Source organism: Musa acuminata, chromosome BXJ1-8, assembly GCF_036884655.1.
Source record: "Musa acuminata AAA Group cultivar baxijiao chromosome BXJ1-8, Cavendish_Baxijiao_AAA, whole genome shotgun sequence".
Taxonomy (NCBI): domain Eukaryota; kingdom Viridiplantae; phylum Streptophyta; class Magnoliopsida; order Zingiberales; family Musaceae; genus Musa; species Musa acuminata.
This window is the reverse complement of record NC_088334.1, coordinates 11554546-11841390: the sequence shown is the minus strand read 5'-3', so window position 1 is coordinate 11841390 and position 286845 is coordinate 11554546. Positions and strand designations below refer to the sequence as shown.

Below are 286845 nucleotides of genomic sequence, written 5' to 3'. Positions count from 1 at the left end.
TTGCTCCCTCAAAATAAGAGACCCATGGAATGACATGACCTCGCTCTTGCCTTTGTAAGAGTTCATGCCCTTGACCTCTATCCAAGGAAAGCTTCGTGCCTTCACTTCATGTCTTGTCTTCTATATCGACTCCATTCATGTAACTTGGGTACTTCACCAAGTTCCACTCAAGTTATTCCATATCTCAATTTACATTAAATTGATGGTGGCCCTCGCGCTTACCATTACACAGGTCAGCCCTCCATTAAGTCTGATCTCTATATTGACCTTAAGTGTATCTTTGTTTAGTGTTGCTTTGGGTCGCTCCCCCACTTGATCTCGCAATGCACTCACGAACGCATGAACTCGTGCAAGATTATTTGATGACTCCTCATTACTCATTCAATCTATTGAGCTTTATGGGGTTGTTGTATTGAAATACCCCTTCTCAACATGTGGTCTGTTGTACATATTCTCCCTTTCGAGAATTAGAATGTACTCATCTAGGATTTCTATCTTATTAGAGCAGCTTTTTTTTTTTGCATCTTTTCTTTTGGAAGTTTTAGAGACTATCATCCTCTTGGACTGCTCTGTTTTACTAAACAAACTATGCATTATTCTACTTTCATAAATGTACTTGCTAGATTACTACCCTTCGCTAATACAGCTTTTGTTGCACCTTTCAAGGCCTAATAAAATGTTGAACTTGTTGTATATTTCAGTCTCTTATGGACATATCCTTCATATGCCGAAGAGAAAGTTTCAATGCTCCATGGTATCGAGTTTCAATTGTATTGGGATGGCTACCAAATTCTTCGAGTTAGTAATTCTCATCATCTTTGTGAGCTTTGCATAACTCTTTATATCGCTAAGCAACCCATCCCCCCTGCACGATTTCATCTTTTGCTAAGCACCCCACTTGCTTTGATATCATTAGGTTTGGTTACCAATATCAAGTCATAGCTTGAACTTAGCCATCTCAATCTTTGTGTACTATATATTCTTCCCACCTTGCTTATCCTCATAGTGTCTCTCACACGAAGGGTTAGTCATTCCTCTGAATGTTAATCTCATATGCTCGTACCTCTAAGTGACTTCTTTTACTATGTCTCATAGCCCATTTCCATTAAACGATTGCACATGCTGATTACTCTCTATGGGGCTCCACTAGGTCCCTTGTGTTTATATGTCAAGTATTTCATAGTATACTTATTCCATTTTAATACCATTTGTCACGGACTTAGCTGATTTTGCCTAAGTCGTATAACACCCTTGCATGTCCATCCACAAAGGATCAACCTCTCTAAAATCTCTTATGGTCCCTTAAGGACTTGTAAAAGAGAAGACATATTAAAGGAAGCATTTAACTTAGAATCCAATAAATTATCATTTCAATAAATACTTGGTAGACAATGTAAATTATAATCATAAACCTTGCAAGCTCTGAATGATCATGCGATAAAGGATCTATGGTAGTCCGTCGCGATCAAAAGTCTCCACAAGTGCCTATATGATATTGCTGTAAAATAAGACAGCAAACTAGCCCTAAACACTGCCCTAAAAGCATATTCAATTATGTGCCACCTAGGTAGCTCCTAGGTGTTATATTAGTTGAAACTTCGTACTATTCTACGAAGCTAGAAAACTCCCAAAATAGTTTCCTATATAACTTGTTTCTTAGTAGTTTTACCTCTACATGATTTTTACACATAATTTATGTTTACAAGCCTAAAACAATAATAAAAGTCAACCAAAATGAGATCACCAAATCTACTACAAACCCTTTATATATTATGCAAAGCAACAAAACCAAAGATACGAATATACATGAGTATTATATTAAATATTATGTTTATAATTTTATCTGTGTCGAATGCCACACAATATGATTTTATTCTTATTACTTTATTGATAATACGACAAGTGACTATAATAATTTTTTTCTTTTAAGAATTATCATCCAAATCCATGGAGGAAAGTTGATATAAAATTATTGGATTCAGCCACAATTTTATTGCCCCAAGTCATCTCTCCACTTTGGAGGTGAAGCTTGGACCGGAAAAGAGTATTCAACGATGTTGATGGTGGCTGTATATTCCAAATGAAGAAAGCAAGCACACAAATGCCATCATTTGTGTATTTATTTATTCTTCACATAGTACATAATTTTTTTATCAAATTCATCGCTACAGATATAATTTTTATTTAATTTATTTATTCTTCACATAGTACATAATTTTTTTATCAAATTCATCGCTACAGATATAATTTTTATTTAATTTATTAAAATTTATAAGTACATATTATATTCTTTCTTGATAATTTTGTGATTTAAGATAATTCACTAAAAAAATATTTATGCTGGTATCGAATTATATATTTTCATTTTTATTTATTTACCAGTATAAAATGCATTTATGATTAGTTGGCTTATATCATGCACTTTAATGCCATTCACATGGCCAAATTATATCATATTATAGGCGAGAGAGGATACTAAGGCAAATAAATATATTGAATTATTTCCCAATACCTTAAGCCTTTGAGACTTGCTGTAATCCAATGAAAAATATTTGTTAATATTTGTGATACTTATTCTTAATTCTTCTGAAATCATTTTTGTGCTATTAAATCATAACTTTAGACATAATTGTTTTTTAAAAAATCTACATATCAATCTTTTTTTTAATGGAGGATATATGATGAAGGTGAGATTTGAGCTAATTAATATAAGATTTCGAATCCTCAAACTTTTATAAGTTGATTTTGAACCTTGGATAAATTAATGTTATAATATATATATATATATATATATATATATATATATATATATATATATATATATATATATATATATATATATGTATGCATGACATAAAAAATGAGTGACGGTGAAACAGAAACAAAGGACACCTACATATTTATATTAATGTTATCAGTATTGTGTATGATTAGCATACGTTAATAATGATAGATGTAGACTGTCAACCAAAACACTATGTTACTTTTATTTTTCCTGTTTTTGGAAAGAAAACCAGACAATTTTGTTGCTTAATGATCTTCCTTTTATTTTTTCGGATTCACAAAAACTTTCAACTCTTCAGCACACAATCGTGCGTGATGTCCGATTTGTGAATACATATTATATAGTATCTTCGATCCATTGTGTTCTTGTCTGGGGCTCAGCGCCAGTTATGGCTGATAACATAGTCACAGTGACACTTCATTTTCTGTGATCGATCAGTCACATTTTGTTCCTTCGGTCATGAGCACTGTATCATCTCCGTCAGCAACTTCAGCACCCCTCGCCGCATGGACTTGCACGACCTTTTGTACTCCCTTCTCCAGCCACTGTGACAGGGACATGACCACCGCCTACTTTGTATCTTCTTCCGTGAACACTGTGACAGGATCTGAATCCCAACATTTGCATATATAGCAAGAAAGCACTCCTCGGGAGTAGGATAAAAGATCAACTAGTAATACGACAAAGTTACAGGCCCTCGGCCAATCATAAAGATTAGCCATGAATTTGAGTCCATGTCCTTGAAGCAGAGGAACTCAGGCTCTGGTTAGGAAAAATGGAGCGGCGCACGGCTTCTTCCAGCGCCCGTCCCTGAGCGAGGCCACGACGTGCTCCATGAAGGCCGCGTCACACGGCAGCGTGATGGGGCGGTCGCCGACCGGCACCCCGTATTCCTCCTCCGACATCCGGAACAACTCCTGGAAGATGTTGCTCTTCAGGTACGCTATCGGCACCACAAACCGCCGCCCCTCCCGTGTGTACACCGCGAAGTGGCCCTTGCGAGCCACCCGCGAGGTGCCGGAAGAGCCAGAACCACCATTGTCTCTGCCTTTGGAGAGACAGAGCCTCGACCTCCTCCCTGCCATCTCGAGGGTTCTCTTACGGCCTGTAGATCCAAAGGCAAGGCAGTGGATTAAGGAGGAGGTACAGAATCATAGATTGCGGTGGTGGAAATGGGGGTGCCTCGGTCTGGTTATAAATAGATGCGTCGAGGCCTATGACTTTGCCGGGATAAGAGGGAGGGTGCTGCAACATGTGAAATCCATGGCGTTTCCGAAAGTTGACAAGGAGAGGCAGATCCAATGTCTGCTCCTCCCAACAGTAAACTCTCCTTTCATGGATTCAAAAGGCTCAGCGACAAGACGAGTGAAATGGCACCGTACTCTCCTTCCTTGTACTTTGCTTTCACTGCGTGTTAAGGTTGGCGTCGATTTTGATACTGTGGGGTATGGTGGCTCTGCTAGCAGAGAAGGATTGCCGGAATCATCAGAGCCACACTTGTTCCTCTTGTCGTCTTGTGAGGGGTCGTCCTGATGAATGTCGTCGCCCTCTGACATCGTGACTCAGCCTCGCTGTGACAACTGCATATTATGCACTGCAACAGATGTCGATTGTGTCGCTCGCTCGCTCGCTCGCTCGTCATGAATCTTATCAGCTTTTGGAGATCTATTACTCTGAGAAGCTAACGAGCTTAATTTCCTAGACGATTCTTCCACTGTAACCCACCCTGGTTTAAGCAGCTGAGTGTGCGAACATATCCGAGTTAGTGGTAGGAGGTGGGGGACTTGTCACGTACAATATTCATCGTCTCGGGGGCGGGCCACTCTCACTGCATCACTGGCTCTCCGGGCTCCAACCATCTTTCTCAGGACTTCCGGCAGCTCATGTGCGTTTACTCCTGTCCGCTCACGCCCTTAAAGTCGTGCCAAGGACGCCATGAGGGCTTCTTGGGGGCAGCTCCCCACATATTTATGAGCGAGGATAAAAACTCTTCACGTCAGGCATGCATCTTTGGCTTGCACACATTCATCATCACCGGTAAATTCTCGGTTTGTTGGGTGAAGCGTAGCTGCTGACGCTGGTGTCTATGTTTCTCCTGGTCTTGTTTGTTTTGGTGTTTGTGGCGGAGCATGTGTGGCTCAGAATCGGCTGATTTGGGCATGCTATTAATGCAGATAAATCTGGCACAGTTGGAAACGCCAGCTTCGATCTTTTACCTTGCAGGACTGGATGAGGAATCCTGAAGCCCCTTCGTTGTTGTCTGTGAACCTATGTTTGCGTAAACAGCGGGGGATTTGCTTGGGCTATACTTATCTGTTCTTCCCGGTGCTGCAGGGAACGAGCTGCGGTTGGAAGGGTTTGAGCTCATGAGTTGTCTCGATAGGATCATTATTCTACGTAGTGTGTCATGGTAGCAGAACACTAGTGATGGAGTGAATCGCTGGTGAATGGTGTAGCTTTCGGAGTTTGCTTCTCTGCTTCCTTCGTCTTCATTGCTGGGACTGCTGCTTGTGGCTGAGATTGTGTTGAATTAATTGTAGTTGGTTGTTCATGCTTGTCCTCACTGCAAACACACAAATAAAAAACTCTTGAGCTTTTGCAGCCAACTGATACTTGGCCTCAACTTTGCATTACAAAGAACATGAAGATTAAATACTTGTGTAGAAAATATATAGCAAAGACAAATAATTGGTTGATCTGAAGATGGAAGAGTAGGTTGCAAACGGATCACATGTTATGCTTCTATAAATTCTTGTTCTCTCAACTATGAACATTACCATCGATAAATGGACATAGCAAATATTAAGATTACATTGATTGGATGAAAGCAAGCTCGATAAACAATGTTATCGAATACATCAAACTGACTCAAAAACATTGATTGACTGGCTGTGAAAACATTTCAGGAGGAATCATCCAAAGATGTTTCCAACCCATCATCTAAGGATTTGTTTGCTTGCATAGGAGGGAGCAGACATTATCTAACATTGTGTTGGACAGATTTTGCTGTCCCAAGCAATCGAGTGGCCCTATTTAGCTCTATAAAATCTATCCAAGGCCATGGTTTTCTCGAGTCCTGAGACTCGATCGCTGATCTCAAGTTTCTCACCGCTGCAAAGTTTGATTTATATCTTCCTGTTGATGCACTCCACATGTCATGCTTATGTCTCCACCGTATCTGCTTTCCTTTCTTATTTATATATGCTACCTTTTATCTCACCAGAGGAAATAAGTAAAAACCATGCATCGGGAAGGTTGTCTAAATGTTATATGCATACAAAAGTTGTAAATGCATCACCGCAGGACTTGTTATCGAATCCAAGGAGGAATGTTCCTTCCTTGGGTCAAGTACACCATGAAAGTCTACCAATTCACTTATGACTTCAATTTTCATCGTAGAATTAATCGAGCACCTCACTTGATCTTGATCTTTATGTGAATTAATCATCGAAGGCACTCGAGGTACCTCCTCAGTGATAGAAAATAAGATTTTTTTTAATTACACGAAGAAATCTTACTATTTTGTTGAGAAAAATCTTTCCTCCTAACTTGTATAAATAATGAGAACATATCAATAAACTTTAACAAAACATATCTTCTATTCATGGTATCAGACTAGTGAGCAAACTCCTGCTCCTCCTCTCAATGATCTTTCACGCTTCTTCTTTTCCCTTAGACAACCAACCATCTAATCTCCTATCTTCCTTCATAGCATCGGTGACACCACTGTACTTCGCCAAGACTACTTTTTCCTCACCGACTACCACATCTGTATGGATTTTCTCCCCGACTCTGAAGTCGACCACCATATGCGTCTTGTCCCATCTTGCCATCACCTGTCCGGCCACTAAACTTAGTCGAACACTGTGATCTGCACCGATTGCAGCCGACCCTCCTCCCCACTAACAACGAGCGAGTAGTCGTAGCCCTCTACTGTTGCTCTCTGAACTCTGCCACTGACCACTGTGCTACCTAGTACTGCAGTAGAGCTACGACAGTTCCCTACCCAGCACTGCGACGGCATGACTCATCCCATCCCATCACACCCCAACGCTCCCTCCTTGTCATCGTTTGATCTGCAGAAGTGGCTGCCCCTCCTCTTCATTGGCGAGAAGCCCTTCCCAATAGATCTGCACCTTTTTCCTTCGACGGTTGTGGTCTATTAATCGTGGGCCACTCACTTCTTCCTACTCATCGCCGCTGATTTCCAATCATTGCTGCGCTACCACGGGGCAACCATCCTTGCCAAGCATTCGCTGGGCCGAGTCTGCACTGCAACAGCGCCCTAGGTGTGGCCTTTGGCGAAGTTGCATCGAGGCGAGTATAGCTCCGTCGCGTCCTGCTCCACCTTGCATAGCACACTTTGGAAGAGCTCGACGCTGCAGGGGAGCTCGAGCGGCCCGGCGGTGGCGTACTCGAACTCCTTCTCCGCCTCATCGAGCAGCATCTGGAACAACTGGTGGTTGACGCACTCGGTGTGGACCACGAACCGCTCCCTCTCTGGCCTAACGTACACCGAGAAGCAACCCTCTGGTGGCATCTATCGTTGCTAACCCTCCTCACTACAACTCCTTGAAGCCGCAGTCGCAATACTATACCATCACAGACCTGTAGATCACTCACAGATCTACGGCAAGAACTATAGATCTCTCACAGATTATAGTGATCACTATAGCAAACTGCAGCCAAAGACTTCCATTGCCAAAGGCTCCTTCCCCATAAGATTTTCCCCCTATTTCTCCTCTCCCAAGTGGGTGTTCGACGAACGACAACCTATGTTCATGCACAAGGTGACCCCTTCCCCTCAATGCAGCATCCCTCTTTCTTCTCTCTTCCCCATGGAGGACGCTCCTAAGGGAAGCGCAGGTGCTGCAAGCACTGCATCATCTTCCTTGCCATTGTAGAATTTAAAGGAACTTATGGTCCGGCCCAAATCTACCGCCTCTGGTGACGTTGATCAGATCAACACTTTCCTCCTTGGTGAATGACGACTATCTTCTTCGGCTACCACTCTGCGCTGTTGTGGTGTCTCTAGTGCTGCATTCACGAGTGCTACTCTTCACCGACAGAACTTCGTTGTAATATACTATTGCTTCTCCTTCGGCGGTTGTGATTCTCTGATCGTGGGTCACACCTTCAACCTACTGAGAAATGCTCGCCCGAACCCCTTCTTCGATAAAGGTCTCAGCCAAAGCTGACTTCCCAATCTATGGTCAAGATCTTCACCGCTTATATTCTTCATTGCAAAATTTGCAAAAAGGAGAGTTATAACTTTGCTCCATATCCCTTCTACGGCAAACTCTCATTTTAAGCTCTCGAATTAGTACACATCCTCATAATATCTTCATCATCTACTTTTTAACGTTCCAATTATTGTTTCTACGGGGAATCATAGTACTTCTCCACATACAATATCTATCTTCATTAATGCTGCCACACTAATCCCTTTTAAGTTATCAAAAGGTAACAATTACGTATCCTAGCAAGTCCAGTTTTCTAATCTCCTATTTGGATACGACTTGTTAGGTTATGTCGATGACTCTCTTAGTTATCTACTAGCAATGATCAATATCTCCAAAGAACCCAATCCAGTACTAAATCCAGCTCATAAACTATGGTTATGTCAAGATCATCTCATCCTCCAAGCTATTCAAGCCTCAATCGCTAGATCCATCACCCTACTGATATCTTCATATGTGATTATCACAAAAGCATGGTATAAGCTGCAAACAACCTTGGCAAATCATTTGCGTACTCGCATGCTCAGTCTTCTATCCAGTCTAATGAAAAAAAAATAAGAGAAAAGTATCATTACTAATTATCTACAAAATATCAAAGTTATCATCGATGACTTGGCTTTGATAGGTCATTTCCTCTATGACGAAGAAGTCATACTTGATACTCTTAATGGCCTAGAAGACGAGTATAAGAAATTGGTAGTCGTAATTCGGGCACGCAACTCTCCAATATCATTTGAAGAACTCTATAACAAGTTGGCTGACTATGAGATGTATTTGAAGTACGAGAACAAGTTGCCCGGACTAACCATTACAGCTCAAGTCAATCATAAGTCTAAGAGGAAGAGCAATCAATACAATAAGAACATCAACAAAGGTTTGGCCAAGATGTCTCCTAACCTTATGGGTCACAAACAAACCCCTCTTTATCTACATTATCAACATTTATATCAATGTGACAACTCCAATAACCATCAGCCCTAGCATCCTGACCTTACAAGCCAACAAAGAGTTATTTGCCAACTATGTGATAAAGGTAGACACTCCATGAAAGTTTGTTGGTCTCGACCCAGACTGCTCTATTACAATGGCCTCAAGTGAATCTCATGACTACTTCAACTACTAGTCAACCTAATTGGATTGTGGACTCTGATGTCTCTTATCACATTACCTCTGATCTTCATAACATGTCCATCCATAATAACTATGACGAAAATGAAGATATCATTATCGGTGACAGTAAAGTAATTCATATTACTCATACTAGTTCTATTGGGAAATCTTTGGGGGCGACATCACATGCTCAGCGGAAGAACAGAAAACAAAATCCCCTATTCCCAAAGAGATGTTCGTCGTCGTGCGAAGATTGGTACGCAAAAATTTGCAAAACTTAAAACTGCATATAGAACATATTATGTTACCTAGGGAGATTGTATATCCCTGAATCCCTGTAGATCTCTAGGAGAGGGTGAAAGAGGTCAAGCGTCATCCTCTCTAGCGGTGATCCACACAACAAGGCTACGACGATGCTCCTCAAAACTTCATGCCTGCTCTGAGGTAGAGGAGGGGAGGAGAATAGGAGAGGCAAGCAAAAGCTCTAGCCTATGAACCACTGAATCCCTCATATTTATAGAGGTCTCCTATCAACTTAACCCTAATGGATCTTCTCCTATTGGGTATTGGATCTTCATCCAACTACCCAAGCCTCTTAAATTAGTGGATCTCTATCCAATAATCTCTCATGGGCTTTTATTAGGTCTCATCTATGGGATCCAATAATTCAAGAGCTTATTGGATATCCAATAGATAGGGGTTCCGACGGATATCTCATATCCGAACCTCTACTCATCGTAATGCCTACCATATGTGTGTGACCCTCTAGGCCCATTATCGAGCTAGTCATAAGTTATACCTGTCAGAATTCCTTCTAGCTCAGTGAATTATTATCTTCATAGCAATTCACTTAACTCATCAACTATGGACGTACTAGGCCACTACGTCGCAGTCCCCAGACGATACAGGGGAATCCAATCCATTAGACCTGTCTATCCTCAGTTACCATGTACCTATAGTCCCTCATCCATCTAATATCTCAGAGATCGTATACTGGGCATGGTGTTGTCAAACCCATACGGTTTCTTCTCAAGTCTTGCTCTAATCGGATTCTCCCGGAGAACTCTTTCTCTCTCAATCCGAATAACCCTGGCCAGAGATTTGTCTGAGTAAGAACACATGGGTTATTCCTCTCATGACACCGAGAATGGATGATCCTCTATCAACACTCAATAACCCTCGTAAGGTTGACCCTGACTCCCAATGACCGATTATACTAGATCTGGGACATCCAAACCTATAAGTCTAGTATCAAAGAATGAATCACTCATACAGGACATCCTTGGTGTCTCAAATCTAAAGACCATATACACCACTCGAACTATAGAATCGTTGTCTGACAATAAGGTATCATCAACCATCCAGCATTCTGCAAGCGGATCAATCAGTGAACTCATTCTCCAATGAGCACCTGTACTATATCCCTAGTGTCCCCACACGAGCAGCTATGAGACCAGTTGTATCCATCATATGGATGGGTATACAACACACCAGTCTATCTAGTTATCTCGATGTCCCTCTCAAGTAACTTATGACCGGGATTATTTAGGATCTATGTTTAAAGATGAATCAGTCTCATTATCATGATCTCATCACGATACGATTTTCATTACACAGATCTAAGGACATTACAATATACAAATGCATATATGCAATAGTTAATATAAAGTGATAAATACCAAAATATAATAAGTAAAAAAATTATGTGTCAAGTCATACATGTCATCACTCACGTGATTGGTTTACTGGGCACCTATGACTAGCAGATTCCACAACGCTTAATTCACATATCGTAACTTTTACACTCAATGATGTTTTGTGTACATCTCATATTAAATGAAACCTCATTTTTTTTTCTGAATTCTGCAAACACAATAATACTTCAATTGAATTCTTTCTTGACTCTTTTCTTGTCAATGATTTGAGCATGAGGGCATCCTTGGTCTAAGGCTAGAATAAAGACAACATTTACAAATGGTCATTAGCTCCACAAATAGCCCAGCCAATTGTTTACTCTTCGATTACAGCTTAAATTAATGTGTAGCATCGTCATTTTGGTCGTCCCTTATCCCTTATCCAATAGAAATTATTTTCTCATTATTCTCTTTCCATTTCTAAATCAAGTAGCTTTATAACTCATTGTGATACTTGTCTTAGCAATAAAAGTCATGGTCAACCCTTTGGCATATCCTTCATAAATTACTCTAAATAATTTAAAATTATTTATACCGATAAGGCCATGCCCTAACCAATTTTTTTTTATAAATTCAGATTTTATATTAATTTTATATATTATTTCACTAATTACATATGGTTATATCCTCTTCAACATAAATCTGAAGTTATCACAATCTTTACTAACTTGAGAAAGTTGGTCGAGAACTACTTTCAGTCTATAATCAAAATAATTTACTATAATGGTGGAGGTGAATATCAAGCCCTGACATCATATCTCTTAGTTTATGGTAAGTCACCCCCACATACTCCTTAACGTTTGCTCTACCGAACGTAAATATCGGCATATAGTTAAAACTAGTCTCACACTTACATCAGGCCTCCATGCCTCCAATATTTTGGTCCGCAGTCTTTCAAACTGTAGCCTACCTCATTAATCGTATACTTACTCTAGTCCTATAATATTAGTCATCATTTGAAATACTATTTTACAAACCTCCAAGCATTCAAAAACTTAAAGTATTTGGTTGTCTATGTTATCCATGGTTACGTCCATATGCCTCTCATAAGATAACATCAAGATTTAAGTCTTGCGTCTTTATAGGATACTTACTCTCTTGAACATAATGATTTATGATGCTATAACCTCCAAACCCAAAAAATCTTTATATCACGTCATATTATTTTTGTGGAGTCTACTTTTCTTTTTTAAAATCATGAGTCTCTTATCGTGAAGCCACTCCAACAAATATTCATCATTGGAGTATACCTCTAATCCTATCGGACGAGCCTCCCATGACACCATCTAATTCTTCCCCTTAAGATCTACACTCTACTACTACTCCAGTTTAGCAGTTGCCCATTCCCTCCATTACTTCACCACTTCCTTTTTCTCAAGTTTCCTCAATTGATGAGGTAATATATTCTGAAACACAATTGTATTTACCTCTTTCTAGACCTAATGATACTAAAGCACCTTAGCATGACCCAACCCGTGTTAGTGACTCTCCACCACCTATACCAACAATATAATCTTACAATCCCATAGCCTCCGAACATCCAATGACAACACACTCCAAGAGTTATATTTTTAAACCATGTCAAGTCTTTGACCTATATGCTATCACAAAATCCTCACCTAAGACTATTGAACCCATTACATTCACTAAAACTCAGAAATCTCTACACTAGTATAAAGCCATCTGTGAATAATATGATGCCCTCCTCCATAACTCAATATGGAATCTTATACCCTTTCATCACACACAAAATATCATCGGATATAAGTCGGCCTTTCAAAATAAGTGAAACTTAGATGGATATGTTACTAGATATAAAGCATGTCTAGTCACCAAAGGGTTTTATCAACAACCTAGTGTTGACTTCACTTAAATATTCAGTCTTATTGTTAAACCCATAACAATCTGACTTATCCTGAGTTTGGTCACCACTAAAGGATAGCAATTACGATAATTAGATGTTAACAATGCCTTTTTACAGGGGAGTCAAATTGAAGACGTCTTTATACAACAACCTCTTGGTTTCATCCATCCTCAGTATCCAAAATATATTTACAAACTATAAAAAGCTATTTATGGACTTTGTTAAACTCCAAGAGCTTGGTACATCGAACTTGGCTGGTTTTTTACTTAAATTGACTTTATCAATTCCAAGTCTGATACCTTGTTATTTCTACGATGACAAAATAGAGGCATAATAAATCTTTTGGTATATGTGGATGACATTATTGTTATGGGTAATAATCATATTGAGATCCAAGCATTCATCACATATCAATTCTCCCTCAAAGATTTAGGAACCTTGAGTTACTTTTTGGGAGTGGAAGCAATATATATATCTTAAGATCTCTTCCTATCACAAAAAAGTACATTCAAGATTTATTATTAAAGATAAACATGCATGATACAAAAGATATTACAACTCCCCTTTTTACTAGTGAATCACCGAAATTATGTGATGGAAGTCGAACCCACTCAATATCGACAAGTAGTTAGATTCTTATAATACTTGGCTCTTACCCATTTAGACATCTTATTTGTAGTTAATAAATTATCATAATTTATGCATCGATCATCTACTTTGCATTAGTCTATAGTCATACAATCTAATGAATATAGCACGCAACGGTCTATGCTAAACGGCCTCATCATTTAAGACTCCGGAGAAGGTGCAGCGCATCAATTTTGTTCTTGTTTCTATTTCATTTCGGGATTCGGTGAGAGCTTATGGATAAAAATGGAGCCCTGGGCCGTCATTAACAAAGCATATGTAGGAGGAGAGATTTAATATCCTCAATAACAAAGCCTAAAAGATCAAGGGGGCATATTAATCCAATGGACTTTCGAAAGAGTCAATTGGAACTTTCAAAAGATCAGGGGAACAAAACCCTTGGGTATCATGGCACTCAGAAATACAACTTTCTACTGCCAATGGAAACAAAATCTATGTTCATCCATAGCCTTCTTCTCCTACATGGCACAACGTAACTTTGAAAAGAGCCAAAGATTCTGCCATGGAGGAGAAGTCTGGCATGATTGTCAATAAAAAATGGAAGTACAAAATGCCAAGAGAAATCTATGTACCAGTATAGATCGAAAAGAATATCTATAATAAAGAGGCTTAACGAAGGGTAATTTATATAAAAAAAAAGTTTCTCATTTTTAAATTTTTTGGGATGACCTCTTCCATAATTAGTTTTTTTTTTTTTTATATCTTAAAAGCCCCTACATATATATAATCCCGACTAGATAAAAGCGATAGGATTATAATGATATGGTTCACGATAAGACAAAGGTAATCATGATGGGCCAAAAATAATAAAGCAAAAGTAGACGATGTCGACGGAATATAAATAATAGGGTCAAAGCGACAAGAGGGGTATTTAAGATATTTAAAAAGATATTAAATAAAAAATTACAGATATTATCCCTAAAAAAGGGCTTTTTCATATAAATCGCCATTAACAAACAGTCCCACCATGTTAAGTACTTTTTTTAAAAAAAAGGTAAGCGACATATTGGGCCCTTTTGATTTTGGAGGATGCATATTAATAGATAGAGCAAGATCTTAAGATACTATGCTTTTACAAGGAACACTGTGTACAAGCAAAAGAATATTTCTTCAATCAATCACATCCAATCCAATCGTTTATTACTCTAGGTCCATTGACGTGTGGGACTTATATGAATGGACGGATTGGATGAGAGGATCAAAGGAATTGGACGATGAAGATAGCAGAGTGAAAACAAAAAGTCACTCAGTCAACCTCTTCATGTCACGATGAGGTGCGTCTGCGTCAACCTTTTCCTCCACACAGTCCGATCGACAGCCGTCACCAAAAGGTGGACCGAATGCGTCAGATTCTCCCACACTGCACGTCCCGACCCGAGTGACTCTAATCTCCGAACGAAATGGGACCCGCCCCTCTCGTTCACTCGATGACCGCCGTGTCAGCTGGTAGTGGCCCAACCCGCGAGGTAGTCGGGTTACGAACCAAAAACTCCCGTCAAGTCTCCAACCTAATCGTGTCACGAGCCTAAAGGCCACATGTTGTGTGTGTTTGACTAAGATAAAATGAAAAAGAAATATTTAATTTGACGGAGTCCATTGTGGCGACTACACTCGTGGCAAATCTGATGGAGTCTACGGTGTCGACAACGCCGTCCCATTCCCACGTAAACATGTCCGCATTCCAACGAGCCACTCGCTGCCTCCTTCGGTCCCATTATTGATAGCAAGAATATATATATCTATATATATATACAAGAAAAAACGTGAAACAGAAAGCGAGAGGGACGAGTGCGGAGCGGAAGGCCGATGGGAAAAATGGTGTACTCGAGGAGTGGCGTCGACCCTCGGAGCGGCTACTGCGACGCGAACTCGACCTTCTACAGCAAGCGGCCGCCCATCGCCCTTCCCGCCGATCCCAACCTCTCCGTCACCGCCTTTCTCGCCTCTCGCCGCCACTCCGGCACCACCGCCTTCATCGACGCCGCCACCGGCCACCGCGTCTCATTCACCGCCCTCTGGCGGTCCGTTGCCGCGGTCGCCACCGCCCTCGCCTCCCCTCCCCTCTCCGTCCGCAAGCCCCATGTCGTCCTCCTCCTCTCCCCCAACTCGGTCCACTTTCCCGTCGTCTCCCTCGCCGTCATGTCCCTCGGCGCCGTCCTCACAACCACCAACCCCCTCAACACCCCAGTCGAGATCGGCCGCCAGCTCGCCGACTCTTGCCCTGTCCTCGCCTTCACCACCCGCTCCCTAATTCCTAAGCTCGCCTCCGCCCCTGATCTCCGAATCGTCCTCCTCGACGACCGCCGGCGGCCATCGGACGACCGCCGGATCGTTGCCACCATCGGCGAGATGATCGCGACGGAGCCGGACCCGGCCCGGACCGCCGGCGCCGTGAGCCAGGACGACACCGCCACGCTGCTCTACTCCTCCGGCACCACGGGCATCAGCAAGGGCGTCGTCGCCACCCACCGCAACCTCATCGCCATGGTCCAGATCGTCCTCGACAGGTTCAAGCTGGAGGACGGCGCTGAGCCGGAGACCTTCATCTGCACCGTCCCCATGTTCCACGTGTTCGGCCTGGTGGCCTTCGCCACGGGGCCGCTGGGCTCGGGGTCGACGGTGGTGGTGCTGTCCAAGTTCGAGCTGGGGGAGATGGTGCGGGCGATCAACGAGTATGGGGCGACGTACCTGCCGCTGGTGCCGCCAATCCTGGTGGCGATGGCGAACCAGAGCCGGCCGCTGCCGCTGGGCCGGCTCCGGCGGGCGCTCTCAGGCGGGGCGCCGCTACGGCGGGAGGTGATCGAGGGGTTCCGGGAGAAGTACCCCGCGGTGGAGATCCTGCAGGGGTACGGCCTCACCGAGACAACGGGGATCGGCGCCTCCACCGACTCGGCGGAGGAGAGCCGCCGCTACGGCACCGCCGGGATGGTCTCCCCCAACACGGAGGCCCGCATCGTGGACCCCGACTCTGGCGCGGCCCTCCCCGTGAACCGCACCGGCGAGCTGTGGCTTCGCGGTCCCTACGTCATGAAAGGTACGGCGCAAACGACTCGCCCCACCTGCTCTCACAATCCGTCATAACGCCCAACGCCGAAGCCGTTACGAACTATTATGACGGGATGTTATCAGCCGTTACAGCACGTTCTTTAGGACATAAGTGATGTAGCTGACTCCGATATTGTCGATTAATAGTGAAACAACGTGTTAATTTTTCCGTTATAACGGCCGTTATAATGGAAAGCAGTAGTTGTTTGGTAATGTGATTCGCTGGTGGTGGATTTTGTTATGGTAAATAACTGTTTTAGCCGTGGCCTCGGGGGCCGACGTGGCTTTGGTTCGGGTCCGGAAGGCGGGGATCTACCTAGGGGCGCTCCTCGGGGTCTCCCGGCGGTCGTGCGCGGCGGTTCGGGTCGGCAGGTCGGCTCGACTGGTCGGGTCGGGAGGAAGCTCCGCCGCAGCGTCGGGAAGAGCCGACACCATCTCGCACCTACACACAGGTCGGGCCGGGGGCTCGGCCCGACCCCTCCGACGATCAAGTTAGCGATGATGTGGAGAGGGTTTTGGAGGAAAAGAAGTAGAAGTTCCTCCAAGTGTGTTGTGCTTGTCTCCAAAGTGTCCCCCCCTTTTCGTTTAGAACTCTAGGGTATTTATATATGAGTTTTGATGTTACCTGATGTGCCCGCTTGCAGGGGCAGGACAATACCTCACGTGGCGTCTGACATTGCCACTGGGGTTGCGTGGAGAACCGGGCTGCCGCAGGGTATAGGCGAGCCTCGGTCGATGTGCTCCTATGCCTCGATCGAGCGCACGGAGTCAAAGCTCCTCGGGCAGTGTGCTGTTTAGGCATGGCTGACGTCATGGCGTGTCACATCACCATTTTTGCCCTTATCATATTCCCCCCCCCGAAAGGAGCTATGCGTCGGTTGTCACGCAAGGGGAGTCCGATGCATGGCTTCTGTCTCCAGGTAGGCTGGCCGTGCGGACGCATTTCGGGGAGAACGGAGCCGCGGGGGCGAGGAGCACGACGCAGGCGGGCTAGCCGCGCAGGCGTGTCCTGGGTGGCGTAGAGCCGAAGAGCCGAGGAGCACGACGCAGGCGGGCTGGCCGCGCAGGTGTGTCCTAGGTGGCGTAGAGCCGAAGAGCCGAGGAGCACGACGCAGGCGGGCTGGCCGCGCAGGTGTGGTCTCGAGGGCCATGCGGTCGAGTGGCACGACGCAGGCGGGTTGGCCACGCAGGGGGCCTCAGGCATTATGCGACCGAGGAGGTGGCCTCGGGCATTACGCGGCCGAGGAGGTGGCCTCGAGCATTACGCGACCGAGGAGCACGACGCAGGCGGGTGAACCGCCCAAGCGTGTCTCGGGAGCATGGGGCCAAGGAGCACGACGCAGGCGTGCAAGCCACGCAAGTCTGTCTCGGGAACATTGGGCCAAGGAACACGGCGTAGGCGGGCTGGCCGCGCAGGGTGGTCTCGGGCATTATGCGGCCGAGGATCACGACGCAGGCGGGCAGACCGCGCAAGTGTGGTCGTGAGGGCCATGCGGTCGAGTAGCACGACGCAGGCGGGCTGACCGCGCAGGGTGGTCTCGGGCATTATGCGGCCGAGGATCACGACGCAGGCGGGCAGACCGCGCAAGTGTGGTTGTGAGGGCCATGCGGTCGAGTAGCACGACGCAGGCGGGCTGACCGCGCAGGTGTGGTCGCGAGGGCCATGCGACCGAGTGGCACGACACAGGCGAGGTGGCCGCGCAGGGGGCCTCGGGTATTATGCGACCGAGGAGGTGGCCTCGGGCATTAAGCGACCGAGGAGGTGGCCTCGGGCATTACGCGGCCGAGGAGGTAGGATCGGGCCGAGAGATAACTCAGGCAGGGAGGCCGCGCTGAGGTGAACTCGACAGTGTATGGCCGAGAAGCTCGGTGCAGGCAGGCTGCGACCGAGTGACACCGCTCAGGCGGGCAGGACGCTCTGAGGGGAGCTCGGCAGCGTGTGGCCGAGGGGTTCGGCGCAGGAGGGCCAACCGCGCCGGTGTGTCTTAGGAACATGGGGCCAAGGAACACGACGCAGGCGGGCAGGCCGCGCAGGTCTGTCTCGGGAACATGGGGCCAAGGAACACGGCGCAGGCGGGCTGGGGCAGCGCAGGTGTGGTCTCGGGTGGCGTAAAGCCGAAGAGCCGAGGAGCACGACGCAGGCGGGCAGGCCGCGCAGGCGTGTTCGCGAGGGCCATGCGGTCGAGTAGCACGACGTAGGCGGGCAGACGGCGCATGGGGCCGAGGCAGCAGGCTGCGTCGTCAGCCGAGGAGTTGACGCGGGCTGGCCGCGCATGGGGCCGAGGCAGCATGTTGGCTGTGCATGGGCCCGAGGGGCCGAGGCAGCGTGTTGGCTGCGCACGGGGCCGAGGAGTCGAGGCAGCGGGCTGCACCGTCAGTCGGGTTGCTAGCGCGGGCTGGCCGCGCATGGGACCGAGGCAGCAGGTTGTGCCGTCAGCCGAGGAGCTGACGCGGGCTGGCCGTGCATGGGGCCGAGGCAACAAGCTGCGCTGTCAGCCGAGCAACTGAGGCGGGCGACCGACATCGGGCCAAGGCAACAGGTTGGCTGTGCATGGGCCTAAGGGACCGAGGCAGCGTGTTGGCTGCGCACGGGGCCGAGGAGTCGAGGCAGCGGGTTGCACCGTCAGTCGGGCTGCTAGCGCGGGCTGGCCGCGCATGGGACCGAGGCATCAGGTTGTGCCATCAGCCGAGGAGCTGACGCGGGCTGGCTGCGCATGGGGCCAAGGCAACAAGCTGCGCTGTCAGCCGAGCAACTGAGGCGGGCGGCCGGCATGGGGCCGAGGCAGCAGGCTGCGCCGTCAGCCGAGGAGCTGACGCGGGCTGGCCGCGCATTGGGCCGAGGCAGCGCGTTGGCTGCGCACGGGGCTAAGGAGTCGAGGCAGCGGGCTGCACCGTCGACCGGGCTACTAGCGCGGGCTGGCCGCGCAACGGGACCGAGGCAGCAGGTTGTGTCGTAAGCCGAGGAGCTGACGCGGGCTGGACGCGCATGGGGTCGAGGCAGCAAGCTGCGCTATCAGCCGAGCAACTGAGGCGGGTGGCCGGCATGGGGCCGAGGCAGCAGGCTGCGCCGTCAGCCGAGGAGCTGACGCGGGCTGGCCGCGCATGGGGCCGAGGCAGCAAGCTGCACATGGGCCCGAGGGGCCGAGGCAGCGTGTTGGCTGCGCATGGTGCTGAGGGGCCAAGGCAGCGTGTTGGCTGCGCACGGGGCCGAGGAGTCGAGGCAACGGGCTGCACCGTCAGCCGGGCTGCTAGCGCGGGCTGGCCGCACATGGGACCGAGGCAGCAGGTTGCGCCGTCAGTCGAGGAGCTGACGCGGGCTGGCCGCGCATGGGGCCGAGGCAGCAAGCTGCGCTGTCAGCCGAGCAATTGAGGCGGGTGGCCGGCATGTGGCCGAGGCAGCAGGCTGCGCCGTCAGCCGAGGAGCCGACGCGGGCTGGCCGCGCATGGGGCCGAAGCAGCAAGCTGTGCTGGCTGGTCGCACGCGGGGTGCCGATGCGGGCGGGCTGGCCGCGCGCGTGGGGCCGACGCGGGCGGTTCGACTGTGCGCGTGGGGCCGACGCGGGCGGTTCGACCGCGCGCGTGGGACCGAGGAGTCGAGAAGCCGAGGCGCGCGGGCTGGTCGCGCGCGTGGGGCCGAGAAGCCGAGGCGCGCGGGCTGGTCACGCGCGTGGGGCCGATGCGAGCAGGTTTGGCCGCGCGCGTGGGACCGAGGGTTCGAGGCAGCAGGCTGCACCGTCAACCGGGCTGCTAGCGCGGGCTGGCCGCGCATGGGGCCTAATGCGGTCTGCATCTATTTAAGCCGTGGCCTCGGGGCCGACACGGCTCGGTTCGGGTCCGGAAGGCGGGATCACCCTGGGGGCGCTCCTCGGGGTCTCCCGGCGACCGTGCACGGCGGTTCGGTTTGGCAGCTCGGTTCGGTAGGTCGGGTCGGGAGGAAGCTCCGCTGTAGCGCCTGGAAGAGGCGACACCGTCTCGCACCTGCACACAAGTCGGGCCGAGGCGCTCGGCCCGACCCCTCCGACGGCCAAGTTAGCGATGTGGAGGGGTTTTTGGAGGAGGAGGAGTTGCCTCCATAGAAGTGTGGAGTGTGAGTGTGCCTCCCTCCGGTCCTCTTCTTCCAACGAATGAGAGGGTATTTATAGGGGAGTATTCTGCTTGATGTGCCTCAGTCAGCGTGTTGGACTTGACCTTTGCAGGATATTAATGTGCCTCGGTCAGCACGTTGGACTTGACCTTTGCAGGATGTTTAATGTGCCTCGGTCAGCGTGTTGGCCAGTTGGACCAAGTGTTGAGGCGTGATGGGACAGGTGACGTCAGCCCTAGTCTTGTCGCCATTATTTCCCTCATCAGGGCCAAGGCAGCAAGCTGCGCTGGCTGGTCGCGTGTGTGGGACCGAGTGGTCGAGGCAACGGGCTACACCGTCAGCCGGGCTGCTAGCGCGGGCTAGCCGCGCATGGGGCCGAGGCAGCTAGCTGCGCTGGCTGGTCGCGCGCGGGGTACCAACGTGGGCGGGTTGGCCGCGCGCGTGGGGCCGACGTGGGCGGGTTGGCCGCGCGCGTGGGGCCGACGTGGGCGGGTTGGCCACGCGCGTGGGGCCGACGTGGGCGGTTCGACCGCGCGCGTGGGGCCGAGAAGCCGAGGCGCGCGGGCTGGTCGCGCGCGTGGGGCCGACGAGCCGAGACCAGCCCCAAAAGTCGTTGCTGCTGGTGCGGGTCGGCTGTAGTGGAGCAACCCAAGAGAAGGCTAACGTACCGTCATTCCGGGCCCTCCTTCTAGCGCCAATCTGTTATGGTAAATAACTTTTTTAGCCGTGGCCTCGGGGGCCGACGTGGCTTTGGTTCGGGTCCGGAAGGCGGGGATCTCCCTGGGGGTGCTCCTCGAGGTCTCCCGGCAGCCGTGCGCGGCGGTTCGGGTCAGCAGGTCGGCTCGGCTGGTCGGGTCAGGAGGAAGCTCCGCCGCAGCGCCGGGAAGAGGCGACACCGTCTCGCACCTGCACACAGGTCAGGCCGGGGGCTCGGCCCGACCCCTCCGACGATCAAGTTAGCGATGATGTGGAGAGGGTTTTGGAGGAAGAGAAGTAGAAGTTCCTCCAAGTGTGTTGTGCTTGTCTCCAAAGTGTCCCCCCCTTTTCGTTTAGAACTCTGGGGTATTTATAGATGAGTTTTGATGTTACCTAATGTGCTCGCTTGCAGGGGCAGGACAATACCTCACGTGGCGTCTGACATTGTCACTGGGGTTGCGTGGAGAACCGGGCTGCCGCAGGGTATGGGCGAGCCTCGGTCGATGTGCTCCTGTGCCTCGGTCGAGCGCACGGAGTCAAAGCTCCTCGGGCAATGTGCTGTTTAGGCATGGCTGACGTCATGGCGTGTCACATCGCCATTTTGCCCCTTATCAGATTTATTTACAGAGTATTTCAAGAAGCCGGAGGCGACGAGGACGACGCTGGTGGAGGACGGATGGCTGAGGACGGGAGATCTGTGCTACATCGACGAGGACGGATACCTCTTCGTGGTTGACCGGCTAAAGGAGCTGATCAAGTACAAGGGATACCGAAGCCGTTACAAACTATTATGACGGGATGTTATCAGCCGTTACAGCACGTTCTTTAGGGCATAAGTGATATAACAGACTCCGATATTGTCGATCAATAGTGAAACGTGTTAATTTTTCCGTTATAACGGCCGTTATAATGGAAAGCAGTAGTTGTTTGGTAATGTGATTCGCTGGTGGTGGATTTATTTACAGAGTATTTCAAGAAGCCGGAGGCGACGAGGACGACGCTGGTGGAGGACGGATGGCTGAGGACGGGAGATCTGTGCTACATCGACGAGGACGGATACCTCTTCGTGGTCGACCGGCTAAAGGAGCTGATCAAGTACAAGGGATACCAGGTAATAAGACTCGGCTACGGAGTCGACTAACGCACGTTGGATCTGATGAAATGGTGGATGTTTGTTCTTATCTCTGATCGATTAGGTAGCACCGGCGGAGCTGGAGGCCCTGTTGCTGACACACCCTGACATCGCCGACGCTGCAGTGATACCGTAATAATCTCTATCAAGCAATTATTGTCAAGCTGTCGAGCATTCCACCGCAATCGATCGGTAAAACTGTGTACTGTAATGAATGCAGGTATCCGGATAAGGAAGCTGGTCAGATCCCAATGGCGTATGTGGTGAGGAAGGATGGGAGCAATTTGTCTGAGGAGGAAGTGATCAAATTCGTAGGGAGACAGGTATATATCCATTCGAACATTTCCTATCCGTGGCATATAAGCGTAAATCTGACGTAGTTTCCTGCAACTATCGATTTCTCTTGAAATTTAGGGAAAGAAAGGTCGTGCATCTTCGCACTGTAATAATGCTATCCGTCCCGTCAACTATTTGATGCGATGACATTGATATTGCTCCTATGGTGAAGTAGTATCAGAAAGGAAAAATCATCTATTCAAAACTTATTCAGGCCACACATTAGAAATATATACAATTTCCGATGAATTCAAGTTTTGCAAGTTGGGTTATGTCGATCTCTCTCTCCATACATGAGGTCTTATTTACGGGGGGCTACAATCGATTGTTTGTTTGAACTCTTTGATGTCAATTATTATGATAGTGTAGTGAAGCTACAGATTATAAGAGTTGCTTTGTCTGATACGTCCTGCATTTGTGATACCAATAATAGGTGTCTCCGTACAAGAGAATCCGCAAGGTAGCATTTGTATCGGCCATTCCAAAGAATCCGTCAGGGAAAATATTAAGGAAAGACCTGGTCAAGCTCGCCACCTCCAAGCTGTAGCGACTCAAACTTGGATTTCCTTGGGATGCATAAATATACAAAATATTGAACTTGTAATGTCAAGCGTATCAAGTTAATCCTTAAATGTTTCCTACAAACCTGTTATGTATGTTAATAATCAAGTGCCTTTGGAGACAATAATGAATTATCTTCTATCGGTTCGTAGAAAATATGTTGGTTTGATTGCCTTGTGTTCAAGTATTTTATTGATTGATTTATTTATGTTGTGTCAAGTATTTTGTTCCTCGTCTCTCGCATATGGATTCATAGACAAGCAGGAAAGTCCACAATATTGGAACTTGTGTGATCCACATGTAATGTTGCCAAACATGAAATTTTTTTGTTGTTTGAGATAGATGGTGAAACCCAAAGAGGATGATGTGGCAAGTTCAATGACCTGATAATATATTATGTTGGATGTCCTGCACGTCCAACAGCCAACTATGAAGTAAAGCACCTACATGCTATTGGTGTCAACTTTAAGCCGTGGCCTCGGGATCAACACGGTTGGATTCAGATCCGATTGATTGGGGATTTTCCTGAGCGACCCTTGAGACTGCTGAGGTGGCCGACTACGGTGGTCCAATCGTGACGGGACAGTTGTTTCCTCTGGAAGGGAACTCCTCGCCTGGGCACGCGGCGGGAGGCGCTCCGTTGTCGTCCCTGCACACAGGTCGGGTTGGGAGGTTTTTGTTTTTGTTTTTTCTCCTCCTCTCTCGAGTCGAACGTGAGAGTTTTTATAGGGAAGCTTACTATTTCCTGATGTGCCCGTTTGCAGGGGGCAGGCCCGTACTTTCGATAGCGTCCTACACCAATGTGGGTGTTGTGTGAAGAACCGCGCTTGCGCAGGATGTGGCGTGTCCCGATCGTCGTCCTGGTCTGTCTCGATCAGGCGCGTCAAGTCAAACCGAGGTGTGGATCATTAGCTTATGTCAACACACGTCACATTATTACCACTATCACATGCAACCGTTGGTTGGCACGTTGGCAAGGCTGTGCGATCACGTGGGTGTCCCGAGTTCCGCACAGCGGTAGTGACACCACACTATGTCGAATAATTTCATATATCCATGGATCATTTAAAGGACTAAGATGGAACAGATTATTAACTCCAAAAGCCACATGAGACGTAATCATACAAGTGCTTTTTCGATGATGTGATATTCCCCCGGCTCAGTTTTTTATTATTTTATTTCATTTTTTCTTGCAATTGATGAGGAAAATAATGACGACAAGACTGGGGTTGACGTCACCTGTCCCAGATGTCGCATCACGCCTCAGTCTTGGTCAAAAGAATCGGAACGCCGATCGAGGCACATTAATACCCTGCAAAAGCCAAGTCCAACACGCTGACCGAGGCACATTAATACCAGCCTGCTCCCTACAAGCGGGCAGCTCAGGAAGCAGAATGCTTCCCTATAAATACCCTCTTGTTCATTAGAAGGGGGGAGGACAAGCACAACACAGTTGGAGTCGTCTCTTCCTCCAAAACCCTCTCTATATCGCTAACTTGGCCGTCGGAGGGGTCGGGCCGAGCACCTCGGCCCGACCTTTGTGCAAGTGCCAGACGGGGTCGACTCTTCCAGGCGCTGCGGCGGAGCTTCTTGCCAACCCGACATCCGAACCCCTGAACTGAGCCGCATTGGCCCCGAGGCCACGGCTTAAACAGATGCCCCCCGCATCATTTTGGCGCTAGAAGGAGGGTCGGAATGACGGTACATATGCTTTCTCTTTAGTTGCTCCACTGCAGCCGACCAGCACCACCAGCAGCGACTTCTAGGGCTGGTCTCGGCTCGCGTCGGCCCCTCGGCCCCACACGCGCGGCCAGCCCGCGTCAGCTCCTTGGCTGACAGCGCAGCTTGCTGCCTCGGCCCCACGCGCGACCAGCCCGCGCACCTCGGCTCCTCGGCCACAAGCGCAGCCAGCCCGCGCGCCTCAACTCCTCGGCCCCACGCGCGTGGCTAGCCCGCACGCCTCGGCCCCACGCGCGACTAGCCCGCGTCAGCTCCTTGGCTGACAGTGCAGCTTGCTGCCATGGCCCCACGCGCGCGACCAGCCCGCACGCCTCGGCTCCTCGGCCCCACGCGCGCGGCCAGCCCGCACGCCTCGACCCCATGTGCGGCCAGCCCACGTCAGCTCCTTGGCTGACAGCGCAGCTTGCTGCCTCAGCCCCACGCGCGCGACCAGCCCGCGCGCCTCGGCTCCTCGGCCCCACGCGCGCGGCTAGCCCGCACGCCTCGGCCCCATGCGCGGCCAAGCCCGCGTCAGCTCCTCGGCTAACGGCGCAGCTTGCTGCCTCGGCCCCATGCGCGGCCAACCCGCGTCAGCTCCTCGGTTGACGGCGCAGCCTGTTGCCTCAGCCCCATGCACGGTCTGCCCGCCTGTGCCGAGCACCTCGGCCACACACTGCCGAGATCCACCTCGGTGCAGCCTGTCCGCCTATGTCGCGCTGCTCGGCCGCATGGTGCCCGAGACCACGTGTGCGCGGCCAGCCCGCCTGCGTCGTGCTACTCGGCCGCATGGCCCTCGCGAACACGCCTGCGCGGTCTGCCCGCCTGCGTCGTGCTCCTCGGTTCTTCGGTTTTACGCCACCCGAGACCACACCTGCGCGGCCTGCCCGCCTGCGTCGTGCTCCTTGGCCCCAGGTTCCCGAGACAGACCAGCGCAGCCTGCCCGCCTACGTCGTGCTCCTTGGCCCCACGTTCCCAAGACACACCGGCGCGGTCGGCCCTTCTGCGCCGAGCTCCTCGGCCACACGCTGCCGAGCTCCCCTCGAAGCCTCCTGCCCGCCTGAGCGGCATCACTCGGCCGCAGCCCGCCTGCGCCGAACTTCTCGGCCATACACTGTCGAGTTCACAGCACGACCTGCCCGCCTGAGTTGTCTCTTGGCCCAGGCCATCTCCTAGGTCGCATAATGCCCGACCCCACCTCCTCGGTCGCGTAATGCCCGAGGCCATCTCCACGGCCGCGTAATGCCCGAGACCACCTCTGATCGGCTTGCCCAACGAAGTTGTGCTCCTCGGCTGCGTGTCGATCGAGACTCGCCCACGCGGCCTACTTGCCTATGTCGTGCTCCTCGGCTTATAGCCCGAGTCGCTCTAGTTCGACCACCAACTTGCGACTCGTCGGCTTGGCTCATAGCCCGAGTCGCTCCAGTTCGACCTCCGACTTGCGACTCGCCGGCTCAGCCCATCACCTGAGACACGCCTACGAGGCCTGCCCGCTTGGTCGTGCTCCTCGCCCGCACGTTGTCCGAGACCACGACCTCTGCTCGGCTTCCCGATTGAGATGTGCTCATCAGTCGCACGTTGCCCATGGCCCAAGACACACCTGTGCGGCCTCCCCGCCTGCGTCGTGCTCCTTGGCGCATAGCCCGAGTCGCTCCAGTTCAATCTTCGACTTGCGACTTGCCGGCCCAGACCATAACTCGAGTCGCTCCAGTTCAATCTTCGACTTGCGACTCACCGGCTCAGACCATAGCCCGAGTCGCTCCAGTTCTATCCCCGACTTGCAACTCGCCGGCTCATACCTTAGCCCGAGTCGCTCCAGTTTGATCCCCGACTTGCGACTCGCCGGCTCAGACCTTAGCCCGAGTCGCTCTAGTTCGATCCCCGACTTGCAACTCGGTGGCTCAGACCTTAGCCCGAGTCGCTCCAGTTCGATCCCCGACTTGCGACTCGCCGGCTCAGACCTTAGCCCAAGTCGCTCCAGTTTGATCTCCGACTCGCCGGCTCGGACCATAGCCCGAGTCGCTCCAGTTCGATCTTCGACTTGCGACTTGCCGGCTCGGACCATAGCCCGAGTCGCTCCAGTTCGATCTCTGACTTGCGACTCGCCGGCTCAAACCATAGCCCGAGTCGCTCCAATTCGATCTTCGACTTACGACTCGTCGGCTCAGACCTTAGCCCGAGTCGCTCCAGTTCGATCTCCAACTTGCGACTCGCCGGCTCAGACCTTAGCCCGAGTCGCTCCAGTTCGATCCTCGACTTGCGACCGCCGGCTCAGACCTTAGCCCGAGTCGCTCTAGTTCGATCTCCGACTTGCGACTCGCCGGCTCGGACCATAGCCTGAGTCGCTCCAGTTCGATCTTCGACTTGCGACTCGCCGACTCAGACCATAGCCCGAGTCGCTCCAGTTCGATCTCCGACTAGCCACTCGCCGGCCCAGACCATAGCCCGAGTCGCTCCAGTTCGACCTCTGACTTGCGACTCGCTAGTCCAACCTGTCCACCAGCCTTATGCTCCTCGGCTCCATTATCCCCGAAATTGCGTCTGCACGACCAGCCCACCTGAAGACAGAAGCCATGTGTCAACCGACGCATAGCTCCTTTCGGGGGGGGGGGGGGGGAATATGATGAGGGAAATAATTGCGACAAGACTGGGACTGACGTCACCTGTCCTAGATGTCGCATCACGCCTCAGTCTTGGTCAAACGAACCGGAACGCCGATCGAGGGACATTAATAACCTGCAAAGGCCAAGTCCAACATGCTGACCGAGGCACATTAATACCAGCCTGCCCCCTGCAAGCGGGCAGCTCAGGAAGCAGAATGCTTCCCTATAAATACCCTCTTGTTCATTAGAAGGGGGGAGGACAAGCACAACACAGTTGGAGTCGTCTCTTCCTCCAAAACTCTCTCCACATCGCTAACTTGGCCGTCGGAGGGGTTGGGCCGAGCGCCTCGACCCGATCTTTGTGCAGGTGCCAGACGGGGTCGACTCTTCCAGGCGCTGCGACGGAGCTTCTTGCCGACCCGACATCCGGACCCCCGAACTGAGCCGCATTGGCCCCGAGGCCACGGCTTAAACAGATGCCCCCCGCATCAGCAATGTTGTTTTAATATTAACCAAAGAAATACGTAAAAGAGTACCCCGATCTGATCGGCGGAAACCATGGAGATTGATCGAGAAGGAGTGACGAAACTCGTGGATCAACGTGGGGCCCGCGGCTGACTGGGCTCTGATGCCCGGGCCTCGATGCGTGCACCTGCTTCTGCTTCTGCGTCGCGTTAAGTTGGTCGGGTGTTGGTGTCTGATGAAGGGGGTGTGAGTGTGTTTATGTATGTGTTTGCAGGATAGGACGAAATATCCGGGTAGTGCGACTGCCGCGTTCTCGTTGTGTTGTTGACCCCACAACGCGTCGACCTTGGCCGGCCAAAAGATGGGATGGAGACACCGAAGAAATGAGCTCCCATAGCCTGTGTGCATCGGCAGCTCCCACACCGACACACTCAATCTTATATACGCTTGCAGTTGCTAAACAAGTAGAAGAAGAAGAAGAAGAAGAAGATGGTCGTAGGAAAGTTCAGGCGCTCAGAATCCTTTCCGGCCCCGAAGCCTGCAGGGGGCCGCGCCGCCGCCGCCAAGAGCTCCTTCCGCACCCGATGCATCAGTCTCCCCTCCCGCTCCCACCCCATCGCCACCCACCTCGCCGACGACCTCCATGCCGTCCTGTCGTGGCCCCCTGCCCCATCTTCCTCCTCCGCTGCTGTCCACTGGCTCTCCGACGGCCTCGCCCGACTTCACCTCCTCCTTGCGGGGCTCTACGACGTCCTCCAGCTTCCCCAGGCCCACGACCCCCTCCGATGCCGCCACCGCCGCCGCTCCCCCGCCCTAGCCGACCGCTTTCTCGACGACTTCCTCCGCCTCGCCGACGCGCACGGCTCCTTCCGTGCCGCTGCCATCGCCCTCAAGCAGCACCTCGCGGCCGCCCAGGTCGCGATCCGCCGCCGCGACGTGCAGCGCCTCCAGCCCTGCCTTCGCGCCCTGCGCCGCGCGGGAAAGGGGCTGGCCGATCTCGCGGCGTCCGTCCGCGAGATCAGGAGGAGGCCGCCGACCGCTTCTGCCGCAGGGGCAGTGACGGACGCCGAGGAGGTGGAGGTCGCCAGGGTGATGTGGGAGGTCGCCGTCGCGGCTGCGGATGCCTCGAGGGTGGTGTTCCTCGGTGTGGCGCAGATGTCCATGGCCGCGGCGGAGGCGGCGGAGGCAGTGACGTGTCGGTCCGCGTGGGCCGCCGCGGTGCTGAGGTGGAGGGACAGAGGAAGGTCGAAGTCGTCGAACAAGAAGGTTTTGCGGGAGGAGGTGATGACAGAAAAGGAGGAGCGGGAATGGCGGAGGACGGCGTTGGAGAGGCTGGGGGCAGCGGAGGACGGCATGGAGTCTTTGGAGAGCGGATGCGAGCTGGTCTTCAAGTCGCTGGTCAACATCAGAGTCACGCTCCTCAACGTTATCACTCCCGCCACCTAAAGATGTCTTTCGAATAACAAGAAATTAAAAGAAAAATCGAAATATTGGCAAACGGGAACGCGTATCAAAATATTACTGTCATTATTGTTAGGGTAAATAACTTTTATAGCCGTGGCCTTGGGCCGACGCGGCTCGTCCAAGGGTCTGAACGGCGAGGATCTTGCGTGGCGTGTCTGAGGTCCTTCTGGTGGCTGATCGCGGTGATTTGGATGTCCCGTCAGGGGGAGTGCTCTGCCGCAGCGTCGGGGAAGAGGCAACATCGTCTCGCACCTGCACACTGGTCGGGTCGGAGGTTCGACCCGACCCATTCGACGATCAAGTTAGCGATGTGGAGAGGGTGGTGGAAGAGGGAGTGCTTCTGTGTCAGTTGTGTTTCTTCCTCTCCTTTTCGTTTAGAACTGTGGGATATTTATAGATGAGTTTGATGTTACCTGATGTGGCTGCTTGCAGGGGCAGGACAGTACATTGCGTGGCATCTGACATGGCCACTGGGGCTGTGTGGAGGACCGGGCTACCGTAGGGTATGGGCACGCCTCGGTCGACGTGCTCCTCTGCCTCGGTCACGCGCGCGGGGTCAGACAACGTTGAAGCCGTTGTCTGAGTGCGGATGACGTCAGCGCATGTCGAGTCAGCATTATTGCTTGCTTCCTCGAGCAGTGCGTTCACCTGTCGTGGCGCGCTACGTTGCCATTTTCGCCCCTATCATATTCCCCCCTTGAAAGGAGCTATGCATCGGTTGTCATGCAAGGGGAGTCCGATGCATGGCTTCTGTCTCCAGGTGGGCTGGCCGTGCGAACGTAGTTTCGGGGAGAACGGAGCCAAGGCGCCGAGGGAAGTGGCTCAGGTCGAGAGTCGCACTTCGGGTGGGTAGGCCGCGCTAAGATGGATTCGGCAACGTACGGCCGAGAAGCCTGGTGCAGGAAGGTTGCGGCCGAGTGACATCGCTCAGGCGAGCAGGCCGCTCCGAGGGGGGCTCGGCGGCGTGCGGCCGAGGGACTCGGCGTAGAGGGGTCGACCGCGCCGGTGTGTCTCGGGGACATGGGGCCACGGAACGCGGCACAGACGGGTTGGCCGCGCGAGAGAGGTCTTGGGCACTATGCAGCGGAGGAGGTGGCCTCGGTCATTACGCGGCCGAGGAGGTGGCCTCGGGCATTACGCGGCCGAGGAGGTGACCTCGGGCATTACGCGGCCGAGGAGGTGGCCTCGAGCGTTACGCGGCCGCGACCGAGGAGGTGGCGCGGCTTGACGACCCGAGAGGCTACTTGTCCGTGTTTCTTTTCCTCTTTGGCTATTTATCGATGGCGGGGGTCGGAAAGCTGTCGCATTTGACCTCCTTTCAGAAGGGGTTGGTTGCTTTCGTCGCACGCTTTTGGGCATGGAGATCGAGGCGCCAGCCTGCCGCCGCTTCAGTGGGGTTGTCACGTCAGGCTTTCATTAAGGCGGGGTGCCTTTTAGTCATTTCCGATGCGATGTGACAGTTACGCACATGCGTAGGTGGGCTGCCGCCCACTCATGGGAGGTGAAGGGGCGCTGCTCTTGGTGGTGCATCTTCTTCAAATAGCGGACGCCCGACTTTGCTTCCATCTTTTGCTGCTGAGTCCCCTTCTCTTGGCCTTACCGTCCCCTTTCTATCCTTCTGCTTCCTGCATCGTCTCCCCCTTCTCCATACACCTCCCCGATAAGGTCAGTTGAGATGTCGTCCTATCATCCTTCCCCTTCTTCACCTTCCCGTGTGGCTGGGGGGGGGGGACGTCCTTCGACGCCCCCTGTAGAATCCTCTGATGGGGAAGCGGCGCGTGACCTGGAGGCCTTGATGTGGCCGCATGATATCAACTCCTCTGTGAGTGAGTCTCTGCTGGGGGGACTCTGGGAGCGCTATTGCATCCCGGAGGACCACGTCCTTAGTGCGCCCGAGCCGAGGCAGCGGGCGTATGACCCTATCCCGAAGGGTTTTGCGCTGACTTTGGACGCCCTGGAGGCGGGTCTGCGCTTTCCCCTTCACCCCCTCATTGTGTCTTGTCTGTCTTTCTGGCGGATTTCGCCATCCCAAGTGGCGCCGAACTCTTGGCGCTACCTAGTGGTTTTCTTGGGGGAATGTCATTACGCCAATATCACCCCCACCCTCAGCCTCTTTCTTTCCTGCTACCGTCTTTCCAAGGGTTCGGGGGGTTACTTTCTGTCCGCCCGGACGAGCTTTCGAGTCGGAGGGGCCCCTTCCAGTAATAAAGGGTGGAAGGGGAGGTTTTTTTATGTTAGTCGGACAAAGGATTCGGGTTTTGGAGTTCGGTGGTCCGCGAGGGTGATCGACAATACCACCTCGTGTTTGGGTGGAGCAGAGCGTCGGGATCTGGGGAGGCTGAAAGAGATCCTCCCCAGGTCGTAGGCTATCCAGAATATGACTGAGCGATGGCTGGCCGAGGCGGGTCTCAGCCCGATGCCTCCGGGTACGTCAGAGACGCTTGGTTCGGGTGTCGGCGTTGTTGGTTTCGGGTATTAACATTTTCCGTCTCTTGCAGAAATGGTGAATCTTTGGTCGCTTCTGGGAGATCAGGCGCCGCAAGCCTCTCCTCCAGTTCCGCCGGCCGACCCGCAACCCGGCTTGGAGGGCGCCCCGTTGGAGGTCGAGGCTGGGCACCCTCCGAAGAAGGCGAAGACAGCCCCGTCGAAGGGGCCTAAGGCGGGCTTTCGTCGGGGCGCGGCTGGGCCAAGTCGGCGGGCGGCTGGGAAGGGTCCATGCCCAATCTCCGTACGCGACCTATGCCGACTGCCAGCCGGGGTCGGGGAGTCGTTCCTGACACGGCTAGCGAGTGAAATCCCGCTCGGGGAAGCTAGCGAGCCCTTGGTCGCGCGCTGGGAGGGCTTGTCCCGAGGGGATAAAGTATGGGCCGGAGGAAGTCCCTCCGCAGCGTTCCTCCGAGGTGCACTTCATCCCGATATGGCTCGGGATTTGTATGTCCTGCCCTCGGAGGTGCTGCTCGATAAGTCCGCCCAATCACTGACCTGGGTAAGCACGCCTCGTCTTTTCTCATTTGGTTTTGTTTGTCCAGCGTCGGTCTTCTTGACCCGTTTCTCCTTTTTGCAGGGCCTTCATTATGCGACGGCCTTGATGGACAGGGTGCGTGACGCCGACCGTGTCATCGGGGGCCTTGTCGGTCGCAATGCCGATCTTCACCGCCAGGTCGAGGAGGTCTGAGCCGGGGTCGACTCAGAAGCTATGGCGGCTGCTGAGAAGCGCACGGAGGATTCTGAGGCGGAGGTGGCTCGCCTTCGGTCCGAGCTTGAAGCCTCCAATAAGGCAAACGAGGAGCTCCAAAAGATAATAAGGGTGGAGCGGATCGAACTCCACCTGTTGAAGACGGAGGCGGGTGCCCTCAGCAAAGAGCTAGAGGAGGCCAAGGCCGAGACGAGGGTCGCCTCGGAGGCACTGGCGGAGGAGGCTCGGCTTCGTCCTGCCCGAGATAAGGAGCTCCTCGAGGCGTACAAGAAGTCCAAGGGGTTTGAACTCGGGCTAACGCGGACGGGGCGGGTATCCTTCGAGTATAGATACCGAATCGCCACGTCCCGTTTCCGCTGTCGTCATCCTGGTCTTGAGGTGGAGGAGGACCCCTTCACTCCCCACCCCGAGGATCTGGAGGTAGACATGCCCGAGGAGGTCCCCTTCGATGATCGCCTGGATGCTCCACTGTAATAATGAAGGGTCTTGCTGTTTTCTGCTAGTAGATTTTGTAAGTCGGAGTCTTGTAATTTTTTCTTGAATAAAAGAAAACTTTTACTTTTCTTGTGCGTTGTTCAGCTTCAAAAAGCCCCTTATTCGGACGAGAAACTTCCTCTTCTTTAGGCGAAAAACTTCTTAAGGTTCTAGGCGTTCCATGTTCTCGGCAAGGAAGAACCGTCCATCGTCGCGAGCCCATATGTACCCGGTCGGATTACCTTGGTGACCCGATAAGGTCCCTCCCATTTGGGGGCAAGCTTCCCCCTTGCTCAGGTCGGGTCGCTTACCTCGATCTTGCGCAAGACCAGGTCGCCTAACTTAATTGGTCGGGGTCGTACCTTTCTGTTGTAGACCCTTGTGACGGCTCTCTTGTAAGAGAGGGCCTTCAGATGTGCGTCAGCGCGTCGCTCTTCGAGCATGTCGAGGTTGGCGCGAAGTCCCTCGTTCGAAGCCTCCTCGTCATAGCTCCTCGTCCAAAGGGTGGAAATAGCTACCTCGGGCGGCAGGACAACTTCGGTTCCGAACGTCAAGCTATACGGGGACTCTCCAGTCACGGTCTTGGGAGTGGTGCGCAGTTGGGCTCGCAGGGCGCTCGCCGAGTCCGTGGGTGGTATCTCAGGCCCTGGGCGACTTGACGTGCCTTCCGCCTCTTGGTCCCCGAGCTGGGCCATTCGATTTCGAGGCGAAATCGGGCGCTCGGGGAGTGGCGCATGCGTCCGGGCGAGGGGCTCGCGCTATTGCAAAGGCTGGGTTGCATGTGGGGGCGTCGGCTGGGAGATGAGCGGGATGATAGTCTGCATTGCGCTTGCCAGCGCTCAGACTTGGTGAGCAAGATCGTGGAAGGCTTCGGGCGAAACGGGTGGCAGACCCGCGGGGACGTCAGGTGGCGACAAACCCGGGTCGTTGAACAGCTGCCAGTAGCGCTCCAATGTCGTGGCAGGACGCTCGTCACGGGGTTCATCCCGCAGGGGATGTTCTTCTGGGGTGCTGATCGGACGCGACCCCAAGGCTGCAGGTTCGCTAGAGTGGATCTGTTGATCGCTCGACATTCGAGCCCTCCTTCTAGCGCCAATCTGTTATGGTAAATAACTTTTATAGCCGTGGCCTTGGGGCCAACGGGGCTCGTCCAGGGGTCCGAACGATGGGGATCTTGCGTGGCGTGCCTGAGGTCCTTCTGGTGGCTGATCGCGGTGATCTGGATGTCCCGTCAAGGGGAGTGCTCTGTCGCAACGTCGGGGAAGAGGCAACGTCGTCTCGCACCTGCACATTGGTCGGGTCGGAGGTTCGACCCGACCCCTTCGACGATCAAGTTAGCGATGTGGAGAGGGTGGTGGAAGAGAGAGTGCTTCTGTGTCAGTTGTGTTTCTTCCTCTCCTTTTCATTTAGAACTGTGGGGTATTTATAGATGAGTTTGATGTTACCTGATGTGGCTACTCGCAGGGGCAAGACAGTACCTTACGTGGCATCTGACATGGCCACTGGGGCTGCATGGAGGACCGGGCTACCGCAGGGTATGGGCACGCCTCGGTCGACGTGCTCCTCTGCCTCGGTCACGAGCGCGGGGTCAGACAACGATGAAGCCGTTGTCTGAGTGCGGATGACATCAGCGCATATCGAGTCAGCATTATTGCTTGCTTCCTCGGGCAGTGCGTTCACCTGGCGCGGCTGACGTCGTGGCGCGCTACGTTACCATTTTCGCCCCTATCAATTATTATTTTGTAAATAAAGAAAAATCATATCAGCAGTGGGCTAACGCATTTTTAATGCCCTCTCAAGCATCCAACAATTGCATGACCGACCTCCAAAGCAAAATATTCACCTATTACATTCAGGTGGTGGTCGAGGATTCGGTCAATGGTTGAACCTTGTAAGTTTTGATCAATATAAAATTTTGAAAGAATATTCTATTTATATCTTATAATATTTTTTTATTTAAATTGATTATAAAATCTCATCAAACCATGGTGCTCAATGTCGGTCATTATATTTTTTATGTTTTATCTCATAATTATCGTCAAGAATTTTATTTAATCGACGTTGATGCAAATAGAAACTTAAAAAAATATTGGTGTTGGACTAAAATGATGGAAGATGCAAATTGTTATTAATACATTGTTATCCATGTATTAATAATTTATTAGTGTAGATCATTTTCGCACATTAAAATTTACATATTCTCATTTGTGTCTCGACTAACAATACTGGATTTTATGTGCATTATAGTTAACTCGATAAGAGCCTTGACAATATACATGATTCATTCATTGTATTTGCTAAGGCATGTATTGGGTCATTTTCTGAAGTCACAGTTTTTGAGATTTATCATCACCCAATCAATCTTTTTTTGAGTTTGCACAATATATATATATATATTTCCCGACAGTCTTTAAGGTTTTGGGATTTGTATCGTCACCATCCAGATGTTCTTTTTATGTCTTGGAAGAGAAAAAAAAATGTTGGCTGAGATACAATGTGAGGCAAGGTTGATCACAGGAGTAGCTGCAGTGTGGTGGTGGTAGCAGCAGCATCAGTTTCTGCAAAGATTTATCTGTGGATTGCCACATTCTCTGACCCTTTTCTGCTGAACACCTCTACTGAAACTCTTTGTTTTGTTGATCTTGGAATGTGCAAGATTCTGAGGCTTGATAATATTCTAACGTGGAACCATTGTTGTTGAGGTCGATCCTCGGTTCCAATCTCATAAGATCAGCTCGATCACACAAAATGGCAGTCCCACCATGATCCATCATATGACTTGTTTTCTTGTTTCCAGTAAACATAGTGCATCCCAATGAAAAGCTGGCCAACAGGCATATAATTTCTTTGGCAGAAATGCTGCTGCTTTTAGTTGGAAGATGTTTTTTTCTTGTACTGGTAAATAGAAACAAGAAGTAGATTTCCCTGGGTGGAGAAGGAGAACAACCAGCTTGTTTTCTTCGGCCATTGATGAGGATAATAATGGCGATACGACTCGGGTGACGTCAGCTATCCCAGATGACATCTCACGTCTCATTAACTTATATGCACCTGGTCAACACAGATCGGAACGTCGATCGAGACACATTAACACCCTACTCAGGCTCGATCCTTCATGCCACGTCAACTGGTGTCAGACGCTACCAGGAGTACGATCCTGCCCCCTGCAAGCGGACACATTAGGCAACGGTAACCTCCCCTATAAATACCCTCGCGTTTGTCAGAGGAAAAAAAGAAGAAAAAGAAAGACAAAAACCCCCTGTGACTATCAACTGACTTGATCGTTGGAGGGGTCGGGTCGAACTCCCCGGCCCGACCTGTGTGTAGGAGCGAAGACGGAGGCCTCCCACCAGACACCCAAGCGAGGAGTTCACTCCCGGAGGAGACAGCGACCTCGTTCCGATCGGACCACAAAATCGGCCACTTCAGCAGTCTCAAGGGCCGTCCCGGGAAGATCCCCATCATCCGGACCCGAACCAAGTCGCGTCAGCCCTGAGGCCATGGCTAAAAGTTGTTTACACCAATATTTTGACGCTAGAAGGAGGGCGTGAATGTCGAGGGATCGCCCGATCAACTCAGACGAGCCCGCTGCTGAGGGGCCACACCCGATCGGAGCTCCGGGGGAACACCCCCCTACATGGAGAACCTCGAGACGAACACCCCGCAGCAACCTCAGAGCGATATTGGTGGATATTCAACGACCCGGGCTTGTTGTCACCTGACGGTGCCCTAGCCGACCCGTCGCCCGTGTCGTCCGAGGCCTTTCAGGACCTCGCTCATCAAGTCCGAGCTCTAACGGGTATGGTGTAATCCATTATCCTACTCGTTTCTCGTCCGACGCACCTACCTGCGATCCAACCACTGCGGCGACAGGAGTCGCCCGTTCGGTTTTGCACGCCACCTCAGGAGCTCCCCACTTCGACTCGGGTCCGATCGGCCCCACTCGGGGACTGGGTGATGGCAAACCCGAGCGGGTGCCCGGAACCCGAGGCATTATCTTCGGATTCAGTGGACTCCCTGCAAGCCCAATTACGCTTTGTTAGTCAGCGGCTCGACGAAGTGCAAAAGGAGGTTCGCAGGTCAAAGGGAGAGCTCGGGGTGGACGTGTACCAATGGTCCCCGTTCACGCCTGAGATACAAGATCAGGCAGTCCCCCCGAACTTTCGCCTCCCCTCCCTCGGTGCATACGACGGCGCCACCGACCCAGTGGACCATGTAGCCGCCTTCCGTGCCCAAATGGCGCTTTACGAAACCTCGGACGCCCTGATGTGCAAGGCGTTCCCCACGACTCTGAGGGGGCCACCTTATGCATGGTATAGCAGTCTGAAGCCCGGGGCTATCACTTCTTTCGATCAGCTCGTCACGGTGTCATGGACTTAGCTAGTTTTGCCTAAGTCGTGCGGCACCCTTGCGTATCCGTCCGTAAAGGTCAGCCTCCCCGAAGCCTCCCATGGTCCCTTAGGACCCACAAAAGAGAGAACGGGATAGAGAAAATGCCTCACTATAAACATCTCTGAAAATACTTCATAGACAACGCAAATTACAAACAGACTTTACAAGCTCTGAACAGTTGCACAACAAAGGGTAAAATGGTCCATTATAGATCAAAAATCACTCGCACGTGTCCACATGACACAACCTTTATTTACAAGCCTAAAGCGGCCACCAACCTAACTAAGATGAGACTATTAAGCCTTCGACCGTCCCTCTAAATGCTGTACAAAGCATGAACATACCAAAAGACACGGACATACATAAGCATTACATCAAACATCCTGTTTAGAAGTTTGTCCGTGACATTCTCCCCCACTTATTCCTTCGACGTCCTCGTCGAAGCCTTTGTCGACACTACAACTCCTCGCCTTTGCTGAGTCTTCAATCTTCTGCTCCAGTTGTAATGCGCCTCATGGCTCCCAACTGCACTCCACTACTATTTTTGAGTAGTCGAACTTTTGATCCACCATGCTGCTTCAACTCGCCAATGACTCTGACTCTAGTGTGGGGTTGGCTAAGTTGTGTTGATCCCTATTGGTTCTGTTGAATCTCAGATTTTGATGATAAAATCAATTGATGGGTTAAATGATCTAATCCATATTATTAAGTGTGTAGGATTAACTACGATAACCAAAAAACACAAAGCAAGGATACCGGAGTCAAGTTCGATGGACGTTTAAGAGTCCGAAGAATCGTCGGAGATGCTGCCGGAACCAACCGAGAAGAAATCGGAAACCTATCGGAATTTTTGGAAGTTCACCGAAGAGATCGTTAGAGGTTCACAAAGATCATCGAGAAGGCTCGGCTACTCATTAAAGTCATCACAAGTTCGGGAGCTTGCTGGGAGCCCGTCGGAAGAAGTTCGTCGGAAAGCTCGCCGGAACAATACTCGACGTTCTCGGTTGAAAACTTGCTTAGGATGTTTTTTTGTTATGTAGTTCACTTGTAATTAGGATTAGGATTAAAAGATAATCCTATATCATGGTTAGGGGCCAAATGGGCCCAAAATTAGACTTGGTTTGGGCTAAGTTTGAAGCCCAACTAGTGAACCGAAGGGTCTGGCGGTGGCACTGCCAGACTAGGCGGTTGCACTGCCCAGCACCCGAGAGCTAGGCGGTGGCACCGCCCAGCACTGTCAGTGTTTGACACTGACAGGCGGTGGCACCGCCAGCATCGGGAACCCAACAAGAATTCAAATTTGGAGCCCAAATTTGAATCCTCTTGAGGCCTATAAATACCCCTCAAATCTCAGTTGAGATTACAACTTTTTGTGCAGCAATTGTTTGAGAGAAAGGCCTTAGAAAAGTCTTAGCTAGTCTTGTTTTCAATTTGCTAGTGTTCACCTCCTTCTTTCTTGCTGAAAATCTGTAAGAGAGTGAACTACTTGTGAAAAGTTGTAAGAGGGGTATTCACCTTTTCCTTTCAAGAGATTTGCTAGTGGAAGGTGGGAGCCTCATCGAAGAGGGGCCTCGCAAGTGGATGTAGGTCACTTGACCGAACCACTTTAAAAACGGCGTAATCTCTGGTTTGCGTTTCATTCTGCTATTTACATTACTGCAAACCTTCTTACTTGCTTTATTTCATCATTACCTTTGCTGCACAACTTTACGAATACGCTTTCAAGTTAAGCACTTCCGATTTCGATATTTATTGTACGAAAGATTTGTCAAAACCAACGTTTTAATCCGCTGCACTAATTCACCACCCCCCCCCACCCCCTCTTAGTGCCGCTCCGATCCTAACAGGTTCATGCGGATCCTCCAGATGAAGGAAAAGACCATCCTTACTGTGCTAGTCTCTCAAATGCCTTATGCTGCTTAAACTGGGTAGATGCTTGTTGGAGCTTTAATGAGCATCGCATCGCAAACTTCTGAAGTTTTGGGTCCTTCCTCCATAAAATTTGCTCATTGACTCTTCTTTCACTTAGTTGTCACATCCAAGTAGGTTCACATCACTTCCGCTTTCGATTGGCATTTCGTTGGGAAATGAAGCGGATAATCTACTCTCAGTAACACTGATCACCGTTGGTGAGGATTTGACAACTATTGTCTTCCATTATCTTCGAAGGGTCTTTGAACATATGTAGAGCTCCTCTGCTGGATAGATAAGAGAATTGGGGTACTCGATTTCGCTCATTCTCTTAAGAGTTGAGAAGGCAAAGGTTACTTGACTTCGCCCGCCTCCTCAAGGTTGTACTCCATGCATCAAGCTGATTACTGGCCTTCGCCTGCTCTTTGCTCACACTTCTGAAGCACTTGAAGTGTTTGCACTCCTTGCATTGAGTTAGCTACTGTGATTCACCTTCTAAATGCCATCGAACTTCTAGAATGCAGGAAGTTTTCACCCCAACTTGGAGTAATTCTCTAATAAATTTAGTCGCCTCTGGGATTGTACAGTCTTCTCCATCAACCCTGTCGCCTACTCTCTTGAGTAGCGAAGGTACAGCACTGTATACTACCTGCTTCGTTCCTTGGTCGTACACTCTTGCATGATCCGAAGTCCTTCACTTTCAGCTATCTTGATGAGCAACTCGTTGACACCGGTCTTATGAAGTTCCTTGGTCTCTGCCCTTCAGCTTTGTCACGGTACTTGGAGTTTGCCTCTGTATGTTGCCCGAGACCACAACCTCTGTGCGGCCCGCCCGCTTGAGTCATGCTCCTTGGCTGCATGTTGCCCGAGACCACAACCTCTGCGCAGCCCGCTCGCCTGAGTCATGCTCCTCGGTTGCATGTTGCCCGAGACCACAACCTTTGCACGACCCGCCCGCCTGAGTCATGCTCCTCGGCTGCATGTTGCCCGAGACCACAACCTCTGCTCGGCCAGCCCGATTGAGTCATGCTCCTCGACTGCATGTTGCCCGAGACTGTGCCTGCGCGGCTTGCCTGCCTATGCCGTGCTCCTCGGCTGCGTGTTGCCCGAGATCATGCCTGCATAGCTCGCCCGCCTGTGCCGTGCTCCTCGGTTGCATGTTGCCCGAGACCACGCCTGCGCGGCCTACCCGCCTGTGCTGTGCTCCTCGGTTGCATGTTGCCTGAGACCACGCCTGCGCGGCCCGCCCGCCTGAGTCATGCTCCTCAGCTGCATGTTGCCCAAGACCATAACCTCTGCCCGGCCTTCCCGACTAAGTTGTGCTCCTCGGTTGCATGTTGCCCGAGACCACAACCTCTGCGCAGCCTGCTCGCCTGAGTCATGCTCCTCGGCTGCATGTTGCCCAAGACCACAACCTCTGTGTGGCCCGCCTGCCTGAGTCATGCTCCTCGGCTGCATGTTACCCGAGACCACAACCTTTGCTTGGCTAGCCCGACTGAGTCGTGCTCCTCGGCTGCATGTTGCCCGAGACCACCGCTGCACGCCCAGCCCTCTTTATTTGCTAAACTCCATAATTTCTTAAAGCTGAAGCCATGCCTCGGACTCTCCTTTACAACAACCGACGCATAGCTTCCTTCGGGGGGGAATATGATGAGGATAATAATGGCGATAAGACTCGGGTGACGTCAGCTGCCCCAGATGACGTCTCACGCCTCCGATTGATCTGTCTGCACCTGGTCAATACGGACCAGAATGCTGACCGAGGCACATTAACACCCTGCTCAGGCTCGATCCTTCACACCACGCCAATCGGTGTCAGACGCTACCATGAGTATGATCCTGCCCCATGCAAGCAGGCACATCAAGCAACAGTAACCTCCCCTATAAATACCCTCGCATTCGTTAGAGGATCAAGAGCACTAAGAGGGGGGGGGGGGTGAATTAGTGCAGCGGAAAACTTTCTATGTTTAAAACTGAGTTCGTACGATAAAGCTGATTTCAGTAGAAAATTCGATTCGTAAATCACTTTAACTTGTGATTAGGTAAGAGGCAGTTAAAACGAATCTGTTAAGGTAGTTTGCTATTATGATAGAAATCAGAATGTAAGCGCAAACTGAAATACGATGTTCGTACGAGAAAATCGATTTACATCTAAACACGATTCGGAAAGTATTGAGCTTGGAAACGCATACGTAAAAGCATAGAAGACAGTAAGCTATGAAGGATGTTTGCAGTAAAGATAATATGCTCAAAGTAAATGCAAACCAGAGAAGACGAGAGTTTATAGTGGTTCGGTCACTCGTGACCTACATCCACTCCTCCGATTCCTCTTCCGTCGAGGCCACCGGCATCCACTAATGATCTTCCTTTACTAGGCGAAGATCAACCTCCTTCTTACACCCCTCTTCTCCTTTTACTGGGTTTAGGAGACAACCCTTACAAGCACTCACTCTCCTCTCTTAAACAGAATTCTAACACTTAAGCTAGAGGAGGGAAATTCTAGAGATTGCCGTAGTGTTTTCTCTCTTTTAATCTCTCTGTGCTTGTGTGTTTTACCCAGGGATTGGAGGGGTATTTATAGGCTCCAAATCAGTTTGAATTTGGAGCTCAAAACTGTCATCTCCCGGAATTCCGGGGTCTGGCGGTTGCACCGCCTGACGGGGCTCGAAGACTGAGCCTCTGGGCGGTTGCACCACTTGGCAGAGCTCGGAGACCGAGCTCAGGCGGTGCCACCGCCTGACTGGGGCGGTTGCACCGCCCAGCCAGAGCTCAGAGACCGAGCCCTGGGCGGTTGCACCGCCCAACCAGAACTCGAAGACCGAGCCCTGGGCGGTGCCACCGCCTACCTGGGGTGGTTGCATCGCCTAGTCTCACTGGGAGATTCACTCCTGGGCGATGCCACCGCTGACCCTGGCGATGCCACCTCTGGGCGAGAGATCTGGGTCCGAATGGGTTGATCCATTCGGCCCAATCTTGTTCTTTCAAGGGCCCAATTGCCCCTAGATTAAGTTAATGGGATCACCTCCCATTTCTAACTTAATCATCGTGCTAACTACGACAATTCTTAAGACTTTTACTATAGCTTGCTCCGGTGCATCAATTGCTTCTTCCGGCGAGCTTCCGGCGAACTTCCGTCGATCATCCGATGAACCCTCGGTGATGCTTTTGCGGACTTCCGCAAAACTCCTGGACTTGCGATGATCCACTTGGCGAGTTCCAATGAGCTTCTTTTGGCAAGCTCCTAGATTTCTCGGATTTGTTCCCGCACAACCTCCGATGACCGTCCGGACTTCCGTCGAGCTCTCGAACTCCCAACGTGATCATAGTCTTGACTTCGGCGCAACTCCTGCTGCATGTCTTACTTCCATCATAGTTAATCCTACACACTTAAAACAAAACTTCGATCGAGACAATTAATCCTAAGCAATTAACCAAGTTGTCTGGCATGTCATTGGTCCCTCGACGCTTCGTCCGATTCTTCGATGCATCGTCCTCTCCTACGGCCTATTGCCCAATCGGCATGTTGACTCCACAACTCGGATATCCTTGGCACAATACCCGCTCTTCTTGGCCTGATGCCCGAGTCTACGGCCCGAAGCCTTCTGTCGATACGTCGACCGATCCACTGGCCCGACGTCCAATCTTCTAACATGTTTCTCCAGCACAACATGATTTTTCCTGCTTTAATTGTCTTATCCTGATCGAAGCATTCTGCGTCACTCAAAACGCAGATTAAAACATAAACACATATCAAGTGGTTTCATCATCAAAATACGAGATTCAACAGGTATTTGCACTCAAAATTCCTCCTTGATGGTATATAGACATAATATGTTAATGACTAAGGTTTTTATTTGAAACAAAATTCAATAGACGTATAGAAGACCCATCTCAATGGTACTATGACATTCACTCCTTGAATCCATAGCCCTTTTTGTCGTTATATTGTTCATTGAAATGAAGCTCCCAATAGCTCCCGCTCATACCTTCGTATGATTAAGTCTCTTATGGGACCTGACCCGTGTGTGTCGCATTGCCTTGAATTATTCCACCATGCTCCGATGGAGCATGTCACCTCCTAGTGATATCTCCATTATATTTTGATCTTTATGAGATGAACTCAAACTATGATTTCTCCATGTGTGGTCTATTAGGATCGAGTCGGCACTAAGAGGGGGGGGGGGGGGTGAATTAGTGTAGTGATAAAAATCATGTCGAGTCAAAAATCTCATTCGATAAAATCATTTCGGAAAGATATTAAACTTGAAAGTGTATGGAAGCATAGTGAAAGTAAAGCAGTTTGCAATGAAAGTAAAGAGCAAAATTGAAATACAAACCAGATTTTTATAGTGGTTCGGTCATCGTGACCTACATCCACTCTCGATTCCTCTTCACTCGAGGCCACCAGATTCCACTACCGATCTTCTTTCAATAGGCGAAGATTAACTATCCTTTTACACCCATCTTCTCCTTTTCATAGGTTTAGGAGACAACCTTTTATAAGCACTTACTCCTCCTTAAATAGAATTCTAAACTTTAGAACTAGATGAGGGGATTTCTCAAGTGATTGCTACAACGTTTTCTCACTTTTAAGTTCTCTGTGCTTATGTTTATTAACCAGAGATGAAAGGAGTATCTATAGGCTCCAAATGTATTCAAATTTAGAGCCAAAACTAGTCTCATCCTGGGTCTTCCGGGTACTAATGGTACCACCGCCAGTGCTGGGCGGTACCACCCCCTACAGAACTGACATTAGGCGGTACCATCGCCTGACACTCTGCTATTGGGCGATATCACCTCCTAACACAGTCTCGGAGATTGTGCCACTGATGGTTCCACATGTTAGGTTGTTGTTTGGGCCTTTCACTTGGTCTAACACAACCCTAACTTGGGCCAAATTGACCCCCAATTGAGTTGGCCCAATTCCAACCCAATTACACATAAAACCTACTTTGATCTAGACAATTATTATAAAGCTAAATCAAATGTTATCGGACATGTCATTGGTTCATTGACACCTCGTCCGATTCTTCGACCCATCGTCCTCTCTTGGGGCCTATTGCCTAATTGGCCAATTGACCTCCGCAACTCCAATTTCCTTGGCATAATTTTTTCTTTTCTTAGCCCAATGCCCGAACCCATGGCCCAAAGCCTTCTCCTGATATGTCGACCGATCCTCCGGCTCGACATCCAATCTTTTGACATATTCCACTTCGATCCAACATAATTCTTCCTGCTTTAATTGTCTCTCCCTGATCGAAGCTTCCTACATCATTCAAAATGCAGATCAGATCATAAACACTATCAATTGGTTTTATGATCAAAATTCAAGATTCAACAATTTTTCCCTTATTGATGATGACAACCAATTGATGACTAAGTTAATCTTAACTCCTCCTATCAATATGTCATTTTGATATAACTATTGAATCCAAAAATCTAAGCAACATGCCATCATAAAATCATGCATAAGATTTTAATATTGTCATTATACTTCTCCCCCTTTGTCATCAACAAAAATGAGAAGTGCATCTAGCTAGTTTTTGAGATAGGTAAGTTTTACAACATACAAGCTAGCAAATTTTTCATCACTTTACAACATGCATAATCACCAATTCATCATTAATTTTAAAGATGTGTAAGATTGTAAATTTTGTAAGTGAGCACTTTTGCTTCTTAAGATAGGCAAGCTAGCAATTTTTGGTGATGTTCAAGATAGCAAGTTCTTTCTTCTCTTTTGAGTAGTGCAAGCTAACAAGTTTTGCTTCCTAACAAGTTTTTCTCCTTAAAATGTGCAAGCTAGCAAGTTATTTACTTCCCTTTGAAATGTATAAGTTAGTAATTTTTCTCCCCCTTTGTCATTGTCAAAAAGAAGGAAAGAGTATAATTTTATAATTTTTTTTCCTTTACATCAATTTCTAAATCATGACAAAGATAAAGTGTCATTCTTAATGTATCATTTCAGAAAATGATAATTGTTTACTTTCACATCATTTCATCAAAAAAATTATAGTTGTATGTATTATTTCAAATCATAAATATTTCAAATCATGATAGTATCAAAATGTCAAATTACATTACATCCTACCATGCATGATCATAACTTCTCATTTGTATGTATCAATATAATATCATGAGTATTTCATGCATAATTTCATATCATCACATAAAAAATATCAAGAAAAATTAATTGGGTGATAAGATATACACTTCATGAATACAAGGGAGTCATGAACCAAATTTCAAGTTGTGAATATCGAAAAATCAAGAGAAAATTTATGATTCTTTTTGGATAACTCAATTAACGAAAAGAAGAATCATAGTAAATGATCTTGATTCATAAAATATCTCATATTATAATTCCAAAAACTCATAAGAAAATTTATGATTCATTTGACAAAAAGATTATCGATTCATGCATTTGAATAAATATTTTTAAACCATCATCACTTCAACTCATCATACATAATTTCAAAATATAAAATCATCAAACATGATACAAACATTTATTTTTAAAATATTCATCATTATTTTCAACTTATTTAATATGTCAAATGAACAAAGTCACTTTCAAGAGATTCAAAATGAAATAAAGAGATTTATCGATCTCTTGAAATGTAAGTGATTTACTTTCTCTCCTTGTCAATCAATGTAAATAAGAAAGAAGAAGAGAGGAATAATACTTAACAAGACTCAAGTCATAAATTATCAAGATGTCAAGTAGCATATCATGGTTTAATAGGATAAGTCCCCTTTTTAGTGAATAACAAAAAGAATCGTAGGAGAATAAAGTATGAAAATTCTTGATTTATCGAAAAATTTCAAGTTGTAATCAAAAGAATATTCATGATTCATTTAGATAATTTTTCTCTTTAGTAAATGACAAAAAAAACATAGGAGAAAAAGATCTCAATTCATGCATATGAAATCTTCAATCATCAAGATCATTATTTGGATAAAACTCATTCAAATCTAAATCATCAAAATCACTTTAATAGTTTAAGAGATTCATAAAATAATATAAATAGATTCATTAATCTATTTTTTAAAAATCGATAAGATAGAGAATTTTTTTTTTAAGAAAAATGCTTTTTTCTTTTTAGTTGTTTCAATTTAAGTGATTTGATTTCTTACGAGCATGTCCAAGTTTTTATGACAAATCAAAACAAATCAAAACAAACATCATCATTTAAAACCAAAAGACAAAGACAAGATTCATCACAAAAATCACCAAAACTTCAAATCATCATGCATAATTAAATCATTAAGCATGGTACCAAAACTTTTAACATTTTTATTATGTCTTACATCATTATACATTATTAAATCATCAAACATGATTTCATTAAACATAAAGTATTTTTAATCAAAATCAAAATCATTATGTTTGTAATGTAATTTTCTTTTTAAATGAATCTAACGTTTCATGCTCTAATACCAACTGTTATGATCGAGTCGACATTAAGAGGGGGGGTGAATTAGTACAGCAATAAAAATCATGTCGAGTTGAAAATCTCATTAGATAAAATCGTTTCGGAAAGATGTTAAACTTAAAAGTATACGAAAGCGTAGTGAAAGTAAAAAAGCAAAATTAAAATACAAACCAGATTTTTATAGTGGTTCGGGCAACCTACATCCACTCTCAATTCCTCTTCACTCGAGGCCACCAACTTCCACTACCGATCTTTTTTCAACGGACGAAGATCAACTATCCTATTACACCCATCTTCTCCTTTTTATAGGTTTAGGAGACAACCTTTTACAAGCACTCACTCCTCCCTAAATAGAATTCTAAACTTTAGAACTAGTGGAGAAGATTTCAAGTGATTGCTATAGTGTTTTCCCACTTTTAAGTTCACTATGCTTGTGTTTATTAACCAGGATGAGAGGGGTATTTAGAGGCTCTAAATGGATTCAAACTTGGAGCCAAAACTAATCTCATCTTGGGTCTTCTGAGTACTGGTGGTACTACCGCCAGTGCGATACCACTGCTTGCAGCACTGACATTGGACGGTACCATCGCCTAACACCATGCCACTGGGTAGTACCACTGTCTAGTCTAGTGGTACCACCACCTGACATGCTCTCAGAGACTGTGCCACCGACGGTTCCACCTGTTGGGTCAGTATTTGGGCCTTTCACTTGGCCCAATATAACCCAAACTTAGGCCTGATTGGCCTATAATTGAGTTAGCTCAATTCCAACCCAATTATACCTAAAACCTACTTCGATCTAGATAATTATTATAAAGTTAAATCAAATGTTGTTTGACATGTCATTGGTTCATCGACGCCTCATCCGATTCTTCGGCATATCGTCCTCTCTTGCGGCCTATTGCCCAATCGGCTAGTTGACCTCCGCAACTTCGATTTCCTTAGTATAATTTTCGCTCTTCTTGGTCTGATCCCCGAACCCATGGCCCGATGCCTTCTACCGATACGTTAACCGATCCTCCGGCTCGACGTCCAATCTTCTAATATGTTCCACTTCGGCCTAACATGATTCTTCCTGCGTAATTATCTCTCCCTGATTGAAGCTTCCTACATCACTCAAAACGTAGATCAGATCATAAACACTATCAATTAGTTTTATCATCAAAATCTAAGATTCAACATGGCCTTCCAACACATCGTAGGCTTCCGCTACCTCCGATTATGCTCTTTCCTTTGGTAATCGACCTTTATCCACCTGCCCTCAGGTTACACCCAAACAAAGTGTAGCTCTAAAACAACCAATTGCCTAGTAGCTCTCGAAGTCCATCGACTTCGCTGAAGTTAGTGTGCCAATTGGCTCAATCCTAAGCCCTTACCCCCAGCACAATCTCCACTATACACTACTTCCTTCGGGGTAACTCAAATAGCATTATGGTATATTCCTCAAGAGTACATGCCTTTATTTCCTCTTGCCCTATGCCAAGACCTCATTGCCCCAACTTCACCTCTGCACGTTGAGTTACCTTAGTTCCTCCATCAAATGCTTCATCGAGATAAGGTGCATATACCTCAAAGCTCCATTTGACTTTGACATCATACAAGATGAGTTTGCTCCCTCAGACTAAGAGACCTATGGAACGACATAACTTTGCTGTTGCCTCTGTAAGAGTTCATGCACTTGACCTCTATCCAAGAAAAGCTTGGTGCCTTCGCTTCATGTCTTGTCTTCTATATCGACTCCATTCATGTAACTTGGGCACTTCACTAAGTTCCACTCATGTTATTCCACATCTCAATTTACGTTATGTTGATGGTGGCCCTCGCGCTCACCATTCCACATGTCAGCTCTCTATTAAGTTTGATCTCTATATTGACCTTAAGTGTATCTTCGTTTGGTGTTGCTTTGGGTCGCTCCCCCACTTGATCTCGCAATGCATTCACGATCGCATGAACTCGTGCAAGATTATTTGATGACTCCTCATTACTCATTCAATCTATTGAGCTTTATGGGGCTGTTGTATTGAAATACCACTTCTCAACATATGGTCTATTGTACATATTCTCCCTTTGGAGAATTAGAATTTACTCATCTAGGGATTTTGTCTTATTGGAGTAGCTTTTTTTTTTTTATCTTTTCTTCTGGAAGTTTTAGAGACTACCATCCTCTTAGACTACTATGTTTTACTGAACAAACTATGCACTATTCTACTTTCATAAATGTACTTGCTAGATTACTACTCTTCGCTAATATAGCTTCTATTGCACCTTTCAAGGCCTAGTAAAATGTTAAACTTGTTGTATATTTCAGCCTCTTATGGATATATCCTTCCTATGCCAAAGAGAAAGTTTCAATGCTCTATGATATCGAGTTTCAGTCGATGACTACCAAATTCTTCGAGTTAGCAATTTCCATCATCTTTGTGAGCTTTGCATAACTCTTTATGTCGTCAAGCAACCCATCCCCCCTTGCACAATTTCATCCTTTGCCAAGTACCCCACTTGCCTTGACATCATCAGGTTTGGTTACCAATATCAAGTCATAACTTGAACTTAGTCATCTCAATCTTTGTGTACTATATGTTCTTCCCACCTTACTTATCCTCATAGTGCCTCTCACACGAAGGGTTAGTCATTTCTCTAAATGCTAATCTCATATGCTCGTACCTCTAAGTGACTTCTTTTACTATGTCTCATAGCCCATTTCCTTTAAATGATTGCACATACTGATTACTCTCTATGGAGCTTCACTAGGTCCCTTGCATTTACATGTCAAGTGTTTTATAGTATACTTATCCTATTTTAATATACCATTTGTCATGGACTTAGCTGGTTTTGCCGAAGTCGTATGACACCCTTGCATGTCCATCCACAAAGAATCAACCTCTCTAAAATCTCTTATGGTCCCTTAAGAACTTATAAAAGAGAAGACATGTTAAAGGAAGCATTTAACTTAGAATCCAATAAATTATCAATTCAACAAATACTTGGTAAACAATATAAATTATAATCATAAACTTTGCAAGCTCTGAATGATCATGTGATAAAGGATCTATGGTAGTCCGTCGTGATCAAAAGTCTCCATAAGTGCCCATATAATATTGTTACAAAACAAGACAGCAAACTAACCCTAGGCATTGCCCTAAAAACATATTCAATCATGTGCCACCTAGGCAGCTCCTAGGTGTTATATTGGCTGATACTTCGCACTATTCTATAGAGCTAGAAAACTCCCAAAATAGTTTCTTGAATAACTTATTTCTTGATAGTTTTACCTCTATACGATTTTTGAATGACTTGTTTCTTGATAGTTTTATCTCTACACGATTTTTACACATAATGTATGTTTACAAACCTAAAACGATCATAAAAGTTAACCAAAATGAGATCACCAAACCTACTACAAACCCTTTATATATTATGCAAAGCATGAACAAAACCAAATATATGAATATACATGAGCATTATGTTAAATATTATATTTATAATTTTGTTCATTATAATGTGTCGAATGCCACACAATATGATTTTATTCTTATTACTTTATTGATAATACAACGAGTGACTATAATATTTTTTTTCTTTTAAGAATTATCATCCAAATCCATGGAGGAACGTTGATATAAAATTATTGGATTCAGCCACAATTTTATTGCCCCAAGTCATCTCTCCACTTCGGAGGTGAAGCGTGGACCGGAAAAGAGTATTCAACGATGTTGATGGTGGCTGTATATTCCAAATGAAGAAAGCAAGCACACAAATGCCATCATTTGTGTATTTATTTATTCATCACGGAGTACATATTTTTTTTTATCAAATTCATCGCTACAGATATAATTTTTATTTAATTTATTAAAATTTATAAGTACATATTGTTAGGACCGGAGCGGCACTAAGAGGGGAGGGGGGGGGGGGGGGGGGGTGAATTAGTGCAACGGTAAAGTATGATGAACTTTCGACGATTTAAACACTTACGGAAACTTCGTACGATAAAAGCAACGTTTCGTTTGAAACCGTTTCGATTGCGTTTTTAACTTGAAGGCATATGTAAGAAGGAGACAATATGGTTTGCAGTAATATAAATGACAATAAGATAAATGCAAACCAGAGAAGACGGTAGTTTATAGTGGTTCGGTCAATCGTGACTTACATCCACTCCTCCGATTCCTCTTCCGTCGAGGCCACCGGCATCCACTAATAATCTTCCTTTACTAGGCGAAGATCAACCTCCTTCTTACACCCCTCTTACAACCTCTTACAAGTGGTTCACCCTTTTACAAAGATTTCAATGAAAAGAAAGGAGGTGAACACTCAAGCTATTGAAAACAAGACTTTTCCTAAAGCTTTTCTCAACTTCTAGCTTCTCAAAAGGTTGTTATCTCAGCTGAGATTTGAGGGGTATTTATAGGCCTCAAGAGGATTCAAATTTGGGCTCCAAAATTTGAATTCTCTTTGGGTTTCCGATGCTGGCGGTGCCACCGCCTGTCAGTTTCTGACACTAATAGTGGCTGGCGGTGCCACCGCCCAACTCTCGGGTGCTGGGCGGTGCCACCGCCTAGGCCAATTCAGCTCATTGGTTGGGCTCCAAACTTGGCCTAAACCAGTCCGAACTCGGGCCCAATTGGCCCCTACTTGGGTTATAGGATTAACACCTAATCCTAACCCTAATTAACGTGCTAACTACGAATTTAAAGATATTTTCTAAGCTATTACAAAGTCCGTAAGTCAAGACTTCTTTTGGCGAACTTTCGACGAACTTCCGACGGTCTTCCGATAAACTCTCGGAAACCATTCTGCGGACTCCCGGCAAGCTCCTAGACTTCACGATTTGATCTTGGCGAGTTCCAACGAGCTTCTTCGGCCAGCTCCGATCTTTCTCGGCGAGCTCCGCGAACTTCCAACGAACCTTCTAGCAAGCTTCCGAAAAACCCTTCGGTAAGCTTACTCATTCTCGGCTAGTTCCGGCAGCATTCCCGACGAACCTTCGGACTTCCGTCGAACTCTCGAACTCGCAACAAATCCATCGCGCTTGACTCTGACACTTTGTTTTGCTTTATGTTTTCATCGTTATCGTAGTTAATCCTGTACACACAAGCTAAAACTCTACTCCGATCTAGACAATTATTACAACGCGAATTGACATTCTGTTGCTCGGCACGTCATTGGTTGGCGCTTCGTCCGATTCTTTAGCGCATCGTCCTTTCTTGCGGCTTGTTACCCAATCGACAGTTGACCTCCGCAACCCCGATATCCTTGGCACAATTCCGCTCTCCTTGGCCCGATGCCCGACGTCCAAAGCCTTCTGCCGTCCAATATCCTGACGTGATCTCCTCCGGCGCAACGTCAATTCCTCCTGCGTTAACTGTCTAATTCTGATCGAGTAGACCTGCATCACTCAAAATGCAGTTTAAATTATAAACACATATCAAGTGGTTTCATTATCAAAATACGAGATTCAACAATCTCCCCCTTTTTGATGATGACAACCACTTGATGACGGAGTTAACCTTAACTCTCGGAGTTTAAATAAACTCCCCCTATCAATATGCCATATTGATAGAAACTTGAATTCAAACTGAATTCAAGTCATTGCAATATTCTTCATGAATACTTGCAACACATCATCATGAACATATGCATAAAACTTATGCATCATATGTCATGTCATCAACATACTTCTCCCCCTTTGTCATCAACAAAAAGGAGAAGTACCACAATCAAGTGTTTGTTATATGGGTTCAACTTATTGCATGAAAAACATAATATCAAGTTTTATCATCATGCAATCTAATGATTAAAGATGTGTAAGTTTAGCATGTTTGGTCTTCTTGAGATAGCTATTGATTGCTTCTCTTTAGACTACTAGCTAGCAGTTTTCATGATATGCAAGTTGCAAGCTAACAAATTTTTGCTTCCTTTGCAATGTTTGAGCTAGCAATTTTGCTTCTGTAGCAAGTTAGCATATTTTGCATTTTGAGATAGCAACTATTTGTCTCCCTTTGTCATTGTCAAAAAGAAAAGAAGAATATAGTTTTGTAGTTCTTTTTCCTTTTACAATGATTTCAAAATCATGAGAAAGGATGAATAATCAAGTTATGAATGTCAAGACAATTTTTCATCATGAATATTTTATCATTGCATGCATCATTATCATAAGTTGAAGTATTACATGCATAATTTCAAAACTATATCTTTTATTTTTCATGCATGATACAAATAACTCAACCATCAATATCGGCATATCATACATGATATTCAAGCATTCATGATAAATCATTTTGGCAACATGACCATAGCTATTCAAATGATAGTATCTAAAAGTCAAAATTCATTACATCCTATCATGCATGATCATTAACTTCTTATTTGAATTTCATGCATTATTTCGTTTCATCACATAAGGAATATCAAGAAGAGTTATTGAGTGATGAGATAAATATTTCATGAGTACAAAGAATTGCATAAAAATCATATCATGAAAAGATAATAATAATAGAAGACACGTTTTGTTTTGAAAAATCTCCTCTTAAATAATCAAGGAAAAATCTTAGGAGATCATGATATAGATAAAATTCATTCAATCTTAGAATAAGATATTAATTCAAGTATATAAAATTTCTCAATTCATTATAAATCATAAAAAGAATTGTGGTTCCGAAATATCATGATTCATTTAGGAAAATTTTCTCTTTAGTGCACGATAAGAAGAAATATAGCAATGATACCAATCATAATTTATTTGGATAATAGATGCTAAAAAGGAACATTGAGGATACAAGATCTTGATTTTTATAGAGTAAATCTCAAGTTATAAATCTCGAAAAATAAAGATAAAGCTCATTCAAATTAAAATCATCAAATCAAAATCATTTTCAAGATATTCATAAAAAGATGATAAAATAGATTCATCAAACCAAGAATTTTCAAGAAAAATACTTTTATCTATTTAGTTGTTTCATATAAGTATGCCTTTGTCGTTTTTGTGCCAAAAAAATATATATATATCGTCAATCATTTAGGATCGAAAAATAAATTTCTTCATAACAACCATCAAGATCATTATGTATAACTTTTAAAATCTCATGCATAAAATGGTATTAAAATATTTAATATTTTCATTCCATCATTTTGCATTTTTATTGAACATAATTTTGAATGATTCTTATAGATAACGAAAACTTCTTTAGTTTTAATTTATATGATTGACTTTATCTTAGCATGCTCAAATTTTGTTCATATGTCAAAACCATACATCATGTTTGAAAACCAAAGATAAGGTTAAAAAAAAAAATCATCAAGCCTTCCATTCAAAAGCCATGCATCGTCATTGAAAATCAATATGGAAATCGTCAAAATATACATTCTTACTTCTCAAGCACATACATAAGATTAATCTTACTAGGTGTATAAGCATTAGATTTATATCTAACATTTTATTGCATTAACATAACACATGTAATTTTCAAGAAAATTAATCCTAAACTAAATTAAAAATGACTCATGAAAGTATTATGTAATTTTAAAATAAATTAGGGGGATTTCGATTACCTCGTGGTTGAGGTATAGTTTGCCACCTCGCCTTTTTTGATTTTCTCCTCGTCTTTGGAAGAGCTCAATTCATCCCAATTTTTGTTCTTCTTGCGTTCAAAGCAAGTAGTTCCATTCTTCTTTTTTTTTTAATTTTTGTTTCATTTGTAGTTTAAGTTCACCATCACTTGAGCTTATGCTCGAGTGGTCTTCATGTGTTCTATGTCTCAAATCCTTCCTGTCCTTTGGAAGGTTGTTCTCGAGTTTTCTTTTTGTCACATTGTTCATTTCGTAGGTCATTAGAGACCCAACAAGTTCTTCAAGAGGAAATGTTTTAAAGTCCTTGGCCTCTTTAATAGCCATAACTTTTGGTTCCCAACTTTTTGGAATGGATCTTAAGATTTTAGTGATTAGTTCAAAGTTAGAAAAACTTTTACCAAGATCTTTGAGTCCATTGATGACATCCGAGAAACGGGTGTGCATGTCTCCGATGGACTCACTTGGTTTCATCCGGAAAAGTTCGTAAGAGTGCACAAGAATGTTGATTTTGGACTCTTTCACTCGGCTAGTGCCTTCATGAGTGACCTCAAGAGTTCTCCAAATATCAAAAGCCGAATCACAAATCGAAATGCGATTAAATTCATTTTTGTCAAGTGCACAATATAAGGCATTCATAGCCTTTGCATTTAAAGTAAAAAACTTTCTTCTCCAATTCATCCCATTCGCTCATTGGAAGAGAAGATTTTTTAAATCCATTTTTGATAATATTCCAAAGCTCGAGATTCAACGAAAGTACGAAAACTCTCATTCGAGTTTTCCAATAGGTGTAGTCCGTCCCATTGAAAAAGGGAGGACGAACGAGAGAGTGACCCTCTTGAAAGCAATAAAGAATCATTTCTATTTGGGTGTTAAACCAAAGTAGAAAACCGTGGCTCTGATACCAATTGTTAGGACCGGAGCGACACTAAGAGGGGGGGGGGGGTGAATTAGTGCAACGGTAAAGTATGATAAACTTTCGACGATTTAAACACTTACGAAAACTTCGTACGATAAAAGCAACGTTTCGTTTGAAACTGTTTCGATTGCGTTTTTAACTTGAAGGCATATGTAAGAATGAGACAAAGAAGTAGAGCATCAAAGTGAAGATGGTTTGTAGTAATATAAATGACAATAAGATAAATGCAAACCAGAGAAGATGGTAGTTTATAGTGGTTCAGTCAATCGTGACATACATCCACTCCTCCGATTCCTCTTCCGTCGAAGCCACTGGCATCCACTAATGATCTTCCTTTACTAGGCGAAGATCAACCTCCTTCTTACACCCCTCTTACAACCTCTTACAAGTGGTTCACCCTTTTACAAAGATTTCAATGAAAAGAAAGGAGGTGAACACTCAAGCTATTGAAAATAAGACTTTTCCTAAAGCTTTTCTCAACTTCTAGCTTCTCAAAAGGTTGTTATCTCAGCTGAGATTTGAGGGGTCTTTATAGGCCTCAAGAGGATTCAAATTTGGGCTCCAAAATTTGAATTCTCTTTGGGTTCCCGATGCTGGCGGTGCCACCGCCTGTCAGTTTCTGACACTGACGGTGGCTGGCGGTGCCACCGCCCAGCTCTCGGGTGCTAGGCGGTGCCATCGCCCAGTCTAGGCGGTGCCACCGCCTAGGCCAATTCAGCTCACTGGTTGGGCTCCAAACTTGGCCCAAACCAGTCCGAACTCGGGCCCAATTGGCCCCTACTTGAGTTATAGGATTAACACCTAATTCTAACCCTAATTAACGTACTAACTACTATTAAGATCAAGAGCACTAAGGGGGGGGGGGGGGGTGAATTAGTGCAGCGGAAAACTTTATGCGATTAAAATCGAAAGCTACAACAAAGATGATTTCGATGTAAAATCAGATTCTTAGACTACTTTAGCTTAAGATTAAGTGGGATGACGTTAGAGTAAATCTACAAAGGCAGTTTGCAGTTTATGATAAAAATTAGAATGCAAGCGCAAACTGTGGATGGAAGGGTTTGAACTGGACCTGCTCATGAGTTGTCTCGATAGGATCATTATTCTACGTAGTGTGTCATGGTAGCGGAGCACTTGTGATGGAGTGAATCGCTGGTGAATGGTGTAGCTTTCGGAGTTTGCTTCTCTGCTTCCTTCGTCTTCATTGCTGGGACTGCTGCTTGTGGCTGAGATTGTGTTGAATTAATTGTAGTCGGTTGTTCATGCTTGTCCTCACTGCAAACACACAAATAAAAAACTCTTGAGCTTTTGCAGCCAACTGATACTAGGCCTCAACTTTGCATTACAAAGAACATAAAGATTAAATACTTGTGTAGAAAATATATAGCAAAGACAAATAATTGGTTGATCTGAAGATGGAAGAGTAGGTTGCAAACGGATCACATGTTATGCTTCTATAAATTCTTGTTCTCTCAACTATGAACATTACCATCGATAAATGGACATAGCAAATATTAAGATTACATTGATTGGATGAAAGCAAGCTCGATAAACAATGTTATCGAATACATCAAACTGACTTAAAAACATTGATTGACTGGCTGTGAAAACATTTCAGGAGTAATCAGCCAAAGATGTTTCCAACCCATCATCTAAGGATTTGTTTGCTTGCATAGGAGGGAGCAGACAATATCTAACATTGTGTTGGACAGATTTTGCTGTCCCAAGCAATCGAGTGGCCCTATTTAGCTCTATAAAATCTATCCAAGGCCATGGTTTTCTCGAGTCCTGAGACTCGATCGCTGATCTCAAGTTTCTCACCGCTGCAAAGTTTGATTTATATCTTCCTGTTGATGCACTCCACATGTCATGCTTATGTCTCCACCGTATCTGCTTTCCTTTCTTATTTATATATGCTACCTTTTATCTCACCAGAGGAAATAAGTAAAAAACCATGCATCGGGAAGGTTGTCTAAATGTTATATGCATACAAAAGTTGTAAATGCATCACCGCAGGACTTGTTATCGAATCCAAGGAGGAATGTTCCTTCCTTGGGTCAAGTACACCATGAAAGTCTACCAATTCACTTATGACTTCAATTTTCATCGTAGAATTAACTTAGAGCGTTAAATGGATCTTCTCGAGCACCTCACTTGATCTTGATCTTTATGTGAATTAATCATCGAAGGCACTCGAGGTACCTCCTCAGTGATAGAAAATAAGATTTTTTTTAATTGCACGAAGAAATCTCACTGCTTTGTTGAGAAAAATCTTCCCTCCTAACTTGTATAAATAATGAGAACATATCAATAAACTTTAACAAAACATATCTTCTATTCATGGTATCAGAGTAGTGAACAAGACTCCTGCTCCTCTCAACGATCTTTCACGCTTCTTCTTTTCCCTTAGACAACCAACCATCTAATCTCCTATCTTCCTCCATAGCATCGGTGACACCACTGTACTTCGCCAAGACTAGTTGTTCTTCCTCACCGGATACCACATCTGCATGGATTTTCTCCCCGACTCTGAAGTCGGCCACCATATGCATCTTGTCCCATCTTGCCATCACCTGTCCGGCCACCAAACTTAGTCGAACACTGTGATCTGCACCGATTGCAGCCGACCCTCCTCCTCACTAACAACGAGCGAGTAGTCGTAGCCCTCTACTGTTGCTCTCTGAACTCTGCCACTGACCACTGTGCTACCTAGTACTGCAGTAGAGCTACGACAGTTCCCTACCCAGCACTGCGACGGCATGACTCATCCCATCCCATCACACCCCAACGCTCCCTCCTTGTCATCGTTTGATCTGCAGAAGTGGCTGCCCCTCCTCTTCATTGGCGAGAAGCCCTTCCCAATAGATCTGCACCTTTTTCCTTCGACGGTTGTGGTCTATTAATCGTGGGCCACTCACTTCTTCTTACTCATCGCCGCTGATTTCCAATCATTGCTGCGCTACCACGGGGCAACCATCCTTGCCAAGCATTCGCTGGGCCGAGTCTGCACTGCAACAGCGCCCTAGGTGTGGCCTTTGGCGAAGTTGCATCGAGGCGAGTATAGCTCCGTCGCGTCCTGCTCCACCTTGCATAGTGTTGGGAAGAAACCTGTTAATGCGGAATAATTTTTTTTTCTCTTTGTGTATCAAAATAGGTTCCTCATCAAAATACCAACTTGATATCAAAATGCTAAATCAATCAGCACAGCATAGACAATAGAGCAATAAATCAATCACACAGTGAGACCAAATCTTTTTAACGTGGAAAACCCAATGTGGGAAAAACCACGGGACCGCAGTCCACCTCAAACTTCCACTATCAATAATAATGATAACAGGTTTACAGTAGGTCTTCTCTAGAATAACTAGAGGATCAGAATAACATCAAGATCATAGATGTTGGCTCAAGGATAGCGTATCTTCATCACGTAGGATGGATCTCCTCAAAAGAGAATTCTAGGTCTCACAGAGTGGATATCGTAGGAAAGTACCTTAGAGAGGGTAAACTATAGATCAACATCGTTAGGATTGTAGAGTTTGCTGCAAGGATTCTCCACATAAAATTTGGGCCGAAACTGACAACGTTTGGCCACCGATCGTCAAGCAGAAAAACTCAGAAACCTTACTTTCTCTCTCTATTTCTCTCTCCTCTTTTTTCTCTGCACGCCGCCGCACGCACGCTGCAATCTGATCTGTGCACACACATGTTGCACGCTGCCCAATTTTACCCTTTCTCTCTTAATTACTGATTTGGGCTCAATATGCCCAATTGTCCAAACCTACATATGGGCTGGACCCAACAATTCTCCCCCTCCAACTCATATGGTGGGCTGTACCAAGCCCGCTCTTCGCCTACATGCTTCAAGCTTCTCCTTAGGCAAAGACTTTGTCAACATATCTGAACCATTCTCATTGGTATGCACCTTTTCCAACTGTAATTCTTTCATCTCAAGCACATCACGAATTCAATGATATCTCACATCAATATGCTTGGATCTAGAATGATATGTTGAATTCTTGGAGAGGTGAATGGCGCTCTGACTGTCACAGTAAACAGTATATACTTCCTGTTTCAAGCCCAATTCCTGTAGAAACTTTTTCATCCATAAAGTTTCCTTACAGGCTTCAGTAACTGCTATATATTCTGCTTCTGTGGTTGATAGAGCAACACACTTCTGTAACTTAGACTACCAAGAGACTGCTCCTCCTGCAAATGTCATCAAGAATCCTGAAGTGGACTTCCTGGAATCAGTATCACCTGCCATGTCTGCATCTGTGTAGCCTTCTAACACAGGTTCATTACTGCCAAAACATAAACACAACCTAGAAGTACCTCTTAGATATCTTAATATCCATTTCACTGCTGCCCAATGTTCCTTTCCAGGATTTGAGAGAAATCGGCTAACAACTCCAACTGCATGAGCTATATCTGGCCTAGTACAAACCATAGCATACATCAAACTGCCTACTGCAGATGAGTAAGGCACTCTGGACATTTCTTCTTTTTCTTTCTCACTTGTAGGACATTGTTTCGAACTCAGTTTGAAATGACCTGCAAGTGGAGAACAAACTGCTTTGGCTTTACTCATATTGAATCTTTCAAGAACCTTTTCAATGTAGGTCTCCTGAGATAGCCAAATCTTCATTTTCTTCCTATCACGAAGAATCTTCATGTCAAGTATTTGTTTCACCGATCCTAAGTCTTTCATGGCAAAAGACTTACTTAGCTCTCTTTTAAGCTTTCCAATTTTTCCAACATCATGGCCAACAATCAGCATATCATCAACATATAGCAGTAAAATAATAAAATCATCATCTGAAAATTTCTTCATAAACACACAATGATCAGATGTGGTTCTATCATACCCTTGGCTCATCATAAAAGAATCAAACTTCTTGTACCACTGTCTAGGTGCCTGTTTGAGTCCATATAAGCTTTTCTTAAGCTTACATACCAGATTTTCTTTTCCCTTGACTTTGAAACCTTCTGGTTGCTCCATGTAAATTTCTTCTTCTAAATCACCATGAAGAAATGCTGTTTTTACATCAAGTTGCTCAACTTCTAAATTCAAGCGGGCAGCCAAACCAAGAACAACTCTGATAGAGGACATTTTCACAACCGGAGAAAATATTTCTTCAAAGTCAATACCTTTCTTCTGACTGAATCCTTTCACAACTAGTCGTGCCTTGTATCTCTGTTGTGAGCTATTGTTTTCAGTCTTCAATTTATAAACCCACTTATTCTTGAGAGCTTTCTTCTCTTTGGGCAACTTTACCAAGTCATAGGTATGGTTCTCAAGCAAGGATCTCATCTCTTCTTCCATGGCTTTAACCCACTCACTCTTATTCTCATGTAGAATAGCTTCTTGGTAAGTTTCTGGCTCTCCCCCGTCAGTAAGCATAACATACTCATGTGGAGGATATCTGGTAGAGGGTTGTCGCTCTCTAGTGGATCTCCTCAATGGAATCTCAACTGGTGGTGGATGTGCCTGTTCAGTTGGTTCAGCATCATCAACTATAGGTGTATCATCACTTACATTCCCACCATGATCTTCTTGTTCATCTCCCCCATGATCATCATGAACTACAGGTGAAGGAACTGGACCCAAACTCCAAGGAATATAAATAGAGGTTTCTGGCTTCTCAACATTATCACTATAATCAAACAATTGGTCTTCAAGAAACACAACATCTCTGCTTCTAATAATCTTCTTGTTCACTGGATCCCATAATCTGTACCCAAACTCTTCATGACCATATCCCAAGAAGATACATGCTTTTGCCTTATTATCAAGCTTGGACCTCTCATCTTTGGGAATATGAACAAATGCTTTACACCCAAAGACTCTCAAATGATTATAAGATATATCTTTTCCTCTCCATACTCTCTCTGGAACATCACCTTGCAGAGGAACTGATGGAGAAAGATTTATCAGGTCAACTGTAGTTCTCATAGCCTCCCCCCAAAATGACTTTGGTAACTTAGCGTGGGAAAGCATACACCTAATCCTTTCTTCAATAGTTCTGTTCATCCTTTCTGCCACACCGTTTTGCTGAGGAGTTTTAGGAACTGTTTTCTCAAGCCTGATACCATGGAACCTGCAATAATTCTCAAAAGGACCCCTGTACTCGCCACCATTATCTGATCGAACACACTTTAGCTTTCTACCAGTTTCTCTTTCAACATTGACATGAAACTCCTTGAAAGTATCGAGTACCTGGTCTTTAGATTTCAAAGCAAAAGCCCACACTTTTCTAGAATGGTCATCAATAAAAGTAACAAAATAAAGAGCACCTCCAAGAGTTCTAGTTTGCATAGTACAAACATCAGTATGAACTAAATCAATAACATCAGATCTTCTAGATGATGGGTATGTCTGAAATGCAACTCTATGTGTTTTTCCAGCTAAGCAATGATCACAAGATTTAAGAGATGTACCTTGCAACTCTGGTAAGAACTGCTTTCTAGCAAGAGTTTGAAGTCCCTTCTCGCTGATATGTCTAAGCCTCTTATGCCAAAGATCTATACTTTCACCTTTTCGAATTGCATTAATCTCTCCTTTGTGTAGCTTAGCTTCCATGACATAAAAAGAGTTAATCTTCTTTCCTTTTGCCACAATTAGAGAACCTTTAGTGAGTTTCCATTTACTTTCACCAAAATAATGTGCAAAGCCCTCATCATCAAGTCTAGCTGTAGATATCAAGTTAAGACGAATATCTGGAACATGCCTTACATCTTTGAGTATTAATTTGCTCCCAATACTGGTCTCCAAGCAAATATCTCAAATACCCACAATCTTAGATGTACCATTGTTTCCCATTCTAACATTACCAAAATCACCAACAGTGTAAGATCTAAAGAAATCACCATGAGAAGTAACATGAAATGAAGCACCAGAGTCAATTACCCAATTACTGTCCTGAGCTACAAGGCTAACACAACCTTCATCACAGACAATAGTGATATTACCTTCAGTAGCAACTGTATTGATCTCTTTCTCATTTTTCTTCATTTCATTCTGTTCTCGCTTCCAAAACCTACACTCTTTCTTCATGTGACCTGGCCTATTACAGTGAAAACATTTGATATCTCTTCTAGACTTGGATCTTCCTCTATAACCATATGGATTTCTGCTATGACTTCTTCCACGTCTTTCTTGTTTTTCAGTAACAAATGCCCCAGAAGAATATTCACCCTGTTCTTTCCTTCTAGCATCTTCATTTAGCAAACTGTCTTTAACCATATCTATGGTTAGAGTCCCCTCTGGCGTGGAGTTACAAATAGTCACCACATACGTTTCCCAACTTTCTGGTAAAGAGCTGAGAAGTAATAATCCCTACATCTCATCATCTATATTCATTTTCATAGCAACCAACTTGTTTGCAAGACTCTGAAATATGCTTATGTGCTCAACAATGTTACCACCACCATCTTTATACTTCAAATTTACAAGCCTTCTGAGGAGAGAAATTCTATTTCCCACAGTCATTTTCGCAAAAAGATTTTCTAACCTTTGCCAAACAACATCAGCTCTGATTTCATCTGAAACATGCTCATGCAAGTTTATATCCATCCATCTTCTAATATAGGCAATAGCTTTTCTATGTTGAACTTCTCATTCTTCATCGTCCATAGTAAAAGGTTTATCTTTAACCTTGATAGGCTTATATAAATCTTTGCAATAGAGCAAATCTTCCATCAGACGCCTCTAAGTGGAATAATTTGATGAGTTCAATTTAATCATACCATCTGACTCCATTTCAATCACACAAGAAAACTAGCACCAAACAACCTGATGCTCTGATACCACTTGTTGGGAAGAAACCTATTAATGCGGAATAATTCTTTTCCCTCTTTGTGTATCAAAATAGGTTCCTCATCAAAATATCAACTTGATATCAAAATGCTAAATCAATCAGCACAGCATAGACAATAGAGCAATAAATCAATCACACAGTGAGACCAAATCTTTTTAACGTGGAAAACCCAATGTGGGAAAAACCACGGGACCGCAGTCCACTTCAAACTTCCACTATCAATAATAATGATAACAGGTTTACAGTAGGTCTTCTCTAGAATAACTAGAGGATCAGAATAACATCAAGATCATAGATGTTGGCTCAAGGATAGTGTATCTTCATCACGTAGGATGGATCTCCTCAAAAGAGATTTCTAGGTCTCACAGAGTGGATATCGTAGGAAAGTACCTTAGAGAGGGTAAACTGTAGATCAACATCGTTAGGATTGTAGAGTTTGCTGCAAGGATTCTCCACATAAAATTTGGGCCGAAACTGACAACATTTGGCCACCGATCGTCAAGCAGAAAAACTCAGAAACCTTACTTTCTCTCTCTATTTCTCTCTCCTCTTTTTTCTCTGCACGCCGCCGCACACACGCTGCAATCTGATCTGTGCACACACATGTTGCACGCTGCCCAATTTTACCCTTTCTCTCTTAATTACTAATTTGGGCTCAATAGGCCCAATTGTCCAAGCCTACATATGGGCTGGACCCAACACATAGCACACTTTGGAAGAGCTCGACGCTGCAGGGGAGCTCGAGCGGCCCGGTGGTGGCGTACTCGAACTCCTTCTCCGCCTCATCGAGCAGCATCTGGAACAACTGGTGGTTGACGCACTCGGTGTGGACCACGAACCGCTCCCGCTCTGGCCTAACGTACACCGAGAAGCAACCCTCTGGAGGCATCTATCGTTGCTAACCCTCCTCACTACAACTCCTTGAAGCCGCAGTCGCAATACTATACCATCACAGACCTGTAGATCACTCACAGATCTACGGCAAGAACTATAGATCTCTCACAGATTATAGTGATCACTATAGCAAACTGCAGCCAAAGACTTCCATTGCCAAAGGCTCCTTCCCCATAAGATTTTCCCCCTATTTCTCCTCTCCCAAGTGGGTGTTCGACGAACGACAACCTATGTTCATGCACAAGGTGACCCCTTCCCCTCAATGCAGCATCCCTCTTTCTTCTCTCTTCCCCATGGAGGACGCTCCTAAGGGAAGCGCAGGTGCTGCAAGCACTGCATCATCTTCCTTGCCATTGTAGAATTTAAAGGAACTTATGGTCCGGCCCAAATCTACCGCCTCTGGTGACGTTGATCAGATCAACACTTTCCTCCTTGGTGAATGACGACTATCTTCTTCCGCTACCACTCTGCGCTGTTGTGGTGTCTCTAGTGCTGCATTCACGAGTGCTACTCTTCACCGACAGAACTTCGTTGAAATATACTATTGCTTCTCCTTCGGCGGTTGTGATTCTCTGATCGTGGGTCACACCTTCAACCTACTGAGAAATGCTCGCCCGAACCCCTTCTTCGATAAAGATCTCAGCCAAAGCTGACTTCCCAATCTATGGTCAAGATCTTCACCGCTTAGATTCTTCATTGCAAAATTTGCAAAAAGGAGAGTTATAACTTTGCTCCATATCCCTTCTATGGCAAACTCTCATTTTAAGCTCTCGGATTAGTACACATCCTCATAATATCTTCATCATCTACTTTTAACGTTCCAATTATTGTTTCTACGGGGAATCATAGTACTTCTCCACATACAATATCTATCTTCATCGATGCTGCCACACTAATCCCTTTCAAGTTATCAAAAGGTAACAATTACGTATCCTAGCAAGTCCAGTTTTCTAATCTCCTATTTGGATACGACTTGTTAGGTTATGTCGATGACTCTCTTAATTATCTACTAGCAATGATCAATATCTCCAAAGAACCCAATCCAGTACTAAATCCAGCTCATAAACTATGGTTATGTCAAGATCATCTCATCCTCCAAGCTATTCAAGCCTCAATCGCTAGATCCATCGCCCTACTGATATCTTCATATGTGATTATTACAAAAGCATGGTATAAGCTGCAAACAACCTTGGCAAATCATTTGCGTACTCGCATGCTCAGTCTTCTATCCAGTCTAATGAAAAAAATATAAGAGAAAAGTATCATTACTAATTATCTACAAAATATCAAAGTTATCATCGATGACTTGGCTTTGATAGGTCATTTCCTCTATGACGAAGAAGTCATACTTGATTCTCTTAATGGCCTAGAAGACGAGTATAAGAAATTGGTAGTCGTCATTCGGGCACGCAACTCTCCAATATCATTTGAAGAACTCTATAACAAGTTGACTGACTATGAGATGTATTTGAAGTACGAGAACAAGTTGCCCGGACTAACCATTACAGCTCAAGTCAGTCATAAGTCTAAGAGGAAGAGCAATCAATACAATAAGAACGTCAACAAAGGTTTGGCCAAGATGTCTCCTGACCTTATGAGTCACAAACAAACCCCTCTTTATCTACATTATCAACATTTATATCAATGTGGCAACTCCAATAACCATCAGCCCTAGCATCCTGACCTTACAAGCCAACAAAGAGTCATTTGCCAACTATGTGATAAAGGTAGACACTCCATGAAAGTTTGTTGGTCTCGACCCAGACTGCTCTATTACAATGGCCTCAAGTGAATCTCATGACTACTTCAACTACTAGTCAACCTAATTGGATTGTGGACTCTGATGTCTCTTATCACATTACCTCTGATCTTCATAACTTGTCCATCCATAATAACTATGACGAAAATGAAGATATCATTATCGGTGATAGTAAAGTAATTCATATTACTCATACTGGTTCTGTTGGGAAATCTTTGGGGGCGACATCACATGCTCAGCGGAAGAACATAAAACAAAATCCCCTATTCCCAAAGAGATGTTCGTCGTCGTGCGAAGATTGGTGCGCAAAAATCTGCAAAACTTAAAACTGCATATGGAACATATTATGTTACCTAGGGAGATTGTATATCCCTGAATCCTTGTAGATCTCTAGGAGAGGGTGAAAGAGGTCAAGCGTCATCCTCTCTAGCGGTGATCCACACAACAGGGCTACGACGCTCCTCAAAACTTCATGCCTGCTCTGAGGTAGAGGAGGGGAGGAGAATAGGAGAGGCAAACAAAAGCTCTAGCCTATGAACCACTGAATCCCTCATATTTATAGAGGTCTCCTATCAACTTAACCCTAATGGATCCTCTCCTATTGGGTATTGGATCTTCATCCAACTACCCAAGCCTCTTAAATTAGTGGATCTCTATCCAATAATCTCTCATGGGCTTTTATTAGGTCTCATCTATGGGATCCAATAATTCAAGAGCTTATTGGATATCCAATAGATAGGGGTTCCGATGGATATCTCATATCCGAACCTCTACTCATCGTAATGCTAGTCATAGGTGCCCAGCAAGCCAATCACGTGAGTGATGGCACGTGTGACTTGATACAGAATCTTTTTGCTTATTATATTTTGGCGTATATCACTTTATAACTATTGCATAAATGCAAATATATATTGTGATGTCCTTGGATTTGTGCAATGAGAATCGGATCGTGATGAGATCACGATAATGAGATCGATTCACCTTTAAACACATATCCTAAATAATCCCGGTCATAGGTTACTCGAGAGGGACATCGTGATAACCGGATAAACTGGTGTGCTGTATACCCGTCCATATGATGGATGCAACTGGTCTCATAGTTGCTCGTGTAGGGACACTAGGGATACAGTACAGGTGCTCATTGGAGAATGAGTTCACTGATTGATCCGCTTACGGAATGCTGGATGGTTGATGATGCCTTATTGTCAGACAGCGATTCCGTAGTCCTAGTGGTGTATCTGGTCCTTAGACTTGAGACACCAAGGATGTCCTGTATGAGTGCTCCACTCTTTGATACCAGACTTATAGGTTTGGTTGTCCCAGATCTAGTACAGCTGGTCATTGGGAGTGGTAGTCGACCTTACGAGGGCTATTGAGTGTCAATAGAGGATCATCCACTCTCGGCGTCATGAGACGAATATCCCATGTGTTCTTGCTCAGACAAATCCCTGGCTAGGGTCATTCGGGTTGAGAGAGAAAGAGTTCTCCGGGAGAATCCGATTAGAGCGAGACTCGAGTAGAAACCGTATGGGTCTGACAACACCATGCTCGATATACGGTCTCTGGGATATTAGATGGATGAGGGACTATAGGTACATGGTAACTGAGGACAGACAGGTCCAATGGATTGGATTCCCCTGTATCGTTTGGGGACTACGGCGTAGTGGCCTAGTACGTCCGTAGTCGATGAGTCGAGTGAATTATTACAGAGATAATAATTCACTAAGTTAGAAGGAGTTTTGACAAGTATGACTCACGGCCAGGATATTGGGCCTAGAGGGTCACACACATATGGTAGGCATTGCGATGAGTAGAGGTTCGGATATGAGATATCCGACGGAGCCCTTGTCTTATTGGATGCAGATCCAATACCCACTAGGGAAGGACCCATTAGGGTTTGACACGGGATCTCTATAAATATGAGGGATTCACAGCCTCATAGGCTAGAGTCTTTGCTTGCCTTTCCTATTCTCCTCTCCCTCTCCACCTCAGAGTAGGCCTGGAGTTTTGAGGAGGGTCGTCGCAACCCTGTTGTGTGGATCACCGCTAGAGAGGAGGACACTTGACCTCCTTCACCCTCTCCTAAGGATCTGCAATGAAACAGGGATATACGATCTCCCTAGGTAACACAATCTCTATACGCAGTTTTGTGTTTTGCGGATTTTTGCGCACCAATCTTCGCACGACGACGAACATCTTTTTGGGAATCGGGGATTTTGTTTTCTTGTTCTTCTGCTGCGCATATGATGTCGCCCCCCATGATTTCCCAATAGTGGTATCAGAGCCAGGTTGTTCGTGCGAATGATTGGTTTTGAACTGCGTGTGTTGTGTTTAGGAAGAATATTGACGTCAAAATCGTTGACGCAAAAGCGAGAAAGGGCAGCAATAGTTGCTGCCTCGATCTGCGTGCGTGCAGCGTAGCCGAAGGCGAGCAGCGTAGGGGCTGCGTCTGCAGCAGCCGGCCGGCGACCTGCTTGCAGCAGCCTTGCTGCCGGCGGGGCTGGCAGCCCACGGGCAGAGGCGTCGCAGGGCAGCGGCGCCTGCCGCCGCAAGGAAGCGGCGCCTGCCGCTGCTGCTCCCGCGACGTCTGCCATCGCAGGGCAGCGACGCGCGACGCCTGCCGCTGCTGCTCCCACGGGCAAAACCCCCCCACAGGGGCGGCCGCCCGGCGGTACATCATCGCCTACGGAGGCAGCGGCGCCCGAAGGGGGCGCCCACCCGCAGCGGCATCGCCGCCAGCGGGCGTGCCGCCTGTAGGCGAGGGTAGTGCCCTCGCCCCGCCGCACAGGCCGCCGCCGGCAGGGTGGCGGTGGCGGCAGCAGTAGAGGGAATTAGGGTTTTGGGCAAAAAGATAGTTTTGCCCCTCGGAATTTGAGAAATTCTATTTTCTGTCCTTTATTTAAATTACGAAAATACCCTTAGGAATTGAGAAATTCCCTACATGTCCCTGATCTCAGAAAAATATTAATTAATTAAAAGGTTTAGTTGATTATTATTTTTATTATTATCTAGTAGTCCTACATGATGATGATTATTTATACATGTGATGTATGATGTGTGGACGGATGATCATGGACCGTGTGATGTGTGTACTTGTGATTATTATTATTGAGGTCTGCGAACCTCCATTATATTTCTCGTTTATTGTCGGGCCTGCGTGCCTATGATTAAGTTGTAATCACATGAGGAGGCGCAGCGGGAGCGTGGATGCGACAGCGGGACCCACGAGACGGACGATCGTGATGCATGGAGATGCATCAAGATGTCGATGGAACCGACGAGGACGAGATGGACGATCACAGGGCATGGAGATGCACCGTTGCATACATAGATCTTGATGTGAGTGATTAGGCCTACTGGCTCGGGCCTAATCATATTAGGTCGTGGTCCATGATCATCTGATGTGATTGCTTATACACATACTAGATATGTATATATATTTGCATGCGATGTAGATATATATTAAATATGTATATGTGTGACATGTCATATTAGGAGACCAAATTATAGAAACATCTCTCGATAATATTAAGTCGGTAAACGTGAGGCAATTAGATTGACCCACATGGCCTTCCATCGTTATGAGTAGGAACCGATTCCCGGTGTAGGTTGAGTTGGTCGAGTCCCTCGAGACTCACCTATATCACGATTCGCTATCTTGCTTACGACATAGAGATGTCATCAGTGACCTGAGGGCATAGTATGCTTGGTCGAGTCCCTCGAGGGTATATCATCAAATCAGACTCATCTTGTAACGAAGGTGTTGACTTAACCGAGCATCATGGTTGGTCGAGTCCCTCGAGGCCATGGTGATTCGGAGGCCGAACAGGACGGGAATCACAAGGAGTTGTGATCGGCAAGAGTTGCCTACCTTTTAGGCTTAGTGTGATTGGTCGAGTCCCTCGAGGTTACACTAAGACGCTGATTGGATCCTGATCCCCACTAGAAGTCTACCGGAGACTTCCGTTTCACGTGCTGAGGGTGTTGCGTGACTCGTTAGTAAAATAGTGGGAGCATATTAAGATAGAAGTCAATATCTTGATAGTTTATTTCTTGCAAAATCTGCATGTTATTCATTTATGCTACATCTTTATTTTCAGAAAATGTCGCTTTCAAATCCCTTACGTGGCATACTTGATGTCAACCGCCTCACTGGTCCAAATTATACGGATTGGCTCCGTAACTTGAGAATTGTTCTCACAGCGGAGAAAATCGGGTACGTCCTTGATACAATGATGCCTACGCCCGAAGAAGGGGCAAGCGAGGATGAGATCGCTCGCTACGTGAAGTACATTGATGACTCCACTCTTGCTCAATACTATATGTTGGGCTCTATGACTCTAGAGTTACAGAAACAACATGAAAAGATGGATGCCAGATCTATTCTCCTACATGTCCGCAAATTGTTTGAGGAACAAGGAAGGACTCAACGATATGAGATATCCAAGAGCCTTTTCCGCGCTAGGATGACTGAGGGGACACCGGTTCAAAACCATGTCCTAAAGATGATTGAGTGGATAGAGAAACTCACAGGTCTAGGAATGGTCCTAGAGGATAACTTGTGTGTGGACATTGTGCTTCAGTCCCTACCAGATTCCTTTTCACAGTTCATAATGAATTTTAATATGAACAAGCTTGAGGTGACTCTCCCAGAGCTCCTCAATATGTTGAGGGAGGCAGAGAGTACTATTAAGAAAGAGAAGCCAGGTGAGACCAGAAAGAAAAGGAAAGCAGAAAGGTCCCTTAAGAAGGGAAAGGGCAAGGGCAGACCAGGTAAAGCAAAGGTTGCTAAGAAAGACCCAGCAAAGGACAAAGGCCAGTGCTTCCACTGTGGAAAAGATGGGAACTGGAAGAGGAACTGCAAAGAGTACCTTGCAGAAAGGGCGAAACAAGAAGCTTGGTGAAGCTTCAAGTACATTCATGATCAATCTCCAATTGTTAGATTTTTGTGATAGTGCATTGGTATTGGATACCAATATTGCTTATCACATCTACAATTTATTGTAAATTCTAGCAAAGCTAAGGGGAGATTGACGAGAGGAATATTGCATAAAGGTTTGTTTATGCAAGACACTACTCCACATATCATGAATGTAAGTGTCCAAAAGGAAACGAGATGAGTTGAACAGTGCATACCTGTGGCATTGTAGGCTAGGTCACATCCATGAAAGAAGGATTCAAAAGTTGCTAAATGATGGATATCTAGATCCATTCGACTATGTGTCATATGCAACTTGTGAGTCTTGCATTCGTGGAAAACTGACCAAATCTCCATTTAGTAGAACTGGAGAGAGAGCCAATGAGTTGTTGGAACTCATACATAGTGATGTATGTGGACCCATGTCAACTCATGCCATTGGAGGTTACTCCTACTTCATTACATTTACTGATGATTTCTCAAGGTATGGATATGTGTACTTAATGAAGTACAAGTTCGAGGCCTTTGAGAAATTCAGAGAGTATAAGAATGAGGTGGAGAACCAGACTGGAAAGAGTATCAAAACTCTTCGATCAGATCAAGGAGGTGAGTACTTAAGTATAGAGTTTACTCAGTTCCTCAAGGACCATGGGATATTATCCCAATGGACACCTCCTTACACACCTCAGCTCAATGGTGTCTCTAAAAGGAGAAATCATACTTTATTAGATATGGTACGGTCTATGATGAGTTTCGCTGACCTACCCATTTCATTCTAGGGATATGCCCTAGAAACCGCAGCTTACCTTCTGAACATAGTTCCAACTAAGTCGGTAGTGTCTACACCATATGAGATATGGAAAGGGAAGAAGCCTGATTTTAAGGTTGTTAAGATTTGGGGCTGTCCTGCCCATGTTAGAAGACACAACCCCGATAAGTTAGAATCAAGGACAGAGCGATGCAAATTTGTGGGATACCCCAAGGAAACTTGTGGGTATTATTTCTATCATCTCGAGGACCAAAAGGTCTTTGTAGCTAAGAGAGCAGTGTTCCTTGAGAAGGAACACATTCTTGGTGGAGATAGTGGGAGAATGATAGAGTTGAGCGAAGTTAGAGAACCAAGCTCAAGCACCACTCTACAGCCCGAGTCTGTTCAGGTACCTAATACACAAGTTTCAACTTTACGTAGGTCTGATAGAGTATCTCATCCTCCTGAGAGATATATGGGACATATTAGAGGAGAGAATGCTGAGGATATTGATCCTCAGACCTACGAGGAGGCTATTATGAGTATAGACTCCGGGAAGTGGCAAGAAGCCATGAATTCTGAGATGGATTCTATGTACTCCAATAAGGTTTGGAACCTAGTTGATGCGCCCGAATGTATTGTACCTATCGGTTGCAAATGGATCTTTATGAAAAAGATCGGAGTAGATGGAAAGGTAGAGACCTATAAAGCAAGGCTAGTGGCTAAAGGGTATCGTCAAAGGCAAGGTGTTGACTACGACGAAACCTTCTCACCCGTAGCAATGCTAAAATCCATCAGAATTCTATTGGCTATTGCAGCACACTATGATTATGAGATCTAGCAGATGGATGTGAAAACTGCATTCCTCAATGGGAACCTCGAGGAGGAGGTGTATATGATGCAACCTGAGGGATTTGTGTCCAAGAACTGCCCAGATAAGGTGTGTAGGTTGCTTAGATCCATTTATGGACTAAAGTAAGCTTCCCGAAGTTGGAACATAAGATTTGATGAGGCAATCAGATTTTATGACTTCGTTAAGAACGAAGATGAGCCTTGTGTATATAGAAAGGTAAGTGGGAGCGCTATCACCTTTTTGGTGTTATATGTGGATGACATCCTCATCATTGGGAATGACGTAGGAATGCTATCCATAGTAAAGACTTGGTTATCTAGACACTTCTCCATAAAGGACTTAGGGGAAGCATCCTATATCTTGGGGATTAGAATCTATAGAGATAGATCCAAGAGGATGCTTGGCTTGTCCCAGTCCAGGTACATAGAAACCATTGTCAAAAGGTTTGACATGGAAAACTACCAGAAGAAAGGGCAAACATGAATATGATACCTTATGCCTCAGCAATAGGGTCTATCGTGTATGCCATGCTATGTACTAGGCCTGATATAGCGTATGCTCTGAGTGTCACGAGCAGGTATCAGGCGGATCCAGGCTTGGAGCACTAGAAAGCAGTAAAGTGTATCCTTAAGTACTTGAGAAGGACTAAGGATCTTTTACTAGTATATGGAGGTAATAGCCTTAAGGTTGAAGGCTTCACTAACTCAAGTTTTCAGTCTGATGTTGATGATAGCAAGTCGAATTCAGGGTATGTGTACACCTTGAATGGAGGAGCAGTGTGCTGGAAGAGTTCCAAGCAAGATACCACTGCTGACTCGACCACAGAGGCGGAGTACATTGCTGCATCAGATACAGCAAAGGAGGGAGTCTGGGTGAAGAAGTTCATCACAGATTTGGGAGTCGATACAGATAGCGACAAGTCGACTTCCTTATATTGCTACAACTATGGGGTGATTACTCAAATAAGGGAACCCGGGTCTCATCAGAAGTGTTCTGACGAGGTTCCAGCTTATAAGAGAGATCGTAACCCGAGGAGATGTAGTAGTGGAAAGAGTTCCATCCGAAGATAACATTGCAAATCCACTGACAAAGCCGTTGTCTCAGATTGTCTTTGAGCGTCACAGGGGTCTGATGGGGATCAGACACATAGGTGATTGGCTTTAGGTCAAGTGGGAGATTGCTAGTCATAGGTGCCCAGCAAGCCAATCACGTGAGTGATGGCACGTGTGACTTGATACAGAATCTTTTTGCTTATTATATTTTGGCGTATATCACTTTATAACTATTGCATAAATGCATATATATATATATATATATATATATATATATATATATATATATATATATATTGTGATGTCCTTGGATTTGTGCAATGAGAATCGGATCGTGATGAGATCACGATAATGAGATCGATTCACCTTTAAACACATATCCTAAATAATCCCGGTCATAGGTTACTCGAGAGGGACATCGTGATAACCGGATAGACTGGTGTGCTGTATACCCGTCCATATGATGGATGCAGCTGGTCTCATAGTTGCTCGTGTAAGGACACTAGGGATACAGTACAGGTGCTCATTGGAGAATGAGTTCACTGATTGATCTGCTTACGGAATGCTGGATGGTTGATGATGCCTTATTGTCAGACAGCGATTCCGTAGTCCTAGTGGTGTATCTGGTCCTTAGACTTGAGACACCAAGGATGTCCTGTATGAGTGCTCCACTCTTTGATACCAGACTTATAGGTTTGACTGTCCCAGATCTAGTACAGCTGGTCATTGGGAGTGGTAGTCGACCTTACGAGGGCTATTGAGTGTCAATAGAGGATCATCCACTCTCGGCGTCATGAGAGGAATATCCTATGTGTTCTTGCTCAGACAAATCCCTGGCCAAGGTCATTCGGGTTGAGAGAGAAAGAGTTCTCCGGGAGAATCCGATTAGAGCGAGACTCGAGTAGAAACCATATGGGTCTAACAACACCATGCTCGATATACGGTCTATGGGATATTAGATGGATGAGGGACTATAGGTACATGGTAACTGAGGACAGACAGGTCCAATGGATTGGATTCTCCTGTATCGTCTGGGGACTACGGCGTAGTGGCCTAGTACGTCCGTAGTCGATGAGTCGAGTGAATTATTACAGAGATAATAATTCACTGAGTTAGAAGGAGTTCTGATAGGTATGACTCACGGCCAGCTCGATATTGGGCCTAGAGAGTCAGACACATATGGTAGGCATTATGATGAGTAGAGGTTCGGATATGAGATATCCGACGGAGCCCTTGTCTTATTGGATGTAGATCCAATACCCACTAGGGAAGGACCCATTAGGGTTTGACACGGGATCTCTATAAATAGGAGGGATTCACAGCCTCATAGGCTAGAGTCTTTACTTGCCTTTCCTATTCTCCTCTCCCTCTCCACCTCAGAGTAGGCCTGGAGTTTTAAGGAGGGTCGTCGCAACCCTGTTGTGTGGATCACCGCTAGAGAGGAGGACGCTTGACCTCCTTCACCCTCTCCTAAGGATCTGCAAGGAAACAAGGATATACGATCTCCCTAGGTAACACAATCTCTATATGCAGTTTTGTGTTTTGCGGATTTTTGCGCACCTTCGCACGACGACGAACATCTTTTTGGGAATCGGGGATTTTGTTTTCTTGTTCTTCCGCTGCGCATATGATGTCGCCCCCCATGATTTCCCAACACGTAATGCCTACCATATGTGTGTGACCCTCTAGGCCCATTATCGAGCTGGTCATGAGTTATACCTGTCAGAATTCCTTCTAGCTCAGTGAATTATTATCTTCATAGCAATTCACTTGACTCATCAACTATGGACGTACTAGGCCACTACGTCGTAGTCCCCAGACGATACAGGGGAATCCAATCCAATAGACCTGTCTATCCTCAGTTACCATGTACCTATAGTCCCTCATCCATCTAATATCTCAGAGACCGTATACTGGGCATGGTGTTGTCAAACCCATACGGTTTCTTCTCAAGTCTTGCTCTAATCGGATTCTCCCGGAGAACTCTTTCTCTCTCAATCCGAATAACCCTGGCCAGAGATTTGTCTGAGTAAGAACATATGGGATATTCCTCTCATGACACCGAGAATGGATGATCCTCTATCAACACTCAATAACCCTCGTAAGGTTGACCCTGACTCCCAATGACTGATTATACTAGATCTGGGACATCCAAACCTATAAGTCTAGTATCAAAGAATGAAGCACTCATACAGGACATCCTTGGTGTCTCAAATCTAAAGACCATATACACCACTCGAACTATAGAATCGTTGTCTGACAATAAGGTATCATCAACCATCCAGCATTCTGCAAGCGGATCAATCAGTGAACTCATTCTCCAATGAGCACCTGTACTGTATCCCTAGTGTCCCCACACGAGCAGCTATGAGACCAGCTGTATCCATCATATGGACGGGTATACAGCACACCAGTCTATCTAGTTATCTCGATGTCCCTCTCAAGTAACTTATGACCGGGATTATTTAGGATCTATGTTTAAAGACGAATCAGTCTCATTATCATGATCTCATCATGATACGATTTTCATTGCATAGATCTAAGGACATTACAATATACAAATGCATATATGCAATAGTTAATATAAAGTGATAAATACCAAAATATAATAAGTAAAAAAATTATGTGTCAAGTCATACATGTCATCACTCACGTGATTGGCTTGCTGGGCACCTATAACTAGCAGATTCCACAACGCTTAATTCACATATCGTAACTTTTACACTCAATGATATTTTGTGTACATCTCATATTAAATGAAACCTCATTTTTGTTTCTGAATTCTGCAAACACAATAATACTTCAATTGAATTCTTTCTTGACTATTTTCTTGTCAATGATTTGAGCATGAGGGCATCCTTGGTCCAAGGCTAGAATAAAGACAACATTTACAAATGGTCATTAGCTCCACAAATAGCCCAGCCAATTGTTTACTCTTCGATTACAGCTTAAATTAATGTGTAGCATCGTCATTTTGGTCGTCCCTTATCCCTTATCCAATAGAAATTATTTTCTCATTATTTTCTTTCCATTTCTAAATCAAGTAGCTTTATAACTCATTGTGATACTTGTCTTAGCAATAAAAGTCATGGTCAACCCTTTGGCATATCCTTCATAAATTACTCTAAATAATTTAAAATTATTTATACCGATATTTGAGGCCATGCCCTAACCATTTTTTTTTACAAATTCAGATTTTATATTAATTTTATATATTATTTCACTAATTACATACGGTTATATCCTCCTCAATATAAATCTGAAGTTATCACAATCTTTACTAACTTGAGAAAGTTGGTCGAGAACTACTTTCAGTCTATAATCAAAATAATTTACTATAATGGTGGAGGTGAATATCAAGCCCTGACATCATATCTCTTAGTTTATGGTAAGTCACCCCCACATACTCCTTAACGTTTGCTCTACCGAACGTAAATATCGGCATATAGTTAAAACTAGTCTCACACTTACATCAGGCCTCCATGCCTCCAATATTTTGGTCCGTAGTCTTTCAAACTGTAGCCTACCTCATTAATCGTATACTTACTCTAGTCCTATAATATTAGTCATCATTTGAAATACTATTTTACAAACCTCCAAGCATTCAAAAACTTAAAGTATTTGGTTGTCTATGTTATCCATGGTTACGTCCATATGCCTCTCATAAGATAACATCAAGATTTAAGTCTTGCGTCTTTATAGGATACTTACTCTCTTGAACATAATGATTTATGATGCTATAACCTCCAAACCCAAAAAATCTTTATATCACGTCATATTATTTTTGTGGAGTCTACTTTTCTTTTTTAAAATCATGAGTCTCTTATCGTGAAGCCACTCCAACAAATATTCATCACTGGAGTATACCTCTAATCCTATCGGACGAGCCTCCCATGACACCATCCAATTCTTCCCCTTAAGATCTACACTCTACTACTACTCCAGTTTAGCAGTTGCCCATTCCCTCCATTACTTCACCACTTCCTTTTTCTCAAGTTTCCTCAATTGATGAGGTAATATATTCTGAAACACAATAATTGTATTTACCTCCTTCTAGACCTAATGATACTAAAGCACCTTAGCATGACCCAACCCGTGTTAGTGACTCTCCACCACCTATACCAACAATATAATCTTACAATCCCATAGCCTCCGAACATCCAATGACAACACATTCCAAGAGTTATATTTTTAAACCATGTCAAGTCTTTGACCTATATGCTATCACAGAATCCTCACCTAAGACTATTGAACCCATTACATTCACTAAAACTCAAAAATCTCTACACTAGTATAAAGCTATATGTGAATAATATGATGCCCTCCTCCATAACTCAATATGGAATCTTGTACCCTTTCATCACACACAAAATATCATCGGATATAAGTCAGCCTTTCAAAATAAGTGAAACTTAGATGGATATGTTACTAGATATAAAGCATGTCTAGTCGCCAAAGGGTTTTATCAACAACCTAGTGTTGACTTCACTTAAATATTCAGTCTCATTGTTAAACCCATAACAATCTGACTTATCCTGAGTTTGGCCACCACTAAAGGATAGCAATTACGATAATTGGATGTTAACAATGCCTTTTTACAGGGGAGTCAAATTGAAGACGTCTTTATACAACAACCTCTTGGTTTCATCCATCCTCAGTATCCAAAATATATTTACAAACTACAAAAAGCTATTTATGGACTTTGTTAAACTCCAAGAGCTTGGTACATCGAACTTGACTGATTTTTTACTTAAATTGACTTTATCAATTCCAAGTCTGATACCTTGTTATTTCTACGATGACAAAATAGAGGCATAATAAATCTTTTGGTATATGTGGATGACATTATTGTTATGGGTAATAATCATATTGAGATCCAAGCATTCATCACATATCAATTCTCCCTCAAAGATCTAGGAACCTTGAGTTACTTTTTGGGAGTGGAAGCAATATATATATCTTAAGATCTCTTCCTATCACAAAAAAGTACATTCAAGATTTATTATTAAAGATAAACATGCATGATACAAAAGATATTACAACTCCCCTTTTTACTAGTGAATCACCGAAATTATGTGATGGAAGTCGAACCCACTCAATATCGACAAGTAGTTAGATTCTTATAATACTTGGCTCTTACCCATTTAGACATCTTATTTGTAGTTAATAAATTATCATAATTTATGTATCGATCATCTACTTCGCATTAGTCTATAGTCATACAATCTAATGAATATAGCACGCAACGGTCTATGCTAAACGGCCTCATCATTTAAGACTCCGGAGAAGGTGCAGCGCATCAATTTTGTTGTTGTTTCTATTTCATTTCGGGATTCGGTGAGAGCTTATGGATAAAAATGGAGCCCTGGGCTGTCAATAACAAAGCATATGTAGGAGGAGAGATTTAATATCCTCAATAACAAAGCCTAAAAGATCAAGGGGGCATATTAATCCAATGGACTTTCGAAAGAGTCAATTGGAACTTTCAAAATATCAGGGGAACAAAATCCTTGGGTATCATGGCACTCAGAAATGCAACTTTCTACTGCCAATGGAAACAAAATCTATGTTCATCCATGGCCTTTTCTCCTACATGGCACAACGTAACTTTGAAAAGAGCCAAAGATTCTGCCATGGAGGAGAAGTCTGGCATGATTGTCAATAAAAAATGGAAGTACAAGATGCCAAGAGAAATCTATGTACCAGTATAGATCGAAAAGAATATCTATAATAAAGAGGCTTAACGAAGGGTAATTTATATAAAAAAAAATTTCTCATTTTTAAATTTTTTGGGATGACCTCTTCCATAATTAGTTTTTTTTTTTTTTATCTTAAAAGCCCCTACATATATATAATCCCGACTAGATAAAAGCGATAGGATTATAATGATATGGTTCACGATAAGACAAAGGTAATCATGATGGGCCAAAAATAATAAGGCAAAAGTAGACGATGTCGACGGAATATAAATAATAGGGTCAAAGCGACAAGAGGGGTATTTAAGATATTTAAAAAGATATTAAATAAAAAATTACAGATATTATCCCTAAAAAAGGGCTTTTTCATATAAATCGCCATTAACAAACAGTCCCACCATGTTAAGTACTTTTTTTAAAAAAAAGGTAAGCGACATATTGGGCCCTTTTGATTTTGGAGGATGCATATTAATAGATAGAGCAAGATCTTAAGATACTATGCTTTTACAAGGAACACTGTGTACAAGCAAAAGAATATTTCTTCAATCAATCACATCCAATCCAATCGTTTATTACTCTAGGTCCATTGACGTGTGGGACTTATATGAATGGACGGATTGGATGAGAGGATCAAAGGAATTGGACGATGAAGATAGCAGAGTGAAAACAAAAAGTCACTCAGTCAACCTCTTCATGTCACGATGAGGTGCGTCTGCGTCAACCTTTTCCTCCACACAGTCCGATCGACAGCCGTCACCAAAAGGTGGACCGAATGCGTCAGATTCTCCCACACTGCACGTCCCGACCCGAGTGACTCTAATCTCCGAACGAAATGGGACCCGCCCCTCTCGTTCACTCGATGACCGCCGTGTCAGCTGGTAGTGGCCCAACCCGCGAGGTAGTCGGGTTACGAACCAAAAACTCCCGTCAAGTCTCCAACCTAATCGTGTCACGAGCCTAAAGGCCACATGTTGTGTGTGTTTGACTAAGATAAAATGAAAAAGAAATATTTAATTTGACGGAGTCCATTGTGGCGACTACACTCGTGGCAAATCTGATGGAGTCTACGGTGTCGACAACGCCGTCCCATTCCCACGTAAACATGTCCGCATTCCAACGAGCCACTCGCTGCCTCCTTCGGTCCCATTATTGATAGCAAGAATATATATATCTATATATATATACAAGAAAAAACGTGAAACAGAAAGCGAGAGGGACGAGTGCGGAGCGGAAGGCCGATGGGAAAAATGGTGTACTCGAGGAGTGGCGTCGACCCTCGGAGCGGCTACTGCGACGCGAACTCGACCTTCTACAGCAAGCGGCCGCCCATCGCCCTTCCCGCCGATCCCAACCTCTCCGTCACCGCCTTTCTCGCCTCTCGCCGCCACTCCGGCACCACCGCCTTCATCGACGCCGCCACCGGCCACCGCGTCTCATTCACCGCCCTCTGGCGGTCCGTTGCCGCGGTCGCCACCGCCCTCGCCTCCCCTCCCCTCTCCGTCCGCAAGCCCCATGTCGTCCTCCTCCTCTCCCCCAACTCGGTCCACTTTCCCGTCGTCTCCCTCGCCGTCATGTCCCTCGGCGCCGTCCTCACAACCACCAACCCCCTCAACACCCCAGTCGAGATCGGCCGCCAGCTCGCCGACTCTTGCCCTGTCCTCGCCTTCACCACCCGCTCCCTAATTCCTAAGCTCGCCTCCGCCCCTGATCTCCGAATCGTCCTCCTCGACGACCGCCGGCGGCCATCGGACGACCGCCGGATCGTTGCCACCATCGGCGAGATGATCGCGACGGAGCCGGACCCGGCCCGGACCGCCAGCGCCGTGAGCCAGGACGACACCGCCACGCTGCTCTACTCCTCCGGCACCACGGGCACCAGCAAGGGCGTCGTCGCCACCCACCGCAACCTCATCGCCATGGTCCAGATCGTCCTCGACAGGTTCAAGCTGGAGGACGGCGCTGAGCCGGAGACCTTCATCTGCACCGTCCCCATGTTCCACGTGTTCGGCCTGGTGGCCTTCGCCACGGGGCCGCTGGGCTCGGGGTCGACGGTGGTGGTGCTGTCCAAGTTCGAGCTGGGGGAGATGGTGCGGGCGATCAACGAGTATGGGGCGACGTACCTGCCGCTGGTGCCGCCAATCCTGGTGGCGATGGCGAACCAGAGCCGGCCGCCGCCGCTGGGCCGGCTCCGGCGGGCGCTCTCAGGCGGGGCGCCGCTACGGCGGGAGGTGATCGAGGGGTTCCGGGAGAAGTACCCCGCGGTGGAGATCCTGCAGGGGTACGGCCTCACCGAGACAACGGGGATCGGCGCCTCCACCGACTCGGCGGAGGAGAGCCGCCGCTACGGCACCGCCGGGATGGTCTCCCCCAACACGGAGGCCCGCATCGTGGACCCCGACTCTGGCGCGGCCCTCCCCGTGAACCGCACCGGCGAGCTGTGGCTTCGCGGTCCCTACGTCATGAAAGGTACGGCGCAAACGACTCGCCCCACCTGCTCTCACAATCCGTCATAACGCCCAACGCCGAAGCCGTTACGAACTATTATGACGGGATGTTATCAGCCGTTACAGCACGTTCTTTAGGACATAAGTGATGTAGCTGACTCCGATATTGTCGATTAATAGTGAAACAACGTGTTAATTTTTCCGTTATAACGGCCGTTATAATGGAAAGCAGTAGTTGTTCGGTAATGTGATTCGCTGGTGGTGGATTTTGTTATGGTAAATAACTGTTTTAGCCGTGGCCTCGGGGGCCGACGTGGCTTTGGTTCGGGTCCGGAAGGCGGGGATCTACCTAGGGGCGCTCCTCGGGGTCTCCCGGCGGCCGTGCGCGGCGGTTCGGGTCGGCAGGTCGGCTCGGCTGGTCGGGTCGGGAGGAAGCTCCGCCGCAGCGTCGGGAAGAGGCGACACCATCTCGCACCTACACACAGGTCGGGCCGGGGGCTCGGCCCGACCCCTCCGACGATCAAGTTAGCGATGATGTGGAGAGGGTTTTGGAGGAAAAGAAGTAGAAGTTCCTCCAAGTGTGTTGTGCTTGTCTCCAAAGTGTCCCCCCCTTTTCGTTTAGAACTCTGGGGTATTTATATATGAGTTTTGATGTTACCTGATGTGCCCGCTTGCAGGGGCAGGACAATACCTCACGTGGCGTCTGACATTGCCACTGGGGTTGCGTGGAGAACCGGGCTGCCGCAGGGTATAGGCGAGCCTCAGTCGATGTGCTCCTATGCCTCGGTCGAGCGCACGGAGTCAAAGCTCCTCGGGCAGTGTGCTGTTTAGGCATGGCTGACGTCATGGCGTGTCACATCACCATTTTTGCCCTTATCATATTCCCCCCCCGAAAGGAGCTATGCGTCGGTTGTCACGCAAGAGGAGTCCGATGCATGGCTTCTGTCTCCAGGTAGGCTGGCCGTGCGGACGCATTTCGGGGAGAACGGAGCCGCGGGGGCGAGGAGCACGACGCAGGCGGGCTAACCGCGCAGGCATGTCCTGGGTGGCGTAGAGCCGAAGAGCCGAGGAGCACGACGCAGGCGGGCTGGCCGCGTAGGTGTGTCCTAGGTGGCGTAGAGCCGAAGAGCCGAGGAGCACGACGCAGGCGGGCTGGCCGCGCAGGTGTGGTCTCGAGGGCCATGCGGTCGAGTGGCACGACGCAGGCGGGTTGGCCACTCAGGGGGCCTCAGGCATTATGCGACCGAGGAGGTGGCCTCGGGCATTACGCGGCCGAGGAGGTGGCCTCGGGCATTACGCGGCCGAGGAGCACGACGCAGGCGGGTGAACCGCCCAAGCGTGTCTCGGGAGCATGGGGCCAAGGAGCACGACGCAGGCGTGCAGGCCGCGCAAGTCTGTCTCGGGATCATTGGGCCAAGGAACACGGCGCAGGCGGGCTGGCCGCGCAGGGTGGTCTCGGGTATTATGCGGTCGAGGATCACGACGCAGGCGGGCAGACCGCGCAAGTGTGGTCGTGAGGGCCATGCGGTCGAGTAGCACGACGCAGGCGGGCTGACCGCGTAGGTGTGGTCGCGAGGGCCATGCGACCGAGTGGCACGACGCAGGCGAGGTGGCCGCGTAGGGGGCCTCGGGCATTATGCGACCGAGGAGGTGGCCTCGGGCATTAAGCGACTGAGGAGGTGGCCTCGGGCATTACGCGGCCGAGGAGGTAGGATCGGGCCGAGAGATAACTCAGGCGGGGAGGCCGCGCTGAGGTGAACTCGATAGTGTATGGCCGAGAAGCTCGGTGCAGGCAGGCTGCGACCGAGTGACACCGCTCAGGCGGGCAGGACGCTCTGAGGGGAGCTCGGCAGCGTGTGGCCGAGGGGTTCGGCGCAGGAGGGCCAACCGCGCCGGTGTGTCTTGGGAACATGGGGCCAAGGAACACGACGCAGGCGGGCAAGCAGCGCAGGTCTGTCTCGGGAACATGGGGCCAAGGAACACGGCGCAGGCGGGCTGGGGCAGCGCAGGTGTGGTCTCGGGTGGCGTAAAGCCGAAGAGCCGAGGAGCACGACGCAGGCGGGCAGGCCGCGCAGGCGTGTTCACGAGGGCCATGCGGCCGAGTAGCACGACATGCGTCGGGCTGACCGCGTAGGCGTGGTCGCGAGGGCCATGCGGTCGAGTAGCACGACGTAGGCGGGCAGACCGCGCATGGGGCCGAGGCAGCAGGCTGCGCCATCAGTCGAGGAGCTGACGCGGGCTGGCCGCGCATGGGGCCGAGGCAGCATGTTGGCTGTGCATGGGCCCGAGGCGCCGAGGCAGCGTGTTGGCTGCGCACGGGGCCGAGGAGTCGAGGCAGCGGGCTGCACCGTCAGCCGGGTTGCTAGCGCGGGCTGGCCGCGCATGGGACCGAGGCAGCAGGTTGTGCCGTCAGCCGAGGAGCTGACGCGGGCTGGCCGTGCATGGGGCCGAGGCAACAAGCTGCGCTGTCAGCCGAGCAACTGAGGCGGGCGACCGACATGGGGCCAAGGCAACAGGTTGGCTGTGCATGGGCCTAAGGGACCGAGGCAGCGTGTTGGCTGCGCACGGGGCCGAGGAGTTGAGGCAGTGGGTTGCACCGTCAGCCGGGCTGCTAGCGCGGGCTGGCCGCGCATGGGACCGAGGCATCAGGTTGTGCCGTCAGCCGAGGAGCTGACGCGGGCTGGCCGCGCATGGGGCCGAGGCAACAAGCTGCGCTGTCAGCCGAGCAACTGAGGCGGGCGGCCGGCATGGGGCCGAGGCAGCAGGCTGCGCCGTCAGCCGAGGAGCTGACGCGGGCTGGCCGCGCATTGGGCCGAGGCAGCGTGTTGGCTGCGCATGGTGCCGAGGGGCCGAGGCAGCGTGTTGGCTGCGCACGGGGCTAAGGAGTCGAGGCGGCGGGCTGCACCGTCGGCCGGGCTACTAGCGCGGGCTGGCCGCGCAACGGGACCGAGGCAGCAGGTTGTGCCGTAAGCCGAGGAGCTGACGCGGGCTGGCCGCGCATGGGGTCGAGGTAGCAAGCTGCGCTATCAGCCGAGCAACTGAGGCGAGTGGCCGGCATGGGGCCGAGGCAGCAGGCTGCGCCGTCAGCCGAGGAGCTGACGCGGGCTGGCCGCGCATGGGGCCGAGGCAGCAAGCTGCACATGGGCCCGAGGGGCCGAGGCAGCGTGTTGGCTGCGCATGGTGCTGAGGGGCCAAGGCAGCGTGTTGGCTGCGCACGGGGCCGAGGAGTCGAGGCAACGGGCTGCACCGTCAGCCGGGCTGCTAGCGCGGGCTGGCCGCACATGGGACCGAGGCAGCAGGTTGCGCCGTCAGTCGAGGAGCTGACGCGGGCTGGCCGCGCATGGGGCCGAGGCAGCAAGCTGCGCTGTCAGCCGAGCAACTGAGGCGGGTGGCCGGCATGTGGCCGAGGCAGCAGGCTGCGCCGTCAGCCGAGGAGCCGACGCGGGCTGGCCGCGCATGGGGCCGAGGCAGCAAGCTGCGCTGTCAGCCGAGCAACTGAGGCGGGTGGCCGGCATGTGGCCGAGGCAGCAGGCTGCGCCGTCAGCCGAGGAGCCGACGCGGGCTGGCCGCGCATGGGGCCGAAGCAGCAAGCTGTGCTGGCTGGTCGCACGCGGGGTGCCGATGCGGGCGGGCTGGCCGCGGGCGTGGGGCTGACGCGGGCGGTTCGACCGCGCGCGTGGGGCCGACGCGGGCGGTTCGACCGCGCGCGTGGGACCGAGGAGTCGAGAAGCCGAGGCGCGCGGGCTGGTCGCGCGCGTGGGGCCGAGAAGCCGAGGCGCGCGGGCTGGTCACGCGCGTGGGGCCGACGCAAGCAGGTTTGGCCGCGCGCGTGGGACCGAGGGTTCGAGGCAGCAGGCTGCACCGTCAACCGGGCTGCTAGCGCGGGCTGGCCACGCATGGGGCCTGATGTAGTCTGCATCTGTTTCTTCCTCTCCTTTTCGTTTAGAACTGTGGGGTATTTACCTGATGTGGCTGCTTGCAGGGGCAGGACAGTACATTGCGTGGCGTCTGACATGGCCACTGGGGCTATGTGGAGGACCGGGCTACCGCAAGGTATGGGCATGCCTCGGTCGACGTGCTCGATAGCCTAATTTTACCCTTTCTCTCTTAATTACTAATTTGGCTGAAAAGGAGAGGAAGAAACACAACTGAAACAGAAGCACTCCCTCTTCCACCACCCTCTCCACATCGCTAACTTGATCGTCGAATGGGTCGGGTCGAACCTCCGACCCGACTAGTGTGCAGGTGCGAGACGACGTTGCCTCTTCCTCGACGCTGCGGCAGAGCACTCCCCCTGACGGGACATCCAAATCACCGCGATCAGCCACCAGAAGGACCTCAGGCACGCCACGCAAGATCCCCGCCATTCGGACCCCTGGACGAGCCGCGTCGGCCCAAGGCCACGGCTATAAAAGTTATTTACCCTAACAATAATGACAGTAATATTTTGATATGCGTTCCCGTTTGCCAATATTTCGATTTTTCTTTTAATTTCTTGTTATTCGAAAGACATCTTTAGGTGGCGGGAGTGATAACGTTGAGGAGCGTGACTCTGATGTTGACCATGCCGTCCTCCGCTGCCCCCAGCCTCTCCAACGCCGTCCTCCGCCATTCCCGCTCCTCCTTTTCTGTCATCACCTCCTCCCGCAAAACCTTCTTGTTCGACGACTTCGACCTTCCTCTGTCCCTCCACCTCAGCACCGCGGCGGCCCACGCGGACCGACACGTCACTGCCTCCGCCGCCTCCGCCGCGGCCATGGACATCTGCGCCACACCGAGGAACACCACCCTCGAGGCATCCGCAGCCGCGACGGCGACCTCCCACATCACCCTGGCGACCTCCACCTCCTCGGCGTCCGTCACTGCCCCTGCGGCAGAAGCGGTCGGCGGCCTCCTCCTGATCTCGCGGACGGACGCGGCGAGATCGGCCAGCCCCTTTCCCGCGCGGCGCAGGGCGCGAAGGCAGGGCTGGAGGCGCTGCACGTCGCGGCGGCGAATCGCGACCTGGGCGGCCGCGAGGTGCTGCTTGAGGGCGATGGCAGCGGCACGGAAGGAGCCGTGCGCGTCGGCGAGGCGGAGGAAGTCGTCGAGAAAGCGGTCGGCTAGGGCGGGGGAGCGGCGGCGGTGGCGGCATCGGAGGGGGTCGTGGGCCTGGGGAAGCTGGAGGACGTCGTAGAGCCCCGCAAGGAGGAGGTGAAGTCGGGCGAGGCCGTCGGAGAGCCAGTGGACAGCAGCGGAGGAGGAAGATGGGGCAGGGGGCCACGACAGGACGGCATGGAGGTCGTCGGCGAGGTGGGTGGCGATGGGGTGGGAGCGGGAGGGGAGACTGATGCATCGGGTGCGGAAGGAGCTCTTGGCGGCGGCGGCGCGGCCCCCTGCAGGCTTCGGGGCCGGAAAGGATTCTGAGCGCCTGAACTTTCCTACGACCATCTTCTTCTTCTTCTTCTTCTTCTACTTGTTTAGCAACTGCAAGCGTATATAAGATTGAGTGTGTCGGTGTGGGAGCTGCCGATGCACACAGGCTATGGGAGCTCATTTCTTCGGTGTCTCCATCCCATCTTTTGGCCGGCCAAGGTCGACGCGTTGTGGGGTCAACAACACAACGAGAACGCGGCAGTCGCACTACCCGGATATTTCGTCCTATCCTGCAAACACATACATAAACACACTCACACCCCCTTCATCAGACACCAACACCCGACCAACTTAACGCGACGCAGAAGCAGAAGCAGGTGCACGCATCGAGGCCCGGGCATCAGAGCCCAGTCAGCCGCGGGCCCCACGTTGATCCACGAGTTTCGTCACTCCTTCTCGATCAATCTCCATGGTTTCCGCCGATCAGATCGGGGTACTCTTTTACGTATTTCTTTGGTTAATATTAAAACAACATTGATGATGCGGGGGGCATCTGTTTAAGCCGTGGCCTCGGGGCCAACGCGGCTCAGTTCGGGGGTCCGGATGTCGGGTCGGCAAGAAGCTCCGTCGCAGCGCCTGGAAGAGTCGACCCCGTCTGGCACCTGCACAAAGGTCGGGTCGAGGCGCTCGGCCCGACCCCTCCGACGGCCAAGTTAGCGATGTGGAGAGAGTTTTGGAGGAAGAGACGACTCCAACTGTGTTGTGCTTATCCTCCCCCCTTCTAATGAACAAGAGGGTATTTATAGGGAAGCATTCTGCTTCCTGAGCTGCCCGCTTGCAGGGGGCAGGCTAGTATTAATGTGCCTCGGTCAGCATGTTGGACATGGCCTTTGCAGGGTATTAATGTCCCTCGATCGGCATTCCGGTTCGTTTGACCAAGACTGAGGCGTGATGCGACATCTAGGACAGGTGACGTCAGTCCCAGTCTTGTCGCCATTATTTCCCTCATCATATTCCCCCCCCGAAAGGAGCTATGCGTCGGTTGACGCATGGCTTCTGTCTTCAGGTGGGCTGGTCGTGCAGACGCAATTTCGGGGATAACGGAGCCGAGGAGCATAAGGCTGGTGGACAGGTTGGGCCGGCGAGTCGCAAGTCGGAGGTCGAACTGGAGCGACTCGGGCTATGGTCTGGGCCGGCGAGTCGCTAGTCGGAGATCGAACTGGAGCGACTCGGGCTATGGTCTGAGCCGGCGAGTCGCAAGTCGAAGATCGAACTGGAGCGACTCGGGCTTTGGTCCGAGCCGGCGAGTCGCAAGTCGGAGATCGAACTAGAGCGACTCGGGCTAAGGTCTGAGCCGGCGGTCGCAAGTCGAGGATCGAACTGGAGCGACTCGGGCTAAGGTCTGAGCCGGCGAGTCGCAAGTTGGAGATCGAACTGGAGCGACTCGGGCTAAGGTCTGAGCCGACGAGTCGTAAGTCGAAGATCGAACTGGAGCGACTCGGGCTATGGTTTGAGCCGGCGAGTCGCAAGTCGGAGATCGAACTAGAGCGACTCGGGCTATGGTCGGAGCCGGCGAGTCGCAAGTCGAAGATCGAACTGGAGCGACTCGGGCTATGGTCCGAGCCGGCGAGTCGGAGATCGAACTGGAGCGACTCGGGCTAAGGTCTGAGCCGGCGAGTCGCAAGTCGGGGATCGAACTGGAGCGACTCGGGCTAAGGTCTGAGCCAGCGAGTCGCAAGTCGGGGATCAAACTGGAGCGACTCGGGCTAAGGTCTGAGCCGACGAGTTGCAAGTCGGGGATCGAACTGGAGCGACTCGGGCTATGGTCTGAGCCGGCGAGTCGCAAGTCGAAGATCGAACTGGAGCGACTCGAGTTATGGTCTGGGCCGGCAAGTCGCAAGTCGAAGATTGAACTGGAGCGACTCGGGCTATGCGCCAAGGAGCACGACGCAGGCGGGGAGGCCGCACAGGTGTGTCTTGGGCCATGGGCAATGTGCGACTGATGAGCACATCTCAATCGGGAAGCCGAGCAGAGGTCGTGGTCTCGGACAACGTGCGGGCGAGGAGCACGACCAAGCGGGCAGGCCTCGTAGGCGTGTCTCAGGTGATGGGCTGAGCCGGCGAGTCGCAAGTCGGAGGTCGAACTGGAGCGACTCGGGCTATGAGCCAAGCCGACGAGTCGCAAGTTGGTGGTCGAATTGGAGCGACTCGGGCTATAAGCCGAGGAGCACGACATAGGCAAGCAGGCCGCGTGGGCGAGTCTCGATCGACACGCAGCCGAGGAGCACAACTTCGTTGGGCAAGCCGATCAGAGGTGGTCTTGGGCATTACGCGGCCGTGGAGATGGCCTCGGGCATTACGCGACCGAGGAGGTGGGGTCGGGCATTATGCGACCTAGGAGATGGCCTGGGCCAAGAGACAACTCAGGCGGGCAGGTCGTGCTGTGAACTCGACAGTGTATGGCCGAGAAGTTCGGCGCAGGCGGGCTGCGGCCGAGTGACGCCGCTCAGGCGGGCAGGAGGCTTCGAGGGGAGCTCGGCAGCGTGTGGCCGAGGAGCTCGGCGCAGAAGGGCCGACCGCGTCGGTGTGTCTTGGGAACGTGGGGCCAAGGAGCACGACGTAGGCGGGCAGGCTGCGCTGGTCTGTCTCGGTAACCTGGGGCCAAGGAGCACGACGCAGGCGGGCAGGTCTGTCTCAGGAACATGGGGCCAAGGAACACGACGCAGGCGGGCTGAGGCCGCGCAGGTGTGGTCTCGAGTGGCATAAAACCGAAGAACCGAGGAGCACGACGCAGGCGGGCAGACCGCCCAGGCGTGTTCGCGAGGGCCATGCGGCCGAGTAGCACGACGCAGGCGGGCTGGCCGCGCACACGTGGTCTCGGGCACCATGCGGCCGAGCAGCGCGACACAGGCGGACAGGCTGCACCGAGGTGGATCTCGACAGTGTGTGGCCGAGGTGCTCGGCACAGGCGGGCAGACCGTGCATGGGGCTGAGGCAACAGGCTGCGCCGTCAGCCGAGGAGCTGACGCGGGCTGGCCGCGCATGGGGCCGAGGCAGCAAGCTGCGCCGTTAGCCGAGGAGCTGACGCGGGCTTGGCCGCGCATGGGGCCGAGGCGTGCGGGCTAGCCGCGCGCGTGGGGCCGAGGAACCGAGGCGCGCGGGCTGGTCACGCGCGTGGGGCTGAGGCAGCAAGCTACGCTGTCAGCCAAGGAGCTGACGCGGGCTAGTCGCGCGTGGGGCCGAGGAGTTGAGGCGCGCGGGCTGGCTGTGCTTGTGGCCGAGGAGCCGAGGTGCGCGCGTGGGGCCGAGGCAGCAACCTGCGCTGTCAGCCAAGGAGCTGACGCGGGCTGGCCGCGCGTGTGGGGCCGAGGGGCCGACGCGAGCCGAGACCAGCCCTAGAAGTCGCTGCTGGTGGTGCTGGTCGGCTGCAGTGGAGCAACCAAAGAGAAAGCATATGTACCGTCATTCCGGCCCTCCTTCTAGCGCCAAAATGATGCGGGGGGCATCTGTTTAAGCCGTGGCCTCGGGGCCAACGCGGCTCAGTTCAGGGGTTTGGATGTCGGGTTGGCAAGAAGCTCCGTCGCAGCGCCTGGAAGAGTCGACCCCGTCTGGCACTTGCACAAAGGTCGGGCCGAGGTGCTCGGCCCGACCCCTCCGACGGCCAAGTTAGCGATATAGAGAGGGTTTTGGAGGAAGAGACGACTCCAACTGTGTTGTGCTTGTCCTCCCCCCTTCTAATGAACAAGAGGGTATTTATAGGGAAGCATTCTACTTCCTGAGCTGCCCGCTTGCAGGGAGCAGGCTGGTATTAATGTGCCTCGGTCAGCGTGTTGGACTTGGCTTTTGCAAGGTATTAATGTGCCTCGATCGGCGTTCCGATTCGTTTGACCAAGACTGAGGCGTGATGCGACATCTGGGACAGGTGACGTCAACCCCAGTCTTGTCGCCATTATTTTCCTCATCAATTGCAAGAAAAAATGAAATAAAATAATAAAAAACTGAGCCTAGGGAATATCACATCATCGAAAAAGCACTTGTATGTTTACGTCTCATGTGGCTTTTGGAGTTAATAATCTGTTCCATCTTAGTCCTTTAAATGATCCATGGATATATGAAATTATTCGACACAGTGTGGTCACTACCGCTATGCGGAACTCGGGACACCCACGTGATCGCACAGCCTTGCCAACGTGCCAACCAACGGTTGCATGTGATAGTGGTAATAATGTGACGTGTGTTGACATAAGCTAATGATCCACACCTCGGTTTGACTTGACGCGCCCGATCGAGACAGACCAGGACGACGATCAGGACACGCCACATCCTGCGCAAGCACGGTTCTTCACACAACACCCACATTGGTGTAGGACGCTATCGAAAGTACGGGCCTGCCCTCTGCAAACGGGCACATCAGGAAATAGTAAGCTTCCCTATAAAAACTCTCACGTTCGACTCGAGAGAGGAGGAGAAAAAACAAAAACAAAAACCTCCCAACCCGACCTGTGTGCAGGGACGACAACGGAGCGCCTCCCGCCGCGTGCCCAGGCGAGGAGTTCCCTTCCAGTGGAAACAATTGTCCCGTCATGATCGGACCACCGTAGTCGGCCACCTCAGCAGTCTCAAGGGTCGCTCAGGAAAATCCCCAATCAATCGGATCTGAATCCAACCGTGTTGATCCCGAGGCCACGGCTTAAAGTTGACACCAATAGCATGTAGGTGCTTTACTTCATAGTTGGCTGTTGGACGTGCAGGACATCCAACATAATATATTATCAGGTCATTGAACTTGCCACATCATCCTCTTTGGGTTTCACCATCTATCTCAAACAACAAAAAAATTTCATGTTTGGCAACATTACATGTGGATCACACAAGTTCCAATATTGTGGACTTTCCTGCTTGTCTATGAATCCATATGCGAGAGACGAGGAACAAAATACTTGACACAACATAAATAAATCAATCAATAAAATACTTGAACACAAGGCAATCAAACCAACATATTTTCTACGAACCGATAGAAGATAATTCATTATTGTCTCCAAAGGCACTTGATTATTAACATACATAACAGGTTTGTAGGAAACATTTAAGGATTAACTTGATACGCTTGACATTACAAGTTCAATATTTTGTATATTTATGCATCCCAAGGAAATCCAAGTTTGAGTCGCTACAGCTTGGAGGTGGCGAGCTTGACCAGGTCTTTCCTTAATATTTTCCCTGACGGATTCTTTGGAATGGCAAATACAAATGCTACCTTGCGGATTCTCTTGTACGGAGCCACCTATTATTGGTATCACAAATGCAGGACGTATCAGACAAAGCAACTCTTATAATCTGTAGCTTCACTACACTATCATAATAATTGACATCAAAGAGTTCAAACAAACAATCGATTGTAGCCCCCCGTAAATAAGACCTCATGTATGGAGAGAGAGATCGACATAACCCAACTTGCAAAACTTGAATTCATCGGAAATTGTATATATTTCTAATGTGTGGCCTGAATAAGTTTTGAATAGATGATTTTTCCTTTCTGATACTACTTCACCATAGGAGCAATATCAATGTCATCGCATCAAATAGTTGACGGGACGGATAGCATTATTACAGTGCGAAGATGCACGACCTTTCTTTCCCTAAATTTCAAGAGAAATCGATAGTTGCAGGAAACTACGTCAGATTTACGCTTATATGCCACGGATAGGAAATGTTCGAATGGATATATACCTGTCTCCCTACGAATTTGATCACTTCCTCCTCAGACAAATTGCTCCCATCCTTCCTCACCACATACGCCATTGGGATCTGACCAGCTTCCTTATCCGGATACCTGCATTCATTACAGTACACAGTTTTACCGATCGATTGCGGTGGAATGCTCGACAGCTTGACAATAATTGCTTGATAGAGATTATTACGGTATCACTGCAGCGTCGGCGATGTCAGGGTGTGTCAGCAACAGGGCCTCCAGCTCCGCCGGTGCTACCTAATCGATCAGAGATAAGAACAAACATCCACCATTTCATCAGATCCAACGTGCGTTAGTAACCAGAAGGAGTCGACTCCGTAAGCCGAGTCTTATTACCTGGTATCCCTTGTACTTGATCAGCTCCTTTAGCCGGTCAACCACGAAGAGGTATCCGTCCTCGTCGATGTAGCACAGATCTCCCGTCCTCAGCCATCCGTCCTCCACCAGCGTCGTCCTCGTCGCCTCCGGCTTCTTGAAATACTCTGTAAATAAATCTGATAAGGGGCAAAATGGCGATGTGACACGCCATGACGTCAGCCATGCCTAAACAGCACACTGCCCGAGGAGCTTTAACTCCGTGCGCTCGACCGAGGCACAGGAGCACATCGACCGAGGCTCGCCCATACCCTGCAGCAGCCCGGTTCTCCACGCAACCCCAGTGACAATGTCAGACGCCACGTGAGGTATTGTCCTGCCCCTGCAAGCGGGCACATCAGGTAACATCAAAACTCATCTATAAATACCCCAGAGTTCTAAACGAAAAAGGGGGGGACACTTTGGAGACAAGCACAACACACTTGGAGGAACTTCTACTTCTCTTCCTCCAAAACCCTCTCCACATCATCGCTAACTTGATCGTCGGAGGGGTCGGGCCGAGCCCCCGGCCTGACCTGTGTGCAGGTGCGAGACGGTGTCGCCTCTTCCCGGCGCTGCGGCGGAGCTTCCTCCCGACCCGACCAGCCGAGCCGACCTGCTGACCCGACCTGCAGACCCGAACCGCCGCGCACGGTTGCCGGGAGACCCCGAGGAGCACCCCCAGGGAGATCCCTGCCTTCCGGACCCGAACCAAAGCCGCGTCGGCCCCCGAGGCCATGGCTAAAAAAGTTATTTACCATAACAGATTGGCGCTAGAAGGAGGGCCCGGAATGACGATACGTTAGCCTTCTCTTGGGTTGCTCCACTACAACCGACCCGCACCAGCAGCAACGACTTTTGGGGCTGGTCTCGGCTCGTCGGCCCCACGCGCGCGACCAGCCCGCGCGCCTCGGCTTCTCGGCCCCACGCGCGTGGCCAGACCACGCGCCTCGACCCCTCGGTCCCACGCGCGCGGTCGAACCGCCCACGTCGGCCCCACGCGCACGGTCGAACCGCCCACGTCGGCCCCACGCGCGCGGCCAACCCGCCCACGTCGGTACCCCGCGCGCGACCAGCCAGCGCAGCTAGCTGCCTCGGCCCCATGCGCGGCCAGCCCGCGCTAGCAGCCCGGCTGACGGTGTAGCCCGCTGCCTCGACCACTCGGTCCCACGCGCGCGACCAGCCAGCGCAGCTTGCTGCCTTGGCCCTGATGAGGTAAATAATGGCGACAAGACTAGGGCTGACGTCACCTGTCCCATCACGCCTCAACACTTGGTCCAACTGGCCAACACGCTGACCGAGGCACATTAAACATCCTGCAAAGGTCAAGTCCAACGTGTTGACCGAGGCACATTAATATCCTGCAAAGGTCAAGTCCAACACGCTGACCGAGGCACATCAAGCAGAATACTCCCCTATAAATACCCTCTTATTCGTTGGAAGAAGAGGACCGGAGGGAGGCACACTCACACTCCACACTTCTATGGAGGCAACTCCTCCTCCTCCAAAAACCCCCTCCACATCGCTAACTTGGCCGTCGGAGGGGTCGGGCCGAGCGCCTTGGCCCAACTTGTGTGTAGGTGCGAGACGGTGTTGCCTCTTCTAGGCTCTACAGCGGAGCTTCCTCCCGACCCAACCTGCCGAACCGAGCTGCCGACCCGAACCGCCGTGCACGATCGCCGGGAGACCCCGAGGAGCGCCCCCAGGGAGATCCCGCCTTCCGGACCCAAACCAAGCCGTGTCGGCCCCGAGGCCACGGCTTAAACAGATGCAGACTACATCAGGCCCCATGCGTGGCCAGCCCGCGCTAGCAGCCCGGTTGACGGTGCAGCCTGCTGCCTCGAACCCTCGGTCCCACGCGCGCGGCCAAACCTGCTCGCGTCGGCCCCACGCGCGTGACCAGCCCGCGCGCCTCGGCTTCTCGGCCCCACGCGCGCGACCAGCCCGCGCGCCTCGGCTTCTCAACTCCTCGGTCCCACGCGCGCGGTCGAACCGCCCGCGTCGGCCCCACGCGCGCGGCCAGCCCGCCCGCATCGGCACCCCGCGTGCGACCAGCCAGCACAGCTTGCTGCTTCGGCCCCATGCGCGGCCAACCCGCGTCGGCTCCTCGGCTGACGGCGCAGCCTGCTGCCTCGGCCACATGCCGGCCACCCGCCTCAGTTGCTCGGCTGACAGCGCAGCTTGCTGCCTCGGCCCCATGCGCGGCCAGCCCGCGTCGGCTCCTCGGCTGACGGCGCAGCCTGTTGCCTCGGCCACATGCCGGCCACCCGCCTCAGTTGCTCGGCTGACAGCGCAGCTTGCTGCCTCGGCCCCATGCGCGGCCAGCCCGCGTCAGCTCCTCGACTGACGGCGCAACCTGCTGCCTCGGTCCCATGTGCGGCCAGCCCGCGCTAGCAGCCCGGCTGACGGTGCAGCCCGTTGCCTCGACTCCTCGGCCCCGTGCGCAGCCAAAACGCTGCCTTGGCCCCTCAGCACCATGCGCAGCCAACACGCTGCCTCGGCCCCTCGAGCCCATGTGCAGCTTGCTGCCTCGGCCCCATGCGTGGCCAGCCCGCGTCAGCTCCTCGGCTGACGGCGCAGCCTGCTGCCTCGGCCCCATGCCGGCCACCCGCCTCAGTTGCTCGGCTGATAGCGCAGCTTGCTACCTCGACCCCATGCGCGGCCAGCCCGCGTCAGCTCCTCGGCTTACGGCACAACCTGCTGCCTCGGTCCCGTTGCGCGGCCAGCCCGCGCTAGTAGCCCGGCCGACGGTGCAGCCCGCCGCCTCGACTCCTTAGCCCCATGCGCAGCCAACACGCTGCCTCGGCCCCTCGGCACCATGCGCAACCAACACGCTGCCTCGGCCCAATGCGCGGCCAGCCCGCGTCAGCTCCTCGGCTGACGGCCAGCCTGCTGCCTCGGCCCCATGCCGGCCGCCCGCCTCAGTTGCTCGGCTGACAGCGCAGCTTGTTGCCTCGGCCCCATGCGCGGCCAGCCCGCGTCAGCTCCTCGGCTGACGGCACAACCTGATGCCTCGGTCCCATGCGCGGCCAGCCCGCGCTAGCAGCCCGGCTGACGGTGCAACCCACTGCCTCGACTCCTCGGCCCCGTGCGCAGCCAACACGCTGCCTCGGTCCCTTAGGCCCATGCACAGCCAACCTGTTGCCTTGGCCCCATGTCGGTCGCCCGCCTCAGTTGCTCGGCTGACAGCGCAGCTTGTTGCCTCGGCCCCATGCACGGCCAGCCCGCGTCAGCTCCTCGGCTGACGGCACAACCTGCTGCCTCGGTCCCATGCGCGGCCAGCCCGCGCTAGCAACCCGGCTGACGGTGCAGCCCGCTGCCTCGACTCCTCGGCCCCGTGCGCAGCCAACACGCTGCCTCGGCGCCTCGGGCCCATGCACAGCCAACATGCTGCCTCGGCCCCATGCGCGGCCAGCCCGCGTCAGCTCCTCGACTGACGGCGCAGCCTGCTGCCTCGGCCCCATGCGCGGTCTGCCCGCCTACGTCGTGCTACTCGACCGCATGGCCCTCGCGACCACGCCTGCGCGGTCAGCCCGACGCATGTCGTGCTACTCGGCCGCATGGCCCTCGCGAACACGCCTGCGCGGCCTGCCCGCCTGCGTCGTGCTCCTCGGCTCTTCGGCTTTACACGACCCGAGACTACACCTGCGCTGCCCCAGCCCGCCTGCGCCGTGTTCCTTGGCCCCATGTTCCCGAGACAGACCTGCGCGGCTTGCCCGCCTGCGTCGTGTTCCTTGGCCCCATGTTCCCAAGACACACCGGCGCGGTTGGCCCTCCTGCGCCGAACCCCTCGGCCACACGCTGCCGAGCTCCCCTCAGAGCGTCCTGCCCGCCTGAGCGGTGTCACTCGGTCGCAGCCTGCCTGCACCGAGCTTCTTGGCCATACACTATCGAGTTCACCTCAGCGCGGCCTCCCCGCCTGAGTTATCTCTCGGCCCGATCCTACCTCCTCGGCCGCGTAATGCCCGAGGCCACCTCCTCGGTCGCTTAATGCCCGAGGCCACCTCCTCGGTCGCATAATGCCCGAGGCCCCCTACGCGGCCACCTCGCCTGCGTCGTGCCACTCGGTCGCATGGCCCTCGCGACCACACCTGCGCGGTCAGCCCGCCTGCGTCGTGCTACTCGACCGCATGGCCCTCACGACCACACTTGCGCGGTCTGCCCGCCTGCGTCGTGATCCTTGGCCCAATGTTCCCGAGACAGACTTGCGCGGCCTGCACGCCTGCGTCGTGCTCCTTGGCCCCATGCTCCCGAGACACGCTTGGGCGGTTCACCCGCCTGCATCGTGCTCCTCGGCCGCGTAATGCCCGAGGCCACCTCCTCGGCCGCGTAATGCCCGAGGCCACCTCCTCGGTCGCATAATGCCTGAGGCCCCCTGCGTGGCCAACCCGCCTGCGTCGTGCCACTCGACCGCATGGCCCTCGAGACCACACTTGCGCGGCCAGCCCGCCTACGTCGTGCTCCTCGGCTCTTCGGCTCTACGCCACCTAGGACACACCTACGCGGCCAGCCCGCCTGCGTCGTGCTCCTCGGCTCTTCGGCTCTACGCCACCCAGGACATGCCTGCGCGGCTAGCCCGCCTGCGTCGTGCTCCTCGCCCCCGCGGCTCCGTTCTCCCCGAAATGCGTCCGCACGGCCAGCCTACCTGGAGACAGAAGCCATGCATCGGACTCCTCTTGCGTGACAACCGACGCATAGCTCCTTTCGAGGGGGGAATATGATAAGGGCAAAAATGGTGATGTGACACGCCATGACGTTAGCCATGCCTAAACAGCACACTGCCCGAGGAGCTTTGACTCCGTGCGCTCGACCGAGGCATAGGAGCACATCGACTGAGGCTCGCCTATACCCTGCGGCAGCCCGGTTCTCCACGCAACCCCAGTGGCAATGTCAGACGCCATCGTGAGGTATTGTCCTGCCCCTGCAAGCGGGCACATTAGGTAACATCAAAACTCATATATAAATACCCCAGAGTTCTAAACGAAAAGGGGGGGACACTTTGGAGACAAGCACAACACACTTGGAGGAACTTCTACTTCTTTTCCTCCAAAACCCTCTCCACATCATCGCTAACTTGATCGTCGGAGGGGTCGGGCCGAGCCCCCGGCCCGACCTGTGTGTAGGTGCGAGATGGTGTCGCCTCTTCCCGACGCTGCGACGGAGCTTCCTCCCGACCCGACCAGCCGAGCCGACCTGCCGACCCGAACCGCCGCGCACGGCCGCCGGGAGACCCCGAGGAGCGCCCCTAGGTAGATCCCCGCCTTCCGGACCCGAACCAAAGCCACGTCGGCCCCCGAGGCCACGGCTAAAACAGTTATTTACCATAACAAAATCCACCACCAGCGAATCACATTACCAAACAACTACTGCTTTCCATTATAACGGCCGTTATAACGGAAAAATTAACACGTTGTTTCACTATTAATCGACAATATCGGAGTCAGCTACATCACTTATGTCCTAAAGAACGTGCTGTAACGGCTGATAACATCCCGTCATAATAGTTCGTAACGGCTTCGGCGTTGGGCGTTATGACGGATTGTGAGAGCAGGTGGGGCGAGTCGTTTGCGCCGTACCTTTCATGACGTAGGGACCGCGAAGCCACAGCTCGCCGGTGCGGTTCACGGGGAGGGCCGCGCCAGAGTCGGGGTCCACGATGCGGGCCTCCGTGTTGGGGGAGACCATCCCGGCGGTGCCGTAGCGGCGGCTCTCCTCCGCCGAGTCGGTGGAGGCGCCGATCCCCGTTGTCTCGGTGAGGCCGTACCCCTGCAGGATCTCCACCGCGGGGTACTTCTCCCGGAACCCCTCGATCACCTCCCGCCGTAGCGGCGCCCCGCCTGAGAGCGCCCGCCGGAGCCGGCCCAGCGGCAGCGGCCGGCTCTGGTTCGCCATCGCCACCAGGATTGGCGGCACCAGCGGCAGGTACGTCGCCCCATACTCGTTGATCGCCCGCACCATCTCCCCCAGCTCGAACTTGGACAGCACCACCACCGTCGACCCCGAGCCCAGCGGCCCCGTGGCGAAGGCCACCAGGCCGAACACGTGGAACATGGGGACGGTGCAGATGAAGGTCTCCGGCTCAGCGCCGTCCTCCAGCTTGAACCTGTCGAGGACGATCTGGACCATGGCGATGAGGTTGCGGTGGGTGGCGACGACGCCCTTGCTGGTGCCCGTGGTGCCGGAGGAGTAGAGCAGCGTGGCGGTGTCGTCCTGGCTCACGGCGCCGGCGGTCCGGGCCGGGTCCGGCTCCGTCGCGATCATCTCGCCGATGGTGGCAACGATCCGGCGGTCGTCCGATGGCCGCCGGCGGTCGTCGAGGAGGACGATTCGGAGATCAGGGGCGGAGGCGAGCTTAGGAATTAGGGAGCGGGTGGTGAAGGCGAGGACAGGGCAAGAGTCGGCGAGCTGGCGGCCGATCTCGACTGGGGTGTTGAGGGGGTTGGTGGTTGTGAGGACGGCGCCGAGGGACATGACGGCGAGGGAGACGACGGGAAAGTGGACCGAGTTGGGGGAGAGGAGGAGGACGACATGGGGCTTGCGGACGGAGAGGGGAGGGGAGGCGAGGGCGGTGGCGACCGCGGCAACGGACCGCCAGAGGGCGGTGAATGAGACGCGGTGGCCGGTGGCGGCGTCGATGAAGGCGGTGGTGCCGGAGTGGCGGCGAGAGGCGAGAAAGGCGGTGACGGAGAGGTTGGGATCGGCGGGAAGGGCGATGGGCGGCCGCTTGCTGTAGAAGGTCGAGTTCGCGTCGCAGTAGCCGCTCCGAGGGTCGACGCCACTCCTCGAGTACACCATTTTTCCCATCGGCCTTCCGCTCCGCACTCGTCCCTCTCGCTTTCTGTTTCACGTTTTTTCTTGTATATATATATAGATATATATATTCTTGCTATCAATAATGGGACCGAAGGAGGCAGCGAGTGGCTCGTTGGAATGCGGACATGTTTACGTGGGAATGGGACGGCGTTGTCGACACCGTAGACTCCATCAGATTTGCCACGAGTGTAGTCGCCACAATGGACTCCGTCAAATTAAATATTTCTTTTTCATTTTATCTTAGTCAAACACACACAACATGTGGCCTTTAGGCTCGTGACACGATTAGGTTGGAGACTTGACGGGAGTTTTTGGTTCGTAACCCGACTACCTCGCGGGTTGGGCCACTACCAGCTGACACGGCGGTCATCGAGTGAACGAGAGGGGCGGGTCCCATTTCGTTCGGAGATTAGAGTCACTCGGGTCGGGACGTGCAGTGTGGGAGAATCTGACGCATTCGGTCCACCTTTTGGTGACGGCTGTCGATCGGACTGTGTGGAGGAAAAGGTTGACGCAGACGCACCTCATCGTGACATGACGAGGTTGACTGAGTGACTTTTTGTTTTCACTCTGCTATCTTCATCGTCCAATTCCTTTGATCCTCTCATCCAATCCGTCCATTCATATAAGTCCCACACGTCAATGGACCTAGAGTAATAAACGATTGGATTGGATGTGATTGATTGAAGAAATATTCTTTTGCTTGTACACAGTGTTCCTTGTAAAAGCATAGTATCTTAAGATCTTGCTCTATCTATTAATATGCATCCTCCAAAATCAAAAGGGCCCAATATGTCGCTTACCTTTTTTTAAAAAAAAGTACTTAACATGGTGGGACTGTTTGTTAATGGCGATTTATATGAAAAAGCCCTTTTTTAGGGATAATATCTGTAATTTTTTATTTAATATCTTTTTAAATATCTTAAATACCCCTCTTGTCGCTTTGACCCTATTATTTATATTCCGTCGACATCGTCTACTTTTGCCTTATTATTTTTGGCCCATCATGATTACCTTTGTCTTATCGTGAACCATATCATTATAATCCTATCGCTTTTATCTAGTCGGGATTATATATATGTAGGGGCTTTTAAGATATAAAAAAAAAAAAAACTAATTATGGAAGAGGTCATCCCAAAAAATTTAAAAATGAGAAACTTTTTTTTATATAAATTACCCTTCGTTAAGCCTCTTTATTATAGATATTCTTTTCGATCTATACTGGTACATAGATTTCTCTTGGCATCTTGTACTTCCATTTTTTATTGACAATCATGCCAGACTTCTCCTCCATGGCAGAATCTTTGGCTCTTTTCAAAGTTACGTTGTGCCATGTAGGAGAAGAAGGCTATGGATGAACATAGATTTTGTTTCCATTGGCAGTAGAAAGTTGCATTTCTGAGTGCCATGATACCCAAGGATTTTGTTCCCCTGATATTTTGAAAGTTCCAATTGACTCTTTCGAAAGTCCATTGGATTAATATGCCCCCTTGATCTTTTAGGCTTTGTTATTGAGGATATTAAATCTCTCCTCCTACATATGCTTTGTTATTGACAGCCCAGGGCTCCATTTTTATCCATAAGCTCTCACCGAATCCCGAAATGAAATAGAAACAACAACAAAATTGATGCGCTGCACTTCTCCGGAGTCTTAAATGATGAGGCCGTTTAGCATAGACCGTTGCGTGCTATATTCATTAGATTGTATGACTATAGACTAATGCGAAGTAGATGATCGATACATAAATTATGATAATTTATTAACTACAAATAAGATGTCTAAATGGGTAAGAGCTAAGTATTATAAGAATCTAACTACTTGTCGATATTGAGTGGGTTCGACTTCCATCACATAATTTCGGTGATTCACTAGTAAAAAGGGGAGTTGTAATGTCTTTTGTATCATGCATGTTTATCTTTAATAATAAATCTTGAATGTACTTTTTTGTGATAGGAAGAGATCTTAAGATATATATATTGCTTCCACTCCCAAAAAGTAACTCAAGGTTCTTAGATCTTTGAGGGAGAATTGATATGTGATGAATGCTTGGATCTCAATATGATTATTACCCATAACAATAATGTCATCCACATATACCAAAAGATTTATTATGCCTCTATTTTATCATCGTAGAAATAACAAGGTATCAGACTTGGAATTGATAAAGTCAATTTAAGTAAAAAATCAGTCAAGTTCGATGTACCAAGCTCTTGGAGTTTAACAAAGTCCATAAATAGCTTTTTGTAGTTTGTAAATATATTTTGGATACTGAGGATGGATGAAACCAAGAGGTTGTTGTATAAAGACGTCTTCAATTTGACTCCCCTGTAAAAAGGCATTGTTAACATCCAATTATCGTAATTGCTATCCTTTAGTGGTGGCCAAACTCAGGATAAGTCAGATTGTTATGGGTTTAACAATGAGACTGAATATTTAAGTGAAGTCAACACTAGGTTGTTGATAAAACCCTTTAGCGACTAGACATGCTTTATATCTAGTAACATATCCATCTAAGTTTCACTTATTTTGAAAGGCTGACTTATATCCGATGATATTTTGTGTGTGATGAAAGGGTACAAGATTCCATATTGAGTTATGGAGGAGGGCATCATATTATTCACATATAGCTTTATACTAGTGTAGAGATTTTTGAGTTTTAGTGAATGTAATGGGTTCAATAGTCTTAGGTGAGGATTCTGTGATAGCATATAGGTCAAAGACTTGACATGGTTTAAAAATATAACTCTTGGAATGTGTTGTCATTGGATGTTCGGAGGCTATGGGATTGTAAGATTATATTGTTGGTATAGGTGGTGGAGAGTCACTAACACGGGTTGGGTCATGCTAAGGTGCTTTAGTATCATTAGGTCTAGAAGGAGGTAAATACAATTATTGTGTTTCAGAATATATTACCTCATCAATTGAGGAAACTTGAGAAAAAGGAAGTGGTGAAGTAATGGAGGGAATGGGCAACTGCTAAACTGGAGTAGTAGTAGAGTGTAGATCTTAAGGGGAAGAATTGGATGGTGTCATGGGAGGCTCGTCCGATAGGATTAGAGGTATACTCCAGTGATGAATATTTGTTGGAGTGGCTTCACGATAAGAGACTCATGATTTTAAAAAAGAAAAGTAGACTCCACAAAAATAATATGACGTGATATAAAGATTTTTTGGGTTTGGAGGTTATAGCATCATAAATCATTATGTTCAAGAGAGTAAGTATCCTATAAAGACGCAAGACTTAAATCTTGATGTTATCTTATGAGAGGCATATGGACGTAACCATGGATAACATAGACAACCAAATACTTTAAGTTTTTGAATGCTTGGAGGTTTGTAAAATAGTATTTCAAATGATGACTAATATTATAGGACTAGAGTAAGTATACGATTAATGAGGTAGGCTACAGTTTGAAAGACTACGGACCAAAATATTGGAGGCATGGAGGCCTGATGTAAGTGTGAGACTAGTTTTAACTATATGCCGATATTTACGTTCGGTAGAGCAAACGTTAAGGAGTATGTGGGGGTGACTTACCATAAACTAAGAGATATGATGTCAGGGCTTGATATTCACCTCCACCATTATAGTAAATTATTTTGATTATAGACTGAAAGTAGTTCTCGACCAACTTTCTCAAGTTAGTAAAGATTGTGATAACTTCAGATTTATATTGAGGAGGATATAACCGTATGTAATTAGTGAAATAATATATAAAATTAATATAAAAATCTGAATTTGTAAAAAAAAATGGTTAGGGCATGGCCTCAAATATCGGTATAAATAATTTTAAATTATTTAGAGTAATTTATGAAGGATATGCCAAAGGGTTGACCATGACTTTTATTGCTAAGACAAGTATCACAATGAGTTATAAAGCTACTTGATTTAGAAATGGAAAGAAAATAATGAGAAAATAATTTCTATTGGATAAGGGATAAGGGACGACCAAAATGACGATGCTACACATTAATTTAAGCTGTAATCGAAGAGTAAACAATTGGCTGGGCTATTTGTGGAGCTAATGACCATTTGTAAATGTTGTCTTTATTCTAGCCTTGGACCAAGGATGCCCTCATGCTCAAATCATTGACAAGAAAATAGTCAAGAAAGAATTCAATTGAAGTATTATTATGTTTGCAGAATTCAGAAACAAAAATGAGGTTTCATTTAATATGAGATGTACACAAAACATCATTGAGTGTAAAAGTTACGATATGTGAATTAAGCGTTGTGGAATCTGCTAGTCATAGGTGCCCAGCAAGCCAATCACGTGAGTGATGACATGTATGACTTGACACATAATTTTTTTACTTATTATATTTTGGTATTTATCACTTTATATTAACTATTGCATATATGCATTTGTATATTGTAATGTCCTTAGATCTGTGCAATGAAAATCGTATCATGATGAGATCATGATAATGAGACTGATTCGTCTTTAAACATAGATCCTAAATAATCCCGGTCATAAGTTACTTGAGAGGGACATCGAGATAACTAGATAGACTGGTGTGCTGTATACCCGTCCATATGATGGATACAGCTGGTCTCATAGCTGCTCGTGTGGGGACACTAGGGATACAGTATAGGTGCTCATTGGAGAATGAGTTCACTGATTGATCCGCTTGCAGAATGCTGGATGGTTGATGATACCTTATTGTCAGACAACGATTCTATAGTTCGAGTGGTGTATATGGTCTTTAGATTTGAGACACCAAGGATGTCCTGTATGAGTGCTTCATTCTTTGATACTAGACTTATAGGTTTGGATGTCCCAGATCTAGTATAATCAGTCATTGGGAGTCAGGGTCAACCTTACGAGGGTTATTGAGTGTTGATAGAGGATCATCCATTCTCGGTGTCATGAGAGGAATATCCCATATGTTCTTACTCAGACAAATCTCTGGCCAGGGTTATTCGGATTGAGAGAGAAAGAGTTCTCCGGGAGAATCCGATTAGAGCAAGACTTGAGAAGAAACCGTATGGGTTTGACAACACCATGCCCAGTATACGGTCTCTGAGATATTAGATGGATGAGGGACTATAGGTACATGGTAACTGAGGATAGACAGGTCTAATGGATTGGATTCCCCTGTATCGTCTGGGGACTACGACGTAGTGGCCTAGTACGTCCATAGTTGATGAGTCAAGTGAATTGCTATGAAGATAATAATTCACTGAGCTAGAAGGAATTCTGACAGGTATAACTCATGACCAGCTCGATAATGGGCCTAGAGGGTCACACACATATGGTAGGCATTACGTGTTGGGAAATCATGGGGGGCGACATCATATGCGCAGCGGAAGAACAAGAAAACAAAATCCCCGATTCCCAAAAAGATGTTCGTCGTCGTGCGAAGGTGCGCAAAAATCCGCAAAACACAAAACTACGTATAGAGATTGTGTTACCTAGGGAGATCGTATATCCTTGTTTCCTTGCAGATCCTTAGGAGAGGGTGAAGGAGGTCAAGCGTCCTCCTCTCTAGAGGTGATCCACACAACAGGGTTGCGACGACCCTCCTTAAAACTCCAGGCCTACTCTGAGGTGGAGAGGGAGAGGAGAATAGGAAAGGCAAGTAAAGACTCTAGCCTATGAGGCTGTGAATCCCTCCTATTTATAGAGATCCCGTGTCAAACCCTAATGGGTCCTTCCCTAGTGGGTATTGGATCTGCATCCAATAAGACAAGGGCTCCGTCGGATATCTCATATCCGAACCTCTACTCATCGCAATGCCTACCATATGTGTCTGACTCTCTAGGCCCAATATCGAGCTGGCCGTGAGTCATACCTATCAGAACTCCTTCTAACTCAGTGAATTATTATCTCTGTAATAATTCACTCGACTCATCGACTACGGACGTACTAGGCCACTACGCCGTAGTCCCCAGACGATACAGGAGAATCCAATCCATTGGACCTGTCTGTCCTCAGTTACCATGTACCTATAGTCCCTCATCCATCTAATATCCCAGAGACCGTATATCGAGCATGGTGTTGTCAGACCCATATGGTTTCTACTCGAGTCTCGCTCTAATCGGATTCTCCCGGAGAACTCTTTCTCTCTCAACCCGAATGACCCTGGCCAGGGATTTGTCTGAGCAAGAACACATAGGATATTCCTCTCATGACGCCGAGAGTGGATGATCCTCTATTGACACTCAATAGCCCTCGTAAGGTCGACTACCACTCCCAATGACCAGCTGTACTAGATCTGGGACAGTCAAACCTATAAGTCTGGTATCAAAGAGTGGAGCACTCATACAAGACATCCTTGGTGTCTCAAGTCTAAGGACCAGATACACCACTAGGACTACGGAATCGCTGTCTGACAATAAGGCATCATCAACCATCCAGCATTCCGTAAGCAGATCAATCAGTGAACTCATTCTCCAATGAGCACCTGTACTGTATCCCTAGTGTCCTTACACGAGCAACTATGAGACCAGCTGCATCCATCATATGGACGGGTATACAGCACACCAGTCTATCCGGTTATCACGATGTCCCTCTCGAGTAACCTATGACCGGGATTATTTAGGATATGTGTTTAAAGGTGAATCGATCTCATTATCGTGATCTCATCACGATCCGATTCTCATTGCACAAATCCAAGGACATCACAATATATATATATATATATATATATATATATATATATATATATATATATATATATATATATATATATATATATATATATATATATATGCATTTATGCAATAGTTATAAAGTGATATACGCCAAAATATAATAAGCAAAAAGATTCTGTATCAAGTCACACGTGCCATCACTCACGTGATTGGCTTGCTGGGCACCTATGACTAGCAATCTCCCACTTGACCTAAAGCCAATCACCTATGTGTCTGATCCCCATCAGACCCCTGTGACGCTCAAAGACAATCTGAGACAACGGCTTTGTCAGTGGATCTGCAATGTTATCTTCGGATGGAACTCTTTCCACTACTACATCTCCTCGGGTTACGATCTCTCTTATAAGCTGGAACCTCGTCAGAACACTTCTGATGAGACCCGGGTTCCCTTATTTGAGTAATCACCCCATAGTTGTAGCAATATAAGGAAGTCGACTTGTCGCTATCTGTATCGACTCCCAAATCTGTGATGAACTTCTTCACCCAGACTCCCTCCTTTGCTGCATCTGATGCAGCAATGTACTCTGCCTCTGTGGTCGAGTCAGCAGTGGTATCTTGCTTGGAACTCTTCCAGCACACTGCTCCTCCATTCAAGGTGTACACATACCCTGAATTCGACTTGCTATCATCAACATCAGACTGAAAACTTGAGTTAGTGAAGCCTTCAACCTTAAGGCTATTACCTCCATATACTAGTAAAAGATCCTTAGTCCTTCTCAAGTACTTAAGGATACACTTTACTGCTTTCTAGTGCTCCAAGCCTGGATCCGCCTGATACCTGCTCGTGACACTCAGAGCATACGCTATATCAGGCCTAGTACATAGCATGGCATACACGATAGACCCTATTGCTGAGGCATAAGGTATCATATTCATGTTTGCCCTTTCTTCTGGTAGTTTTCCATGTCAAACCTTTTGACAATGGTTTCTATGTACCTGGACTGGGACAAGCCAAGCATCCTCTTGGATCTATCTCTATAGATTCTAATCCCCAAGATATAGGATGCTTCCCCTAAGTCCTTTATGGAGAAGTGTCTAGATAACCAAGTCTTTACTGTGGATAGCATTCCTACGTCATTCCCAATGATGAGGATGTCATCCACATATAACACCAAAAAGGTGATAGCGCTCCCACTTACCTTTCTGTATACACAAGGCTCATCTTCGTTCTTAACGAAGTCATAAAATCTGATTGCCTCATCAAATCTTATGTTCCAACTTCGGGAAGCTTACTTTAGTCCATAAATGGATCTAAGCAACCTACACACCTTATCTGGGCAGTTCTTGGACACAAATCCCTCAGGTTGCATCATATACACCTCCTCCTCGAGGTTCCCATTGAGGAATGCAGTTTTCACATCCATCTGCCAGATCTCATAATCATAGTGTGCTGCAATAGCCAATAGAATTCTGATGGATTTTAGCATTGCTACGGGTGAGAAGGTTTCGTCGTAGTCAACACCTTGCCTTTGACGATACCCTTTAGCCACTAGCCTTGCTTTATAGGTCTCTACCTTTCCATCTACTCCGATCTTTTTCTTAAAGATCCATTTGCAACCGATGGGTACAATACCTTCGGGCGCATCAACTAGGTTCCAAACCTTATTGGAGTACATAGAATCCATCTCAGAATTCATGGCTTCTTGTCACTTCCCGGAGTCTATACTCATAATAGCCTCCTCGTAGGTCTGAGGATCAATATCCTCAGCATTCTCTCCTCTAATATGTCCCACATATCTCTCAGGAGGATGAGATACTCTATCAGACCTACGTAAAGTTGAAACTTGTGTATTAGGTACCTGAACAGACTCGGGCTGTAGAGTGGTGCTTGAGCTTGGTTCTCTAACTTCGCTCAACTCTATCATTCTCCCACTATCTCCACCAAGAATGTGTTCCTTCTCAAGGAACACTGCTCTCTTAGCTACAAAGACCTTTTGGTCCTCGAGATGATAGAAATAATACCCACAAGTTTCCTTGGGGTATCCCACAAATTTGCATCGCTCTGTCCTTGATTCTAACTTATCGGGGTTGTGTCTTCTAACATGGGCAGGACAGTCCCAAATCTTAACAACCTTAAAATCAGGCTTCTTCCCTTTCCATATCTCATATGGTGTAGACACTACCGACTTAGTTGGAACTCTGTTCAGAAGGTAAGCTGCGGTTTCTAGGGCATATCCCTAGAATGAAATGGGTAGGTCAGCGAAACTCATCATAGACCGTACCATATCTAATAAAGTATAATTTCTCCTTTCAGAGACACCATTGAGCTGAGGTGTGTAAGGAGGTGTCCATTGGGATAATATCCCATGGTCCTTGAGGAACTGAGTAAACTCTATACTTAAGTACTCACCTCCTCGATCTGATCGAAGAGTTTTGATACTCTTTCCAGTCTGGTTCTCCACCTCATTCTTATACTCTCTGAATTTCTCAAAGGCCTCGAACTTGTACTTCATTAAGTACACATATCCATACCTTGAGAAATCATCAGTAAATGTAATGAAGTAGGAGTAACCTCCAATGGCATGAGTTGACATGGGTCCACATACATCACTATGTATGAGTTCCAACAACTCATTGGCTCTCTCTCCAATTCTACTAAATGGAGATTTGGTCAGTTTTCCACGAATGCAAGGCTCACAAGTTGCATATGACACATAGTCGAATGGATCTAGATATCCATCATTTAGCAACTTTTGAATCCTTCTTTCATGGATGTGACCTAGCCTACAATGCCACTGGTATGCACTGTTCAACTCATCTCGTTTCCTTTTGGACACTTACATTCATGATATGTGGAGTAGTGTCTTGCATAAACAAACCTTTATGCAATATTCCTCTCGTCAATCTCCCCTTAGCTTTGCTAGAATTTACAATAAATTGTAGATGTGATAAGCAATATTGGTATCCAATACCAATGCACTATCACAAAAATCTAACAATTGGAGATTGATCATGAATGTACTTGAAGCTTCACCAAGCTTCTTGTTTCGCCCTTTCTGCAAGGTACTCTTTGCAGTTCCTCTTCCAGTTCCCATCTTTTCCACAGTGGAAGCACTGGCCTTTATCCTTTGCTGGGTCTTTCTTAGCAACCTTTGCTTTACCTGGTCTGCCCTTGCCCTTTCCCTTCTTAAGGGACCTTTCTGCTTTCCTTTTCTTTTTGGTCTCACCTGGCTTCTCTTTCTTAATAGTACTCTCTGCCTCCCTCAACATATTGAGGAGCTCTGGGAGAGTCACCTCAAGCTTGTTCATATTAAAATTCATTATGAACTGTGAAAAGAAATCTGGTAGGGACTGAAGCACAATGTCCACACACAAGTTATCCTCTAGGACCATTCCTAGACCTGTGAGTTTCTCTATCCACTCAATCATCTTTAGGACATGGTTCTGAACCGGTGTCCCCTCAGTCATCCTAGCGCGGAAAAGGCTCTTGGATATCTCATATCGTTGAGTCCTTCCTTGTTCCTCAAACAATTTGCGGACATGTAGGAGAATAGATCTGGCATCCATCTTTTCATGTTGTTTCTGTAACTCTAGAGTCATAGAGCCCAACATATAGTATTGAGCAAGAGTGGAGTCATCAATGTACTTCACGTAGCGAGCGATCTCATCCTCGCTTGCCCCTTCTTCGGGCGTAGGCATCATTGTATCAAGGACGTACCCGATTTTCTCCGTTGTGAGAACAATTCTCAAGTTACGGAGCCAATTCGTATAATTTGGACCAGTGAGGCGGTTGACATCAAGTATGCCACGTAAGGGATTTGAAAGCGACATTTTCTGAAAATAAAGATGTAGCATAAATGAATAACATGCAGATTTTGCAAGAAATAAACTATCAAGATATTGACTTCTATCTTAATATGCTCCCACTATTTTACTAACGAGTCACGCGACACCCTCAGCACGTGAAACGGAAGTCTCCGGTAGACTTCTAGTGGGGATCAGGATCCAATCAGCGTCTTAGTGTAACCTCGAGGGACTCGACCAATCACACTAAGCCTAAAAGGTAGGCAACTCTTGCCGATCACAACTCCTTGTGATTCCCGTCCTGTTCGGCCTCCGAATCACCATGGCCTCGAGGGACTCGACCAACCATGATGCTCGGTTAAGTCAACACCTTCGTTACTAGATGAGTCTGATTTGATGATATACCCTCGAGGGACTCGACCAAGCATACCATGCCCTCAGGTCACCGATGACATCTCTATGTCGTAAGCAAGATAGCGAATCGCGATATAGGTGAGTCTCGAGGGACTCGACCAACTCAACCTACACCGGGAATCGGTTCCTACTCATAACGATGGAAGGCCATGTGGGTCAATCTAATTGCCTCACGTTTACCGACTTAATATTATCGAGAGATGTTTCTATAATTTGGTCTCCTAATATGACATGTCACACATATACATATTTAATATATATCTACATCGCATGCAAATATATATACATATCTAGTATGTGTATAAACAATCACATCAGATGATCATGGACCACAACCTAATATGATTAGGCCCGAGCCAGTAGGCCTAATCACTCACATCAAGATCTATGTATGCAACGGTGCATCTCCATGCCCTGTGATCGTCCATCTCGTCCTCGTCGGTTCCATCGACATCTTGATGCATCTCCATGCATCACGATCGTCCGTCTCGTGGGTCCCGCTGTCGCATCCACGCTCCCGCTGCGCCTCCTCATGTGATTACAACTTAATCATAGGCACGCAGGCCCGACAATAAACGAGAAATATAATGGAGGTTCGCAGACCTCAATAATAATAATCACAAGTACACACATCACACGGTCCATGATCATCCGTCCACACATCATACATCACATGTATAAATAATCATCATCATGTAGGACTACTAGATAATAATAAAAATAATAATCAACTAAACCTTTTAATTAATTAATATTTTTCTGAGATCAGGGACATGTAGGGAATTTCTCAATTCCTAAGGGTATTTTCGTAATTTAAATAAAGGACAGAAAATAGAATTTCTCAAATTCCGAGGGGCAAAACTATCTTTTTGCCCAAAACCCTAATTCCCTCTACTGCTGCCGCCGCCGCCACCCTGCCGGCGGCGGCCTGTGCGGCGGGGCGAGGGCACTGCCCTCGCCTACAGGCGGCACGCCCGCTGGCGGCGATGCCGCTGCGGGTGGGCGCCCCCTTCGGGCGCCGCTGCCTCCGCAGGCGATGATGTACCGCCGGGCGGCCACCCCTGTGGGGGGGTTTTGCCCGTGGGAGTAGCAGCGGCAGGCATCGCGCGTCGCTGCCCTGCGGTGGCAGACGCCGCGGGAGCAGCAGTGGCAGGCGCCGCTTCCTTGCGACGGCAGGCGCCGCTGCCCTGCGGCGCCTCTGCCCGTGGGCTGCCAGCCCCGCCGGCAGCAAGGCTGCTGCAAGCAGGCCACCGGCCGGCTGCTGCAGACGCAGCCCCTACGCTGCTCGCCTTCGGCTACGCTGCACGCACGCAGATCGAGGCAGCAACTATTGCTGCCCTTTCTCGCTTTTGCGTCAACGATTTTGACGTCAATATTCTTCCTAAACACAACACACGCAGTTCAAAACCAATCATTCGCACGAACAACCTGGCTCTGATACCACTATTGCGAAATCATGGGGGGCGACATCATATGCGCAGCAGAAGAACAAGAAAACAAAATCCCCGATTCCCAAAAAGATGTTCGTCGTCGTGCGAAGATTGGTGCGCAAAAATCCGCAAAACACAAAACTGCGTATAGAGATTGTGTTACCTAGGGAGATCGTATATCCCTGTTTCATTGCAGATCCTTAGGAGAGGGTGAAGGAGGTCAAGTGTCCTCCTCTCTAGCGGTGATCCACACAACAGGGTTGCGACGACCCTCCTCAAAACTCCAGGCCTACTCTGAGGTGGAGAGGGAGAGGAGAATAGGAAAGGCAAGCAAAGACTTTAGCCTATGAGGCTGTGAATCCCTCATATTTATAGAGATCCCGTGTCAAACCCTAATGGGTCCTTCCCTAGTGGGTATTGGATCTGCATCCAATAAGACAAGGGCTCCGTCGGATATCTCATATCCGAACCTCTACTCATCGCAATGCCTACCATATGTGTGTGACCCTCTAGGCCCAATATCCTGGCCGTGAGTCATACCTGTCAGAACTCCTTCTAACTCAGTGAATTATTATCTCTGTAATAATTCACTCGACTCATCGACTACGGACGTACTAGGCCACTACGCCGTAGTCCCCAAACGATACAGGGGAATCCAATCCATTGGACCTGTCTGTCCTCAGTTACCATGTACCTATAGTCCCTCATCCATCTAATATCCCAGAGACCGTATATCGAGCATGGTGTTGTCAGACCCATACGGTTTCTACTCGAGTCTCGCTCTAATCGGATTCTCCCGGAGAACTCTTTCTCTCTCAACCCGAATGACCCTAGCCAGGGATTTGTCTGAGCAAGAACACATGGGATATTCGTCTCATGACGCCGAGAGTGGATGATCCTCTATTGACACTCAATAGCCCTCGTAAGGTCGACTACCACTCCCAATGACCAGCTGTACTAGATCTGGGACAACCAAACCTATAAGTCTGGTATCAAAGAGTGGAGCACTCATACAGGACATCCTTGGTGTCTCAAGTCTAAGGACCAGATACACCACTAGGACTACGGAATCGCTGTCTGACAATAAGGCATCATCAACCATCCAGCATTCCGTAAGCGGATCAATCAGTGAACTCATTCTCCAATGAGCACCTGTACTGTATCCCTAGTGTCCCTACACGAGCAACTATGAGACCAGTTGCATCCATCATATGGACGGGTATACAGCACACCAGTCTATCCGGTTATCACGATGTCCCTCTCGAGTAACCTATGACCGGAATTATTTAGGATATGTGTTTAAAGGTGAATCGATCTCATTATCGTGATCTCATCACGATCCGATTCTCATTGCACAAATCCAAGGACATCACAATATATATTTGCATTTATGCAATAGTTATAAAGTGATATACACCAAAATATAATAAGCAAAAAGATTCTGTATCAAGTCACACGTGCCATCACTCACGTGATTGGCTTGCTGGGCACCTATGACTAGCATTACGATGAGTAGAGGTTCGGATATGAGATATCCGTCGGAACCCCTATCTATTGGATATCCAATAAGCTCTTGAATTATTGGATCCCATAGATGAGACCTAATAAAAGCCCATGAGAGATTATTGGATAGAGATCCACTAATTTAAGAGGCTTGGGTAGTTGGATGAAGATCCAATACCCAATAGGAGAGGATCCATTAGGGTTAAGTTGATAGGAGACCTCTATAAATATGAGGGATTCAGTGGTTCATAGGCTAGAGCTTTTGTTTGCCTCTCCTATTCTCCTCCCCTCCTCTACCTCAGAGCAGGCATGAAGTTTTGAGGAGCATCGTCGTAGCCCTGTTGTGTGGATCACCGCTAGAGAGGATGACGCTTGACCTCTTTCACCCTCTCCTAGAGATCTACAAGGATTCAGGGATATACAATCTCCCTAGGTAACATAATATGTTCCATATGCAGTTTTAAGTTTTGCAGATTTTTGCGCACCAATCTTCGCACGACGACGAACATCTCTTTGGGAATAGGGGATTTTGTTTTATGTTCTTCCGCTGAGCATGTGATGTCGCCCCCAAAGATTTCCCAACAGAACCAGTATGAGTAATATGAATTACTTTACTATCACCGATAATGATATCTTCATTTTCGTCATAGTTATTATGGATGGACAAGTTATGAAGATCAGAGGTAATGTGATAAGAGACATCAGAGTCCACAATCCAATTAGGTTGACTAGTAGTTGAAGTAGTCATGAGATTCACTTGAGGCCATTGTAATAGAGCAGTCTGGGTCGAGACCAACAAACTTTCATGGAGTGTCTACCTTTATCACATAGTTGGCAAATGACTCTTTGTTGGCTTGTAAGGTCAGGATGCTAGGGCTGATGGTTATTGGAGTTGCCACATTGATATAAATGTTGATAATGTAGATAAAGAGGGGTTTGTTTGTGACTCATAAGGTCAGGAGACATCTTGGCCAAACCTTTGTTGACGTTCTTATTGTATTGATTGCTCTTCCTCTTAGACTTATGACTGACTTGAGCTGTAATGGTTAGTCCGGGCAACTTGTTCTCGTACTTCAAATACATCTCATAGTCAGTCAACTTGTTATAGAGTTCTTCAAATGATATTGGAGAGTTGCGTGCCCGAATTACGACTACCAATTTCTTATACTCGTCTTCTAGGCCATTAAGAGAATCAAGTATGACTTCTTCGTCATAGAGGAAATGACCTATCAAAGCCAAGTCATCGATGATAACTTTGATATTTTGTAGATAATTAGTAATGATACTTTTCTCTTATATTTTTTTCATTAGACTGGATAGAAGACTGAGCATGCGAGTACGCAAATGATTTGCCAAGGTTGTTTGCAGCTTATACCATGCTTTTGTAATAATCACATATGAAGATATCAGTAGGGCGATGGATCTAGCGATTGAGGCTTGAATAGCTTGGAGGATGAGATGATCTTGACATAACCATAGTTTATGAGCTGGATTTAGTACTGGATTGGGTTCTTTGGAGATATTGATCATTGCTAGTAGATAATTAAGAGAGTCATCGACATAACCTAACAAGTCGTATCCAAATAGGAGATTAGAAAACTGGACTTGCTAGGATACGTAATTGTTACCTTTTGATAACTTGAAAGGGATTAGTGTGGCAGCATCGATGAAGATAGATATTGTATGTGGAGAAGTACTATGATTCCCCGTAGAAACAATAATTGGAACGTTAAAAGTAGATGATGAAGATATTATGAGGATGTGTACTAATCCGAGAGCTTAAAATGAGAGTTTGCCATAGAAGGGATATGGAGCAAAGTTATAACTCTCCTTTTTGCAAATTTTGCAATGAAGAATCTAAGCGGTGAAGATCTTGACCATAGATTGGGAAGTCAGCTTTGGCTGAGATCTTTATCGAAGAAGGGGTTCGGGCGAGCATTTCTCAGTAGGTTGAAGGTGTGACCCACGATCAGAGAATCACAACCGCCGAAGGAGAAGCAATAGTATATTACAACGAAGTTCTGTCGGTGAAGAGTAGCACTCGTGAATGCAGCACTAGAGACACCACAACAGCGCAGAGTGGTAGCAGAAGAAGATAGTCGTCATTCACCAAGGAGGAAAGTGTTGATCTGATCAACGTCACCAGAGGCGGTAGATTTGGGCCGGACCATAAGTTCCTTTAAATTCTACAATGGCAAGGAAGATGATGCAGTGCTTGCAGCACCTGCGCTTCCCTTAGGAGCGTCCTCCATGGGGAAGAGAGAAGAAAGAGGGATGCTGCATTGAGGGGAAGGGGTCACCTTGTGCATGAACATAGGTTGTCGTTCGTCGAACACCCACTTGGGAGAGGAGAAATAGGGGGAAAATCTTATGGGGAAGGAGCCTTTGGCAATGGAAGTCTTTGGCTGCAGTTTGCTATAGTGATCACTATAATATGTGAGAGATCTATAGTTCTTGCCATAGATCTGTGAGTGATCTACAGGTCTGTGATGGTATAGTATTGCGACTGCGGCTTCAAGGAGTTGTAGTGAGGAGGGTTAGCAACGATAGATGCCTCCAGAGGGTTGCTTCTCGGTGTACGTTAGGCCAGAGCGGGAGCGGTTCGTGGTCCACACCGAGTGCGTCAACCACCAGTTGTTCCAGATGCTGCTCGATGAGGCGGAGAAGGAGTTCGAGTACGCCACCACCGGGCCGCTCGAGCTCCCCTGCAGCGTCGAGCTCTTCCAAAGTGTGCTATGTGTTGGGTCCAGCCCATATGTAGGCTTGGACAATTGGGCCTATTGAGCCCAAATTAGTAATTAAGAGAGAAAGGGTAAAATTGGGCATGCCCAAATTAGTCATGCTCCTCGGTTGCATGTTGCCCGAGACCACAACCTTTGCACGACCCGCCCGCCTGAGTCATGCTCCTCGGCTGCATGTTGCCCGAGACCACAACCTCTGCTCGGCTAGCCCGACTGAGTCATGCTCCTCGACTGCATGTTGCCCGAGACTGTGCCTGCGCGGCTTGCCTGCCTATGCCGTGCTCTTCGGCTGCGTGTTGCCCGAGATCATGCCTGCATAGCTCGCCCGCCTGTGCCGTGCTCCTCGGTTGCATGTTGCCTGAGACCACACCTGCGCGGCCTACCCGCCTGTGCTGTGCTCCTCGGTTGCATGTTGCTTGAGACCACGCCTGCGCGGCCCGCCCGCCTGAGTCATGGTCCTCAGCTGCATGTTGCCCAAGACCATAACCTCTGCTCGGCCTTCCCGACTAAGTTGTGCTCCTCGGTTGCATGTTGCCCGAGACCACAACCTCTGCGCGGCCTGCTCGCCTGAGTCATGCTCCTCAGTTGCATGTTGCCCAAGACCACAACCTCTGTGTGGCCCGCCTGCCTGAGTCATGCTCCTCAGCTGCATGTTACCCGAGACCACAACCTTTGCTTGGCTAGCCCGACTGAGTCGTGCTCCTCGGCTGCATGTTGCCCGAGACCACCGCTGCACGCCCAGCCCTCTTTATTTGCTAAACTCCATAATTTCTTAAAGCTAAAGCCATGCCTCAGACTCTCCTTTACAACAACCGACGCATAGCTTCCTTCGGGGGGGAATATGATGAGGATAATAATGGCGATAAGACTCGGGTGACGTCAGCTGCCCCAGATGACATCTCACGCCTCCGATTGATCTGTCTGCACCTGGTCAATACGGACCAGAATGCTGACCGAGGCACATTAACACCCTGCTCAGGCTCGATCCTTCACACCACGCCAATCGGTGTCAGACGCTACCATGAGTATGATCCTGCCCCATGCAAGCAGGCACATCAAGCAACAGTAACCTCCCCTATAAATACCCTCGCGTTCGTTAGAGGATCAAGAGCACAAAGAGGGGGGGGGGGGGTGTGAATTAGTGCAGCGGAAAACTTTCTATGTTTAAAACTGAGTTCGTACGATAAAGCCGATTTCAGTAGAAAATTCGATTCGTAAATCACTTTAACTTGTGATTAGGTAAGAGGCAGTTAAAACGAATCTGTTAAGGTAGTTTGCTATTATGATAGAAATCAGAATGTAAGCGCAAACTGAAATACGATGTTCGTACGAGAAAATCGATTTACATCTAAACACGATTCGAAAAGTATTGAGCTTGGAAACGCATACGTAAAAGCGTAGAAGACAGTAAGCTATGAAGGATGTTTGCAGTAAAGATAATATGCTCAAAGTAAATGCAAACCAGAGAAGACGAGAGTTTATAGTGGTTCGGTCACTCGTGACCTACATCCACTCCTCCGATTCCTCTTCCGTCGAGGTCACCGGCATCCACTAATGATCTTCCTTTACTAGGCGAAGATCAACCTCCTTCTTACACCCCTCTTCTCCTTTTACTGGGTTTAGGAGACAACCCTTACAAGCACTCACTCTCCTCTCTTAAACAGAATTCTAACACTTAAGCTAGAGGAGGGAAATTCTAGAGATTGCAGTAGTGTTTTCTCTCTTTTAATCTCTCTGTGCTTGTGTGTTTTACCCAGGGATTGGAGGGGTATTTATAGGCTCCAAATCAGTTTGAATTTGGAGCTCAAAACTGTCATCTCCCGGAATTCCGGGGTCTGGCGGTTGCACCGCCTGACGGGGCTCGAAGACTGAGCCTCTGGGCGGTTGCACCACTTGGCAGAGCTCGGAGACCGAGCTCAAGCGGTGCCACCGCCTGACTGGGGCGGTTGCACCGCCCAGCCAGAGCTCAGAGACCGAGCCCTGGGCGGTTGCACCGCCCAACCAGAACTCGAAGACCGAGCCCTGGGCGGTGCCACTGCCTACCTGGGGTGGTTGCACCGCCCAGTCTCACTGGGAGATTCACTCTTGGGCGATGCCACCGCTGACCCTGGCGATGCCACCTCTGGGCGAGAGATGTGGGTCCGAATGGGTTGATCCATTCGGCCCAATCTTGTTCTTTCAAGGGCCCAATTGCCCCTAGATTAAGTTAATGGGATCACCTCCCATTTCTAACTTAATCATCGTGCTAACTACGACAATTCTTAAGACTTTTACTATAGCTTGCTCCGGTGCATCAATTGCTTCTTCCGGCGAGCTTCCGGCGAACTTCCGTCGATCATCCGATGAACCCTCGGTGATGCTTTTGCGGACTTCCGCAAAACTCCTGGACTTGCGATGATCCACTTGGCGAGTTCCAACGAGCTTCTTTTGGCAAGCTCCTAGATTTCTCGGATTTGTTCCCGCAGAACCTCCGATGACCGTCCGGACTTCCGTCGAGCTCTCGAACTCCCAACGTGATCATAGTCTTGACTTCGGCGCAACTCCTGCTGTATGTCTTACTTCCATCATAGTTAATCCTACACACTTAAAACAAAACTTCGATCGAGACAATTAATCCTAAGCAATTAACCAAGTTGTCTGGCATGTCATTGGTCCCTCGACGCTTCGTCCGATTCTTTGACGCATCGTCCTCTCCTACGGCCTATTGCCCAATCGGCATATTGACTCCACAACTTGGATATCCTTGGCACAATACCCGCTCTTCTTGGCCTGATGCCCGAGTCTACGGCCCGAAGCCTTCTGTCGATACGTCGACCGATCCACTGGCCCGACGTCCAATCTTCTAACATGTTCCTCCAGCACAACATGATTTTTCCTGCTTTAATTGTCTCATCCTGATCGAAGCATCCTGCGTCACTCAAAACGCAGATTAAAACATAAACACATATCAAGTGGTTTCATCATCAAAATACGAGATTCAACAGGTATTTGCACTCAAAATTCCTCCTTGATGGTATATAGACATAATATGTTAATGACTAAGGTTTTTATTTGAAACAAAATTCAATAGACGTATAGAAGACCCATCTCAATGGTACTATGACATTCACTCCTTAAATCCATAGCCCTTTTTGTCGTTATATTGTTCATTGAAATGAAGCTCCCAATAGCTCCCGCTCATACCTTCGTATGATTAAGTCTCTCATGGGACCTGACCCGTGTGTGTCGCATTGCCTTGAATTATTCCACCATGCTCCGATGGAGCATGTCACCTCCTAGTGATATCTCCATTATATTTTGATCTTTATGAGATGAACTCAAACTATGATTTCTCCATGTGTGGTCTATTAGGATCGAGTCGGCACTAAGAGGGGGGGGGGGGGGGGGGTTGAATTAGTGTAGTGATAAAAATCATGTCGAGTCAAAAATCTCATTCGATAAAATCATTTCGAAAAGATATTAAACTTGAAAGTGTATGGAAGCATAGTGAAAGTAAAGCAGTTTGCAATGAAAGTAAAGAGCAAAATTGAAATACAAACCAGATTTTTATAGTGGTTCGGTCATCGTGACCTACATCCACTCTCGATTCCTCTTCACTCGAGGCCACCAGATTCCACTACCGATCTTCTTTCAATAGGCAAAGATCAACTATCCTTTTACACCCATCTTCTCCTTTTCATAGGTTTAGGAGACAACCTTTTATAAGCACTTACTCCTCCTTAAATAGAATTCTAAACTTTAGAACTAGATGAGGGGATTTCTCAAGTGATTGCTACAACGTTTTCTCACTTTTAAGTTCTCTGTGCTTATGTTTATTAACCAGAGATGAAAGGAGTATCTATAGGCTCCAAATGTATTCAAATTTAGAGCCAAAACTAGTCTCATCCTGGGTCTTCCGGGTACTAATGGTACCACCGCCAGTGCTGGGCGGTACCACCCCCTACAGTACTGACATTAGGCGGTACCATCGCCTGACACTCTGCTATTGGGCGATATCACCTCCTAACACAGTCTCGGAGATTGTGCCACTGATGGTTCCACATGTTAGGTTGTTGTTTGGGCCTTTCACTTGGTCTAACACAACCCAAACTTGGGCCAAATTGACCCCCAATTGAGTTGGCCCAATTCCAACCCAATTACACATAAAACCTACTTTGATCTAGACAATTATTATAAAGCTAAATCAAATGTTGTCGGACATGTCATTGGTTCATCGACACCTCGTCCGATTCTTCGACCCATCGTCCTCTCTTGGGGCATATTGCCTAATTGGCCAATTGACCTCCGCAACTCCAATTTCCTTGGCATAATTTTTTCTTTTCTTAGCCCAATGCCTGAACCCATGGCCCAAAGCCTTCTCCTGATATGTCGACCGATCCTCTGGCTCGACATCCAATCTTTTGACATATTCCACTCCGATCCAACATAATTCTTCCTGCTTTAATTGTCTCTCCCTGATCGAAGCTTCCTACATCACTCAAAATGCAGATCAGATCATAAACACTATCAATTGGTTTTATGATCAAAATTCAAGATTCAATAATTTTTCCCTTATTGATGATGACAACCAATTGATGACTAAGTTAATCTTAACTCCTCCTATCAATATGTCATTTTGATATAACTATTGAATCCAAAAATCTAAGCAACATGCCATCATAAAATCATGCATAAGATTTTAATATTGTCATTATACTTCTCCCCCTTTGTCATCAACAAAAATGAGAAGTGCATCTAGCTAGTTTTTGAGATATGTAAGTTTTACAACATACAAGCTAGCAAATTTTTCATCACTTTACAACATGCATAATCACCAATTCATCATTAATTTTAAAGATGTGCAAGATTGTAAATTTTGTAAGTGAGCACTTTTGCTTCTTAAGATAGGCAAGCTAGCAATTTTTGGTGATGTTCAAGATAGCAAGTTCTTTCTTCTCTTTTGAGTAGTGCAAGCTAACAAGTTTTGCTTCCTAACAAGTTTTTCTCCTTAAAATGTGCAAGCTAGCAAGTTATTTACTTCCCTTTGAAATGTATAAGTTAGTAATTTTTCTCCCCCTTTGTCATTGTCAAAAAGAAGGAAAGAGTATAATTTTATAATTTTTTTTCCTTTACATCAATTTCTAAATCATGACAAAGATAAAGTGTCATTCTTAATGTATCATTTCAGAAAATGATAATTGTTTACTTTCACATCATTTCATCAAAAAAATTATAGTTGTATGTATTATTTCAAATCATAAATATTTCAAATCATGATAGTATCAAAATGTCAAATTACATTACATCCTATCATGCATGATTATAACTTCTCATTTGTATGTATCAATATAATATCATGAGTATTTCATGCATAATTTCATATCATCACATAAAAAATATTAAGAAAAATTAATTGGGTGATAAGATATACACTTCATGAATACAAGGGAGTCATGAACCAAATTTCAAGTTGTGAATATCGAAAAATCAAGAGAAAATTTATGATTCGTTTTGGATAACTCAATTAGTGAAAAGAAGAATCATAGTAAATGATCTTGATTCATAAAATATCTCATATTATAATTCCAAAACCTCACAAGAAAATTTATGATTCATTTGACAAAAAGATTATCGATTCATGCATTTGAATAAATATTTTTAAACCATCATCACTTCAACTCATCATACATAATTTCAAAATATAAAATCATCAAACATGATACAAACATTTATTTTTAAAATATTCATCATTATTTTCAACTTATTTAATATGTCAAATGAACAAAGTCACTTTCAAGAGATTCAAAATGAAATAAAGAGATTTATCGATCTCTTGAAATGTAAGTGATTTACTTTCTCTCCTTGTCAATCAATGTAAATAAGAAAGAAGAAGAGAGGAATAATACTTAACAAGACTCAAGTCATAAATTATCAAGATGTCAAGTAGCATATCATGGTTTAATAGGATAAGTCCCCTTTTTAGTGAATAACAAAAAGAATCGTAGGAGAATAAAGTATGAAAATTCTTGATTTATCGAAAAATTTCAAGTTGTAATCAAAAGAAAATTCGTGATTCATTTAGATAATTTTTCTCTTTAGTAAATGACAAAAAAAACATAGGAGAAAAAGATCTCAATTCATGCATATGAAATCTTCAATCATCAAGATCATTATTTGGATAAAACTCATTCAAATCTAAATCATCAAAATCACTTTAATAGTTTAAGAGATTCATAAAATAATATAAATAGATTCATTAATCTATTTTTTAAAAATCGATAAGATAGAGAATTTTTTTTTTAAGAAAAATGTTTTTTTCTTTTTAGTTGTTTCAATTTAAGTGATTTGATTTCTTACGAGCATGTCCAAGTTTTTATGACAAATCAAAACAAACATCATCATTTAAAACCAAAAGACAAAGACAAGATTCATCACAAAAATCACCAAAACTTCAAATCATCATGCATAATTAAATCATTAAGCATGGTACCAAAACTTTTAACATTTTTATTATGTCTTACATCATTATACATTATTAAATCATCAAACATGATTTCATTAAACATAAAGTATTTTTAATCAAAATCAAAATCATTATGTTTGTAATGTAATTTTCTTTTTAAATGAATCTAACGTTTCATGCTCTAATACCAACTGTTATGATCGAGTCGACATTAAGAGGGGGGGTGAATTAGTACAGCAATAAAAATCATGTCGAGTTGAAAATCTCATTAGATAAAATCGTTTCGGAAAGATGTTAAACTTAAAAGTATACGAAAGCGTAGTGAAAGTAAAAAAGCAAAATTAAAATACAAACCAGATTTTTATAGTGGTTCGGACATCGTGACCTACATCCACTCTCAATTCCTCTTCACTCGAGGCCACCAGCTTCCACTACCGATCTTTTTTCAACGGACAAAGATCAACTATCCTATTACACCCATCTTCTCCTTTTTATAGGTTTAGGAGACAACCTTTTACAAGCACTCACTCCTCCCTAAATAGAATTCTAAACTTTAGAACTAGTGGAGAAGATTTCAAGTGATTGCTATAGTGTTTTCCCACTTTTAAGTTCACTATGCTTGTGTTTATTAACCAGGATGAGAGGGGTATTTAGAGGCTCTAAATGGATTCAAACTTGGAGCCAAAACTAATCTCATCTTGGGTCTTCTGAGTACTGGTGGTACTACCGCCAGTGCGATACCACTGCTTGCAGCACTGACATTGGGCGGTACCATCGCCTAACACCATGCCACTGGGTAGTACCACTGTCTAGTCTAGTGGTACCACCACCTGACATGCTCTCAGAGACTGTGCCACCGACGGTTCCACCTGTTGGGTCAGTATTTGGGCCTTTCACTTAGCCCAATATAACCCAAACTTAGGCCTGATTGGCCCATAATTGAGTTAGCTCAATTCCAACCCAATTATACCTAAAACATACTTCGATCTAGATAATTATTATAAAGTTAAATCAAATGTTGTTTGACATGTCATTGGTTCATCGACGCCTCATCCGATTCTTCGGCATATTGTCCTCTCTTGCGGCCTATTGCCCAATCGGCTAGTTGACCTCCGCAACTTCGATTTCCTTAGTATAATTTTCGCTCTTCTTGGTCTGATCCCCGAACCCATGGCCCGATGCCTTCTACCGATACGTCAACCGATCCTCCGGCTCGACGTCCAATCTTCTGATATGTTCCACTTCGGCCTAACATGATTCTTCCTGCGTAATTATCTCTCCCTGATTGAAGCTTCCTACATCACTCAAAACGTAGATCAGATCATAAACACTATCAATTAGTTTTATCATCAAAATCTAAGATTCAACATGGCCTTCCAACACATCGTAGGCTTCCGCTACCTCCGATTATGCTCTTTCCTTTGGTAATCGACCTTTATCCACCTGCCCTCAGGTTACACCCAAACAAAGTGTAGCTCTAAAACAACCAATTGCCTAGTAGCTCTCGAAGTCCATCGACTTCGCTGAAGTTAGTGTGCCAATTGGCTCAATCCTAAGCCCTTACCCCCAGCACAATCTCCACTATACACTACTTCCTTCGGGGTAACTCAAATAGCATTATGGTATATTCCTCAAGAGTATATGCCTTTATTTCCTCTTGCCCTATGCCAAGACCTCATTGCCCCAACTTCACCTCTGCACGTTGAGTTACCTTAGTTCCTCCATCAAATGCTTCATCGAGATAAGGTGCATATACCTCAAAGCTCCATTTGACTTTGACATCATACAAGATGAGTTTGCTCCCTCAGACTAAGAGACCTATGGAACGACATAACTTTGCTGTTGCCTCTCTAAGAGTTCTGTTAGGATCGAGAGCACTAAGAGGGGGGGGGTGAATTAGTGCAGCGGAAATCTTACAGCGATTAAAAACCAAAAGCTGCGTTCGTTCAATAAAAACTATTATGATGCAAAAGCTAATTCTCAGTTTGTATCTAAATGCAGTTTGCGTCTAAGCGCAGATTGCGTCTAAGCGCAGTTTACGTCTAAACTCAGATTTACGTCTAAACGCAGTTTTACGTCTAAACGTAGATTTACGTCTAAACGTAGTTTTACGTCTAAACGCAGATTTACGTCTAAACTCAGATTTACGTCTAAACTCAGATTTACGTCTAAATGTAGTTTTGCGTTTAAAAGCAGTTTTGAACCTTGAAAAGCGTTTTACGTAGAAAGCAATTTGCAGTTATAAATGGAGTCCGAATGTAAGCGTAAACTGCAGTGTGAAGATCGTACGAAAACACGATTTACGTTTGAATGCAGATTCTGAAAGAACAGCACTTAGAACTTGTTCGTGAAAGCGCAGAGAGCAGTAGTAATGGAGGAGGTTTGCAGTAATGATAAAGTGCTCAAAAATAAACGCAAACCAGAGATTTAGAGTGGTTCGGTCAGCCTTGACCTACTCCACTTTTGGCTTCCTCCACCGACGAGGTTGCCGACGTCAACTAGCTGCCTTCCTTCAATGGGCGAAGGCTAACTGCCCTTTTACAGTTTCTCTCCTTTTGACAGGCTCAGGAGACAACCTTTACAGATCCTTTCTCTCCTCTCTTTACAACTCAAGACTTGAAGAACAGAAGGAGGAGAACTTTAGGACTTTACACAAATTTGAGCTCTTAGAATCACTGAAAAGATCAAGAATTCGGTGTGGATCTGTATCTCTTCAGTGCTGAATGGGTGGGGTATTTATAGGCCCCAACCCAGTTCAAATTTGGAGCTCAAAACGATCAAATCGATCAAATCCCAGAATTCTGGGATCAAGCGGTTGCACCTCTTGACTGGAGAGGTGGCACCGCCTGGCAGAGCTCGAAGACTGAGCTCAGGCGATTGCTTCTCTCTGCCAGAGCTCGAAGACTGAGCTCGGTGATTGCATCACCTGGCAGAGCTCGAAGACTGAGCTTGGTGATTGCATCACCTGGCAGAGCTCGAAACTGAGCTCGGTGGTTGCATCACCTGGCAGAGCTCCAAACTGAGCTCAGGCTGATGCACCTCTCTGCCAGAGCTCGAAGACTGAGCTCGGTGATTGTATCACCTGGCAGAGCTCGAGACTGAGCTCAGGCTGATGCACCTCTCTGCCAGAGCTCGAAGACTGAGCTTGGTGGTTGCATCGCCTGGCAGAGCTCGAAACTTGAGCTCTGGCGGTGCTACCTCTTGGCAGAGGAGGTTGCACCGCCCAGTCTAGCTCGTAGACTGAGCTCTGGGCGGTTGCACCTCTCGGCTGGGGCGGTTGCACCTCCCAGCCTCGCAGCCCTGGCGGTTGCACCTCCTGGCTGGGGCGGTTGCACCTCCCAACCCCACAGCCCAGGCGGTTGCACCTCCTGGCTGGGGCGGTTGCACCTCCTGGTGCAATCAGGGTCCGAATGGTTCACTCCATTCGGCCCACTTTGAATCTTTTCAGGGGCCCAATTGCCCCAAGATTAAGCTAATGGGATCACCTCCCATTTTCATGCTTAATCATCATGCTAACTACGATTAACTCTAAGACAACTTCTGCAGCTTTGCTCCGATGCGTCAATCGCTTCTTCCGGCGAGTTTCCGGCCAACTTCCGTCGATCAACCGATAACCCTCGGTGATCCTTCTGCGGACATCCGGCATACTCCTGGACTTTGCGACGATCCACTTGGCGAGTTCCGACGAGCTTCGCTTGGCAAGCTTCTGGACTTCTCGGATCTGTCCCCGCAGAACCTCCGACGACTGTCCGTACTTCCGTCGAACTCTCGAACTCCCAACGTGATCATGAACTTGACTCCGGCGCAACACCTGCTGCTTGTCTTACTCTTATCGTAGTTAATCCTGCACACTTATCTCAACACATAGATTAGACAACAAATGACAATTGACTTCATCATCAAAATCCGAGATTCAACAATCTCCCCCTTTTTGATGATGACAATCAATTGATAATGGAGTTATCCTTAACTCCCCCTGTCTATATGCCATAGTTGAGATAAGTCAACCTTGAATTCAAGACTAAGAATTCAAGTGACGTATTGATAAGTTAGATCAGTTAAACTTATCAATACTCCCATCATGATACCTATCATGATGTATCTCTTCAAGGATGATGTCAAAGCTTGACATTCATCATCACGTTTGTATTATTGTGTTTGTAACTGTTCATCATGTAAACATATAAAGCTACGAAGGACTTTTTACATGATGCACACATTTGAGATTTTCTAGCAAGTTTGCATTTACTTCACAAAATAGGATATCAAATCAAGATATGATGCAAACTATAGCACATGTTCACATATCTCTTGGTGATGCAAGGATGGCATAACATTGTTTATAGCATCACTCAAGTATTTGCAACTATGACATAGATATGATGATGGCAGTTCAGCTATGACATAGTGTTTATCAATTCATATGTTTCTCCCCCTTTGTCATCAACAAAAAGCATGATAGCATTATCAAGCATATAAAGGAAGTCATGACACATATATCTTTTTATTATTTTTGCTTGACGGAGGAAAGTCATTTTTCAAAGAGTTTTCATAAGAGTGTACAAGAACATCCCATTTTTAGCATACAAACCGAAAAATGAACTTCTTACATGCATCTGGTTAAAAATATTTGTCACATAATTTGCAACATGTTATTTGATCAAGCGTTTGTCAAGGCATGTAATAGTAATAACATCCGAAAAATAATTTTAACTAGTTAAAGTATTCGGACAATTCAACATTCCTAATTCTCTTCTTATGTAATCAAATTGTTCTTCACATAGGGGTTTTGTAAAAATGTCAGCTAGTTGATGTTTAGTATCAATGAACTTTATGGTTACATCTTGATTAGAGACATGATCTCGTATAAAGTGATGTCTAATATCAATGTGTTTGAATCTTTTGATGTAGTAACACAATTATTTCAAGTGCAGCATTCTATCATATTGCATAGCAAGATATTTATCTCAGCAAGTGTAGCATTGTATCATATTGCATAGCAAGATTTTTATTTCAGCAAGTGTAGCATTGCATCACATGGTAAGATAGCAATCATATTAGCAACCATATCAATGTCATACTGCTGACTTATCAACTTACATTGGTATGTTGCTTCATATTTTTTAAGGCATAGGCTTTTAAACCTTTTTAGTTTCAGTGCAAAAACCGAGATAAACAACAAGAGATGTTTGCAAATATGCTTACACAAACAAAGATAACTATATGTACAGCATATCAGGTAACCATAAAGACAAAGTCCTTCATGAATAACATAAAGAGTTTACAACATCAGATGTTTATACAAGCTTATTCATGAAGTGGAAGATTAAAGTGCCTAAGTAAAGAGTCAAATTGTCGATGGATTTGCTGCAGCTCGGTTAGGATTTGATCTTGTTGAAGTTCAAGCCGTTCTTGTCTTTGTTCAAATCGGTCCATCCGAATCCCGATATCTTCGATGGATGATGTGTGAGTTTGCTCAACCGGATATGTTTCCTCAAAGGGACAGATCGGAGGAGAGTGGGTACTCCTAAAGACTGGGGTTTCCGACTCTGGTTCAGGTTCAGGTTCAGGCTGAGGGGGATCAGTTCTTCTAGGCATTCTAACCCAGTTACCGTTTTTATAGTGACATCTTAGTCGGTGAAGTAGATTTTTGTTTATTATGCTGAATCTATCTGATTTCATTACTTCTTCTTCTAGTGGTATTTGAATGTCGTAAGCTTTCATTATTCTAGTAATTATTCCACCATATGGGAGCATCATATCTTTCGTAGATAATTCCAACATGTTTTGTTGGATCAGATAGCCAAGACAAATGTCACGTCCTTTCATGATTAGGTACATAATTCCTAATTCCAATTGACTCACTTCATCATGATGGTATTGTTTAGGAAGAATTATACTAGTCATGATATGATGAAGTATCTTAGTGTTAAAGGGCAATAGATGTTCACAACTTTTAGGAATAGATTCTATGTTAGGATTGGCAAGGATTGTTCCTAAGGCTTCAACGTAGGATGTTTCAATAGTTTGTTCATCCCATGATCCTTTAAAGTAAAGTCCTATGCTTTTCATGGGAATACCTATCATATCACAAATGAATCTATCAGTGATTGAGATGTGTTGTCCTAAGAGATAGGTTGATATCCTTTCTTCATCATCTATTTGCATGTTGTTGTAAAACAATCTAACTAGTCTAGGATAAATGGGTTCGTTGATCTGCAAAATGGGAAGTAGATTTAGGTTTGCAAACCAATGGATAGTCTCTACATCTCTTAGTTCATTCAGATCTACGTATTTTCCCTTATTGATGCTTCTTAGTTCGAAGGAGAGAAATTTTTCAGCATGGTTTTTGGAATCAAAAAGAGTGAGATCAAACTCTTCTACTACTCTCCTCTTTCCCTTGTCCCTTGAGGATCTTCTAGATCCCATTACTACTGCTGTTTAGAGGGATGATGATGAGCTAAAGTAAATGAAGAACAAAACAGAATTTTAAGAGCTTCTTAGAGAGTACCTTTGTGAAATCTTCAAGGGAAGGAAGGATTCTTGATGTTTTGCTCCGAAATGGGAGGTGTTTGGAAGGCTTAGAGGAGTGAAATGGGAATGGAGGAGACTTGGAAGAGTAGAGGAGAAAATGGGGGTGAGTTGTGGTCGGTTCCTTAGCCGGCCCTAGCGTGATTTTAAAGGGCAGAGCTGCTGGCGGTTGCACCTCTGGCTGGAGCGGTGCAACCTCTGGCAACCTGTGATAGCTGGAGGTGCCACCGCCAGCTGGAGAGGTGCCACCGCCTGCAGCAGGTGAGCACTTAAGATGATTTGATTAGGGAGCCTTTGCCTTGAGGAGAGTTTCAAAGCAATTAATGATTTCGTATGAGTTTTTATTTAAGGAAGAAGCTCTTTGTAAGATAGATCTTTTAACGTGCATACGTATGTTTGTTTGGTATCCCTTTTAAGATCATGACATATTTAGTTTCTACAAGAATTGATTCGTAGATGAACGAGTTTTGAAAATCAGGGGGGTATCATATGTTTCTGATTGTATCGTATTTGTGATAACTTCCACTTGTTACTTAAGCGTTGCGAGTTCCTTTTTGATTGTTGGTTTATGACCATTGAGAGTCAAGGAGCAGAATATTATTTCTTGCTCCGGCCTAGACTTTTAATGTTTTTATAGGAAGGGATAATCTTTAGGAACCCATTTGCTTTTGGGTGCCTCATAAATAGATCTACATTTTCTATCATGTTGCATAGAGTTTATCATGGTTCCCTTAGGAACCCAAATTAATTTGTTTGGACTTATTTTCTTGAATAGACAACAATGTGTCTTGTGTCCAGATTTGCAACAAAAGTTGCACTTGGTTTGGTGTTGAACATGTAAGATGGGGCCTTTTACAAAGGTAGTTGGATTTCGGTGAGGACTCCTCACAAATCCAATCCTACTTCTTTTGGGAATGTGACCCTTGTTGGCAAGGATCATGTTTAATGACTTGCTATCAACCTCGAATTTCTTCAAGGTGTCCTTGAGTAGCAGGTTTTCTTTTTGCATAGTTTCTAAATCATGACATTTGATACATGAATTTAAACTATCATGATGTTCGACTTTTAACTTATCAAACTCACAGGTAAGACTATCATGCATCTTTTTCAGCAATTTATATTTTCTACTTATACTCTTGCATTCGTCAAATAAATCATTGAAAGCATTTAATAATTCATCGAAAGATAAATCAGCATCTATTGAATTTGTTACCTCGTCTTCGATGGCCATTAAGGCGTAATGAGCAACTTGCTCGGTGTTGGACTCCTCTTCCTCAGATGCGCTCGAATCATCCCATGTTGCTTGGAGCGCCTTCTTCTTTGTTGTTCTTTTCTTGACTTGGGGACAATCACTTTTGTAGTGTCCCGGCTTTTTGCATTCATAGCAGATCACTTGGTCCTTTTTAGGTTCAAGTTTATTTTTTGCATCATTCTTAAATTTGTTTCTTTTAAAGAACTTTTTAAACTTTCTTGTTAGTAGTGCCAAGTCATCATCACAGTCCTCATCACTTGAGTTTTCTCTCAAGTGGCATTCTGACGTTTTGAGTGCCATATCCTTCCTGTTCTTTGGAAGGATGTCTTCTTGCTCTTCATGAGCTTTACAAGTCATTTCATAGGTCATTAGTGACCCGATTAGTTCTTCAAGAGGGAAATTTCGCAGATCTTTTGCCTCTTGAATAGCGGTGACTTTAGGATCCCAACTCTTAGGAAGGGATCTTAGTATCTTATTAACAAGCTCAAAATCCGAAAAGCTCTTTCCGAGTCCTTTTAAACCGTTGACGACATCCGTGAAACGGGTAAACATGTCGCCAATGGTTTCACTCGGTTTCATCCGAAAGAGTTCGAAAGAGTGTAACAGCAAATTGATTTTTGACTCTTTTACTCTACTTGTGCCCTCATGGGTCACTTCGAGTGTGTGCCAAATATCAAATGCAGTTTCACAAGTTGAAACACGGTTAAACTCGTTTTTATCGAGTGCACAAAATAAGGCATTCATAGCCTTTGCATTTAGAGCGAAAGCCTTCTTCTCCAAATCATTCCAATCGATCATTGGAAGAGAAGACTTTGAAAAACCATTCTCGACAAGATTCCATAATTCAAAATCCATAGAAATAAGAAAGATCCTCATTCGGGTTTTCCAGTAGGTGTAGTCCGTCCCATTAAACATGGGTGGACGTGTAATAGAATGGCCCTCTTGGTTTCCGGCGTAAGCCATCTCTCTTGGGTTTTAATCCTTTTGAGAGTTAACCGGGCTCTGATACCAATTGTTAGGATCGAGAGCACTAAGAGGGGGGGGGTGAATTAGTGCAGCGGAAATCTTACAGCGATTAAAAACCAAAAGCTGCGTTCGTTCAATAAAAACTATTATGATGCAAAAGCTAATTCTCAGTTTGTATCTAAATGCAGTTTGCGTCTAAGCGCAGATTGCGTCTAAGCGCAGTTTACGTCTAAACTCAGATTTACGTCTAAACGCAGTTTTACGTCTAAACGTAGATTTACGTCTAAACGTAGTTTTACGTCTAAACGCAGATTTACGTCTAAACTCAGATTTACGTCTAAACTCAGATTTACGTCTAAATGTAGTTTTGCGTTTAAAAGCAGTTTTGAACCTTGAAAAGCGTTTTACGTAGAAAGCAATTTGCAGTTATAAATGGAGTCCGAATGTAAGCGTAAACTGCAGTGTGAAGATCGTACGAAAACACGATTTACGTTTGAATGCAGATTCTGAAAGAACAGCACTTAGAACTTGTTCGTGAAAGCGCAGAGAGCAGTAGTAATGGAGGAGGTTTGCAGTAATGATAAAGTGCTCAAAAATAAACGCAAACCAGAGATTTAGAGTGGTTCGGTCAGCCTTGACCTACTCCACTTTTGGCTTCCTCCACCGACGAGGTTGCCGACGTCAACTAGCTGCCTTCCTTCAATGGGCGAAGGCTAACTGCCCTTTTACAGTTTCTCTCCTTTTGACAGGCTCAGGAGACAACCTTTACAGATCCTTTCTCTCCTCTCTTTACAACTCAAGACTTGAAGAACAGAAGGAGGAGAACTTTAGGACTTTACACAAATTTGAGCTCTTAGAATCACTGAAAAGATCAAGAATTCGGTGTGGATCTGTATCTCTTCAGTGCTGAATGGGTGGGGTATTTATAGGCCCCAACCCAGTTCAAATTTGGAGCTCAAAACGATCAAATCGATCAAATCCCAGAATTCTGGGATCAGGCGGTTGCACCTCTTGACTGGAGAGGTGGCACCGCCTGGCAAAGCTCGAAGACTGAGCTCAGGCGATTGCTTCTCTCTGCCAGAGCTCGAAGACTGAGCTCGGTGATTGCATCACCTGGCAGAGCTCGAAGACTGAGCTTGGTGATTGCATCACCTGGCAGAGCTCGAAACTGAGCTCGGTGGTTGCATCACCTGGCAGAGCTCCAAACTGAGCTCAGGCTGATGCACCTCTCTGCCAGAGCTCGAAGACTGAGCTCGGTGATTGTATCACCTGGCAGAGCTCGAGACTGAGCTCAGGCTGATGCACCTCTCTGCCAGAGCTCGAAGACTGAGCTTGGTGGTTGCATCGCCTGGCAGAGCTCGAAACTTGAGCTCTGGCGGTGCTACCTCTTGGCAGAGGAGGTTGCACCGCCCAGTCTAGCTCGTAGACTGAGCTCTGGGCGGTTGCACCTCTCGGCTGGGGCGGTTGCACCTCCCAGCCTCGCAGCCCTGGCGGTTGCACCTCCTGGCTGGGGCGGTTGCACCTCCCAACCCCACAGCCCAGGCGGTTGCACCTCCTGGCTGGGGCGGTTGCACCTCCTGGTGCAATCAGGGTCCGAATGGTTCACTCCATTCGGCCCACTTTGAATCTTTTCAGGGGCCCAATTGCCCCAAGATTAAGCTAATGGGATCACCTCCCATTTTCATGCTTAATCATCATGCTAACTACGATTAACTCTAAGACAACTTCTGCAGCTTTGCTCCGATGCGTCAATCGCTTCTTCCGGCGAGTTTCCGGCCAACTTCCGTCGATCAACCGATAACCCTCGGTGATCCTTCTGCGGACATCCGGCATACTCCTGGACTTTGCGACGATCCACTTGGCGAGTTCCGACGAGCTTCGCTTGGCAAGCTTCTGGACTTCTCGGATCTGTCCCCGCAGAACCTCCGACGACTGTCCGTACTTCCGTCGAACTCTCGAACTCCCAACGTGATCATGAACTTGACTCCGGCGCAACACCTGCTGCTTGTCTTACTCTTATCGTAGTTAATCCTGCACACTTATCTCAACACATAGATTAGACAACAAATGACAATTGACTTCATCATCAAAATCCGAGATTCAACAAGTTCATGCACTTGACCTCTATCCAAGAAAAGCTTGGTGCCTTCGCTTCATGTCTTGTCTTCTATATCGACTCCATTCATGTAACTTGGGCACTTCACCAAGTTCCACTCATGTTATTCCACATCTCAATTTACGTTATGTTGATGGTGGCCCTCGCGCTCACCATTCCACATGTCAGCTCTCTATTAAGTCTGATCTCTATATTGACCTTAAGTGTATCTTCGTTTGGTGTTGCTTTGGGTCGCTCCCCCACTTGATCTCGCAATGCATTCACGATCGCATGAACTCGTGCAAGATTATTTGATGACTCCTCATTACTCATTCAATCTATTGAGCTTTATGGGGCTGTTGTATTGAAATACCACTTCTCAACATATGGTCTATTGTACATATTCTCCCTTTGGAGAATTAGAATTTACTCATCTAGGGATTTTGTCTTATTGGAGTAGCTTTTTTTTTTTTATCTTTTCTTCTGGAAGTTTTAGAGACTACCATCCTCTTAGACTACTATATTTTACTGAACAAACTATGCACTATTCTACTTTCATAAATGTACTTGCTAGATTACTACTCTTCGCTAATATAGCTTCTATTGCACCTTTCAAGGCCTAGTAAAATGTTAAATTTGTTGTATATTTCAGCCTCTTATGGATATATCCTTCCTATGCCAAAGAGAAAGTTTCAATGCTCTATGATATCGAGTTTCAGTCGATGACTACCAAATTCTTCGAGTTAGCAATTTCCATCATCTTTGTGAGCTTTGCATAACTCTTTATGTCGTCAAGCAACCCATCCCCCCTTGCACAATTTCATCCTTTGCCAAGTACCCCACTTGCCTTGACATCATCAGGTTTGGTTACCAATATCAAGTCATAACTTGAACTTAGTCATCTCAATCTTTGTGTACTATATGTTCTTCCCACCTTACTTATCCTCATAGTGCCTCTCACACGAAGGGTTAGTCATTTCTCTAAATGCTAATCTCATATGCTCGTACCTCTAAGTGACTTCTTTTACTATGTCTCATAGCCCATTTCCTTTAAACGATTGCACATACTGATTACTCTCTATGGAGCTTCACTAGGTCCCTTGCATTTACATGTCAAGTGTTTTATAGTATACTTATCCTATTTTAATATACCATTTGTCATGGACTTAGCTGGTTTTGCCTAAGTCGTATGACACCCTTGCATGTCCATCCGCAAAGGATCAACCTCTCTAAAATCTCTTATGGTCCCTTAAGAACTTATAAAAGAGAAGACATGTTAAAGGAAGCATTTAACTTAGAATCCAATAAATTATCAATTCAACAAATACTTGGTAAACAATATAAATTATAATCATAAACTTTGCAAGCTCTGAATGATCATGCAATAAAGGATCTATGGTAGTCCGTCGTGATCAAAAGTCTCCATAAGTGCCCATATAATATTGTTACAAAACAAGACAGCAAACTAACCCTAGGCATTGCCCTAAAAACATATTCAATCATGTGCCACCTAGGCAGCTCCTAGGTGTTATATTGGCTGATACTTCGCACTATTCTATAGAGCTAGAAAACTCCCAAAATAGTTTCCTGAATAACTTATTTCTTGATAGTTTTACCTCTATACGATTTTTGAATGACTTGTTTCTTGGTAGTTTTATCTCTACACGATTTTTACACATAATGTATGTTTACAAACCTAAAACGATCATAAAAGTTAACCAAAATGAGATCACCAAACCTACTACAAACCCTTTATATATTATGCAAAGCATGAACAAAACCAAATATATGAATATACATGAGCATTATGTTAAATATTATATTTATAATTTTGTTCATTATAATGTGTCGAATGCCACACAATATGATTTTATTCTTATTACTTTATTGATAATACAACGAGTGACTATAATATTTTTTTTCTTTTAAGAATTATCATCCAAATCCACGGAGGAACGTTGATATAAAATTATTGGATTCAGCCACAATTTTATTGCCCCAAGTCATCTCTCCACTTTGGAGGTGAAGCGTGGACCGGAAAAGAGTATTCAACGATGTTGATGGTGGCTGTATATTCCAAATGAAGAAAGCAAGCACACAAATGCCATCATTTGTGTATTTATTTATTCATCACGGAGTACATATTTTTTTTATCAAATTCATCGCTACAGATATAATTTTTATTTAATTTATTAAAATTTATAAGTACATATTGTTAGGACCGGAGCGGCACTAAGAGGGAGGGGGGGTGAATTAGTGCAACGGTAAAGTATGATAAACTTTCGACGATTTAAATACTTACGGAAACTTCGTACGATAAAAGCAACGTTTCGTTTGAAACCGTTTCGATTGCGTTTTTAAATTGAAGGCATATGTAAGAAGGAGACAATATGGTTTGCAGAAATATAAATGACAATAAGATAAATGCAAACCAGAGAAGACGGTAGTTTATAGTGGTTCGGTCAATCATGACCTACATCCACTCCTCCGATTCCTCTTCCGTCGAGGCCACCGGCATCCACTAATAATCTTCCTTTACTAGGCGAAGATCAACCTCCTTCTTACACCCCTCTTACAACCTCTTACAAGTGGTTCACCCTTTTACAAAGATTTCAATGAAAAGAAAGGAGGTGAACACTCAAGCTATTGAAAACAAGACTTTTCCTAAAGCTTTTCTCAACTTCTAGCTTCTCAAATGGTTGTTATCTCAGCTGAGATTTGAGGGGTATTTATAGGCCTCAAGAGGATTCAAATTTGGGCTCCAAAATTTGAATTCTCTTTGGGTTTCCGATGCTGGCGGTGCCACTGCCTGTCAGTTTCTGACACTGATAGTGGCTGGCGGTGCCACCGCCCAACTCTCGGGTGCTGGGCGGTGCCACCGCCTAGGCCAATTCAGCTCACTGGTTGGGCTCCAAACTTGGCCTAAACCAGTCCGAACTCGGGCCCAATTGGCCCCTACTTGGGTTATAGGATTAACACCTAATCCTAACCCTAATTAACGTGCTAACTACGAATTTAAAGATATTTTCTAAGCTATTACAAAGTCCGTAAGTCAAGACTTCTTCTGGCGAACTTTCGACGAACTTCCGACGGTCTTCCGATAAACTCTCGGAAACCATTCTGCGGACTCCCGGCAAGCTCCTAGACTTCACGATTTGATCTTGGCAAGTTCCAACGAGCTTCTTTGGCCAGCTCCGATCTTTCTCGGCGAGCTCTGCGAACTTCCAACGAACCTTCGGCGAGCTTACTCATTCTCGGCTAGTTCCGGCAGCATTCCCGACGAACCTTCGGACTTCCGTCGAACTCTCGAACTCGTAACAAATCCATCGCGCTTGACTCTGACACTTTGTTTTGCTTTATGTCTTCATCGTTATCGTAGTTAATCCTGTACACACAAGCTAAAACTCTACTCCGATCTAGACAATTATTACAACGCGAATTGACATTCTGTTGCTCGGCACGTCATTGGTTGGCGCTTCGTCCGATTCTTTAGCGCATCGTCCTTTCTTGTGGCTTGTTACCCAATCGACGGTTGACCTCCGCAACCCCGATATCCTTGGCGCAATTCCGCTCTCCTTGGCCTGATGCCCGACGTCCAAAGCCTTCTGCCGTCCAATATCCTGACGTGATCTCCTCCGGCGCAACGTCAATTCCTCCTGCGTTAACTGTCTAATTCTGATCGAGTAGACCTGCATCACTCAAAATGCAGTTTAAATTATAAACACATATCAAGTGGTTTCATCATCAAAATACGAGATTCAACAATCTCCCCCTTTTTGATGATGACAACCACTTGATGACGGAGTTAACCTTAACTCTCGGAGTTTAAATAAACTCCCCCTATCAATATGCCATATTGATAGAAACTTGAATTCAAACTGAATTCAAGTCATTGCAATATTCTTCATGAATACTTGCAACACATCATCATGAACATATGCATAAAACTTATGCATCATATGTCATGTCATCAACATACTTCTCCCCCTTTGTCATCAACAAAAAGGAGAAGTACCACAATCAAGTGTTTGTTATATGGGTTCAACTTATTGCATGAAAAACATAATATCAAGTTTTATCATCATGCAATCTAATGATTAAAGATGTGTAAGTTTAGCATGTTTGGTCTTCTTGAGATAGCTATTGATTGCTTCTCTTTAGACTACTAGCTAGCAGTTTTCACGATATGCAAGTTGCAAGCTAACAAATTTTTGCTTCCTTTGCAATGTTTGAGCTAGCAATTTTGCTTATGTAGCAAGTTAGCATATTTTGCATTTTGAGATAGCAACTATTTGTCCCCCTTTGTCATTGTCAAAAAGAAAAGAAGAATATAGTTTTGTAGTTCTTTTTCCTTTTACAACGATTTCAAAATCATGACAAAGGATGAATAATCAAGTTATGAATGTCAAGACAATTTTTCATCATGAATATTTTATCATTGCATGCATCATTATCATAAGTTGAAGTATTACATGCATAATTTCAAAACTATATCTTTTATTTTTCATGCATGATACAAATAACTCAACCATCAATATCGGCATATCATACATGATATTCAAGCATTCATGATAAATCATTTTGGCAACATGACCATAGCTATTCAAATGATAGTATCTAAAAGTCAAAATTTATTACATCCTATCATGCATGATCAGTAACTTCTTATTTGAATTTCATGCATTATTTCGTTTCATCACATAAGGAATATCAAGAAGAGTTATTGAGTGATGAGATAAATATTTCATGAGTACAAAGAATTGCATAAAAATCATATCATGAAAAGATAATAATAATAGAAGACACGTTTTGTTTTGAAAAATCTCCTCTTAAATAATCAAGGAAAAATCTTAGGAGATCATGATATAGAAAAAATTCATTCAATCTTAGAATAAGATATTAATTCAAGTATATAAAATTTCTCAATTCATTATAAATCATAAAAAGAATTGTGGTTCCGAAATATCATGATTCATTTAGGAAAATTTTCTCTTTAGTGCACGATAAGAAGAAATATAGCAATGATACCAATCATAATTCATTTGGATAATAGATGCTAAAAAGGAACATTAAGGATACAAGATCTTGATTTTTATAGAGTAAATCTCAAGTTATAAATCTCGAAAAATAAAGATAATGCTCATTCAAATTCAAATCATCAAATCAAAATCATTTTCAAGATATTCATAAAAAGATGATAAAATAGATTCATCAAACCAAGAATTTTCAAGAAAAATACTTTTATCTATTTAGTTGTTTCATATAAGTATGCCTTTGTCGTTTTTGTGCCAAAAAATATATATATATCGTCAATCATTTAGGATCGAAAAATAATTTTTTTCATAACAACCATCAAGATCATTATGTATAACTTTTAAAATCTCATGCATAAAATGGTATTAAAATATTTAATATTTTCATTCCATCATTTTGCATTTTTATTGAACATAATTTTGAATGATTCTTATAGATAACTAAAACTTCTTTAGTTTTAATTTATATGATTGACTTTACAAATTTTGTTCATATGTCAAAACCATACATCATGTTTGAAAACCAAAGATAAGGTTAAAAAAAAAATCATCAAGCCTTCCATTCAAAAGCCATGCATCGTCATTGAAAATCAATATGGAAATCGTCAAAATATACATTCTTACTTCTCAAGCACATACATAAGATTAATCTTACTAGGTGTATAAGCATTAGATTTATATCTAACATTTTATTGCATTAACATAACACATATAATTTTCAAGAAAATTAATCCTAAACTAAATTAAAAATGACTCATGAAAGTATTATGTAATTTCAAAATAAATTAGGGGGATTTCGATTACCTCGTTGTTGAGAGTGGTTGAGGCATAGTTTGCCACCTCGCCTTTCTTGATTTTCTCCTCGTCTTTGGAAGAGCTCAATTCATCCCAATTTTTGTTCTTCTTGCGTTCAAAGCAAGTAGTTCCATTCTTTTTTCTTTTTAATTTTTGTTTCATTTGTAGTTTAAGTTCACCATCACTTGAGCTTATGCTCGAGTGGTCTTCATGTGTTCTATGTCTCAAATCCTTCCTGTCCTTTGGAAGGTTGTTCTCGAGTTTTCTTTTTGTCACATTGTTCATTTCGTAGGTCATTAGAGACCCAACAAGTTCTTCAAGAGGAAATGTTTTAAAGTCCTTGGCCTCTTTAATAGCCGTAACTTTTGGTTCCCAACTTTTTGGAATGGATCTTAAGATTTTAGTGACTAGTTCAAAGTTAGAAAAACTTTTACCAAGAGCTTTGAGTCCATTGATGACATCCGAGAAACGGGTGTGCATGTCTCTGATGGACTCACTTGGTTTCATCCGGAAAAGTTCGTAAGAGTGCACAAGAATGTTGATTTTGGACTCTTTCACTCGGCTAGTGCCTTTATGAGTGACCTCAAGAGTTCTCCAAATATCAAAAGCCGAATCACAAATCGAAATGCGATTAAATTCATTTTTGTCAAGTGCACAATATAAGGCATTCATAGCCTTTGCATTTAAAGCAAAAACTTTCTTCTCCAATTCATCCCATTCGCTCATCGGAAGAGAAGATTTTTTAAATCCATTTTTGATAATATTCCAAAGCTCGAGATTCAACGAAAGTACGAAAACTCTCATTCGAGTTTTCCAATAGGTGTAGTCCGTCCCATTGAAAAAGGGAGGACGAACGAGAGAGTGACCCTCTTGAAAGCAATAAAGAGTCATTTCTATTTGGGTGTTAAACCAAAGTAGAAAACCGTGGCTCTGATACCAATTGTTAGGACCGGAGCGACACTAAGAGGGGGGGGGGGGGTGAATTAGTGCAACGGTAAAGTATGATAAACTTTTGACGATTTAAACACTTACGGAAACTTCGTACGATAAAAGCAACGTTTCGTTTGAAACCGTTTCGATTGCGTTTTTAACTTGAAGGCATATGTAAGAATGAGACAAAGAAGTAGAGCATCAAAGTGAAGATGGTTTGCAGTAATATAAATGACAATAAGATAAATGCAAACCAGAGAAGATGGTAGTTTATAGTGGTTCGGTCAATCGTGACCTACATCCACTCCTCCGATTCCTCTTCCGTCGAAGCCACTGGCATCCACTAATGATCTTCCTTTACTAGGCGAAGATCAACCTCCTTCTTACACCCCTCTTACAACCTCTTACAAGTGGTTCACCCTTTTACAAAGATTTCAATGAAAAGAAAGGAGGTGAACACTCAAGCTATTGAAAATAAGACTTTTCCTAAAGCTTTTCTCAACTTCTAGCTTCTCAAAAGGTTGTTATCTCAGCTGAGATTTGAGGGGTATTTAGGTGCCACCGCCTGTCAGTTTCTGACACTGACGGTGGCTGGCGGTGCCACCGCCCAGCTCTCGGGTGCTAGGCGGTGCCATCGCCCAGTCTAGGCGGTGCCACCGCCTAGGCCAATTTAGCTCACTGGTTGGGCTCCAAACTTGGCCCTAACCAGTCCGAAATCGGGCCCAATTGACCCCTACTTGAGTTATAGGATTAACACCTAATCCTAACCCTAATTAATGTGCTAACTGTTGGGAAATCATAGGGGGGGCGACATCATATGCGCAGCGGAAGAACAAGAAAACAAAAATCCCCGATTCCCAAAAAGATGTTCATCGTCGTGCGAAGATTGGTGCGCAAAATCCGCAAAAACACAAAACTGCGTATAGAGATTGTGTTACCTAGGGAGATCGTATATCCCTGTTTCCTTGCAGATCCTTAGGAGAGGGTGAAGGAGGTCAAGCGTCCTCCTCTCTAGCGGTGATCCACACAGCAGGGTTGCGACGACCCTCCTCAAAACTCCAGGCCTACTCTGAGGTGGAGAGGGAGAGGAGAATAGGAAGGGCAAGCAAAGACTCTAGCCTATGAGGCTGTGAATCCCTCCTATTTATAGAGATCCCGTGTCAAAACCCTAATGGGTCCTTTCCGTAGTGGGTATTGGATCTGCATCCAATAAGACAAGGGCTCCGTCGGATATCTCATATCCGAACCTCTACTCATCGCAATGCCTACCATATGTGTGTGACCCTCTAGGCCCAATATCGAGCTGGCCGTGAGTCATACCTGTCAGAACTCCTTCTAACTCAGTGAATTATTATCTCTGTAATAATTCACTCGACTCATCGACTACGGAAGTACTAGGCCACTACGCCGTAGTCCCCAGACGATACAGGGGAATCCAATCCATTGGACCTGTCTGTCCTCAGTTACCATGTACCTATAGTCCCTCATCCATCTAATATCCCAGAGACCGTATATTGAGCATGGTGCTATCAGACCCATACGGTTTCTACTCGAGTCTCGCTCTAATCGGATTCTCCCGGAGAACTCTTTCTCTCTCAACCCGAATGACCCTGGCCAGGGATTTGTCTGAGCAAGAACACATGGGATATTCCTCTCATGATACCGAGAGTGGATGATCCTCTATCGACACTCAATAGCCCTCGTAAGGTCGACTACCACTCCCAATGACCAGCTGTACTAGATCTGGGAACAGCCAAACCTATAAGTCTGGTATCAAAGAGTGGAGCACTCATATAGGACATCCTTGGTGTCTCAAGTCTAAGAACCAGATACACCACTAGGACTACGGAATCGTTGTCTGACAATAAGGCATCATCAACCATCCAGCATTCCGTAAGCGAATCAATCAGTGAACTCATTCTCCAATGAGCACCTGTACTGTATCCCTAGTGTCCCTACACGAGCAGCTATGAGACCAACTGCATCCATCATATGGACGGGTATACAGCACACCAGTCTATCCGGTTATCACGATGTCCCTCTCGAGTAACCTATGACCGGGATTATTTAGGATATGTGTTTAAAGGTGAATCGATCTCATTATCGTGATCTCATCACGATCCGATTCCCATTGCACAAATCCAAGGACATCACAATATATATGCATTTATGCAATAGTTATAAAGTGATATACGCCAAAATATAATAAGCAAAAAGATTCTGTATCAAGTCACACGTGCCATCACTCACGTGATTGGCTTGCTGGGCACTTATGACTAGCAATCTCCCACTTGACTTAAAGCCAATCACCTATGTGTCTGATCCCCATCAGACCCCTGTGACGCTCAAAGACAATCTGAGACAATGGCTTTGTTAGTGGATCTGCAATGTTATCTTCGGATGGAACTCTTTCCACTGCTACATCTCCTCGGGTCACGATCTCTCTGATAAGGTGGAACCTCCTCAGAACATGCTTAGATTTCTGATGAGACCTAGGTTCCTTCGCTTGAGCAATTGCCCCGTTGTTGTCGCAATATAGGGAAATCGGCTCCTCACTATCCGGCACGACTCCCAAATCTATGATGAACTTCTTCAACCAGACTCCCTCCTTTGCTGCATCTGATGCAGCAATGTACTCCGCCTCTGTGGTCGAGTCAGCAGTGGTATCTTGCTTGGAACTCTTCCAGCACACTGCTCCTCCATTCAAGGTGTACACATACCTTGAATTCGACTTGCTATCATCGACATCAGACTGAAAACTTGAGTCAGTGTAACCTTCAACCTTAAGGCTATTACCTCCATATACTAGTAAAAGATCCTTAGTCCTTCTCAAGTACTTAAGGATACACTTTACTACTTTCCAGTGCTCCAAGCCTGGATCCGCCTGATACCTGCTCGTGACACTCAGAGCATGCGCTATATCAGGCCTAGTACATAGCATGGCATACATGATAGACCCTATTGCTGAGGCATAAGGTATCATATCCATGTTCACCCTTTCTTCTGGAGTCTTAGGGGACATACTCGTAGAAAGCGATATCCCATGTCTCATCGGTATGAGACCTCTTTTGGAATTTTCCATGCCAAACCTTTTGACAATAGTTTCTATGTACCTGGACTGGGACAAGCCAAGCATCCTTTTGGATCTATCTCTATAGATTCTAATCCCCAAGATATAAGATGCTTCTCCTAAGTCCTTCATGGAGAAGTGTCTAGATAACCAAGCCTTTATTGTGGATAGCATTCCTATGTCATTCCCAATGATGAGGATGTCATCCACATATAACACTAAAAAGCTAATAGCGCTCCCACTTACCTTTCTGTATACACAAGGCTCATCTTCGTTCTTAACGAAGTCATAAGATCTGATTGCCTCATCAAATCTTATGTTCCAACTTCGGGAAGCTTGCTTTAGTCCATAAATGGATCTAAGCAACCTGCACACCTTATCTGGGCAGTTCTTGGACACGAATCCCTCAGGTTGCATCATATACACCTCCTCCTCCAGGTTCCCGTTGAGGAATGCGGTTTTCACATCCATCTGCCAGATCTCATAATCATAGTGTGCTGCAATAGCCAATAGAATTCTGATGGATTTTAGCATTGCTACGGGTGAGAAAGTTTCGTCGTAGTCAACACCTTGCCTTTGACGATACCCCTTAGCCACTAGCCTTGCTTTATAGGTCTCTACCTTTCCATCTACTCCGATCTTTTTCTTAAAGATCCACTTGCAACCGATGGGTACAATACCTTCGGGTGCATCAACTAGGTTCCAAACCTTATTGGAGTACATAGAATCCATCTCAGAATTCATGGCTTCTTTCCACTTCCCGGAGTCTATACTCATAATAGCCTCCTCGTAGGTCTGAGGATCAATATCCTCTACATCCTCTGCTCTAATATGTCCCACATATCTCTCAGGAGGATGGGATACTCTATCAGACCTGCGTAAAGTTGAAACTTGTGTATTAGATACCTGAACAGACTCGGGCTGTAGAGTGGTGCTTGAGCTTGGTTCTCCAACCTCGCTCAATTCTATCATTCTCCCACTGTCTCCGTCAAGAATGTGTTCCTTCTCAAGGAACACTGCTCTCTTAGCTACAAAGACCTTTTGGTCCTCGAGATGATAGAAGTAATACCCACAAGTTTCCTTGGGGTATCCCACAAATTTACATCGCCCTGTCCTTGATTCTAACTTATCGGGGTTGTGTCTTTTAACATGGGCAGAGCAGCCCCAAATCTTAACTACTTTAAGATCAGGCTTCTTCCCTTTCCATATCTCATATGGTGTAGACACCACCGACTTAGTTGGAACTCTGTTCAGAAGGTAAGCTGCGGTTTCTAGGGCATATCCCCAGAATGAGATGGGTAGGTCAGCGAAACTCATCATGGACCGTACCATATCTAATAATGTACAATTTCTCCTTTCAGAGACACCATTGAGCTGAGGTGTATAAGGAGGTGTCCATTGGGATAATATCCCATGGTCCTTGAGGAAGTGAGTAAACTCTGTACTTAAGTACTCACCTCCTCGATCTGATCGAAGAGTTTTGATACTCTTTCCAGTCTGGTTCTCCACCTCATTCTTATACTCTCTGAATTTCTCAAAGGACTCGGACTTGTACTTCATTAAGTACACATATCCATACCTTGAGAAATTATCAGTAAATGTAATGAAGTAGGAGTAACCTCCAATGGCATGAGTTGACATGGGTCCACATACATCACTATGTATGAGTTCCAACAACTCAGTGGCTCTCTCTCCAGTTCCACTAAATGGAGAGTTGGTCAGTTTTCCACGAATGCAAGGCTCACAAGTTGCATATGACACATAGTCGAATGGATCTAGATATCCATCATTTAGCAACTTTTGAATCCTTCTTTCATGGATGTGACCTAGCCTACAATGCCACAGGTATGCACTGTTCAACTCATCTCGTTTCCTTTTGGACACATTTATATTCATGATATGTGGAGTGGTGTCTAACATAAATAAACCATTATGCAATGTTCCTTTCGTGATGATCTTATCATCTAATAATATCGAACAACCATTGTTCTCAAAAACAAATTTATATCCACTAACTGTTAAACATGAAATGGAGATAATGTTTTTGATAATAGAAGGAACAAAATAACATGCATCTAATGCAATAAAAGCTCCACTAGGCAGATGTAGGGCGACCTCGCCAAACAGCTAATACAGCAACTTTTGCTCCATTACCCATCTTGAGGTCCATCTCGCCTCTCTCTAGTCTCCTAGGCCTTGCCAGAAGCTGCAACGAATTACATATATGATAAGCACTACCGGTATCTAATACCCATGTGTTATCATAAGAGTCTGACAAATGGAGACCGATCATGAATGTACCTGAAGCTTCATCAAGCTTTTGTTTCGCCCTTTCTGCAAGGTACTCTTTGCAGTTTCTCTTCCAGTGCCCATCTGTACCACAGTGGAAGCACTGGCCTTTGTCCTTTGTTGGGTCTTTCTTAGCAACCTTTGCTTTACCTTGTTTGCCCTTGCCCTTTCCCTTCTTAAGGGACCTTTCTGCTTTCCTTTTCTTTCTGGTCTCACCAGTGTAGAGAACTGGCTTCTCTTTCTTAATAGTACTCTCTGCCTCCCTCAACATATTGAGGAGCTCTGGGAGAGTCACCTCAAGCTTGTTCATATTAAAATTCATTATGAACTGTGAAAAGGAATCTGGTAGGGACTGAAGCACAATGTCCACACACAAGTTATCCTCTAGGACCATTCCTAGACCTGTGAGTTTCTCTATCCACTCAATCATCTTTAGGACATGGTTCTGAACCGATGTCCCCTCAGTCATCCTAGCGCGGAAAAGGCTCTTGGATATCTCATATCGTTGAGTCCTTCCCTGTTCCTCAAACAATTTGCGGACATGTAGGAGAATGGATCTGGCATCCATCTTTTCATGTTGTCTCTGTAACTCTGGAGTCATAGAGCCCAACATATAGCACTGAGCAAGAGTGGAGTCATCAATGTACTTCACGTAGCGAGCGATCTCATCCTCGCTTGCCCCTTCTTCGGGCGTAGGCATCACTGTATCAAGGACGTACACGATTTTCTCCGCTGTGAGAACAATTCTCAAGTTACGGAGCCAATCCGTATAATTTGGACCAGTGAGGCGGTTGACATCAAGTATGCCACGTAAGGGATTTGAAAGCGACATTTTCTGAAAATAAAGATGTAGCAAAAATGAATAACATGCAGATTTTGCAAGAAATAAACTATCAAGATATGGACTTCTATCTTAATATGCTCCCACTATTTTACTAACGAGTCACGCGACACCCTCAGCACGTGAAACGGAAGTCTCCGGCAGACTTCTAGTGGGGATCAGGATCCAATCAGCGTCTTAGTGTAACCTCGAGGGACTCGACCAATCACACTAAGCCTAAAAGGTAGACAACTCTTGCCGATCACAACTCCTTGTGATTCCCGTCCTGTTCGGCCTCCGAATCACCATGGCCTCGAGGGACTCGACCAACCATGATGCTCGGTTAAGTCAACACCTTCGTTACAAGATGAGTCTGATTTGATGATATACCCTCGAGGGACTCGACCAAGCATATCATGCCCTCAGGTCACCGGTGACATCTCTATGTCGTAAGCAAGATAGCGAATCGCGATATAGGTGAGTCTCGAGGGACTCGACCAACTCAACCTACACCGGGATTCGGTTCCTACTCATAACGATGGAAGGCCACGTGGGTTAATCTAATTGCCTCACGTTTACCGACTTAATATTATCGAGAGATGTTTCTATGATTTGGTCTCCTAATATGACATGTCACACATATACATATTTAATATATATCTACATCGCATGCAAATATATATACATATCTAGTATGTGTATAAGCAATCACACCAGATGATCATGGACCACAACCTAATATGATTAGGCCCGAGCCAGTAGGCCTAATCACTCACATCAAGATCTATGTGTGCAACGGTGCATCTCCATGCCTTGTGATCGTCCATCTCGTCCTCGTCGGTTCCGTCGACATCTTGATGCATCTCCATGCATCACGATCGTCCGTCTCATGGGTCCCGCTATGGCTTCCACGCTCCCGCTGCGCCTCCTCATGTGATTACAACTTAATCATAGGCACGCAGGCCCGACAATAAATGAGAAATATAATGGAGGTTCGCAGACCTCAATAATAATAATCACAAGTACACACATCACACGGTCCATGATCATCCGTCCACACATCATACATCACATGTATAAATAATCATCATCATGTAGGACTACTAGATAATAATAAAAATAATAATCAACTAAACCTTTTAATTAATTAATATTTTCTTAAATCAGGGACATGTAGGGAATTTCTCAATTCCTAAGGGTATTTTCGTAATTTGGACAAAAGATAGAAACTGGAATTTCTCAAATTCACAGGGGCAAAACTGTCTTTTTGCCCAAAACCCTAATTCCCTCTGCTGCTGCCGTCGCCGCCACCCTGCCGGCGGTGCCTGTGCGGCGGGGCGAGGGCCCGCTGGCGGCGACGCCGCTGCGGGTGGGCGCCCCCTTCGGGCGCCGCTGCCTCCGCAGGCGGTGCTGTCCTGCCAGGCGGCCGCCCCTGTGGGGGGGGTTTCGCCCGCGGGAGTAGCGGCGGCAGGCGTCGCTGCAGGTGGGCTCCCCCTTCGGGCGTCGCTGCCTCCGCAGGCGGTGCTGTCCCGCCGGGCGACCGCCCCTGTGGGGGGGGTTTCGCCCGCGGGAGCAGCGGCGGCAGGCGTCGCGCGTCGCTGCCTTGCGGCGGCAGGCGCCGCTTCCTTTCGGCGGCAGGCGCCGCTGCCCTGCGGCGCCTCTGCCCGTGGGTTGCCTGCCCCGCCAGCAGCAAGCCTGCTGCAAGCAGACCGCCGGCCGGCTGCTGCAGGCACATCGCTTGCGCATGCGCCGGCGCTGTGCTGCCTGGCTGCGGCTGCCGCTGCAGGTGGCTGCAGGCATGCAGATCGAGGGCAGCAACTGTTGCTGCCCTTGCTTTTGCGTCAACGATTTTGACGTCAAAATTCTTCCTAAACACAATATACGCAGTTCAAAAACCAATCATTCGCACGAACAACCTGGCTCTGATACCACTGTTGGGAAATCATAGGGGGGGCGACATCATATGCGCAGCGGAAGAACAAGAAAACAAAAATCCCCGATTCCCAAAAAGATGTTCATCGTCGTGCGAAGATTGGTGCGCAAAATCCGCAAAAACACAAAACTGCGTATAGAGATTGTGTTACCTAGGGAGATCGTATATCCCTGTTTCCTTGCAGATCCTTAGGAGAGGGTGAAGGAGGTCAAGCGTCCTCCTCTCTAGCGGTGATCCACACAGCAGGGTTGCGACGACCCTCCTCAAAACTCCAGGCCTACTCTGAGGTGGAGAGGGAGAGGAGAATAGGAAGGGCAAGCAAAGACTCTAGCCTATGAGGCTGTGAATCCCTCCTATTTATAGAGATCCCGTGTCAAAACCCTAATGGGTCCTTTCCCTAGTGGGTATTGGATCTGCATCCAATAAGACAAGGGCTCCGTCGGATATCTCATATCCGAACCTCTACTCATCGCAATGCCTACCATATGTGTGTGACCCTCTAGGCCCAATATCGAGCTGGCCGTGAGTCATACCTGTCAGAACTCCTTCTAACTCAGTGAATTATTATCTCTGTAATAATTCACTCGACTCATCGACTACGGAAGTACTAGGCCACTACGCCGTAGTCCCCAGACGATACAGGGGAATCCAATCCATTGGACCTGTCTGTCCTCAGTTACCATGTACCTATAGTCCCTCATCCATCTAATATCCCAGAGACCGTATATTGAGCATGGTGCTGTCAGACCCATACGGTTTCTACTCGAGTCTCGCTCTAATCGGATTCTCCCGGAGAACTCTTTCTCTCTCAACCCGAATGACCCTGGCCAGGGATTTGTCTGAGCAAGAACACATGGGATATTCCTCTCATGATACCGAGAGTGGATGATCCTCTATCGACACTCAATAGCCCTCGTAAGGTCGACTACCACTCCCAATGACCAGCTGTACTAGATCTGGGAACAGCCAAACCTATAAGTCTGGTATCAAAGAGTGGAGCACTCATACAGGACATCCTTGGTGTCTCAAGTCTAAGAACCAGATATACCACTAGGACTACGGAATCGTTGTCTGACAATAAGGCATCATCAACCATCCAGCATTCCGTAAGCGGATCAATCAGTGAACTCATTCTCCAATGAGCACCTGTACTGTATCCCTAGTGTCCCTACACGAGCAGCTATGAGACCAACTGCATCCATCATATGGACGGGTATACAGCACACCAGTCTATCCGGTTATCACGATGTCCCTCTCGAGTAACCTATGACCGGGATTATTTAGGATATGTGTTTAAAGGTGAATCGATCTCATTATCGTGATCTCATCACGATCCGATTCCCATTGCACAAATCCAAGGACATCACAATATATATGCATTTATGCAATAGTTATAAAGTGATATACGCCAAAATATAATAAGCAAAAAGATTCTGTATCAAGTCACACGTGCCATCACTCACGTGATTGGCTTGCTGGGCACTTATGACTAGCACTAACTACTGTTAAGATCAAGAGCACTAAGAGGGGGGGGGGGGGGTGAATTAGTGCAGTGAAAAACTTTATGCGATTAAAATCGAAAGCTACAACAAAGATGATTTCGATGTAAAATCAGATTCTTGGACTACTTTAGCTTAAGATTAAGTAGGATGACGTTAGAGTAAATCTACATTTGCAGTTTATGATAAAAATCATAATGCAAGCGCAAACTGTCGATGGAAGGGTTTGAACTGGACCTGCTCATGAGTTGTCTCGATAGGATCATTATTCTACGTAGTGTGTCATGGTAGCGGAGCACTTGTGATGGAGTGAATCGCTGGTGAATGGTGTAGCTTGCTTCTCTGCTTCCTTCGTCTTCATTGCTGGGACTGCTGCTTGTGGCTGAGATTGTGTTGAATTAATTGTAGTCGGTTGTTCATGCTTGTCCTCACTGCAAACACACAAATAAAAAACTCTTGAGCTTTTGCAGCCAACTGATACTTGGCCTCAACTTTGCATTACAAAGAACATAAAGATTAAATACTTGTGTAGAAAATATATAGCAAAGACAAATAATTGGTTGATCTGAAGATGGAAGAGTAGGTTGCAAACGGATCACATGTTATGCTTCTATAAATTCTTGTTCTCTCAACTATGAACATTACCATCGATAAATGGACATAGCAAATATTAAGATTACATTGATTGGATGAAAGCAAGCTCGATAAACAATGTTATCGAATACATCAAACTGACTCAAAAACATTGATTGACTGGCTGTGAAAACATTTCAGGAGGAATCATCCAAAGATGTTTCCAACCCATCATCTAAGGATTTGTTTGCTTGCATAGGAGGGAGCAGACATTATCTAACATTGTGTTGGACAGATTTTGCTGTCCCAAGCAATCGAGTGGCCCTATTTAGCTCTATAAAATCTATCCAAGGCCATGGTTTTCTCGAGTCCTGAGACTCGATCGCTGATCTCAAGTTTCTCACCGCTGCAAAGTTTGATTTATATCTTCCTGTTGATGCACTCCACATGTCATGCTTATGTCTCCACCTTATCTGCTTTCCTTTCTTATTTATATATGCTACCTTTTATCTCACTAGAGGAAATAAGTAAAAACCATGCATCGGGAAGGTTGTCTATGTTGGGTTGACAGCCCATATTCAACTCAATGTGGGTTTTATCAGCTCACATCTAATCTCTTTTTAATCTAACCCTAATTAATATTAGGGGGGTATGGTGGCTGCCAAAAACTCCATAAATAGGGCAACAATATCAAAGATCTTCGCAATAGAAAAGAGGAGAAGAAAAAGATAGAAAAACAATAGAAAGAAATGAAAGAAAACAAAGACAACACAGGGAGACTGTTCTCAATCATCTAGTAGTGTTCTCATCTAAGGTTAAATCAAATCTATAGTAGACTCTTGCTGTGATTACTTGGGGAGGTTTTAGATATTGTGGACAGTGACGTAATCCTTGTATCCCAATTATTCTCTTGTGATTATTACTAGGGTTTAGAGCAAGAGATTAAGATTTGTATATTCATTATTCTCATAGTGTTATCTCTAGTTTGCCCCGTGGTTTTTACCTTTCACATTGGAGGAGAAAGTTATTTCTCTTTATATCCCATCAGTCTAAATATTATATGCATACAAAAGTTGTAAATGCATCATCGTAGGACTTGTTATCGAATCCAAGGAGGAATGTTCCTTCCTTGGGTCAAGTACACCATGAAAGTCTACCAATTCACTTATGACTTCAATTTTTATCTTAGAATTATCTTAGAGAGTCAGATGATCTTCTCAGGCACCTCATCTGATCTTAATCTTTATGTGAATTAATCATTGAAGGCACTCGAGGTACCTCTTCAGTGATAGCAAATAAGATTTTTCCAATTGCACGAAGAAATCTCGTTGTTTTGTTAAAGGAAATCTTTCCTCCTAACTTGTATAAATAATGAGAACATATCAATAAACTTTAACAAAACATATCTTCTATTCATGGTATCAAAGTAGTGAGCAAGACTCCTACTCCTCCTCTCGACGATCTTTCACGCTTCTTCCTTTCCCTCGACAACCAACCATCTAATCTCCTATCTTCCTCCAGAGCACCGATGACACCACTATATTTCGCCAAGACTAGTTGTTCTTCCTCACCGACTACCACATCTACATGGATGTTCTCCCCAACTATGAAGTCAGCCACTATATGCATCTTGTGATGGGATATAAAGTGGAATAACTTTTATATATGAACAAGTACTAGTAGGTCATGATATGCAACGGAATTAAATGAAATCACAATCAAATAGAACACCAAGATATACGTGGAAAACATCTCCAATGTGAAGGGTAAAAACCATGGGACAAACTAGAGATAATTTACTATGAGAATAATGAATATACAAATCTCAATCTCTTGCTCTAAATTCTAGCAACAATCACAAGAGAATAAGTGGGATACAAGGATCACGTCACTGTCCACAATATCTAAAACCTCCCCAAGTAATCACAGTAAGAGTCTACTATAGATTTGATCTAATATGAGATGAGAACACTACTAGATGATTGAATACAGTCTCTCTGTGTTGTCCTTATTTTCTTCCATTTCTTTTTCTTATTTTTTTACCTTTTTCTTCTCATCTTTGCTACTGTGAAGATCTCTCTATGTTGCTATCATTTTCTGCCCAAAAAACACAGTCACCTTCGCCTCAAAATACAGTCATCATATTCTCCTTATATTGATCTAGGATTAGATCAAAGGGGTGTAGATTGTGGACTGATAAATCCACAAAGAGCTGAACCCATTTTGAACCGTCAACCCAACATCTTGTCCCATCTTGCCACCACCTTTCCGGCTGCCAAACTCAGTCGAACACTGTGATATGCACCGATTGCAGCCGACCCTCCTCACTACCAACGAGCGAGTAGTCGTAACCCTCTACTATTGCTCTCTGAACTCTGCCACTGACCACTGTGCTACCTAGTACTGCAGTAGGGCTACGATAGTTCCCTACCCAGCACTGCGACGGCATGACTCATCCCATCCCATCACACCCCAACGCTCCCTCGTTGTCATCGTTTGATCTGCAGAAGTGGCTGCCCCTCCTCTTCATTGGCGAGAAGCCCTTCCCAATAGATCTGCACCTTTTTCCTTCGGCGGTTGTGGTCTATTAATCGTGGGCCACTCACTTCTTCTTCCTCATCGCCATTGATTCCCAATCATTGCCGCGCTACCAGGGGGCAACCATCCTTGCCAAGCATTCGCTGGGCCCAGTCTGCATTGCAACAGTGCCCTAGGTGTGGCGTTTGGCGAAGTTGCACCGAGGCGAGTATAGCTCCATCGCGTCTTGCTCCACCTTGCACAGCACACTTTGGAAGAGCTCGACGCCGCAGGGGAGCTCGAGCGGCCCGGTGGTGGCGTACTCGAATTCCTTCTCCGCCTCATCGAGCAGCATCTGGAACAACTGATGGTTGACGCACTCGGTGTGGACCACGAACCGCTCCCTCTCTGGCCTAACGTACACCGAGAAGCAACCCTCTGGTGGCATCTATCGTTGCTAACCCTCCTCACTACAACTCCCTGAAGCCGCAGTCGCAATACTATACCATCACAGACCTGTAGATCACTCACAGATCTACGGCAAGAACTATAGATCTCTCATAGATTATAGTGATCACTATAGCAAACTGCAGCCAAAGACTTCCATTGCCAAAGGCTCCTTCCCCAGAAGATTTTCCCCCTATTTCTCCTCTCCCAAGTGGGTGTTCGACGAACGACAACCTATGTTCGTGCACAAGGTGACCCCTTCCCCTCAATGCAGCATCCCTCTTTCTTCTCTCTTCCCCATGGAGGACGCTCCTAAGGGAAGCGCAGGTGCTGCAAGCACTGCATCATCTTCCTTGCCATTGTAGAATTTAAAGGAACTTATGGTCCGGCCCAAATCTACCACCTCTGGTGACGTTGATCAGATCAACACTTTCCTCCTTGGTGAATGACGACTATCTTCTTCCGCTACCACTTTGCGCTGTTGTGGTGCCTCTAGTGCTGCATTCACGAGTGCTACTCTTCACCGACAGAACTTCGTTGTAATATACTAGTGCTTCTCCTTCGGCGGTTGTGATTCTCTGATCATGGGTCACACCTTCAACCTACTGAGAAATGCTCGCCCGAACCCCTTCTTCGATAAAGATCTCAGCCAAAGCTTTCCCAATCTCTGGTCAGATCTTCACCGCTTAGATTCTACACTGCAAAATTTGCAAAAAAGTGAGTTATAACTTTGCTCCATATCCCTTCTATCGCAAACTCTCATTTTAAGCTCTCGGATTAGTACACATCCTCGGAATATCTTCATCATCTACTTTTAACGTTCCAGTTATTGTTTCTACAGGGAATCATAATACTTCTCCACATACAATACCTATCTCCATCAATGCTGCCACACTAATCCCTTTCAAGTTATCAAAAGGTAGCAATTACGTATCATGACAAGCCCAGTTTTTTAATCTCTTATTTGGATACGACTTGCTAGGTTATGTCGATGACTCTCTTAGTTGTCTACTAGTAATGATCAATATCCCCAAAGAACCCAATCCAGTACTAAATCTAGCTCATAAACTACGGTTATGTCAAGATCATCTCATCCTCCAAGCTATTCAAGCCTCAATCACTAGATCCATCGCCCTGCTGATATCTTCATATGTGATTGTTATAAAAGCATGGTATAAGCTGCAAACAACCTTGGCAAATCATTTACGTACTTGCATGCTCAGTCTTATATCCAGTCTAATGAAAACAAAATAAGAGAAAAGTATCATTACTAATTATTTACAAAATATCAAAGTTATCATCGATGACTTGGCTTTGATAGGTCATTCCCTTTATGATGAAGAAGTCATAATCGATACTCTTAATGGCCTAGAAGACGAGTATAAGAAATTGGTAATCATAATTCGGGCACGTAACTGGCCAATGTTATTTGAAGAACTCTATGACAAGTTGACTGAGTATGAGATGTATTTGAAATACGAGAACAAGTTGCCCGGACTAACCATCACACCTCAAGTCAGTCACAAGTCTAAGAGGAAGAGCAATCAATTCAATAAGAACGTCAACAAAGGTTTGGCCAATATGTCTCTTGACCTTATGGGTCACAAAGAAACCCCTCTTTATCTACATTATCAATATTTTCTATCAATGTGGCAACTCCAATAACCATCAGCCCTAGCATCCTGACCTCACAAGCCAACAAAGAGTCATTTGCCAACTATGTGATAAAGGTAGACACTCTATGAAAGTCTGTTGGTCTCGACCTAAACAGCTCTATCACAATGGCCTCAGGTGAATCTCATGACTACTCTAGCTGCTAGTCAACCTAATTGGATTGTAGACTCTGATGTCTCTCATCACATCACCTCTGATCTTCATAACTTGTCCATCCATAACAACTATGGCAAAAATGAAGATATTATTATCAGTGATAGTAAAGGAATTCATATTACTCATACTGGTTCTGTTGGGAAATCTTTGGGGGCAACATCACATGCTCAGCGGAAGAATAAAAAATAAAATCTCCTATTCCCAAAGAGATGTTCGTCGTCGTGCGAAGATAGGTGCGTAAAAATCCGCAAAACTTAAAACTGCATGTAGAACAGATTGTGTTATCTAGGGAGATCATATATCCCTGAATCCTTGTAGATCTCTAAGAGAGGGTGAAGGAGGTCAAGTGTCATTCTCTCTAGCGGTGATCCACACAACAAGGCTACGACGATGCTCCTCAAAACTCCAGGCCTATTCTGAGGTAGAGAGGGGGAGGAGAATAGGAGAGGCAAGCAAAAGCTCTAGCCTATGAACCATTGAATCCCTCCTATTTATAGAGGTCTCCTATCAACTTACCCTAATGGATCCTCCCCTATTGGGTATTGGATCTTCATCCAACTACCCAAGCCTCTTAAATTAGTGGATCTCTATTCAATAATCTCTCATGGGCTTTAACTGAGTCTCATCCATGGGATCCAATAATTCAGGAGTTTATTGGATATCTAATAAGATAGGGGCTCCAACGGATATCTCATATCCGAACCTCTACTTATCGTAATGTCCATCATATGTGTGTGACCCTCTAAGCCCATTATCGAGCTGGTCATGAGTCATACTTGTCAGAACTCCTTCTAACTCAATAAATTATTATCTCCATAGTAATTCACTTGACTCATTGACTACGGATGCACTAGGCCACTACGCCGTAGTCCTCAGACGATACAAGGGAATTCAATCCATTAGACTTGTCTATCCTTAGTTACCATGTACCTATAGTCCCTCATTCATCTAATATCTCAGAAACCGTATACTGGGCATGGTGTTGTCAAACCCATACGGTTTCTTCTCAAGTCTTGCTCTAATCGGATTCTCCCGGAGAACTCTTTCTCTCTCAATCCGAATGACCTTGGCCAGAGATTTGTCTGAGCAAGAACATATAAGATATTCCTCTCATGACACCGAGAATGGATAATCCTCTATCGACACTTAATAGCCCTCGTAAGGTTGACTATCACTCCCGATGATCGATTGTACTAGATCTGGGACATTCAAACATATAAGTCCAGTATCAAAGAATAAAGCACTCATATAAGACATCCTTGATGTCTCAAAACTAAAGACCATATACACCACTCAGACTATAGAATCGCTGTCTGACAATAAGGTATCATCAACCATCTAGCATTCTGCAAGCAGATCAATCAGTGAACTCGTTCTCCAATGAGCACCTGTACTGTATCCCTAGTGTCCCCACACGAGCAGCTATGAGACCAGCTATATCCATCATATGGACGGGTATACAACACACTAGTCTATCCGGTTATTTCGATGTCCCTCTCGAGTAACCTATGATCGGGATTATTTAGGATCTATGTTTAAAGATAAATCCGTCTCATTATCGTGATCTCATCATGATACGATTTCCATTGCACAGATCTAAGGACATTACAATATATAAATGCATATATGCAATAATCAATATAAAGTGATAAATGTCAAAATATAATAAGCAAAAAGATTATGTGTCAAATCATACATGTCATCACTCACGTGATTGGCTTGTTGGGCACCTATGACTAGTAGGTTCCACAACGCTTAATTCACATATCGTAACTTTTACACTCAATGATGTTTTGTGTACACCTCATATTAAATGAAATCTCATTTTTGTTTCTGAATTTTGCAAACACAATAATACTTCAATTGAATTCTTTACTGACTCTTTTCTTGTTAATGATTTGAGCATGAGGGCATCCTTGGTCCAAGGCTAGAATAAAGACAACATTTACAAATAGTCATTAGCTCCACAAATAGCCCAGCCAACTGTTCACTCTTCGGTTACAGCTTAAATTAATGTGTGGTATCGTCACTTTGGTCATCCCTTATCCCTTATCCAACAGAAATTAATTTCTCATTATTCTCTTCCCATTTCTAAATCAAGTAGTTTTATAACTCATTGTAATACTTGTCTTAGTAATAAAAGTCACGGACAACTCTTTGGCATATCCTCCATAAATTACTCTAAACAATTTAAAATTATTTATACCGATGTTTGAGGCCTTGCCCTAACCATTTCTTTTGACAAATTCAGATTTTATATCAATTTTATATATTATTTCACCAATTACATATGGTTATATCCTCTTCACCATAAATCTGAAGTTATCACAATCTTTACTAACTTGAGAAAGTTGGTCGAGAACTACTTTCGATCTATAATCAAAATAATTTACTATAATGTCAAAATAATTTACTATAATGGTGGAGGTGAATATCAAGCCCTGACATCATATCTCTTAGTTTATAGTAAGTCACCCCTATATACTCCTTAACTAGTTTGCTCTACTGAACGTAAATATCAGTATATAGTTAAAACTAGTCTCACACTTACATTAGGCCTCCATGCCTCCAATATTTTGGTCTGCAGTCTTTCAAACTGTAGCCTACCTCATTAATCGTATACTTACTCTAGTCTTATAATATTAGTCATTATTTGAAATACTATTTTATAAACCTCCAAGCATTAAAAAATTTAAAGTATTTGGTTGTCTATGTTATCCATGGTTATGTCCATATGCCTCCCATAAGATAACATCAAGATTTAAGTCTTGCGTCTTCATAGGATACTTACTCTCTTGAACATAATGATTTATGATGCTATAACCTCCAAACCCAAAAAATCTTTATATCACGTCATATTATTTTTGTGGAGTCTACTTTTCTTTTCTAAAACCATAAGTCTCTTATCGTGAAGTCCAACAAATATTCATCATTGGAGTATACCTCTGATCCTATCGGACGAGCCTCCCATGACACCGTCCAATTCTTCCCCTCAAGATTTACACTCTACTGCTACTCCAGTTTAGTAGTTGCCCATTCCCTCCATTACTTCTCCACTTCCTTTTTCTCAAGTTTTTCCGATTGATGAGGCAATATATTCTGAAACACAATCATTGTATTTACCTCCTTCTAGACCTAATGATAGTAAAGCACCTTAGTATGACCCAACTCGTATTAGTGACTCTCCACCACCTATACCAACAACATAATCTTATAATCCCATAGCCTCCGAACATCCAATGATAACACGCTCCAAGAGTTATATTTTTAAACCATGTCAAGTCCTTGACCTATATGCTATCACATAATCCTCACCTAAGATTATTGAACCCATTACATTCACTAAAACCCAAAAATCTCTACACTAGTGTAAAGCCACCTGTGAAGAATATGATGCCCTCCTCCATAACTCAATATGGAACCTTGTACCCTTTCATCACACACAAAATATCATCGGGTGTAAGTCAAGTCTTTCAAATTAAGTGAAACTTAGATGGATCTGTTACTAAATATAAAGCATGTCTAGTTGCCAAAGGGTTTCATCAACAACCTGGTATTGACTTCACTTAAACATTCAGTCTCATTGTTAAACCCACAACAATCTGACTTATCCTGAGTTTGGCTACCACTAAAGACTATCAATTACGATAATTGGATGTTAACAATGCCTTTTTACAGGGGGAGTCTAATTGAAGACGTCTTTATGCAACAACCTCTTGGTTTCATCCATCCTCAGTATCCAAAACATATTTGCAAACTACAAAAAAGCTATTTATGGACTTTGTTAGACTCCAAGAGCTTGGTACATCGAACTTAGCTGGTTTTTTACTTAAATTGACTTTATCAATTCCAAGTCTGATATCTTGTTATTTTTATGATGACAAAATGGAGGCATAATAAATCTTTTGGTATATATGGATGACATTATCGTTATGGGTAATAATCATATCGAGATCCAAGCATTCATCACATATCAATTCTCCCTCAAAGATCTACGAACCTTGAGTTACTTTTTGGGAGTGGAAGCAATATATACATCTTGAGGTCTCTTCCTATCACAAAAAAGTACATTCAAGATTTATTATCAAAGATAAACATGCATGATACAAAAGATATTATAACTCCCCTCTTTACTAGTGAATCACCGAAATTATGTGATGGAAGTCCTTCTACGGAACCCACTCAATATCAACAAGTAGTTAGCTTCTTATAATACTTAGCTCTTATCCATCAAGACATCTCATTTGCAGTTAATAAATTATCATAATTTATGCATCGACTATCTACTTCGCATTGGTCTATAGTCAAACGAATTCTGTAATATCTTAAAGGGACCCTCAATAATGACCTCTTTCTCTATAAACACTCTCCACTTCATCTTCGTGCCTTTGCCGATGTTAATTGGGTGAGAAACTTTGATGATAGAACATCCACGTCGAGGTATATTATCTTTCTTAGAGCTAATCTAATCAGTTGGAGTTCTAAGAAGCAAAAGACAATTGTATGATCTACAACTGAGGCTGAATACCGTGCTATCGTCACTACTACTGCAAAACTTAATTGGGTCACAAATCTACTTAAGGAACTCAACATCGACTCCACTCTTACTTCTACAATATATTGTGATAATATCATAGTTACCTACCTATGTGTCAATCTAGTGTTCTACTCCCATATGAAACATATTGTCATTGGCTTCCACTTTGTACGAGATTAAGTTGTCCAACATCAACCACGTGTTTCTCACGTACATAAGGCTAATCAACTAGCAGACTCACTCACGAAGCCTCTCGTTTGTAAACTATTTTTATTGCATCGATCTAAGATCGACATCCTTGACAGGAACACAATCTTACGGAGGCATGATAGTAGATAAGATTTTCTCAACTAGAAGAGAAAATTTCGTTGCTTTATTAAGAAAAATCTTTCCTGTATAAATAGGAAAAACACATTTTCTATCACTCAATCACGTCGAATTTTTTTGCACACATGATCTAAACCATATTAAGCTGATTGGAATATCGTTGATGTTCTCCGTATCACCTGATGATACGTTATTTATGAACGTTAACCTTGAGCAACTTAAATCATGGATCAATGATACGTTATTTATGAACGTTAACCTTGAGCAACTTAAATCATGGATCAAAAATTAATATAAAACAAACGAGGATTGTGAGAGACATGAATAAAGCATGATGATAGACGATAAGCGAATACAACCTCCGCAACGAAACGTCAGCACAAGGCCCAAATACCATCTAATGAATATAGCACGCAACGTTCTATGCTAAACAGCTTCATCATTTAAGACTCCGGAGAAGGTGCAGCGTGTCAATTTTGTTGTTGTTTCTATTTCATTTCGGGATTCGGTGAGAGCTTGTGGATAAAAATGGAGCCCTGGGCCGTCCAGGAATCGAAGGAAGACAAAACCTATGTAGGAGGAGAGATTTAATAGCCTCAATAACAAAGCCTAAAAGATCAAGGGGGCATATTAATCCAATGGACTTTCGAAAGAGTCTAATGGAACTTTCAAAGATCAGGGGAACAAAATCCTTGGGTATCATGGCACTCAGAAATGCAACTCTCTGCTGCCAATGGAAATAAAATCTATGCTCATCCATAGCCTTCTTCTCCTACATGGCACAACGTAACTTCCAAAAGAGCCAAAGATTCTGCCATGTAGGAGAAGTCTGGCATGATTGTCAATCAGAAATGGAAGTACAAGATGCCAAGAGAAATCTATGTACCAATATAGATTGAAAAGAATATCTATAATAAAGAGGCTTAACGAAGGGTAATTTATATAAAAAAAAAGTTTCTCATTTTTAATTTTTTTGGGATGACCTCTTCCATATTTAGTTTTTGTTTTTATTTTTTAATACCTTAAAAGCCCCTACATATATATAACCCCGACTAGATGAAAGCGATAGGATTATAGTGATAGGGCTCACAATAAGACAAAGGTAATCATGATGGGCCAAAAATAATAAGGCAAAAGTAAACGATCTGGACGGAATAAAAATAATAGGGTCAAAGCAATAATGTGATGAGATTGAAACAATAAGATCCGATGAAAGTAGGAGAGCTCCGAAATAACTAACAATGCCGAGAAGGAAGTGACTACAATTACAAGTGCTACCATCACGACAAATAAAGAAAAATACAGTGATGAGGGGTATTTAAGATATTTAAAAGATATTAAATAAAAAAAATACAGATATTATTCCTAAAAAAGGGCTTTTTCATATAAATCGCCATTAACAAACAGTCCCACCATGTTAAGTACCATTTTTTAAAAAAAATGTAAGCGACATATTGATCCACAAGATTTGCCCTTTTGATTTTGGAGGATGCATATTAATAGATGGAGCAAGATCTTAAGATACTATGCTTTTACAAGGAACACTGTGTACAAGCAAAAGAAGATTTCTTCAATCAATCACATCCAATCCAATCCAATCCAATCCAATCCAATCCAATCGTTTATAACTCTAGGCCCATTCACGTGTGGGACTTATATGAATGGACGGATTGGATGAGAGGATCAAAGGAATTGGACGATGAAGATAGCAGAGTGACAACAAAAAAGTCACTCTGTCAACCTCTTCATGTCACGATGAGGTGCGTCTGCGTCAACCTTTTCCTCCACACAGTCCGATCGACCGCCGTCGCCAAAACGTGGACCGAATGCGTCAGATTCTCCCACACTGCACGTTCCGACCCGAGTCACTCTAAGCTCCGAACGAAAAGGGACCCGCCCCTCTCGTTCACTCGATGACCGCCGTGTCAGCTGGTAGTGGCCGTAGTCGGGTTACGAACCAAAAACTCCCGTCAAGTCTCCAACCTAATCGTGTCACGAGCCTAAAGGCCACATGTTGTGTGTTTTTGACTAAGATAAAATGAAAAAGAAATATTTAATTTGACGGAGTCCATTGTGGCGACTACACTCGTGGCAAATCTGATGGAGTCTACCGTGTCGACAACGCCGTCCCATTCCCACGTTAAACATGTCCATATTCCAACGAGCCACTCGCTGCCTCCTTCGGTCCCATTATTGATAGCAAGAATTTATATCTATATATATATACAAGAAAAAACGTGAAACAGAAAGCGAGAGGGACGAGTGCGGAGCGGAAGGCCGATGGGAAAAATGGTGTCCTCGAGGAGTGGCGTCGACCCTCGGAGCGGCTACTGCGACGCGAACTCGACCTTCTACAGCAAGCGGCCGCCCATCGCCCTTCCCGCCGATCCCAATCTCTCCGTCACCGCCTTTCTCGCCTCCCGCCGCCACTCCGGCACCACCGCCTTCATCGACGCCGCCACCGGCCACCGCGTCTCATTCACCGCCCTCTGGCGGTCCGTTGCCGCGGTCGCCACCGCCCTCGCCTCCCCTCCCCTCTCCGTCCGCAAGCCCCATGTCGTCCTCCTCCTCTCCCCCAACTCGGTCCATTTTCCCGTCGTCTCCCTTGCCGTCATGTCCCTCGGCGCCGTCCTCACAACCACCAACCCCCTCAACACCCCAGTCGAGATCGGCCGCCAGCTCGCCGACTCCTGCCCTGTCCTCGCCTTCACCACCCGCGCCCTAATTCCTAAGCTCGCCTCCGCCCCTGATCTCCGAATCGTCCTCCTCGACGACCGCCGGCGCCCATCGGACGACCGCCGGATCGTTGCCACCATCGGCGAGATGATCGCGACGGAGCCGGACCCGGCCCGGACCGCCGGCGCCGTGAGCCAGGACGACACCGCCACGCTGCTCTACTCCTCCGGCACCACGGGCACCAGCAAGGGCGTCGTCGCCACCCACCGCAACCTCATCGCCATGGTCCAGATCGTCCTCAACCGGTTCAAGCTGGAGGACGGCGCTGAGCCGGAGACCTTCATCTGCACCGTCCCCATGTTCCACGTGTTCGGCCTGGTGGCCTTCGCCACGGGGCTGCTGGGCTCGGGGTCGACGGTGGTGGTGCTGTCCAAGTTCGAGCTGGGGGAGATGGTGCGGGCGATCAACGAGTATGGGGCGACGTACCTGCCGCTGGTGCCGCCAATCCTGGTGGCGATGGCGAACCAGAGCCGGCCGCTGCCGCTGGGCCGGCTCCGGCGGGCGCTCTCAGGCGGGGCGCCGCTAAGTCGGGAGGTGATCGAGGGGTTCCGGGAGAAGTACCCCGCGGTGGAGATCCTGCAGGGGTACGGCCTCACTGAGACAACGGGGATCGGCGCCTCCACCGACTCGGCGGAGGAGAGCCGCCGCTACGGCACCGCCGGGATGCTCTCCCCCAACACGGAGGCCCGCATCGTGGACCCCGACTCTGGCGCTGCCCTCCCCGTGAACCGCACCGGCGAGCTGTGGCTTCGCGGTCCCTACGTCATGAAAGGTACGGGGCAAACGACTCGCCCCACCTGCTTTCACAATCCGTCATAACGCCCAACGCCGAAGCCGTTACAAACTATTATGACGGGCTGTTATCAGCCGTTACAGCACGTTCTTTAGGGCATAAGTGATATAACAGACTCCGATATTGTCGATCAATAGTGAAACGTGTTAATTTTTCCGTTATAACGGCCGTTATAATGGAAAGATGTAGTTGTTTGGTAATGTGATTCGCTGGTGGTGGATTAATTTACAGAGTATTTCAAGAAGCCGGAGGCGACGAGGACGACGCTGGTGGAGGACGGATGGCTGAGGACGGGAGATCTGTGCTACATCGACGAGGACGGATACCTCTTCGTGGTCGACCGGCTAAAGGAGCTGATCAAGTACAAGGGATACCAGGTAATAAGACTCGGCTTACGGAGTCGACTCCTGCTGGTTACTAACGCACGTTGGATCTGATGAAATGGTGGATGTTTGTTCTTATCTCTGATCGATTAGGTAGCACCGGCGGAGCTGGAGGCCCTGTTGCTGACACACCCTGACATCGCCGACGCTGCAGTGATACCGTAATAATCTCTATCAAGCAATTATTGTCAAGCTGTCGAGCATTCCACCGCAATCGATCGGTAAAACTGTGTACTGTAATGAATGCAGGTATCCGGATAAGGAAGCTGGTCAGATCCCAATGGCGTATGTGGTGAGGAAGGATGGGAGCAATTTGTCTGAGGAGGAAGTGATCAAATTCGTAGGGAGACAGGTATATATCCATTCGAACATTTCCTATCCGTGGCATATAAGCGTAAATCTGACGTAGTTTCCTGCAACTATCGATTTCTCTTGAAATTTAGGGAAAGAAAGGTCGTGCATCTTCGCACTGTAATAATGCTATCCGTCCCGTCAACTATTTGATGCGATGACATTGATATTGCTCCTATGGTGAAGTAGTATCAGAAAGGAAAAATCATCTATTCAAAACTTATTCAGGCCACACATTAGAAATATATACAATTTCCGATGAATTCAAGTTTTGCAAGTTGGGTTATGTCGATCTCTCTCTCCATACATGAGGTCTTATTTACGGGGGGCTACAATCGATTGTTTGTTTGAACTCTTTGATGTCAATTATTATGATAGTGTAGTGAAGCTACAGATTATAAGAGTTGCTTTGTCTGATACGTCCTGCATTTGTGATACCAATAATAGGTGGCTCCGTACAAGAGAATCCGCAAGGTAGCATTTGTATTTGCCATTCCAAAGAATCCGTCAGGGAAAATATTAAGGAAAGACCTGGTCAAGCTCGCCACCTCCAAGCTGTAGCGACTCAAACTTGGATTTCCTTGGGATGCATAAATATACAAAATATTGAACTTGTAATGTCAAGCGTATCAAGTTAATCCTTAAATGTTTCCTACAAACCTGTTATGTATGTTAATAATCAAGTGCCTTTGGAGACAATAATGAATTATCTTCTATCGGTTCGTAGAAAATATGTTGGTTTGATTGCCTTGTGTTCAAGTATTTTATTGATTGATTTATTTATGTTGTGTCAAGTATTTTGTTCCTCGTCTCTCGCATATGGATTCATAGACAAGCAGGAAAGTCCACAATATTGGAACTTGTGTGATCCACATGTAATGTTGCCAAACATGAAATTTTTTTTTTTGTTTGAGATAGATGGTGAAACCCAAAGAGGATGAGGTGGCAAGTTCAATGACCTGATAATGTATTATGTTGGATGTCCTGCCCGACCTGTGCAACAGCCAACTATGAAGTAAAGCACATACATGCAACCGTTGGTTGGCACGTTGGCAAGGCTGTGCGATCACGTGGGTGTCCCGAGTTCCGCACAGCAGTAGTGACACCACACTGTGTCGAATAATTTCATATATCCATGGATCATTTAAAAGAATAAGATGGAACAGATTATTAACTCCAAAAGCCACATGAGACGTAGTCATACAAGTGCTTTTTCGATGATGTGATATTTCCCAGGCTCAGTTTTTTTATTATTTTATTTCATTTTTTCTTGCAATGTTGTTTTAATATTAACCAAAGAAATACGTAAAAGAGTACCCCGATCTGATCGGCGGAAACCATGGAGATTGATCGAAAAGAGTGACGAAACTCGTGGATTAACGTGGGGCCCGCGGCTGACCGGGCTCTGATGCCCGGGCCTCGATGCGTGCACCTGCTTCTGCGTCGCGTTAAGTTGGTCGGGTGTTGGTGTCAGATGAAGGGGGTGTGTGTGTGTGTGTGTATGTGTTTGCAGCATAGGACGAAATATCCGGGTAGTGCGACTGCCGCGTACTCGTTGTGTTGTTGACCCCACAACGCGTCAACCTTGGCCGGCCAAAAGATGGGATGGAGACACCGAAGAAATGAGCTCCCACAGCCTGTGTGCATCGGCAGCTCCCACACCGACACACTCAATCTTATATACGCTTGCAGTTGCTAAACAGGTAGAAGAAGAAGAAGAAGAAGAAGATGGTCGTAGGAAAGTTCAGGCGCTCAGAAACCTTTCCGGCCCCGAAGCCTGCAGGGGGCCGCGCCGCCGCCGCCAAGAGCTCCTTCCGCACCCGATGCATCAGTCTCCCCTCCCGCTCCCACCCCATCGCCACCCACCTCGCCGACGACCTCCATGCCGTCCGGTCGTGGCCCCCTGCCCCATCTTCCTCCTCCGCTGCTGTCCACTGGCTCTCCGACGGCCTCGCCCGACTTCACCTCCTCCTTGCGGGGCTCTCCGACGTCCTCCAGCTTCCCCAGGCCCACGACCCCCTCCGATGCCGCCACCGCCGCCGCTCCCCCGCCCTAGCCGACCGCTTTCTCGACGACTTCCTCCGCCTCGCCGACGCGCACGGCTCCTTCCGTGCCGCTGCCATCGCCCTCAAGCAGCACCTCGCGGCCGCCCAGGTCGCGATCCGCCGCCGCGACGTGCAGCGCCTCCCGCCCTGCCTTCGCGCCCTGCGCCGCGCGGGAAAGGAGCTGGCCGATCTCGCGGCGGCCGTCCGCGAGATCAGGAGGAGGCCGCCGACCGCTTCTGCCGCAGGGGCAGTGACGGACGCCGAGGAGGTGGAGGTCGCCAGGGTGATGTGGGAGGTCGCCGTCGCGGCTGCGGATGCCTCGAGGGTGGTGTTCCTCGGTGTGGCGCAGATGTCCATGGCTGCGGCATCGGCGGCAGAGGCAGTGACGTGTCGGTCCGCGTGGGCCGCTGCGGTGCTGAGGTGGAGGGAGAGAGCAAGGTCGAAGTCGTCGAACAAGAAGGTTTTGCGGGAGGAGGTGATGACAGAAGAGGAGGAGCGGGAATGGCGGAGGACGGCGTTGGAGAGGCTGGGGTCGGCGGAGGACGGCATGGCGTCTTTGGAGAGCGGATGCGAGCTGGTCTACAAGTCGCTGGTCAACGTCAGAGTCACGCTCCTCAACGTTATCACTCCCGCCACCTAAAGATCTCTTTCGAATAACAAGAAATTAAAAGAAAAATCGAAATATTGGCAAACGGGAACGCATATCAAAATATTACTGTCATTATTATTTTGTAAATAAAGAAAAATCATATCAGCAGTGGGCTGACGCATTTTTAATGCCCTCTCAAGCATTCAATTGCATGACCGACCTCCAAAGCAAAATATTCACCTATTACATTCAAGTGGTGGTCGAGGATTCGGTCAATGGTTGAACCTTGTAAGTTTTGATTAATATAAATTTTTGAATGAATATTCTATTTATATCTTATAATATTTTAAAATTTAAACTGATTATAAAATCTCATCAAACCATGGTGCTCAATGTCGGTCATTATATTTTTTATGTTTTATCTCATAATTATCTAGAGTGTCTAAAGAACCACGTCAAGAATTTTATTTAATCGACGTTGATGCGAATAGAAACTTAAAAAAATATTGGTGTTGGACTAAAATGATGGAAGATGCAAATTGTTATTAATACATTGTTATCCATGTATTAATAATTTATTAGTGTAGATCATTTTCGCACATTAAAATTTACATATTCTCATTCGTGTCTGACTAACAATAGTGGATTTTATGTACATTATAGTTAACTCGATAAGAGCCTTGACAATATACATGATTCATTCATTGTATTTGCTAAGGCATGTATTGGGTCATTTTCTGAAGTCACAGTTTCTGAATTTTCTGATATATATATATATATATATTCCGACAGTCTTTAAGTTTTTGGGATTTGTATCGTCACCATCCAGATGTTCTTTTTATGTCTTGGAAGAGAAAAAAAAATGTTGGCTGAGATACAATGTGAGGCAAGGTTGATCACAGGAGTAGCTGCAGTGTGGTGGTAGCAGCAGCATCAGTTTCTGCAAAGATTTATCTGTGGATTGCCACATTCTCTGACCCTTTTCTGCTGAACACCTCTACTGAAGCTCTTTGTTTTGTTGATCTTGGAATGTGCAAGATTCTGAGGCTTGATAATATTCTAACGTGACTCTTCAACCAGATCTTGGAACCATTGTTTTTGAGGTTGATCCTCGGTTCCAATCTCATAAGATCAGCTCGATCACACAAAATGGCAGTCCCACCATGATCCATCGTATGGCTTGTTTTCTTGTTTCCAGTAAACATAGTGCATCCCAATGAAAAGCTGGCCAACAGGCATATAATTTCCTTGGCAGAAATGCTGCTGCTTTTAGCAGGAATATGTTTTCCTTTCTTGTACTGGTGTTGTTGTAAACAACTTTAAACCATGGCCTCGGGGTTATCGCGGCTTAGTTCAGGTCCGGATGATGGGGGATCTCTCTGGGACGTTTCTCGGGATTGCTGAGGTGGTCGATTGCGTTGGTCCGATTGGGACGGGGTCACCGTTTCCTCCGGGAAGGGACTGGTCGCCTGGGCGTTTAGTGGGAGATCTCCGCCTTCGCACCTACACAAAGGTTGGGTCGAGGAAGCTCAGCCCGACCCCTTTGATGATCAAGTTAGTGAGCTATCGCAAGGGGTTTTTTTATCTATCTTCGGTCCTCTCCACTCCCTCGGAGCGCGAGGGTTTTTATAGTGAGAATTATTGTTGCCTGATGTGCCTGCCCGTAGGGAGCAGGATCATACTTCTGGTAGCGTCTGACATTGTCGTTGGCGTGACGCGAGGGATCGAGCCTGAACAAGGTGTTAATGTGTCTTGGTAGACGTTTCGATCCGCGTTGATCAGGTGCTTCATCAGGTCAACAGAGACATGAGGTGTCATCTGGGGCAGCTGATGTCACGCGAGTCTTAACGTAATTATTACCTCATCAACTGGTAAATAGAAACAAGAAGTTGATTTCCCTTAGTGGAGAAGGAGAACAACCAGCTTCTTTTCTTCAGCCATGGAGAGACCATTGCCGACACTTCCCTTTCCCGCCATTGTTTGGGATCACTGCTACCATTATCCGACTCCGATCATTGCAGTCATATCCCAGATTCTATGGAGCACATCATCTTTCGTTCCAAGGATGAGCCGAACAAATCCAGCTTTAACCCCTTTGTTCACTTGATTCTTCCCGAGACTTCTGCCACTGTAGCTCGATGAATCCTCCCCATGCCTACTCTACCGGTGAAGAGACTTTTTGCCGCCCCGAGAACTTGATGGTAAATGTTCCACGAGAGAAGGGAGCTTATCTACAGCAGCTGGACATGACATCAGACTGAAGAGAGAACAAAAATCAGCAGAGTGCAAGCTGCCGTCTCTCTCTCTCTCGACTCTGCCACTGTTCGTATATTTCTCTGACAGTATCACAGTAAACAGAGGATGGGGTGAGAGAATCCATGTGGGGGATTCGGAGGGTGGTCCATTAATCGCACTCGGAGTTGGGCAGCGGATGGTGACATGTAGGTGGACATCACAAGCTCAATCAATAATGCTAATCCCAAGGCCTCACCTCCCGAAGAGACTCGTGTGTGGCCTTCTGCTCCACAAAAGCTCCGACATGGCCATGACGTTCTTATTTTTCTCCGATTCGGAAATAATGTCGTCGCAAAATCTTTAGCCGTGCTGAACTGCACGGTCTGATCTCCGTCAGCATCAGCATCAGCATCACCGTGCTGTGCGAAAGGATGCAGGACTGCAGCTCCACACGCAAACGCCCGGAGCAACCGACAGCCACTCGCGCGCAGCTGCTCCCACCTTCCTCTTCCTGCCACCTCTCTGTACAGAGGAGCTACAGCCTGCAGCCCCTACCATGACGTACGGCAAATCTTTTCGCAGGCACGGCCACATGGAGAAGTCAATGATTGGACACCGATGGAGGGGCATCACCGTGTTCGATGGTGACGAAAAAGGTTTCCTTTCCTGTGCCAGCGTCCGCTCTACCTCCTCCTCCGTCTGCCTCGAGGACCAACGGACGACGCAAACGCTCCCCGGTTTGGCCGAATCACCATGTGAAAATTTTCCTGGGCGAGGTGGTTTCCCGTGATAGGTTGAACGCTTGTAGGCCCCGTAATATGTCATCCTACATCTCTGAGAGGCCACGTCACCCGAGAACGGGTGATCCGGTCCCACCGCACGGCTCCGCATTTGTTTCCCTATAAATAGGGAGGAAAAGAGGCAGGAGGTTTTTTGCTTCCTAATTGGAGATAGAGGAGGCTGCGACTCGAGGGCAGGGCGGGAGATGGGGGCTTGTTGCTCGTCGTTGCCGCCGGGGAACCACCACCCGGAGCCGGCGGCGGACGACGAGCAGAACCATCATCACCACAATTTACGATTGACCCACCGCAGCCGACGCCGCCGCCAGCAGCGGCGCTCGTTCTCGCTCGGCGCGGGCGAGGGCGGGGAGGTGCCGGCCTTTGCCGAGTTCTCGCTCGAGGAGCTCAAGGCGGCGACGAATGGGTTCGCCGCGGAGAGCATCGTCTCCGAGAGCGGCGACAAGGCCCCGAATCTCGTCTACAAGGGCCGGCTGCAGCACCGCCGGTGGATCGCCGTCAAGAAGTTCGCCAGGACGGCCTGGCCTGATCCCAAGCAGTTCGCTGTTAGCTCTTCTCGCCCTCTCCCAGCCCCTTCTCCTAGGCTTTTGCTTCTTCGATTCATGCTTTCGTTGCTGTTTTATTTGGATTGGTTTGGTTGGGACTCTTTGTATGAAAAAAGAGGAACTTTTATTGGGCATGCAGGAGGAAGCTCGGGGAGTTGGGAAATTGAGGCACCGGAGGCTGGCGAATTTGATCGGGTACTGCTGTGATGGCGACAACAGGCTTCTTGTTGCTGAGTACATGCCCAATGACACCCTTGCCAAGCATCTGTTCCACTGTATGTCTGCTGAGACCTTTCTTATCCTCATCGATTCCACGGTTCCTGTGTGGAACGCCTGTACCTTGATTAAGAAATCACTCCTGCTGGATTTGATTAGTTTGGTAAAATGTAGACAATGAGCAAGTAGTGGAACCCTGGTTTATATAAAGAAAGGTTTAGATCCGGAGTCCCTTCTTTAATCTATACAAAGTTGCCCAAACCCTTATATGGCAGCTGATCATAATACGTGATCTGCTGTATCTGATCTTGCATTGTCGATACTACCACTTGATTGTTGTCATGGCTGGCAGCCCCTGCTTCAGCCTTCTGGAGTTTGATCTAATATTCCGTCTTGGCCATTGCTAGCACACTCCTAACTGCTAACCATCCACGGGTATAAGCTCACTGCAAGGCGATGATAAGCAGACCTTCCATCAGCAGCTGTACACTAAAGATGCTGGTCATGACCCTCATTGGAATGGGAGTCACCATCAAGGATTCGTCTTAGTGCTTTGTACTGGTTCTCATGGTGGAAAATTGTTTTTGGTCAAAGGAGGGTTTGATGTGTTCATTATTTTCCAAATACCAATGTATAAAACATTGTGAGAAGTATGGTCTTTGGTCTTAAAGACAAAGCTGTGTCGTTGTTGGGTGCGGGAACTTCTTTTCATAACAGGACCATGCGAAATTTCTTTGGCTGGAATTTCCTAAAGTTCCTTCTGGCATACTTTTAGGATGCCTATGATGTTAGGAAACTTATATTTCTCAATAATTTTGCTTCAACAGGGGAAAGCCAGACTATTGAATGGCCTATGCGGCTCAAGGTTGCAATCTATATTGCAGAAGCCTTGGAATATTGTAGCAGTGAGGGATGGCCATTATATCATGATCTAAATGCATACAGAGTCCTTTTCGATGAGGTGAATGCCTGTTTTCTTTTCCTTTTTTTTTTTTTTTCATAATTGGTTGTTTATAAGCATTTTTGGATTTTTTTGGATGGTAGTTTTAACTTTTAATTATCAGTGACATATATGTCTCGGATTATACATAATATGGATCAACACACTAATAGTATCAATAGTTGTTTCTTTTCTGGATCATATTGTTGGGCACAGCCTGCCATATCATTTTTTATTATTCTCTGGTTATATTGGCAGTAAATGTTGTTATAGTGTTCAGTATCTTTGTATCATACTAGTTTGATAGGTTGTTGAAAATGATATAGGACTAGTATTTAAAAGCCTTGATACATAGTAATTATTTGGCATAATGGTTTAGTCATTAGTGCCACATGTTTTGTAATGTACATGGTAATTAAAAATAAGTAATAATGAAGATTAGTGTGCTGCTAGGATTTGGAAATGAAGGATCTTTCTGTGTGTTCTTTTGCATCAAGTTATCTGAGCAATTATATCTTGTCCATTTAGAAAGTTTCATTGTTGAAGGATGACTTAAGTTTGTGTTTTAGCAGGCTGGTGATCCATGTCTTTCTTGTTTTGGTCTCATGAAAAACAGCCGGGATGGAAAAAGTTATAGCACAAACCTAGCTTACACACCACCGGAGTATTTGAGAAATGGTATTCACTTTTGTGTTTGAAGGGAGTTATTTTTTTCTTTCTGAGTTTTGGGTGTTCGGTGTATTGCTTCAATTGATGTATATAAATTTGTTACTGGTGGGAAGATCTCGCTGCAGTTACGTTTGCTGGCTTGCCGCTTCCTATAGCTTTTGCCCCCATTACTGTTGCAAAAGTTGGCATCTATGAACCACCAATCAATGTGTCGTCCAGCAATGCAATTTAAAGAGTGAGAAGATAAGAAACAATTGGACTGCTATACTAATGGGTGAACTGTAAAATAACCAGAAAGTTATGTATCTATTCATGAGTTAGTTAACATATTCATATTTCTGCATGATCTTGACTCATCTTACAACAGTTAAGACGCCTAGGAACTTTAATAGTAACCTTAGCTCCTTATTCATGTGCCTTTATGATCTTGTAGTAATCAGGTTTCAGATACTGACAATCTAATGAGATTAACCAAATCAATTATAAGATATATGGGAACTTAGCTATATTGCTAGGAATGCTGATAAAATCCTAAATCTTGACTTTCTTTGTTTAGTGAGTTCTGAAGAATCAAACTTGTATAAATTAGTAGTTTTAATGGTACATGCATCCTACATGTGATTCTTATTAAAGCAAACAAACTATATCTAATAAGTCTCAATTGTAGTGGTTAATTCTGTCAGAAAAGAAGTTTTCTGATTTTTTTGTTTTAATTTAGAAATTTTGCATTCAAATTACAATTTAGTTAATACAGGCCTTTTCTCACAGGGAGGGTCATGCCAGAAAGCATGATATTTAGCTTTGGTACTATCCTCTTAGATCTTCTCAGTGGAAAACACATTCCACCAAGTCATGTAAGTACTTTACCCTTAATATACACATCACACAACATAAATGTTTCTCCTAACTGACTCCTCTGTATATACTTTTTGAATTTATTGCATCATTGGGTTGGCCTTCTTTTCTTGTAAATGTTTCTTAACTCTTTGAAGCTATTTACTTCTCAAGCTGCAACATTTTGCTTTGTAATTTAACACATTTCATCTTTTGTGGTGATAGATGGGGTAATTGCATTAAATGATTATGCAAATAACTTTAAGATAAGAACCTAGATTTAAATGATATGATAATTTTTGTAAAGTTCTATCAAGGTCAGTTATAATCAGCAATAGGTTCCACCATGTGATGCAATCATCCTAAAGAGAATGATGAGGATGTTACTTACGAGTATTGGACAAGTTCATGGAATTGAAGATTCTTATAAGTTGATCCAGGTCTAACTAGCATGCCTTTGAGACAGAAGTTTAACGTATATGGGAAGATGTCATTCTCTAGCATGAGGAATGGATCAACATGTTGTGTTAGCTTCTGATAATTTGTTGATAATTTCTTTCTCACAGGCACTTGACATGATAAGAGTGAGAAATAGCTTAGCGTTGATGGATTCACATTTGGAGGGAAATTTCTCAAAAGAAGAGGCAACTGCACTTGTTGACCTTGCTTGTCAGTGCTTACAATATGAACCTAGGGATCGGCCCAACAGAAAGCAACTGGTTTCAACACTTGCACCTTTGCAAAGCAAATCAGAGGTAATGCCATATTTGGCTTTTCGTTGCCGCTCTGTATGAGTTACCTTGACTTGCTTTTTGGTATATCTAATAACAAAATCAAAATAAGCAGGATTGCGATAGCATGATAATGATATATACAACATTCAATCAAAGGAGTAAATCAGTAACTGTTAAGATATTTTTTAGTCAAAAATATAAGTTAAATCTAGCATGCTTAGTAGCATGATAGTTCTGGTAGCAGGATAGATCACCCATCCTACCTTTCTTATCAATATCAATACCATTATGAGTCAGGTACTCTTCTTATTTTATGAAACAAAATAGAACAACTCATTAGTCTCATTTTATGATACTTAGCATCCAAGAGAAACTTCTGTAGTTGGTCAAGCATAGATCTGGCTACCAAATTTTCATGCTAACTATAACTACAATCTCACTGTAGTGATGCTTAAAGAATTCCTTAAAAAAATATTGTCCTCCACCTGTCCACCAACTATTTGTGCATTGGCAGAGTATTACACTGTTTCTAATATGTTAGAGTTCACAAATGATAAGCATGCAATATTCTACATGATGGACATGTATATCTGTGTCTAACAGATACAGGATATCAAGAATCTGAAATCAAGTCACCTGTAGAGGGGCTCAATCATGAACTCTTACTATTTTTGAATATATTAGAAGAAATAGTGTTTTCTGGATGTCCTCCATATCAAATGTTGTTGTTCAGGAGCATTGTATAGTTCTTTAAATCTTTGAAATGTTCTTCAAAAGCTGTTATTTTGACTTTTATTAAAATCTGTGTCCTAGTGTATAAACCAACAGTTTGACTTGCATTCCCATGAATGTGCGGACCGTAGTTTTGCTTTTTATGTGCAGCTTTTGCACAATGCTCCCATAGAAATGCTTTGATGCACAGATGCCGTCTTATGTTATGCTGGGGATTCAAAAGCATGAGGAAGCCCCTGCCACACCACAGCACCCACTTTCCCCAATGGGTGAAGCTTGCTCTAGAATAGACCTTTCTGCCATCCATCAGATTTTAGTAACCACACATTACAGAGATGACGAAGGAACTAATGAGGTATGTATGACACTTTGGACTAGATATGACTTCTGACTTGAGTTGGTTCATTTTTTATTGCATAGTCTGCCTCAATATCAGAAATGTACATTATATTTTCTCTTTTTCTCCACACTAGCTATCGTTCCAAGAGTGGACACCGCAGATGAAGGACATACTGGAGGTCAGAAAGAAGGGTGACTTCACCTTCCGCTGTAAAGATTTTAAGGCAGCAATTGACTGTTACTCTCAGGTACTATGTGCTGCTGTGCTGTGTGTCTTTTGTAGATTAGTTGGTGATGATGTTGTTTCCTAGAAGTTCCTTAGCCTTTGATTACCAATTCCTTTGCTCCTCTTTCCAAATGATTTGCCCAGTGTCTCAGTAGCATTTAGCTGTAATTGTATTAAGATGTTGTTCCTTGCCTACTTTTCTTGTGCAGTTCATAGATGCAGGAACAATTGTCTCACCTACAGTATATGCGAGACGAAGCCTGGGCCATCTGATGTGTGATCAGCCTGATGCTGCGCTGCGGGACGCGATGCAAGCACAGTGTATCTACCCTGATTGGCCCATAGCATTCTACATGCAAGCAGTTGCCCTAGCCAAGTTGAACATGCAAAGTGACGCCATGGACATGTTGCATGAAGCCACCAGTCTTGAGGAGAAGATGCAAAAGGATGGGAAAGCTCCCTAGAGCAGTCCATCTGATCATCACCTCTCTTCAATGCCATCATTTTGTCGACGAGAATTGTTGCCTTGACTCTGTGATTATCGTGTCGTTCGAGGAAAATGTATTATAGCAAAAATTTGCTATGATCACGTCGGTACATTTGTCTATATTTTTTTTGGCCCAATGCACATGAACATGCAATCGAAGTGGACTTGTTTCTTTCAGAAAATTTTGTTTGCTTTCTGATGGTAAAATCAAAATTTTTTTTACCTTGTAGTAAACAACAATATACAGAATGACAAAGTACACTTCCAGCCAATGAGAGGCATTCCTCATTTGTGTTTGTTTATATGTATGTATATATGTTCATAAGCATACGTGGTGTCAGCTTTTAGCCATGAACGCCTATCTTCTCCATGTTGATTGGATCTAATGATTGAGACGATATCCTACAGTTTCTTGAGTTCTTCAGCTCAAACTCATGCTCTTAGTATTCCTTTGTTTAAACTCTTTATTTCCAGCAATCTTCCTCCATTTTGCACTCTCTAGTCTACACATGCGTTGATTGATGGAGCAGATCTGATAAACTCATTAAACTTCCACTTCTTTCTTGAATAAACTGAACATTCCAGGGATCAATTCCCTCTTGATTGGTTCCCTTTTCTTTTTTGACAACCGGTACTCGCCTCGTCCGCCTTCCCACCTGTGCGATGATTGTCTCGGACAAGGCGAAATGTGTAGGCTTCCCTGATCCCCTGCTTTCTTAACTGTGCGATGATTGGATCTGCGACGTGATATCGTCTGGGCCTCGCACGTGGGGCCAACCTCTGCCTTTTCGGGGGTGACCAAGGAAGTAAAGTTGTCACGCGGGTATTTTGTTCGTTTCCGGGATTTCCATCGACCGTACATACCTGGAAAAGTGGTTCGCATATCAAAAAAAAGGTTTAAAGAACCCTTCGACCCGGTCCATCACCTTTGATAAACCGGCTCGCCTTCAAACACGAAACTTGACAATCGTCGCATGCGACGACGCGGTTCGGCAGTCGATTGATTCGAGCCGACCGAGGAAAACAAATCGACCGTCATCGACGCGGTCGTCCCCCAGTCAGCGGTTTTTAAATAGGAGATGCTTTGATGATATTTTTGGCCCTCGCGATAGGGCGTTTGTCCGAAGGGACTGCGGCCATCTCTTCCAGTCCACCCCGCTTGCTTGGGGACGAAGTGAGACGAGAGGGAGGGAGGTAGCACGCCATACGAGACCCTGTAGCACCCAATTGGATCGTTCTTTGCCGATCCCTCTTCCGTGCGGTTCGTCCTTCCGTCGGTCGTCTCTTGTCAACGGTTCGAGGTGCGGATCTTGAATCCTCGGACTGCAGAGCCCGATCGCACTAGCCCCCTTTTCGGTCCGTGTCTTGTTGATTGATATTAGTTTTCCAGCTTCGCTTGTTGAGGTTGGATGTCTTTAGGGTTCAATTCGATCTCTTGTGCCCTCAGATTATCAAGATTCGAGATTTCTTGAACTTGAGGTCTTCTTGGGTTTGATTTGGGTCGCGAGTTTAGGGTTATTATCTTCTTGTTTGTAAGTGTTGATTCTTTTTTGCAGGCTATCGTAATAACACTGGAGGTCTTCTATTTTGAAGTTAGAATGAGTTACCGGTGGAGATTTCCCGACTTCGATTTCCAGGTGGAGATTCAAATTCCTCAAATCCTTGACCTCGTGCATGCATGAATCTCGTTAAGATCAATTGTTTTTCTCGGTTGGCAGATAATTTTGATTGTTTCTCATGCAATTTGTACTCTTGCCCTAGATATCTTTTTCTGTTTTTAGTTTTTTTAATCATGGTATTAGTACCACCGGTTAAATTATATCACTTGTCTTAATCCTAATGATTTTCAGTGGATGATAACATAGATGGATTAAACTCATAAGTTTTGCGTGTGGCTTCAGTCTATAGTTGGCGTGAACAGGAAGAGGTATCAACTTCTTGCTGGACATATAATAGTGTTAGATTGTGCTTGCATCAATGTGATCAAATAGGAAGGAGTCCTCATTGGTTTAGATGTGGTGCTACACATCAGTGAATCATGAATTATGCCAAGAATTTCTGATACAGCATGGCCCATTCTTTTAAGTCAGAGCTGGTATATCAAATGAATATGGGATACTGTGATGAGCAAGAATTTAGATCTCATTATGATATGAGTTTCGGCAACTAATTAGACCTGTACAGCTGGTACATAGATCCTTAACTCCAAGCATCCCCAGAAAAGATAATAAGAAGAAAACTGACCAGTGCTGACCCATATGGTCTGGAAACAATCCTTGGTAGGACCTAACCGAAATTTGATTCTTTGGAGATGAGTATGTCTATTACAAAGGAGCTTATCAAAGGTTTGCTTCAATCTTTTTGGTCTAATACATAATAGTGAGATACATTAGTTACAAGAAATAACCACTTATGGTGAAAATTGTTTTAGTTGGGATAACTTCTGTACTTTTGAATTTTGATGAACAATAACTTGATAAGTCATTCATCCAAAAGAAGGCTGCAACAAAAAGGAGATATGAACTTTGATTGAGCCTTTCGAAACCATACGTTTCAAGTGGAAAAATAGAAAAAAATTAGCACAGTGTCTCTCAAAACAAATATAACTGATTAGAATATACTGTAATCACCCAATTATTTGGGGTTGGCTATATGGATGTTCACATCATCTCCACTTATTAATGTTAATATATAATATTATTTCAGAAGATGAACATCTAGATATGGCCTAGACAGTTCAAATATGGACATGTAAACACCTTTGGAATTTTTCCTAATGCAGATATGTTCTGTATATGGACGTGACATATTTTGTGAATGATTCTTCTGCTTCCGATATGATGTATGATATAGAACCATTAGCAGTATATATAGATGTATAAATATTTCTTTGTCATGTTCATGGCATGTTGTCCCCTAATATTCTAGGATGTGTTGTGTTGGTGTTCCTGTACATCGTCAGTCTAGTGTTTGTGCTTTATAGATTATCTAGTTACACCACCTAGCAAGGTTTGCTGTACCGAACTGTACCGCCCGGTATGGGCGGTACGTACTGGTCCGACAGGCTAGCGGTACGAGGACCGCCCTGTACCGGTCCGCCCGTAGCAGTGCACTGTAGCACTATAGCACTGCTACAGTGCTCGGTACACCTGAGTGTACCGCTCTGTCACGGCCTTAGCTGGAATTGCCTAAGGCGTGAGGCACCCTTGCAGCCAAAGACGCGAACTTAGCTTGCGTTGCCTAAGTCGCGGGTCACCCTCGTTGCAAAGACGCGAACTTAGCTTGCGTTGCCTAAGTCGCGCTTTGCCCTTGCGATCTTGCTCCGCAAGGATCAGCCACTTTGTAACCTCTCGTAGGTCCCGAAGGACCTGTAAAAGAGAAAGAAAGTTAGATCGAAAGAACGAGCAACGGACAAGTCCCGAAGTCTCGCGAAAAGGGAAGCTTTACAAGCAAATCGTCGAACACCTTGTGTGCACAAGAGAAAAGAGGGAGAGGGAGAAAAACAAGGCTTTCAAGGATGAACGAACAGCTGCAAGCCCACAAAAAGCCGCTCACCTGGTCCCGGACGCAACACCAAGTTCCCGTAAAGGTCACGTGCGAACTTGCGAAAGAGTGTTCAACGCCCGGTATATAACCGAAGCCCCATCCAGCCATGTGCCACCCGGGGGGTTCCTGGGGTTTGAGCTGGCTGACATTTTGGTGAGCGGAGGCAGCACTCCGCTCACCTCCCGCGGCACGCGAAAACGGAGCCGTTTTGGGCTGTTTTGGGGCTGTTTTGCTCGGTTTGGTGAACGGTCGCTTTGCAACGCTGCAGCTTGTTCGAACTTACATATTTACAAGCAAAATGACCCAAAACCATAAGAAAACATGCTGTCAAGCAGCTGTACATGCGGGTGTGAGCGACGAACGGTTCGTTGAACGGAGTTGTTGCGGGTGCGCGACGACCGTTCGTGACATTCTCCCCCACTTAAACTGTCGACGCCCTCGTCGACGCTTGTTGGTAGTTGTTGATGACTTCTTCTTCATGTCGCAGGGCGTCTTCAGGCTCCCAACTGGCTTCAGTTCGGGGAAGCTTTCGCCACTTCACCAAGTACTCTGTCTGCTCCGCTCCGTTGGGTAGCTTTATCTTGCGATCCGCCAGAATGGTTTCCACTCGCTTCTCGTAGGAGGTTGTGATGGGAGGTAGCCGAGTTGGAATACTTCGAGAAGCATCTTGCGGATCCGAATGGTAGGCCTTCAGGTTGCTGGCGTGAAGAACGTTGTGAATTTTGAACCACGCCGGCAGCTGCAACTTGTAAGAAACATTGCCTACTCTGCTGATAATTGGGAAGGGCCCTTCATACTTACGCACCAATCCTTTGTGGACTCTTTTCCTGAAGAATTGGAGTGATGCTGGTTGGAGCTTTACCAACACCAAATCGCCAACTTTGAACTCTTGTGGTCGCCTTTCCAAGTCTGCCCACTTCTTCATCCGTTTTGCCGCCTTCTCCAAGTAAGCCCGCGCAATATCGGCATTTCGATGCCACTCCTTTGCGAAATGGTAGGCTGATGGACTACTCCCAGTATAACCAATTGCCATAGTGTGCGGAGTCGACGGTTGTTGTCTTGTGATAATTTCGAAGGGGCTCTTGTTGGATGCAGAGCTCCGCTGCAAGTTGTAGGAGAATTGGGCGATGTCCAACAGCTTCACCCAATCTCGTTGATTGGCACTCACGTAGTGCCGGAGATACTGCTCTAAGAGCGAATTTATTCTTTCAGTTTGACCATCCGTCTGGGGGTGGAGGCTTGTAGAGAAGTATAACTTTGACCCCAACAATTTGAATAGCTCGGTCCAGAATCGTCCCAGGAACCGAGCGTCTCGATCACTAACAATATTGTGTGGGACTCCCCAATACTTCACTACACCCTTCATCATCAGTCTGGCCGCCTCTTCAGCTGAACAGTGTAGGGGAGCAGCAATGAAAGTTGCATACTTTGAAAACCGATCGACCACCACAAGTATCGATCCAAGTCCCCCTACAGGTGGCAAGCTAGATATGAAGTCTAAGGAAATGCTCTCCCATGGCCTTTCTGGTACAGGCAACGGCTCCAAAAGCCCCACCGGCTTCCGTTGCTCCACCTTGTCTTGTTGGCAAGTAAGGCATGTTCGAACATACTCCTCCACATCAATCCCCATCTTTGGCCAATAGAAGGCCCTCTCCACGAGAGACAATGTTCTGTGAATGCCGGGATGTCCAGCCCAAAGGGAATCGTGACACTCTTTCAAGAGTTCACGCCTCAAATTGTCCACTCGGGGAACATAAACTCTATTCCCTTTTGTGTAAACAAGTCCCTCCTGGACCCAAAATCGTCGTGCCTTGCCTTCTTTGATGAGCTGCATCAGGATAACTGCCTGGGAATCACTATACAGTCCATCTCTGATTCGAGAAAGGAAGTTGGAATGTAACTGACTTGTTTGGCCTCTGCCCTCCAGTTGTGCAGCATTCACGCACTCCACCTTCCGACTCAGCGCATCGGCCACGACATTCGCCTTCCCGGGCTTGTATTCCATTGCCATATCAAATTCAGCTAGGAAGTCCTGCCACCGTGCTTGCTTTGGGGAGAGCTTCTTCTGAGTTTGGAAATAACTCAGGGCGATGTTGTCTGTCCTCAGCACAAATCGCGACCCGAGGAGGTAGTGTCGCCAAACTCGTAGGCAGTGGATCACCGCTGTCATCTCCTTCTCATGCACTGGATACCGCCTCTCGGTCTCGTTGAGTTTGCGGCTCTCGTAGGCCACCGGATGACCTTCTTGCATGAGTACTCCACCAATAGCAAAGTCCGAAGCATCGGTATGGACTTCAAAGGGCTCTCCATAGTTTGGCAATTTGAGCACTGGTTCCTCCAGAACAGCAGCCTTCAGATCTTGGAATGCTATCTCACATTTGTCAGACCACTTCCAAGGCTGCTCCTTCTTCAGCAACTCCGTCAGTGGGGTTGCCCGCTTCGAATATCCTGAAATGAAGCGTCGATAGTAGTTGACGAATCCAAGGAAGGATCTCAACTCTGGCACCTTCTTTGGAGTTCGTCATTCCGCAACTGCTTGCACCTTCGACTTGTCCATCCGAATGGAGCCATCACCGATTCGATGCCCTAAGAATAGGATCTCAGTTTGAGCAAAGTAGCATTTCTCCCTTTTTACGAACAAAGTGTTCTCCCTGAGAACCTTGAAAATCGTCCGAAGGTGCTTGACGTGCTCCTCGAGCGTTTGGCTGTAGACGACGATATCGTCCAAGTAGACGACCACGAACTTATCCAAATACTCCTTGAATAGTTGGTTCATGAGAGTACAGAATGTGGCCGGAGCATTGGTTAAGCCGAAAGGCATCACCAAGAACTCAAACGCTCCATACCTGGTCACACAGGTAGTCTTCGCTTCGTCGCCTTCAGTAATGCGCACCTGCCAATACCCCGACCGAAGGTCGAGTTTTGAGAAATACTTGGCCTTGCCCAGTTGGTCGAACAAGTCCGCGATGAGCGGGATGGGATACTTGTTCTTCACCGTTACCTTGTTGAGGGCTCGATAGTCGACGCATAATCGGAGGCTCCCATCTTGTTTCTTCTGGAAGAGAACTGGAGCTCCGAAAGGTGCTTTTGAGCTGCGGATGAGACCACCGCTTAGCAGTTCACCTAACTGCTTCCTGAGTTCGGCCAACTCTGGTGGAGGCATGCGGTAGGGTGGTCTTGCTGGAGGCTTCACTCCTGGCTCCAGCTCGATACTGTGATCCACGCCTCTGCGTGGAGGGAGAGTCTTCGGCAACTCGGGTGGCATAACATCTTTGAACTCTTTTAGGACATTCGCCACCACGGCAGGTTCTTGAATGGCCTCCTCGTTGAGTGGCTCTAGCTTCATAGCAGCCACGAATGTCAACTCGCCTTTTCGCACCCCTTTCTTCAATTGTAATGCCGAGATGTGTTGGGGCTCCTTGGTTCCTCTCCGAGAGACGGGAACCACGCAGGGATCATCGCCTCCCATCATACATAGGGAATTCAAGAATGGCATCGGCACCAACTTCGCCGCGTGCATAAACTCCATTCCAAGAATCACTTGGAAGTCGTCTAGTGGCACGGCCATCATGTTGGTGTTTCCGCTCCAAGTCCCGATTCTGATGGGAACTCCCTTCGCCAACCCGGAGATTCGCCTGGCCTCCGAGTTCACTGCTTTCATTCGGCTTGGGCTCTTCTCCAAGGTCAACCCAAGTCGCTGTGCTTCACGATCGGCTATGAAGTTGTGGGTAGCGCCCGTGTCCACCATTGCACGGGTTGTTTGGCCATTCAGCTTAATGTCCACATACATTAGCTCGCTGCTTCCTGCTTTTTGTGCCTTCGTCTTCATGTTCTCCCCCACTTGACCCCGCATAGCGTTCAACAGACGCATTGCTCCCATTCGGGGTCCTTGCGACTCCTCATCGTCGCTGCTGGATTCTGAACTGCTCGAACTAAGAGCAACAGCTTTGCCCTTGTCCGATCGGGGAGGGTGGATGGAAGCTGTCAAAGCGTTGAGTGCCTGCTTCTGTGGGCACTCCCTTACCATGTGCGGTCCTCCGCACAAGAAGCATCCTCCAGGTTTTGAGGCCTTGCCTTTCGGGTTCGGCCTTTTGTGGGAGCTCTTCTTCTTTTGTTCGCCCCCGAGCTCCTTCCCTCGAGAATGTTTTGGAGGGCGATTGCTTGAAGATTGTTTCCTTCTCGCTGGGTCTTCAGAGGAAACGAAGTCGGTGAGCCTTTCTGCAGCTGCAATTGCCCCGACCACGTCGGTAACATTCCTTCGATTCAGCTCCTGCTGAGCCCATGGTTTCAAACCATCAAGGAAGCTGAACAACTTGTCCTTCTCGGACATGTCCTGTATGTCCAGCATCAGTGCAGAAAACTGCTTTACATAGTCTCGGATGGTGGTACTTTGGCGGAGTTGTCTCAACTTCCTTCTTGCGACGAACTCTGTGTTCTCCGGTAGGAACTGAGTTCTCAACTCCCGCTTCAAGTCTTCCCATGTGTCGACTCGACACCGACCTTGTTGGATCTCCTCCCAACGAGTTCGCCACCAAAGTTTCGCATCTCCATTCAGATATATTGTTGCTATGGAAACTTTTGTATCTTCTGAATCGGGCCTCGTAGCTCGGAAGTATTGCTCCATGTCAAACAAAAAGTTCTCGAGCTCCTTGGCATCTCTGGCCCCTCCGTATCCATGGGGCTCAGGTGCCCTCAAATTTTGTGGCGGTGCAACGCGGGTGTTGCCTCCTCCCGCATTTAGCGTCCTTGTAAGCATAGCCACCTTTGCCGTGAGTTCCGCCACAACATCTTGTAAGTGCTGCACGGAGTCCTTGGTGTCATCGGACAGTCGGTCGACTAGGGCCTCGACCTTGTCGATCCTGGACTCTGCTTCCTCTTGCGAGCTCTCTACCCCAACAAGTCTTTGTTGGCCATGGTAGAGTTCCTCCATGCTCGCTTCCAGAACATCCAGGCGGGTTTCCGCCGTCGTGAGTCTCTCCTTATGACTCTTTTTTCCAGTTAGCGCACCAGATTGCGCTTCCTCCGCTCGCGGAGAGTTGCCAACTTCTCGCTCATCCTGTTCGCTGCCGCGATCCTCGTGAGCGGCTCCAACAGCATGAGAGCGAGTGTGCACATGCAGCCCACCTGCGGCTGCTTGGGGCAAGGTTCCGGCTTGCCCCGTCTTGCTTGATTCGCCACGATGCTTTGCCATGGCGAAGTTGCGAAGTTCGTTCGCTGTTCGATCGAAGAGCTTGCCCGCTCTGATACCACAATGTCACGGCCTTAGCTGGAATTGCCTAAGGCGTGAGGCACCCTTGCGGCCAAAGACGCGAACTTAGCTTGCGTTGCCTAAGTCGCGGGTCACCCTCGTTGCAAAGACGCGAACTTAGCTTGCGTTGCCTAAGTCGCGCTTTGCCCTTGCGATCTTGCTTCGCAAGGATCAGCCACTTTGTAACCTCTCGCAGGTCCCGAAGGACCTGTAAAAGAGAAAGAAAGTTAGATCGAAAGAACGAGCAACGGACAAGTCCCGAAGTCTCGCGAAAAGGGAAGCTTTACAAGCAAATCGTCGAACACCTTGTGTGCACAAGAGAAAAGAGGGAGAGGGAGAAAAACAAGGCTTTCAAGGATGAACGAACAGCTGCAAGCCCACAAACAGCCGCTCACCTGGTCCCGGACGCAACACCAAGTTCCCGTAAAGGTCACGTGCGAACTTGCGAAAGAGTGTTCAACGCCCGGTATATAACCGAAGCCCCATCCAGCCATGTGCCACCCGGGGGGTTCCTGGGGTCTGAGCTAGCTGACATTTTGGTGAGCGGAGGCAGCACTCCGCTCACCTCCCGCGGCACGCGAAAACGGAGCCGTTTTGGGCTGTTTTGGGGCTGTTTTGCTCGGTTTGGTGAACGGTCGCTTTGCAACGCTGCAGCTTGTTCGAACTTACATATTTACAAGCAAAATGACCCAAAACCATAAGAAAACATGCTGTCAAGCAGCTGTATATGCGGGTGTGAGCGACGAACGGTTCGTTGAACGGAGTTGTTGCGGGTGTGCGACGACCGTTCGTGACAGCTCGGTACACCTGGGTGTACCGAGCGGTATACCGTACCATACCGGTACCGAGCCCGGATCGAAACGCCGGTATGGTACGGTACGACGAACCTTGCCACCTAGTACATCTTGCTTTTGTTTCCTTGTGTTGCAACGTGGATTGGGTCGACCATGGTGTTCATCTTGTCGAAAACATAAGCTTTGACCTCATGCATTATGTGTCCGGTTGACTTAACTTTTCTAACCCTATTAATTTAACAGATTGGGTTGGTTGGATCCGGTTGGATCTGTCTGCACCTTTGAAGTTTGTGCCTAACTTAGTTACCAGGAGCAGTTGGTAGTGATGTGAAGTGGGAAATCAGTTCGTTATAAATGTTCTGGGTTAAAACTTAAGACTGGCATATAGCTGAATAGGATTGATGGAAAATAGAAAAAAACACATTAGAAATTTGGTTTGGTTAAATGAGTTAATCGTGTCGGTTGGTCTGCTAGTCTGATTATTTTATGGGCAATTTGAATCTTTTATGGCATGTACCCTATTTGTCCAATCCGAAACCTGTGGCATAGTTGAGTGTCTGAGGCTGTTCATGACTGATTGGCATGTGCAGCATGCCATGCCTGTGGCTTCCATATGCCCACAATTAAAATGTGGCACCGGCTTGGCACAATCCTGAGCTCATCGCCTCTCACCAAAGCCTACACAACTGACAGGGTAGCACAGCCTTTGCAGACAGCATGATCAGATGCTGTAGATGTTCTTCAATTGGACCAACCCATCTTTGGAATCTAAGGGTATTGCTAGTTGTTGATCTTTCAGATGCAGGACAATAACAACTTGGGCCATGGAGATTCAATCTGGCTTCAGTGGTAGGATATTCTAAATATAGTTACCACTTTTTGGTCTAGTTGTTGATCTTTCAGATGCAGGACAATATCAGCTTGGGTCATGGAGATTCAATCTGCCTTCAGTGGTAGGCTATTCTAAATATAGTTACCACTTTTTGGTGTAATCATTCACAGATTTCTCTCTTGCTTTTTCATTAGTTGTACTAGACTTTCATTAGCTTACTATTCCCAGAGAATACTTGAATTATTTAACTACACTTGTCATGATGGGAAAGATTCTTCTTTCTTTTTCTTCTTTCTCCAAATAGTTTAATTTTAATGGAGTAGAAGATCAAAGCATGATTAAAAGGAAACTGAATGAAACAATAAAATACTTACAATTTATGTTGTGTATGATTATAAGCTGGTAGAGGCTTGTAGGGAAAAAGAGAATAATATTGGACTAGTTCAAAATGGTTGGCACCGTTATATATCTAAATAGTTTATACATTGGGATACATTTGTCCTGTAGCTAGAACTAGATTTACAATCAAATCTTATTATTATTTAATAAAATGGATGGACCACTTCAGGTTCACCTTGATGAGTTCTTAATTTTCTTGGATGATCTGTAGATGGCCTTTGTTGATAATTATCTAGTCCGACTAATACAAGTCGATACTGATCCCAGATCTTTTTGCTGATCTTGAACCTGAGCCATCCCTACAAAAAATTGATTGAGAATGGATATCCTTTTATGCTATTAGTTTGTGAATGAAATCATTCGTATGACCAATTTGTATCATACTCTTTGATTTTTCACTAGCAAAGAATGATAATTTTACCTGTGCTAATCTCTCAAATTTAGCAAATGTGTTAACATATGATGTGATAGGGGCCCCTTTTTTTTTTCCTGAATATACTGAATTTCAATGTCCATTTCTTGTTAACTGGTCACTTGATGTACTATGTGGCTGTCTAATTTGCTCTCTTATTTATAGGGTCTTTTTTCTTAGAGGTGAGGAGCAACCTGCAAAAGATTAATTCTTATGATCCCTGTATATTAAGGAATTTTTATCTTGGTCGAAAATGGCAGCATGTCCTGCTTCTAAGTTAACCATCTTCCATGGCAGTCTCGTCATGGGGAGTCTTCGCTTCCAGTTTTAGGTAAATGGAGTAAGATAAAAGCAAGCTGGTAAAGTGATTGGATAAGTGCTGAATGTTTCAGTATATTCAATGGATGCTAGGAAAGGAGTTGGCTCAGCAAGCCAAAGACCTAAACAGTATCCACCAAACTCTACTGATGCTAATGTTAGACCATCAGAGGTTAGTGTATCAAGTGTTGCAAGGCCTGTTCTGAATTACTCAATTCAGACCGGTGAGGAGTTTGCTCTTGAATTTATGAGAGAACGGGCAATGTCCAAGAAGCCTGCTGTCCAGAATGCACCTGAGGATCAAAGTATAACCACTAGTTACATGGACATGAAGGGTGTGCTGAGTATACCACACATGGGGTCTGAAAGTGCTTCAGATCTTTCAGCGCTTGTTGCCGGAGATAATCGTCGTTTGAAGGAGACTGAGAAGAACAACTTCTCTGAAACTGAACATAAAGGTCATTATGCATCATCAAGGTCAATGCCACGAGTATCATCTAGTGAGGGAAGCAGTCGAACAGTTCCTCATGGGTATACTTCTTCAGAAGCTTCTGATATCTTATCGAAAAGATTGAAATTTCTTTGCAGTTTTGGTGGTAAGATTTTACCTCGACCTAGTGATGGAAAACTGAGATATGTGGGAGGTGATACACGTATTATACGAGTAAGCAGGGATATTTCATGGGCAGAACTAATGCAAAAGACAATGGCAATATATGGTCGACCTCATACTGTCAAGTATCAACTGCCTGGGGAGGATTTGGATGCCTTGATATCAGTTTCTTGTGACGAAGATCTACAGAATATGATGGAAGAGTACAGTATTCTTGAAGGTGGTGAGGGATCACAGAAACTCAGGGTGTTTCTATTTACTTCAGATGATTCTGATGATGTGCACTTCAGCTTTGGCAGTATGGAGGGTGACTCAGAGATCCAGTATGTTGTTGCGGTCAATGGCATGGATTTAGGATCTGGAAAAGCATCATATGGGCATGGATTGCCAAGCACATCGACTAGTGACTTGGATCAGTTACTTAATCTCAATATTGAGCCTGAAAGGGCTCGTGCTTACACAATTGCGACTCAGTCAGCTGGGTTTGCTGCTGATCCTGTAGCATCTCCTGCTACATTAACTCCAGCATTGCAGGCAGGCTCATCCACTGACTATGGTAGCTATTCACAGGGTTTTGAGGACCACAGATATCATTATGTTGAAGGTGAACACTATGCTTACAGTCCCATCAATCCTCCAGACAGGTATCCATATTCAAATAGCAGAATCTCCATTCCTCTACCTGCACCATCTGATTATCAATATAGCTCCAATTATACAGCGACTAGTACTTCTACTCAGCCAGGCCAACAAATCCTTTATCAAGCCGTACCACAAGTTCCACACAGTGGTATAAGTCCATTTGATAAAGAGACTGTAAAGAAGGATGCAAAAGTGGCAGTTGATGGTTCCTCTCACAGAAAAACTGAAAATGAGCATCCTGGCCCCCACAAGAATGAACCTATTTCGACCATACAGCAGCATGATATTACAGTTTCAAGCTATATGCATGCAGAAAGTATGGGCATTGTTGCTGCACCGGAGAATTCAACGTCTCTGCCACCTTCAAAAAGTAAAGGGAAACAGCTGGAGCCTGGACTTGGTTCATCAACCAATGCTGCAAATGTTGCACATGGATCTGACCTTAATGAACATGACCAATACTCCTCTAATGGAGCTTTGATGTCTGGTTCTATTGATGATGAAGCCAATGTCACCGATGTGAGCTGCAGTAATCCACCTTCACGCCCTTCCCGAGGTTACCAGTCTGAGAGGCTTCCTCGGGAGCAAGCAGAATTCCTAAATCGACTATCTAAATCTGATGATTCCATTGGTTCTCAATATCTGATAAATCAGGCATGCTTGATTGCAGCTCAAGAATCCATCCCAGAAGTAACTGACACCGTACTTGAGGGAGATCTGGGCTCACAGACTGATAAGTTTTTATCATCTGCAAAGCCACCACGCCCTAGCAATGCAACTACTGAACATAAATATAAGAAAGAAGGAAATACAATCACTCAAGCTAATAAATTTGAACCTGTCTCCACTGCACAAGGGTCAGAAAGTGCAAAGTTTTCTCAACCTTTGATTCCTTTGACCAATCATAATATGCATGATCTAAATGAAGGTGCTGTAAGTTCAGTTGTTCAGGCAGGGCTTGGTCAAATTGATGCTATCACTGATGAAAAAAGTTATAAACAAGGGGGGAAGATCCAGAAGACTGAGTTTCAACATGCACCTTTAAAGTCTGCATATGATAAACCTACTATCACTGAAGGCATTGAAAAGGTTACAACTGTTGCTGAAACAGACATGGTCAGAATCAATATCAAAGAAGCACATGCAGACGGAGCTTCTGTTAAGCCACAAGAACATCCTTCCACTGTTCCTGACATTCCATGGGAGGGAATACCTAACAATGATACATATAATACCAATGTTGAGCATGCCCCAGCATTCAATTGGGTGGAAAGTACTGTTGGAGCCATCTCTCAGGACTCTTCTGCTCCCTCCTCAGAACGGAGAGATATTCTTATTGATATTAATGATCGGTTCCCTCCTAACCTGCTCTCTGATATCTTCAATAAGGCCAGGATTGATGAGGATTTGTCAAATAGAAAGCCCCTGCGCAATGATGATACTGGACTCAGTCTGAACATGCAAAACCATGAGCCTAAGCGTTGGTCTTTCTTCAGAAAACTGGCCCAGGATGAGTTTAAACAAAAAGATTTTTCTCTTATGGATCAAGATCCTATTAATTACACATCTTTGCTTCCTAAAGTGGAAGAAGGGGTTTCTAACCCAGACCAGTGTGCACAATTGGAAGACGAGAGAGTAGGTTTTTGTCGAATTGATCCCCAAATTAATTTTAATGAGGGAATGCAGGAATCATCTGATACCATTGTAGAGGATCCCAACATTTTGGACCCAGGTTATATTCCATCACAGGCATCTCATCCACTTGGAATGGACAAGGGGGAAGGTTTGCAGGTAGAGAATCCTTTTACAAGGTTAGGAGAGACTTTTAGAACACATATTTCGGAGAATGAGGTATTTTTTTCTGTTGAATAATATTTTTTATTTCATTTACTAAAATCACTACTAAGTGGTAAATCTTTCTTTTTGACACTAGGAATTGAAATTTGATGGTGGGGAAGTTGCTGAGTCAGTCTTAGACACTTCTGTGTATGATTTTGACCTTAATAATCTGCAGGTACGATGCTTGTCTTGCCATTAATTTGTGAAAACTACAGACTACTTATTCCTTGTAACTTTGGTGCCATTGTTAGTAGCCTGAATGACCAAGGCTCAAATCATCATCAATATGGTCTCTGCATGAGGGGGTAAGTCTGTTTATATGGACCCATCTGGACCTGTATCGGTGGAAGTCTCATGCAGTATACCACCAGTTGACAACTTATTTATTCCTAATAAATTTGAATAAGCAAACAAAAGCATTTTGGTTATTTTTTATTTTTCAAAGGGGATCAGTGTTCGTATGTTATCTTTGATTGTTGAAACTTGAAAGGGGTTCCTAGTTCAATACTGCAATGACAACCTTCAACAACAAGAATGGGAGCATTGAAGTTTAGTTTCCAAGTGAAGTGCCGATAGAATTTTTGGAGAGCTTCTTCTACCCGTTTTTATTGGGTCTCGTCCACTGTTATACTTTAGCAAAAACTTGCATTCTTCGAATACTGTCTGAAGTTGAAATCTTCAAGTGAGTTCAACTTCCCAATGTACATTTGGCAATTACAGAAGGTTGTAGTTAGTTACAAGTGGGAGCCGGTTTCTGGTTAAAGACAAAGCAACCATATTCTGATTACACACAGTGCAAACTGAAACACTAAATGACTAGTATAGAGAAGCAAGACAAAAAGTTTGTTTGATTGTCTCATCTCATTTTGTTAGGACCTCCATTTGTTGCATCGTCTTTTTATTTTGGTACTATTATTTTAGTACATGCATTTCTAAAAGTTGCATGTTATCAGCTAATAAAAAACGAGGATCTTGAAGAGTTACGTGAACTGGGTTCTGGCACTTTTGGCACTGTATATCATGGAAAATGGAGGGGCACTGATGTGGCTATAAAGCGAATAAAGAAGAGCTGCTTTACTGGGCGATCATCTGAGCAGGAGAGACTGGTACAGTGTCCAAGTTGTCCCACAGTTCTGTCTATAATATCTAACAAGAGTGAATAATCTACTAACTGTACTGTGTCTAAACAATAAAGTAGGAGCTAAGAAAAGGTTAAAAATTCAAGAGGTAGAAATCTTTGGTAAAAATAACAAGTGACTGCTTGCAGACCATGGAGTTTTGGCGGGAGGCTGAAATTCTTTCCCAACTTCATCATCCCAATGTGGTGGCCTTTTATGGGGTTGTAAAGGATGGACCAGGGGGAACCATGGCAACAGTAGCAGAATTCATGGTTAATGGTTCTCTTCGGCATGTTTTGTTACGCAAGGACAAGTAAACTCTTTTTTTCTTCCTTATTGATGGATTATTCTTTTTATTGTATAAACTTATTGTTATCTTCTTGTTATTGTATGACTTATCAATATCTTCTTTTTATTGTATAACCTAACAGGTATCTCGATCGTCGTAAAAAACTTATCATTGCCATGGATGCTGCTTTTGGGATGGAATATTTGCACTCTAAAAACATCGTACATTTTGATCTGAAATGTGATAACTTGCTTGTAAATCTTAAAGATCAATCACGTCCCATCTGTAAGGTATGCTCTTTAAAGCTCAATTATGTCTACCACTTCATTGGTAATTTTTTCTCCATTCCTTGGGATGTAAAAACTTTGACCTTGCATGGACATCATAAATGTCACGACATCAATCATTCCTACCAAGCTGGCTAACTTTACTGAGGATATTCTCCAGGTCGGTGATTTTGGTTTGTCAAAAATTAAACGCAATACTCTAGTTTCTGGTGGTGTCAGAGGCACGTTACCTTGGATGGCTCCAGAGTTATTAAATGGAAGTAGCAACAAGGTGTCTGAGAAGGTACCAGTGTTTTCTGTTTCCTTATTTTGTTTCTTGTTTTGCTAGACGTTGCTAAGTAGGATAAGTGCTGGTCTTCCACATTTAGATTACTTGGAGATGAGCCTAGTAAAACCTTTATTGTCATTGTTCCATCATCTAAGTTCTCAGAGGATTTGAAGCCTGTGTTTCTTGTTCCATTATCTAGGCTCATAGGAATTATTCTCTCCCTATAAATCGGTCAATTAAATCAAAAAATTTTCATAGTACTTAATGATACTTTCTTACATTGCATACTAGGTATTTATCTACCCTATCACCTTTTGTGATGACTGCAGGTAGATGTGTTCTCTTTTGGTATTGTTATGTGGGAAATCCTCACGGGAGAAGAGCCTTATGCCAATATGCATTATGGTGCAATTATAGGTATGCTTCAAACTCTTCAGGAGTATATTTAATACTTGTTGGGTGGTTCCAGGATATAATATCTTGTCATGATACTCTTCTTTTAAAAAGTTGTCTCCTTTTTGTCTTTAATGTTTGGAAGCAAATGCCGACTACTGCAAAGCACTTTCTAGAACTAATTTATAGTTGAACTCCACATTCTAGTTATCTTATTAATTACCGCAATGTTGTTCGATCAAATATAGGTTTGAAGTAGTAGATATTTTTTTGGTCTAGTATAGACTTTGGAGCATATTCAATTGATTTTCAATAATGTTTCTGTTGCTGGGTTGACCATACGACCACTAAGTTCTTCTAGTTTAGACACATTACAATTATTATATAGATCAGTAGTTTGTTAAGTTTTGGTGAACTAGAAGTTTAGTTAATGCTGACCAACTATACATAAATGTGTCATCAGAAAATCTCAACTTCAGTGAAAGGCACCTATTTTACTTGGAGAGGAGAGAGTGAATCTGATTGCCTTAACAGTTGGATTAGCCTGTTCATTCTGGGTATTAATGATCTGAGTTATGGAATCAATGCAAGCAGGGGGAAGGCAGCTTAGGTAATTTACCGTCCTTGAGCAATGCTGCATATAAATCAGGAGCCTTACATTAAGCAGGCCTTCTTTTTATCTATTTCTTAAGAGTTGCAAAAGGACATTGAAATGTGAAAAATGCCTTGATGGCCTTTATGTAAGAAAGTGTCTGTTATCAGTAGTCTTTTGAGGCACAATTTCTCAAGTATCACTTTTGTGCTTTGATATTACTGCAGATATCAGTGCCACATGATAAATCTTTTTTATTCTGGTTTTGCCGAAACTGTGTCTACGTACATTAGATTATAGTAGTAAAATTTACCACGCACAAACATGGGCAGCTGGCTGAACTTGATTATGTTTGCTAATGCAAAGCGAGCACAAGTGACTACATTGCTCTGATCAAAATGATGAAAAGTATTTGTTTATTAGCTCCATTGTGAAAATACATGTGCTGACAAACTGATTTCCATATGTGCACTGGTGATGAGATGCAAGGATACAACTAGGGTTTGTCTGCTGCTACCTTAGTGTTCAATCTTCTGCTAGAAATTTCCTTTCTCGTTGTCCTTTTGTTTGCACTACCTTACCCTAGCCATCTGCATCTTTCTTGACAAATTTGTAAAACCCAATGCAGGAGGTATTGTGAATAATACATTGAGGCCTCCGGTACCAGCTACGTGTGACCCGGAATGGAGAAAGCTTATGGAGCAGTGCTGGGCCCCTGATCCACTGCAAAGGCCATCCTTCGCCCAAATAGCTGCTTGTTTGCGAGGTATGTCTGTTGCCAGTCAGGTGAAACCAGGCAAATAAACTAGTTGTCCACTTCTAGTATACTACCACTCGTGCTGAATTATTGAGCCTATTCCTTTCTATTGTATGTTCAGTGGAATATATGTGTATGTTGTTTGAGCGTATGCCTAAACTTGTTAGATTGGTGCTTTGCTTTTCTTTCTTTCTTTTTTTCTTTCTTTCTTTCTTTCTTTCTTTCTATATATATATATTGTATGTTCTGCACCATAGAGGATCATGTTATGTGTTTACAACTTGTATTTACTCAAAGAAGTTGGATTTATGAGCTACCTCGTCTGTGAACTTTCTGTTTGTTTGCTGCAGAGCTCCGATGGAGAGCTTATATATGCCAGTTTTTTAGAAATATTTTACCAGGGAAAATAATGACCAGAGTAGAATCGAAATAGTTGCTGTTCCAAACATTGAGAGTGACGATAACATGGAAGACATGTTGATTTTCTCATCCCATCATATTGATGAATAAGTGTGTGACATTTTCATTAACATGAACGTATAAAGTTGTTATCATGGTAATGCTTGTTGTGAGGACAGAATGCGATGACAATAGTGTGATTTCTTTGATCTCAAAGCTGTGTCCAATTGACATCAGAATGAATGATTACCGCATCAAGTGTGCATATACCGAGTGAGGAGAACATATTGATTGTAACGCCCGCCCTCGGTTGAGTGTCATATCTGCGGCGGAAGAAATTTTGAATTTGTTCATAAGCGCTCGATGGGTGGGCGTTACAATCAACAGCAACTATTTCGATTCTACTCTGGTCATTATCATCAGAGTACTTTAGAGCACATGGTTTTAGACAGTTAGTCTATCACCCATAACATATTAGCAATATTAACGTCATACTATTATTCTCTTCAATCATACAAACTCTGTCGTCCATATATACGTATATATCAATATGGATTAGCCTAAGAGGCCTATACCTAAGCTCCTTTTGAAAAAAAAAATTTTCGGGTTGTTTGTCAAAATATATACATCACAAAATTGATTTGAAGAGTTGATATTATAAATATGAAAATCACAATATGTTACTATTATGTGAAAATAATTTAATATCAAAAATTAAAATCAAATAACAATAGATCAAAATGTACAATTTGTATTGTTTTTATGTTATTCAAAAAGTTTTTATTTGATTTGCAAGCACACTATTGTCGGATCTGAAAGTTACGACGACGTCGATCTGCAAAATAAACTAGACTTGCCTTCTCCTCTCTTCTTATCATTTATAAAACCGCAATAAGCGATGTATTAGGGATCGAGGGGAGATGAGAGAAAGACCTATAATCTCTCAATAACTGATTTTTTTTCGTCCCTATAAGGTCTTGTCTTTTTACATATAAGAGCGAAGGGTTTAGAATACTAATTAGAGAAATCCCTCCTATCAAAGTTATCTCCTAAGAAATTTTATCAAAATTAATTTTTTTTATTATCAATAAATGATAAGATATAAAAAAATTTAAAATAAAATAAAATAAAATAAAATAAAATATTTAAAAATAATTTTACTTAATTAAATTTTAAAGTTTTGAAAAATATTTTATACGTGTGCATGAAACTTATAAAACAAATCAATAAATCCAATAAACATAATATTATATTAAGTCTGATTATTAATATGAGTTATAATGATTATATATCATTAATGTCATACTTCCTTTTATATACCATAATACTAGTAATTGTTTCTTATATAACCTAAAATAACTCTTGTAATTTGTCTTGTCAAGATAATCTTGTTAGACATATTAAAATATTATATATATGTATATAAAAATGAACATAATAGTATAAACAAATAATTTTAACTATACAAACAAAGAATGTTAATTATAATGTCCACTCAAACATGCATCAGCATATCGAGTTGCTCACAAACTCAATCATAAAAATATATTCTTTTCAAACACTTTAAGTTGTAACGCCTTAGTGAATAGATCAATAATCAATACAATAAAAGTTCTTAATTAATATTAATTATGTTTGGATTCTTTTATATAATCATTAGATATTTTATATCATAATACATAAAATTACTAGAGTACTCAACGTTTTTAAAGAAGAAAATTACTGTAATATTTTCAAAGTATCTTCAGTGGCTCAACAATTGAGTCTAACCATACTAAGTTCTGAGATAAAATTTTACAATTATAAGGCTTAATTAGTGACCTCAAAGCATACCATAAAATTAGCTTTTATTATTAATAATATAATAATATATTGCTTAATTCTTTTCCTGTAAACTATCCCTCCAACTAATATAAATATAAAATGTAAAGTGGACTTCTGTTTTCATCGAGATAATTTATAGAATTAATATATAAAAATATCATCATTTCAAGCTGATCTAATTTCATATATGTGAGTATATAATTCTTTATCCTTTCTAGGTATCGTATTACTTCCTTTTAGGTTTTTAGTGTATCATTCTTGGGTAACTCTAACATACATCCAGTATTTCGACTACAAAGTTGATAGCTAGTCTAGTATAAACTTGAGCATATAATAGACTTTCAACTACATATACATAAGAAATTTTTTTTTTAATCTGATTCTTATCTAAGTCATTTTAAAAACACTTATTTTATTTAAATTTTTTTACTTTTCTTATTTCTGAATAAAGCTTTATATTAAATCTTTTCAAGTCTCAATCAATTTACCCATTCTGAGATAGTCTTAGCAATCTTTAAGATCTATCCCTAAATATATTAATGCCAATAATATAAGATGCCTCATTCATATTAATTATCTTAAAATTCTTGATGAGAAATTTCTTGGTTTGAAATAATAAACTAAGATTATTACTAGAAAGCAAATTATTATCCAAATGTGGACCAATATAATAAATTAGTTTCAACTGATCTTTAGATATAAATACTAATCAACAGTATTTTCCTTAAATATGAAAGAAGTAATAGTATCAAGAAACTTTATATACTATTGTCTAAAAGATTATATATGGTCATAAATAGATTTTCTAAATTTGTATACCAAAATTTATATTTATTTTATTTTCTTTATAAATCATTTAGAGTTAATCCATATAAATCTATATCTCTGTTTAGAAAACTTATTTTCACATCCATATGTTATAACTCAAAATCATAATGAGTCACTAATTCTTAATAAGTTTATTTAAAAATAAAAAAAATCTCATTCTAATCGATGTATTTTTTATGAGTAAAACCTTTCAGCCCAAATGTAACTGTTATATTGTTTGAGATTATCTTTTGAGTCATATTTATATAATAGATTATTTAATAGTTATTGAGCAATTTGACGAGTTCTTACACACTATTTTAGTTCATTGATTTCAACTCTTTTTTTATTATATCATATCATTTTTTAAAATTATTATTTTTCATAAATTTTGAAAACAATTAGGGGTCTTTTAATTCTTATGTCATAATATGATTATTGTAGATATACTATATAATAATAATAAAATTAACAAGTCTCCTTTCCCTTTAAGATATTCTAAAAAATTATCAATTATGATTATTCAACAAGTTCATCAATTGCCATATCAATATTAAGTGAGATTTCATCAATTATATGTTGTTCACCATCATTAATTCTTTTAGTGATTTGAGGAATAACAATCTTTCGAATATAAAATGATAAAGGAATATCAACCTCTATTTTCTCAATATCAAGATTAAATTTTAAGATTTTTATTTTTACTAATTTACTATTTTCTAGGAATCTTGTATTATCAAATTCAACTATCCTTGTATTATGATTAAAGTAATAAAATATATACCTTTTAAATTTTTTAAATAAATAATAAAATATCTATAAATAGTTTTTGAATCTAATTTCTTTTTATGTGATTTAAAGATCCTTATCTCTATAAGAAAATTTCAAATATATAGATGTCTCAAGTTGGATTTTCTATGAGTCCACAACTCAAAATGAGTAATGGAATTGACTTACCAAGAATCGACTTATTAGGAATCTTATTCAAGATATATATAATTATCCTTAGAGCTTCTCCTTATATTGATTCGGATATAAAATAATAATTTATCATGCTTCTAAACATATCCATAAGAATACTATTTAATCTTTCAGCAATCCTCTTTTGTTATGACATATCTAGTAAAACATACTAAATACAAATATTCTGGTTTTTAAAGAATCTAGCAAAAAACCTAAAATTATGATTCAACTCATTATAAGTACTATAAAATTTATCACTCCTATCAAATCTAATAATTTTAAACTTTTCTACCTTTTTTTTCTAACTTCATTTATGTATACCTAAAGCTCTCAATACCTTGAAACCTTAGCTAGTCATATTTTAATAGATAATCTATAAATATGATAAAATATCTCTCTCCACTAAAATAGAAAATAGACATATATAATCGTTTATGAAACTATATTTCATTCTAATATTTGTTTATAGGATCTTACAAACTTAAGATTTATATTAATTATATATATACTATAATACAAAAAAAAATATTTATTAAATTATGATGAGTTTACCTTTACTAAAAGAGAAACAATATCTTCACTTAAACTAAATTTCTAGAGTTATAGGAATATAGTATATATCCTCAAGATTTATCAAATGAATCGTCTTTAGACATACTTGATAAGTACCAATTACGTTTTCGCTTTAAGATCATTCCCTATAATGATGAATATTCCATACTCTTTTACTTTTTCATGTTAAAAGAAACCTCTATTATTGGTAATATAAGTTGAAGCATTAAAATCAATCTATGAAATATTAGAAAAGAATTTATATAACGTTTGATTCGAAACATACAAAGATTAAACTTGTAATTTTCAGTTTTCAACTAAAACCTTTAGAATCTTTTTTCACATTATCTTTCTTGCCATAGAAGTAAAACTTTACTAGTGAAGATTTTTCTTTTATGAATTTATATAGTATTTAAAAACTCAAGTGATTTACATTTTAACTTTCCCTTATTGTTACCCATTTTAATTTTAATTTTTTTAAAATATGTATACTAGTTAACTCATTTAAGTTTCACTTATTTTTAATTTTATTATAGTAAATTTTAAATGAACCAAACTAAAAAAATAAAATTAAGAATAAATTATACGATAAATGACTCAACTATATTTATCTCAATTATTTGTTTCAAAAAACTTTTGGTAGTTATATCTATGATCTTTTCAACTAATCTAATTAATGTCCAATACACTAAGTATAAATTGTATATGTTCAAATCATTTATAATAATTTAATCTAAAAAAATATTTATAAGAATATAATGATAAAGATATCATTATAATAATATAATATAATATTAATACTTTGAGTTTTATAATAATATTGAACTATTACCATCATCTCTATTTCACCTTTAGAAGAAATATTGATATATTTATTATTCTCTTAAAATTATTTACAAATGATTGATACCATTTTTATGAAATAGTATTACTACCTCCGAGTATATAATTCTGAACTACAAGAATATCCAAAATAATATCATCCTACCTTATCACATAATTATTTAAAGTCGATTATCTTAATCTAAATCTCCTAATTATGTTTGACATTATGAATATTATTTTTCTTGATATTATTTATGACTAATTTTTCAGTATAATTTTATAAGTTATTAGTCTAGACCACTTCGATAGCTATAAAACTAATATAATAATATAAAATATAATTTAAAATATTTTATAAATGATAAAATTTTATTATAATTCACATCCCATAAGTTTAGCATCCTAAGTCACTTTAGCAACTATTAGTCAAATAAAATTTAGGGATAAAAGTTATAAATATTATTCACCAAAATTTTTCAATCTAATATATGCTGAAATAATTCAATAACAATAAAATAATAAATATAATAATTATCAAATATTAGCCAGCATAAAAAAATTATATGATAACAATAATCATGATAAATTATAAATCATATCTTTACATGAAAATTAAATATTATTTCATAATTTCAAACATGTGAATAATCAAATAAATATCAAGAAAAATAATTAAATATAATTATCATATACAAAATTTTATCCATATCGAAACTATAAAAGAAAGTCATAATTTATATTTTTTTAAGTTTATATAGAATCCTAAATTAGACCAATCAATCCTATTTAATTGGGTAAACCTAGATTTGGACCACCTAAATTGAGCTTATAGATTTAAACCAACTATCTACCAAATTAGGCCCAACAAGCGTACCATCTGTCTAATTAGACCCATCAAAATAAAAGTTGATCAAAATTAAAAATTGATCAAAAATTGATTTTGTCTAAATTTGATCAAAACCTGATTGATCAAATCTAAATCCAATTAAATAGTCAATATACAATCATGATTAAGTTTGATCAAAATATTTGATTAAACTAGATCAAGTTAGTAAATTTTATAATTAAAGACATAAGTTAAGAAATTTTAATTTCTAAAAGGTAAAACTATAATTTTACTTGGGATATATGAGTCTTTCTACACCCACCATACAGCTTGTTAAGATGGTAAAAGATTTATAATATATTTAATAAAAAAAGGTGAACAAAACGCAAATAAAAGAAAGAGAGGAAATTATTAAAGAATGAACTTCTAATTCTGCCAAAATCTGCCAAGCTCTTCTGGTTGATGAGATGATTAAAGGGATCTCTATATATCTGATATCCAAGACTTTATGCAGTGTAAAGATCTTGTTGTTTCTGTACCTGAGAGAAGCAGAAAAGAATTTGCGTTAGACAGGAGATAACATGAAGAAAAATCATGAAACAGAAGTAACAAAAAAGTATAATTAGCAGCTTCTCATGTCACATCTTCCACATTTGCATTTCACCATGGAATTTGTAATTTCATATCAAATAAGACTTGGAATCGGCATCATCCCAACAGCAAGAAATCATCTCATTTCTTTGACACAGCCCACTTGACAAAATCATGTTTAGGAAAATGATGTCACTTCATAGAAAAATTCTGATTTTTGTGGTCAGACAGAGAAAACAATCTCTACTAGCATGAAATTTAATGACATAAGAAAATCTAAATTTACTTAGTTTCTTTGCATCTGCTTGTTTTATCCTAATTACCTTTTGTTGGAGAATTTTGAACTCCACTTCACCAAGACCGACAATTATATATTGTAAGCAGCTCCTCTGTAAGTTTCTTTCAGAAGCAAAAATCTTGAGTAGGTATAAAGAAAGATGATGAAAGAATGGTTGAGAGGGAAACTCCCCTCGAGATCCAGGCATCAATTCTAATCTCAAATTATGTCTTCCAGTTCTTGATCCTCTCGTCTGATGAAGACATTGTACTCTGATTCCATCCCACTGGAGGTACTTCTATGTAAAGGTGTATTTTCCCCATCATCCAAGTCAATCCTGTCAAAATCCTCGTAGCTAGAATGGTTGTCTATTGTTTCTCCAGCACTTCGGCTTACATTGCTCTTCAAATTTCTATTCCCAAGGTTGGTCTGGATATCGTGATTAGAATGAGCTGCAACCTCGGAACTTCCACATATGCATGCTGAAGGGTGTTCATGAAATCCACCTCTGCCTGGTCTGACCTCATTAGGCTCTCCCATGAATCCTCTTTGAAAGATGCAGATTCTGGAGGAGAATGTTTCCCAGGTCATGCTGGTTCTGTTCAGAAACAACGAGTATAATTTCTTAGCATTCGGTCGTATTGTCCTCTTGTGTCCAAAGTATCTCCTGCATTAAGATGCCAAAGCAAATGGGGGGTTAGTAAGTTTGAACTGTTCACATATGATATCGTCACAAAGAAATAGAGCTACCTTTGACCGGCCAACATTCTGGCCATGTTGCCATTGTTGTTGGTCACAAAAACATCACTGCCATCACATACAATGAAGTCAAGTGCAGCCATACGAGATGAATATGATGAGAATGGTGCCAGTTCCTCCTTGGTTGCTAGAGTTTCTTTCGAGTGAAAATTAGGAAACAGTGCCTTCAGAGGTGCCAATGTCTCCTCTCCCCCATATATCTCACCAGATGCCACATAGAGATGAACGTCATTCCCAAAGCCCAATGCCCTGAGCATAAGACCGACTTCTTCAGGTATAAGTGGACATTTACCATGCCGATGTCCTTTCTCTGGGTTGCTTGCCTGCACAAAGTGTGTATATATAACTTACAACTGTGAATGAAAGGTAGCAACAAAGGAATATGCATTGCATTCAATAGACTGAAAAGTGAAGGCTTACATGCAAGTTCTTCCACCGCTTGCGTATGGCACCTAACTCTGTTCTTTCTTTCTCTCCTCCTCCATAATAGCACCCAGAGAAGGCAAGCATATCAGGTTCAAATCTGTCAATTAGAGGCACGTTGTTTATCATAGATCTTTTAGAAGTTACATTACCAGCCTCATGAAACTTTGGGAAATAGCTATTTTACCAAGACAAGGGTTGAATATCATATTGATAGCCAAAAGAGAAACCAAAAGTTGAGAAAGGAAAGCAAGTTGGAGATCTTTGAAGTTTCATCATAAGACATTTTAGGAGTTTTTTTTTTAACCACAAGATTGCTCTGCAATGAGACCACATACAAAAAAAGAAATAAAACGGGGAAGGAAACAATTATTTATGAGAAATATGCTGCCCAAGAAGGTTTTCAGAAATTTAAATTTGTAGTAGAAATTGAAGGTTCAAATTCAACTAATGTCAGGCAAGTGTAGGAGTGATGTATATGCAATATGTTAACTACTTCAAGTGAGTAATTTTATCCACTTATAAGCTCATGAACCTGCAGCTTCAAGACGACCTCAACGACCTACATAACTAGAACGAAGAAAAGGCACCACATAAGAACCTTTGAGACAAGAGAAAACAGTAGCAAGAGGCTAATAGTAGGAGAATGCAATGACTTATCATATTTGCATTTTGATTTTGGTGTACAAATGGGGACTGGATCATGGACCAGCAAATGCTTAACACATCATAATGATGATAGCTAAACTAAGACTAAAATGAGGGCACATATGAGGAAAACTTAGCCTTAAAAGTTTTCAAGTGTCACAGAAGAGTTAACAGAATCAACAGATCAATATATGGCTCATGAACTAGCTAATCAGGAGAAACTGAATCAATGATTATCTCCAGATTGAGCAATACATTGAATAAAAAGAGAACAAGATCCAACACAAGAAGATATTAGATGAAAATTATGGAAAGATAAGCCCAAGCTTGGTATCAATTAATATATTGGTCATAATATATAAAATTATTTCATAACTTAATCCAGCAAACTACTTGCACAACTAACAAGCACATGATGAGAAGAGCTAAATTTGAGCATCTGTATCCATAGGCAAGCAATATCACCATATTATGTTTTTACCTTAGGTGAAGGGCAATAAAGTGCTTGCTTCTAGCCTTCATTCTCTGAATCAGAGTGTCACCCATTACTTGTATTTGATCTGTGAATTTTAGGCCTTGATAATTTACTCTGCATCTCAGCTTCTGAAGATCAATGTCCAACTTGTTTGAAAGCCTATAGTCAAACTTTGTCAGCCGAACAACCTGCATTTCAAAAAAGATGGGCATAGACAATCCACAGAAGCAGTTAATTCCCTTATGGGATACACATGCTGAATGAAATAAATGAACCAAAATTAGTAGGTAAAGCCTACACAAGGCACAGTCGTCTCCATCACTGGAAACAATATATAGTCGTAATTACTCTTGAAAACAAAGACTCGGTAGCAGTCCTTAAATTTCTATTGCAGACACCAAAAAAATCATTTTTGAGAATCCTATATGAGATTCTGAATTAAAGTAGACTAGAACATGCGAACAAGTTTCAAGAATCAACAAACAATATTCTAACAAGAACATCTTTGATAATCTACACAATTTCTCATACATGATGCTAGAGCCGCAGATTTAACTACAAAGTCTTTGATTCCTATGATGGCCACATCATGCTCTGACTCTTACATTCCTATGTAAAAATGTTATGCATCAGTGCATGAGATATATTATAATCTCAACTTAATCTCTCAGGTAAAGTCTACATAGCAAGTTCCAATTGAACTCACACAAGAGTGTTCTCTTCCAAGCAAAGTAAACTATTATCATAGCCAACAATCTTGTATCTTGATTATTAGAAACTTGCTATCACAAATATATATATATATATATATATATATATATATATATATATATAATTAAAATAAAGGAAAAAAATCCAAAATATTATCTAAATAGTTCATCTAGCAATCCCTAGTGGAATTTGTTACTTGTTCATACATTGGTCCTGGAAAAGAGTTGGGTTTGTTATGACACTAGCTTTTCTTGATGTCATATCTGGGAAAAAAACTGGACTTTCGTGAATTTAAGAAATTTGGAAAAAACGGTCTAGTTCTAGGCAACTTACATGCTTCTTCGTAAGCACGGGCAGGACTCGACTTTGGTAGCATCTCGGGGTGCACTTCCTAGGAACACGCATCGTATAGGGAGTCCAAATGACTTTACCATCTTTTTCAGGAAGTTCTTTGATAATCTTGACATCCTTTGTGAGAGACGTAATGAACCAGTCAACATCAAAGATGTCGGAAAAATCACTGTGACATACAATCATGAAAGAAGAAAATGCTTCAGTAACCAAAGATTTAAATGCTTGATTTTTTAGTATTTGATGACTTGATCTATAAGTAGCTAATCACTTGCAAAAAGAGGAACAGTGCTTAGAAGCAAACCTAGCATCATTCCAGAAAGAGTCTTGATCCAATATAGGAACAACAAGTGTTGCATTCAAAATTCGAGCTGCAACAACACCATCGATTATCTGTAAACAACAGAGAATTTTCTCCATCAGTAACCATATGCAATGGTTTCCATTTTAAACGTGGAAACAGTCAAACACACAGGAAGATAAACCATCAAATCTGAAGACAACAAACTGCATCGTGGAAACAAAGTATAATTCTAGAGACATTGGAACTGCATTACCGAGGCTAAAGGTCAGTAATAAATAGATCAAATCAATTATATTTCCATAACAATGGTTGAGATCTGTCATCATTTGCAACTAGTACCAATTTTAGAACCTGAATCGGATAACTATTTGAAGCCATATCCACAGGTTGAGGGGATCATACAATGACAAATCTTTATGACCTAAGAGAAACTAGAGAATGTATACTCATACATGTAATGCCTTAGATACACCTGGAACTATAAGCAGAAGTGCTAATCAAGATAAGATACCCAGATTATGTAGCAGGTCAGTGCTGCACCAAGTGAAATCGACCACTATGAAAGTGCTTGTGGATGGTTGAGCAAGTGTCAAGTTCTTGTTAACACCAGTTTTCAAAGCTACGTGGAAACCTTAAGCCTGGATATCAAGTTATTGTTCCAAAAATGGTCATAGGATGCCCATGCCAAGAGAAAGACCAGTGTTTGCAAGATGAGCAGTATTCAGTGGCATCTTCCATGGCATGAACCAAGAAATTATTTGTCATGAACTTCACAATCTTCCAGCATATTAATCATCCAAACACCGATCGGGAGGCCGTTGACATAACAAATGTCACAATGGAGCAAAAATTGTTTGAAATCACAGAGAACTCACAACCCTTTTGAGACAACTGTCCTAGAAAAGATGAACCAATCAATGAACATGACGATCTTGCTTACCTAAAATAAAAAGATAGGAACATTTAACTCACCCCTGTTCTTTGTTGATTAAGCCCACCACTAGTAGCAATAATCAAATACCTATTGGGAAGAGTATTGGCTTCCGCAGCTGTAAAATGAGATAAATATTCCTTATCAGATCACTAAAATCGAATTAAACCTTAGAACTGCACCAAACCCAGACAAGATCGAAGTCTCGGGATTAAACCTTCCAAGAACATCATGAAAAAGCTTCCATCAAATTCCCCAACCGAATTAAATCAATAAAATATCATATCAAGAACAAAACAAACAAAAGAACAATACCTACTCGCAAACCCGCTGCTAGCATTGCTGCATCCATGGTAATCTTTAGACTGCTTCGAACCCCAAAGGTCGGTCACCGGGCTCCCTCTTCCACTCTAACAATCCAACCCATATCAGACGATTCGATGTGATCAAAAGCAAAATAGAATCCATCTTTAACGAAAACCAAGCATCTAGTCCTCAATCTGTACGTTCCCATTCACTTTTCCTAAAAGCACGGTCGGTCAAAAGACGAAACGAAGAACAAGAGCAACGCACCGGCACACGAAAAGCATCGACGGCGCCGGCGGCATTCCTCTGTAGGTCCACCGGTTTCTTGAGCTACAAACCAACGAATCATGTCAAAGGACAGGAACGACGACGAGAAACCCGTCAAAACGAGTGCTTTCTTGGACCGTACCAAGATGGAGGAAGGCTTTGCGCGGCGGTGGCGGGCGGGCCCAGCCATGTCGGGGGCAGCGCCGTTTAAGAGGGGCGAGGGCGCGAGGAGGGAGTGGAAGGCAAGCACGGCGATGATGAGGAGCGCGCCACCGGAGATGGCTGCCGCGGCCGGCACTGCTGGGACCACCCGCCGCTCCTGTCGTCGCCGCCTCTGAAACGCCATCTCTCTCTCTGTCTCTCTCTCTCTTCCCTTCCCTTCCCTTCCCTTCCCTCGCACCCTCTTCTATCCGCTCCTTATATCTCTTATACTTCACTTAGTATTCCCTTAGGGACTTAAACCCACCAATCCATCGACTCTGTTGGGTTGCCAGTAGAAAAGAAGAAGACGGATAATTATTTGAACTGGGAATATATATATATATATATATATATATATATATATATATATATATATATATATATATATGATATTCTGAAACCATAATTAGAATAATCAATCATAAACAAAGATATAAAAATAATAAATAATGAATCAAATAATTCCTAATCTTTCAGTTATCACAAATTCTCCTTTTTGGATGGAATTATTATCATAGCTTTAGATTTAGATTTGTTGGGAAGATAAGGTTGGAACATATTTGAGGGATTGAATCAAGTGGTATAATACGATTTCTACCATATTAAAGATTGGAATTTGAGTCCCAAAAAGTGTTTCTATCTAACACTGATTTAAGAGGCAAAAAAATCCAAACAATAAATGCACTGCCAGCAAGAATTTATGTCGATTAATTAAGTGATGCAAAGTTTGCTGCATCAGTTTTCATGGCGAGATGAGCGCAGCACCGAAGAGGATCGATCGAGGGAGGAAGAAGACGAGACACTGATGAAGTCCGCTTACGACACCGCTGCATTTGCCGAACAACCGTGCAGATCCTCTGACCTCGCCCGACGGTGCATCTCAAGCAAAGATTTGGTGAGGAGAAGAACGAGAAGTATTTGAGACTCGCTTCGAGAATTACCTGAGGAGGAGGAGGAGGAGGAGGAGGAAGAAGAAGAAGACTCACTGCGTGGACAAGGGGAATCTGCTATGTGGCCGTTGGCAAGACATGTCACGACGGATCCGACATCGATTCGGCTGCTTGTCAGGTTAATTTGCTACATGACAATATTAACCGTAAAGCATGATGATGATGTAGCCATCAAATAATATCCTATTATTAAATGTGATTGTAATTGTTTCACCAATTAACTTTTACTCATTTCAGTCAACGATTGAAGATCGATAAAATTTCTTCTTTTTTTATTTATTTCCTAAACCTTATAAATATATATTATTTGTTTATATTAATTTAAATATCGAGTCTATAATTTTGATTATGTATCTTCTTAATTTTATAAAATTAAAGATGAAAAATAAGCAACAAACTTAAAACAGAGTGAGCCATGTAATTTGTCATTTGCAATTATAAAATTAAGATAATTTTATAATCCTATTAAAAAACTTCTTCCAATGAATTTTCTGTAAAACATAAAAATAACAAATTTAAGACTGATTATTTTGAGAATTCACTTTTTATATCATGAGATTAATTAGTCTGATTGACATACATTCTTTTATTCATTAATTTAAAATTAAATAATCAATTTTCACTAATATCATAGATTTTTCTATATTTATGACAACTAATATATACCATAATCATAAATTTAGTTCTCCTCCTACACACCGGCAAAAAAAAGAATCACGCATTGAGTTAATGTTGGGAAAGAAATCAAAACGTTTCATCAAATATTCCCCTGCAGTCATACACCATCATCCTGCTCCAACTTTTCCCAAAATAATGATTCCACCACGCAGCTAAATTCCACTAAAAAAATACGAACATTTTATACATTAAAAAAAAAAAAAAAGATCATCATCATCGTCGTCAACTACAATAAATATATAATCACTGTTTTCAGATATCTTTTACTTCCTATACTCCCATTTTAATTTGTCTAAAATAAAAATGGAAATAAACAAAAAAAAGAGAGAGACCAAAACCAAGATATGAATGATTCTTCTACCCACACAACATCCAATCAAACTATTCTTCTAAGCTGAAAGATCGCCAGTGTTCCTGTAAGGTAATTCACAGCCTGCGCACTGATCGGGCGTTAACTATCCGCCCACCACCGGCAGACGACTCGGCAACACCGGCAGCAGAGTACGGCCTCTTCTTCACAGACGACCGCAGGCTGCTGCTGCTGCTGCCGCGGCCCACCGAGAAGTCCGCCGGCATCGACTTCCTCACCCCCTCCGCCTTCTTAGGCACCCTCCTCCGTGCAAGCTCCACTGCCTTGCCCGGGTCCTCCGCCACTGCCTCGTCGGACATCTCCCCCTTCTTCCTCTTGAGCCTCTCGTTCCTCCGCGCCGAGTAGAGCTCGTAGAACCGCCCTCGTTCGAACACCGGGCTCCTGCAGCCGCCCCCGGAGGACACGGCAGCTGCAGCTCCCGCGTCGCCGCAGCTCTGGAATTCTTCTTTCGCTCTTTCGACCAGCGCCGCCAGCTCCGATGACACCAGCCGGCGGTCGGTCCGGGCCGGCGACTCGACGGACACGGACGAGCGGTGCGGTCGCGGCGGCCTCTTGGAGGTTGCTGTAGGAGGTACATACATCATGTCAAGAGCAATGACGGGGGCGACAGCGGGTGAGGCAGGTGGTCGTGCGTTATGGTACCTGGCGGCGGGGCTCGAACTGATGGAGCGTCGTAGGAGGAGGCCGGTGGTGGTCGGCGGGGGCGAAGGCGGCGTGGAGACACCGCGAACTGGGGCCGGAGGTCCATCCCAGGCTTCCTCCGATGCCGCGACGAAGAAGTCTCTCCTCCAAATCGCAGGGAGAAGAAGAGAGAGAATGTTTCTGACTGTAGGCTGCGGGAGGAGCGGATGTAAATATTGGGGTGGGGGGTGCGTTGGGTCGTGGGGACCGGTTCCAACGGTCGAATTGTCGAGATCGGACCGTTTCCGATCAAGGAATTAGGAAGGCAATCCGTCCAATCGTAGTGGGACCCACGAATTGGGGTTGACCGAGGACACGGATAAGGATGATGGAAGTCATGATGTCACGTCGACGGCGGACACGCTTGCATGCATGCGCGCGTTGGCCCACCATCGTCGATGATGAATCGGATCCCAGTCGGCCACCAATCCAAATCAATTTTTGATGTGTTTTCAACCAGAATATTAATATTATTATTACATCATAACAGGGTCGGGTCAAATGTTGCAGTTTGACCAAAATAAACCGATGTTATGATGCATCTGGTCGATCTCCTATTGGATTTGATTTGGATTTCAGGATCTTATCCTTTGATCGGGTTTATATCGAACAGACTCAGATCGAATAATACCCGTCTTGCAATGCATAATAGGTGGGCAAAGTGCCATGCTACCACGGAACTGAGAGCGAAACAAAGAATGTGCTCACGTACCAAATGAATCAACATAAGATGTATCTCCAACGGACATGTCACTACTTGCTTGCCTTTCGCTAAATACAATTCAAATATGGCAAAAACGAATGGAATCTATCACAACATATACACGCAAGGAGATGGTTTCTTGTGGCATCATGCTCCGAATTAGACACAACTTCTCGTGCAGTTGATACTGAAACCATTATTCGCGGCAGAGTTAATCCCTTATGACCCATCTGCAGCCATGAATCTCGTATTCCCCACGGCCCTGTTTGCTACTCTCTCCCCCGCTTTCGCTGGTATAACCTGACTTTCTTGAGCGTTGTCTTCCTCTGGAAGCCCCACCATCGCTGGTGGTCCCATTCAAGAGAGGATCATCTATCCCACGGACTGCCTGCCTCATCGGCGATGTGATGCAGCTGTCGTCCCTAGCTTTCCTTCTATCCTTGTCGTGCTTTTTTATGTTTTCGGAGATCCGGTGAAGCTTCTCGTTGAGTCTTGTGAAGCTCTTCTCCACAGGCTCCACGGCTTGGGTTACAGTGAATTTGAAATCATTTACAATCTGCAAGGGAAAAGATATAAACTCTAACAAAAACATATTGACAATCAGGTATATTTGCAGACACAACTGTGATTATTGGTTGGGAGTAGCAAAGAAATGTTTATTCAGAAAATTGTCTAAGAAATAGTGAAATTCACATAAAATCAGCCAAGCCAGTACACCCTACATGGTCTACTGTTCTATATGCCTAACTGACGATGCTATTTCATGAGGCTACCTCATGTCTTATGTGATCGAAGGGTGACTCAATATTAAACTCAGTCAAAGCGGCTTTCAATATATTCTGTGTCTTCAGTTGTGATGTGACATTACAGATACAAGTCAGCGTAAAACTATAAACTTACAAAGTTTAGCAGATTTATATGGCCATGATGTGGATTTTTCTAACAGCAAAACAAATAAATAATGAGAGATGGGATGGACTTACATGTTCTCCACCACCTACGACAATATCCCGAACACTTTCTCTGATATCTGTAACAGATTTGGCACTGACATCAGGCTGAGGGAGTCTCAGCTTTGTAGGTCGGGTGCTGTCCCTAACTTCATCGGGGTCAATAGGACAGTCTGCAGATGCATAATCTCCGAGCACTGAAACATTTCCAGGCGGCTGATCAGCCAATAGCTCATATGGCTTGGCAGGGAACACATAGAGGTGAGCAACAGCAGCTACAGCCATCTGTGCTGGAAGAACAAGTGAATCTGTTAAAACTTTCAGCTTAGATGAATCTTGCAACTGCAGAAATTTCCAACTAGCAAAACAATATATGAGCATTTTGATGAACTTGGTTATTCAGAAATGTATTGATGGATTACAATGTCATGATCAAATTTGGAGAAAGGAACTAGTGGTGCTTTTAGATATCTAACGATCATAAAAGTATCTGAAATCAAACAACAAAAAAATTCACCGGGTTGCCTATGCCATTTATATATCGAACATTGCACATTCTCATCTAAAAGACTGCTTACAGTACCTCTATACATATAAAGAAGTCCTGAATACTTGACTTGAATTGCAAGCCTTGAGCTATAGGGCTCTTCAACAAACCAAATGTATAGAGTAGTGCTATTGTCACACCCTGCCACCAAGTCAAGAAGACAATGGATTTGAACATAAGGAACTTTGCCAGTGGCTTTGTGTGTGCCAATTCATCCTTAATAGCAGTGTAAAACTGAACTAAACAGTACAGGGCCCAATATTGACTGAAATTGAGAACAGCAGCCATGTAAGGGTACCTGAAACACAAAAGAGAGAAGGCTTAGTTGTCTGCAACAATTAAAGTGGCTCACTAGTTAGGAAACCTCATAAAGGCTTTTATACTAAAAGCAGTTTTTATCTTTTAAGCCTATTTTTCCAAACAAAATTTAGCAGCTTCATACAAGGACCCACAATTCTGTCCTGTGAGTAAAGTGCCAAAAACCCAAGAACCAGATGAACAAAAAAAAAAAAGCTTCAGATAACCATCACCTTCAACAGCATTCTACCTGCAACATATCTGTAAAACACCTAAACGGGATCCAAGCCCATGAATTCCACTTAACAAACAGGATGTGCACATTTAAGAACAAAAACCTATCGTGATAGGCTTTGTAAGACCAGAATGTCAGGAGCAATGAGAGTATATCATATTAGTATGGATAGTATATAACATCTTCAATTTGTAATCATGTGCTCAAGGCAAATGCAAGGTTCCCACACACAAGGCTTCACAGCATGTCTCTAGATAATACAGTCAAATAATGTGCTCCCAGTAAATTAAACCAAAGATACGCATCTTTGTAGCTGGTTCTACATCCTTTACTGAATCTCGAACCCTCCGACTAAGAAATATCCAGGGCGATAATATACAGGAAAATTGATCAGTCATGGCTGATGAAAGCAAGAATAACCCAGATATAGTAAGGCTCACGGGTACCTAGTAAAGAAAACAAGAGAAAGTAACACACAAGTACTGACAAACCAAGCCAGCTAACCATGGCCAATAAAAAGTGTGTATGCTAAGCAAGGTTCGCAATACCGTACCGTACCGGTATTTCGACCTGGGCTCGATACCGGTACGGTACGGTATACCGAGCGGTACACCCAGGTGTGCCGAGTACTGTAGCACTGCTACAGTCTACAGTGAACTCGGACCGGTAAAAGGCGGTCCGCGTACCGACAACCTGTCGGACCGATACGTACCGCCCATACCGGACGGTACAGCTCGGTACAGCAGATCCTGATGCTAAGAAAACCTCAAGAGTGAACCCAACAATTATCCTCAGAAACCTTTCGACATGATCTGACTTATTATCCACATTAAAAGGAAAGAGAAAACTTCATTAACTTATGTAGAAAGTGAACGATAAAGAAGAACAATAACATGATGTCAAACTATTTCCACCAAAGTCCAAGTTTTGAGCATATAATCAAACTTGTCTTACCCGCAGCCCAATTTGAATTCTCCTTCACAGTATACACCAAAAGCTTCAAAAATCACAGACAGAATTGCTGTGATAGTCTTTATTATCATCTGCAAGAAAAAAAGACATCTGTTATGAACTGTTTCTACACAAAAAAAAAAAAACAAAGGATTTTCTTGCATCTATACTTACATATTGGAAAATTCCAAACTTTATAAGCTGGTAAAACCACCTGCCAACTCTCCAAGGTTTTAAAAGATAGTTCATTGGGAAATGGTGATGAATAACGCCCCTTTCTGAAGCATGATCCAGGAGGGGCGTAGCGGCAGAAGAACAACCATCCCTCTCCATAAATTCAATTGTCCTATCTTCTCCACCTAAACCAGCAAAGTATAATTAAATTTCATTATCAAGAAGCAGCATAGTGGTGGACAAACAAAGGCAAAATTTGATGTCCTCTCTTCTCCATCTAAACCAGCAAAGTTTACTAAATACCGATTACCAAGAAGAAATACATCAATATACAAAGCATTGCAAACTATGATCTTTGAGATGGGTATAACAAGGGTTGGAACAGTTCCAGAGAAAACTGCACTGACAGTCCACAAGCAAAGCGTGCGCATAAACATCAAGTAAAGAAGCTGATGCATGCTTCATTATGCACAGAATTGCAGATTTGACAAAAGAAAATTGTAGTTTGGAGTTTAGAGTGCATTAAAAAAGATTGTAAATGAAACAAATGGGCAAGTTCCAGAGTTGGAAAAGAAAGAAAATTGATATTTACTGTTTCAAGTTCCTTATTACCTACAAAAACGTACCGATTATCAACAGATGCAACCTTTTAATGCAAGTAGGAATTGTACTACCAGCTTGCCATATGACCTTCTTGAATGGAGCTATGATGCGTTCAAGGCAAATTAGGTATATGACTATCTGCAACAAGACCTAAAAGGCTAACATTGGGTAGAAGCAGCCATCTTATATTGACTAATGAAGTGGAAATAGGGATATAACCAGATTGATCAGGTATAGATGGATCTGGATCTGAATCTGAACCAAATTGCTTTCATCGGTGGAAACTACATCCAACCAGGAGTACAACACGAGTCCAATTCAAACACTCGTAATGGTCTTGACTTGTTTTACGAGTCCATTTTGAACCCAACATAAACTAAATAAAGATCTTTAACCTGAATGCAACTGGATCGATCCAGCACATGGAATGCTTCTCCCTATTATCCCTTCACGTAAGCCGGTGGATCTTAAGTTGCTGGCTGCCTGATACCATTATGGTTTTCAAATGCCTATGCAACACTTCACCATCAGAAACCACATCATATTCACAGATCTCCCAACGCCATTCAAATTAATATTCTTTCTTTTCAACCTTTGAGGATTTTCAAGGAAGCATCAGGACTAGCTGGTAATTACTCAAGTATATATGGACCAATTAGAATATTCAAAAGGAAATATCATAACCTATAACTATATCCATAATCGATCAAGAACTTTACACAAGTTTCAAAGAAAAGAAATAGCAATATTTTCTCACTCTTGAATGATGAGTGCCTAAACAAATTGAACTAGAGAACCTGTCGTGATAGAGGCATACCCAAGCAAGCAACAAAATATCTTCCAAAGCAGTACATGGCAAAGGCCTCGTAGCAATCACGTAGAATACCACAATCAACACTGAGCGATGGATTCACCAATGACACATACTACAATATGAAAAAAAAATACATATATGTTAAGCATATCTACAGAGGAAAGAGAACGATAATAAAATAAAGCAGCAAAGTTTTTTATGAAGGATCGATATAAATTTCCACCAATAACATGTAATTTTAAGGATTTTTGGTTGGCGAAAAGTGAGAGGCAAAGAAGTGGCACTTCCTGAAAGTGACCAATTTATTAAGTTGTCAATATCATCCGAAAGTTGTATAAAAAAAACACTTGCATCCGAAGTGGTCGGACGAGCTTCTGTAACTCAGAGTAACCACCAACATTCACGAAACGAAGCTGCCAACTTTGATGCAATATGGTTTCAACATCAACATTGTCCAAGATTATGAAAGAAATACTCACAGACTCGATTGAATAACAAGGAACCATCAAGATGACCCCAATTAAGAACTTCTGCTCCTGTAAAAAAGATGACGGAGATGTGAAAGTTCATGGACGCAGAATGAGAAGACACAGAGGCAAGGAGGAGAGGGGAGGTAAGGAAAACCTCGGGATTCTTGTACGCAGAAAGGTGCTCGAATACAAGGAAGGCAGAAAACGAAAGCGCAACAAGAACAAAGAAGCCGGCAACAATAGTTGCCCATGCCGACGGCGAAAAGTTTGAGTGCACCAAAGAGAGAAAACCAGCCATCACCCTCATAGCGAAGGACGACGTTGGACCGGCCAAATACATCACAGATTCTTATCATAGTTCAACTTCATCGCGGAGGATCCAAGCTTCGATCAAAACGGGAACAAATCGCGACTTTTTCTTTCGCCTGTTCATCACCTGAAGGAACCGAAAGAAAGATAATTCAGAGATTCAAACTAAAAGGTCGCGACGTATCCTATCGATCGCCAAAGTCGAAACAAAGATCATACAAGAATGAATACAAATCTTCAAGAAAAATGAAAACCTAGATGTACCAAAATGGAGCGGCCGTGGCGACCGATGCCTAACTCACCGAATTCGACCATATGGAATTCAAGAAGGAAGCGAATAATCGGTTTTATCTCCAAAGGGGTCTTCTTGCCTTTGGAAACCGGGAATTCGTCCGTCGTCCCCTCACGGCGGCCCAATTCGTCGGAGAGGAAAGAGACGGTGGGAGAGAACGAAATCAGGCTTCTTTTGTATTCATTCAATTTGTGGAAAATTAATATTATACGTATATATATATATAATTAATAAATAATGTGTGTAGTAATTAGTAATTAATTATCGCCTTACGTTATCGTTGTGTTGGATCCACCGTCCATTACGCCTCCTTTCAATCCGTGCCATCGAGTAGAGGGGGAGACCCCACGTCAAGTAGAGATAGTATACAGGTAAACATCGATGCCTTCAGCTGATCGACTGATGGGGAGTGATTCCGGACAAACAGTTCATAGTTCGACCAATAAAAGTAAATTCGTGAGGCCCATAAGATGAAGAACACATACTTCGTAACAGAAATGGTATTGTAATTATTTGTAACAAAATGCAGACGTCATTCTATTACATCTTTTAGCTTTCAGTGAAAAACGTACGACTGGTTTGGGATAGTTCTTCTTTCTTTTAAACAGTAGGGAAAGGCCACATTTACTGTGTTATTATTAAGTAGGCATGAGACAAAATTGATTCAAGACATTAATTAGAGAAGAACTTTGTGAGGGGAAATTCTCATCAGAATAATCTGTGGAATCTTTGAACAATTCAGCTCCTCCTGCTATTCGTTGGTTATATGTGCTTCTAAATGAAAAGTCCAAGCCAGAAAAAGACAAGATTTATCTGAAAAGACGAGGCTTTTCTAAAGCTCATGTCTCGTCCCACGTTTATATATATATAAAAAAAACTCTCATTCTATTATTCATAATTTATTCTTTTTAAAAAAATTAAATTTTTATCTTCATAATGTTAAATTTTTAAGCTAAAAAATTGTATCTTTTTAGGAAAACCATAAGTGACGAAAAATTTTCCTTTATCCAAATCTCAAATATAGTATAAATTATTCTAAAATTAAATATAAGATAAAAATATATATATATATATCACCGACCACACATTAATAGTAATATTTGAAAAATTATAAAAATAATTTTTAATATTCATAATATATATATTATAAAACTTATGTATTAAAAAAATAATAATAATTCTTATACGGTAAATAAAATCATGCATCAATTATATATAACACATCTTTATGACATATATAATAGTCAGATAATAAAGGCATGCATAAATATTGCACTCTTCCAATAATAAATAGAGAGACATATTCCATAAGATAGATTCCTCCCGACATTGAATAAAGAGAACTCATATCGTACTCATAATAGTGGATAAAGTGGTATCGCTCACTCATCCAAGTTAGGACACATTCCTCTTAATAATTGATAGAGAAACCATTTAGCGACCTGCTAATTTCCGAAGGGAATCGTCGTACCTACTCTCGACATGGATACATGGTTAACAATGTTCATTCATTTACATTCATTCATTCATGCATGCATCCAAGAAATTATACAATAAAATAATATATTCTTTGGTGGCTCGTGATGGACTTGTAGCTCCTTTCACATATTGTACTTCTAATATGGACTACTTAACATAGTCACATATATTACATGATAATATTCATATCAATATTATCAATTTAATTTTAAAATAATAATAATAATTTTTAAATAATATAATTTTTAAGCTTATCAAATAATAAAAACATGAGATATTAATCTCTCAATAATCCTCAATCAACTAGAATGCTAATTGAATAACTCAATTAGCTTAAACCAAACTCAATTCAATTAGGGCATGACGGAACCAATCTCAAATCATTATACAATCAATCTAGAATCCTCCTAAACTTGTCTAATTTATATTTGATTAATTTTAATTAGATCACTATATTTGAATTGGTCAAGTTGGTCTGGAATCACCATAAATCGGCTTGAACTGATCGAACTTATCTAATTCAATCAACTGACGAGTTCAAACCAATAAGAAGAGAGAAAATTAGACTATCTCGTATAGTGCTAACCCAAATCGAACTGACCAACCTAAGCCTTAGATGAGTCACGTGTGTCGCATATGCCTATCCAAAGTAACAGGATTAGTTGAGGTATAATGGGCTGGATAGAGGGGTGACGATATGTTTAACACCAATCGCATAGCTAGGCAAACTTAGCATCATGGGTTAGGTTGAGCTTCACTCACGAGTTAGGCTAAGTCATACCACTAATCTGTGTTACATTTGCTCGCATGTTAAGTCTTGCCTGATCACATGGGTTGGGTTATGCTTGACCACATGAGTTGGGTCATGCTTGATCACATGGGTTGGATCGTAATTAGTCACATGAGTTGAGTTGTATCTTGCTACATGGGTTAAGTCGTACCTATCCATATAAGCTACGTCACTTAGCTAGCTACATGGATTGAGTCAAACATAGTCACATGAGTTGAGCTGTACCTGACCACATGGGCTGGATGGATAATGGCTAACGACAGGGGTTGGATCATACTTAATCATATGGACTAGGTCATACTTAATTACATGGGCTAAGTTGTACCTAACCACATAAGTCAAATCATGCCTAACCACATTGGTTGGATCATACATAACCACCTAAGTTAGGTTATAACTAACCACATGGGTTGCTAGGTCAGGTTTAGCCACATGGGTTAGGTTGGCCTCATCAATCATTTTAACTTAAGTTAAGCCCTCAATTTGAGCCTTTTTATTAAATTAGATTTTAATTTTAAAAAATAAAATTTTAAAAAATAATAATTAAAACCTCAAATCTATTTTTAATAAATTAATTATTTTAAATTCATAATTTTAAATTTAAAACTAATTAAATCATTAAAATTCACACATAATTTCTTAAAACATAAATATATCTAATTAAATGAATTAAAATTATAATTAAATTAACTAATCATTTTAACATCATAATTCAATAACTATTATTTATTAATTATAAAATTTTAAAATTAAAATATGATTAGGCATCATACAAATTATAACAACTCTAATATCAAATATTTTAAAATATAAATAAAAATTAATCTCCTAGAAAATTAATTTCTTAATTATTGTACTCGATGAGAAATGAGAAAAGAAGAACCCCATTATATAAAAGAGTATGAGATCTCCTTAAAGAAAAATAATAATTTAATTTTTATTTTTATTTTATTTTCATACATACAAAGATAGAATTATAATATTTATTTCTTATGATTCATGCACAAAAATAAAATTTTAATTATCTTTTTTAAAAAATCACATCATTAGTAAATAAATCAATTGATAATTCAACTTGATTGATAAAATCTCTAACTTATCTCGATAATTAAAAAATAATTTTAATCATACTATACAAACAAAATAATAATAATTTAAATAAAATAATATATTATTAATTTATGTTAAAGAGAAAATTATAGGTGATTACAGCTCATGTTTCTTATTTTTGCCACTTGGAAAATGAAATTTTTACACAAATTTAACGTCATATTTGATATCAGAATAAGCAATTAACAGCTGATGTGACTTCCAAGAAGTTAAAAATAACAAAATTAATCATCGGATAAACACAAGAACAATTATTTTGTACTTATGCAACTTCCATTGCATGACCAGCAACTTCTGTTGCACTCACAACACCTGCTCATGTTCAATCGACACTAGAGAATAGTGTTCAACAAAAAGAGGGCCGGTTCTGATTTTGCCGTGCATCCATACTTTAAAGTAGTGTATTTTCTATGTACTCCAGTCAGCTTTCCTAGCCCAGCCTTGTGGTGGAAATCCACCATCAACCTCGAACACTCTCTGGGACAGAGACAACAATCGATAAATGTTAGAACCGGAGTCGAGAAATAGAAAGAGGGATTTGCGAGGCACAGATGATGAGAACTCACAGGAGCTGGTCCTCTGAATAGTTACTGTGCAGCTCACTAGTTTTCGTCCAGTACTTGAGACCTCTCAGAGAACACTGTGCAGTGTAGATTGCAGCAGCGGCCAGCAAAGAGGGGCGGAACTTGAGCATCTTGTACTCGACCAGACAAAGCTCTATGATGAAAAACGAAAGTAGCTCGAGCTGGTTTTGTACGACAGGCAAAGAGGGATACGTTCGTCAGAACCTATTGTCATTCTTATGTAAATCTGCGTGCTGATTCAATTCTAAGCCCAAAACCAAGTCTTACCTTTCTGTCAGCCTCGGCGGCCTTGAGAAATCTTCTCATGAAAACATAAGGAGTAGGCACAGACATGTTGAATTGAAGTGTGTTGACGATCAGCTTTTCCTGTATTGTATTAAACATCATAAGACAGAGAGGCAAAGGTCAGGGAAGAAAAAAAGTTACCAAACCAATAACAATATATTTGATAAGCAAAATTCACAAGCCAATCACAATGTATTCGGTGACGCAACAGTAATGTCGAAATTATCTAGGATCGACTTTTGTATGGTGAATTACTTTTACCAAATCAGGAGTATTCAAATCTCCTTTAGTGGTATTACTAAGAGTTTCTTAGCTCTCCTTGAAACATGCCCATATGTTATCTTAATTCCTCAATACTACACCATCATCCTATTTACAAGAATCTTTTCCAATCATTAATCTTCTTGTATGGTGAATTACTTTACCAAATCAGGAGTATTCAAATCTCCTTTAGTGGTATCACTAAGATTTTCTTAGCTCTCCTTGAAACATGCCCATATGTTATCTTAAATACAATACCATCAATGCTATTCTCTGTTAGAGTCGTGTCATAACTAAATGCAAAGCCTTCGCAGCAATCAACCGCAGAAGCATAACAAGAGCATTACCATTTCAAGGACTTCTTCCCTTGTGTAAGCCCGGTCCGAGATGAGAATTAGATCTTCCACCACTGGAACCGAGACTTCCTCATACTTGCAAGCAAGAAGCATGGCTGTAACACCAGCCAGCTGAAGCTTCTTCCTTGCCACTGTCTGCCTTGCCAGGAACCTATCTATGATGTTCACAGTTAGAAAAAGTGTCTCCTCCATCAATTCAAATTTGTAATGCACCTGTAGAGGAAAGATTGAAGAATGATCAGATGTTACCGAAGAAAGTGGAGAATGAACGAAATGGCTACTGAAAATAGAGTATATATTTAGAAAATCTCCAATACCTCTATCAGCCAGTCGATGAGGATAGCTCGCATCTTTTCATTAATGTCAAACTGCTGGGACATGTAATCAGGGCTCACACAACTCGTAACCTGAACAGTATATTGAATACATTTCAAGTAAGTAAAAACATCTTGATAAAGAACTCGGAATGCTACTCTTACATGGCTTAATTGTAAAAGAAAGCCTAGAACAACAGATTAGCTCTTGAGGACAAAAATGAGTAGTTCGGTAAGTTTTCTTCATTAATGCCTTGTTTCATATATAATGATCGAGCTAAGTGAAAAGTGAATGCCGTCATCTAATCTTCATATGATCTATAGCAAAACAACTGATAAATAATGAGATGTGCACCTCGGTTTGTCTATAGAAACTGTATATATCTTCAACGTATTCGACGACCGCAAGTGGATTATTTGAATCGCAGATATCTATACTTGGAAGTGTCTCAATGACAAGATCGTCCATTGCAACCTCCTTGATGTCAGAATTATCCTGCAACAATCATTGCTATCAGAATGGCTCACAAATGGAGTCCATTTCTCAAATAGAACTTGAAATATTTACATGAAAATATGGGATAGTTCAGAACGGACCATCTCTTCCACCATGGGCAACGCAATGTCATTACTAGAATTATAATCCACGTCTATTGTAGTACAACTATCCAAACAACTCGATTTTGACACCAATGGCACGGGAGGATTGTACTGGCTCTGACTCCCAACTTCTCGATGCTGTCCATTAGTTCCCTAAACAAAATCGCATCCCTCAGCAAAGAAAGCAATCAATTTTTTGTATTACTTAATGATTTGGCTAGGCAAAATTACCTGCTGATAAGGTTGTGATTTGCTTGCCAATGTAGCCACAAATTTCCTGAAAAGTTCAACCCCTCAAATAGTTATGAGCAGAATCATACAAGAATCGGAAAGGGGAACAAAGATCAGGTTCAACCCAACCTTGTCGCGGGCCGTCGAGCTACAAGTGTTAGTTTCTTATCGTCTAAACTACCCTTGCTGTTGAAAGAAAAGATGGCAGAAGAAATTAGATCAAGAGGAGACATCAATTAACCAAAGACGAGGTCCAAGTTATATGCATTACTCCGGGAATCCCCTCTTTCCGATCGGACAAGCATATGGTGGCGCTCCCACCACATTCCTTATATCTCTTAAAGCTCTTCGATTGCCCGTATCTGTGACTACAAGGAAGAAGAAAAAAAAGAGATCAGTCCTCCGCAGCCAAGATTTCGAACTCCAGCATCCGAAATCTTGAAATCAACGACCCAAAGAACCTCGGAAACTCGCTGGCCTCGTCATGCCTCGACCGTTCTCGTCGACTCGATCCATCTCCCCTCGGCCACAGATCAAGAGACCACAATCAAGAACCGATCTTTGCCCTCGTAGATCTACACACCGATCTCCCAAATCCCACTACAGAGGTCCGATCAAAGGCCAAGAACCAACAAAAATACAAGATAAAGAACCGGATAGGAACCTCGAAACCTCTCCTCCCTCGATTCGATCGGTCCGCCTCTCGGAGATCCCAGCCCTCAGCTCGCTGTGGGTTCCGATCGGGAAGCGAGGGCATCGATCAAGCTGCGTCCCCCATGGATCGGGGCGATCGATGCAGATTTAATGCTCTCTCTCTCTCTCTCTCTCTCTCTCTCTCGTCGTTGGGGTTCGGGAGAGACCAAAGAGGGGAGGAGGGGGAATTAAAGGGGGAGTTGGGAACAAGAGAGGGAAGAAAGAGGGATTTTTGGCACGGGAAGAATGGGTGTGTGTCCGTAGATGCTTCCCCCCGTCGCGTCTAAAGCCAACGGCTAGCGAATCCTCACCGTTGGATCTCATCTGGACGGTCCGACGGTTCGACCTATGCCCTAACGGCTACTTTTTGTTCAAATTGATTGGGTTCGTACGCAACGGGTCGGACTTTTTTGTTGTAAACAAACCCTAAAACTCCAAAGAAAATAAGTATGACTGTCGTTATTGTCTGTCAACCATCAAAGAGGCATTTTTCATTCAAGAGATATTTAGATAAATAAGAATTTTCCATTTTTTGATAATTTCTGCCCCCATAAATAATATCCCAATAATTTGAGATTCGTTCATATAAATCTTTTTCAGTTATTTAATGTTATTCCATCATATAAAACAACATCCTTAGTCAAATTAAAATATTTAATTTTTTTATTTATAATTTCTATAAAAATCACAAAATCCTCTCTCTCTCTCTCTCTCTCTCTCTCTCTCTCTCTCTTTCTCTCTCTCAGAGACTTGACCGTTGTTGATGTGGTTGTCGGGAGGCAAAAGGTTGTGCTTAAGAAGAGACTTGAAATGGAAATGGGTTATTATTATTAATTGAGGGTGGCATGTGGACTTGTGTTGGGGAATTTTTAGTTGCATGTAAGGTTGGACTGATGCAATTAAAGATAGTGATTTGAATAGATATGATGACAAATGGATTATTAACTCATGAATGAATGAATGAAAATTTCTGTTTATTACATGACTGTGCTTCCAAAAGAGACCTCTTGATGGAAGTTGGCCTGAATAAAGGCACAAATCTGATTTAAATGTCTTAGGAAAGAAAGAGTATTGATTTCTGATTTAGACTCCGAAAGGAAGATGAGAAATAAATCAATCGATGACTATATATCTTCTTCTACTTCTTCTCTTAGACTAATGTAAAATGTTTTATCCTTGTAATGATCTTTTTGATTTTTTTTAAATTTTTTTATTAATAATAAGTAAGAATGTCTCGATTTTTTATTAATAATAATTTTTTTAAAAAAAATTATCTTTCTAATGTTCAAACGTTCAGATTATTAGTAAATGGAATCGGCTGTTAATTTATAATTAGACTGCAGATGTGTGTCTGAGAGAGAGAGAGAGAGAGCATGGGATGAGCTTTTCATTGCACCACAGAAGGTGAGAGAGAGAGAGAGAGAGAGAGAGAGAGAGAGACAAAAAGTAGATGAGTTTTCTTTCTTTTTTTTTTCTTTTTTATGCCTTCAAGTACATCATCAAAATGACCCCTCCATTGCACATGAAACTTGAAAAAGATGCTTAATGTGCTACTGTCGCCTTACCTAAAAGCTGTGTGGCTGTGTGTGTGTGTGTGAGAGAGAGAGAGAGAGAGCATGGAATGAGCTTTTCATTGCACCACAGAAGGTGAGAGAGAGAGAGAGAGAGCATGGGATGAGCTTTTCATTGCACCACAGAAGGTGAGAGAGAGAGAGAGAGAGAGCATGGGATGAGCTTTTCATTGCACCACAGAAGGTGAGAGAGAGAGAGAGAGAGAGCATGGGATGAGCTTTTCATTGCACCACAGAAGGTGCCATGGAGCCTTTGCTCTCACTCACACCAGCTATCTACACCTCAAGACGCCTGTGTTCCCTGCACTCACACACGCACACACGCGCACAAATACAGATTTAGATTTGATAAATACAAATAAGACACTCTAATTTAAAAAAAAAAAAAGGAGAAAACTTGAGTGTATTCTTTAGAAAAGTCAAGAATTTATAAACATATTATTGTAATTAATAACCACCAATATAATGATGTTGAACCTCATCTTAACTTTATTTTCCCATTAAAATATTACAAATATAGCATAATTATTTTGTTTACATTTGTCTCTTTAATTTAAATTGGATAAATTTCACTTTTTTCTCATAAAATATATCTTTTTTGCTTTATTCTCATACAACATCTTTTATTTTCTAAAAGATTAAATTCTACTTGGCTTCTACCCTATCGTGATCGCCTCCCTCTCTTATTGTTGTTCGTCACCTTTACCCTGTCTCTTCCTTGCCCACATGCCCTTGTTATTGTCGTCGCCCTTGCCCACATATACTCATCCTTGCTTGCATGCCATCATCGTCATCATTGTCCACGCTATCTTTCTCTTGCCTTCTTCTCTTATCGAATGCAGGAACATGGAGATAACGTTGGGAGGAGAAGACAAAGGGTGAGGCAAGAGTATACAAAGGGGTACTCTACGATGGTATCATGAGGCAACGAGAGGATAACGGGTGATGAGAGTGAAGGCAGCAAGGACAATGACAACAGCTTTGTTGTGATGAAGGCTATCCATATGCAACGTTGCAAGGCCATGGTAACATGGAAGTGACAAGCAACCACTATAAAATAGAATGAAAACGAGGGGACGAAGACAACCACAACGAAGCAAAGGATAATCTCATCTTTTAGAATATACAAGACACTACTACCAGAATAAAGCAAAGATGGGACTTTCTTTGAAAAAGCAAAAACTTCAAGATTTTTTTTAAAAAAAATTTGCCCATTTACGTTTAGGAAGCAAAAGTGATCACAAATATTCTAAATATTTGAATATTAATGTGTTTCTAACTAATTGATAATTATGATTAGTGTTACTAACATGAGTGTATTGAATCGATCCTAAAATAAGTAATACATGTAAAAATTCTGAATATTTGAAAGGACATATATGTCATATTGAAGTTTGAAGTGACAATTTTGCTATCCTTAAGCTCCAAAGAACAGAGATACAACACCCCTTCCAAGATCAAGATTGTACACCTGCTCTTTGCCCAAACTCAAAAGATATCCAATGGAATTACACTTTAGACGGAATAACAAAAGCTGACATTTTCAAGTTGTAAAAAGTCAGAATGAATTTGCAAATGGGATTAAAGCACAGCAGGATGGAACACATCTTCCTTCAAATAAACTAAATGCAAAGTTTGCAGAAAATGTGCATCGACCTGAAGTTCTGTCAATAACATTACAAATATAATGGACCTGAAATAACATGTCCGATGGACCTAACCAAAACCAACTTCAATTATGGACCATAAAAATTGTACAAAAGAAGACACTTGTAAACTATTGCTGAAAAATGAGATATTACATGCAACAAAATTTCTCGACAGCAAACCTAGTATTGCTTTTCCTAAGCATGCCTCGACTTCAGACTGTTTAGATCCAAAGACGCTGCGTGGATGGGAGACAAATCTCTTAATACACAAGCAATAGGCCTAAGCTAAGATAGTTGATCCATTTAATTCTTTCCAAGAATGCCGACTTTGCAGCAACTGGAAATCCCCGAAGAACCTCAAGATGACTAGTTTGATGACCTCAGAAGAGGCAAAGTATACGCATCTTTGTTGCAATATGTTTAGGATAATTTACTTGAACAATGCAGACAGCTTATGATGACTTTTCTGCGTTGTAGGCAAATTTTGACTCTGATCATGCGGAGACTCGGACTCACTGTTCATTGTCTCCATGATGATTTTTCCAAGCATGAATCTGGTTTCATCTGGATCTCCTTTCTTGAGTAGCTGATAATTGATTTCGCATGTTTTTCTTCCGTTGTCATATGATTCTATATCGCTTTCCAGGATCTTAAAAAGTTTGGACACGTTGCTCCCCATTTTCTCAGACACTAATACCTGTAAAACCAAAGCAAAGAGTTCTCATAAAACCATGTTGATTTGTGTCTCATTATTTCACTGGAAATTCATTGAAAATAAGGGAGAAAAAGATACAGCATATACAAGAGTCTGGGAATGCCATGCAGCAGATGTTCGCTAAACAAAGACAGATAATCACATGAGTTGTACCAGCAAGGGAACCCTGAAGCTTGTATCACACACTTAAAATGTCATCAAACTACAAAACTATTCAGAAAATATACAGAACAAGAAGCACATATATGGCTGACTGCATTGGTAACTCCATGGACACTGAGAATCTCCCGGGTACTCAAAAGGTATTCACAAAGCTCAGAACTATTAACTTGCTTGGAAAGAGGCATAGGAAGAAACTGGAATATGCAATCACAAGCATCAACATTCATCAACCAAAATAAAAGTGGCATTTCATTACCTAGACTTCAGAAAAGCTATCAATTAGCAGTGAGTAGAATTTGCATGGGCAACAAAGGAAAGCACAGCTCTATTCACATATCCATTGTCCTTTCAATTATATAAGATCATGTAGCAGGACAAATAGAGATAAAAACCAAGTTGGATTAGTCCATGTGATAATGCATATTTCAAGCCTGATGAAATCTAATTAAAAGTTCTTCAATGACTAAGATTCAGGAATAAAGGAGAAAAAAAGATAAAGCCAATACATTATAAGATCACATCTAGGCAAACAGACATGTTGGTTTTCATGAAATTTTTTATATTTAAATTGTTTTGTTTAATTATGATGTTAGGGAACACTATGAAGAATGCTATATACTCCGGCTCCCATATGTAAAATAACAAAAGAAGCATACTTAGTGCTGAATAACGTTTCAGCACACACAGGGCAGGTACTTGCACTCACCACTCCTGAAGATAAAGGACCTTGGTATCTGCCTAGTGATTGCTGCAGAGCATCTATACTTGTAAAAGCATTGACAGAAGACTTAACCAGTGAAGCTAAATGGGAGGTTTCTTCCAAGATAAGCTCATCAGATTTAGTATCTGATGATGATCGAATTTCTGGAACAAATTGTGCATGAGCCTTCACATTTTTCCTTGCATATTCTGAAGCCTTTTTCCACGTCCCATTGTGTAGGATGGCAGAAAACGTCCAAACTACAAGAGCATCTTGAGGATTTTCTACTAATGCGAGGTGAAATGCCAACAATGCCAACCTGTTTTACAAGCACATGTGGTCACAAATAAGTCATCAATCATCAAATCTTTGACAGATGCTGAGGTAATAAAGAAAACAACACACTTAAACCACATATTCTAAACAATGCCAAAGCAACCAGACTGGAACATAATGGCAGCAGCTAAAAATCTGCATGTAGCACTAACAAATACCTAATGAAAAATTCAGCATATAACAATAAGCTTATACATGATGAACAATTATGTAGTGACCAGGTGGGTTTTTGGCTGTAGAAAGCAGGTTATTTTCCTGCTGAAAAAAAGTACAAATATTACCAGAGTGTACAATAAAAAACGCAAACACAGGATTAAGATGCTTAGTAGCACTATCAAATACTTAATGACAAATTCAGCATATATCAATAAGCTTATACATGATGAACAATTATGTCATGACCAGGTGGGCTTTTGGCTGTAGAAAGCAGGTTATTTTACTGCTGAAAAAAAGTAAAATATTACCAGAGTGTACAATAAAAAAAGCAAACACCAAGAAAAGAGAAATAAAGAAAATACTAGTATAAAAAAGGCAAAAATTAGACATTCACATAAAAAATCATAAAAACAGGAAGATCAAGTCCACACTTGAAATATAAGTCACCCACATATTATCGAACAGGAGTTACTTCTGTCCCTCCAATCTTTCTTAAAACCAATAACATCATATGCAATGTGGGTCAATTGCTGCTGATATCTTGGTTGGGTCATAAATTAAATAAGAGATGAAATCAAACAGGTTATATTAAACATTGAAAAGTAGGTGTGCAGTTAAAAGATAAGGATAAATTGGAAAATCTATATTCCAGACCTCTTCAGAGAGTTCAATGGAAATCTAAATCTATATCCAAATAGGTTATACTAATCACATTACCATCTGGTCCGTAACTCCATTGGAGACTATTAACTGCTGTCCATCAGACAGTCAACGACTCATCATCATGTGAGGGGTGCAAACTGACTTACGTTCCATGACTGGCATGGATACCAAGACATAGACACAATTCTATCATAGAAATCACACCACCCAACTATTCTGACTTTCAAGTTTAGCACCAATTAATTGGAAACTAAATTTTCTTGACAAATTTTTAGATTACACCATAACACAAAATAAGATCATGGAGATAGGACTGCATTTTGTCTGGCATTTTATTCTTATGTGGCTCACCTCAAATACTCAATTTTTTTTCTCATGATACCCCTATCTAGGGTATGGCCAAATCATATTGTGAACAAAGTTGCTCGACTAATAAATTGAGTAGAAAGAAACATATGATGGACCAAGTGATAGTACTTGATCAAAGCAGGCCAGAACCTAATGATTTATGGTGAAACCTGCCCCAAATTAGTTATTTATAACCTTGAAAAGTACTGCATAGTCTTCCAATTCAGGCAGTGGAATGTGGCACAAATCCTCAATATCCACAAAGTTATATTCATCTTGTTTCCTCTTCTCCTGGAATATGTTAGCCTATATCAAAAAACAAGGCATAAAATTCCTTTCTAGTTTTGACTCGTATTAGAAGCAACATTAAAGTCTATTGAACCAAGTCACTGAATCAAAACCCTTAAACATACTTGCTCCAGCCCAAAGATACAACATGGTCATCTCACTTCTCAAAGGTCATAGTCACCTCACTTCACTCGTCAAACATTTTTGTATTATGAAACTTTTTTTGTTAAATAAATTAGTTAACTAAGCTATTCCTGATCTCTTTTAGCTCTTCCAAACCAAGGGATATCTTTAAGTTTCATATTATTGGTTTCATCCTTTTTCTAAAGCTTTCTTGAGTTCACTTGCCTAAATTTTTCAGACAAATAATGCTCCAAAACTAAAACCCACAATTTTCTTTTGCAGAACTTCAATACACAAACTAATCAAGTGGAGTAACTGTTAAAGCGGAATTTAGGTCCTGTTGCCAACAAAACTTAGACTTCATGATTTTTAACTTCTTACACCGAGTGATACTTACGATTCACCAGGATATAATATCTTGAGCAGATGTTGTAGATCAATAGTCAGGCATAGAAATAGAAGAGATGTAGACATTCAAACATGACAACTGCAGTTTATCTGAAGAGTTAGGACAACACAATGGCTGTGTCAGATTTTCTTACCACAAGATGCTGTCAGCTGGGTGGTCAGCAGCAAGTAATTTATCAGCATTAGAAAATAATTTCTGTAAAACACAAAATCCATCTCATCAGAGGGCTTGTCAACATGTATTATATAACATATGACATCAAAATCCTAACACAAATGTGAATGTTAATATACATGAATCTGTAATTTTGTCATCAAAACTTGCCATAATATGGAATGTTATATAAAATTTACTATTGGTCACTACAGACAAATGTTTCCTAATGAAAATCAGACTCTGGTCTACATTGCATATATAGTTTTTTGCCTTTTTGGAACATAGCTTACTCCGTAGGATTTTGATTACCTTTCTTCAGAAGATTCACTTGAAATAATGAGTAATAGATAGGATTCCTATAGCAAGTACTAGTGAAGTTTATACAGTTACAACAACCTTTAACGTATTATAGTTTTGGATGTCTATTGAACACGTATAGAATGTATGTGAGTCCTGTAACTCATCTAAAAGACCTTTTATTTCAGCAAAATGAGAAAGTATGTGCTTGACCTATAAATAGTAACTCAATTGGAAATGTTGCAGAATTTGCAATGAAGCAAAAAATAACAACATTCAAATGCTATTTTTACTGCTAGTTTAACTGTTACTGTAATCTCAACATCATTCATAATTGATGGGATTTACCATTAAATGATTCTGGACTACAAAGTTCCAAGTTCTTGGTTAAGTATTCAGAGTAGCAATTTTACCCAAAAATGCTCAATTTCGAACTCATAAAACACCTTCAGCATTATGAAGCACAAACAAATTTCTAAATCCTGATGGAGCATGAAATGAAGCTTTATCCACTAAATGTGAGCTCCTTGTAGTTGGTTTTTTGTAGGCATGGTTGCAGGTGGATATGAAAACTCATTATCTACTGAGCACAAGTTTGTGCTAAGGTTGATAGCTACTGGTGGTTAAATCAATTTATTGTTTATGATGGCAGCTCTACTTCTTGGAAGAGACATCAGTAGGCTACTCTATACTTCAACCTATACAATGATGTTTGATTTGTGTGAGAGGATAAATCACATTGAAACTAGAATCAACTTGATTTATCATTTTGGAACATGCGAGCAATATCACCACTCGGTATTATGTTCACTGTGCTTCCTGTGGATAAGTTCATTTAGGCCCTCATCAGCATATGATTTCAGTCCAAAATCTGTTGACTTGAAAAGCAGATACCATACCTGAATAGTGTCAGCTGCCACACATTGTAACTAATATTATGTATGCAAAGAGACAGTCAGTAGCAACGTTCCCTTAGTGTTGTGCTGGTGGCCTTTCACCACATACCAAGTAAACTTTCTCAGTTTCTCTGCGAGTTACAGCCACCATAAACATAATCTGAAGCATACACAATGTAGTGTCCTTCCATGCAATTTATGAACAACCGAAATCTTCTTATTTCAGTGGAATGATCTACTGCATTTGTTTATTTTGGTCTTATGCCCCATTTGTCCGCTCTCCTTTTCTTTATTTTTCTCTCATTTTTATTTCTCTTCAATTCCTCAATAACAACAAGTCATGATGTCACCGAACTCTTTGGGATTAACTACATGGATTTTTTATTTTCTGTTAAGAAACCTTGTATAGAGCAATATCACTAGCTAAATCAAGACCAATCAGATCTCTTCTTATTGTTTCTTGAAAAGCTGTTTTAGATTTCCTCTACCACTCCTTATATAATTAATATCAAATGAATATCCTCATTTAACCACAGTATCTATAGGCGTCCTTCAAATATGTCTATATTATCTTAATGTTTTCCTTAGTTTTATCTGCTACCAAAGATGTACCTGATTCTTCACGGGCGAAAAAAGTTCTACTTTTTCAAGAAACCTCACATATCCACCTTAAAATTCTCATATCGGCTTATATCAACTTTTTTTTGTACATGTTGTTTCTTATTTAATAATAAAGAAAGACAAGATTTAAAGAGACCAAATTTTTAAGCAATTAAAGATTATTTACAATAAGTCATAATAAATTATGTGATGCCCAAATACGAAACTTCACAGGGTGTACAGTCAAGTTGCTGGAATTACCAAAAGAGAGGTATATACTATAAAAGCACAATTTAAAATTCAATACTTCATCAGTTTCATTACAATGGATGAACCATAAAGGAAGCTTAATTTCAGAAACAAACAATTGATACAGGTTACTAGGAAATATAATCTCACCATCAGCATGGTAGAGCCCTGTGCAACTTGCTTCCTGCTTTGATCAGCCAGATATGCTGCCTGAAGCCCAAATCTTTGTTAGAAAATAGATTTAAGTTTTTTCCTAGAATTCATGCTGAAAAATGTAACCAAAATTAAAACAGCTGCAATACCACTCACCTGTATGGGAAGCAAAATATCAAGAAGTTTGAACTTTTGAAGCAAGCGTATAGAGGATTCTGCTGCGCCATATGCTAACATAAAATTCAGCTCCATCCTAAGCCTTGACTAAAAATGTTTGTGCTTTGATTAAAAAACATGACAGACAAGGCAAAAGACAATAATCAAGAGACAAATTTCTAATCTATCATAAAATTACCTCATTAAGAGTCAGTATGGACGAAGAAAGATCTCGTATTGCAGCCGCCGTCTCCTTTGAAAATTGCAAACCAAGCCGAGCAACAATTCGTAAGCCACGCAAGATTCTTGCTGCTTACATAAAATTTCATCAACATTTTGAATGACTGCCAAGGTGCTAGCATACTAAAAAAAACTCTTTGAAATAATCTGAATACCATTATATAAAAACTTACCACAGTCCTTGTCAAATGATAGGTGAGCAGGAATGACAGTCCGAACCTGGTACCAAAGACCACCAAAAATATAATAATATATACTAATAGAAAGAATATGTAATAATGGATGAAGTTATCACCTTTAATGTCCTTAAATCCCTTATTCCACCAACATAATCATAGATGGTATAGCAATTAGGATCAAAGAATAAACTGTGGACAGAAAGTATTATAATCAAAATCATTCATATTTGAACATTTTGAGTTATCAGATAAAGGTAAAGCATGGTTCTTAAATAAATAGATCTCAACTTGCAAAAACTTCAGAATGGCCTATGATTTTTCAATGAAAGCAGTCAAACAACAATGATAATTTGCCTGTTAATCGTGAAATCACGATCCATGCAGTTCTTCCAACGAACGAAGTCATCCACATCACAACCATTGGAAACTTGAGAGTGCACATCATTTTTTTGTTTTTTCAGATCTTTATCATTGGTGTTAAAGCTAGAAACCTAACATCACAAATTCCAAATGCAAATGAATAAGGTTCGGATATATAAATGAAAAGAAAATTGATACATCAAGCATACTTTGAGAAGCTTGCACAAACCTCAACAATGGAACCTTGAACATGAACCTGGCATATTGGAAAACGGCGCCCTATTATTATACAACGCCGAAATTGTTTTTTGATCTGCATGTGAAACAGTATCAGCCAAATACGATAAGAAAGAACTAAAAACGATAATATCCAGAAATTGAATGAACATATGAGACCTGTTTGAGTGTGGCATTGGTAATTACATCAAAGTCTTTTGGTATTCTCTCCAGAAGCAAATCCCTCACACACCCACCAACTAGATAGGCATCAAATCCTGGACATCACAAACCTCAATATGTTGCAACTCTCACTGGGAATTATAATGAATAAATGACAATGATCAGTGTCCTAGAAAATAGCTCGGTCTTGGTTCACTATTTGTTTCTTAACAATAGCGAGTATGAACTAATTGTTTCTTTTTTAATGCAAAAGATCAGAGAAACTATCAAAATTACTCCATTAAGATGGTGAAATAATTATTGGAAGCGGAGTAGTAGAAGAGGGACAAAGTAACACTACAAAAGAATGATCAGGCTTTAAAGTAAAGACAACGAAAGAACTGTCAAGCACATTTCTCTTTTCATGTTTCATTTCCTTTCACCTTTCCTTTATTTTCTGCTTTGATTTTTCCTTTATACTATTTCTTTATCTTAATAAAATGAGTTGGCTAGAATTTCGTCTATTGTTTCCCTCAAAAAAGTTGCTCATTTGTTTAATCAGCCAAAGTTCTCTCACAGAATTGTCAGCAAATTTGGTGATCCTGATCTTTAATATCAAGATAATAGATAAAGTCACCTATTTCATAGCTCGTTGTTAGAGTACAAGAATCATAATTTTCTAATGGCAATAATGGCAAGAATTGACAGATTTATATAAACCATATATAGTAACAAGCAAGTCTAAGTTCTACAATTTCAATATTTACAACTCAAAAGGTGCGCCCGCATTAGAAACTACAAAAGTCAATGAATATGAACCTTTTCTTTGAAGAATATTCAGTACAGTCCATGTAGAGGATGATATAGATGACCTCCTAATACCAACAGCCCTTGAGTCCACTGTCTTCCAAGATGATTGATCATATGAACCTAATTTCATGAAAATTCAAACATCTCAGTCGACTAAAAGAAACCGAATAAGTGTGATTTCCAGCACAAATTGATCAAATTGCATTGTCCACAACCTGCTCATTGTCGTGCCCCACAACATCTGATTCACAAATTCTGTATGTCATATACTACTAATGTAAAGAGAAAGGGAAAAGAAACAAAACTTATATTCCATGATATCTTTCGCTTAGAGGAATTTTAAAAAAAATGCCTTTTTAAAATATCCTAAAGAACAACAAACCAAAAAAGCCAGCCATGCCAAGTAATTTGGACGATTATATCGGTTCCGACAACCAAGATCCTCAGCTGGTAGATGGCGTGCGAACCAAAGAGAGATAAAATGCATCAATTTAGTTATTCACGTCCCATCATCCGCGAAGTAACTATTAGCAGACTACTACTTGAACGACCTGTTAAGCAGCCCAATATACCAACCTCCATTGAGACCTACGGTAAGCTACAGCCTAAGATGAAGAAATTAAACAGAAAAATCTTTTGCCCTCGCTGTGTGCAGCGAAAAAAATAATAATAAGATGAAAAACAAGGTACCTTCCTTCGGCGGAAGAACCGAGCCAGTATCACCATTTTCCCCCGTGGATGAATGATTCCACCTCTAAGGACAAGAAGAAAAGAAATACACAAGCGCGAAGCAGATCAGAAAGCTGTTCGACGAAATGCCAGAACAGAAAGCGGAAAGAGAGATAGGGCCGGAGTGGGCAGGCGAAGGACCTGGCGGTCGGAGACGAGGGTGTGTAGGCGAGAGACGAGGGAGGGGGAGCGGAAGGGGTAGCTTCGACGCGAGATCGCCATTAGCTCGGGCCAGGTGCCATGCGGCAAGGAAGACCCCTCCGAGCTGCAAATTGTGCGCCGTCGGAGTCCGCGCAGCTCAAACCAATTAGCTCATAGTGTCTCTGGAGGGTTAAATAGCGGATCGGATTTTTTCGAGCGTCCGTAGCAACCGATCCATCGAAACCAGTTCGGATTGAGAAAAAGGTATTCAAATCGGGTCCGAGTTTGGATTCGGATTCGGATTCCGATTCCGATTCCTAACTAATTAAGTTGAATCCGAGTTTGAGGTGGAGTGAAATTTGTGGCTATTAATTTAGTGTCTTTGCTAAATATTAAAGCAAATTCATTCATTTATTTTATTTATTTGCTAAATATTAAAGAATCGAATTTGACATCGAATTAGAAATATAAAATGTCGTATCAATTAATCATTTATTAAACCATTAAAATTGATAAATTTATGTTTTTTATTTTTTAATTGATTTGAAACCAAATCAAAACTATTTCAATTCCAATTTTAGATTCTAATAACCGAACTACTAAGCAAAAGACTCGGTTTCATTTTGGTTTGATTTAAATCGAATTATGATCGAGTATAAGTAATATAAAGTATGGATTAAGGATTTAATATATAAAAAAAAAATACATTTGTGTTATATCAGTTTCGAATTAATTATGTATTTGGCGTTGGTTGAATTCACATTTATCTGATCCAATCGGCATTAAGGTTGAGCAATAAGAAACAATGTCAAGCATATAGTTATTGGTAAAATAAATGGTAAATTATCGTAATAAATTCAGGACCGTTTTATTTTAATTACGACTATAAATCATGTGTTTCATGCGTAAGAAATATTTATTTATAAAATAAAAATAACGATAATAATGAGATAGATATTAAATCTGATAAGAATAGTCACGTGATATATATATTATAAGAACCCACAGAGTTTATTTTTTATATTATTGATTTTTTTATGTATTTTAATCCATAAAATAGTAAAAATTCAACCATTAGTCTCATATGTCATCATCCTATTTATAAAATTATTTTATTTATCTAATTTATAAATAAAGATAAATTATGATAGGTAGGTGATAAGAAAAATATTTATCTCGATCCCAACTTGACAAGTGGTGGTAGAGTTATTAAGAGAAAAACACATCAAGATTAATAATTGGATCACGAGAATATTAGTCTAAAATAGAATATCAAAAAGATATTCAATCTATATAGCATGATATTTTCTTCAACCAAACATATTATAGAAGTTGTCAGTTCAATAATAATCGATATCGGTTATTGTTAACTAAAACACTCTCACTTTCTATTGTGTCGAATAGATCATTTAAAAAAATTCATTCGACCTTAATTTTCAAGTGGATCATTAAACAATGTTAGAACGATCACCAAATTAACATTTGAGGCTGACTTGAATCAATTTAAGTCGAATTGATCATCATCCATATTTTTTACATTAATCAATAAAAAAGATAAATATACACGATCAAATTAATTGATATTTGAGATTTTATCGATAGATATAATATATATATATATATATATATATATATTAGATTTAAATTCAAATTAACTGTTATGTATCTTTGTACCGTGGCTCGATCATGTTTTAAAAATTTAAGATTGTCTATATGATTTGTAGGGCGAGGAGACAAAAGAAATGGGGTCGGATTAAGAGTTGGCTCTTAGGCCTCGAATGCATTTACCATATTGACTCAAGGTGAGACTAGTCATCTCTCCTATGTCGCATTCCTGCATGACAGACCAACGTCGAGAGGGGGATTCTTGACTTAACCCCTCGGATGATTGAATCGACAAGTGGTTTTTGTGATGAAAAAAGTTAGATCCCTTGTTCCGAGTTGGGGTTTAGAATTTATACTTTTAGAGGTTGCTTGAAGGTACATGGATTGTTAATGCCCATCATTGTTTCATTCGACATGATCGAACGAGCGATTGACCCATATGCTTTTCACGACACGGGTTGGCTTGTTCGAACCTCTGTTGTACAACACCAACCTATATAGTTTCGAGCGATGCGGGATCGATCGTGCATGATCTGTTGGCTTCACTTTCTACGGGAGTATCTGATTGTCCCATATTGGATTCTTGATGGCTATCGACTGTCATTTCATGACTGATATAAGAATATCTCTTATCATTAATGAATAAAAAAAAAAATCAATGAAGTTGAAAGGATAGTTAGCACATATTAATCTTTAAAAGAATAAAAAAATGACTATTAATATCCTCGGTATCTTTCCTGAATAATATTATTATTTTAATAAAAGTATAATAATATCGATATTTTCATATGGCAAGATTCCGTTCACACGAGGAGAAGCCGATCTTTGTGGCCCAGCGGTCGTTCCCGTGCGCATGTCGTCTGCCTCGTCGGGACAGTCTTTTTCCAACGTCCAAACGGAGGAATCGGATGGAGACACACGGGACGCGCGCAAGTGGCGGCGAGGTGTTCGTAGAAAAGCCCAAAAGAGATAAGCCGATAAGGGGGGCGCACCGAATGCAAAATAAGGGTCGGCGGGGCGCGGAGTCTGTCCTTTTCCCGTTGGCGCTGAGGTGTCGTGTGCGGGGGAGGTCGCTCGCACGAGTTGCCCATCTCGGCGATATCTCGCGAGACAGATAAGCTTCATATTTATTGTCTCATGTGATGATGCATGGATAAAGAAGATAAGATCGTGATTGACAACTACACACACAAAAATCAATTTCCTTAATTATATATCGTATGATATATATCTATATTAATACAATTCAAGAACTTCTATTTAATATTCCTTTAATAATAATTAATTTTAAATTATTGCATATGCATTTTCTTCTATTTTCACATTTGTTCATTTGAATTTTGGTTTAGGAAACAACTAATATAATATTTCAGCTTTTAGAAATTTTATTTTTTTAAAACTCATAAATAACCATGACTAATAATGTTAATCATAATTAATAATTTAAATATTGAGAGATATAATATAATCTATACTAACAAGCATTCTGTGAAGGTGATCATGTTAATACAATCGGACCACTCTATTTTATATATTTATATTAATTTGGAGGAATGGATATAGTCAATAAAAACTTGGAGAAGCAAATATTTTATTTCCAAAAATGTGATGGGATGGAGGTGTTAAACCTCCTTTCCTAAATAATGATTATAATATATAATTCCTTAGAATGATTTATTTGAATCCAACTAAGATGGCACAAAGACATGTCTCGAGACATTCTGTTGTCATTCATGATTAGTATGCAATTAGATCATGTAGTTTAACTTACCCGTCGCACCTACCCGTCATGTGATTGGAGTTGGTGATAGGGATCAGACCAAAGATCCTCACACTTACAAGTCATCGAACGCTGCCCAACAGTCTGACGTAAGCGGATAAGGATAAACTTGACAACGGCAAGGTTTGAGGGCATCATATCGCGGAACGACTCGTCTCGTCTCGTCTAGTCGTCGATCTGATGCACGAATCGGAGCACGGAATAGGAAATCTGACCACAGTTTTTATGCCACGTGTAGCAGGAAATCTGGTGGCCCCTCGCAGAACTCGCTTGAAAGCCCGAGTGCTATTTAATGCCCTCCTTTCCCGCAAGCCTCTGACGATTTGCCTCTGCCTCGTTCCCATTCGACAAGAGAGAGAGAGAGAGAGAGAGAGAGACCGATCGAGATCGGGTCATCGCCATGGATCCTTACAAGGTAGTGTGTCGATTCCCCTCACCGATGAAAGATCTATTCCTTCGGTCTCTTTTCCCCTCCCCCACCTCTGGAAGTCGAATGATTTTAGGGTTTTCTCTCTCTCTTTCTTCTTTTATTTTTCGATTTGACGAATAGTACGTTGGCTTGAATTCTTTCTTGTGAGCCTTTTTGTTCTTCGTCCAATATTCGCTATGAAACGTTAGATTGCTAAGAGATTCGAAGAATCCGTTCGATTGCACCCTTTTGTTCTGATCGTGTTCTGATCGCTATAAAGTCTGGATCTTTATGTCGTTGTTGACGAAAAATTTTGGTGCAGTACCGACCTTCGAGCAACTACAACTCCCCCTTCTGGACCACCAACTCTGGGGCTCCTGTTTGGAACAATAACTCCTCACTCACCGTCGGAATCCGAGGTAATGCAAGAACTATCCATGTTTGATAGTTTATTGTCTTGATTCATCTTTGCTATCTTGCTTATAGGGCTTTCCTTATATCTAGTTATTTCATTGTTCTTCTTGGTATGTTCTCTTTTAATACAAGTCCTGAAATCTTGGTGTTGTTTTAATAGCGGATGTGGATAAATTGGATTAAGGATTTACAAATTCTTAAAGTGAATCAGCTTTTTGGAGTCGATCAAACACATAATCGTAGATTTTTATGTCACAAGAATTTTTGTTGTTTCTTGAGTTTGATTAGTGTGCAAGTGAAGCAACACATTTGGATCTCGCTGTATCTTCTTGAACGTACATGGCTGGCTTGCTCTAGTTACAATAGTAAATTAGACTAGTGTTTATGTTGTGGCAAATACATTATTGTTGAAAATGATTTAGTTCTTTGTAAAAGGTGAGAAGTATTCATGAAGTTGTTCTTTGTTGTGCTATCCTAATAAAAAAAGAGCGGATTCAAATACCGAATATAGCGATGTCAAGGTACCTAGTCTTACCTCTATATTTATAAATACGGTTTTCGATCATTCCACTCATTCACTTAACTTCCTTCTCGGTTATTGAAAATAGGAAATAATTGCAGCTCAAATTGATGGTTTTTCTCATTCGGTAATTGTAACAAAACTAACTGAGAAAATTTTGTGTATCGACTGCTTCTACAAGTCATGTTGTCTTGCGTAAATTGCTGATGTTTCAGTAGGGGTGCTTGCCTTCTGGCCGCAAAGACAACATGGTCTCACTATTTTGATGTTCTTATGAGTCTAGAAATTTTTCTCTAATATTTGACTAAAGAATGCTGGTTTTTTTCTTATTGAAAGGTCCTATTCTTCTTGAGGATTACCATCTCGTTGAAAAGCTTGCCCAGTTTGATAGAGAGCGCATTCCTGAACGCGTTGTTCATGCCAGGGGAGCAAGCGCAAAGGGCTTCTTTGAGGTTACCCATGATGTCTCTCACCTGACCTGTGCTGATTTCCTCCGTGCACCAGGAGTACAAACCCCTATCATCGTTCGCTTTTCAACTGTTATTCATGAGCGTGGGAGTCCTGAAACCTTGAGAGACCCACGAGGTTTTGCAGTGAAGTTTTATACAAGAGAGGTAAATGGAAACTTGCCATACACTCATTTACCTTCTCCTGCAGACAGTGCAATTCAATACTTCATGGAAAGTTGCATGAGGTTACATTTCTTGTTCTTCTTGTCCCATGGTATAACGCATATTCCTATATAACAAATGTTTCTACATACAAGATGATATGCTTTTGATCTATAAGACATAATATGCTTGTTCATTCTGAATAAATATTTAAATACTTTAAACTTAGCTAAGCATATGACTTTCTATATCTCAATAGCGACAAAAGATCCATGTAGTCAACCCTAAACAGTTGGGGCTTATGACTTTGTTGTTGTTGTTGAATTCCGAATCATGATGATATGCACCAGTTGCAAACGTTTGATCTTTTTTTTTATCACACGAGTTGTCGACAACTATGGTTGTGATATATTGGTATGGCTATCGACTTACATAGTCCCTTGTTATTTTTAACTTGATCCAGGGCAACTTTGATCTGGTGGGCAACAACTTCCCTGTGTTCTTCATCCGTGATGGGATGAAGTTCCCCGACATGGTCCATGCTCTCAAACCAAACCCAAAGTCTCACATTCAGGAGAATTGGAGGATTCTTGACTTTTTCTCTCACCACCCAGAGAGCTTGCACATGTTTTCTTTCCTCTTTGATGATGTTGGTGTTCCCCTGAACTACAGGCACATGGATGGTTCTGGTGTGCACACCTTTACTCTTCTCAACAGGGAAGGAAAAGCTACATATGTTAAGTTCCACTGGAGGCCAACAAGTGGTGTGAAGTGTTTGTTGGAGGACGAGGCTGTGACAGTAGGAGGAAACAACCATAGCCATGGCACTCAGGATCTTTATGATTCCATTGCTGCTGGAAACTACCCGGAGTGGAAGCTCTTCATTCAGACCATGGATCCTGAGCATGAGGATAGGTTTGATTTTGACCCACTCGATGTCACCAAGACATGGCCAGAAGACATCTTTCCTCTGCAGCCAGTTGGGCGCATGGTCTTGAACAAGAACATTGATAACTTCTTCAACGAAAACGAGCAACTTGCCTTCTGCCCAGCAATCATAGTGCCTGGAATCTATTACTCAGATGATAAGCTACTTCAGACCAGAATTTTCTCTTATTCCGACACCCAGAGGCACCGTCTTGGACCAAACTATCTGATGCTTCCAGTAAATGCTCCCAAGTGTGCTCATCACAACAACCACCATGATGGATTTATGAACTTCATGCACAGGGATGAGGAGGTAATCTTAGTTTTTTTTACTTTTGCTACATCTTGACCCTTTACATGGTATCCAACAAACAAAAGTTTTTGATTGTTGCTTTCAGGTGAACTACTTCCCCTCCAGGTATGATCCTGTTCGACATGCAGAGAGGTTCCCAATCCCATCCTCTGTTGTTACTGGAAGGCGTGAGAAAGTGAGTCCCCTCTATATAACATCACCCTATGCTTCCTCTAGGATGACCCATGAACTTTAACCTGAGCTTTTCTATGATTGTCATCAACCTTGCCATATGAATCTTATCCGAAGTACACAGTCATCATTAGATTGTTTTCTTTTTCTGATGCAGGCTATCATCAACAAGGAGAACAACTTTAAGCAGCCTGGAGAGAGATACCGCTCTTGGGCTCCTGATCGGTTTGTCCTTGTTTTTATGGTGTATATATGTAGTATAGCATGTATTACTGAGATCTACCTGACCTTGAAATGTTTGATGCAGCCAAGAGCGATTCGTCCATAGATGGGTTGATGCGTTATCTGACCCTCGAGTGACGCATGAAATAAGGGACATATGGATTTCCTACTGGTCTCAGGTTGGTCTCCCATATCCTCCTCCTCCTCCTCCTCTCTCTCTCTCTCTCTCTCTCTCTCCTCCATCTGGTTTCAAACATGATTGGTTTCTTTATAATGCAGTGCGACAAGTCTCTTGGTCAGAAGATTGCAACCCGTCTTAATGTAAAACCAACCATGTGAGGTGCTGCCAATTATGGTCAAGAATAAGCTTTGAAACTGCACTACTGAGAATTGGAATGGTGTCCAGATGAAACTGATGTTAAATGTATTTGTACTGAGTACATCCGAGTATGATCCATTTATGACTGATCTGGTATTATAATGTACTGTTGAGTCTTCCTATCCTACTATCTACATATCATGTTCTTTATAATATGATATCTCGATATGTGTATCAATTGCCAAACGGTTCTAAGACAACTTTTCTGGATATTTGATTTAGAACCTTAATTTGCCTTTGGTGTATTTGTTTAATAGATATCAATTACCCATTTCCCAATAGTTGTATTGATACTCTACGATGATAAATAAACATCAACTCGTGGTGATCGATACTGATGAGATTTGGAGCCTTGAGTGGTATCAAAAGGTTCCATATAATGGTTGTGTAATTGGCAGCTTAGTGCTGCTTGGTACTATATAATTTGTTCATTTAACAAGATCGCGTTCTATTCTCTTAGTGTGACTTTGTAAAGTGGAAGATATATTTGTTTTGCCATGACATTAAATGATGGTTTGGTTGCTTAGATCATTGAAGCTGTGGAGAACCAAATGTACACACGTTGTCAGCACTGTTGTTGATGACCTCTAAACTTCCAAAATTAAATAAAACGTCGTGAACAAGACCCTCCATGTCAATGATCAAAGATAGTGTACCATGTAATGCCGAGTCAAGATCTCGGCTAACTCCAGCTAATCTACAGTTGTCTTTTATGAGAGGATGCAAATACACACATGTTGGCTAATACAAGTCGTTGTTCCACAAGGCAAAAAAAGTCCTCACTCTCCTACCGCACACTGCTGTTTCATGGCAACATGCTTTTTTAGTGCATCCGCAGAACGATGAGCGAAGAACTGCTGCCTAAGCTTTACATATGGATAGCCTACCATGGAGAGGAAGTGTGCAGGCTTAGAGAAGGAATAGATTTCATACCAGACCTCGTCGTTCTCGTCCCGCTCGATCGAGAAGCGCTCCTCCCCCGCCTATTCACGACATATGCAGCAAAAGAAAAGAACAAATGTTTTCGTCATGGCCGTCGGCGACATGAGAACATTTTTTATCTAGTTTTTCGAAGGGATAGCATATGCTTATTGACTGTTGCTCACCCTTCCTCTATATATACACAACATAATTCTGGAAAGACAGGCTCTTCATCTTTTTGCAAGCAATTTATTTGCATACTCTGTGATGATTCTAACCAGTGTTATACTTGTCCATCCCAAAGAAGCAGATCTCCATTAGTAAAGGCCAGAAGAAGTCGTTTCATATTGGGAACAGATATTAAACTATTGGGAATGGTATAAGAATTAAAGGTGAACTAAGATCTGAACATCACGTTAGGGTCAGATTGTACATTAACTTGATTAGCATTGCTTATCCATCGCCTCGATAAAAGATTGTATGTGGATTTATGAGCTGTTGCAGTGGATTGAAGAGGTACAATATAAAGGGTATGTACAAATAGGAGAGGAAGTAAGCAAATAGATGGATGATACTGCACTCTCTCTTTCTTCTCGATAGTAATATTGTGGACTTGCGTGCTGTTGCAATGGATCGAAGAGGTGAAATATAAAGGGTATGTACAAGAGGGCAGGAAGTAAGCAAACGGATGGATGATACTGCACTCTCTTTCTTCTCCATAACAAATATCCAGCATTTCAGGTACTATGAGACACTAAATGAGGTTTAAACACACACCACAAATTTGTCTGACATAATATTCTCATTCTACGACCATTACCAAATTCTTTATGAAATCTGATCAACAACACTAGTTAAGCTAGTTAGCCTGACATTCTGTAAGTTGCTTGCTGAGTTTTCTTTATTGTGATCTTTCACCTAAAACTGATAATTGATAAGGTTAATGCAGATTTTGGTTTGTTCGATCGTAAAACCAATTTGGAGCTAACCGAGTTCCCATTTTGCGCTTGCCTCTGACAAACTTTGAGAGAATGCCAAATCCTCCTTGTCTCTTTGGGTGCTAACCCTATAGAATTGTGATAGGGACGTGCCCGACAAAGTCCCTCTGATGCTTAAGTTAATCTCAATTATGAGATATTGAAAAAGAGCCGAACCCTTAAGGGGTGAATGCACAAAAGCCTTAGAATTTCAATATGTTGAGGTATGCATCTAAAGAGGCCTTTTATAGTGTGGCTTTAGAATCGTTATGCTTGAAAACATGTATTGATGTCGGAGACGAATACATGCTTCTCCTGGTTCTGGCGAAATCATGTCGCGCCAGATCCGAGGAACATGTAACAATTGTGACATGGTTTATAAGCATGGGGGACGACTCCATACCAACCACAAGATGTCAAAATGTTGGACACATGGTGCTGCGCCATCGACTATGTGGCAAAGAGGTGTTGGCCACATAATGCCGGGGTATCGGCTACATGGCGAGGTGTTGGCCATGTAACGTCAGGATGTCGACTACGTGATGAGGAGGTGTCAACCACCCAATGCTAGGGTGTTGATTATGTGACGAGGTGTTAGCCACATAATGCTAGAGTATCGGTTACATGGTGAGGAGGTGTCAGCCAGATCATCATTCCCTATCATATAGAAATATGATAAATCACAGTTCATTTGTTTCCTATCTCAACCAAGAATCTTTTGGCTGAAGTGATCCACATATAATTAATTGAATGTAAATCCAAACCAACGTGAACAATGATTACCCCTCCCTCTCCTTTCAAAAGACAAAAAATCCTTAAAAAGGGATAAATATTATTTCACTATTCCAATCTCCCCGGTAACTAGTGTATACCTCAATCCAAAAGGACATGAATATTTCAAGTGACATGGTCAAGCTAATGTTCCAATATTGAAATATTTTCTTATCACATTTAACGCAAGTGGTAATTCATGATAGAATCAAAGATCACTAGTACAGAATAGTCTAGAAAGATAGATCGACATTTAGAACTCATTAAAAAAAAGTAAATTTGACATAAAATATATTATAAATAGAATTCAGTCATAGAAAGAAGAAACTGCTTTGAGGTCAAAATCAAACAAGATCTCAATCCTAAAGCTAAAAGAATAGAAGAACAGTGAAAATCTAGAAAAATGACAAGCTCTCTAACATTAACAAAGACTTATATATAAAATTACCATCTTTTGTAGTCGTTTGGCAGCACTAAACTTTCTAACTATTCACTCATGTGAATTCTAACTATCATCTACTTCCAGATTTCCATCCCTTGCTCTTTGTTTTTTCTTTCTTGTACATGCCCATGAGGGATGGGTACCCTAATCAGTTAATATGAAGCATTAAGCCACATTTTCTTCTTTTTGAAGTGATGCAAGATCCAATATCATGCAGTTGAGTGCCCTTTAGCATCAACCACTTTAATAGTCTCGATTTATGTGCTAATAAGGACCAAACAAGACCTAACATATATAATGATGATCACTGCTGTTATAGGCTTAGCCATACAACTAGTTAACCTGAAACAAAACAAGTAGACAGATATGTAGAAGTTCACCTATAAAACCAAATGATAGAAAATAGAAGCCATTGATCTAAAGCTTGATCTTCCAGTGATGCCAAATCATATCAACTGTTCCCACTAGACGAACAGGTCCTCTTCGATGACAGGTATCAATTCCATTGTTCACGAAATCAATAGTGTTGATTCTAGTATCCTCTCTCTCTCTCATTCTAAAGGTTAGAGGATGGTTTCCCACTTTAAGCTCAAACCTATATGATCATGATGACAAACTAAACTCTGTAATGAATAATAAGGATCATCATTGATCATGCCAATTATCAAATCTTGTCTATGCCATACAACAATCTAAACATGCCAGAAGCTGAAGCTACACAAAGATGCATGATTTGCCTAAGACAAAGAATGCCTCCAAAAAATATAACCAGCTATTATGAAGCTTATTATAATTACTAATACACAAATAATTCGAGTTCAAACAAGGTTCAATACTGGCATCACAAGAATCCTTTGACTAGACTTGAAGTGAAAAGTTCTAGTGAATTGCTTGAGCTTTACAATCAAGATGTCATAGCCAATTGAGTGCATAGGTTTCAGGAGTTAGAGAGATGCTTTTGCTAATGCACAAAGTCTTCACCAGGAAACAATTTCACCTCTCCATCATGATTTAGTGATAGCAATTATCAGAAAGTAAATACTACAAAGCTCAGTAAAGGGGAAACAGAACAGAATCATACCAAGAGGTGGCCTTGGAGAGTGCCACTGCCGAAACCGAAGGAAGCCTTGGTCGGGCCGCGGCCAGAGATCTCGTCACGCACGTAGGCGATCCGGAGCGGCATCATCAGCCACGGTATCAATTCCTTCACGCAGACGCAGAACCTCTCCCCTTTCTCGACCGTCGTCTCCGGATCCACAAACGTCCATCCCAATTCAAAGTGCCTACACAGACAAGCATAGCATCAATCCGACGAGAGAACAATCGGAACAGGAGAAGACGGGAAACAAGGGGTATACTTCCAAGAGAGGAGGGCGGATTTGGCAAGGTCGAAGGTGCGGGGACCCGCGCCGAGGAGGACACGGGCGCGGTTGACGAAGAAACCGCTCTTGGAAAGGGCTTCTTCTTCGACTACTACGTTGTCTCCGAGACTACTTCGAAGAGGAGAGGAAGCGCCGTGGAATTTGGGGTCGTAGTTGAAGTCGCCGGAGCGGGCGATGCAGGCCTTCTGCTGCTGTCGCGTGGGCCGCCCCAAACTAAGGAACAAGCCGCCCACCATTATGCCTCGAGTTACTGCTATGCCAATGCCGCGGTCGGCGTCCCACCAAGTAGGATGTTTGAGGTGGAGGAACGATGATGGGATGATGCGCCGTGTTGGCCAACGGGTACGGGTTACGGATCCAAAATTGGTATCCGAACCCAGAATTCCAACCTCAAGCAAACAGCGTCACGTGCGGGCCTCTCTCGTTTAGGCCCAAAAGACACGGAGTGTCTTATGTCGAAGAGATGCAATCAGATTAACTGGATCCGATCACCGATGTGAGAGCAACAAAAACGAATATCTAAGGATTTTAGCTCAAAAAAAATTATTTTTGGGCCATTTTGTCATCCAACAGGTGTATGATAAGATCACCATAAGGTCCGGATACCGCCCCATTCTCCAGAAGAGAGCATGATGGGCCACAAACTTAAATATCGGCCCATGTTGGACATTGGGGGACACGCGACTGCGAAGAGAACGCAGCTTTGATCTCTGGCCGGATCCAGTTTTCATGCTCTCTCCAAATAAATTGATTCGAACTATCTAAAATTTTTATTTAAATATTTTTTTTCATCTAACTTAATTATATCCTTACATCTATTCTTAACATTACTAAGATTATATCTTATATTTTTAATTTAAATTTTACTTAATCTAAAATTTTTAGTTTTTAAAAATTATCTCCACAATTTAACTCTTAACAACTAAAACAATATTATCAACAAATAATATATACCGACAAGGTTTATTTTATAAATAACTTATAAAATCATCCATTATCAACATAAAAAAAATAAAAACTTAATACAGATTCTTGATGTAATCTATACTAATAAGAAACAGTTTTAGAAACCCTAGACCTTTTCTAAATCAATAAAAGCTATATATATATAATATTATAGTGAAACATAATTCCTTGTGATATGTGATTTGTTGCAATTCTCTTTCTAATCCTTCTTCAAGAAGATGTATGGTTTCTAAGTTTTGATGGAACCTTTAGGAGTCACTCAGAATTGCACAAATGTTACTAACCATCAGCATAACCATATGCAGTGACATGATACTACAACAAATAAATCATCATCACTGTTCTATGTTGCCATTAATAACACAACCAAAAAGTGAGGATACTGCATCCTTTGAGAACCATACCCTGAGGATGAGAGAAGAAATCCAGGATCAAGTGCATGCCTTCATTGGAGATGTGCTAAAATCTTGCTTGCTAACAAGAGCTTTTGCCCTGTGTCTTCTCTTGAAGACATCTTGCCTGAACCTCTTGGTTTCTATCTGCAACTCCATGAAAGGATTCTTCTCTATGCACTCCTTTTCACCTTCCAGCATTCTTTGCCTCTTAATGACTGCTTTCATGGCAGCTGATTTGTTCTCCTTCTCCTGTCGATGAACCTCCTCCTGCGCATCATCAAAAGATTTCATAGAATATGATAGGTTTTGCAAGACAATTTCAAATCTAAGTGCATTCATAATCATTTCATGAGTGACTTTTGCAGGAATGGTGTCAGACAGACACATCGATGAGGTATCATATGAAGCATAGGTGTGATGCTGACAGTAAAAAAGTGAACACAACTACTAAGCAGTATCTTAGGATGTCACCAGAATTAAATAGATTTAAATGTGCAAATCAATGTGCCGGAATTAGTAAAGACATGAGATTTGGTTAGTGGCTCAGAATATGGCACTGCATACTGTTTGTGTGACCTTCAACTGTGACCAAGAATCAGTATCAGAAGAGATGTTGCAATTAATTACCTGGAGATTTTGTATCAGATTGTCGAGAGACTTGATTTTCCGATGTGGCCAACGAGGAATGCCAAATTCTCTACATTTTCTCTTCAGAACAGTAAGTCCAACCCTCAGATATTTGGAAGCTTCAGTAATTGGAAGATCGAAGTATTTAACAAGGTCGGTTAAAGCAATATTAGCTACATGCTCTGTTGCAGCCCTCTTCTTCTTCTTCATGGAGATTGCAAGTTCTGCAGTCTTTCACAGAAACCATTAGAAGCCATAGCTAAGAGGATAGAATTCTCAAGAAATGAACTTATATGATTAATCTTTGCGAATAGAGGAATAATGGACTTGCATGTCAATTTTCTAAATGTGCTCTGACAATAAAGAACTATCTTTATTCAATATATCCTAAATGGCAACATCCAAATATAAGATTCTTTTATACAAAGAAAACAAATTAATGTCCTAAACCATCAGCAATTCCCTATTCATCGCAATGGATCATTCAACCACAACTGTTATCATATTTTACATTCTAACCTATACAAATGCTCACAATAATATCTCAACCACATTTGTTCATAGATTAACGGCATAGTATATGTATCAAATCGATAAATAGTATATATGTGCCAGAAACAAATTGTGCCTTTCCATGCATCCATCTAACATTATCTAAATCATCTATTTGGTTGCTCATCAAAATAATCTATATCACACTTGTACGTACTGATAAAAATGTGAAACGGAGAGGAGTGGAAGAGTCTGCGAGTTGATAAAAGACACCAATGTAAGAGTGAAATATATTTAAAAGATGAAAAGAAAGTTTATTCTTTTTTGGAGTGATTGTAGTGAAAACCAGTATTCATAGAAGACTTCTTCCTACCTTGTAAGGTTCTGTGATTTTTCTGATTCCTCAACTTTACATGTCTGATAGTGGAACATGAATCTGAGGACCCATCTTCATAACCAGTATCTGCATATTCTGCTGTATCATGGGGCTCTTTTCCTTCACGTACCTGAATCCCCTTTGAAGCCAAACTGATGGTATTTTTAGTTTCCATTTCACACCTCAACTGGAATGCCTCCTGGAGATCACCTAACAAAGTAGGTATATTCTTCAACCTGGGATTTCTGCCATACACATATGAATCTCAGTTATAATTCTAACTGCAAACCCCAGTAAGAACCGTAATCTCAAATACGGAGATTACTAAAAATTTCAGAAGGTGCTTCTATAAGAGCTTACTTCAGTGTAGATTGTTCAGTTTCACTTAGGTTTAAAAACCTTGAAATGAACTTTGAAGATGGTCTTGAAGTAGAAAGTCAAATAGTTCATTAGCTTAGGACCAAAACTTAAGAAATATAGAAACAGGAAGGGAATATAGTAATTCGAGGAGCTAAGGCTAGCGACTATGATGCAGGAACAGAGCTGGCAAGAAATGAAAATAGATCTAGTGTCGTTGACAGTCTGCCCACAGAAGTTTGACTAATAAATATCAACCTATAGCCAAATTTTCAACGATCACATATAGGAATTAGGAATGCATGATAAGATACATGACAAATTTGCTCGTCTGAAAACTAGAAGAGCTTCTCAAGACAAAATAAAAGGCTAAAACAAAGGCAGAAAGAAAAAATAAAGCAAATTCCAAATCTTGAGTGAATGTCTTGCTCATGGTAGAACAAACATGAAGCAGGCATAACAACCCGAATCTTGACTAATGCAGTCACTCAGCCAGTAAAGAACATTAGAGATGTCTTTGGAAGAGTTTTCATGCGACAATTGTATTTCCTCAAAACATGACGCAGGAACAAAAGCTGCACACATGAACTATGACAAGGGATTCCTAGACTTCTTGTAGTTTTCACTAGAATCCTTATTGTCACACAGTTCAAGAGGCTGGGACAATAAGCGGAGCCTCCCCAGAATCTGTTATGCAAACCAATCACTCTATCAGAAGCAATAACTCGAGAAAAGGTGAAATTTCTAGCAAAAATAACAAAGAACAACCAATTGTCTATCAAAGAAATCGCAAAGCAAATGGACAACTTCCTTCAATCTAAATATAATCTGCTAGGGGCAATCCTGACATGAAATGTATGATTAAGAAGATGGAGAAGAATGGCTTCTTTCTGGCATTTTTTTTTTTTTCGTTTTCCTTCACTATTTTTGTTACCTGGAAAGACAGAGGAGTGGAGGAATCGGAGAAGAAGAAGCGGAGAAGGCCACGGTAGAGTCAAATGCAAGTATACAGCGCCAGAGCCCCACACTCTGCCCCTCCTTGAACCTGTACCGGAATCCATTGCCACCATCACCTGCCGTCGACGCCACCATGATGGGCCCAGGGATGGGATCACGCATTTCGATGCAGGAGGAAGGGGAGAAAAGGAACTCCCTCTCCACCCACTCCTCCTCCTCTTCCGAGACTTGGTACCCATGCAGGCTTCTGATTAGCTCTGCACCAAAAACCAGCGATTGAGAGTGAAGCTTGCGCGAGTAGAACAGAGAGCTCTGTAAGAAGATAACCTTGGTTGAGGATGCTTCGGAATACAAAGAGAGCAGATAGAGGACGAGAGGAGGAGGAGGGAAGGGCTGGGGAGTGCATGATGTTACAGCGGCTACCAGTGGAACATGAACTCGTCTGTGCTTCCATTCCTTGAGTGCTGCTTTAACTCTGTTGGCATGCAACGAGAACGTGACAACTGACACGCGAGGGCGCAAGGTGTGCATGAAGGCGAGAACCAGCCGCGGACAACCTGCATGTTGTTATCTCTCTCTCTCTCTCTCTCTCACAGAATACCTTTCGGAAAAGAAAGCTGAATGGAATAAAATACATATCCAAGTTGCAATTTGCAGTGGGGGTTGTTCGGCGTCCTGCTTCTCAGACTGTATGTGATAGATCACGATGCACCGGCTGACTTACCATCATCTGCTCCCTCCACGGAGCTGCTGAAGAGAGCGAAACCAGAGTTCGCCGATAGATCTCAGAAGACTGGCCTGAGCTGAGATTGGCGAGGCAGAGAGCGACCTCTGGATGTGAGTCGTTCATCGGACACGCTCTCCGAGAGTGTCCCAAGTCGTGAACAAGTGGAAAAGGTTGGGATAAGCTTCTCAACCTTTGACCGGGTGTAGTTGACTTGCTACTCCCTGTTCAGTCGAGTGTCCTGAATTCCTCATGGAACACCATCTGGGTGATCACAGCTGACACGCACCTGAATTCCAACGTCTTCTTTGACCAATTGATCTCTGTCGACTCACCTATATCCTACCTATTAAAACAAGAAAAACAATCCCTTTGCATCAACTCATTACTCATTTTCTTTTACTCTTCCCGTCTCTCCTCTTTCTACAAACATACATAATGATCGAGAGGAACTAAACAGTACGATAAAACCGGATCCAAAAGAGTACTCGCCTTCCAAGTGAGAAAACCACCTGTTGTATGATACGGTCCTACGCATCACATGAACCGTGCCGCGCTACTTTTGTTCTGTCATAACATCAGCGACCAGGTGGCCGCAGGGAACCATGCCGAAAGAGGGAGTTCGATACGCGACGCCAAAAGGCTTGTGGTGATAAGTAAAGGCACGAATTCCGTCATCTTCTCACATTTGTCTGTAGACTCGAGAGTTCACTTCTTGTCTTCTTTGCTCATTTGACATTGGCTTGATCCGCAGAGAACTGAAAGGTAAACAAAACTCCTCAGATATCTTCAAAAGAAACAAAAAAGTATACGGATTATCTTATGGTAAGAGAAATATTGAACTTAGATGAAGTATCGAAACCATCACCGGTCGATTGCATTCCCATGTGTTGATGAAGAATCGTACCAGTATCTGCACCACCACCAAACGAAGTACTTGCGCCTGTGTCATGTATATTCCAAATGAGGACCGACCTGATCCCACAATAAAACATACCGAAATGTTTAGAAATGATAACATATGATCAGACGCATGATTTTTGAAGTTGTGTGTTGGAAACAGAAATTTGCATGAGATAAACTAGGGGTAAAAATATGCAACAGCAGCAAAACGTCACAAGATGATAGTGTCAACTCTTTCGAGGAAGTTTATTAAGCTACCAACTTGGCTTGCAAATCAAACATAAACCAACCATATTTTTTAGGAAAATATATCATGATCAACCTTTTGCTTTTGGAATAATGCACTATCTATCATCAAGGGTTGTAATTGATAACAGAGAGATTTCCTCTAATAAGAGAGAGATTTCCTCGGATGTATGAAGCAATCTCTCTGCTCAGTTAAAGAAATCTTATCTTTCACCATGTATAAATAGACTTCATATGATACTAATTGAAGTGTGTTTTTCTTCATTCTCTCGATTCTTCATGGTATAAGAGTAGAAATTGTGATGAGCCATGCGTTGCTATTGCAGCACCCCTATCGAGTCGACGCCGAGAAAAATTCTTACTGTCCGACATCATACCGTTGCCAAATTTCTCCTTGTATACGGCAGCCCCCCCTTTCCAGATCCTAGGCGGATCTGTCCCCCCACTCGCCGCCCACAGTCGGTCGTTCGACGACAGCTTCCCTGCTTCCAGTCTCGACCACGGCTACCGCACCAAGTTCCAAGTCTACGGTGCAGCGCCAAGCATTTGTTGGGCCCAGTCAATGCATTTGGTGACTTTGCATCGCAGGGAGCACACACTCTTGATTCCTCCTTACTGTAATTTTTTTTTTATTCTTCCTCCCTCCTTACCATAGAAAAGTACCAACACTTCTTACTTTTTATTTTTCTTCCTCTTTACTGTAGTACTTGTTGATTCTTCCTACCTTGTAGTACTTGTTGATTCTTCCTACCTTCTTACTGTAGAAGTACCAACACTTCTTCCTTTTTATTTTTCTTTTCATCCTTGTCATTGCTACGTACTTCTACTTGCTCCCACATAGTAGTCTATATCTTTTATATATCTTCATCATCTACCTCTGTTGCTCCACTTACTGTTCCAATAGAGAATCATAATACTTTCCCGCATACAAATCTTATCTCGATAAATGCAGCAACCCTTATCCAAAGGTGGTAACTACGCATCCTAGCGTGCTTAATTTTCTAATCTTCTATTTGGCTATGACCTTCTAGGCTATGTCGATGGCTCTCTTCCTTGTCCACTAGTGATGATCAACATCCCAGGAGCATCCAGTCCAGTATCAAATCCGGACCACAAACTATGATTACGCTAGGATCGTCTCATTCTTCAAGAAATTCAAGCTTCAGTCGTTGGATCCCTCGCCTCACTCATATCTTCGTGTGACACTGCTGTCGAAGCCTGGTGCAAGTTGCAAACCACCCTGGCAAATCGTTCACGAACTCGCATGCTTAGTCTCCTATCCGGACTTATGAAAACAAAACAAGAGGGAAGTACTATTACTGATTATCTGCACAACATAAAGATTATTATCGATAACTTGGCCTTGATAGGTCATTCCCTCAGTGATGAAGAAGTTACTGTCCATATCCTCAATGTCCTAGGAGATGAGTACAAGGAACTAGCAGTAGTAATACGGGCACGTGATTCACCAGTGTCGTTTGAAGAACTCTATGATAAGCTGACTGATTTTGAGATATATCTCAAGCGTGAGAACAAATTGTTAGGACCATCCATCACGGCTCAAGTCAATCAAAAATCCACGAGGAGGGGCTATCAGTATAATAAGACTATCAACAAAGGTTCAACCAAGATGTCTTCTGAACATTTGAGCTCCAACCAAACCCTTCCTCCACATCATCAACATTTCAATCACGACAACCAAGGTGGCTACTTCAATCATCAGTAGTCCTGGCGCCCTCAACACACAAATCAACGAAGAGTTGTCTGCCAATTATGTAATAAAGTTGGTCACTCTGCAAAGGTCTATTGATCTCGACCCCGACTTCCTGCACAATCACATTGGCCTCAAGAAAATCTCGCAACTACTCCAAACACTACTGATCATAATTGGATCGTGGACTCTGGCGCATCCCACCACATTACCTCTGATCTACAAAACTTGTCGATCCACAACAACTATAGTGGACATGATGACATCATCATCGGTGACGGTAAAGGACTTCCTATTACTCATACTAGTTCCACAATGCTTAATTCACCTACCACAACTTTTACACTCGATGATGTTTTGTGTGCACCTCACATTAAACACAATCTTATTTCTGTTTCTCAATTTTGTAAATAAAATAATACCTTTATTGAATTCTTTCATAACTCTTTTCTTGTCAAGGATTTGAATACGGGGGTATCCTTGGTCCAAGGTCAGAGTAAGGACAATGTTTATGAATGGCCGTCCATTCCACAACTTAAACAGCCCACTGTTTACTCCTCAGTGGCAGCTCCAATCGATGTGTGGCATCATTGTCTCGGTCATCCCTCTCTCTCTATCCAAAATAAATTACTTTCTCGTTGTTCTCTTTCTACTCCTACAAATAATAGCTTTTATTGTGATGCTTGTCTCAGTAATAAAAGTCATAGACTCCCTTTTAGTTCTTTTTCCATATCATGTTCTACACTATTTGAAATTATTTATACTGATGTTTGGGGTCCTACTCCTATCACTTTCTTTGACAAGTTTAGATTTTATGTCATTTTTGTAGACTATTTTACTAAGTACACATGGATTTATCCTCTCTGTCATAAGTCAGAAGTTTCAACAATTTTTACCTTAAAAAGTTGGTCGAAAACTTCTTTCAATCTACAATTAAAACAGTCTACTCTAATGGTGGGGGTGAATATCAAGCTCTCACATCCTACTTCTTAACCTGTGGTATCCAACACCTTAAGTCACCCACACACACTCCTCAACTAGTTGGTTCTGCTGAACGCAAACATCGACATATTGTAGAAACTAGTCTCACGCTTCTACATCAAGCCTCCATGCAAGCAACCTTTTGGTCTGTAGTCTTTCAAACTGCCGTCTACCTTATTAATCGTCTACCCACTCCAGTTCTCCAATACCAGTCTCCATTTGAAAAACTATTTTCTAAATCCCCAAACCTTCAAAAACTTCGAATATTTGGTTGTTTATGTTATTCGTGACTAGATCCCTATGCCCCATATAAGATAGTGCCAAGATCTACACTTTGCATCTTCATAGGATATTCTCTTGAACATAATGCTTTTCGATGCTACGAACAAAAAACTCAAAAAATCTTTATTTCACGTCATGTTGTTTTTGTGGAGTCTGCCTTTCCATTTCAAAACCACGAGTCTCCTACCATGCCGGCCACTCCAACAAATATACATCACTGGAGTATACCATCCAATCTCCCGGTTCAATAGCTTCCCACTCCCTCCATTCCTTCTTATCTTCCTTCTTCACAAGCCTCCCCTACTACTGACATAATATCCTCAGAATCACAGCAACCTTCTTTACCTAGTACCACTGATGTATCTCAGCCTATCCCGACCCTTGTCGATGCCTCTCCACCACCCATACCAATACCACAACTTCCAGTTCCTAGACATCCAATGGCAACACGCTAAAAAAGTAGTATCTTTAAACCACGTCAAGTTCTCGACCTGCATGCTATCACCAAATCCTCTCCCGAGACCAGTGAACCCACCATAATTACTCAAGCCCAAAAATCTCCTTACTGGCGTAAAGCCATGTGTGAAGAATATGATGCTCTTCTCCATAACTCCACATGGACTCTAGTACATTTTCATCCTATACAAAACATCATCGGGTGTAAATGGGTCTTCCGAATTAAGCGGAACCCCGACGGGTCCGTTGCTCGATATAAAGCACGATTAGTAGTCAAAGAGTTTCATCAATGGCTTGGAGTTGACTTCAAAAAGACTTTTAGTCCTGTAGTTAAACCCACAACAATTCGACTTATTTTAAGTTTGGCCATCTCCAAAGGCTGGCACTTACGACAACTGGACATTAACAATGCCTTTTTACAGGGGACTTTAACTGAAGATATCTTTATGCAGCAACCCCCTGGCTTTGTTCATCACCAGTATCCGAGACTGTTAGGATCAAGAGCACTAAGGGGGGGGGGGTGGTGAATTAGTGCAGCGAAAAACTTTTGACGATTTAAAACGACGTTCGTACGATAAAAGCGATTTCAGTATGAAAGCCGATTCGAAAATTGCTTTAACTTAGATTAGGCGAAGTGCAGTTAAAGTAAAGCTATGGAGGTAGTTTTTAGTTAAGATAGAGAACAAAAAGTAATTGTAAACCGAAATACGACGTTCGTACGATAAAAGCGATTTCGGTATGAAAGCCGATTCGGAAGTTGCTTTAACTTAGATTAGGCGAAGTGCAGTTAAAGAAAAGCTATGGAGGCGGTTTGCAGTTAAGATAGAGAACAGAAAGTAAATGCAAACCGAGATTTAGAGTGGTTCGGTCAATCTTGACCTACATCCACTTTTGGCAGTCTACGTCGACGATATGATTGTAAAAAGTCGCACGACTACGACTCACTTGTCCGACTTGGCCGAGACCTTCGACACACTACGAAGGTACAACATGCGACTCAACCCCGCAAAGTGTGCCTTCGGTGTCAATTCGGGCAGATTCCTCGAGTTTATCATACATGAAAGGGGAATCGATGTGAACCCCAAAAAGGTATGGGCAATTGTCGACATGCAGGCCTCTCGGACAATTAAGGAGTTGCAGCGCCTGAACAGAAGGCTCGCCGCCATGTCAAGGTTCCTATCCCGATCGAGCGACCGGTGCCTCCCCTTCTTTTGGGCTCTGAAGGACCCCAAGGACTTCGCGTGGATAGCGGAATGCGAGGAGGCTTTCGCCCACGTGAAGGAGCATCTAGCGTCGCTCCCTTGCCTCGCTTCAGTGTCCCCTCAGGAAAAGCTGGGTGTCTACTTGGCCGCCTCTCGGCATGCAATAAGTTCTGTCCTGATCAAGGAGGCTTTTGGAGAGCAGCTACCAATTTACTACACTAGCCATGTCCTTAACGGACCCGAGGAGCGATACCCTCTGATCGAGAAACTAGCGCTGGCGCTCGTATTGACCGCCCGGAAGCTGCGCCCCTACTTCCAAGCTCATCCGATCGAGGTAATCATCAACCAGCCGCTCCGGCAGATTTTGTCTAAATTTGACCTTGCAGGTCACCTCCTCAAGTGGTCAGTAGATCTTGGGGAGTTCGATATTCAGTACGTCCCGAGGACCGCCATCAAAGCACAGGCGGTGGCCGACTTCATCTCAGAACTGACTCAGCCCGAGGGCGAGGATCCGGAACGCATGAAGGCGGAATGGCTCCTCTACGTGGATGGATCATCCGGCCGAAAAGGCGCGGGGGCTGGGCTGGTGCTAGAAGCCCCCGATGGGCGCTTGTTCAAGTGCTCCCTTCGCTTCAGATTCAAGGCCACCAACAACGAGGCGGAGTACGAAGCACTGCTGGTGGGGCTCAGACTAGCTGTCGAAATGCAAGTGGGCGACATACACGTCCTCATCGACTCGCAGCTGGTAGCCGAGAAGCTCACCGGCGGGTATGAGGCCCGGGACCCAACCATATCGAAGTATCTGGCGGAGATAAGAGCTCTCGCCGCCCACTTTTCCCGCTTCACATTATCCAGGGTGCCGAGACGCCAGAACGAGCGGGCGGACACGCTGGCAAAACTGGCCTCGAGATCGGGTCCCGAGGGCGAGCCCGACGTGGAGGAACTCCCCACCCGCGTCATCATGGTCGTAGTGGTGGCCACCGCTGGCCCACCAACAACATGGGTGCAGGAGATGTTACAATTCAAACGTTATGGGACGCTTCCTGAGGACGAAGCCGCGGCTCGACGCCTACGCCGGACCCAAGCCTGGTACTGTGAAATCGACGGACGGTTATACAGGAGGTCGTATTCATGCCCCCTCCTGCGCTGCCTGGAGCCCGAAGAGGCTCAGTCAGTTCTTGCCGAGGTCCACGACGGGATTTGCGGTGAGCACATAGGTGGGTGCACCCTGGTGTTCAAGGTGCTCCGTCAAGGGTACTAATGGCTCACTATGTGCCGAGACGTAAGATCGTATGTGCAAAAGTGCGATGCATGCTAGAGGCATGCACCAATGCCCCGGCAACCGGCGATACCGCTGATGCCCGTGGACTACGCATGGCCTTTCGCGCAGTGGGGGATGGACCTTCTCGGCCCTTTCCCCCCAGCTTCGGGGCAACGAAGATATATTATTGTCAGGATAGACTACACCAAATGGGTCGAGGCCGAACCGCTGGCAACGATCACGGAGCGTCAGGTGGAGAGATTCGTGTGGAGGAACATTGTTACCCGGTTTGGTCTGCCCATAGTCATCATCACTAACAATGGGACGCAGTTTGCCAGTGCTCGGTTCAAAGAGTTCTGCGTGACCTACGGGATACAGCTGAGGTTCAGCTCGGTCGCACATCCCCAAACGAACGGGCTGGCCGAGGTGACCAACCGAGCCATCTACTAGTCATAGGTGCCCAGCAAGCCAATCACGTGAGTGATGGCACGTGTGACTTGATACAGAATCTTTTTGCTTATTATATTTTGGCGTATATCACTTTATAACTATTGCATAAATGCATACATATATTGTGATGTCCTTGGATTTGTGCAATGGGAATCAGATCGTGATGAGATCACGATAATGAGATCGATTCACCTTTAAACACATATCCTAAATAATCCTGGTCATAGGTTACACGAGAGGGACATCGTGATAACCGGATAGACTGGTATGCTGTATACTCGTCCATATGATGGATGCAATTGGTCTCATAGCTGCTCGTGTAGGGACACTAGGGATACAGTACAGGTGCTCATTGGAGAATGAGTTCACTGATTGATCCGCTTACGGAATGTTGGATGGTTGATGATGCCTTATTGTCAGATAGCGATTCCGTAGTCCTAGTGGTGTATCTGGTCCTTAGACTTGAGACACCAAGGATGTCCTGTATGAGTGCTCCACTCTTTGATACCAGACTTATAGGTTTGGCTGTCCCAGATCTAGTATAGCTGGTCATTGGGAGTGGTAGTCGACCTTACGAGGGCTATTGAGTGTCGATAGAGGATCATCCACTCTCGGCATCATGAGAGGAATATTCCATGTGTTCTTGCTCAGACAAATCCCTGGCCAGGGTCATTCGGGTTGAGAGAGAAAGAGTTCTCCGGGAGAATCCGATTAGAGCGAGACTCGAGTAAAAACCGTATGGGTCTGACAACACCATGCTCGATATACGGTCTCTGGGATATTAGATGGATGAGGGATTATAGGTACACGGTAACTAAGGACAGACAGGTCCAATGGATTGGATTCCCCTGTATTGTCTGGGGACTACGGCGTAGTGGCCTAGTACTTCCGTAGTCGATGAGTCAAGTGAATTATTACAGAGATAATAATTCACTGAGTTAGAAGGAGTTCTGACAGGTATGACTCACGGCCAGCTCGATATTAGGCCTAGAGGGTCACACACATATGGTAGGCATTGCGATGAGTAGAGGTTCAGATATGAGATATCTGACGGAGCCCTTGTATTATTGGATGCAGATCCAATACCCACTAGGGGAGGACCCATTAGGGTTTGATAGGGGACATCTATAAATAGGAGGGATTCAGAGCCTCATAGGTTAGAGTCTTTGCTTACCTTTCCTATTCTCCTCTCCCTCTCCACCTCAGATCAAGCCTGGAGTTTTGAGGAGCGTCGTCGCAACCCTGCTATGTGGATCACCGCTAGCGAGGAGGACGCTTAACCTCCTTCACCCTATCCTAAGGATCTGCAAGGAAACAGAGATATACGATCTCCCTAGGTAACACAATCTACTCTATACGCAGTTTCATGTTTCGTGGATTTTTGCGTACCAATCTTCGCAAGATGACGAACATCTCTTTGGGAATCGAGGATTTTGTTTTCTTGTTCTTCCGCTGTGCATGTGATGTCGCCCCCAAGATTTCCCAACAGTGGTATCAGAGCCAGGTTGTTCGTGCGAATGATTGGTTTTGAACTGCGTGTGTTGTGTTTAGGAAGAATATTGACGTCAAAATCGTTGACGCAAAAGCGAGAAAGGGCAGCAACAGTTGCTGCCCTCGATCTGCGTGCGTGAAGCGCAGCCGAAGGCGGGCAGCACAGGGGCTGCGTCTGCAGCAGCCGGCCGGTGACCTGCTTGCAGCAGGCTTGCTGCCGGCGGGGCTGGCAGCCCACGGGCAGAGGCGCCGCAAGGAAGCGGTGCCTGCCGCCGCTGCTCCCGCGGGCGAAACCCCCCCATAGGGGTGGCCGCCCGGCGGGACAACACCGCCTGCGAAGGCAGCGGTGCCCGAAGGGGGCGCCCACCCACAGCGGCAGCGCCGCCAGCGGGCATGCCGCCTGCAAGCGAGGGCAGTGCCCTCGCCCCGCCGCACAGGCCACCGCCGGCAGGGTGGTGGCGGCGGCAGTAGCGAAAGGGGGAAAGGGCATTAGGGTTTTTTGGGCAAAAGATAGTTTTGCCCCTCGGAATTCCAATTTTTGTCTTTTGCCCAAATTATGAAAATACCCTTATGAATTCAGAAATTCCCTACATGTCCCCGATTTCAGAAAATATTAATTAATTAAAAGGTTTAGTTGATTATTATTTTTATTATTATCTAGTAGTCCTACATGATGATGATTATTTATACATGTGATATATGATGTGTGGACGGATGATCATGGACCGTGTGATGTGTGTACTTATGATTATTATTATTGAGGTCTGCGAGCCTCCATTATATTTCTCGTTTATTGTCGGGCCTGCGTGCCTATGATTAAGTTGTAATCACATGAGGAGGCGCAGCGGGAGCGTGGATGCGATAGCGGGACCCACGAGACGGACGATCGTGATGTATGGAGATGCATCAAGATGTCGATGAAACCGACAAGGACGAGATGGACGATCACAGGGCATGGTGATGCACCGTTGCACACATAAATCTTGATGTGAGTGATTAGGCCTACTAGCTCGGGCCTAATCATATTAGGTTGTAGTCCATGATCATCTGGTGTGATTGCTTATACACATACTAGATATGTATATATATTTGCATGCGATGTAGATATATATTAAATATGTATATGTGTGACATGTCATATTAGGAGACCAAATTATAGAAACATCTCTCGATAATATTAAGTCGGTAAACGTGAGGCAATTAAATTGACCCACGTGGCCTTCCATCGTTATAAGTAGGAACCGATTCCCGGTGTAGGTTGAGTTGGTCGAGTCCCTCGAGACTCACCTATATCGTGATTCGCTATCTTGCTTACGACATAGAGATGTCACCGGTGACCTGAGGGCATGGTATACTTGGTCGAGTCCCTCGAGGGTATATCATCAAATCAGACTCATCTTGTAACGAAGGTGTTGACTTAACCGAGCATCATGGTTGGTCGAGTCCCTCGAGGCCATGGTGATTCGGAGGCCGAACAGGACGGGAATCACAAGGAGTTGTGATCGGCAAGAGTTGCCTACCTTTTAGGCTTAGTGTGATTGGTCGAGTCCCTTGAGGTTACACTAAGACGCTGATTGAATCCTGATCCCCACTAGAAGTCTGCCGGAGACTTCCGTTTCACGTGCTGAGGGTGTCGCGTGACTCGTTAGTAAAATAGTGGGAGCATATTAAGATAGAAGTCCATATCTTGATAGTTTATTTCTTGCAAAATCTACATGTTATTCATTTCTGCTGCATCTTTATTTTCAGAAAATGTCGCTTTCAAATCCCTTACGTGACATACTTGATGTCAACCGCCTCACTGGTCCAAATTATACGGATTGGCTCCGTAACTTGAGAATTGTTCTCACAACGAAGAAAATCGTGTACGTCCTTGATACAATGATGCCTGCGCCCGAAGAAGGGGCAAACGAGGATGAGATCGCTCGCTACGTGAAGTACATTGATGACTCCACTCTTGCTCAGTGCTATATGTTGGGCTCTATGACTCCTGAGTTACAGAGACAACATGAAAAGATGGATGCCAGATCCATTCTCCTACATGTCCGCAAATTGTTTGAGGAACAGGGAAGGACTCAGCGATATGAGATATCTAAGAGCCTCTTCTGCGCTAGGATGACTGAGGGGACACCGGTTCAGAACCATGTCCTAAAGATGATTGAGTGGATAGAGAAACTCACAGGTCTAGGAATGGTCCTAGAGGATAACTTGTGTGTGGACATTGTACTTCAGTCCCTACCAGATTTCTTTTCACAGTTCATAATGAATTTTAATATGAACAAGCTTGAGGTGACTCTCCCAGAGCTCCTCAATATGTTGAGGGAGGCAGAGAGTACTATTAAGAATGAGAAGCCAGTTCTCTACACTAGTGAGACCAAAAAGAAAAGGAAAGTAGAAAGGTCCCTTAAGAAGGGAAAAGGCAAGGGCAAACCAGGTAAAGCAAAGGTTACTAAGAAAGACCCAGCAAAGGACAAAGGCCAATGCTTCCACTGTGGTAAAGATGGGCACTGGAAGAGAAACTACAAAGAGTATCTTGCAGAAAGGGCGAAACAAAAGCTTGACGAAGCTTCAGGTACATTCATGATCAGTCTCTATTTGTCAGACTCTTTTGATAACACATGGGTATTGGATACTAGTAGTGCTTATCATATATGCAATTCGTTGCAGGTTCTGGCCAGGCCTAGGAGACTAGAGAGAGGAGAGATAGACCTCAAGATGGGTAATGGAGCAAAAGTTACTGTAATAGCTGTTGGCGAGGTCGCCCTACATCTGCCTAGTGGAGCTTTTATTGCATTAGATGCATGTTATTTTGTTCCTTCTATTATCAAAAACATTATCTCCATTTCATGTTTAACAATTAGTGGATATAAATTTGTTTTTGAGAACAATGGTTGTTCGATATTATTAGATGATAAGATCATCACGAAAGGAACATTGCATAATGGTTTATTTATGTTAGACACTACTCCACATATCATGAATGTAAATGTGTCCAAAAGAAAACGAGATGAGTTGAACAGTGCATACCTGTGGCATTATAGGCTAGGTCACATCCATGAAAGAAGGATTCAAAAGTTACTAAATGATGGATATCTAGATCCATTCGACTATGTGTCATATGCAACTTGTGAGCCTTGCATTCGTGGAAAACTGACCAACTCTCCATTTAGTGGAATTGGAGAGAGAGCCACTGAGTTGTTGGAACTCATACATAGTGATGTATGTGGACCCATGTCAACTCATGCCATTGGAGGTTACTCCTACTTCATTACATTTACTGATGATTTCTCAAGGTATGGATATGTGTACTTAATGAAGTACAAGTCCGAGGCCTTTGAGAAATTCAGAGAGTATAAGAATGAGGTGGAGAACCAAACTGGAAAGAGTATCAAAACTCTTCGATCAGATCGAGGAGGTGAGTACTTAAGTACAGAGTTTACTCAGTTCCTCAAGGACCATGGGATATTATCCTAATGGACATCTCCTTATACATCTCAACTCAATGGTGTCTCTGAAAGGAGAAATCGTACATTATTAGATATGTTATGGTCCATGATGAGTTTCGCTGACCTACCTATCTCATTCTGGGGATATGCCTTAGAAACCGCAGCTTACCTTCTGAACAGAGTTCCAACTAAGTCGGTAGTGTCTACACCATATGAGATATGGAAAGGGAAGAAGCCTGATCTTAAGGTTGTTAAGATTTGGGGCTGCCCTGCCCACGTTAAAATATACAACCCCGATAAGTTAGAATCAAGGACAGAGCGATGCAAATTTGTGGGATACCCCAAGGAAACTTGTGGGTATTATTTCTATCATCTCGAGGACCAAAAGGTCTTTGTAGCTAAGAGAACAGTGTTCCTTTAGAAGGAACACATTCTTGGCGGAGATAGTGGGAGCATGATAGAGTTGAGCGAGGTTGGAGAACCTAGCTCAAGCACCACTCTACAACCCGAGTCTGTTCAGGTACCTAACACACAAGTTCTAACTTTACGTAGGTCCGACAGAATATTCCATCCTCCTGAGAGATATGTGGGACATATTAGAGTAGAAGATGTTGAGGATATTGATCCTCATACCTACGAGGAGGCTATTATGAGTAGAGATGCCAGGAAGTGGCAAGAAGCCATGAATTCTAAGATGGATTCTATGTACTCCAACAAGGTTTGGAACCTAGTTGATGCGCTCGAAGGTATTGTACCCATCGGTTGCAAGTAGATCTTTAAGAAAAAGATCGAAAAATATGGAAAGGTAGAGACCTATAAAACAAGGCTAGTGGCTAAGGGGTATCGTCAAAGGCAAGGTGTTGACTATGACGAAACCTTATCACCCGTAACAATGCTAAAATCCATCTGAATTCTATTGGTTATTGCACCACACTATGATTATGAGATCTGGCAGATGGATGTGAAAACTACATTCCTCAATGGGAACATCGAGGAGGAGGTGTATATGATATAACCTGAGGGATTCGTGTCCAAGAACTTCCCAGATAAGGTGTGCAGGTTGCTTAGATCCATTTATGGACTAAAGCAAGCTTCCCGAAGTTGGAACATAAGTTTTGATGAGGCAATCATATCTTTTGACTTCATTAAGAACAAAGATGAGCCTTGTGTGTACAAGAAGGTAAGTGGGAGCGCTATCACCTTTTTGGTGTTATATGTGGATGACATTCTGATCATTGGGAATGACGTAGGAATGCTATCAACAGTAAAGGCTTGGTTATCTAGACACTTCTCCATGAAGGACTTAGGGGAAGCATCTTATATCTTGGGGATTCGAATATATAGAGACAGATCCAAGAGGATGCTTGGATTATCCCAATCCAGGTACATAGAAACTATTGTTAAAAGGTTTGGCATGAAAAATTCCAAGAGATGTCTCATACCGATGAGATATGGGATATCGCTTTCTAGGAGTATGTCCTCAAAGACTCCAGAAGAAAGGGCAAACATGGATATGATACCTTATGCCTCAGTGATATGGTCTATCATGTATATCATGCTATGTACTAGGTCTGATATAGCACATACTCTGAGTGTCATGAGCAAGTATCAAGTGAATCCAGGCTTGGAGCACTGAAAAGCAGTAAAGTGTATTCTTAAGTACTTGAGAAGGACTAAGGATCTTTTACTAGTATATGGAGGTAGTAGCCTCAAGGTTGAAGGCTACACAAACTCGAGTTTTCAGTCTGATGTCAATAATAGCAAGTTGAATTTGAGGTATGTGTACACCTTGAATGGAGGAGCAGTGTGCTGAAAGAGTTCCAAGCAAGATACTACTGCTGACTCGACCACAGAGGCGGAGTACATTACTACAGCAGATGCAGCAAAGGAGGGAGTTTTTGTGAAGAAGTTCATCATAGATTTGAGAGTCGTGCCGAATAGCGAGGAGTCGATTTCCTTATATTGTGACAACAACGGGGCGATTGCTCAAGCAAAGGATCCTAAGTCTCATCAGAAATCTAAGCATATTTTGAGGAGGTTCCACCTGATCAGAGATATGGTAACCCGAGGAGATTTAGTAGTGGAAAGAGTTCCATCCGAAGATAACATTGCAGATCCACTAACAAAGCCATTGTCTCATATTGTCTTTAAGCATCATAGGGGTCTGATGGGGATCAAACAAATAGGTGATTGGCTTTAGGTCAAGTGAGAGATTGCTAGTCATAGGTGCCCAACAAGCCAATCACGTGAGTGATGGCACGTGTGACTTGACACGGAATCTTTTTGCTTATTATATTTTGGCATTTATCACTTTATATTGATTATTGCATATATGCATGTATATATTGTGATATCCTTGGATCCATGCAATGGGAATCAGATCGTGATGAGATCACAATAATGAGACCGATTCACCTTTAAACACAGATCCTAAATAATCCCGGTCATAGGTTACTTGAGAGGGACATCGTGATAACTGGACAAACTAGTGTGCTGTATACCCGTCCATATGATAGATGCAGCTGGTCTCATAGCTGCTCATGTGAGGACACTAGGGATATAATATAGGTGCTCATTGGAGAATGAGTTCACTGATTGATCCGCGTTTGGAATGCTAGATGGTTGATGATGTCTTATTGTCAGATAGTGATTCCATAGTCCTAGTGGTGTATTTGGTCCTTAGACTTGAGACACCAAGGATGTCCTGTATGAGTGCTCCACTCTTTGATACCAGACTTATAGGTTTGGATGTCCCAGATCTAATATAGTTGGTCATTGGGAGTGGCCGTCGACCTTACGAGGGCTATTGAGTGTCGATAGAGGATCATCCACTCTTGGCGTCATAAGAGGAATATCTCATGTGTTCTTGCTCAGACAAATCCCTGGTTAGAGTCATTCGGGTTGAGAGAGAAAGAGTTCTCTAGGAGAATCCGATTAGAGCAAGACTCGGGTAGAAACCGCATGGGTCTGACAGCACCATGCTCGATATATGGTCTCTGGGGTATTAGATGGATGAGGGACTATAGGTACATGGTAACTGAGGACAGACAGGTCCAATGGATTGGATTCTCCTGTATCGTTTGGGGACTATGGTGTAGTGGCCTAGTACGTCCGTAGTCGATGAGTCGAGTGAATTATTATAAAGATAATAATTCATTAAATTAGAAGGAGTTCTGACAGGTATGATTCACGGCTAGCTCGATATTGGGCCTAGAGGGTCACACACATATGGTAGGCATTGCGATAAGTAAAGGTTCGGATATGAGATATCCGCTAGAGCCCCTGAATTATTGGATCCCTTGGACGAGATCCAATAAGAGCCCATGAGAGATTATTGGATAGAGATCCACTAATCGAAAAGGCTTGGGTAATTGGATGTAGATCGAATACCCACTAGAGGATGATCCATTAGGTTTTGACAGGGGGCCTCTATAAATAGGAGAGATTCAGAGCCTCATAGGCTAGAGCCTTTTCTTGCCTCTCCTATTCTCCTCCCCCTCTCCACCTTAGAGCAGGCCTAGAGTTTTGAGGAGCGTCGTCACAGCCCTACTGTGTGGATCACTGTTAGAGAGGAGGATGCTCGACCTCCTTCACCCTCACCTAAAGATCTGCAAGGAAACAGGGATATACGATCTCCTTAGGTAACACAATCTACTCTATACGTAGTTTTAAGTTTCGCGGATTTTGTGCACCAATCTTTGCATGACGACGAACATCTATTGGGAATAGGGGATTTTATTTTTCTTGTTCTTCCGCTGCGCATGTGATGTCGCCCCCAAGATTTTTCCAACAAACAATCTATACGATAAGCGATCTTTTTGGGCTTCTAGGATGAGTCACGTAAACAACAAATGGAGTGAATCGAACTATGTTAACTATCGAGTCAACAACATGGAGGAAACAACAAATAAAAAACCCATGCTACAAAGATCTAATCTGCATTTGTCCATAACACTACAAGTGTATTGCCATTTGGATTACAAAAGAGAGAACTAGTTTTACGATGCATACCTTTTGATGCCCTCTTTAGATCCAAGATCACTGCGAATCTGCAAAAGGAACTAGATCCTTCTCCTTTCTTCCTATTCTTTCATAGGACCACTTAAATTGATGGTTAGGGAAAAGAGTTAAGAGAGAGAGACTTTAATCCCTCAACTATAATCTATGTTTCTCTTCTTGTGTTCAGTCCCTAAAGGTCCTGTCTATTTATAGATGAGAGTAGAAGGCCTAGGATAAATAATTAAAAGAGTTCCTCCCATTAAGATTATCTCTTAAGGAATCATACTTTAAGTAGACTTCTTTTCTATTGGCCAATATATGTCATCAGAATCTAATTAGTTATATTATATACATCATATCCAATTATAAAGGGTCACAAAATCTAACATTCTCCCACTTTACCCATTGATTGATAAGATATAAAAAATATATTCAAAATCAAAATAAACAAAATAAAATTTGTTTGAAAACAATTTTATCTAATTGGATTCCAAAAAATTTTGAAAAATATTTTATACATGGCCATGAATTTTAAAACAAGTCAATAAGTCCAATAAACATAATAATACTATATTAAGTCCAACTATCAATGCGAGTCATAGCGGTTGTATATCATTAATGTCATACTTCCTTCTATATACCACAACATTGTTAGTCTTTCCTAATATAGTCCATAATGATTCATGTAATTTGTTTTATCAAGACAATCATATTGTTACATTCAATTATAAAATGCCTAAACATAAATGTAAACATGATAGCATAAACAATAACTTTAATTAAGTAAGAAAAATATCAATAATAGCATCCACATAAACATGCATCACCGTATCTTTTATGACTTGCTCACAAGTCTCATTCTAAGAACATGTTCTTTAAATATTTTATACTGTAAAACTTTTGTCAATGGATCAACAATTATCATAATTGTGCTCAGGTTCTCAATTGACACTTGCTGGACTCTTTCTCTAACCACCAAGTACTTTATCTCGATGTGCTTGAAATTACTAGAATACTTACCATTCTTAGAGAAGAAAACTGCCGCGGTGTTATCATAAAATATTTTCAGTAGCCTCGTAATTGAGTTGACCACACCAAGTCTTGAGATGAAATTTCATAGCCATAAAGCTTGATTTGTGGCCTCAAAGCATGCCACAAATTCAGCTTCCATTGTTGATGATGCAATAAGTGATTGCTTTGCACTTTTCCAAGAAATTGCTTCACTAGCTAATATGAATACAAATCCTGAAGTGGACTTCCTACTATCGATGTAATTTTCAAAATCAGCATCTGAATATCCTGTCACTTCAAGCTGATCTGGTATCATATATGTGAACATTTAATCTTTTGTCCCCTATAGATATCTCATTACTTTCTTTATAGCTTTCCAATGTTCCATTCATAGGTTGCTTTGGTATCTTCTCGGCATTGCAACTGTAAAACTGATATATGATTTTGTACAAATTTAAGCATATAATAGACTTCAAACTATGCACTCATAAAGAATATTCTTTATTTGATTCTTTTCTAAGTCATTTTTTAGCACTGGTTTTGATTGAATTTTTCACCTCTAGTAATAGGTATATTCTTTTCTAAGCTCGTGATACCTTATGCCTCAGCAATAGGGTCTATCATGTATGTCATGTTATGTACTAGGCCTGATATAGCACATGCTCTGAGTGTCACGAGCAGGTATCAGGCGGATCCAGGCTTGGAGCACTGGAAAGCAGTAAAGTGTATCCTTAAGTACTTGAGAAGGACTAAGGATCTTTTACTAGTATATGGAGGTAATAGCCTTAAGGTTGAAGGCTACACTGACTCAAGTTTTCAGTCTGATGTTGATGATAGCAAATCGAATTCAGGGTATGTGTACACCTTGAATGGAGGAGCAGTGTGCTGGAAGAGTTCCAAGCAAGATACCACTGCTGACTCGACCACAGAGGCGGAGTACATTGTTGCATCAGATGCAGCAAAGGAGGGAGTCTGGGTGAAGATGTTCATTACAGATTTGGGAGTCGTGCCGAGTAGTGAGAAGCTGACTTCCTTATATTGCGACAACTATGGGGCGATTACTCAAATAAGGGAACCCGGGTCTCATCAGAAGTGTTCTGAGGAGGTTCCGACTTATCAGAGAGATCGTAACCCGAGGAGATGTAGTAGTGGAAAGAGTTTCATCAGAAGATAACATTGCAGATCCACTGATAAAGCCGTTGTCTCAGATTGTCTTTGAGCGTCACAGGGGTCTGATGGGGATCAGACACATAGGTGATTGGCTTTAGGTTAAGTGGGAGATTGCTAGTCATAGGTGCCCAGCAAGCCAATCACGTGAGTGATGGCACGTGTGACTTGATACAGAATCTTTTTGCTTATTATATTTTGGCGTATATCACTTTATAACTATTGCATAAATGCATACATATATTGTGATGTCCTTGGATTTGTGCAATGGGAATCGGATCGTGATGAGATCACGATAATGAGATCGATTCACCTTTAAACACATATCCTAAATAATCCCGGTCATAGGTTACTCGAGAGGGACATCGTGATAACCGGACAAACTAGTGTACTGTATACCCGTCCATATGATGGATGCAGTTGGTCTCATAGTTGCTCGTGTAGGGACACTAGGGATACAGTACAGGTGTTCATTGGAGAATGAGTTCACTAATTGATCCGCTTACAGAATGCTGGATGGTTGATAATGCCTTATTGTCAGATAGCGATTCCGTAGTCCTAGTGGTGTATCTGGTCCTTAGACTTGAGACACCAAGGATGTCCTGTATGAGTGCTCCACTCTTTGATACCAGACTTATAGGTTTGGCTGTCCCAGATCTAGTATAGCTGGTCATTGGGAGTGGTAGTCGACCTTACGAGGGCTATTGAGTGTCGATAGAGGATCATCCACTCTCGGCATCATGAGAGGAATATTCCATATGTTCTTACTCAGACAAATCCCTAGCAAGGGTCATTCGGGTTGAGAGAGAAAGAGTTCTCCGGGAGAATCCGATTAGAGCGAGACTCGAGTAGAAACCGTATAGGTCTGACAACACCATGCTCGATATATGGTCTCTGGGATATTAGATGGATGAGGGATTATAGGTACACGGTAACTAAGGACAGACAGGTCCAATGGATTGGATTCCCCTGTATCGTCTGGGGACTACGGCATAGTGGCCTAGTACTTCCGTAGTCGATGAGTCAAGTGAATTATTACAGAGATAATAATTCACTGAGTTAGAAGGAGTTCTGACATGTATGACTCACGGCTAGCTCGATATTGGGCATAGAGGGTCACACACATATGGTAGGCATTGCGATGAGTAGAGGTTCAGATAAGAGATATTCGATGGAGCCCTTGTCTTATTGGATGCAGATCCAATACCCACTAGGGGAGGACCCATTAGGGTTTGATAGGGGACCTCTATAAATAAGAGGGATTCAGAGCCTCATAGGCTAGAGTCTTTGCTTGCCTTTCCTATTCTCCTCTCCCTCTCCACCTCAGATCAGGCCTGGAGTTTTGAGGAGCGTCGTCGCAACCCTGCTGTGTGGATCACCGTTAGCGAGGAGGACGCTTGACCTCCTTCACCCTCTCCTAAGGATCTGCAAGGAAACAGGGATATACGATCTCCCTAGGTAACACAATCTAATCTATACGCAGTTTCATGTTTCGTGGATTTTTGCGTACCAATCTTCGCAAGACGACGAACATCTCTTTGGGAATCAGAGATTTTGTTTTCTTGTTCTTCCGCTGCGCATGTGATGTCGCCCCCAAGATTTCCCAACACCATCCTAGGCGGACTCAGGAGAAGGACGCTCGCGGCCCAATCCACTTGAGTTGACGAACTCCCAAGCGTCTTATGGTCCTTGCGGACCACACCTAAAACCGCAACAGGGGAATCCCCTTACAGCCTAGCGTTCGGCGTCGAGGCCATCCTACCCGCTGAGGTGGAGATTACCACCCCACGAACGGAATCTTATGATGAAGGGACATCGGCCGACGGACTCCGAGCCGGATTGGACTTGCTTGAGGAAAGGCAAGCCAACGCATACTTGAAGGCCCTCTCCTACAAAAGAGCCATCGCCAGGATTTACAACAGAAGGGTGCGCCCCCGACCTATTAGGCTGAGCGATCTAGTGCTGCGTAGGGCCGAGGTAAGTAACCCGACCCGAGTGCACAATAAACTTACTCCCAAATGGGAAGGACCTTATCGGGTCGTCAAGATTGTCCGACCTGGCACGTACCGGCTCACGACGATGGCTAGCTGTTCTTTGCCAAGGACATGGAACGTCCAAAACCTTAAGAAGTTTTTCGTGTGAGAAGGTAAAAGTTGGCAATGTGCAAGAGTCTGAAGAAAAATTTCTTTCATTAAAGAAAAATTGGGATTACAAGACTCGACCCTGACTTACAGACCGACCGACCCCTTAGAAAAAACTACAAAAAGTTACAGGACCCTTTTATTCCTTTGGGGCCTCCAAGTGGTCATCGAAAGGAACGTCCTCGGGCATATCCACCTCTAAATCCTTGGGATAGGAGGTAAAAGGATCCTCCTCTACCTCGAAGCCAGGGTGGCGCACACGGAAGCGGGCCAGGGCGATCCGGTATCCATATTCGTAGGAGACCCGCCCTGTCCGCGTCAGCCCGTGTTCGAACCCCTCGGACTTCTTGTAAGTCTCGATCAGCTCCTTGTCCTTCTCTGGTCGGAGGTAGGTCTCCTCGACAAGTGCCTCGGAAGCTGCTCTTGCCTCGGCCTTCGCCTCCTCCAGCTTTTTGCTAAGGGTGCACGCCTCCGTCTTTAGCAAACGAAGCTCGGTCCGCTCCACCCGCAAAGTCTTCTGGAGTTCCTTATTCGAACCTTCTGATGTCTGGAGCTCCGATTTGTGGTGCTCCACCTCCACCTCCAGATCCGTCGTGCGTTTCTCAGCAGCCGCCACGGCTTCCGGGCCTGCCCCGGCTCGGATCTCCTCTACTTGGCGGCGCAACTCGGTGTTGCGCTCGCTGAGGCCCCCGATGATTCGGCCGGCGTCACGCACCCGTTCCATCAAGGCCGTCGCATAGTGTAGGCCCTGTAAGAAAGAGGAGAGGTCAGGAGGGACACTATCGAATGAGTAACTAGAGGTAGCAGGCGTGATACTCACCAACATCAAGGACTTGGCTGACTTCCCAAGCAGAGCCTCCGAGGGCAAGGTGTACATGTCCCGAGCCATGTCGGGATGGAGCGCACCTCGGAGGAATGCGGCGGAGGAATTTCCTCTGGCCCACACCTTGTCCCCTCGGGACAGGCCCCTCCAGCGGGCGACCAGGGGGTCGCTTGCCTCCCCCGTCGGGAGTTCACCCATCACTCGCGACAGAAAGGGTTCGTCGACACCCGGGGGTAGTTGGCACAGGTCGTGCACGATGAGAGGACGTGGATCCTTCCCTGTCGCCCCCCGATTAGGCCCCGCCGCACCTTGGAGAGGGTCCGCCTCTGCTCGGTCCACCCGTTCTACGGCAACAACTCTCGGCCGGACCGAGGCCGCCTCAGCTCCTTTGGAGGCGATGATCTTTGCCTTCTTGAGAGGACGCCCGACCTCAACCTCCAACGGAGTGTCCTTCCAGCCGGGCTTTGGGTCGACCGACGGGTGTGGAGAGGAAGCTAACGATGCCCGACCGCCTTGAAGGGATCGGAGGTTCACCATTTCTGCAAGAAATCAGACAAGAGTTAGAACTCCGGGCGAGCCACGAAATACTCGGACCGGGCACCATGAACGTACCCTGAGGCGTCGGATTGAGACCCGCCTCTACCAACCACCGCTCTGACACGGACTTAGCTGGTTTTGCCTAAGTCGTGCGGCACCCTTGCGTGTCCGTCCGCAAAGGTCAGCCTCCCCGAAGCCTCCCATTGTCCCTTAGGACCACCAAAAGAGAGAACGGGCAAGAGAGAACGCCTCAATCGGGATCCACAAGCAAACATCTCCGAAAAACACTTCATAGACAATGCAAATTACAAACAGACTTTACAAGCTCTGAACAGTGGCACAACAAAGGGTAAAATGGTCCATTACAGACCGAAAAGCTCTCGCACGTGTCTACATGACACAACCTTTATTTACAAGCCTAAAGAGGCCACCAACCCAACTAAAATGGGACTATTAAGCCTTCGGCCGCCCCTTTACATTCTGTATAAGGCATGAACATGCCAAACGACACGGACATACATAAACATTACATCAAACACCTTGTTTAGAAGTTTGTCCGTGACATTCTCCCCCACTTATTCCTTCGACGTCCTCGTCGAAGCCTTTGTGAACACTGCAACTCTTCGCCTTTGCTGAGTCTTCAATCTTCTGCTCCAGCTGCAATGCGCCTCCTGGCTCCCAGCTGCTCTCCGCTGCTGTTTTTGAGTAGTCGAACCTTTGATCCGCCATGCTGCTTCAACTCGCCAATGACTCTGACTCTGGTGTGGGGTTGGCTGAGTTGTGTTGATCCTCGTTGATTCCTGCGGATCCACCAAAATGAAGGAAAAGACCATCCTTACTGCGCTAGTCTCTCAAAAATTCCACATGCTGCTTGAACTGGGTGGATGCTTGTTGGAGCTTTAATGAGCATCGCCTCGCAAACTTCTGAAGTTTTGGGTCCTTCCTCCACAACATCTGCTCATTGACTCTTCTTTCAGTTAGTTGTCACATCCAAGTAGGTTCGCATCACTTCCGCTTTCGATTGGCATTTCGTTGGGAAATGAAGCGGACAATCTACTCTCAGTAGCACTGATCACCGTTGGTGAGGATTTGACAACTATTGTCTTCCATTATCTTCGAAGGGTCTTTGAACATATGCAGAGCTCCTCTGCTAGATAGATAAGAGAATTAGGGTACTCGGTTTCGCCCATTCTCTTAAGAGTTGAGAAGGCAAAGGTTACTTGACTTCGCCCGCCTCCTCGAGGTTGTACTTCATGCATCGAGCTGGTTACTGGCCTTCGCCTGCTCTTTGCTCACACTTCTGAAGCACTTGAAGTGTTTGCACTCCTTGCGTTGAGTTAGCTACTGTGATTCACCTTCTCAATGCCATCGAACTTCTAGAATGCGGGAAGTTTTCACCCCAACTTGGAGTAATTCTCTGATAGATGAGGTCGCCTCTGGGATTGTACCGTCTTCTCCATCAACCCTGCCGCCTACTCCACTAAGTAGCAAAGGTACAGCACCGCGTACTGCCTGCTTCGTTCCTTGGTCGTGCACTCTTGCATGACCCGAAGTCCTTCACTTACGGCTATCTTGATGAGAAACTTGTTGACACCGGTCTTACGAAGTTTCTTGGCCTCTGCCCTTCAGCCTTGTCACGGTACTTGGAGATTGCCTCTGCATGCTCCACCTCCTCAGCCCCTTTCATGACCAAGCGCTCTCCCTCCATGAGAGCAAGGGATCAATGACTTTCACGGAAGTCCCGCCTCTGCGGTACCATGGCGCTGCCATGCCCATGGCCCTACTATCCGTTGCCTCGCATCTGCATCCCTTTTCTTCACGATCAGTAGATATGTCTCCGTGGCACTCCTCTGAGTCCACCTCCATTCTAACTTATCCTTGATTTTGGGTAGCTAAGTCCCTCTGGACTCGTCGTCGCTTCCTCGCCCCTTTCGACCCCCTGCTTCAACACCTCTGTGTTCTCCAAGCAGTCCGTTTGGTCGATGGAAAGACAGACTGCAACTCCCATGCATGGCCTCTGCCATCACGTTGCAGGGTTTGCACCAATTCTGTTCTCCTTAGCTTCCTTGGTAGCAACGTTCGCTTACTCGGCCTTGTCCTCTGGCTTGTCGGTCTCCCTTAAGCAAATATGAGCTCTGGAGCAGTCCAACTCTCCAGCTGCTTCGATCATACCTCTGCATGATCAAGTCCCTCCCATGGGACTCACTGGTACTTGCATTCGAACTTTTCCCTTAGTGGAACACAGCCCCCATATGCTGATGACCAAGGTTTCCATCCGATGCAAAATTCGATGCACGCCCGGAAGACCCACCTCTGCGGTACCATGGCCTTCACTCCTTGAATCCATAGCCCTTCTTGCCGTCGTGTTGTTCACCGAAGTGGAGCTCCCAGTAGCTCCCGATCATACCTTCATATGATCCAGTCCCTCCCGGGACTATGTCGTGTGTGTCGCATTGCCACGAACTGTTCCACCACAATCCGCTGCACCATGTCGCCTCCTGGTGACATCTCCATTGCATTCTGATCCTTGTGGAATAAACTCGAATTGTGAACCCTCCATGTGTGGCCTCTGTCAATACATCGCAGGGTCTCCTCCACCTTCGATTTTGTTCGCTCCTTTGGCAATCGACCTTCATCCATCCACTCTTGGGTCACACCTAGATGAAGCACCGCTCTAGGATAGTCCGTCGCCTAGTAGCTCCCGAAGTCCACCGACTTCACTGTAATTTGTGCACTATTGTCTGGATCCTGGGCCTCTGCCCCTACCAGCACAATCTCCGCTGCGCACTGCTTCCTTCATAGCAACTCAAATGGCGACACTGTGGCATATTCTTCAAGAGTACCCGCCTTTGCGTCCTCTTGCCCCGTGCTAAGGCCTTCTGAACCCAACTTCGCCTCCGCAAATTGAGTCGCCTTAGTTCCTCCATCAAATGCTTCTCCGAGATAAGGTGCATGTGCCCCGAAGCTCCCTTCGTCTTTGGCACCATGCAAGATGAGTCCGCTCCGTCAGAATGAAGGACCCATGGAACAACATGATCTTACTATTGCCTCTACAAGAGTTCATGTCCTTGACCTCTGTCTAAGGAAAGCCCTGTGCCTCTGCTCCACGTTCCAACTTCTATGTTGGATCCCTTCATGCAGCTTGGGTACTTCGCCAAGTTACGCCCAAGTTGCTCCACTCCTCGTTTTTGCATTGAGTCGATGGTGGCCCTCGTGCCCACCATTCCACGGGTCAGCCCTCCCTTGAGTCCGATCTCCACATCGACTCCAAGTGTGCCTTCATTTAAGTTGCTTTGGGTCGCTCCCCCACTTGATCTCGCAATGCATCCACCAATGCATTCTCTCGAGCGAGATCATACGACAACTCCTCGCTGCTTGCTCGGTCCATTGAGCTTCGTGGAGTTGTTGTTTGTGAGGTACTTCCTTCTCAACATGTGAAGTCCGTCTCACATGATTCTCCCTCTGGAGAGCTGAGACTTATCCCTCCTGGATAACTATCCCGTTGGAGCAACATCTCTCTTCGTTTCGGAGACCACCATCCCCTTGGACTACTCCGATCTGCTGAACAAACTGTGCATTGTTCTGCCTCTTGCAAACGCACTTGCTAGATTACGCCTCCACGTCAATACAGTCACCGCTGCACCCCTCAAGGCCTAGCAACATGCTGAACTCGTTGCACACTTCTGCCTCCTCCGGACGTATCCTTCGCATGCCGAAGAGAAAGTTTCAATGCTCCATGGCGCCGAGTCTCGGTCGCCTTGGGATGGCCACGAACATTCCGTCGTCCGCATACAAGCCCATGTATGAGTACCAAATTCTTCGAGTTAGCAATTCCCCTCACCTCTGTGAGCTTTGCATAACTCTTTTGGTCGTTGAGCAACTCATTCCACCTTGCATGGTCTCATTCTTGCCAAGCGCCTCGCTTGCCTAGAGCACCATCAAGTATAGTTGTCAACGTTGAGCCGTAGCTCAAACTCAGCCATCCCAACCTTTGTGCGCTCCAAGTTCTTCCAAGCTTGCCTGTTCTCGTGGTGCCTCTTGCGCGAAGGGTTGGCCATTCCTCTGAATGCCAATCTCAGATGCCCGCTCCTCTGAGCGACACTTTTCCCTACATCTCCATGCCCGTTTTCCCTCAAACGGTCGCGCGTGTGCTGACTGCCCTCAACACAGCCCCGCTAGGTCCCCCATGTTTGCATGTCAAGTGTTTCTATGAGTGCTTGTCCCGCTCTGATACCATATGACACGGACTTAGCTGGTTTTGCCTAAGTCGTGCGGCACCCTTGCGTGTCCGTCCGCAAAGGTCAGCCTCCCCGAAGCCTCCCATTGTCCCTTAGGACCACCAAAAGAGAGAACGGGCAAGAGAGAACGCCTCAATCGGGATCCACAAGCAAACATCTCCGAAAAACACTTCATAGACAATGCAAATTACAAACAGACTTTACAAGCTCTGAACAGTGGCACAACAAAGGGTAAAATGGTCCATTATGTTGAATCTCGTATTTTGATGATGAAACTACTTGATATATGTTTATGATTTAATCTGCGTTTTGAGTGACGCAGGATGCTTTGATCAGGATGAGACAATTAAAGCAGGAAAATCATGTTGTGCCGGAGGAACATGTCAGAAGATTGGACGTCGGGCCGGTGGATCGGTCGACGTATCGACAGAAGGCTTCGGGCCGTGGACTCGGGCATCGGGCCAAGTAGAGCGGGTATTGTGCCAAGGATATCGGAGTTGCGGAGTCAACTGGCCGATTGGGCAATAGGCCGCAGGAGAGGACGATGCGCCGAAGAATCAGACGAAGCGTCGAGGGACCAATGACATGCCGGACAACTTGGTTAATTGCTTAGGATTAATTGTCTCGATCGAAGTTTTGTTTTAAGTGTGCAGGATTAACTACGATGAAAGATAGACAAGCAGCAGGAGTTGCGCCGGAGTCAAGTTCATGATCACGTTGGGAGTTCGAGAGTTCGACGGAAGTACGGACGGTCGTCGGAGGTTCTGCGGGAACAGATCCGAGAAGTCCAGAAGCTTGCCAAGCGAAGCTCGTCGGAACTCGCCAAGTGGATCGTCGCAAAGTCCAGGAGTTTGCCGGAAGTCCGCAGAAGCATCACCGAGGGTTCATCGGATGATCGACGGAAGTTCGCCGGAAACTCGCCGGAAGAAGCGATTGACGTACCGAAGCAAAGCTGCAGAAATTGTCTTAGATTTAATCGTAGTTAGCATGGTGATTAAGTTAGAAATGGGAGGTGATCCCATTAGCTTAATCCTGGGGCAATTGGGCCCCTGAAGAACTCAAGTTGGGTCGAATGGTTCAACCCATTCGAACCCAAGTAGCTGTGGGAGGTGCAACCGCCCAGGCAGGGAGGTGCCACCGCCCAGGCTAAGTCTCCCAGCGAGACTGGGCGGTGCAACCGCCCCAGCCAAGAGGTGCAACCGCCCAGGGCTCAGTCTCCAAGCGAGACTGGGCGGTGCAACCTCCTCTGTCGAGAGGTAGCACCGCCAGAGCTCAAGTTCCGAGCTCTGGTAGGCGATGCAACCACCGAGCTCGGTCTTCGAGCTCTAGCAGAGAGCTGCAACCTCTCTGGACAGGAGATGCACCGCCTGAGCTCGGTCTTCGAGCTCTGGCAGAGTGGTGCAAACACCTCTGGCAGAGAGGTGCAACCACCTCTGGCAGAGAGGTGCAACCACCTCTGGCAGAGAAGAGAAACTTCTCTGGTCAGGAGATGCACCGCCTGAGCTCGGTCTTCGAGCTCTGGCAGGAAGGTGCAACCACCCCTGACAGAGAAGGTGGAACCGTCCGAGATCAGTCTTCGAGCTCTGCCAGGCGGTGCCACCTCTCCAGTCGAGAGGTGCAACCGCCTGAGCTCAGACTTCGAGCTCTGCCAGGCGGTGCCACCTCTCCAGTCAAGAGGTGCAACCGCCTGATCCCGGAATTCCGGGATTTGATCGTTTTGAGCTCGAAATTTGAATTGGGTTGGGGCCTATAAATACCCCACCCATTCAGCACTGAAAAGACACAGACCCACACCGAAATCTTGATCTTTTCTGTGATTCTAAGAGCTCAAAAGTGTTGTAAAGCCTTTAAGTCTCCTCCTTCTATTCTTCAAGTTTTCAGTTGTAAAGTGAGGAGAGAAAGGTCTGTAAAGGTTGTCTCCTGAGCCTGTTAAAAGGAGAGAAACTGTAAAAGGGCAGTTTGGCCTTCGCCCATTGAAGGAAGGCCCCTAGTTGACGTCGGCAACCTCGTCGGTGGAGGAAGCCAAAAGTGGAGTAGGTCAAGGCTGACCGAACCACTCTAAATCTCTGGTTTGCGTTTATTTTTGAGCACTTTATCATTACTGCAAACCTCCTCCATTACTACTGCTCTCTGCGCTTTCACGAACAAGTTCTAAGTGCTGTTCTTCCGAATCTGCATTCAGACGTAAATTCGTATTTTCGTACATTACAGTTTACGTTTACGTTTGATTCTGCAGAACTGTCTTCGGTGCTTTTACGAAAGAGTTTCTTTGCAGTTTACACTTACATTTTGATCCTATTGATAACTGCAAACTGTCCTCTACAATTTTACGAACGAGTTTCAACATTTAGACGTAAAACTGCATTTAGACGTAAATCGGCTTTCCTCTCACAATCATCAGTTCTCAGTTCACGTTTACGTCTTGATTTCAACTGCATACTGCTTTCTGCGAGTATACAAACGAGTTTCAAAGTTTAGATGTAAATCTGCGTCTAGACGTAAAACAACGTTTAGACATAAATCTGAGTTTAGACGTAAAACTGCGTTTAGACGTAAATCTGAGTTTAGACGTAAACTGCGCTTAGACGTAAAACTGCGCTTAGACGCAAACTATGTTTAGACGCAAACTGCGCTTAGACGCAAACTGTGTTTAGAAGCAAACTGCGCTTAGACGCAATCTGCGCTTAGACGCAAACTGCACTTAGATACAAACTGAGAATTAGCTTTTGCATCATAATAGTTTTTTTTATTGAACGAACGCAGCTTTTGGTTTTTAATCGCTGTAAGATTTCCGCTGCACTAATTCACCCCCCCCTCTTAGTGCTCTCGATCCTAACAATTGGTATCAGAGCGGGGTATTTCTCATTTCGGATTTACACCCGAGAGAAATGGCTCTTCAAGAGGGCTTTTCGATCTTTCGTCCACCGTTCTTTAACGGATTGGACTACACTTATTGGAAAACTCGAATGAGAGTTTTCTTGATTTCTCTAAATATGGATTTATGGAATATCGTTGAAAACGGTTTTCAACTTCCCTCTAAATCGATGAACGAATGGTCGGATTTAGAGAAGAAGTATTTTTCTTTAAACGCAAAGGCTATGAATGCCTTATTTTGCGCTTTGGACAAAAATGAGTTCAATCGGGTTTCTTTGTGCGAAACGGCTTTCGATATTTGGCGCACTCTTGAAATCACGCACGAGGGAACTAGTAGAGTCAAAGACTCGAAAGTTAATATTTTACTACATGATTTCGAGCTTTTTCATATGAAACCAAGCGAAACCGTTGTTGACATGTACACCCGTTTTACGGATGTCGTCAATGGTTTAAAATCACTTGGTAAAAGCTTTTCGGATTTTGAACTCGTTAACAAAGTTTTGCGCTCACTTTCTAAAACTTGGGATTCAAAAGTAATTGCAATACAAGAAGCAAAAAACCTAAACAACTTACCACTTGAAGAACTAATTGGTTCATTGATGACATATGAAATGGTGCACAATGCACATGATGAACATGTTGAACACAATTACCTTCCAAAGAATAGGAAGGATTTGGAACTCTGGACAAATGAATGCCACTTGAGCGATGACTCAAGTGATGAGGACAATGATGAACAAAACAACCTTCCAATGAACAGGAAGGATTTGGGACATAGAACATTTGAAGACCACTCGAGCATAAGCTCAAGTGATGGTGAACTTAAACTACAAATGAAACTAAAATTAAAAAGCAAAAAGAATCGAACTACTTGCTTTAAACGCAAGAAGAAGAACAAAAATTGGGATGAATCGAGCTCCTCCGAAGAAGAGAAACTCAACAAAAGTAAGGCGGCAAACTACGCCTTAACAGCCTACAATGATGAGGTAATCGAAATCCCCCTAATTTATTTTGAAATTACTTGATGCTTTCATGATGTAGTTTTCTTTTTTAGTTTAGAATTAATTTTCTTGAAAATTACATGTTAAAAAAAAAATTACAAAATTATGATCATGCTAGTAATTTCGAAAATGATAATATTACATATTTTATGATAAACAAACAAAATTATTTTAATTGAAAATATGAAATCATGGTTAAGAAGTAATAATGTGTATCATGTTTGATTAACATTGTTGAATGAAATCACGTTTGATTTAAAGTAATGCATAATAATATTAAATGGTTATGATACAATGATTAACAATTTTATGCATGAGATTTTAAGTTATTCATGATCATGAGCTTGTTTGATCTTCATGATTTAAATTCAAAATCTATAGCAAAAATCATGTCTGAATATATGAAAGTGTTAATTTCATTTTCGGATTCACTTAACAAGTGGTATCCTAACAATCGGATTTACTCATACACTTATGAAAAATAATTTTCTAAAATAGATTTGATGAAATGATTCCTGCTTATAAATTCCATCTTGAAATATGAATGATAGTATTTTTGCTTGCAAAGATATGTTTCACATACATATCTCCTATGATTCATGTGCAGAAAAAGAATTTATAAATCATAATACAATGAGATTTCTTATGCAAAAATAAAGTGCTTTTGTGATTCATTGCTAAAGAGAATAATTATTAAAATCATGATCTTGATAATTATAACATGAAGCTCGTTATAAATCAAGATCGTTCATTATGCTTATCAAAAAGGAGTTCTTCAAATGAAATGCAACTTGTCTTTTGATTTCTTAGAATTCAATAAAGTGTCATATTAATATCTTAAAACTTGGAATATTTTAAAATGTGATCTTGATAATAATGTTTCAAGTTGCTCTTTGTACTATATCTTTTCAAATGAATCATGAGCCTTGATATCATATATTTCATAATATAGAAATAACAAGATTTCTTTGCCTTTTGTCTTGAACCTTCATGCTTATCTTAATTTGGCATATAAAGACTAAGGCATGATTAGATGAAAAAGAATCTCTTAAAAAATGCTTTTCCCATCTGATCGAGATTAATGATTTCATGATATTTTGTGAATCTCGAAATTAATTTTAATGACTTGATTATGAATTTCAAGTTAATGATTTGATTTGAACAAGTTTTATCTAAATCATAATCTTGAATTGATACTCACAATATGAAAGCATTGATATTCATGACTTGAATTGGATTGAAACATTGTATGCTTAAATTAATCATTCTCCTATGTTTCAAAAATTCCTTAAATGCCTTATGTGATGATTGAAAACTAACTTGCTTTATGATGAATCACGAATCATAACTTGATCTATGATGCCTTGAAATGATTGAAATATTTAACACTTTTATGCTCTACCCCCTACTTTCTTCTTGTTTTCAATGATAAAATGGGGAGAAGTTTTGATCATGGATGGTAGGATATAATTTGACAAAATTGATACCATCATGATATGAAACATTTATGATATGATATCATGCATGTAATACTTCAACTTATGATAATGATGCATGCAATGATAAAATATTCATGATGAAAAATTGTCTTGACATTCATAACTTGATTATTCATCCTTTGTCATGATTTTGAAATCGTTGTAAAAGGAAAAAAGAAGTACAAAACTGTATTCTCTCTTCCTTTTTTACAATGACAAAGGGGGAGATAGCTAGCTTGTACAAGTCAAGAAGATGCAAAAACTTGACTGCTTGCTTGCCTATCTTAAGTAGCAAAGATTGCTAACTTGCTCATTTCAAGAAGAAAAATTGTCTTCTTGAACATCACTATCTTGAATATCTTAGTTGAAGCAAAACTTGCAACTTGCACATTGCAATAGGAAGCAAGAATCATGAGCTTACACAAGAAAGCTATCTTGTATTTGCTTTCGAAATTTTTGCTAGCTTATATATTGTGAAACTTGTATATCGTAAAAATTGCTAGCTTGTTGGTCTAAAGAGAAGCAAAAAGTTGCTATCTCAAAAGAGGCAAAAATGCTAACTTGCGCATCTAGCAAAGTGAGCAAAATTTTCAAGAAGCAAGAGTTGCCTTCTTGAACATCTCTAATTTGCTAGCTTACATGATGTAGAACTTGCTATCTTATATGCTATAAAACTTGCATATCTAAAACTTGATAGCATGAATGTTCTAAGCATGATGAAATACTTGCTAAATCTTCTAGCTCCAAAGATTGCATTATGATAAAACTTGATACTATGTTTTTCATGCAATGAATTGAACCAATATCACAAACACTTGATTGTGGTACTTCTCCTTTTTGTTAATGACAAAGGGGGAGAAGTATGTTGATGACATGACATGTGATGCATAAGTTTATGCATATGTTCATGTTGACGTGTTGCAAGTATTCATGATGAATATTGCAATGACTTGAATTCAGGTTGAATTCAAGGTTCTATCAATATGGCATATTGATAAGAGGAGTTTGTTTAAACTCCGGGAGTTAAGTTTAACTCCGTCATCAAGTGGTTGTCATCATCAAAAAGGGGGAGATTGTTGAATCTCGTATTTTGATGATGAAACTACTTGATATATGTTTATGATTTAATCTGCGTTTTGAGTGACGCAGGATGCTTTGATCAGGATGAGACAATTAAAGCAGGAAAATCATGTTGTGCCGGAGGAACATGTCAGAAGATTGGACGTCGGGCCGGTGGATCGGTCGACGTATCGACAGAAGGCTTCGGGCCGTGGACTCGGGCATCGGGCCAAGTAGAGCGGGTATTGTGCCAAGGATATCGGAGTTGCGGAGTCAACTGGCCGATTGGGCAATAGGCCGCAGGAGAGGACGATGCGCCGAAGAATCAGACGAAGCGTCGAGGGACCAATGACATGCCGGACAACTTGGTTAATTGCTTAGGATTAATTGTCTCGATCGAAGTTTTGTTTTAAGTGTGCAGGATTAACTACGATGAAAGATAGACAAGCAGCAGGAGTTGCGCCGGAGTCAAGTTCATGATCACGTTGGGAGTTCGAGAGTTCGACGGAAGTACGGACGGTCGTCGGAGGTTCTGCGGGAACAGATCCGAGAAGTCCAGAAGCTTGCCAAGCGAAGCTCGTCGGAACTCGCCAAGTGGATCGTCGCAAAGTCCAGGAGTTTGCCGGAAGTCCGCAGAAGCATCACCGAGGGTTCATCGGATGATCGACGGAAGTTCGCCGGAAACTCGCCGGAAGAAGCGATTGACGTACCGAAGCAAAGCTGCAGAAATTGTCTTAGATTTAATCGTAGTTAGCACGGTGATTAAGTTAGAAATGGGAGGTGATCCCATTAGCTTAATCCTGGGGCAATTGGGCCCCTGAAGAACTCAAGTTGGGTCGAATGGTTCAACCCATTCGAACCCAAGTAGCTGTGGGAGGTGCAACCGCCCAGGCAGGGAGGTGCCACCGCCCAGGCTAAGTCTCCCAGCGAGACTGGGCGGTGCAACCGCCCCAGCCAAGAGGTGCAACCGCCCAGGGCTCAGTCTCCAAGCGAGACTGGGCGGTGCAACCTCCTCTGTCGAGAGGTAGCACCGCCAGAGCTCAAGTTCCGAGCTCTGGCAGGCGATGCAACCACCGAGCTCGGTCTTCGAGCTCTAGCAGAGAGCTGCAACCTCTCTGGACAGGAGATGCACCGCCTGAGCTCGGTCTTCGAGCTCTGGCAGAGTGGTGCAAACACCTCTGGCAGAGAGGTGCAACCACCTCTGGCAGAGAGGTGCAACCACCTCTGGCAGAGAAGAGAAACTTCTCTGGTTAGGAGATGCACCGCCTGAGCTCGGTCTTCGAGCTCTGGCAGGAAGGTGCAACCACCCCTGACAGAGAAGGTGGAACCGTCCGAGCTCAGTCTTCGAGCTCTGCCAGGCGGTGCCACCTCTCCAGTCGAGAGGTGCAACCGCCTGAGCTCAGACTTCGAGCTCTGCCAGGCGGTGCCACCTCTCCAGTCAAGAGGTGCAACCGCCTGATCCCGGAATTCCGGGATTTGATCGTTTTGAGCTCGAAATTTGAATTGGGTTGGGGCCTATAAATACCCCACCCATTCAGCACTGAAAAGACACAGACCCACACCGAAATCTTGATCTTTTCTGTGATTCTAAGAGCTCAAAAGTGTTGTAAAGCCTTTAAGTCTCCTCCTTCTGTTCTTCAAGTTTTCAGTTGTAAAGTGAGGAGAGAAAGGTCTGTAAAGGTTGTCTCCTGAGCCTGTTAAAAGGAGAGAAACTGTAAAAGGGCAGTTTGGCCTTCGCCCATTGAAGGAAGGCCCCTAGTTGACGTCGGCAACCTCGTCGGTGGAGGAAGCCAAAAGTGGAGTAGGTCAAGGCTGACCGAACCACTCTAAATCTCTGGTTTGCGTTTATTTTTGAGCACTTTATCATTACTGCAAACCTCCTCCATTACTACTGCTCTCTGCGCTTTCACGAACAAGTTCTAAGTGCTGTTCTTCCGAATCTGCATTCAGACGTAAATTCGTATTTTCGTACATTACAGTTTACGTTTACGTTTGATTCTGCAGAACTGTCTTCGGTGCTTTTACGAAAGAGTTTCTTTGCAGTTTACACTTACATTTTGATCCTATTGATAACTGCAAACTGTCCTCTACAATTTTACGAACGAGTTTCAACATTTAGACGTAAAACTGCATTTAGACGTAAATCGGCTTTCCTCTCACAATCATCAGTTCTCAGTTCACGTTTACGTCTTGATTTCAACTGCATACTGCTTTCTGCGAGTATACAAACGAGTTTCAAAGTTTAGATGTAAATCTGCGTCTAGACGTAAAACAGCGTTTAGACGTAAATCTGAGTTTAGACGTAAAACTGCGTTTAGACGTAAATCTGAGTTTAGACGTAAACTGCGCTTAGACGTAAAACTGCGCTTAGACGCAAACTATGTTTAGACGCAAACTGCGCTTAGACGCAAACTGTGTTTAGAAGCAAACTGCGCTTAGACGCAATCTGCGCTTAGACGCAAACTGCACTTAGATACAAACTGAGAATTAGCTTTTGCATCATAATAGTTTTTTTTATTGAACGAACGCAGCTTTTGGTTTTTAATCGCTGTAAGATT

At 43.9% G+C, this 286845-nt stretch overlaps 19 protein-coding genes across 30 annotated transcripts; 9 read left to right on the top strand and 10 right to left on the bottom strand.

Moving 5' to 3' along the window:
- Positions 1–3540: 3540 nt before the first annotated feature.
- On the bottom strand, positions 3541–6618 carry LOC103994529 (auxin-responsive protein SAUR64-like). The gene is made up of 2 exons (XM_065194168.1): positions 6471–6618; positions 3541–3890 (listed from the first exon to the last, which is right to left on the bottom strand). Exons 1-2 carry the CDS (start codon positions 6616–6618, stop codon positions 3541–3543), a joined length of 498 nt encoding a protein of 165 aa, XP_065050240.1.
- An 8483-nt stretch (positions 6619–15101) lies between these two features.
- Positions 15102–23379, top strand: LOC135587538 (4-coumarate--CoA ligase-like 4). Of its 4 annotated transcripts, XM_065079074.1 has the most exons (5): positions 15102–16375; positions 22132–22277; positions 22363–22430; positions 22519–22621; positions 23068–23379. In XM_065079074.1, exons 1-5 carry the CDS (start codon positions 15148–15150, stop codon positions 23179–23181), a joined length of 1659 nt encoding a protein of 552 aa, XP_064935146.1. In that variant the 5' UTR covers positions 15102–15147; the 3' UTR covers positions 23182–23379. The 4 variants fall into 4 exon arrangements, with proteins under 4 accessions (XP_064935146.1, XP_064935143.1, XP_064935144.1 ...); XM_065079071.1 differs by lacking the exons at positions 22132–22277; positions 22363–22430; positions 22519–22621; XM_065079072.1 differs by lacking the exons at positions 22363–22430; positions 22519–22621; positions 23068–23379 and having other exon boundaries at positions 21794–22228.
- A 4962-nt stretch (positions 23380–28341) lies between these two features.
- Positions 28342–29477, top strand: LOC135587536 (uncharacterized). The gene has a single exon (XM_065079070.1). The coding sequence runs from the start codon at positions 28469–28471 to the stop codon at positions 29423–29425; it is 957 nt and encodes a 318-aa protein (XP_064935142.1). The 5' UTR covers positions 28342–28468; the 3' UTR covers positions 29426–29477.
- A 50780-nt stretch (positions 29478–80257) lies between these two features.
- Positions 80258–85962, top strand: LOC135587535 (4-coumarate--CoA ligase-like 4). 3 transcript variants are annotated; one of them, XM_065079067.1, is made up of 3 exons: positions 80258–81531; positions 85492–85562; positions 85755–85962. In XM_065079067.1, the coding sequence occupies exons 1-3, from the start codon at positions 80304–80306 to the stop codon at positions 85935–85937; spliced, it is 1482 nt and encodes a 493-aa protein (XP_064935139.1). In that variant the 5' UTR covers positions 80258–80303; the 3' UTR covers positions 85938–85962. The 3 variants fall into 3 exon arrangements, with proteins under 3 accessions (XP_064935139.1, XP_064935140.1, XP_064935141.1); XM_065079068.1 differs by having other exon boundaries at positions 85748–85962; XM_065079069.1 differs by lacking the exon at positions 85492–85562.
- A 62-nt stretch (positions 85963–86024) lies between these two features.
- On the bottom strand, positions 86025–86939 carry LOC135680286 (uncharacterized). The gene has a single exon (XM_065194167.1). It carries the CDS (start codon positions 86937–86939, stop codon positions 86025–86027), a length of 915 nt encoding a protein of 304 aa, XP_065050239.1.
- A 4915-nt stretch (positions 86940–91854) lies between these two features.
- LOC103994440 (4-coumarate--CoA ligase-like 4) lies at positions 91855–99807 on the bottom strand. Of its 2 annotated transcripts, XM_009414771.3 has the most exons (5): positions 98550–99807; positions 92956–93101; positions 92789–92856; positions 92598–92700; positions 91855–92151 (listed from the first exon to the last, which is right to left on the bottom strand). In XM_009414771.3, exons 1-5 carry the CDS (start codon positions 99775–99777, stop codon positions 92038–92040), a joined length of 1659 nt encoding a protein of 552 aa, XP_009413046.2. In that variant the 5' UTR covers positions 99778–99807; the 3' UTR covers positions 91855–92037. The 2 variants fall into 2 exon arrangements, with proteins under 2 accessions (XP_009413046.2, XP_064935138.1); XM_065079066.1 differs by lacking the exons at positions 91855–92151; positions 92598–92700; positions 92789–92856; positions 92956–93101 and adding an exon at positions 93158–93316.
- Positions 99523–165170, top strand: LOC135587534 (4-coumarate--CoA ligase-like 4). Its single transcript, XM_065079065.1, has 6 exons — positions 99523–99663; positions 162420–163671; positions 163924–164069; positions 164169–164236; positions 164325–164427; positions 164874–165170. The coding sequence occupies exons 2-6, from the start codon at positions 162444–162446 to the stop codon at positions 164985–164987; spliced, it is 1659 nt and encodes a 552-aa protein (XP_064935137.1). The 5' UTR covers positions 99523–99663; positions 162420–162443; the 3' UTR covers positions 164988–165170.
- Positions 165171–166154: 984 nt separating this feature from the next.
- On the top strand, positions 166155–167111 carry LOC135680285 (uncharacterized). The gene has a single exon (XM_065194166.1). It carries the CDS (start codon positions 166155–166157, stop codon positions 167109–167111), a length of 957 nt encoding a protein of 318 aa, XP_065050238.1.
- A 3127-nt stretch (positions 167112–170238) lies between these two features.
- LOC103994441 (serine/threonine-protein kinase BSK1) lies at positions 170239–176086 on the top strand. The gene is made up of 9 exons (XM_009414772.3): positions 170239–170637; positions 170777–170912; positions 171681–171814; positions 172366–172471; positions 173231–173316; positions 173863–174051; positions 174953–175117; positions 175236–175349; positions 175537–176086. The coding sequence occupies exons 1-9, from the start codon at positions 170281–170283 to the stop codon at positions 175789–175791; spliced, it is 1542 nt and encodes a 513-aa protein (XP_009413047.2). The 5' UTR covers positions 170239–170280; the 3' UTR covers positions 175792–176086.
- Positions 176087–176908: 822 nt separating this feature from the next.
- LOC135587532 (uncharacterized) lies at positions 176909–194477 on the top strand. Of its 3 annotated transcripts, none has more exons than XM_065079062.1 (10): positions 176909–177115; positions 177371–177451; positions 187211–190469; positions 190552–190632; positions 191411–191563; positions 191725–191888; positions 192007–192154; positions 192312–192434; positions 192749–192836; positions 194033–194477. In XM_065079062.1, exons 3-10 carry the CDS (start codon positions 187446–187448, stop codon positions 194206–194208), a joined length of 3957 nt encoding a protein of 1318 aa, XP_064935134.1. In that variant the 5' UTR covers positions 176909–177115; positions 177371–177451; positions 187211–187445; the 3' UTR covers positions 194209–194477. The 3 variants fall into 3 exon arrangements, with proteins under 3 accessions (XP_064935134.1, XP_064935135.1, XP_064935136.1); XM_065079063.1 differs by having other exon boundaries at positions 176909–177170; XM_065079064.1 differs by having other exon boundaries at positions 176909–177218.
- Positions 194478–200660: 6183 nt separating this feature from the next.
- LOC135587531 (O-fucosyltransferase 6-like) lies at positions 200661–206915 on the bottom strand. Of its 3 annotated transcripts, none has more exons than XR_010475898.1 (11): positions 206543–206915; positions 206401–206463; positions 206147–206237; positions 205869–205945; positions 204897–204985; positions 204575–204761; positions 203537–203718; positions 202405–202507; positions 201976–202307; positions 201272–201892; positions 200661–200896 (listed from the first exon to the last, which is right to left on the bottom strand). XR_010475898.1 is itself a non-coding variant. In XM_065079061.1 (10 exons), the coding sequence occupies exons 1-10, from the start codon at positions 206744–206746 to the stop codon at positions 201445–201447; spliced, it is 1776 nt and encodes a 591-aa protein (XP_064935133.1). In that variant the 5' UTR covers positions 206747–206915; the 3' UTR covers positions 200932–201444. The 3 variants fall into 3 exon arrangements, 1 of the variants encoding a protein (XP_064935133.1); XR_010475899.1 differs by having other exon boundaries at positions 200662–200896; positions 206143–206237; positions 206543–206619; XM_065079061.1 differs by lacking the exon at positions 200661–200896 and having other exon boundaries at positions 200932–201892.
- A 1529-nt stretch (positions 206916–208444) lies between these two features.
- LOC135589010 (uncharacterized) lies at positions 208445–209440 on the bottom strand. The gene is made up of 2 exons (XM_065081335.1): positions 209242–209440; positions 208445–209161 (listed from the first exon to the last, which is right to left on the bottom strand). Exons 1-2 carry the CDS (start codon positions 209345–209347, stop codon positions 208656–208658), a joined length of 612 nt encoding a protein of 203 aa, XP_064937407.1. The 5' UTR covers positions 209348–209440; the 3' UTR covers positions 208445–208655.
- Positions 209441–209961: 521 nt separating this feature from the next.
- LOC135587530 (protein LAZ1-like) lies at positions 209962–215797 on the bottom strand. Its single transcript, XM_065079060.1, has 9 exons — positions 215636–215797; positions 215179–215460; positions 215034–215090; positions 214558–214666; positions 213138–213322; positions 212967–213055; positions 211517–211778; positions 210967–211218; positions 209962–210539 (listed from the first exon to the last, which is right to left on the bottom strand). The coding sequence occupies exons 2-9, from the start codon at positions 215362–215364 to the stop codon at positions 210195–210197; spliced, it is 1485 nt and encodes a 494-aa protein (XP_064935132.1). The 5' UTR covers positions 215365–215460; positions 215636–215797; the 3' UTR covers positions 209962–210194.
- Positions 215798–219213: 3416 nt separating this feature from the next.
- Positions 219214–222541, bottom strand: LOC135583404 (G2/mitotic-specific cyclin-2-like). Of its 2 annotated transcripts, XM_065079058.1 has the most exons (12): positions 222300–222539; positions 222097–222210; positions 221907–222003; positions 221765–221821; positions 221636–221681; positions 221402–221557; positions 221160–221300; positions 220808–220897; positions 220482–220703; positions 219856–219954; positions 219571–219749; positions 219214–219481 (listed from the first exon to the last, which is right to left on the bottom strand). In XM_065079058.1, the coding sequence occupies exons 2-12, from the start codon at positions 222149–222151 to the stop codon at positions 219337–219339; spliced, it is 1287 nt and encodes a 428-aa protein (XP_064935130.1). In that variant the 5' UTR covers positions 222152–222210; positions 222300–222539; the 3' UTR covers positions 219214–219336. The 2 variants fall into 2 exon arrangements, with proteins under 2 accessions (XP_064935130.1, XP_064935131.1); XM_065079059.1 differs by having other exon boundaries at positions 221907–221997; positions 222097–222541.
- Positions 222542–225493: 2952 nt separating this feature from the next.
- On the bottom strand, positions 225494–234950 carry LOC135587529 (uncharacterized). Its single transcript, XM_065079057.1, has 14 exons — positions 234793–234950; positions 234613–234676; positions 233932–234042; positions 233131–233228; positions 232964–233047; positions 232729–232865; positions 232491–232563; positions 232369–232414; positions 232155–232264; positions 231956–232063; positions 231797–231856; positions 229582–229643; positions 227132–227444; positions 225494–226245 (listed from the first exon to the last, which is right to left on the bottom strand). The coding sequence occupies exons 1-14, from the start codon at positions 234871–234873 to the stop codon at positions 225979–225981; spliced, it is 1614 nt and encodes a 537-aa protein (XP_064935129.1). The 5' UTR covers positions 234874–234950; the 3' UTR covers positions 225494–225978.
- A 3501-nt stretch (positions 234951–238451) lies between these two features.
- Positions 238452–242422, top strand: LOC135587528 (catalase isozyme 2-like). The gene is made up of 8 exons (XM_065079056.1): positions 238452–238592; positions 238909–239005; positions 239857–240134; positions 240595–241371; positions 241457–241546; positions 241700–241767; positions 241850–241943; positions 242044–242422. The coding sequence occupies exons 1-8, from the start codon at positions 238578–238580 to the stop codon at positions 242101–242103; spliced, it is 1479 nt and encodes a 492-aa protein (XP_064935128.1). The 5' UTR covers positions 238452–238577; the 3' UTR covers positions 242104–242422.
- A 334-nt stretch (positions 242423–242756) lies between these two features.
- On the bottom strand, positions 242757–246940 carry LOC103994448 (UPF0548 protein At2g17695). The gene is made up of 3 exons (XM_009414783.3): positions 246613–246940; positions 246336–246537; positions 242757–243126 (listed from the first exon to the last, which is right to left on the bottom strand). The coding sequence occupies exons 1-3, from the start codon at positions 246870–246872 to the stop codon at positions 242923–242925; spliced, it is 666 nt and encodes a 221-aa protein (XP_009413058.2). The 5' UTR covers positions 246873–246940; the 3' UTR covers positions 242757–242922.
- Positions 246941–247867: 927 nt separating this feature from the next.
- Positions 247868–251656, bottom strand: LOC135680284 (protein RKD5-like). The gene is made up of 5 exons (XM_065194165.1): positions 251531–251656; positions 250784–251118; positions 249490–249737; positions 248625–248848; positions 247868–248264 (listed from the first exon to the last, which is right to left on the bottom strand). The coding sequence occupies exons 1-5, from the start codon at positions 251654–251656 to the stop codon at positions 248034–248036; spliced, it is 1164 nt and encodes a 387-aa protein (XP_065050237.1). The 3' UTR covers positions 247868–248033.
- A 5443-nt stretch (positions 251657–257099) lies between these two features.
- On the top strand, positions 257100–258572 carry LOC135680283 (uncharacterized). The gene has a single exon (XM_065194164.1). It carries the CDS (start codon positions 257100–257102, stop codon positions 258570–258572), a length of 1473 nt encoding a protein of 490 aa, XP_065050236.1.
- The last annotated feature ends 28273 nt before the right edge of the window (positions 258573–286845 follow it).

What these genes read in the sequence shown, in the direction of transcription:
- LOC135680283 (XM_065194164.1), top strand. Translation starts at nt 257,100, where the DNA reads ATGCGACTCAACCCCGCAAAGTGTGCCTTCGGTGTCAATTCGGGCAGA.
- LOC135680285 (XM_065194166.1), top strand. Translation starts at nt 166,155, where the DNA reads ATGGTCGTAGGAAAGTTCAGGCGCTCAGAAACCTTTCCGGCCCCGAAG.
- LOC135680284 (XM_065194165.1), bottom strand. Translation starts at nt 251,656, where the DNA reads ATGAACGACTCACATCCAGAGGTCGCTCTCTGCCTCGCCAATCTCAGC. An exon ending in CGTGGAGGGAGCAGATGATG is followed by an intron (nt 251,119 to 251,530) that starts GTAAGTCAGCCG and finishes ATCTTCTTACAG; the next exon opens with AGCTCTCTGTTCTACTCGCG. An exon ending in AAATCACAGAACCTTACAAG is followed by an intron (nt 248,849 to 249,489) that starts GTAGGAAGAAGT and finishes GAAAGACTGCAG; the next exon opens with AACTTGCAATCTCCATGAAG.
- LOC135587531 (XM_065079061.1), bottom strand. Translation starts at nt 206,746, where the DNA reads ATGGCGTTTCAGAGGCGGCGACGACAGGAGCGGCGGGTGGTCCCAGCA. An exon ending in TCGATGCTTTTCGTGTGCCG is followed by an intron (nt 206,238 to 206,400) that starts GTGCGTTGCTCT and finishes TTGGATTGTTAG; the next exon opens with AGTGGAAGAGGGAGCCCGGT. An exon ending in TTTATTGCCCTTCACCTAAG is followed by an intron (nt 202,508 to 203,536) that starts GTAAAAACATAA and finishes TCTAATTGACAG; the next exon opens with ATTTGAACCTGATATGCTTG.
- LOC135587529 (XM_065079057.1), bottom strand. Translation starts at nt 234,873, where the DNA reads ATGGCGATCTCGCGTCGAAGCTACCCCTTCCGCTCCCCCTCCCTCGTC. An exon ending in CCAATGCCACACTCAAACAG is followed by an intron (nt 233,048 to 233,130) that starts GTCTCATATGTT and finishes TTTCACATGCAG; the next exon opens with ATCAAAAAACAATTTCGGCG. An exon ending in ATATTTTGCTTCCCATACAG is followed by an intron (nt 231,857 to 231,955) that starts GTGAGTGGTATT and finishes TTTGGGCTTCAG; the next exon opens with GCAGCATATCTGGCTGATCA.
- LOC135587538 (XM_065079074.1), top strand. Translation starts at nt 15,148, where the DNA reads ATGGGAAAAATGGTGTACTCGAGGAGTGGCGTCGACCCTCGGAGCGGC. An exon ending in GCCGACGCTGCAGTGATACC is followed by an intron (nt 22,431 to 22,518) that starts GTAATAATCTCT and finishes TAATGAATGCAG; the next exon opens with GTATCCGGATAAGGAAGCTG. An exon ending in TCAAATTCGTAGGGAGACAG is followed by an intron (nt 22,622 to 23,067) that starts GTATATATCCAT and finishes TACCAATAATAG; the next exon opens with GTGTCTCCGTACAAGAGAAT.
- LOC135587534 (XM_065079065.1), top strand. Translation starts at nt 162,444, where the DNA reads ATGGGAAAAATGGTGTCCTCGAGGAGTGGCGTCGACCCTCGGAGCGGC. An exon ending in CGGTCCCTACGTCATGAAAG is followed by an intron (nt 163,672 to 163,923) that starts GTACGGGGCAAA and finishes ATTAATTTACAG; the next exon opens with AGTATTTCAAGAAGCCGGAG. An exon ending in GCCGACGCTGCAGTGATACC is followed by an intron (nt 164,237 to 164,324) that starts GTAATAATCTCT and finishes TAATGAATGCAG; the next exon opens with GTATCCGGATAAGGAAGCTG.
- LOC103994448 (XM_009414783.3), bottom strand. Translation starts at nt 246,872, where the DNA reads ATGGTGGGCGGCTTGTTCCTTAGTTTGGGGCGGCCCACGCGACAGCAG. An exon ending in TCCGCCCTCCTCTCTTGGAA is followed by an intron (nt 246,538 to 246,612) that starts GTATACCCCTTG and finishes TTGTCTGTGTAG; the next exon opens with GCACTTTGAATTGGGATGGA. An exon ending in CTCTCCAAGGCCACCTCTTG is followed by an intron (nt 243,127 to 246,335) that starts GTATGATTCTGT and finishes TGTCGTGAATAG; the next exon opens with GCGGGGGAGGAGCGCTTCTC.
- LOC135587528 (XM_065079056.1), top strand. An exon ending in TCATGCACAGGGATGAGGAG is followed by an intron (nt 241,372 to 241,456) that starts GTAATCTTAGTT and finishes TGTTGCTTTCAG; the next exon opens with GTGAACTACTTCCCCTCCAG. An exon ending in TTACTGGAAGGCGTGAGAAA is followed by an intron (nt 241,547 to 241,699) that starts GTGAGTCCCCTC and finishes TTTCTGATGCAG; the next exon opens with GCTATCATCAACAAGGAGAA.
- LOC135589010 (XM_065081335.1), bottom strand. Translation starts at nt 209,347, where the DNA reads ATGGACCTCCGGCCCCAGTTCGCGGTGTCTCCACGCCGCCTTCGCCCC. An exon ending in AGTTCGAGCCCCGCCGCCAG is followed by an intron (nt 209,162 to 209,241) that starts GTACCATAACGC and finishes TACCTCCTACAG; the next exon opens with CAACCTCCAAGAGGCCGCCG.
- LOC135583404 (XM_065079058.1), bottom strand. Translation starts at nt 222,151, where the DNA reads ATGGATCGAGTCGACGAGAACGGTCGAGGCATGACGAGGCCAGCGAGT. An exon ending in GGAAAGAGGGGATTCCCGGA is followed by an intron (nt 221,822 to 221,906) that starts GTAATGCATATA and finishes TTCTTTCAACAG; the next exon opens with CAAGGGTAGTTTAGACGATA. An exon ending in TATTCAGAGGACCAGCTCCT is followed by an intron (nt 219,482 to 219,570) that starts GTGAGTTCTCAT and finishes TCTCTGTCCCAG; the next exon opens with AGAGTGTTCGAGGTTGATGG.
- LOC103994440 (XM_009414771.3), bottom strand. Translation starts at nt 99,777, where the DNA reads ATGGGAAAAATGGTGTACTCGAGGAGTGGCGTCGACCCTCGGAGCGGC. An exon ending in TCAAGTACAAGGGATACCAG is followed by an intron (nt 92,857 to 92,955) that starts GTAATAAGACTC and finishes CTGATCGATTAG; the next exon opens with GTAGCACCGGCGGAGCTGGA. An exon ending in TCAAATTCGTAGGGAGACAG is followed by an intron (nt 92,152 to 92,597) that starts GTATATATCCAT and finishes TACCAATAATAG; the next exon opens with GTGGCTCCGTACAAGAGAAT.
- LOC135587532 (XM_065079062.1), top strand. Translation starts at nt 187,446, where the DNA reads ATGGATGCTAGGAAAGGAGTTGGCTCAGCAAGCCAAAGACCTAAACAG. An exon ending in GCAACAAGGTGTCTGAGAAG is followed by an intron (nt 192,435 to 192,748) that starts GTACCAGTGTTT and finishes TGATGACTGCAG; the next exon opens with GTAGATGTGTTCTCTTTTGG. An exon ending in GCATTATGGTGCAATTATAG is followed by an intron (nt 192,837 to 194,032) that starts GTATGCTTCAAA and finishes AACCCAATGCAG; the next exon opens with GAGGTATTGTGAATAATACA.
- LOC135587530 (XM_065079060.1), bottom strand. Translation starts at nt 215,364, where the DNA reads ATGTATTTGGCCGGTCCAACGTCGTCCTTCGCTATGAGGGTGATGGCT. An exon ending in ATATTTTGTTGCTTGCTTGG is followed by an intron (nt 213,323 to 214,557) that starts GTATGCCTCTAT and finishes TTGCTGGTTTAG; the next exon opens with GTGGAGAAGATAGGACAATT. An exon ending in ACTTCTTTATATGTATAGAG is followed by an intron (nt 211,219 to 211,516) that starts GTACTGTAAGCA and finishes CTTCCAGCACAG; the next exon opens with ATGGCTGTAGCTGCTGTTGC.
- LOC103994441 (XM_009414772.3), top strand. Translation starts at nt 170,281, where the DNA reads ATGGGGGCTTGTTGCTCGTCGTTGCCGCCGGGGAACCACCACCCGGAG. An exon ending in ACAGAGTCCTTTTCGATGAG is followed by an intron (nt 171,815 to 172,365) that starts GTGAATGCCTGT and finishes GTGTTTTAGCAG; the next exon opens with GCTGGTGATCCATGTCTTTC. An exon ending in CTTTGCAAAGCAAATCAGAG is followed by an intron (nt 174,052 to 174,952) that starts GTAATGCCATAT and finishes TTTGATGCACAG; the next exon opens with ATGCCGTCTTATGTTATGCT.
- LOC103994529 (XM_065194168.1), bottom strand. Translation starts at nt 6,618, where the DNA reads ATGGCAAGATGGGACAAGACGCATATGGTGGTCGACTTCAGAGTCGGG. An exon ending in GGAAGATAGGAGATTAGATG is followed by an intron (nt 3,891 to 6,470) that starts GTTGGTTGTCTA and finishes TTGGATCTACAG; the next exon opens with GCCGTAAGAGAACCCTCGAG.
- LOC135680286 (XM_065194167.1), bottom strand. Translation starts at nt 86,939, where the DNA reads ATGGTCGTAGGAAAGTTCAGGCGCTCAGAATCCTTTCCGGCCCCGAAG.
- LOC135587536 (XM_065079070.1), top strand. Translation starts at nt 28,469, where the DNA reads ATGGTCGTAGGAAAGTTCAGGCGCTCAGAATCCTTTCCGGCCCCGAAG.
- LOC135587535 (XM_065079067.1), top strand. Translation starts at nt 80,304, where the DNA reads ATGGGAAAAATGGTGTACTCGAGGAGTGGCGTCGACCCTCGGAGCGGC. An exon ending in CGGTCCCTACGTCATGAAAG is followed by an intron (nt 81,532 to 85,491) that starts GTACGGCGCAAA and finishes GGCTGCTTGCAG; the next exon opens with GGGCAGGACAGTACATTGCG. An exon ending in GAGGACCGGGCTACCGCAAG is followed by an intron (nt 85,563 to 85,754) that starts GTATGGGCATGC and finishes ACTAGTGTGCAG; the next exon opens with GTGCGAGACGACGTTGCCTC.